Genomic DNA, 274,563 nt, shown 5'->3' on the forward strand with positions numbered 1-274,563 from the left:
AGTGTTTTGATTTGTTTTGTTTTATCTGTTTGATAAGTTATACAAAAAAATCTGATGATCATGTCAGAAATTTAGAGCTGTGCTGTGTCCTTTGCACGTTATCTCAAGCAGTGTAATTTGCCTTTCTGGTTCTCATTTTTGACTACAGAATAATTAGTGTGTATGTTGTAATGACTGGAAGAGTGGAAGGGTTTGAGCTGCTTAGTATAAAAAAAAAGAAAAAAAGTTGGGCAGGACTGACACTACTCAGTCCACAAAATGGTGTTGTCAGCCCACAAGGGGATTTAAGAGCCGAGTGTATTTAGATAAACACTTATTTTTGTGCACTTGAAGAATCTTTAAAGTGATAACACGAAGGACTGTGCATGTATGGCAGAAATGTGTTGCATATGTGTTTAATTTTTTTTACCCTGGCATACACTTAACTTATTTTTGGAAAAAAACATATACAGTAGATGGGCACACTAGGAGTAATTGATCTCTCATACAAATCCTAAACCAAAATTCCAACAAAACAGTCCCTATAATCAAGTGGGCAGCTCGCAAGAGAGTGGAAGCAAACTCTGTACTAAGAAAAGGACAAAAAGCACCTTGAAGTGCAGTAAGGCTATTTATTCAAGGGCTAAAGGATTAAAAACACTCACAAATGTAATAAGTAAGAAAGCTCATCTCAGATCTCAGATCAAAAGACTACTAAGGGGAAGGAAACATCCATCGCCTGTCTGGATCAACATGTGAAGTCTGTGCTGCTGAGTTAGATCACTCCTGTGCTTCCAGATCCACAGAGGAATGTCACACATTGGGGGGGGTGGGGTGGTAACGCGTTTCAGGGCATGTGCTCCTTTGTCAAGCCAGTGCCAGACCAGGAAGCAAGTCATAATTTTATAGTGGAGATGCTAGACAACATTTGTGAATGATTCTTTTGGTCCTTGAATAAAAAGCCTTAGAGCTGATTCACACATGTGTGGTGCAGATTGAAGCTCAGGTTTCACAGATAATTGATACAGTAGTTGTTCAGGGGTTCATGTCAGATTTACATCAGGTTCAGGACAAGATTAGGTCTGGATTTTATCAGGTTCACACATATGCAGTTTAGAAACAGTCAATAGCCTGTAATCGGCACCTGAACCTGAAGGCAATGCTCAGAAATCAGACAGGACTCTTTTTCAAACCACACTGAATCCATACCACCAGTGCACCAGACATATGTGAACAGGCACCATAGGAAGCAATGTTATTTCACAAATTATTCAGATTGGATGCGGTTCAAACCTCATCCAATCCACATATACTGTATGTGCATTTACTGCACTTAGAGGCACTTTCTGTCTTTTCTATAAAGTAAAAAGGGGAAGGAAGCCCTAAAAAAAGAAGGTAACTGTCGTGATCCAAGTAGTTTGACAAAGTAACAAATATTATTGCAGACCCATGAAAAAAATCAACAAAATGAAAAAGACTTTTCAGTACAAAAATATGTACCTCCACCCATCACCAGCAAACATTTGACAACGTTGTCAATGAAAACCAAAGAGTCCGGACTAAAAGTGACTTAAGAGCGATGTCTCAGCTATGTCATGTTTTATATCATGAAACTCTTCTCAAAAACTGAGCATAAAAAGATTAAACAATGTATCAACTTGAAAGGAGGAAACTGATAGGACCTAATGCTGAGGATAACAGCTCCTTTGCAACACTTGTGGCAGTGCGGTACCCTGCCAGGATCTGAATGAGGATTATAACGCAGGATTCTCATCCAGGCAGGTTGAGGGACTCCATAAAGTTTGCCTAATGCAGAGGAAACTGGCTTTTCAGTTTCCTAATTTTTTTTTTAAATTTCCAATCCTGGGTCCATGTTTGCAGAAATCCCACAACACTAATTGTACAGGTGTGCACAGGGCTTTAAGTAATAACCTGACTAGGGTTCTGGGCTCCACCCTGGCAGACAGGAGGTTATTGCCCAGGAGTCAGGAGAGCTCCACGGAAGAGGAGGAGGAGGAGGAGAGGGAGAGGGAGAGGGAGAGGGAACCAGAGCCAGAGCTTGAGCAGCAAGGGGCTGCTAGCTGTGTGCCTGAAAGAGCTGGAGGATTGTATGTATAAGCCAGGAGGCCAGGGGTGGACTGGCCATTTGGGTACTCAGGCACTGCCCAAGGGCCCGGGGTCAGTAGGGGGCCCCATGAGATGCCCCTGGTACCTTTCATAGGCTTTTTTGGGTGTGGTTTGAGTGTGGACAAGGATACAGGGGCCCCATGATCCCCTATTGCCAGGGGGCCCCATGAGTTGTCAGTCCACCCCTGCAGGAGGCTAAAAGTCTGTGTTTAGAAGAGTGAAATGCTGAACACCCCTGTGAGGGAAAGATATTGTGTTGGATTTATGGAACTTTCTTTTAAATAAAATTGGGTAAAAAATGCCCTTAAAAAGAAGAAAGTGAGTGGCGGTATACTTGAAAGCTCTACCCTTGATGCTAGTTCTCACACACTGTATAAACCTATCTCACATAAATGCAAAACAGCTGATATAATCAATCCTGTAGCACTTATTTTCAAAGAGAAACATAGAGGTTTCGCCTCTGGCTTCAGGGCAAAAGGGATATTTTCCCTGAAGCTATCCACACGTCATGGTGACTTTGACAAAGTTCTTCTCCAACATGAAAAACGATGGATATATAGGTTGTAACTATATTCCCTCCGCCGCACACTCGTGTGCTGACACCCTGATTCTTAAAGGGCTAAACCATGAACTGAATTTTGGGGTATTTCTTGAACAGTAAGATTACGATATCTTTAATTATGGTTTGGTTCTCACTGGTATTCCTTGGTCTCTATGGCTACTGAAGATCTTGGGATGGCTGGTCTATTTTTCCACGTCTGTACCTTAGCCTTTATTATTATTTTCTAGATTTCATCACTAATTGTATATTTGAATATTTGGAACAGCATGCATTATCTTGTTATTATGTTTATCTAACATTGCTGACTGAAGCAGGTAATTGTTGCCACCTACTGCCTGAAAGGATGTGTATAATTAGCAACGTCTATAAATTAAAGCCAGGTTGGTGCCCAGTACTGGTCTTGAGCTCTGAGGAAGGGGGTCCAGCCCCCAAAACGCGTCAGTTTATCCGTATCATTAGACACAGTTGCATTGTGACTGTCTTTGTGGATCACCCATACTGCCTATAATCACGTTGGTTTGTGAGTATACATTCTTTTTTATTCAATAAATTACGTGGTATACCACGGTAATGCACGGTGAGAGTGCGCCCTTGTTTGTTTTCATTTACCAGTGGTCAGATTTCCCGATCTCAGAAGGGCAGCACCTCTTCGATTGGCATTTTGGCAATTCCTTGGTTTGCATGAAGATTGGAGCGCTGGTTTTGTTTGTCTAACTCCTTGAGGAAGCCTGTGTCTAAACAAGCGCACAAACCGCATTGACAGTAGCTTCCATAATCATGGGGTCCTTGGTACTGTGACTTGATGTCTGGCAAGTACTGTCATGAATGGCGGTGAAGCAGAGCTTAGTACTGAAAAGCCCCTTCTGTGCATGTGCGGCCCTCACACTGCAATGGAGGAAGCAATGTGAGCCAGGGAAGGAGAGCAGTGCTCTGTTTGGGCACAGTAAGATGCTGTATCCACCTGGCGGTATCCGAACCCAGGGTCACAGAGGCTATCTGCGCGTTGGAGACACAGACCCTGTAATGCCAGAAGGCTACATCTGACAGGTGACAAGTACTGTTTAAACCAGTGTTTCTCAACCTTTTTACCTTGGAGGACCCCTTGGCAAAAAGTTTGAGATCGCGGGGAACCCCAGAAAAAAAAATTCAGATCTACAGCTCATGGAACATTGGGTCCGATCAGTGAGCTCTAGATATAGGAACAATTAACAAACAAATGTAGAGCAGTGCAGGGAAACTGTTGTAACATTCCTTTTCTTGATCCCCACTAGCCCTCATTTCATCCATCCCAGGTGATAATACATTTAACAGCCTGAGACAGAAGAGGAGGACCTGTGGGGAACACTGCAGTAAATAACAGTATGCTTTCCTGCACAGCTCTGCAAATCCATAACACATGGTTTCTCACATGGGGTTCCACCGCAGATCAATATTGTGGCGGATGTATATCCACCCAATGTTGTTTTTAATACGCACTGACAGTGTGCATTAATACCTGATGCCTCCTCTGTAGTTGTGGTTCCTGTGAACTCAGAGGGTGGCATTGAGTGGAGTGCAGAGAGTGGGAACACATGGCTTGATCAGGAGGAGACATCTTGTGTATGGCAGCAGTGAATGCAGACTCTGGAGGGAGGAAGCAGAGAGAGGGAGCACATGGAATAAAGTAGCAGGAGGTGACATCCAGTGTATGGCAGTGCTGAATGAAGACTGCAGGGGCACATAGCTGGATTAGACCCTGTGTTCACACTTGTGCAGTGCGGCATATTGCATGTGATTTGCACAGGAACCGCCCCGCATTCCTGTGCAAATCACATGCGAATTCTGTGCGGTGTGATTTGAGCTTCTTCTTCTTCCTCCTTCATATTCTTCCTCCTTCTTCTTCTTCCTCCCTCCTCCTCTTCTTCCTCCTCCTCCTTCTTCCTCCTCCTCCTCCTTCTTCTTCTTCTTCTTTTTTCTACTTCTTCCTTCTTCTTAAAATCGGCCGCAAATTTTCCAACATGACTGATAAAAAAAATGTGCAAAAACCCCGAAAAACGGCCGACCAATTAACCCACTAACGGTGCGAAAATCGGCTGATTTTCGACCCGTCTGTGGCCGGCATAAGTCTTCTACATCTGGGACCAAATTGTTGAGACTGTGATACCTCCAAATTATCAGCAGGACTGTCTTTACCTCATATTGGATTTAAGGGCCCTCTTATGCATGTGCTCTTTATCATAAAACCTATTTACTGCGTTGCATATGGGCGAAGCGAAATTGCCATAATATACAGTGGATATGAAAAGTCTATACAACCCTGTTAAAATGTCAGATTTCTGTAATGTAAAAAACGAGACAAAGAAAAATTATTTCAGAATTTTTCCCACCTTTAATGTGACCTATAAACTGTACAACTCAATTGAACAACAAACTGAAATCTTTTAGGTGGAGGGAAGTAAAAATAAAAAACTAAAATAATATGGTTGCATAAGTGTGCACACTCTTAAACTAATACTTTGTTGAAGCACCTTTTGATTTGATTCCAGCATTTAGTCTTTTTGCGTATGAGTCTATCAGCATGGCACATCTTGCTGAAAGATGAAGTTCCTCGTCATGTTCATCTTTCTAACAGAAGCCTGAAGGTTTTGTGCCAATATTGATACAGTTGCAAGAAAAAGTATGTGAACCCCTTGGGATTACGTGGAGTTTTGCATGAATTGGGCATAAAATGTGCTCTGAACGTAATCTAAGTCACAACAATAGAAGAACACAGTCTGCTGAACATAATACTACACAAACATTAGATCTGCTATGGTTTAATTGCACATAACATGTAAACATTCACAGTGCAGGGAGGAAAAAGTATGTGAACCTTTGGACTTAATAACTGGTTGACCCTCCTTTGGCAGCAATAACCTCAACCAAACTTTTCCTGTAGTTGCAGATCAGACCTGCACAACGATCTGGAGTAATTTTGGACCATTCCTCTTCACAAAACTGTTTCAGTGTAGCAATATTCTTGGGATGTCTAGTGTGAATCGCTGTCTTAAGGTCATGCCACAGCATTTCAATCGGGTTGAGGTCAGGACTCTGACTGGGCCACTCCAGAAGGCATATTCTGTGCTGTTGCAGCCATTGTTTTGTTGAATTACTTGTATGCTTTGGGTCATTGTCCTGTTGCATCACCCATCCTCTGCAGAGCTTCAGTTGGTGGACAGATGGTCATAGGTTTTCCTGCAAAATGTCTTGATAAACTCTGGAATTCATTTTCCCATCAATGACAACAATCCGTCCAGGCCCTGAGGCAGCAAAGCAGCCCCAAACCATGATGCTCCCTCCGCCATGTTTTACAGTGGGGATGAGGTTTTGATGTTGGTGTGCTGTGCCTTTTTTTCTCCACACATAGTGTGTTCTTCCCAAACAACTCAATCTTGGTTTCATCTGTCCACAGTATATTTTGCCAGTAGTGCTGTGGAACATCCAGGTGCTCTTTTGCAAACTTCAAACGTGCTGCAATATTCTTTTTGGACAGCAATGGCTTCCTCCGTGGTGTCCTTCCATGTACTCCATTCTTGTTTAATGTTTTCATTCTTGTAGATGTGTCAACAAAAATGTTAGCATGTGCCAGAGATTTCTGTAGGTCTTTAGTTGACACTCTGGGATTCTTCTTTACCTCATGCAGCATTCTGCGCTGTGCTCTTGCAGTCATTTTTACAGGACAACCACACCTAGGGAGAGTAGCAACAGTGCTAAACTTTCTCCATTTGTAGACAGTCTGTCTTACCGTGGACACATGAACATCAAGGCTTTTGGAGATACTTTTGTAACCATTTCCAGCTTCATGCAAGTCAACAATTCTTGATCGTAGGTCTTCTGAGAGCTCTTTTCTGCGAGGCATGGTTCACATCAGACAGTGCTTCTTGAAACCAGTAAACCCAAAACAGGTGTGTGTTTTTCAAGGGCAGGACAGCTGTCAGCAACACATCCAATATCATCACACTGATTGGAGTCAAGGTTGGCTCACTCCTGGCTCCAATTAGCTTTGGGAGAAGTCACTAAGCTAGGGCCTCACATACTTTTTCCTCCCTGCACTGTGAATGTTTACATGTTATGTGCAGTTAAACCATGGCAACATCTAATGTTTGTGTAGCATTATGTTCAGCAGACTGTGTTCTTCTATTGTTGTGACTTAGATGATGTTTAGAGCACATTTTATGCCCAATTCATGCAAAACTCCACGTAATCCCAAGGGGTTCACATACTTTTTCTTGCAACTGTAGGTATTTGGAAATGCTCATAGTTCCTTCTACCTTGACTAAGGCCCCAGCTCCAGCTGAAGAAAAACAGCCCCAAAACATGATGCTGCCACCACCATGCTTCACTGTGGGTATGGTGTTCTTTTGGTGATGTGCAGTGTTGTTTTTGCACCAAACATATCTTTTTGGAATTATGGGCAAAAAGTTCAACATTGGTTTCATCCAGGGGCAGACTGACAACTCATGGGACCCCTGTGTCCTTGCCCAAACTAAAAAAACCTATGAAAAAGGTACCAGGGGCATCTCATGGGGCCCCTTACTGACCCCGGGCCCTCGGGCAGTGCCCGAGTTTCCAAATGGTCAATCCGCCCCGGTTTCATCAGACCATAACACATTTTCCCACATGCTTTTGGGAGACTTCAGATGTGTTTTTGGTAAATTTGGCAGGGCTTGGATGTTTTTCTTTGTAAGAAAAGGCTTCTGTCTTGCCACTCTACCCCACAGCCCAGACATATGAAGAATACGGGAGATTGTTGTCACATGTACCACACAGCCAGTACTTTCCAGATATTCCTGCAGCTCTTTTAATGTTGCTGTAGGCCTCTTGGCAGCCTCCCAGACCAGTTTTCTTCTTGTCTTTTCATCAGTTTTGGAGGGATGTCCAGTTCTTGATAATGTCACTATTGCGCCATATTTTCTCCACTGGATGATGACTGTCTTCACTGTGTTCCATTGTATATCTAATGCCTTGAAAATTCTTTTGTTCCCATTTCCTGAATGATACCTTTTAACAAAGAGATCCCTCTGATGCTTTGGAAGCTCTCTGTGGACCATGGCTTTTGCTGTAGGATGCAACTAAGAAAATGTCAGGAAAGACCTACTAGAACAGCTGACCTTTATTTTGGGGTTAATCAGAGGCACTTTAAATGATGGCAAGTGTGTACTGACTCCTATTTAACATGATTTTGAATGTGACTGCTTTATTCTGAACAAAGCTACATCCCCAGTTATAAGAGGGTGTGCACACTTATGCAACCACATTATATTCGTTTTTTATGCTTACTCCCCCCCCCCCCCTAAAAGATTTCTGTTTGTTTTTAAATTGTGTTGTACAGTTTATCACATTAAAGGTAGAAAAAGTTCTAAAATGATTTATCTTTGTCTCACTTTTTTACATCACAGAAACCTGACATTTTAACAGGGATGTGTAGACTTTTTATATCCTACAGCAATCATGTTGATGGGGGGCACAGTCTCTGATGGGGGTGCTGCTTATGATGGAGTGCGGCTTTGAATGAGTGCAGAGCAGTTAAACACAGCACTTTAATTATGCCTTCTCTACTTTCACAGGTAACTGCATTTATCTGCTACCTCCACTCTTAACCAGACAAACGCATTGACTCCTGCTGTTCTTCTTTGGGTAACTGCATTTATCTGCTACCTCCACTCTTAACCAGACAAACGCATTGACTCCTGCTGTTCTTCTTTGGGTAACTGCATTTATCTGCTACCTCCACTCTTAACCAGACAAACGCATTGACTCCTGCTGTTCTTCTTTGGGTAACTGCATTTATCTGCTACCTCCACTCTTAACCAGACAAACGCATTGACTCCTGCTGTTCTTCTTTGGGTAACTGCATTTATCTGCTACCTCCACTCTTAACCAGACAAACGCATTGACTCCTGCTGTTCTTCTTTGGGTAACTGCATTTATCTGCTACCTCCACTCTTAACCAGACAAACGCATTGACTCCTGCTGTTCTTCTTTGGGTAACTGCATTTATCTGCTACCTCCACTCTTAACCAGACAAACGCATTGACTCCTGCTGTTCTTCTTTGGGTAACTGCATTTATCTGCTACCTCCACTCTTAACCAGACAAACGCATTGACTCCTGTTAAATTCTCACCAAATGTTGTAATTATATCTGTGTATCTGTTGACTTGTCCTCACCTCTAGGCGCACTCAGGTTTACGACTGTAGCCTGGTTCCTAAGAATCATCCCCCCCTATTCATGTGAGCCTTATCAGCTTCTAATTGGGGCGGAGTTGAATGCTCATTTGAGCATCTCCCTATAAATTTAGTTCAGCTCATGGGGGAGATCTCTGATGGGGGGCACAGTCTCTGATGGGGGTGCTGCTTATGATGGAGTGCGGCTTTGAATGAGTGCAGAGCAGTTAAACACAGCAGTTGAACTAAAGCAGGAGAACGTAAGCAGCAGGAAGACACAACAACAGCAAGAAACTCTACTGCATGCTGGACAGACTGCAAGGAAACACCCTGGGAAACATCTCTTACACACCTGAGTCCCACTCCGTGTACCTTTATATAATACACCCCTCTTCTGCTCTTCATATTACTATCCTCTGTTCACAAATCTCATTTCTTTACCCCTCTGCTCCACCCCAAAACTTGTACATCTCCCCCTCATTGCTATCATCTCCCTACTATTGCTTTCATCACCTCCCCAAAATGCCTCTTCCACTCCTCCTTCTCATTTTCCTCTCCTCTGTTCCCAAAATCCATTCACTATATCCCTCTGCTCCTCCCAAACATTTGTATATTGTGCCCTCACTGCTTCCCTCACCCATTTATGGCACCCACCACCTCCTCCTATTACTCCACTCTCCCACTGACCCCAACACCTCCACTAGTAGTTTCTCACGCTCCTGCACATCCCGCTCCCATGCCACCTTTCTCACCCTTCTCCTCCTCATAACCGCGGGGGACATCTCCCCGAATCCTGGCCCTCCACCACCTCCCTCACCCGCACAAAACCCTCCCACCTCCACGTCCTGCCACAACCCCCGCAACTTAGTATCTATCCCCCTGCTCCCTAAAATCTCCCCCCCGTTTTCATGTGCACTCCTGAACGCCCGATCGGTGTGCAACAAGCTTACCGCCATCCACGACCTCTTTGTTTCCCGCTCCCTCAACCTCCTGGCGATTACGGAAACCTGGATCCAGCCCACTGACTCTACCTCCCCTGCTGCACTCTCCTACGGCGGTCTCACCTGGACCCACTCACCCAGGCCCAACGGTCGTAAAGGTGGTGGGGTTGGCCTGCTCCTATCACCGCTGAGCACCTTCCGAGTCCTCCCAAACCCCCCCTCCCTATCCTTCTCCTCCTTCGAGGCCCACTGCGTCCGACTATTCTCCCCAACCCCCCTGAAGATTGCTGTGATATACCGGCCTCCTGGATCCATAACCCGCTTCCTGGAAGACTTCTCCTCCTGGCTACCCTTCTTCCTCTCCTCTGAGCTACCCACTATCATCCTTGGGGATTTCAACATCCCTGTCAACCTCGACAACCCGGACACAGCCCGTCTCCTCCACTTAACCTCCTCCTTTGCACTTGCACAGTGCATACAATCCACCACCCACTCCGACGGTAATATCCTTGATCTTGTCTTCTCCAACCGCTGCGCTCCCCACAACCTCACTAACACCCCCTTCCCTCTCTCTGACCACAACCTGATCACCTTCTCTATCTCCTCATCCTCCAACGCCTACCCCTCCAAATGTCACACTACTACCAGCCGTAACCTCCGCAACCTTAACCCTGCCTCCCTCCACTCCGCAGTTGATCAACTCCATGACAGCATCCTCCCCCTGTCCTGCCCCGACTTGGCTATGACCGCCTACAACAATGCGCTGTCAACAGCCCTTGACTCACTAGCGCCTTTAACCACACGCAACATCAGACCCCGACCGCTCCAGCCCTGGCAGACTGATCACACCAAAACCCTCAAACGACACAGTCGTGCCCTGGAGCGACTATGGCGCAAAACCAAATCCCAACAAGCCTTCACCCGATACAAATCTGCCTTCCACACCTACACCTCCTTCCTCCATACTGCCAAACAAGCCTACTTCCTGACCCTCATCAAGGCCCTCTCCTCCAATCCTCGCCGACTCTTCTCCACCTTCAACTCTCTACTCTCGCCACCCCCACCTCCACCCAGCACCTCACTCACTGCCCTTGAGATTGCCAATCACTTCAAAAACAAGATTGACACAATTCGCAGGGACATTGCCGCAACTCACACGCCTTCTCAACCCGTCCCCTCTCACACAGCTACCCCCTCATCCCCCCTCCCCCTCGACATAACCCACAGGGACTTCGTCGCTGCTCAAACTCCCTCCAACCCCCTTCCCCCTCACTCAGCTACCCCCTCTACACCCCTCTCCCACGGCCCCACCACTGCTCTGACCTCCTCTCCCACCCCACCCTACATTCCTCATACTGAAGCTCCCCCAACACTCCGCACCTTTGACCTTACTACCATCGAAGAAGTCTCCAAGATCCTCTCTGATGCCCGCCTCACCACCTGCCCCCTTGACCCTATCCCCACACAACTCCTACAACCTCCCTCCCCCTCCATCCTACGCTCCCTCACCCACATCTTCAATCTCTCCCTCTCCTCCGGCACTTTCCCTTCCCCTCTGAAACATGCACACATCACCCCCATACTTAAAAAGCCCTCCCTGGACCCCAATGACCCGAACAACCTCAGACCCATCTCCCTGCTCCCATTTACATCTAAACTCCTCGAGCGCCTAGTCTACACCCGCCTATGCTCTCACCTCAACGACAACAACCTCCTCGATCCCCTACAGTCCGGCTTCCGTCCCCTACACTCCACCGAAACTGCCTTACTCAAACTCTCCAACGACCTGCTAACCGCCAAAGCTAATGGCCACTATTCAGTGCTCCTACTCCTTGACCTCTCTGCGGCCTTTGACACAGTCGACCACCCCCTCCTCCTCAAAAAACTACACTCCCTCGGCCTCAGAGATTCTGCTCTCTCCTGGCTCTCATCCTACCTGTCACAACGCTCTTTCAGCGTTACCTATAATGCCACCACCTCCCTCTCACTCCCCCTCTCTGTTGGGGTCCCCCAAGGCTCTGTCCTCGGGCCCCTTCTCTTCTCCATCTACACCTCCTCCCTTGGCCAACTCATACACTCTCACGGCTTCAACTACCACCTCTATGCCGACGACACACAAATCTATCTCTCAACCCCCCACCTCACCCCCTCGGTCTCCGCCCGAATCACACACCTGTTGAGCGACATATCAGACTGGATGTCGCTCCACTTCCTTAAACTGAACCTCTCCAAAACCGAGTTTCTTGTCTTCCCTCCAGCCCGGACACCACCCCCCATTGACTTCTCCATCATGTCCAACAACGCCACCATCAAACCCGCCCCGCAGGCCAGAGTACTTGGTGTCATTTTGGACTCCAACCTATCCTTCCAGCCCCAAGTCCACTCTTTAACAAACTCATGCAGACTCCACCTCCGCAACATCGCCAAAATCCGCACGTTCCTAACTCCAGAAACCACTAAACAGCTCATCCACTCCCTCATCATATCGCGACTCGACTACTGCAACTCCCTCCTCACTGGCCTGCCTCGCCGCTGGCTATCCCCGCTTCAGTCCATCCTGAATACGGCTGCCAGACTCATTCACCTTTCCAACCGCTCCGTTTCCGCCACCCCCCTCTGCCAATCCCTCCACTGGCTTCCGATTGCGCAACGGATCAAATTCAAAATCCTAACGCTGACGTACAAAGCTGTCCACCATACTGCCCCGAACTACATCACTGACCTAATATCCAAGTACCGCCCAGCACGCACACTCCGCTCCTCACAAGACCTCCTTCTCTCTAGTTCCCTGGTCTCCTCCTCCCATGCCCGCCTCCAGGACTTCTCCAGGGTGTCACCCATCCTCTGGAACTCCCTGCCCCAACCCATCAGATTATCACCTACTCTCCTCTCCTTTAGGCGCACCCTGAAAACCCATCTCTTCAGGGAAGCCTACCCCGCCCCCTGCTAACTTGCCGACCTCCTCCACTCTTCCTACCACTCCATCCCCCACAGCTATCTCCTCCTGTGCCACCATCCCCTCCCTCCTAGATTGTAAGCTCGAAAGAGCAGGGCCCTCGATCCCCTCATGTTTTGCATTGTATTGGTATTGTTCTGTCACATGTTCTGTCCCCCTTTGTAATGTACAGCGCTGAGCGAACTATTGGCGCTTTATAAATACTGAATAATAATAATAATAATAATATCCCCTGAATGTGTTGGGTTGATACTTCCATCAGCAATAGCTGTGAGTCAAATGCTTCTATCCAGCCTTTCATTCTGCTCTGGACATTCTCAGGTTTTCCCTTTGCTTCACTATTACTTTTTAAATACATTATATCAGCTGTTTTGCATTTAGGTGAGATAGGTTTATACAGTGTTGCAAAGGAGTTGTTATCCTCAGCATTAGGTCCTATCAATTTCCTCCTTTCAAGTTGATACATTGTTTAATCTTTTTATGCTCAGTTTTTGAGCAGAGGTTCATGATATAAGACAAGACATACACTGAGGGTCACACGTCTCTCTTAAATCACCTTCAGTCTGGGCTCATTGGTTTTCATTGACAACGTTGTCAGACGTTTAATGGTGATGGGTGGAGGTGAATATTTTTGCACTGAAAAATCTTTTTTATTTTGTTGATTTTTTTCATGGTTCTGCATTAAAATGTGTTATTTAGTCAAACTACTTGGATCACGACAGTTACCTTCTTTTTTTAGGGCTTCCTTCTCCTTTTTGCTTTATAGTTATACTGTATTTTGGTACTGTGACCCACACCTTATTTTGGTGTAGTAGTGGACTTTAACTTTGTTCCCTGTTAATTTTTGGGGGGTTTTCTGGGTTTCCTGCATTACCCTAAGAATATTTTATTGATATGCTTTCTGTCTTTTCTCCTCTTAACTCATTTTTGCCTTTCTCCCTGTCCAAATGGTCTCACACACCTTCAGTTATATTTAGGCTCTGATGTGGCCATCCATACACTGAAATCAGCACACTTCAAATCCAATATTTCTTAATTCTGTTTATAGTGTGTTTATTACTGTTAACATAGTGAAAGAATGTTTTTCCAGTAATTTTTTGAAGGTTCAACATGGTTAGATCAACATCTTCTATATTTCTTACCGTTTATTGTTTTAGCAATTTTGAGCAGCTCCTCTACAAATCTGCTGTAGATTTTTCCACTGAAATTAATAAAGTTTGTGATATGCGAGCATCAAGGACTGTGTACGAGAGTTAGAGCATTTTATGAGCTGCTCTGAGGCACTGGGCAATGAAGATCATCAGGGGGTGCATTTTAGGTTTATATGATCAATTGCAAAAACACAAGATAATGAGTTAAAGTTCATTTGTCTTGTGAGTTGCACAATTCTACGTTCATGAAAGTTTGGCAACAATCTTTTTGGTAATAAAGAAAAGCAAATTTTGTTATGGCATTCTATCACAAGGCTCTCCATTGTTATGATATTGCATTAAAATGTGCTGCATTCAAACAAAACCAAATACCTTCCATATTGTGTAATACTGATCATTTTGTTTCTGGTTATGCTATTGATGTTATCCAAGCAAACTCGCAGTATGCATTTTTTTTAGCAAAATCCCCATGCAAATATAAAAAATACTTTAGCTTTGAGTCTTTAAAGCAGTATTAAACCCAAAATTTTAAATATTGCAGTTTTCCAATCCTTAAATGAGGTGGCTGCATTTTCTTTCTTTCTTCTATTTTCAGGCGATTCAGCCACTGAGAGCCTGAGCCAGCCGCTCCAGCCCCCTCCACAGCCCAAAACTCCAGAGAGCCTTGGGGGGGGGGGGGGGGGGCAGAGCAGAGAGCTGGAGACTGACAGTCACCAGCTCTCTGCTATGTGAAGGCTGAGAACTGTCTTTGATCACTCATTTCTCAGTCTTAAAAGCAACGGGGAACAGATGGGGCATCAGATTGATGCTGCATCCATCTACATGAGTATGATTTTTAAAAAAAAACATGCTTCTCTGTTAATGCTGAAAAGCTTGACCCTCCTAAATGTATGTGAAATGCATGCCTATAGGCACGATTTTTAAGCACCTTTTCTCTTGGCAGGAGAAAAAGCATTCAGTGGAACTAAGCAAGAGCTCAGTGTGTATAAGCCCTAATTGTATAAGAATATACAAAAAAGGTGCAGCGCTAGAGCACAAATAAATGAACATATATATACATGTATAAAATCATGCAAAAGATGTAAAGTGATGCTGTGCACTCATATATATACCACTATACAGTGGCTAATATAACGTGAGGAAAAACTGCTGTGTCCACAGATAAGTCCAACGTGAAGATGTGAGCAAGATCTCAATCGATCTATAGACTTCCAAACGACATAGACTGTGCACACGGTGAAACAGTGAGGATACAGTTTACGCACTCACCAGATGCGCAACCTTTATGCGCCTTTATATATTATAGAGACTTCCAATATGTCATCAGAGGTCTGGTCAGATCTGGTCAGATCCCCTTCGTTATCCCATACTCTGCATACAGCCTTGTACAGAACAGTTTCATATTTCTTTTGGAATGGCAAACAAGAAGCCTGTCACACTGGGAAGAGCCGGACTCCAGCGAGAGGCCACCAGCGAGACGCAAAGCAGGGTCTCCTCCTCTCCTCACAACACCAAGGCCGACAGGTAAATTGTTGATGTGTTGATGTAAATTGGTTCTATTGAAGAAGTGATTAATGTGATATCATTATATTCTTGTCCCTTCTCACCCTTCACATCCCCCCACCAGATTCCTTCGACTTTGTCACGGCTCCGGGAATGACCAGAGGTGTGTGGACCGACACAGGGAAACACAGACTTCAGGTATAGCGTGTAAACAAGATAATTTATTAAGGACAACACAAACATAAATGCAGTGCAACAAACCAAACCCAAAACTAGCACAAATACATACAACAAGGTGAAACAAACCCAAACCTAAACTGATATATATGTATATATATATATGGAGCACAACGTAGTCAGGCGGGCCGGGTCGGTAGCTAACAGGCAAACAGGGTACCAGGAGCGAGCGGAAGAGTGGTCAGGAATAGCCGAGGTCAGGACAGGTGGAGTTCATTCAGAGTCAGGTTCAGAGTCAGGATCAAAGCAGGATCAGGCAGGAAGCAGACAGGATGCAGGTACAGGGGCTCATAGGAAACATACACCAAGGCACTGACTGCAGGTCTGGCCATTCCTTAAATACACCTTCTGCAATCAGCCTCAGGTGATGGCCTGACTGCAGGAGTGAGATTCTGGCTGCTGAGAGCACCCGCTGGCCAGCCTTGGTACTGCAGCCCACAAGGCAGGTGAGTCCCACCACCATTGGCGAGTCCATTCCTGACAGACTTACTTTTTTTATTAGTTCACGCCTAGGGAGAGTAGCAACAGTGCTATACTTTTTCTTGCAACTGTATGCCCACCACTTTCAGACTTTTCTCACATATCAGCTTCTTTCTCTCACTGTTTGTTTTGGCTATGGGAAAGGAAGTGAAAGGAAAGCTCGCAAAAGTGACACAGATGGCAAAAAAAAATGTTCAGGAGTTATATCACTCCCTTTCTCTATTAAAAATCATAACAGTTTTACCTTTAGTTCTACTGCATTATTATTATTTTACAGGATTACTGAGCAACAGTTTGCTGCACTTTTACAATCTGGAGGGAGACAGTACAATTACAATACAATAAATACATGAGGTTTAAGAGAGCCCTGCTCACAAGAGCTTACAATCTAATAGGGTGGGGCAAGTGGTACAAAAGGCAATAAATTTGGAGGATGAGCTCACGGAAGAGTTAAACGTCTAGTTGTTATTTGGAGGTGTAATAGACTTCCCTGAAGAGATGAGTTTTCAGGGATTGCCTAAAGGCAGCCAGAGTAGAAGATAGCTGGACAGATTGAGGTAGAGAGTTCCAGGGATGGGAGAAGCTCTGAATAAGTCCCGTAAACTAGCATGGGAAAAGCAGACAAGAGAGCTTGAGAGCAGGAGGTCTTGGGAGGAGCGGAGAGGAAGTTTTTTGGTGATATTTTGAGACAAGATTGGTGATGTAGCTCAGGGCAGAGTTGTGAATGGCTTTGTATATTGTTGTTAGCATTTTGAATTTAATTCGCTGGGCAATCAAAAGCCAGTGGAGGTATTGGCAGAGAGGGGTGGCAAACACTGAGTAGTTGGTGAATGTGTATGAATTATTTTTGGAGAATAAGGATATTGTATAATGGAACTTTAAAGTAGAAGTTTAGGCATTATAACTGCTGCCTTTTAAATGCCCCCACCGCCCCCCTTCACACTGCATACAATGAAGCACCATTCACAAAGTAGATACCGTTTTTTGCTTAATTTTTTATGCGGCCAAGTGACCACAAAAACCTGGCACCTCTGTGTAATGTGTGGCTAGTGGGAAGATACTGTTTTCCCCTCCAACAACACCTTTTTTTTTCTTTTTTAAGTCCGCAAACGTGCAACTATAAACGTAAAAACCCGTAAGTGTTCACAAAAAATGTGCAAGTGCAATACACCACACGAAAAAGTGCACTTAGGGGTGTGCTGTGTCCTACCCCTAAAGGGGCTTGGACCGCTTACCCTGATCCCTCGGGGCACGAAGCTCCTGACGGGGACAAGGTTCCCAATTGGTCCTCCTGGCCAAAAGGCCTGGTGGACCACCGTTCCTTGTGTCCAGCCGAAGCCAGACACACAGTACTTGGTCAGGGGGCTCTCCCGAAGAAAAGCCCCCTAGGGATCAGGGGAGGAAGGAACCAAAAGGCCACACATCCTCCCCCTAGACTTCAGGGTAGGCCCGAGGACCCACACCCTCCATCCGTGAAAACACACGCATAAGCAACAGAAAAAGTGACAAACGTGGGAGGTGAAATAAATTAAATAAATAGAAAATAAAAAAAGTGGTACCGTGCCAAATTGTGCACAGACCAGGCCCTGAGGCCCATAGCAAAAATTGCCCTGGTCCTAGCCAAAAGGCCTGGTCCTTAGGGCGCTGTGCAAAAAGAATGTAAAAACAGTGACCATGTGCCATGTTCACACAGTGGGGTCCCACACCCAGGTGTTACTAGTGGCACCCCTGAGAGCGTCTACTCAGGGGGCACCGAGTTTGCCTCCTCAGCCTTTGGCCAGACCAAGGTAGATCCATCCAAATCAGGAGGTACTGGGTCTTTCCAGTGTTCCCGTAGGAATTACTCCCAAGGCCCCAGAACGAATCATGGCGCTCCCTGGTTTCTGTCCCTCTGGTACTAGCCTTCCGGACCCCCATCATACCAGTGAGGGTACTATACAACAGCCATCCCCGCAAAGCTAGAATGGCCGGGAGCACCCCCACTGGACACTGATAAGAACAGATACTACACTTGATCTTAGCCAAAAGGCCCCTCCAACAACACCTACCGGAGTTAAAGTAGATGGTAATGACACTGCTGTATTGGAATTCTGCCATGTCGTCAGCCCTGCTTTGGGCACGTCACAGGTATTCTTTATTGAGACATCAGCAGTTTATTAAACATTCCTAATGACATTGGTGATAACAACAATTGGAGAAAGTGGATCTCCCTAGCAGGGACACAGACACAGGTACAAACTTGACCATGGTTCTAATCACTCTAAATCTAAATTAAAAATACAAAAAAGCTTTGCCTTTGGTTATACCTTAAAGCTGAACTGCAGGTATAGATTTTGCATAGTTACTAGGGATGCACAGATACTTTTTTTTTGTACTTGCCAATACAAATTACCGATATCTCCCAGCGACTGTTTTGTTTACACTTCTGCTGTCAGCAGGGGAACCCCATTGACAGCCAAATGGATGATCAGTTGTTGAGGACACGGTGACCTCACTGCTTAACCACTTCGGCTCTCACACCTGTTCACCCCTTTTGGACCAGAATAATTTTACATTTCTGCTTTGTACCTGTTTTTTCAGCAGTAACTTTGTCATTACTTAAGATAACAGTGTAATGCATGTATTTTTTTTTTTTAAGGCTTTCTTTTCGTGAATATTGTCTTGCAAGAATATTTTTTTCACAACTGTTAGACAATTAAGGTGTCCTTTTATCATGCAGTGGTAAATGACCGCTGCTCAGTTCTCTGGCATTCTCAGAGGAGACAGTTCTCCTCTGAATGTCTTTTTTATGAAGCAGTGTAGATCACTTCTAATGAGGAGAGAAGCAATCTACAAATGCTTTGAATGCTAGAAAACGGCTGCTGTTACTGTAATCTCGCGAGATTACAATAAGAGATCAGTCAAACACAGTTTACTAAGCAGCAGTAATTTAGCGCTGCTTCCTTTGTGGTTCCCCCGATTCTCCACCTCTGGACTGAAGAATCTGAAGGGAGAACACGGATCGCCAGTGAAAGACTGACATTACTCCTTCATACATTGGCCATCTGTGTGCTGAGATGATCAGCGGAGAACATGTTCTCCGCTGATCATCTCTGTTTCCTAAACCACTAATGATCTGAGAACTGCAAAGATTCTCAGGACCACCGCTGATCTCAGTTTCATAAAAGGACACCTAAATGTAACAAAACTAAAAAAAAAAAAACCTCTTAAAAAAACTGCACATAAAAAGTGTGCACTTTAATCTGTAATCGCTTCTGTTTAAAATGCCACTAAAATTATGATTCTGGTACAAAGCATTGAAAAGTTATTTACAAATAAAATACATTTTTTTCAATTTTGCACTTTTTTCAATGTGAAACATGTAAATATATGTTAAAAGTGTAAACATATTAATTAACAAAATTTAGAAATGAATTATTAATAGTTTATAAAATAAAAATGAACAAAAAATTCAGCATGAAAATAATAATTAAATGGAAAAGAAGAATAAGGTGTTAGAGTTGAGTAGCGTAAATTAAGGGTTATTAAGGGGTTAAACAGAGAAACATTTAATTAAAAAAACAAAACAGTTTTTTACTTGACAGGTTGCTTTTAACTGACTTCATCTGCACATCTAAGTTCATCCATTTGAAGTGTAGAAGAATTAACAGAAAGATACAAAATTAAACAATGTTGAGCAATGTTGTTGATAAATATTGTCAGGCTACTTTTTTTTTTTTTGACAGCTAAGACTTGTTTACATTTCAACTGTCAGCAGGGGAACTCTGCTGACAGCTGAAGGAGTCATTGGTTGTTAAGGACATTGTGCCCCATGTCTTACCAACCAGTAATTGGCCTTTTTTTTGTTTTTTTGCCAGCTCTTTTCCGCTGACAGTTGACATTTCCGCTGACAGTTGAAAGACCCCGAGTCTGAAAGTTTCGGGTTCAGGTGTCGGAGCATTTGCACGAGTACCGATACTCGTACAAATGCTTAGTACTGGCTCTGATACCAATACCAGTATTGGTGCAACCCTAATAGTTACCATTGGTTCAGCTCAGATGAAAGGACGAATGCATGTGTCATACCTGTGAGACTGATGTGGAAGCAGAGAATCACTGTAGTCATCCCCACTACTACAGTGATCGCCATTGTCTTCTGGGTCCTGTGCTGAGTAACCACAGTGGTTTGCTTGCTGCGCATGGTTGTCATTTACATTTTTCTCAATAACTGCAAAGGACTCCCTGATTGGAGCTCCCTGATTTCAAGGCGATCCTTGAAAATGAATTTATATAGGGAAGTCTACCCATCCTACACCTAAGAACTGTACTTGAGTCACCTCCATGAGATCATCCCCTGCAGCTATTACCTTTTGTACCACCACCCCCTCCCTTTAGATTGCAAGCTCCACGAGCAAGGCCCTCCTATTCCTTCTATATTTTACTGTATTGTAATTGTACTGGCCCCCTTTATATTGTAAAGCGCTGCATAAACTGTTGGAGAAATAAAAATATGGTATAATAATAATCGGATGAGGTGGAGATCATGACATCACCAACCACCTATCCACTTTGCCCAATCAGAGAACCCTGGCATTCATTGGCTGTCCTGTTCAATGTCCCGCGAATAAGAGTGTGCTGCCTTCTGCAGTTCCTGGGAAAATCTCACCCTAAAATGTAGCGGTAACTAATAAGACGTTTCAGAGGAGGCACCTCCCACCCTCCTTCTCATCCACTGCCAACTGGTCATGGAGGGAGGTGGAGGGAAGAGCAGAATAAGCAGAGGATAGATTGAGAGCTCCTTTGTCCCAGTCCCGCTGGGTTGTAGCCAGGGGCGGACTGACCACTGGGGAACTCGGGCAGTGCCCGAGGGCCCGGGGTCAGTAGCTGGCCCCATGAGATGTCCCTGGTACCTTTCATAGGCTTTTTTGGGTGTAGTTTGAGTGTTGGCTAGGACACCGGGGCCCCATGAACCCTTATTGCCTGGGGAACCCATGAGTTGTTAGTCCGCCCCTGGTTGTAGCACCGACACAGACAGGAGGCACTCTTTCTTGCGTCCTATGGTATCAGTTTACACCAAGGCGCTGCAAGAAAAGTACGACAGTTTACGTTTATGCCAAGACATGCTGCTCAGAGGCAAATGAAATGTCATTTTATGACATTTCAATAAAGCTACAATAAGAAAAACCAAGACTGTGTAAAAATGCCACACTTGGAATTCTTTAAAAAAAAATGTCCTCAACCTAATGAGACCTTTTTAAATTGAAAATAAAATATGGTATACTGTGCACATTTCATACATTGCGTAACACATGTGAGCGCCAGGTCACAGCCTCCCGCACACATGATATTATATAACTGTTACACTTCCGGGAACTAGCAAACACGCTTTTCATCACCATAGCAACAGACGCGTTAGGGTCTGCCCTCACTAAAGAACCGCCTCGTGATATCACTACCGCCCAAAGTTCACCACTTCCGCCTGGGTTACCTCACTTCCGCCAGGTTTTGTAGCAGCCTAGTGCCGGTGTGGTTCTGCAGGCGGCGTGGTCGGAGGGCCACTGCTAGTTGTACTCCGGATGTAAACGTGCTCCTTCACTCCCGAACACTTCCATAAGCCAGCGGGCCCTTGGAGACAGACAGCACCATGTTCAAAAAGTGAGTGAATGACAGATGACACATGTGAGCGGATTCCCATCAGAGGCAAACTATAGGACTGACAGGCAGCTGTCACTGGGAGATAAAGGCTGATGGCTGTGCTGATGCTCGCTGGGCTCATTCATTCCAAGCTGGTCATCGTGTTTATTAGCCATTTCCCCATAGATAGTATCAGACATGCTGAGCAATGTGCCAACTCCTCAGCACATTCTGAATGCTGCTTGTGGGGGCGGGGGCAGAGCAGACAGCGGTGACTGCCAGTCCCTGCAATCTGCTGAAAGCAGCAGGGAGAGCTGAGTGATCAGCAGCGTCTGATCGCTCAGTTTTATTCCTTAAAGCCAGTGGGAGACAGATGCAGCATCGAGTCATTGCTGCATCCAGCTAGATAAGTATGATTAAAAAAAATACACAATCCCATACTTTTCTTTTAACCCTTGCATTGTGCTTGCAGTCTGGCTTTTCTGTGTACTGCTGTTACAGGGAAGCCGCAACAGTTCTAACAATAAAAAAAAAAATTGAAGGTTCGATTGGGCTTTCATTTTTTGTAGCCTTTTATAATCCCCTGGACAGCAGAGCTCAGCCTGGATGTTCAGTTGTCTCTTGTGCTGCTATTACAGGAGAGATGAACCTATCGGTTTGCTGCTTCTCCTTCCAATGTCCAGTCCAATCCTTGGGTGGTACAAGACCTGTTGGTGTCCTTTCACTGCAGCTTAGGAAAATGAGGCCTTCCATCCTGCAGACAGGGCTTTGTTGTGTGGCAGAGCTGTGCAGAGCTAGGGTCACACTCCTGCAATCCAGTACAATTATGCAGTGCTGTCCTGAAGTGGTTTGCACATTCTATAGGGCCAAAATATTGCTCTGTTGAGTTGCATTGATGTGACCATTGAAAAAAAAAATGTGATTTCCCTTCTCATGTGATTCTGTGCATCTGAAATTGCTCTAGTGTGAACAGAGCCTTAACCTCAGAACTGAAGAGTCAGAAATAATCTGTTAAGCTGTTTGCTTAGCTGAATATCTTTTTTTGTCACTTCAGTTGGGCTTTAAAGTAAAGCCTGTTAAACGGTGCAACACAATCTACATCCGGACCTGTCTTTAGCTTGGGTAGAGAACACAGCTGGGAAAAGTTCACCATCTAGCCATGTGACCGACTAGTGTCTTGTGACAAAATAGTGGTCACCAGAACAGAAAATAAAGGGAAATCACTCCAATGTGGACACAGAAAGCAATAAAAAGCAGATAAATGCTTTAACCCTTACTGCTTTGAAAGCTAAATGAAGGATTTGAGCTCAGTTCCACTGTAGATATATTTTTTATTCTGTTACAATGTGGAAATAATTATGTGATCCCCTGAAGATTTTGTAAATTTGCCAAAACACAAAGATAATTATAATTTTTATTATAGGTGTATTTTAAAGTGTTACTAAACCCACAACAGTAAAATCAGTCTGTATATGCAGTAAGGTGTTAATCCTCTGCATTGTGTAAAACAAAAAAATGCTGTTTTATCCTGACTTCTCCGATCCTCCCCTACTTCCTGTGTCCCCCCTCTTATCTCCTGACATATCATGTGGAGTCACTTTGCACGTGCTCAGTTTGGTGTGTATTGCTAGAGAGTATAAATAATATCTTTTCAATGCTCCCTCTATCACACCCCCAACAGTTGCCCTCATAAATAGTGCAAAAACATATATCAACAAATGTCCACATATGAGTCCATGTATAGTGCTTTTTCAAATGTTGAGGACTAATCCACTTTGCTGCTCTTCAATCCAAGACACCCAAATCAGGATACCTCAAAAAAAATATAAACTAAATATAGTGCATTATCGTTTCAACAGAAAAGAACACTCGTGAGACTAAAAGAGATTCCTCCTACACTCCCACCCGTGACAAGTCAACACTCCAAAAAAATGTGATTCAGTGCAACACTCCACAACCAGTGTCACCATCCAAATGTAATGAAAACCATTACCCTCTCATGGATGATGAGGACTACTAGTGATCACATGCATCAAAAATGAGTAGTGCCATCACTCTTGTGGTATAAATACCATTACCCTCTTCAAATGCAGACCAAGCAAAAACTCCTTCAAGGCAATCCAAAATATCCTCCTCTCCGGAAGCTTCCTGCTGCTTCCAATCCACCTTCCCCGTTCCTCAAAGGGGCAGATAATATAAGACTCAGTGGAGTATATAAAAAGGAATTCATAAATTTATTCACAGCTTACATAGAAAACGCCAACGTCCATCCTCTCCCACAGTCCATATAGCTGAACTCCAGTATCCAAGATGGCCGTGCCGCTCCTTCCGGTTTGAAGTTCTAGTGTAACGTCCTTAAGTCCCTTAAGGACGTAAGGACGTTACACTAGAACTTCAAACCGGAAGGAGCGGCACGGCCATCTTGGATACTGGAGTTCAGCTATATGGACTGTGGGAGAGGATGGACGTTGGCGTTTTCTATGTAAGCTGTGAATAAATTTATGAATTCTTTTTTATATACTCCACTGAGTCTTATATTATCTGCCTCTTTGAGGAACGGGGAAGGTGGATTGGAAGCAGCAGGAAGCTTCCGGAGAGGGGGATATTTTGGATTGCCTTGAAGAAGTTTTTGCTTGGTCTGCATTTGAAGAGGGTAATGGTATTTATACCACAAGAGTGATGGCACTACTCATTTTTGATGCATGTGATCACTAGTAGTCCTCATCATCCATGAGAGGGTAATGGTTTTCATTACATTTGGATGGTGACACTGGTTGTGGAGTGTTGCACTGAATCACATTTTTTTGGAGTGTTGACTTGTCACGGGTGGGAGTGTAGGAGGAATCTCTTTTAGTCTCACGAGTGTTCTTTTCTGTTGAAACGATAATGCACTATATTTAGTTTATATTTTTTTTGAGGTATCCTGATTTGGGTGTCTTGGATTGAAGAGCAGCAAAGTGGATTAGTCCTCAACGTTTGAAAAAGCACTATACATGGACTCATATGTGGACATTTGTTGATATATGTTTTTGCACTATTTATGAGGGCAACTGTTGGGGGTGTGATAGAGGGAGCATTGAAAAGATATTATTTATATTTTATTTACACTTTCGAGGGTGAGAGTGATACTTTTCGTAGGGATATATAGAGTTTATATTATATCTGTATTGCTGGAGAGGTTTCTTTTTATTTCTTGGAAGAGTGCATGTGGTCAGCACAGGACCAATCAGCACTGTCCAGACAAACATCAAACCTGTCATCATCAGCAAGGCCAAAGAGCTGGCAAAGGACATTAGGGAGAAGACTGATGACCTGCGCAAGGCTGGAATGGGCTACAAGACCATCAGCAAGAAGCTTGGTGAGAAGGAGACAACTGTTGGAGTGAGTATTCGCAAATGAAAAAAATACAAAATAATCATAAATTGCTCTTGGTCTGGAGCTGCATGCAAGATTTCGCCTCATTTCCGGGTAAGGATGATCATGAGAAAAGTGAGGGATCAGCCCAGAGGTACATGGGAGGAGCTTGTGAATGATCGCAAGGCAGTTGGGACCATAGTCTCCAAACAAACCTTTGTAACACAATATGCTGCCATGGATTGAAATCCTGCAGCGCCTGCAAGGTCCCCCTCCTCAAGAAGGCACATGTACAAGCCTGGCTGAAGTTTGCCAATTAACATCTAAATGATTCAGAGAAGGATTGGGAGAAAGTGCTGTGGTCAGATGAGACCAAAATTTAGCTCATTGGCATTAACTTGACTTGCAGTGTTTGGAGGAAGAAAAATGCTGACTGTGATCCTAAGAACACCATTTTACAGTCAAGCACGGAGGTGGACACATTATGCTTTGGGGCTGTTTCTCTGCTCAAGATACAGGTTGACTTTGCCACATTGAGTGGTCAATGCATGGGGCCAGTTATTGTAAAGTCTTGGATGGAGAACCTTCTTCCCTCAGCCAGAACACTGAAGTTTACATAGCTACATAGTCTTTCTAATAAAAGACAGAAGTCCACCCAGTTCAACAAAAAATAAAAAATTGGCCATGGATGGGTCTTTCAGCATGACAATGACCCAAAACATACTTCCAAGGCAACAAAGGAGTGTCTCAAGAAGAAGCACATTAAGGTCATGGAGTGTCTTAGCCAGTCTCCAGACCTTAATCCTATAGAAAATGTATGGAGGGAACTGAAATTTCAAGTTGCCAAGCAACAGCCAAGAAACCTTAAGGATTTAGAGAAGGTCTGTAAAGAAGAGTGGACCAAAATCCCTCCTAAGACTTGTGCAAACCTGATACCCAACTACGAGAAACATCTTACGTCTGTGTTTGACAACAAGGGTTTCTTCACCAAAGTACTAAGTCATGTTTTGCTTGGGGATCAAATACTTATTTTACTCACTGAACTGCAACTCAATTTATAACATTTGCATTGTGTGTTTTTTCGGTTGATATTCTGTCTCTATCATTTAAAATACACCTATGATAAAAAATTATAGACCTTTCATTTCTTTGTAAGTGGGCAAATCTTCAGGGGATCAAATTAATTATTTTCCCCACTTTACCTTTATAAATTTAAAACTGTATTACACTAGATCAGTGTGTTTGCTTCTTGGCTGTGTCATGCAACAGCCAAGATACCTTAAGGATTTAGAGAAGATCGGTATAGAAGAGTGGACCAAAATTCATCCTGAGATGTGTGCAAACCTTGTAACCAACTACAAGAAACATTTTACCTCTGTGCTTGCCAACAAGGGTTTCTCCACCAAGTACTAAGTCATGTTTTGCTTGGGGATCAAATACTTATTTTACTCACTGAACTGCAACTCAATTTGTAACATTTTTATCATGTGTTTTTTTCTGGATTTTTAGTTGATATTCTGTCTCTATCATTTAAAATACACCTATGATAAAATTATAGACCCTTCATTTCTTTGTAAGTGGGCAAACATACAAAATCTGCATCGGATCAAATAATAATTTTCCCTGCTGTATATATTGATATATTTCAAAGCCTCTTCAGGAAAAAATGCTGTCTTATGTCAATGTCATTCATTTTTTTTCAATATGCTTTCAGATTTGATGAAAAAGAAAATGTATCCAACTGCATTCAGTTAAAAACCTCAGTAATAAAAGGCATTAAAAACCAGCTGAATGAACAGTTCCCTGGGATAGACCAATGGCTCAACCAGATTATGCCAAAAAAGGACCCTGTGAAAATAGTGCGATGGTAAGTGGACTTTGCTCTAAAATATCATTTCTTTGATTTCAGTAATCTGCATCTCAGGTAGGCTTGCCTCCAGGTAGGCATTTCAGAAATATCAAGGTGAGGACAAATTGAAAAAGCTCTGTTTTAACCTGAGGGCCATCAGCGCCATAAATATGAAAAAATAAATAGAATTAATTAGCCAAGTGGCCATGGGTTATTGTTAGCTAATCATGTGTTGTATGCAAATGTAAAATAAACATTCACTTCACTAATCTGTTTTATGCGTTCTGTATAAACAATTTTTGTTCTCCTATTTGGAAAGGTAGCATTGTGATCTTGTGGTAAATGTATTATACAGTGACAATGAAGGTTGTCTTAGCTCAGCAATGGGCAAAGTACGGCCCGCGGGCCGTATACGGCCTGGCGGACCTCTTAATCCGGCCCGCGGAGCGTGGCAAACATCGGCTGTCAGAATGTGTGTAGGCGGGGCAGCGTGAGGAACGTGAGGGGAGCTAGGCTCCTCACAGTCCGCCCTGAAGACCGGAATGGCGCGGGAACACGGCGAGAGGAACGCGTGGAGCAAAGGTAAGTGAATTGACACAGGGGGGACTTGGCTTACTACTTGGGGGGGAATAGTACTGTGGGGGATGAAATACTATATGGGGAATGAATTACTATATGGGGGATGAATTACTATGCTTACTATGGGGGAATATTACTATACTTACTATGGATGACACATACACATCATTCATCTACTCTTGGTCCGGCCCACGGGTCCAATATATGAACCCATTGCGGCCCTCAAGTCAAAAAGTTTGCCCACCCCTGTCTTAGCTTATCTCTAGACTTTTGAAATTTTGAAGTTTAAGGTTGATGTTTTTATATAGACCTCCTGCAAACACCTGTGCTAACACAGTCCTCGCTTGCGCATGCGCTTAAAGGATAAGTTCACCTTTTAGTAAAAAATAATAAATGCACATTTTTTTGCAGGTAAAGAAATGCGCATTTATTATTTTTTGTCTGCAGGAGCCTCTAAAGCATTGCACCAGTGATCAGCAGATCGCTGGTGCCTGTAGGTCTGCTGCAGATCTGTCCATATACCTGCTTGCTTGTATGGGATGTACTGACAGAATGAATGAACTACCACGGTGACAGCTGCTAAGGCTGTCGGGACTTGTAGTCTCTCATTCAGAGAGGACTGTTAAAAAAAAAAAAAAAAAAAGTCAACTTTTTAAAAATAAAAATTGACAGCTAGTGAGATCTGTCAAAGCGGGGGCCGGTCTGATTGCAACATGTTAAACCCTGAATATGGGTGTAACAGGTTACGAAAGGTGAACTTATTCTTTAAGTACACTTGTGTGAAGGAGGCAAAATTATCTTGTCTCATTTCTCCACCTTGTTAATGACAGATTCGCTAAATAACCACTTAACTTTTCCTATTAAGTTGCTTCTTTACTGGCTGTTGTTCACTTGCATCATTCTGCAGCATTTTATTTTAGTCCAGCAAGCGACTGACTTTTTTGTTTCCCCCACTGCTATGTTACCAATGGCTGTAAGTTGGATAGCTAGTTCGGCTTCACACTTTTGAAGAAAAGGGGGATAAACTCAAAGTCTGGTGAGGAATAGGTGGCTGAGAGTACTTGGTGGGTAGGTCCCCCAGCATGGCATAAAGACTCAAATGTTGTCACAGCAATCCCTTTCTGTTGGATTAAGTCAATACTACAGGAGTGGGTATGCTGTCTTTAACTAAGAAGTCTATGATGTGAGATTTTTGCACGTAGAAAAAGTCTATGAAAATTGAGTATACCAATATTTGCTCAGGGTTGCCTATTACCGGGATAAGCAGTGAAGGAGAAAGTAATATGTTGGAAGTTTGAAAGCTTTCCCAGCCACTAAGATTGTGCTGCTCAAAGTAGGCTGATCTCTAAACTGAGAATGTAGAGGAGTTGAAAGCCATGGTAGTGCAATAGAATTCTGTTACCCTGACTTGGTTTGGGCAAAGTAATTCTTTGATAATGATCATACTGCCCTGTATACTATGTTTCAGGCCCTACCGATTCGGATTCTGTCTTCCTTTTTGCTTTGCGTAGCAGGGATTAAAAATTCTCAGCATACAGATTTGCTGGGTTGACAGGTTATATTCGCCCTGAGGTAGCAGATATGGCCAGGCACCCAAAGGAAAGGAAACTGAGGTCGGAGAAGATTAATGGTAGCCTAGGGGACTAATATATTGAGAACAGGTGATTTGGATAAGTTAATTTTAAAATTTCAAAGGGATCCATAATCGTTCAATGCCTGCAGGATATTTGGGAGCTTGGGGAGAGGATTACAGATCAAGTCCTCTGCAAAAGCAGAAACATTGTGGGTTCTCGGTGGTTTAGTGTATCCCACGGTATTGGGGTTGCAGCATAGTGTACAGAAGAGGAGTTCCAGGGTCAAAATTAAGATAATGTGTGAGAGGGGGCAACCCTGTCTGGTCCTGTTTGCATTGGGAAAGTAATCTAACTCTTACAGCCGCCAATGGGGCCGAGTAAAGTGAAGAAATCCAGTTTATCATATTTGCCCCGAGCCCAATGTGGAGTGTGGCCTGCATGAACTTTCAACCAACCCTGTGCCCAACCGCCTTCTCTGCATTTGAAAGCACTGGAAGTCCTGGCAATATGGGTAAGGTTAAAGACCCCCTAATAATGTGTTGAAGTTCTTGGGGCACAAAGCCAGCCTGATCCATATAGATGAGTTTTTGTAAGTGCCGTAACAACCAATTTGTTAATATTTTGGAAAATTTCAGATCTAAATTCAGCAAAGCAATGGGCCTGTAGCTTCCAAACTGAAAAGGATTATTGTCCTCTTAAGGGATCAAGGATATGTAGGCCATAAGGGAGTTAGTAGGCATGGTCCCATATAAAAGAATATTAAAAGCCAATGCGAAATATGGAAATCATCAGTCGGAGGTTTTTTTTTGTTTTTTTTTTTTCTAATAAGAACGCCTAAACCCATTTGGCCACGGGCCTTTCTCGGTTTGGTTTGTGCAACACCAAATTCTTCAGTAATTGGGGGTGCCAACTCAACTCTGACTCCGGTTGGATGGGCAAACAAAGTGATCAGATCAAAAAATCCTTGTTATAAACACACATTAAAGTGCATGAACATTCCAAGCTCATGACCAAAACTAATGCGCACATCAGTTTTCAACCTGTGTCTAAGGCTAGCTGCATTGTCAGTCAGGGCGTGCCCCCTTTCTTTCTGCTGTCTAACCATGCAGCTAGCAAGGGGATGAGTTACAAATGCGTTTGGTTAATGGCACTGGTCTCCAGTGCTTGTACAAGACATGTGCTGTCATTTGGAATGTAAGGGGAATGGGGTGTATCAGATGGCTTGCCCCCGGTCACAATAATCCAGCTTCCTCTTCATCAAATTCCCATGGTAAAACCTCCGGTTGACTCACGGAGGCTAAGCTGGATCAGCCATCTAGCAACTGCAAGGATGCAGGTAGCTGAGTCACACAACATCATTTTTTTTCCCTGTGCATCCTGACCCTGTGCATCCTACCAGGGGTCAACAATAGCAACGTCCTCAAATTGGACTTCTGGCAAGGGAGGAGCTGACAGGCAGAAATTGGAGACTTGAAGAGTTTTCTTCACAATCTTTTAGTGTTTTCCTAAGGAGGCAAAAAAGGTATTTATACGTAAATATATGGACTTGTACTTAAACTTTTAATACTCATGAGAGCTTTTCTTTAAGAGTGCTCTCAACCACCAAGTTCGAACTAATCACTATATTAAAAAAACCCTGTCCAAAAGCCCTTATTAGCTGCAGCTGTTGTCACATGATGCTTTGGCAACTGTTTGCTATCTGGATGGTCCTTTTTCCGGTGTCCATGTCAGTGCCTGCCTGGCATGGACACTTCATATTGGATGGCTTGCAGAAGTGACTGCTCAGGAAGACGGCAGATGTCAGCGAGGGGATTGGTTATCAGAGTGGGGGGCGGTGCATCACAGTGTTGGAGGAGTGGTTCCCTCCAGTCGTGGCAGTGTGGGGCATGGATGGAGGACTTTATCTGACTTCACAAGGTAAGGGGGAAATAAAAGCCTAAAAGGATAGCCTAGATGTGGAGGTGGATCAGAGAGTACTGCCAAAAACAAGTCCAGTAATGATGCTTTAAATTTGATAAAAGCAAGTTATTTCTGTTGTAATGAATGTGTGAATCCTAATAGTCTGTGTTCCTAATAGTGCTGTTATTTTTACACTATTTACCCCTATATGTGATCATAGTTATTTTAAAGTGGTTGTAAACCTTTACACATACCCAGTGACTGGGCCTCAAGTTGTACAAAGAGATTAAACACATCTTCCTACATAAGTTGTACCTGTCTATCTGCAGTATTTTTCTTCTCTACATCTGTTCAAAGTGCTAAATTTATAAAGCTTGTCTGGGAGTTCAGAAAATAGGAGGTGGGGAGCTGAAATTACACTCTGCACAGCTCAGTGAGGAGAGTTCTGAGAGTTGATTGAAGGGGAGAGACACCCCTCCACACAGGTCACAGGAACAGATCTGAGTCTCACTCTTCTGGAGGACCCTCTCTTGACACCATTTTCTCTTGGTGTCAGGAGAGCTTGTTAGAAGTGATTTTATGCTGATAGCAAAGGAATAAAACAACTGACAGAAATGATACTTGGTTCTCTTAATTGAGACAAGTACACACTATAGAGGAATGTGATTATTTCGTCATGTCTGAGGTTTACAACCATGTTAAAGCCTTTTCTCATCAGCAGATTTAGAGAAAATTAGTGTTTCTGACAAAAGTGTTTTGATAACAAAATCCACTGATAATTAATTTTCTTTTAGAATGCACAGATTTATAGTTGTGGTACTTCATCCTTTTGACCTAGTATGGTTTATGTCTCAACAGCCATGAACATATTGAAATTTTAACTGTAAATGGAGAGTTATTGTTCTTTAGACAGCGAGAGGGTCCTTTCTATCCAACACTGAGGCTGCTTCACAAATGTAAGTTCACAACATGTGCTAGTAACATAACATGTGTTAGTTAAACTGTACATATCTTTGCAACTATTTAGTGTATCCAGGTGAATTGATTTTTTTCCAAGGCAAATTTGGCCTTTATATGAAGGTAAATGGCAATGGATATCTCCTGATTGTTTTGTCAGTTATGAAAGGAAAACTGATGCAAAATAGTAAACCTATTTTTTAAATGTAACTGTATATTTCTTTCCATTTCCATAACCCACCACCAAGGAACACCCCATAGTAAATTGACAAACACAGCAATACGACATACAGTGAAGGAATTAAGTATTTGATCCCCTGCTGATTTTGAATGTTTGCCCACTCACAAAGAAATGATCAGTCTAAAAATCAAATGGTAGGTGTATTGTAAAACTGAGAGACAGAATAGCAACCAAAAATTCAAAAGAAATGCATGTCTAACAAATAATGCACTGATTTGCATGTTCATGAGGGAAATAAGTATTTGATCCCCTATCATTCAGCAATATTTCTGGCTACCAGGTGTCTTTCATAGAGTTAACTGTGAGATTAGAAGCAGTCTCTTAAAGGGAGTGCTGCTAATCTCATTGTGTTACCTGTATAAAAGACACCTGTCCACAGAAGCAATCAAACAATCAGATTCCAAACTCTCCACCATGGCAAAGACCAAAGAGCTGTCCAAGGTTGTCAGGGACAAGATTGTAGACCTACTCAAGGCTGGACTGGGCTACCAAGCTATTGCAGTTTACCAAGTTTACCTATTACCAAGTTAAGCAGTTTGGTGAGAAGGTGACAACAGTTGGTGCAATCATTCGCAAATGGAAGAAACACAAAACAACTGTCAGTCTCCCTAGGTCTGGTGCACCATGCAAGATCTTACCTTGTGGAGTGTTAATGATCATGAGAACAGTGAGGAATCATCCCAGAACTACACGTGAGGATCTTGTACAGTCAGGTCCATAAATATTGGGACATCGACACAATTCTAACATTTTTGGCTCTATACACCACCACAATGGATTTGAAATGAAACGAACAAGATGTGCTTTAACTGCAGACTGTCAGCTTTAATTTGAGGGTATTTGCATCCAAATCAGGTGAACGGTGTAGGAATTACAACAGTTTGCATATGTGCCTCCCACTTGTTAAGGGACCAAAAGTAATGGGACAATTGGCTTCTCAGCTGTACCATGGCCAGGTGTGTGTTATTCCCTCATTATCCCAATTACAATGAGCAGATAAAAGGTCCAGAGTTCATTTCAAGTGTGCTATTTGCATTTGGAATCTGTTGCTGTCAACTCTCAAGATGAGATCCAAAGAGCTGTCACTATCAGTGAAGCAAGCCATCATTAGGCTGAAAAAACAAAAAAAACCATCAGAGAGATAGCAAAAACATTAGGAGTGGCCATAACAACTGTTTGGAACATTCTTAAAAAGAAGGAACGCACCGGTGAGCTCAGCAACACCAAAAGACCCGGAAGACCACGGACAACAACTGTGGTGGATGACCGAAGAATTCTTTCCCTGGTGAAGAAAACACCCTTCACAACAGTTGGCCAGATCAAGAACACTCTCCAAGAGGTAGGTGTATGTGTGTCAAAGTCAACAATCAAGAGAAGACTTCACCAGAGTGAATACAGAGGGTTCCCCACAAGATGTAAACCATTGGTGAGCCTCAAAAACAGGAAGGCCAGATTAGAGTTTGCCAAACGACATCTAAAAAAGCCTTCACAGTTCTGGAACAACATCCTATGGACAGATGAGACCAAGATCAACTTGTACCAGAGTGATGGGAAGAGAAGAGTATGGAGAAGGAAAGAAACTGCTCATGATCCTAAGCATACCACATCATCAGTGAAGCATGATGGTGGTAGTGTCATGGCGTGGGCTTGTATGGCTGCCAATGGAACTGGTTCTCTTGTATTTATTGAGGATGTGACTGCTGACAAAAGCAGCAGGATGAAATTCTGAAGTGTTTCGGGCAATATTATCTGCTCATATTCAGCCAAATGCTTCAGAACTCATTGGACGCCGCTTCACAGTGCAGATGGACAGTGACCATAAGCATACTGCAAAAGCAACCAAAAGAAGGGAATGTTATGCAATGGCCAAGGCAATCACCTGACCTGAATCCAATTGAGCATGCATTTCACTTGCTGAAGACAAAACTAAAGGGAAAATGCCCCAAGAACAAGCAGGAACTGGAGACAGTTGCAGTAGAGGCCTGGCAGAGCATCACCAGGGATGAAACCCAGAGTCTGGTGATGTCTATGCGTTCCAGACTTCAGGCTGTAATTGACTGCAAAGGATTTGCAACCAAGTATTAAAAAGTGAAAGTTTTGCTTATGATTATTATTCTGTCCCATTACTTTTGGTCCCTTAACAAGTGGGAGGCACATATGCAAACTGTTGTAATTCCTACACCGTTCACCTGATTTGGATGTAAATACCCTCAAATTAAAGCTGACAGTCTTCAGTTAAAGCACATCTTGTTAGTTTCATTTCAAATCCATTGTGGTGGTGTATAGAGCCAAAAATGTTAGATTTGTGTCGATGTCCCAATATTTATGGACCTGACTGTACATGATCTCCAGGCAGCTGGGACCACAGTCACCAAGAAAACAATTGGTAACACACTAGGACAACAAGGATTGAAATCCTGCAATTCCCGCAAGGTCCCTTTGCTCAAGAATTCACGTATCCAGGCCCGTCTGAAGTTTGCCACTGAACATCCGAATAATGCAGAGGAGGGCTGGTTGAAAGTGTTGTAGTCAGATGAGACCAAAATCTAGCTTTTTGGCATCAACTCAACTCGCTGTGTTTGGAGGAGGAGGAATGCTGCCTATGACCCCAAGAACACCATCCCAACTGTCAAACATGGTGGTGGAAACATTCTGCTTTGGGGGTGTTTTTCTGCTAAGGGGACAGGACAACGGCACTGCATCAAAGGGACGATGGACAGGGCAATGTACCGTCAAATCTTGGGTGAGAACCTTCTTCCCTCAGCCAGGGTATTGAAAATGGGTCGTGGATGGGTGTTCTAGCATGACAATGACCCAAAACACACGGCCAAGGCAACAAAGGCGTGGCTCAGGAAGAAGCACATTAAGGTCCTGGAGTGTCCTAGCCAGTCTCCAGACCTTAATCCGATTGAAAATCCGCGGAGGGAGCTGAAAGTTTAGGTGTCAAACGTCAGCCACCAAACTATAATGACTTGGAGAGGATCTGCCAAGAGGAGTGGGCCAAAATCCCTCCTGAGACGTGTGCAAATCTGGTGGCCAACTACAGGAAAAGTCTGACCTCTGTGATTGCCAACAAGGGATTTGCCACCAGTAATAAGTCATGTTTTGTAAAGGGGATCAAATACTTATTTCCCTCATGAACATGCAAATCAGTGCATAATTTGTTAGACATGCATTTCTTTTGAATTTTTTGTTATTCTGTCTGCTAGAATACACCTACCATTCGAGTTTTAAACTGATCATTTCTTTGTGAGTGGGCAAACATTCAAAATCAGCAGGGGATCAAATACTTATTTCCTTCACTGTATGTGTATATTATTTGTTTTTGCCCATAGTAGGGCTCAGAAAAAATAGTGCACATTTTTTCCTTTTTAATCCTACCTAAAACACAGACACGAACGATAAATACGTTTTTTTTTTTTTTTGGTTTGTGTGTGTGTTCTTTTAATCCTGTCTAAAACTCCCTGACACTGGCCTAGATTGAACACTGATCTTGCAATTTTATTCTTATTTTATTTTTTACACAGATCACAAAACAAAACGTGGCACGGGAAAGGTGTTCCATTTTTCCTGCACCATGTTCAAAACATACTTTCTTTGCAGTCTTCTTTGAGTGCTAAGATATTGTTAATGGCACACCAAATGCAGATCGTAAGAGTACAGAGGCAGGCTGTACAGTCACTGATCACTGTGATTGATAGTCAGTCCTCCCAACTCCAGATCATTATTAAGAGACCTGGAGCTGTCTGCACAGCTTGGTTTCTGTGCCTTGTGCATGCTATACAGTGAGATCCAACATAAACACAGCACATATGTGGCCTCATGGAAGAAGGCCCATTTCAGTGAGGCCTTATATGTGTTTACTCTTGTAAGCAAGGGTTAATACTATTGGTTGTAGCCTCTCATGTTACTCATTCAGTTAACATAATAAACTAAAAGTTCCTACTAGATATATTATTGTGACGTAAATGTACTGTATGTAATCCCTACCAATGAGCTCCTCTTATTTGCTCCTTTTTGGTCTGATAAATAAACTGTTAGAAGCATTGTTATATTTTTGTAAATAAATTACCTGTTGATCCTGCCAGAACTCTAGACAGCTAATACCGTTAACTTTCCATGCTTTTTCTGCGTTTGCTAATGGTTATCAGCGGTAAAAAAAAAAAAAAAAAAAAATCTAATGCAGACACCACATCAAAGAATGGGTAAGCTGCAATATATTGCATATTTGTTTTTCATTTAAATCCAGAAAGAATAAGTTCACCTTTTAACATGTTATCAAACTGCACCTGCCTGTGCCCACCCAGTCCCCTGCTGGGACAGTGGGCAGAGGAGCATTTCTCTGCATGCGCTGTCAGAATTTAAAGACTGCTTCCTTTACAGAGTTATATGAATGACTAGAATATAACTACCATCTGTCATTGTGGCAAACTGCTTGTAGTTTTCAGGGAACTGCGATGGCGCCGGATGAGTGCTGTCTTAGTTCATTATTCTTCCTGCTCTCCAGTAACTGTCTACTTGTACGGGAGGTATGGGAGCACAGCTATACTAAGATTCAGCAGGAGCCTGGCATTGCACCCGCAGTCTGCTGATCTTAGCTGCAATGCTCCGCTAGGTCCAGAAAAAAAAAAAATAATAAATGCAAATTTTTTTTATTTACAAAAATATATTAATTTTATTTTTAAAGGCAAACTTGACCTTTAAGACTTCTTCTAAGTTTCCCAAAATAGCTGGTGTCCATATTTGCATACCAAACACACCACACACCTGAATTTGTAGCAAAAACATTTTTTTGTTGTTTTTTTTTTTTTGGTTTTTTTTTTTTTAATTTTAGTATTTTTTTGCTTTTATATAGCAAAAAAAAAATAATAGAAAACCAGGTGGTGATTAAATACCACCCTAAGAAGCTAAGCTCTAAAATAAAATAAAATATAAATATAAAATTGACTTGGGTAGTGTTGCATAACCAAATAATTTTTAGTCAAACTAATCATAGTACTGAAAGTCCTGGACAGGAAGTGGGTTTAACATCTTGTCAAAGAAATTGCATAGAGTCAGCCAGAATAAGGGCTTACACATAGCATGGATGAAAAACCATTTTCCTTAAATCTGGTGACATCTTGTTAATATGTAGCCCCCCCAGAACATTAGGTAAAATAATATTTATTTGCATAGTAAAGTACACATGGTAATATATTGGTTCTTCTTTGAAAAATGTTTGCTAGAACCTACACTACACCACAGGAACCATCATTGACGTTCCTAACAATGGAGTGTTGGCTGGTTAGTGAGCATCTTTAAATGGTAGATTTAGGGGTTTATTTGCAGCTCTGCACAGAAACTAATCCACTTCCAGGTTTTATTGTCAAAGCATAATTGAACAAGCTGAAGTTAGATGCCGATTGGCTACCATGCACAGCTGCACCAGATTGAGTGCACCCCTTTTAGTAAATATACCCCAATGTATATAGAATTGGAGAGCTGCTTGCAGCGTATGTTGTTGATACATATGGTTGGTTATTTAGTTCTATGATCGGACATTGCATATAAAATTCTGTTTTCTCTTTTAGATCCTTTTATTCTTCCACATCAACAAGTTGATAAAGGAGCTATAAAGTTTGTTCTAAGTGGTGCAAATATCATGTGCCCGGGTTTAACATCCCCTGGAGCGAAGCTTTACCCAGCAGCATCTGACACAGTGGTTGTATCCTTTCCGTTTAACAAAGCAATAGAGACTTGACAGATAAGTGGTATATAGTATGAAACCTTTTTTGTCTAAATAGAATAGACTCTGTATTCAGGGGTTTGCTTAAAATGAATATCAATTTTTTTTTATGCTTCATGTTCAGAACTAAATGGTACTGTAAACATTTTAGCTTTTTCAAATGGATTATTAATTTTTACTTATTCAGCCAATAGGAGCTTCAGGTTCCTTTTTTACGCATTTTCAGGCTATGTTTGGCTGTTCTGCTGGAAAAGGAGTCTGATAGCAGAGACACCATGTGGAGTCTTTCAGAGAGAAGGTAAACATATTCAGCTTTGTTCTCCTTAGAAACCCCATCATGCTCTGTAAATCCTGTGTCATGGTTTTATGCTGTATTTAATCTTTTTATTGTTAAAGCAAAGATTTTGTATACAAACTTGTTTTGTTGAGAGTTCCCTTTGCTTGTTGTTCTGAACAGAAAACTATATGGGGTTTATTTATATCACAAGGTTTATGTAGGAGATGAGCCTTATCTTTTTCTTTTGAGGTACCAACAAGTGTTGGACTATTTTGCTTGCCGAAGACTAGCTGTTTTTTCTGTTTCCCTGATTTTTGGAGAAAAAAAAAAAGACTCTCTTTGTTTTTACCAATGTGCTTGGCTTATGGTCTTTGGCTTCTCAAGGTGTGTATATTAAAAAAAAAAAAAAAAAAAAAAAAAATATATATATATATATATATATATATATATATATAGTTGCAAGAAAAAGTATGTGAACCCCTTGGGATTACGTGGAGTTTTGCATGAATTGGGCATAAAATGTGCTCTGAACGCCATCTAAGTCACAACAATAGAAGAACACAGTCTGCTGAACATAATACTACACAAACATTAGATGTTGCCATGGTTTAATTGCACATAACATGTAAACATTCATAGTGCAGGGAGGAAAAAGTATGTGAGGCCCTAGCTTAATGACTTCTCCCAGAGTTAATTGTAGCCAGGACTGAGCCAACCTTGACTCCAATCAGTGTGATGATATTGGATGTGTTGCTGACAGCTGTCCTGCCCTTAAAAAACACACACCTGTTTTGGGTTTACTGGTTTCAAGAAGCACTGTCTGATGTGAACCATGCCTCGCAGAAAAGAGCTCTCAGAAGACCTACGATCAAGAATTGTTGACTTGCATGAAGCTGGAAAGGGTTACAAAAGTATCCCCAAAAGCCTTGATGTTCATGTGTCCATGGTAAGACAGACTGTCTACAAATGGGGAGGGGGGGATTGAGGATATTGTTAGTCTTTAATGGCCAAACAGCCCCCTGGGGTTGCCACCCTGCGCAGATGACACAAGATGCCTCAATGGATGCTCCCAGTCAACAATGTTCTAATAAACCATGGCCCAATCCTACACCCCCAAGTACCAATGCATGATTGGTATTCTAGCAATTTGATTCTTTATCTTTAGTGATCATAGGGCTACTGTTGGCAAGGACATTATTGTTAAGAACATGTTGCTAGTAGCTGTTTGTACACATTAAGAGTTGCAGTGGAAGGCATGATTTAGCTATCATGGAATCCTACTGTACAATTTTCCTGAACTCAGTAGTTTTTAAAGTAGGTGTTCAGGGTCTGATTAAAATTCACCCCGTTACAGGGCTTAGGAATTGGTGATCCCTTCCCTATTTTCAAAACTATCCAAGAATAGAGAATAACTTCTCCATTCTCACATTTATATGTAGATTACTACATCCAAAGGGAAAAATTGATTGGCCTTTTTGGTAATATTTTGCAGGACCCACATTAGTTGCTAGGGTATCTAAGAACACTGTAGACAGGTGGATCAGATTCAACTTTTCAGTCCATACGCTGCTACATAGTTTGAAAAGTAGAACCTCCCAGTGGATTTAGAGGTAATTTCACAGGTCTTTGGCTTCAGTATGGACAGAGAAATTGGGTTTTGCTGTAACTGCTAGTAAGCTGACACCTGGTCCAGTTTTCATACAGTAGTGTGACACATTTCAATTGCCCTACTCACCTGTCAGGACCAAACCTTGTGGAATAGGTCCTGCAAGCATTAGCTCCCACCCTATTAGGTTATTTTTTCCTTTTATTCTCATGTGCTGTCCTGGAAGATAATTGGGGGACAACAGAGTTCGTTACTTGGTAACTCAATTTTCAGGAATCTTCCAGGACAGCAGGGATTCACACATTCTCTGTTGTATTGAGTTATGATGTTTTAATTAGTTGCCTTAGGTTTTTGCTTAATATTGAGACTAGGTGACCCTTTTTTCTGATTGTGATGGTTGTGTTACCTGTATTCATGTGCTGTCCTGGATGATTCATTTAAATAAAATTACCAGGTATGCTGATCTAGTGTACCAAACTGGAATGCTTTAAAGAATTTTATAAAGCATTTTTAAATGCTAGACCTAATCACATTCTACATTTTGTCCTTGACATTTGCAACCAGGCAATAATGGCAGAGGGAAAGCAACATGCTCTTTGTGTTGGCGTCATGAAGATGTCTGCAGATGATATGTAAGTGTTAACAATTTTTTCCTGTAAAATTTTGGGAATTTACCAGTCTAAGCAAAGATCTGACGTATATACATTGGCTGGATGAACTGCTGCTCACTGATCCCACAATGTACATTCCTATGACTATAGGCCTCGGAATTTGGTCACTTCAAGTCAAGTTAAGGGCCCCGTTTACACTTGCTGTGGGGGGAGCTGTAAAAACACGTGTTTTTACCACTCCTCCATAAACTGCAAAGCTGGGGGAATAATACCTCCTGTTGCGTTTGGCAGGTACTACTACTAAAGATGGTATATCTTCTATTTGGGACATTTTGTTCCCCACATTTTGGGGACATTTTTTAACTGACTGGTGTAATGTGGGGGTGGAAAGTGCAGCAAAGCTCTCTTATGGGGAAATGGATAGCAATAGGGCTCCCTTCACACCATAACACAGTGTTAGGCAATCCTCTCCTATTATGTTTATTAAGATGCTGCCTCATTTTTGAACACTCGAAAAAATAGGTCCCACATTTTTTTTTTCCAGAGTAGTCCATATGCTTAGAGCTCAAGCATCTGCGCTTTGCAGTTGTTGCATAACACAGGTGCATTGCTGTGCATTGGGGTGCAGTTACCTTTTAAATGGCAATGTGTTAGGTTGCAGTTAAGTTTGAATGGCAGTGGACCGTAAAGCACATTTTGCTGAGCATCACAGTGATACATGTTATAATGTTCATTTTTGGTGTGATAGAACCCTACAAGCTTAAGAGGTTGTAATTTTTTTTTCCATTTAACGAAAACAAAAAACAGTTTTCTTTAATATCTTTCTTTTGCATATTCTTGTTCAATATCGGTTCTTGAATACATCTATCTTTAAGTATTTTGCAAATATGGGTGTCGTTTTCTGTTTTGAATGTATTTACATACTATTCCTTACATATATGCGTGTTTCCACTATAGTAAGCATCCTTCTGTACTGTAATACAAAAGAAAGTTAAACCTGTTTATTCTTTTACAGTGAAAAGGTCAATAAAGGCATTGGCATTGAAAATATTCACTATTTAAATGATGGATTGTGGCACATGAAGACTTACAAATGAAGCACTGGATCCTATGTGACGGCACTTGGAGTTAATGTGGACTTGAACGTAACCTGTTGTTGATGTGGCTGAATGTGATTTTTGCTTTCTGGTATGCTTAATAAAGCAAATGTGGCACACATTTTCTTTTTTCTTGTATTTACACGATTAGGAAAAATGTTAAAATAAATACAAACATAACCAATGGAAAAATAGAGTTGTAGGAATTCATAAAGGGTATTGTAGAGACCCGGTGGAATTCCATTGGGCCATAGAACCTAAAGTGTGAATGCTTGCATCCAATTCATGTATCTGTCACCGACAAGTACATGAATCTGTCCATGTGTGCCCAGATGTTAGAGTGCCCACCCTGGACACTCCTCCCTCAGTGCCCTCATTGAGTCCATCACACTGACCAGGATGGCAGGAGACCTTTGTACTAGGGCGGGGCAGAGCCAGATGGGCAACTGAGAGCTTAGTTCCCCCATCTAATCTGCTCTGCTTTTGATTGACAGGGCATGGTAGAGGCAAGTGGATAACCACTTTCAGTCCAGTTGAGTCTTTTGAATCCTCTCACTGCTGTGCGCTGTCATTCAGAAGTAAGGAGACCTGATGGGGAACTAGTCTCTCAGGTCCCCATTAAGCTCTGACCACCCAGTAACAAGTCATTTCTCAAATACAGGCTTTGACATATTTGGCTAATGACATCACCTATATTCCTGGAACCTTTGTTTACCATTCGGCTAAATGGGGCTCTTGATACAGTTCTCTGCGGAAAGCTCTAATTACTGGTGTACCTCAGTATGCCAGCTCAGAGCTGATCTTTTTTACTACCAGTTTCCTAATTTGAAAACTGGTGTTAATTCTTAGGGCCAGTTCACACTGGGAATCGCACAGGAACACACTGGGCAATTCACATGCAGTTCTGTGCAGTGAATGGACTGAAATTGCACCACATTAAAGAGTGCATGCACTACTTTTGGAAACACACTGCAACCAGATCAGATGGCACTTTTGTACCATGCAGTCTGGTATGAGCAAACGCTGTGTTTCTAACCTGCATTTGAGGTGTCATTAACTTATCACTGACACCCTCTGCTGATCGTAACTGCACTGCATTTTGAATGTAGTGCGGAAAGCGTGCATGGAACGCGTTCTAATGTGAACGAGCCTTTTAAGAATTTGTCACTGCCATAACAGATTTTCAAAGTGGCGGGCGGTAGTAAGAACTGCCTGAATTTGTTGCACATGTTGGTAATGTTGCTAACGCTGGCAAAAATACTTGCCTGAATTTAGGTGCATTATATTATGAATTACAAGTGTTATATAAGAAAGGGCCAATGCGTTATGAAGAGTATTTTTCTTTCATAGATTAAAAAAAAGTACAGAACTAAACAAGGAGCATATCCTGTGATGACGTGTACATGTGTTAAAGAGTATGTAAACACAACATTTCATATTCCTGATATTATTATTATACAGTATTTATAAAGCACCAACAGTTCACTCAGTGCTGTACATTACAAAGGGGGACAGAACATGCGACAGTACAGTAACAATACAATGCGATACACGAGGGGTTCGAGGGCCCTGCTCTTTTGAGCTTACAATCTAGGAGCTGTGCCTGCTGTACCACGTTCTTGTATAAAAAAAGTCTTCCTTTGTGTGCTAGGAGCTCAGCTTGCTCTCCTCCAATGATCAGACTTCTGCTCACACCCCCTCCCCCCTTCCCTGCACAGCCATGCATTGGGAAGTTTATTGTGCTGCTATTTCTCCTCCCCCACCTCTTTGTACTCAGCTGCATAAAGGCTTGGATGTTATGTGATTACAATAAATTGGGGCAAAAAAGGTATTTTATATATCTAACACACCTGTTTTGCCTTTCATCTCTATTTTAAATTGAATGGATTGTTTTACAAGATGAGTTTATATATACTTTACTCTCCTCCAGCCTGCATTTGGCTATACTTTTTAATAGAGTTCAAGATGATATACAGAGGATGTACTGTACAAGCACATGTTTAAAGTGTTACTAAACCCACAACAGTAAAATCAGTTTGTATATGCAGCAAAGCATGCTTGTTATACTCCCTGATTAACCTAAGAGGTTAATCCTCTGCACTGTGTAAAAAGGCCGTTTGATCCTGTCTTCTGTAACCCTCGCCTTCCAATAGTCCTCAATCCATCTGCCTATGGTACAGAGCCCTAGGATGAACTCTGCACATGCTCTGTTTGGTGTGTATTGCTAGAAAGTATTTTTGTTTTGGGTGGGGAAGGTGCAAGTGATCAGCACATGGCCAATCAGCTCTGTCCTGACACAGGAACAGGGGTCATACAGCCTCATAGGACAGTCAGAGGAGAATAAAAACTCATCTTACAAGCTTTATCCAGTGCTCAGCCAGACATTGATAGAAGTCAGAAGACTGCTATACATTGCTGATGAGAAAAGGTATCTAGCAGTTTATATGTACTAAAATATGAAGGAGCATTCAAGTCAAGCTGGGACATTTCATTTTACAGGTATAAAAAGGGATGCTAGCATGGTGGTACTACAGACAATTGTAAGTGACAAGTGTGTCCTATTACTGATAGGCAATGCACATGTTGTGGGTCAGGCCAGAGACCATTGAGATGACAGACAACAGTGTTAGTGTGTGCATTGAACAGCGTGTGGCGATGAGATGCTCAGCTTCAGTAAGACATTTGAGTGGTGTAAACGTCTCAAAGATGTCCATCCGTCATTGATGATTCCAGCAGTGGTGGTTTCCAGCCCACTGCAGACATTCCTGTGAACATTAGTGCGTCAAACACCTTATCCTGGATTATCAACGCATAAGTTGACATGACAAATCTTTCTGTGGGAACGGTGAACACAATGGTGAAGAAGGCTGTCTTAGGATGGTTCAGTCATACTCACAAATCTTTCTATGCTGACACTTTCCAGCCATTAGTGAAATGCTGGGGTAAGTGTATAAATGTAACAGGAGTATGTTGAAAATAAATGCAGGTTCCACTCCTTGACATTTGTTCATTTATTATATAAACTCAGAAGTCCCGGCTTGACTTTAACGGCCATCGTAATAGAATTTTCGTGTACTGTGGGAGACCAGATATAGCGAATGCAGTGTCTTGCGTTTAGTAACACTTTAGGTCTACATTGTATGCAGTGTGTTTTTGGTCTGTATTTCACCTCCTACAGTAACACCACTATCTTGGCATGGAAGACTGCCATACAAAGCAGGCAGCTGCTGCCCGAATGCGCCATGTTGCACTTGGACAATTGTGTCCACCTGCTTCCCAAATGTGAGGAGTGAACTGAGTTTTATGAGATTTAGTTTACACTTCTTAACCCTTCATGATGGACAGTAAAACACATCTTAACATGTGAAACCTGTTTTGCAACTTTGGCATGTGTTAGTAAAACTTTACATATTGTTGCAACTACTTAGTGTATCCAGGGGAATTATATCTTGTTTGTTTTACAACAAATTGAGCCTTAATTTGATGGTAACTGATATTTACTGATTATTTTTTTTTTTTAAATCAAAGGACAACTTGCGCAAAGTAGTAGAACAAAAATTATTTTAAATGTAACTATATTTCTTTTTTTATGCATTCTTTATGGGTTTTTGTCATTACAGAACAAATGGTACAACCCATTACAGAATAGCTTAGGCCCTAGACATGTGCAGAATGAGAAAATATTGTTTTGATTTGTTATTTAAATAATTGTGTTTAGTTAACTGCTTCCCTGCTGCTCTATAGCAGTATATACTGCTACAAGGTGGCAGGGGTGTGCAAAATCACATATATATGTGATTTTGCATTTCCGAGGAGGGGGCGCATGCGCCCTACCTATGCCCCTGTTCACGGCCACGGCTATCGATTACAGAGGATCTCTAACGGGAAGAAGGGCTGCTTTGTTTACCAACAGTTCTCCTCCCTGTCGGCTTGGGCATACTACTCTGGATTTGATTCTATTCGAATTCAATTTAAATTGAATGAGCTGAAGCTAGAAGCTGATTGGCTACCATGCGCAGTTTCCCCAGATTTTGAGTGCACCAGTTTTAGTAAATCTGACTCTATGAAACTGGATGAAGGTAGGCTTGAACTCCAAGTATTCAGTTAAGGGGCATTAGAGTCCAGGGGTCCTTACATGAAAAAGGTGATGTTTTACATCCAACACAATAATTGTATTGTTGTACCTGTGTGGTCTCATAACTGACTTGTGTTGGCAATGAAGAGTATCATTCAATAGCTAATTATGAGAGCCCCGCATAGAGGGGGGGAGGGGCCTTAGTTGACGTCTGAAAGTTGACAGGTAGCCAGTTGTTCGTTAGAGAAGGGTCAACAATAGATAAAGGTAGGGATGAAGAGGGTAGCATGGAATGTAGTAACAGAAGGAGAGAGAGGACTCTTTAGCAGCTGTAGTATTCTGATAAAAGTACCAAATAGCCATCATTTTCAGGTGTTGTTTATACTGCTTTTTTTTAACAATGAGAAAGAGATCCACTGTGAAAGATCACAGGGGTGGGCTGTACAGTTACTACAACGATCATGTGATTGAGATCTGGTCCTCCCAAACCCCAATCTCTAGTATGAGTTCTGGAGCTGTCAGTGATTGCTTGGTCACTGTGCTGGGAGACTGCTGTGCAGTGCGCTCCCAGCACAAACACAGGTATGCACATACGCAGTCCCATAGAAGACTACCCATTTCAGTCAGGCTGTAGGCTTGTCATAAAGGAGATAAACAAGGCGGCTGCTGCAGGGTGCTTGTCAGGAGTCAGAATTGCCTACCAACTACCCTTCACTAACAGCAGTGTGAAAATAATAAAAATTATATATTTTAGGAATAAACGCAATGCTATGATATAGAAAGTTATGAAAGGCAGATTCTGTATGCAGTTGTCATGGTAACTACAATGGGTAAAAACCAAACCTCCCTCTTGTATTGTTATAATTACAGGTTACTCCCAATCACATTAAACAATATATCCATACTTGGTACTTTAGATTTGCATACTGTATTATCAGGCCTGTGAAACTAGTTCTATCTGAATTGGTAAATGTCACTCTGCCCATTCAGGTTAAAGTGATACCGTCTGTACATGCTCATCCATACCTCAGACAAGTTTACTTACTCAACCACACTCACCGCCACTATATATTGCTAGAGCCCTCATCAACAGAGTAGGGTATGGGGGGGACAAATGACCTTGGCTATGTGACAGTGTTCAGACCTGAGCAGCATATATTTTTTTTAATCCTCTTTTAATAAGCTTTTATTATAGATTTTAAAGGATACAACTTTATGCAAGTACTGTTTATAAATAAAATTGGTGTATTAATGACACATAATAATAGCAATATTCATTAAGTAGAAAAGGAGTTAAATAAAGCAGAGCAATAAGTACACCAAACTACAAGTTAATAGTGTATTAACAATTTAGCAATGTATGAAAAAACATGAAAGTCTAAAGAGGGGAAGAAGGGAAAATGACATTGGGGACACTCCAGACTGAATCACAGGGTCTCAATACCTATAGCAGCCCATTACTGGCTGAAGGTATAGAAGGGTGGGCATATTGGATACACAGAGTCCATATTTTTCAAAATTTCTCGTGCATGTCTAGGGGAATACTGGATAGCTTTTCAGAAGTAAAAAAGAAATCTAAGTGGCGATGGACTTCTGTAAAGGGTACAAGCTTATGTTTCCAAGCTTTTGCTATAATTTGTCATGCCGCCAGTAATACATACAGTTGTGTTCAAAAGTCCTGCCCCGACTTGGCTTTGACCGCCTACAACAATGCGCTCTCAACAGCCCTTGACTCACTAGCGCCTTTAACCACACACAACATCAGACCCCGACCGCTCCAGCCCTGGCAGACTGATCACACTAAAACCCTCAAACGACAAAGTCGTGCCCTGGAGCGACTATGGCGCAAAACCAAATCCCAACAAGCCTTCACCCACTACAAATCTGCCTTCCGCACCTACACCTCCTCCCTCCATGCTGCCAAACAGGCCTACTTCTTGACCCTCATCAAGGCCCTCTCCTCCAATCCTCGCCGACTCTTCTCTGCCTTCAACTCTCTACTCTCTCCACCCCCACCTCCACCCAGCACCTCACTCACTGCCCTTGAGATTGCCAATCACTTCAAAAACAAGATTGACACAATTCGCAAGGACATTGCCGCAACTCACACACCCTCTCAACCCGTCCCCTCTCACACAGCTACCCCCTTATCCCCCCTCCCCCTCGACATAACCCGCAGGGACTTCGTCGCTGCTCAAACTCTCTCCAACCCCCTTCACCCTCACTCAGCTACCCCCTCATCACCCCTCTCCCACGGCCCCACCACTGCTCTGACCTCCTCTTCCACCCCACCCTACATTTACTCATACTGAAGCTCCCCCCACACTCCGCACCTTTGACCTTACTACCATCGAGGAAGTCTCCAAGATCCTCTCTGATGTCCGCCTCACCACCTGCCCCCTCGACCCTATCCCCTCACAACTCCTACGACCTTCCTCCTCCTCCATCCTACGCTCCCTCACCCACATCTTCAATCTCTCCCTCTCCTCAGGCACTTTCCCCTCCCCTCTGAAACATGCACACATCACTTAAAAAGCCCTCCCTGGACCCCAATGACCCGAACAACCTCAGACCCATCTCCCTGCTCCCATTTACATCTAAACTCCTCGAGCGCCTAGTCTACACCCGCCTATGCTCTCACCTCAACGACAACAACCTCCTCGATCCCCTACAGTCCGGCTTCCATCCCCTACACTCCACCGAAACTGCCTTACTCAAACTCTCCAATGACCTGCTAACAGCCAAAGCTAATGGCCACTATTCAGTGCTCCTACTCCTTGACCTCTCTGCGGCCTTCGACACAGTCGACCACCCCCTCCTCCTCAAAAAACTACACTCCCTCGGCCTCAGAGATTCTGCTCTCTACTGGCTCTCATCCTACCTGTCACAACGCTCCTTCAGCATTACCTATAATGCTACCACCTCCCCCTCACTCCCCCTCTCTGTTGGGGTCCCTCAAGGCTCTGTCCTTGGGCCCCTTCTCTTCTCCATCTATACCTCCTCCCTTGGCCAACTCATACACTCTCACGGCTTCAACTACCACCTCTATGCCGACGACACACAAATCCATCTCTCAACCCCCCACCTCACCCCCTTGGTCTCAGCCCGAATCACACACCTACTGAGCAATATATCAGACTGGATGTCACTCCACTTCCTTAAATTGAACCTCTCCAAAACCGAGTTTCTTGTCTTCCCCCCAGCCCGGACACCACCCCCCATTGACTTCTCCGTCACATCCAACAACGCTACCATCAAACCCGCCCTGCAGGCTAGAGTACTGGGTGTCATTCTGGACTCCAACCTATCCTTCCAGCCCCAAGTCCAATCTTTAACAAACTTGTGCAGACTCCACCTCCGCAACATCGCCAAAATCCGCACGTTCCTAACCCCAGAAACCACTAAACAGCTCATCCACTCTCTCATCATATCACGACTCGACTACTGCAACTCCCTCCTCACTGGCCTGCCTCGCCGCTGGCTATCCCCGCTTCAGTTGAATACGGCTGCCAGACTCATTCACTTTTCCAACCGCTCTGTCTCCGCCACCCCCCTCTGCCAATCCCTCCACTGGCTTCCGATTGCGCAACGGATCAAATTCAAAATCCTAACGCTGACGTACAAAGCTGTCCACCATACTGCCCCGAACTACATCACTGACCTAATATCCAAGTACCGCCCAGCACGCACACTCCGCTCCTCACAAGACCTCCTTCTCTCTAGTTCCCTGGTCTCCTCCTCCCATGCCCGCCTCCAGGACTTCTCCAGGGTGTCACCCATCCTCTGGAACTCCCTGCCCCAACCCATCAGATTATCACCTACTCTCCTCTCCTTTAGGCGCACCCTGAAAACCCATCTCTTCAGGGAAGCCTACCCCACCCCCTGCTAACTTGCCGACCTCCTCCACTCCTCCTACCACTCCATCCCCCACAGCTATCTCCTCCTGTGCCACCACCCCCTCCCTCCTAGATTGTAAGCTCGAAAGAGCAGGGCCCTCGAACCCCTCGTGTATCACATTGTATTGGTATTGTTCTGTCACATGTTCTGTCCCCTTTGTAATGTACAGCGCTGAGCGAACTATTGGCACTTTATAAATACTGTATAATAATAATAATAATAATAATAATTATAGCAGTGTGTTGAAAAAAGTGAATAAAGCTCAAAATCCTTCTAATAGCTGTTATTTCCATACACGCAAATGCATTGGGAACACTACACATTCTATTCCAAATCAAAACATGAAGAAAAATATATCAAATTTGCGTTGTTCCTCTAAAAAAATTGAAGAAAAGTGAATATTGGACTGTTCAGAAAAAAAAATAGCAGTGTTTGTATTCTTCTTTACAAACTCAAACATTCACTATATAAACTGATGTTTGAAGATTTTGCTTTCCTTTGAATCAATTAATATTTAGTTGTATAACCATTGTTTCTGAGAACTGCTGTACATCTGTATTGCATGGAGTCAACCAACTTCTGGCACCTGTGAACAGGTATTCCAGCCCAGGATGATTGGACTTCTCTATTTCTTGGTTTTGCCTCAGAAACTGCATTTTTGATGTCACCCCACAAGTTTTCTATTGGATTAAGATCCGGGGATTGGGCTGGCCACTCCATAATGTCAATCTTGTTGGTCTGGAACCAAGATGTTGCACGTTTACTGGTGTGTTTGGGGTCGTTGTCTTGTTGGAACACCCATTTCAAGGGCATTTCCTCTTCAGCATAACGCATTCATGACCTTTTCAAGTATTCTGATGTATTCAAACTGATCCATGATCCCTGGTATGCGATAAATAGGCCCAACACCGTAGTATGAGAAACATCCCCATATCATGATACTTGCGCAACCATGCTTCACTGTCTTCACAGTGTACTGTGGCTTGAATTCAGTGTTTGGGGGTCGTCTGACAAACTGTCTCCGGCCACTAGACCCAAAAAGAACAATCTTACTTTCATCAGTCCACAAAATGTTGCGCCATTTCTCTTTAGGCCAGTCAATGTGCTCTTTGGCAAATTGTCACCTCTTCAGCACGTCTTTTTTTCAACAGTGGGACTTTGCGGGGGCTTCTTGCAGATAGCTTGGCTTCACATAGGCGTCTTCTAATTGTAACAGTACTCACAGGTAACTTTAGACCTTCTTTGATCTTCCTGGAGCTGATTGTTGGCTGAGTCCTTGCCATTTTGGCTATTCTTCTATCCATTTGAATGGTAGTTGTTCGCTTTCTTCCACGTCTTTCAGGTTTTGTTTGCCATTTTAAAGCATTTGTGATCATTTTAGCTGAGCAGCCTATCATTTTCTGCATTTCTTTATGTTTTCCCCTCTCCAATCAACTTTTTAATCAAGGTACGCTGTTCTTCTGAACAATGTCTGGAACTACCCATTTTCCTCAGAGAAATGCACTGTAAATGCATGTACAACATTTTCTGCCTTCCTTCTTTAAATAAGGGCAATAATTGCCACCTGTTTTTCAAAGAATGAATGACCTCACTAATAAAACTCCACACTGCTATTATTTTGAACATGCCCCTTTCAATTAGTGATTCAATTACACAGAATCAGCAGCATGCATGTCATGACTGTTGGGTCTGTTGGATTTCTATTACTCTACTACACCTGCTAGAAAATTATTTGCCATGTAGAAATATAATTTCTACCAAAAACAGTGATTGATCAGGTTAGTGATGTCTGACTGCTGTTTGAACACAACTGTATGTTGCCAATTTAAATTGAGACATTGTGAGGCCCTAGGGTTTCAGAAGTAACAAGACATACTCCGGATCTCTTGGAAAGTAAGAAGTTAGCAATGGTTGTAAGAGTTTAAGGACTATTGTTTAAAACCTAGAGAGCATATGGCATGTCCACCACATCTGGATTAGTTTTCCTGGAACAGAACAACCACGGAAACGGATACTGGGAGAGGATGGGTAGAAGTTTTCCAAGCAAAATGGGATCATGTACCACCTTGAGCCAGTTTTAAAGGCTGATTCCATTGTGAGCAGGATGAAGTAGGAAGCCATTGTGGACCAGACTTGCAACCAATCTTCCTTGTCTTTGGTGGTTTTGAGGTCCTAGAAATACTGGAAGTCTGGGGGAAAGAAGTGTACGGTGGCAAATGTGCTCGAACAACAATAATTGAGTCATCAAATTTTTATTAATAAGCACTCTATTTAGCCAAGTTGGAAAGGTGAGTATATCTGCTGTTAATTCCGCTTAAAGAATTTTTGGGGGTTTTACAATACATCAGTTAAAACCTTACAGATGTAATAAGTAGTCTGTGGTCACAAGAAAAAAATGCTAAATGCAGTCGCTTAGTGAGAGGTTTGGACAACAGTTCTACATTTGCAAAAACACATAGAGCTGTGAGTGCTCACAGTAGAACCAACTTTAAAAAGGGGGAGAAGGGGATGAGCAATGAAGAGCAGGGCTAGGTAGCTATGGAAGGATCAGTTAGAGGAGCGCCATCCTTGCTGACGATAAGAAAAAGGGGTAGAACACAGATATGTGAGAGAAGAGAGGAAATAAAACAGGGACGGTCAGAGGGAATTTTTTCCCTTGGAGGGTGGGGGTAGGGTGAGATATGCCACCTACAAAGTCTTTACCTACTTCTGAGAACATAAAATGAATCCAATAAAACCAGATATTCCTATAAAGTTCCTGTTTTTTCTGGGATGAGAGGACTAGATCTTCCATACTCTTAACATCCTCTACCTTGAGTAGTCATAGTGAGACTTAAGGAGGAATAAGGGTCCTTCCATTTTAAAGGGATTCAGGATTTAACTGAATTCAAAAGATGATTCTTTTGATGCTATAGGTGCTGCAATCAGAGTTCTGACCCAGAATAAACGACACCAGAATCCTTGCTGTGTATCTGAGAGCCCTATAAGGTGAAACCATAACTGGAGTGTCCATGTATGCTGTGATCTTGGAGCTGTTTCTGATGGGTATGTGAGCAGAGTGTGACCTTTGTGTGAGCAGTATCATCCCATGTGTCCACATTGAGCTTGATGACCCCGCAGCCCTAGACCAGACCTAGATGACCCCATAAAGGATACATCTTTTTTGCACATTTACTATGCGCTTTTGGTAAGTGCAGTTTTACTGGTTCTTGTCACTTGAAGTTACCAACACGGAGCACAGATCACCTCAATATATGGACCTACGTTACAGTTGTTGAATGAACTATCCACATCTGTCACTCAACTTTATGCTATTGTCATATTGAAGCGTCATCATAAGACGTAACTTTCACATCACCGTATATGCGCCTCAGCAGCGCTTACTTTGTATCTATATTTATATTTATTGTGTACTAGTATATGTTACTATTCAGCGCTGCATATTTATCACTATAGATCTAGTTATCCACCAAGCAGATAAGGAGGGTTCTGTGGTTATTTTAAATTCTGATGACTATGAGCAGGAAGCACAGTTAGGGGTCCCATGTACTTGCCATTTGTCAGCTTCTGACCCCACTGTGGTAGTTAAACAAAATTGAAACACAGTGGATATCGGTAAGGAAATGGGGGTACTTAACTGCAGAACAGTTGAATATCTTATCGTAGAGAATCCCATCATACCCATTTTCCATCATCTTCCTGATGTCCACAAGTCAAAGTCCCAGTCAAAGGACATCCTATTGTGGTGGGTATAGAATCACTGTTGGGAGGCTAAGTGAATGGGTTGACAAATATAGCTTAAATTCTTTATTGTACTTGAACCAGAATAACAAACTTAGAATTTACTTCATCATCATATATGTATTAATTATATTTGGACAGTCCTGATAGGACATGGTGGTACTGATAGGGTACTGGTAAAATTGAGACCAAAACCGATAGGAAAGATTATGCTAGAAACTCTCTATTGTTAGCTTCTAGATGTCACCCATTACATACGGTTAGAACTAATGGGCGAGTTTGCCAGGGACAGAAGAAACTCCTCCACAAAGGGTGATTTGTTCAGGAGTGTGACGTGGTTTCACTTTGTTGTAAGTTTGATTGAATTAGTAAAAACCATAATCTGAATTTTAGATACCAGTCTCAGTATGGTTAATTTTGTAACAACCTTTTCAGCAGAATACCATTGTATAATTAATTCTTTATGCTGATAAAGATCTCCACATAGTTCTTAAAGATGAGTGTCATTTTTCCAGTAGGCGAGCTCAGACAGTAGGGAGCATGTTGCCTCCCAGTCTATATAGTTCAGGGGGTGTTTTTAGGTCTAATGCATGGCTCTCTACAAAAGGATCCTACTGTTATTTGAAATTTTATTGTAGGAATCACAAGAAGTGTACTAAAGTTGTATCATTTACTACTGCCGAGAATTACCCAATAAAAGAGTATGTCAGTTGTCACTCCAAGTCTGTCGTTTATGTGATAAAGGGAAGTGCCTGTAAAGTTCAATTTGTGGGATGCACCATATGCCCCCTTAGGGTTAGAATATTTGAACACTTCAATGATACATATATTCTAAATACCAAAAATATATCTAACATTTCAGAGAAGTACCCAATGGAAACCTAGATCAATTTTCTTTCTTTGAAGCAGAACAAATAAAAAAAAACACTCAGAGGGAGAGACACACACCGAATTCTATTACTATGGGAAGTGTGGTGGATCTACACATTGAATACAAGGGCACCATTTGGTCTGAATAATTTTTGAAGTAAATTATAAAATTATGTGGATTGATTATATACTTATGTTTTATGTGTATATTTATTTGTCTTTAATGTTTGGCCAAGATGTAATTCTGTTACTTTTACGTGATGTAATTTATTAAATGGTTTTTAATGGGACTAGTTTTACCTCTGCAATTAAAAATAAAGCAAGTGTAGGAGAACATATAAATTGTCATTTTTCATTTTGCTATCATGCTATGAGGAAGACTGTTGTAGCCAAAATGCATTAGCAGCTTACACAGTGTCTTTAGAAATGTAGCCAATATTTGCATCGGAGAGTATACCGAGTGGCCAACTTTTTCTTATCATAGATGAATTGCATTAGGAATGAAACATCACAGTCAGAGCATCGGTCTTCAGCTAGTAAATCCTGAATGGAGCAGTTGAGCTAGGGTATGGTCATTTCATTTGTTACATATCCCAGGGTACCTTGGTGCCTGTCAGCAGTGATTCCTGTACTGACTGCCCCCTGAAACACCTGCTTTAACGTACCATTCTAATTCAGAAGAAAGGTGCTGCAAAATCTGTAACACAGTAGTGCCTACTCACGGAACATAAGGAATACATCTCACATAATTCAAGGAAGAAAATATGTGGGGAGCTTTACAAACTAAGTTTACAAACTTTAAGACCATTCAGATTATTAGGAGTAGGCTAGAAATAATTGAAGGTCAAAGCGGAATTGTTTATAATAATTTTACATTTTGACCATAGATATGCTTTAACTTCACTCTAACCCACACTGCTGCATACCTGAGAACCATATTAAAATTATCAGTATATAAGCTAGAGACAACCAGGAAACAAGTAAGCAATAATGCAAGTAAAACGGCTTTTACAAAAGGATCCCTACGCAAAAAACAAGCATGTAACCCTTGCAGATGGTGGGGGCCTGCAAGGGTGTTAATCTTGTAGGAAAAGTTTTAATTCACCTCTGACTGTCCTATGAGGCTGCATGACACCTGACCCTCTGTCTGGACAGTGCTGATCACATGCATTCTCCCCCCTCCCCAAAAAAAAAAAAAACCTCTCTAACAATACACACCAAACAGGGCATGTGTAGAATTGCCACTGCTGCTCTGTAGTATGGCATATTGATTGGGGACATCAGAAGAAAAGGAGAATCAGAGAAGACAGCATCAGACAGCCTTTTTACACAATATGGAGGATTAACCCCTTAAATTCGACAGTGAATATAACAAGCATGCTTTACTGCATATACAGACTGATTTTACTGTTGTGGGTTTAGTAACACTTTAAGGTAAAAAAAAAAAATCTTCTGCCTTTAGAACCACTTTGACTTTAAAATGTATGTACAGTAAACCATAGCAATACACTTTTCTTATTTCCTACCCTTTGTTCTGTTAAATATAACAGCAAAAGTGTTTTGTTTTATCTGTTCGGTAAGTTATACAAAAAATTCTGATGATCATGTCAGAAATTTAGAGCTGTGCTGTGTCCTTTGCACGTTATCTCAAGGAGTGTAATTTGCCTTTCTGGTTCTCATCTTGGACTACAGAATAATTAGTGTGTATGTTGTAATGACTGGAAGAGTTTGAGCTGCTTAGTAGAAAAAAAAAAAAAAGTTGGGCAGGGCTGACACTACTCAGTCCACAAAATTGCGTTGTCAGCCCACAAGGGGATTTAGTAACACGAACATAAAAGGTACCTTCTATTGCCTCTCAGCCTCCTCCAAATTGCTTTCTTAATGCTGTAATCTGACTTCCTATTTGAGGGTGGCCATGTTTGTTCTCCATAGCCCCACTATACTGTATGTATAAACATAGCAACCCTCTCTTGCTCACTCCCAAGATAGACTATGGAATACAGGATTTGTAATGTGCATCAAGCAGTGCTTATGACCGCAAGCAAGATGTACTGCGCGTTCCAAAACGAAAGCAAGGGGGAAAAAAGAGAGGTTTGGTAGCTCATGGAACACATTACAAAGAGGCAAAAAAACCCACAAATTTCATCCAATTTTAGATTAATGGGCCATTAAAACGTAGATTAGTAAGGGGTTTTTTTTGGATATGATTTTGCATCACTTTACCCACAGTAAATGATGTAACTGATAAACTCAAATAAGAAGCTCTTGTAGGGAAAAAAGCCACACACATTTGTTAATATAAAATAGTCTTTATTGAAGTACATTTCAAATTTTCCAGATCATATAAAATTACAAATATTTTTTACAAGAAAAGCTGTTAAATTTTCACACACCAAATGAAAAAATATAGCAAAAATATATGTACCCCAGAGAACCCCAAATTTTTAATTTATTAGAGACCTAACATATTACAGAACTTTGTATGCAGATCACTGTCTTTAGAAGTCATTTGAAGCTTAGAAATAAATTACAAGAGTTCTTGTGTATAGTTACAAAATTAGTTGTCAAGTCATGATCATATTCCAGTTTACAGGAAGGGAATAAGCAAACTCTATATGAGATACATTTAAATGGAGTGTTCTGAAGCAAAAAAGTGTTACAGGCTTTAAAAAGTATCAAAGTGTCAAAAGGCAAAATTGTATTTAGGTTCAGTCTATTTATCTCTAAATTCAAGCCATTTCCTTAACATCCATATCAGAAAATCTGAACAATAGAAAAGACATTAGCAAACACCGTACAGCAGGCACAACAACATGACTGCTCATATTATCCACAGAGCCTCCCCTGGCACAATGTGATGTGAAAGCCCTGCTGAAAAACCTATGCAGATACGGACTTTATGAATATCAGTAGCTGCATAAGGAACCAGCAGTGCACTGGTGAGCTGAGTGGGGCTCTGAAGGTAGGAGTAGTCAGCTTATGGTGCTCGCTGTACAGACTGTGCCACTTTGCCTACTTTCTTGTTTTTGTCTTGTCCATTGAGGGACACAATAAGTTTTTCACCTTCATGACATCCAAAAGCAGTCCCACTGAGGGGTGGGCAATACAGCAATCAAAAGCTAACAAGCCCAAGAAAAAACAAAAAATGGGGACTATCTGCTCTCAAAAAGTTAGCTCAAGGATATTAAACCCTCAAGTTTTCCCTATTTTTGTTCCCGAGTAATAATTAAGCATAAAGGGTCTAACCTTTTTGTCCATCTTCGCTTCTATATGTTGTTTTTCTTGGTCTATTTTCTCCCATTTCCTGGTGTCTTTCTTGATGGGTGCCCCCTTTGCAGCACCAATCTCATGGGGGCACCCATGCGTGTGCTCTCGCATCAGTGGAACTACATCCCTGCGGAGGCACGCTGGCTGTGCCCGCACACACAGGGACCCTGGCCATGGGGGACGTTGCAGCTCTGCCTCCCACGTCCTTTGATTGACATGGAAAACTGGAGCTCTGAACTCCAGTCCTACCTCCTGAGAGGCGGGAATGGGTGCGCCTGTGGGAGGAGCTGCTTTTGAGAACTCAGCTCATCCTCGAGCACACTGCTGACAGTGAGGCGATGCACTTGCGCAACAGCACTAGGCCTTTTGGGACAAGTAGTCCCAAAAGCTCTACGAGGGAGATGCTGGGAGTGCGCTCTGTGAAGCGGAAGTTGCTGTGTGACAAAACAAGCAGGACAGACGATTGGTCAGTAAATGACTTAGATAAACATTGTTTTTTGCAAAATGACAGAAGGATTTAGGCTTTATGCGCAGCATGGAAGTATAATATCAGGGAAAAAAAGGAGAGCCTTTAGAACCACTTTAAGTCCAAAGACAGCATCAGATTAGCTTGCAACATCCACGTGGTAGAACTTACAGAACATATGAACAGAAAACCAGCCGATGGCCTTGAAAATACAGGAAACAATTGCCTAATGCTGAAAAACCCAAAAGAGATCTAGAGTGCACATTCACAGAAAAGGGTTCAACCCGCTGAATCACCTAGAGGTGGTGTAATGAGAAGTCGGCGTACCCCTATGGGGGACCATCTGGGATTACAAAAAGGGAATCAGTCTTTCTGAAAGAAGCAATGGCTGAGAGACTCCCACAGCCCTAACCACACCTAGAAAGACAATGGAGGGAAATTTCCTTTTGCTGAATTGGAGCCAAACAGTCGGAAGAACAATGTCCTAGTTGGAGGCTAAAAACAAGTCTGCAAGGACAGAAACCTACAAAAAAAAATCTAGGGTAACAGCAAGACTTGCATGAAGTAAGCATCCTATGATCAATCATAGACCTTGTGGGAAGTAGCAGTCTTAACTTTTAGCATTATAGGAATAAAAGACTCAAAAGATACCCTTGTCTCTCAAAACATGGGCTTGAACAGTCATGTAGTTAAGGTCAGTGACTTAAGCAGGATGGCAAACTGGGCCTTCAGAGAGAAGGATCCTAGCAATCTAGCAAAACCCTTTTTTCCCCATATAGTATCAAGGAAGCATAAACATGATACTACTCCTGTTTTGCAAACATCTATGCAGTGCAGTGGATGGCATCAGTGCTCAGATCCAAACTGTTTTCTTCTGTGGCAGAAACCAGCATAAAAAGGGGCAATTTTTAAAAGGTGCCCAGCAAGCTATGTAGTTGTGGAAGCTCCCGATGTTGGACCAAAGTGATCCAGGGCACGCACTGAGACCATGACAGGAGCTCTGGACTTGGAAAGTGCTGTGCAGTTAATTTTTTTTTTTACCAGTCTGGAAAGTTCCCTACATGGAACTACCAGGATATCCCTGCAACATCCTGTCCAGTAGGGTATGGACGCAGCACTCTAAAGGCCAGGCTAAGGACAACCTCGGTAGATAGCTGCAATGTAAGTGACAAGCTTTAGCAGCAATGTAAAGAGGAGTCTTGGTTGAGGAAGAAATATTATGAAAATTGAGAAAAAAAAGTGGCACCAAAAATAGGTTAGTCTCCGATACAACAGAGCTGAGAAGTAGGTGTCCATCCATCTAGTACACTAGCAAAAAACTGAGGCATATTGGTAATCCTGGGCTAGCCTATAGTTTTTCTTTGCTAGTGTCCATTTGTCCTGTAGGCAACAGTAGAAGCAAAAGTGAAAGGTTTGCTGTGTCCCTCAAGGGAGAAGAAAGACATTTCTATTACTCACAGTCAAGTTCTCTTGTCAAGTATGCAATGTATCACTTGATAACCATATTCAAAATGCCTTGTCTTAATAACTATGGTCTCAGATGACAGCCATCTGATAAAACTAGTCACAAGTAATAAGTATTTCTGCAAGGTGGTAACAGATAGAGCATTTCAAGAGTGAACTGTAGTCCTCATGCACACTGGACATTATTACAGCTGCTGTTTTTGGCTTTTGACGTTTTTTTCTACAGCCAAGAAACCCCCCAGCATGTTATCCTATGTGTCCATGCACACATATTCTGCAATCAGCATTTTTTGGCTGGAAAAAACCATCAGAACTAGTGGGTTTCTACAGCAGTTTTTTAGCTTTAAAAATGCTCTAAAACTGAAAAACACGGTAAGTCGCGGCAAACTCGCGTTTTTTGAGCAAATAAAAATTTTTGTGGTAAGAAAACACTAAAAACCACAAATGCAAAAAAAGGCGGCTAAACGCTAATGCAAAAATGCTAAAAAACCTCCCGTTTTTTACAGAGCTAACGATAGCAGCGTTATTAAAACGCCCAGTGTGCATGGAGCCTTAAATGTGCACAAGAATAATATGGAGCTGTATGCCAAACCTCTGAGGTCTGGAGCACTCCTGGCTGCCTACTGAGTAACAGAGGTTTCAGTGACAGCCACGGTCTAGTCTAGGGGCCGAATCGATCAGCTCCTGGGCTTCTGTTCCTGCTACAAAGAACTCCAGAGAAGCAGTGGCATCAGGCAATGTAAACAATATATGAACAATGCTTCGGCACTCGGTTTACATTAAAATGTGATATGAAGTCACGGCACTTTCTGTAAGAATCAGCTCTGTTCAATCTCTCCCTGCAGCAGTAGATCATTGCTATTCGTGATCTATAGCTTGCGGACTACAGACAACAGTCGATCACGTTTAGGAAAGGATCTTTTGCTGCAGTGCTGAAAAATGTAACAAAAAAAAAAAAAGAAGGATATGAATACCTTTAACAAATTAATAAAAGAAAACCCTGTCCCCATTTATCTTAAGGTAACAACGAATGTGCTAGATGTTCTAGGTGGCGTTTGTGTTTACTGCATAAGCAAGCACAACGTTATTCAGTTTAAAAGAATTTTACAGTACCTTAACACATTAAAAAAATCAGACACAACTTATTGTAATGCAGAACAACGCAAATGCACAGCATACCCACTACTGTAACAGTGACTTGGGATGTCATTCACAACAAAGAGCACCTTGGCGCGTGCACAGCGGTGCACCGTTTACCACGCGTTGCAGTAATAACATATGGTAAGGTGCTCTTTACTGCACATAGAAACACCACAAACTTATGATAAGAAAACTTTAGTGCCACCCTCTGGATATGTCATTTTAAAACAACTATAGCAGGTATACCGGCTAAGATGTTAATTATGTTGTTTTTGGGAGAGATCTGCTTTAACTATTCTAACGTATCAACAAGGAACCAATGAAGTAAAAACAGACTTTCCAGACTGTATAATTAGAAAAAAAAAATTTTCTTTGAACAAGGTATTCCTTATTTTATAATTTACTTCAAACTTTACTAGAAAATATAATGTAGAGATGTTTGGTAGTGGTTTTAATATGATAGTTTTCAGTGGTTATTGGTTGACATTACTAAAGTGCCTTTTACGAAAATTCTGTCACTATCCCAAATATTAGCTTTAAAGTGGGTTCTTTACTTTGTGTATGAACACAATGCCAGGTAATACCTTTGTACCCAAAACATACAGATACTTTAACCACTTGCCCTCCTGAGGATTTACCCCCCTTCCTGACAAGGCCATTTCTTGCGAAATGGCGCTGCGTTATTTTAACTGACAATTGCGCAGTCATGCAATGCTGTACCCAAATGAAATTTATGTAGTTTTTTTCCCACAAATTGAGCTCTCTCTTGGTGGTATTTGATCACCTCTGTGTTTATTTTTTGCACTATAAACCAAAAAATGACTGTCAAATTTGAAAAAAACACAAACAATATTTTTGACTTTTTGCTATAAAATATATCCCCAAATTTTTCTTTAAAATCTAATTTCTTCATCAATTTAGGCCAAAATGTATTCTGCTACATGTCTTGGCTAAAAAAAAATAAAAACAAAATCCCAATATGTGTAAATCAATTGGTTTATGTGAAAGTTATAGCGTCTACAAATGGCAGTATATATACTGGAATTTTTATTATACTAGTAATGGCGGCGATCAGCGACTTATAGCTGGACTGTGGGGAGCATTCTGACACTGGGGGGAACTGACAGTGACACTAATAAAAAGCAGACACTATACTACTGACACTGGGCAGGAAAGGGTTAACATCTGGGGTGATCAAAGGGTTAACTGTATGCTGTGCGTGTTTTACTGTGTGCTTTACTAGGGAGACATGCTGCTTTGTATCTCTACTGTACAGAAATAGAAAACAGCAAGTCTATGCTGACAGAAGAGAGACCTGTGTTGTTTACACACAGGTCTCTCCCCTGTCAGCTTCCCCTGATGCTTACTGAGTGCCGGCCGGGACCTGGTGATTGACATCTCTGCCGCCAATAGCGGCGCAGGTAGGGCGGGGTGTGCCCCCTACCTGGAAATGCAATTTACATATATATACACGTGTTTTTCCACAGCCCTGTAGCAGTACTTCCACTATAGGGCGGAGGGCAAGTGGTTAATAAATAACTGTAAGGCCTCATGCACACAGGATATTTTGCTAATTTCTTCTGGCAATAGCGGTTTGGCAGAAAAACCGCCTGAAGCCTGTAAATGCGTGTAACGTGTGGTGCTCCACTCACTTGGCCATTAATTTGATTGGCCACAAAATCATTTATTCTGACCACTGAAAAGAATTAATGCTTAAAATATTAAAAGGCAGCCGAGCTGCTGCTGTGTGTGTCCATTCACACGCGGGGCTCTCTCCTCATTGGTTCCCTAGCTGTGATTGACAGTAACTGTGAGTTTTTCTTTTTTTTTTGTGCATGGACACATAGGCTAACATGTAAGAGTGTTTAGGCAGAAAAAAAATAAAATATTGGTAGTTGCCCCTAACAGCCATGTTAAAATTGTCTGTTGTGCATGAGGCCTCACGCTGACTGCAGTGACAATTGTGGGATTCAATTTACAAGTTAAAAATAGCAGGCACTCTAGAAATGTAACACAACTATCAGAAAGTAAGTGGTTTTATACATATTCATGATCTATACTGGCCAGAGGGTATGTACCCATTACAAAAAACTAAAACAAAAACAAAGACTGAGAAAAAGCCCTGCTTAAGTACTGCAAAGTCCCATCCACAACTCTGCCTGCCAGAAAAGCCTATTCTGTGCTTCATTCAGATGCTGCTTTTATTTTGTTACTAATGGCTTGACTTTCCCATCTGCCACTGGAACTATGTTCTGCTTACTCACTGTACCTCTTTCCAGTGAAAGTGCCTTCCCTGCCAATAATTGTGCTCTTTTTAAAGGGACAGCGAGTTAGGGCAGGAGATGACATTTTGTCTCCAAGGTCAAGTCATTAATGACAAAATAAATCAGGGTTAAAGTGCACAGAAGATTTTATTCTGATTAAAAAAGGTTTTTTTGGGGTTTTTTTTTTTTTTTTTTTTTTTTAGCAGGCACCTTCTTAGCAAGGATGTTTACGAATATAAAATGCTAACAGTTTCACTTTACGTTATATTCCAATGATATACGCTGGTTTAAAAGGGAACACTCATGTTATGTGCATCAGTTATTTAGGAAATCATTGCTGAAAGGAGATTTCTACCGTAAAAGGAAATTTTCTTTTTTTTTTTGTTTTAATCAGAAACACCAAAACATCTGGTAGGGGGCCCTAAAGCAGGGTCTACTTTTTATTTTACAAAAGATGAAACAACCCCCACCAGGCCTGCAGTTACAGTTGAATGTGTTCTGTTCTGAGACAACTGTATCAACAGTTTGTTTGTCCAACAATAAGGAACAATAGGCACTAATAATTTGTTCAGTGCTGAATGCAACTCAGACATTACAGTTTTCTTCAGGGCTGAACCAGGTATTAATAACATCTAACATCAGAGGATAATCATTTTCTCTCTTGAGGAAGCATTCAAGCACTGTTGACATGAGTGCGTAAACCTGCCATACATGGATTGAGATTCAATTCATGTATAGATGGGCTGATTGTACCCAAGTCAATCCATTGATTGACTTGGATACAAAACAGCCTGTCTGATTTTTTAAAAATTTGATTACTGCTGGTGGTTATAGAAGCTAGTAGTAATAATTGTGTTCTGCCAGCCAGGAAGGCTGCCTGCCAGTAGAACACATTAGTGCTGCAGGAGACATTCCCCCATCAAAATAGTGTTGATCGGGGAATGAACAATTGTCTTTCTCTCCACCCATAGTGGAAGAAAAGAAAATCAAGTCATCTATAGGCTGCCTAAGCCCTGGGTACAAAAAATGGTGTAAGCACAGGCTATAAACATAAAAGGTCAGTCAAACATGCTGGGTTTTTCAATATGCATGCCTGCTTGGATTGCCTGGTTATATATGTTTATGGCTATGAAGAAGGCAAAGCAGTTTATCCCAAGCTCCAAAACAGCAACAATCAGATGAAATCCAACCCAGCCAGTTGCTATTCCCCTTCCCTAAGGGGTTGGGAGGCTTGGGATGTCTGCTGGTGCCTACTGCATCTTTGCCCAATCCAGGCAACATAAGTCAAAGCAAGTCATGATCATCTCAGGTTAATGAGTACCATAACGCGTTGTGAAGAACATGAGTAGAAGTGTAAATCCCCAGGCACACAGGGTGTTAGTCCAGCTCTCACCTTTCCTCCTGGCAGCAGCGTTTTGACAGAAAAAATGCATCATCTGTGTAATTGCGCCTGGAGGCATTTAGCCATGTCAAGCTCTTGGATGTTAATTTAATTTGTCAGAATAATTATTTATTTTGGCCACTGAAATGAACTAACGCTCAAGCGCTTGATGCGCCTAATGTTAACGTGCTTTCAGATGCATTTCCACATGTCAAGCGTTTTTTCTGCCAAAACATGCTGGCAGTGGAGTTTTTTTCTACCTATAAGTGCCTATGTGTACATGGACACCAGGGCATTTAGAGGCATGAAAAAAAAACAAAAAACAAACAAACAAAAAAAAAAAAAAACGGTCACCCCTAAAAGCATGGTTTGTAACGCTCAACATTTAGCACTGCTAAATGAATGCAGACGTGGAGTCACCAAAAACTTTACAAGGAATGTGATAACTTCACACAGAGGTAGCCATGACAAGAGGGTATAAACTAATATGATGAGCCATAAAAGTTTGGTCTTGCTATATAGCAGCATCCAAGTACAACTGTTTCTAAAGCCTATTGTTTGTTAAGAAGGTTTTAGTTCAACTGATGAAGTATCCTGCTATTAACGTTGACCGTTATGTTCCACTTATAGAAACAAGTTTGTTTTTTAAATGGGTTTTGGCACACTGGTACATTTTTTTTTCTTTCAAAACACTTGGATGCTTCCTAGGCTGTAATAAGAAAGATGCCCAATGTATATTCTAAGTTACATGCTGTCCATCCAGTTTAACATGTATGTGAGGTAATGGAGTCTGAGGTTGGTGATAAAAAAAAAAAAAAAAGGAAGTGCTAATAAATGCACTTTGGAAAAGAGCTCAATCGGCTTAATGCATTAAAGCTGAAGGAAAGGAAAACTAGTTATGATGCCCATTTTATCTCAACATTAGTTTCCAATATTTTGAAATAGAAGATGGACTATCCACAACAGCCCATCAGTGTCTACAGATAGTTGTGTATTTATTTGAAGCTACGAAATAAAACCCAATATTTGTTCAGTTGCAATGGCCAATACTTCCACCTTCCCTTTGCCTCTATAAATCAGCCTGTGTGTTGTTTGAGAAGAGCATTTAGTGAACCTATTCATCACATAGGTGACATATTCTATCTTTCAAATCATTTACACTCTCCCATAGGGAGTATGCCAGTAGAATTGTACAAACTTACCGCTGAAATGGAAAAGATCAACCCAGCTTTTAAAGATTTAGAAAAATAGATTTTGAGTGCAAAAGTCATTACTGTGTAAAATCCATTGCAGTTTTTGTTAGAAGACAAATATGCAGTCCTGATATGGTTGCAAGAAAAAAAAAATCCATAACTCCTACACTGTACACAAAACAAAATAGTAAATTACACATATACAAAGATCAAGCTGTTTTTTTCGTCCATTTAATTCCTTTACCTGTCCCATGTTGCTAGATGTTGATATTTTAGAAATTCAACTGTTTTCTTGGTGTCAACAGTGTAACATTTAATGATAAAGACTGGTCTGGTCAATCATTATCGGAATTTGGTGGTGGTAAAAATACCAATGCATCATTAAAGCTGTGTCCGTATGCTCTTAATCTGTAAACACCATACATCATGACTTGCATGTTGTTAGGAGATAGTCCACTGAAGGTGATTGCCATGTCTGAACAGCAACCCTCAACCACCTTTTGTGGGTCATTTGCCATTGCCTCTTTAATTAGGGTACCCACTGATTTTGTGTTGAAGACATTTTTACCTTCAGAATCTTCGGCATTTTCTGCGAGCACACCCTTGTGCTTGAGGCACATTGCTAACTGCTTGTCTTCGGAGACCTTCCATATGATGCTGCCTGTTTCTGGACACTTGTCTGGCTTATTCATCAAGTCCACAAAACGATTTACACACTCAAGGCTGAGTACTATGCCACCTGCAATATTCACGTAATCCAAATCTCCATCTTTCACAGTGTGACCAATATAGAATGGCTCTGATGGGTCTTTCTTCAGAAGAAAGTATTTCAGGTTTTCAATAATGGCAAAGGTGGACGGCTGACTGATGAAAAACCAGTTGTACTTGTCTTTGTGGTTTTTGTATGCCATTTGGATAGCTTTTCTCATCATAACCCACATGTCGTTACTGTCAAGAACAATGGAGTCAAACACCTTCATGTGCTCAGAGCTGTAGAAGTCAGCCTTGTCACAGTGCTTACTCCAGGTGGTTCTCGCAGCTGCCCAGAGGCTCAAGTCTTTTGGTCTGACAAGGATAATACAGTACACTTGGATGCTTTCGCTAAGTTCCATCTTCTCTGTCCCCATCAGTTTGAGAACCTCCTCTTTATTAGGGGCATGAATGTGATGGTGTTCATGAGAGGTAGTGGGCTCGTGGCTCAATTTAATGTGTCCTAGAAGAGTAATCACTATGCAGAATGCAACTCCTATCAGCATTCCCCGCATAAACGAACCGCCTTCTGAAATCATCTTCCTACAAAAAGAAAAAAAAAACTCATTATAAACAAACTGGCAAGGAGGATAAGACAACGTGTTAAAATTGTTTGAAAGGAAATTGCCGATAGTACCATTTCTTTCATTTTCAATTATGTACTAGAGAGCAAAAGTTCAAAAGAAACATTTCCTTTGAGAAATATGGGGACAGTTATTTGTTACCTTCTCAACCACCTGACCTCTGGAAGGTTCTACCCCTCTCATGACCAGGGAATTTTTTTTCTATTCAGCAATGTGCTACTTTACTGGCAATTACTTGGTCATGCAACACTGTACCCAAATAAAATATACAGAATTTTTTTCACACAAAATAGAGCTTTCTTTTGGTGGTATTTGATCACCACTGGGTTCTTACTATAAAAATGAAAAAGAAAAAAAAATGTTGAAAAGAAACAATATTTTTCACTTTCTGTTCTAAACATACCCAATAATAAAAAAAAAACAATTCTCCATAAATTTAGGCCAAAATTTATTCTGCTACATGTCTTTGTAAAAAAAACAAAAAACAAATTCCATTAAGTGTATATTCACTGGTTTGTGCGAAAGTTATAGTGCCTATAAACTATGGTAAATATACTGGAATTTACAGAGCTATAAACACTATACTTGTAACAGAGGTGATGAGTGACATAGTGTAACTGTGCGGGCGATCTGGCGCTTACAAACACTGACTGGGAGGGACACTTACTGACTTACACTAATACATTGATTAGGTATAACACTGTACTAATGACACTGGCTGGGAAGGGGTTAACATCAAGAGGCAATAAAGAGGTTAACTGTGTGCCTAACAAGTGAAATGTGTTTGTAATGTGTTTTGCTTTTACTTACAGATCTAGATGTGTTTTTCTCCCTGCTTTACAGGGAAAAGAAACAGCCAGATTACTGTTCTGTGTACCAAGTTCTGTGTGTTTGTAAATTGGACACAGCCGATCAGCAAGTTTCAGCAAAGATCATTGGCTAAAGCCTGCTGGCAAACTCAGGTCAGCAGGGGGCGCATGTATGTGTGGCCCAAACCCAGAAGAAAGGCAGCAGTGTACTGGTACATTGCCAAGCCTGCACCTGCCACCAGCTCGCAGTCAATGTAATGTGAGTGAGTGACAAGTGGTTAAAGTGCTAAAATACTAATGGCCTGGAATAAGTATGCAGATCTTAGATTTTAAAAGTCCTTATGTGCATACTAGTTCTGGGCTAGTGACTAAAATGATTGGCAGCCACCCAAGTAGCATTTGTAGAATGCGGAGTCAGCAATGGCAGCCTCCATATTTCTCAGAAACAAGATTGCCATTACACATTTTAATCAGATTTGTTACCATGGGAAACAAATACTCCTCTTCCCAACCCCCTTACGGTTCATAGCAATCAAAAAACTGAACTAGAATATGATGCATCTACTGAAAGGAACAGGATTACACCAAAACAGAATTAGGATAGGCTGCACTTTACAGACTTTAACCACTTCAATACCGGGCACCTTTACCCTCTTCCTGCCCAGGCCATTTTTCAGGTTTCAGCGCTCTCACACTTTGAATGACAATTGCGCGGTCATACAACATTGTACCCAAACTAAAATTTTATCATTTTCTTCACACAACTAGAGCTTTCTTTTAATGGTATTTAATCACCACTGGTGTTTTTATTTTTTGCTAAATTAACAAAAAAAGACTGAAAATTTTGAAAAAATAAAACACGTTTTTCTTTGTTTCTGTTATAAAAGTTTGCAAATAAATAATTGTTCTTCATAAATTTAGGCCGAGATGTATTCTGCTACATGTCTCTGGTGAAAATAACCCAAATTAGGATGTATTATTTAGTTTGTAGGAAAGTTATAGAGTTCACAAACTATGGGATATATCTGAATATTGATCAATCCTGAAGTACTGACAGCCACTCTAATTTCTTGAAGTCCAAGAATATCAGAACAGTACAGATATCCTCCAAATGACCCCTTTTTGCAGAGTAGACAGTCCGACGTACTTCATAAGAGGCATGGCGAGTTTTCTGAAGTTTTATTTTTTTGTCATAATTTTTCGGAAAATGAAAAAATTAAAAAAATTATTTTCACAATTTTTTTTTTTTTACATATTGTCACCAGTGCAGTACAGCATCATCATATAACTGGCATGGCGGTGATCAGGGACACTGACTGGTGACAGTATGAAAAAAAAACGTTTTTAAACTTTTTTTAAAGATTTTTTTTTCATATTTCACTATGACCAAAGTAGTACAATGTTACCATAGTAACATTGTACTACTTTGGGGAAGTGATCAGTATTTTTCTTTTTCTTCTTTTTTTTTTTTTACACAATTTGCTTATAGCAAAGAATTACTTTGCTATAAGCAAGCATTTACCTTATGACATCCATTCATCCAGGGTTTTTTTTTTTTTGTTTGTGCTTAGCTGTGATTTGGCCACGGCTAATCACATGACACAGCTGGGCTGTGATTGGCCCAGCATGTGCATGTGATCGCTGTGACCAGTCACAGCTACACACACTAGTATACAATGGATGGCATGAATGAAGCCATCCATTGTAACTGTCATGTGACCTGCTGTGATTGGTCACAGCAGGTCACATGGTATGAGCAACGGGGCCGGTACTCAGATCTGTCATCGGCCATGTCCATGGTACACGGCCGGTGACAGATTGTGCCGCTGCGTGGCTCTGCAGGTGCGCAAACTGCACATGCCCAAAAGGACGCCATATGGCGTCCACCCAGAAAGGTGAGTGTTTTTGCTGGCTGCCATTCGGCCATAGGTGGGAGGAGGTTAAACTTTGTTTACTTGCTAGGCTACATAAAGAACTTCATAAATTAAGGCTCCATACACATTAGCGTTTTTGTAAAAGCTCAAAAAACACTAGAAGAAAACCCTGGATGAAAAACGCTGATAATAGCGTTTTGTGCTGACTTGTAGTAGCATTTAGGAGCGTTAGCTTTTTTTTAACCGTTTTTTTAGTACCCGGAAAAAAAAAAACATTTGAGAAAAGCTGTTAGGAGCATTTTAGTAGTGTTTAGGAGCGTTCAGAGTTTTTTTCTGCCGGAAACATGCTCCCAAAAATTCTTCAAAAGATGTTTTCTGCTCCTAAACACTGTAGCCTGAAAAACGTTTCTAGCATAGTGTACATGGATACGTAGGATAACACTGTTAGCTTCCAGGGGCAAAAAAAAAATGCTAATAGCAGCTTCTAGGAGCTTACAAAAACGCTAGTGTGCATACAGCCTAAAGGTTTTCAGGTCAGCTAGGTCAAAAAATATGAATATTTTTCTGCCACAGAAAACAAGCTTTTATACACCCTAGTGAAGCAGACAGCTTTTTATTGTTGGATTATTATAGCAAGTTATTTGTAGCCCTCGGAACACAGGTCAAATATCAAACATAAACCTGTATAGACTCTGAACAGAAGGTCATATTGGAAAATGTGCAGGTGGACTTGTTTAGTGCTTTTGTGTATTAAACATCTGACACCACTACTGTGACAACAAGACTGGAAAGTACAACTCCAGCCAATAATATAGAAGTTGAGGACACAGTAAAACATAATTCATTTTCCATCAGAAGTGGAACAATTCTCTATGAAAACATGTCCTCATTAGGAATGGTTACTGAAAGAGAAACTCCAAGGGGAACGTTTTAAGATTTTAAAGTGGTTGTAAACCCTTACCTATACCCAATTAAGTGGTTGGCTTTAGGTGATACACAGAGGTGACACAAATTCTCCTACATAGTTGTTTATCTGCAGCCATTTGTCCAGTATATCCTTGTAAAGCTCAGAAATTAAAGCGGAAATTGACCCCAAAGGGAAAGTTCTGTTTGTTTGCATTGTCCACTTCCACATTTGGCACTGTTTGGGGGGAGAGGATACCTGATTATAACAAGTACCCACTTCCAATCAGATTGCCGCTTTATAAAGCTTGTCTGAATGGTCAGAAAACAGGGGGCGGAGAGCTGATGGGAAGGAAGGGACACAACCCCCTTCAAACAGCACACAGGAACAGAGCTGAGGCTATCAATCACAGTCTTTGTGATGGAGATCCCTCCCTGTCCTTTTTTTTTGCTTGGCATCTGAAAAACCTGTCTATACAAATAGAAGAGGAATGAGACAGCAGACAGAAATGATACTTAGTGATCTGGATTTGGACAAGTACACACTATAGATGGATATATTTTGTTCAGATTTTATGTCTGAGGTTACAACCACTTTAAGCCCTGGTTCACACTAATGAAGTGCGGAATTTGCAGCGTTTTCTGTGTGAATTCTGCAAGGCATCAGAATCGCACCCCGTTCATGTGAACAGATGCGGGTGAGTATGTTAAGTTAACAACACCCCGAAAGCGGTCCACAAAAAGTGGTGTGATGTGCAGAATCAGATCGCATAGGTGTGAATACCCATGCGATCCAATTCTAGTGCGGACCCAAAAAAGGGTCCCACATACAAAATGTATGGCTCCAATTGCACCGCACACAAATCGCATGCGATTTGCACAGGAATGCAGTGCGGCTCCTGTGTGAATCACATATGCGATATACCGCACTGCATATATGTGAACCCAGGCTAAGGGGTAAAATCTTGCTGTAATATTTTGTATTGCAGCCTCTATTCCTGTTTGAAAGATTTTCTCACCTTCTCTCCCAAGGACAGTGGTCAACAGGACGGCTGCATTCATACCTGAGGACAGCGATTTTCAGGAGTTTTTATATGAGCATTTCTGCAAGTGTATATGGGCATTTTTAGAAGAGTATTACATGTGTTTTACATGTGTATTCAAGCTTGGGCTTTTTGTTTCAGCCAATGGAAATCACTAGGGGGAGGATATAAGTTAATATACAATGGATATAAAAAGTCTACACACCTCTGTTAAAATGTCAGGCTTTTGTGATATAAAAGAATGAGACAAAGATAAATCATTTCAGAACTTTTTCCACCTCTAATGTGACCTATAAACTGTACAACTTAATTGAAAAACCAATTGAAATCTTTCAGGGGGGAAGTAAACATAAAAAACTAAAATAATGCGGTTGCATAAGTGTGCACACCCTCTTATAACTAAGGATGTAGCTGTGTTCAGAATTAAGCAATCACATTCAAAATCACGTTAAATAGGAGTCAGTACACACCTGCCATCATTTAAAGTGGCTCTGATCAACCCCAAATAAAGGTCAGCTGTTCTAGTAGGTCTTTCCTGACATTTTCTTAGTTACATCCTACAGCAAAAGCCATGGTGCGCAGAGAGCTTCCAAAGCATCAGAGGGATCTCATTGTTAAAAGGTATCAGTCAGGAGAAGGGTACAAAAGAATTTCCAATGCATTAGATATACCATGGAACACAGTGAAGACAGTCATCATCCAGTGCAGAAAATATGGCTCAACAGTGACATTACCAAGAACTGTACGTCCCTCCAAAATTGATGAAAAGACGAAAAGAAAACTGGTCTGGGAGGCTGCCAAGAGGTCTACAGCAACATTAAAGGAGCTGCAGGAATATCTGGCAAGTACTGGCTGTGTGGTACATGTGACAACATCTCCCGTATTCTTCATATGTCTGGGCTGTGGGGTAGAGTTGCAAGACAGAAGTCTTTTCTTACGAAGAAAAACATTAGTCTGGATAAATTTTGCAAAAACACATCTGAAGTCTCCCAAAAGCATGTGGGAAAATGTGTTATGGTCTGATGAAACCAAGATTGAACTTTTTGGCCATAATTCCAAAAGATATGTTTGGTGCAAAAACAACACTGCACATCACCAAAAGAACACCATACCCACAGTGAAGCATGGTGGTGGCAGCATCAAACTTTGGGGCTGTTTTTCTTCAGCTGGAATTGGGGCCTTAGTAAACATAGAGGGAATTAGGAACAGTTCCAAATACCAGTCAGTATTGGCACAAAAGCTTCAGGCTTCTGCTAGAAAGCTGAACATGAAGATCGATCTCATCTTTCAGCATGCCAACGAGTGTTTTTGCAAGGAAGAGTTGGCAAATATTGCCAAGTCAAGATGTGTCATGCTGATAGACACATACCCAAAAAGACTGAGTGCTGGAATAAAATCAAAAGGTGCTTCAAAAAAGTACAGGTTTAACCTCCCTGGCGGTCTAACTAATCAATATTTTTAAATCTCAAAGAAATACATTGTTTTGCATGGAAATTTATATTGTTTTATATTGTAGGCCTGTAATTCTTAGGAATAACTCACTTAAATCTGTCCGAACAAGAGTCTAGTAAACATACCAGGCTTAATAAAGTTTGAAACATGAAATCATAAAATTATAATATAATAAATAATTACAAAATAATAATACAATAATAATAAATTTAATTCAATAATGTAATCAAACCAAAAACACTGAAATTTGAAATAGAGCACCAAGTTCGCACATCACTGAGGAAAGTCGCAGAATCATTTTCAGTGTCTGATGACGAATTTCCCCACGAATCATTATCACTCAATTCTGCAAGTGGTTCTGATTTACTATCGCTGTTCTCTAGCTGGTCTAAAACCACTTTTGACCGAAAGGGAGACTTTTTGGTTGCCATGGACATTTTCAAGTTTCCAGGCAGAAAGAACGGAAAAAAGTGAAGCAGAGTACTGGACAAAGCACTAGGGATGACATTTAGGTGAAATGGATTGATACAGTAATGTAATCCTAACAGATTACAATGTATTGTGTGTATGTCATATTTTTACTTTTCTGAATCTCCCGCCGGTTTTGTCACCCTGTGTATCAACAATCGCAGGGAAGGGAACCCGGAAGACGGATGTTGGTATGGGCCAGAGGACACAGTGGGAGGACATCGGGGGATCGCAGGACAGACATTAAAGTGTAATCCTGAGCATGGCTCGGAGTTACCGCTTTTGGTACTGCAAATTAACCACGAACCACACTCAGGATTACCGCTAGGAAAGTTAAAGGTGTGCACACTTATGCAACCATATTATTTTAGTTTTTATTTTTACTTCCCTCCACCTAAAAGATTTCAGTTTGTTGTTCAACTGAGTTGTACAGTTTATAGGTTACATTAAAGGTGGAAAAAGTTCTGAAATGATTTATCTTTGTCTCATTTTTTTTACATCACAGAAACCTGACATTTTAACAGGGGTGTGTAGACTTTTTATATCCACTGTAGGCTAAAAAGAAATTCAAGAGTTTTCAGGCATTCCCATTGAAGTCTATGGGGCCCAAAATGCTCAATTCTGCCTGAAAGTGATATTATATGTTCTTTGTATTTTATCAGCTCTCAGTGTTACTAGACCCGTGTTTGAGAACGGATTGATTGTCACTGTGTTTGGTCTGTATTGTCACTTTAAATAAAGAATAAAAAAATAAATAAATGTTGAACTACTTTTGAATGACATTACATCAAGCTGTCGAATGTACTGAGACTTTCTGTACAAATATTCACTTGAAAATCTACTAGTGTATAGCCAGCTTTACCGTCCAGATCAACAGATGAAAATAAAGTAAAAAAAAAAAAAAGCCTAAAAGATGAAAACTAATGTCATGGCCACATTAAGAAATGGTAAGCTGCAATATAATAAACCTTTGTCATTGGGTTTAATACCACTTTAAAAGCATGAGCTATATTATGACAAGGCATTTTAAATTCTTCCAATAAGGGAAATATTTTCTTAAAGTATTAAAGTCAATGTATTTTTTAAATAAACTAACATGTTGTTATGCTCACCTGCTCTATGCAGTGGTTTTGCACAGAGCAGCACTGATCCTCCTCCTCTTGGGTCCCCTGCTGGCGATCTAGGCTCCTCTTTTTCTTCCTGTGTCCCCTTAGCAAGCCATTTGTTATGGGGGCACACGTTACATGCATTGCCATCCACTTTGAATTTCAACCCAAAGCACTAAGGCAATGTTACTGTGTGCTGCAATGCAGCAGGTTTTGTGTTACAAATTCTGTGACACGTCTAATTTTCATCATGTCTTATTTGTTTTCAATGGGCTGCATTAACTAAATATACATTACAATACAAAATCCTTTAAAAACGTCTAGTTTTCTCCACTGTGAGTGGTAAACAGACATTTTCCATTCACACTGGTATGTTAAACGTCTTAACCTCTTGCCAAGCGTGTAATGCATATATGTGGCTGCGAGAAAAGTAGGCTTTAACACTCAGCCGCCATACGTGTCCAAGGCAACATGAGGTTGTATGCTGACAACGCGGTCAAAAAGTGCTCCCAGCAACCAAGCTGTTGCTGACAATTAGTCACAGCTTCTGTTCAGGAGTCAGTAGGATCATTTCAGCACTGTGACAGCCAATCACAGCATGATATCCACGTCACATCAAACAGTTAAAACAATAAGCATTTTTCCTCTTTTTTAATGGTAAATGCAGCTGGGAGAGAGGATTTCTTGTGCAACCTGCCAGATATCCCTCTGGGGACTAAGCAGGACTAGAACATCATTTTCCCAAGCTACTGCAGTTTGAGCAATGTACTGTTAATCTACAGGAATGTGGGCAAAGCTAGGCTTGGCTCTAAACAGATATGGCTATCAGTGTGTCAGGGCTGGGCTCCTGCTACTTAAGGAGCAGCTCTTTTCTTTCAGTGCTCAGAAGCTGCTCAGCTGTCAGTTAATTACCAGCCACTCATTGTCTCCACAGTGACTATTTTAGCAGCTTAGCTCGTTTCCTCCTTGCCCTTGCGTGGTCTATGATTTTGTGTGTTCCTGTGTACAACTCGGTCTGACTTCTCTTCCGGTTCCTGTTCCTGATTTTTGGCTCCTGACTACGCTGACTTCTGGTTTCCTGACTTTGGCTAGTCTGAATACATATCTGGCATCCAAACCCTGGCTTCTGTTTTGACTACATTCCTGATCAATGTTATATCTGATATTTCATTAAGGTGGGATTTTAACTGCGCTGTCTCTGCCTGGTTTATGGTTCCTGACACAATTTTGCCAAAATCCAAAGTGTTATAGAAGCAGCAAGGGTGACATCGCTGCAGTGAATTCACTGCATAAAAAAAGTAGTGCCTATCCAATGATTCTACTGGCAGGATCAACAGGTGTTTACAAATATCTACATATTTGTAGCGAGAAAAAAACTCTAGTCCCTGCATGCGAAGATGGCTCTATAAAATGCTTCAAGATAAAGAAGTTAACCGGAAAAAGGAAACCTGGAGCAATGATCATGACACCAACTTAAAGAGGAACATAAGCAAGGAATAAAAAGATAAAGAAGTACTTAAATATCACCTAATGGAATGTGCTCCCACACCACCACCTTCAGAAGGTGCATGCACTAAAAAGAGATGGATCTCAGACAATAAAGGTCAAACAGTGTAGGTTAACATCCATAAAATGGTCTTCATATTGGACACGCATACAGACAGATAAGTTCCAATTAACTGACTGTACATTTTTTTCTCTAGTGCAGCACATAACACATGGCAATGGAGTGCAATGTGCTGCACTAACAACTTATGGGGTTGATTTACTAAAACCAGAGAATGCAAAATCTGGTGCACCTGTGCATGGTAGCCAATCAGCTTCTAACCTCAGCTTGCTCAATTAAAGCAGAACTTTGACTATTTTTAATCCTTGTGCTGCTTCCTGGTTTCTTGCTTAGGAAAATTATGTCATACATCCCAGGAGTCTTCAGGAGGTATTTTCTCAACTAAGCACACCCGCCTGAGCTAAGGGCAGATGGATTCCAGGCAGTAAATTCTACATGAATCATCTGCCCTTGTTAAAGATTGCTGCAGCCAGAAATGCTAGAGGGTGTTTTTCAAAGTGATTTATCAGCAAGATAAAGCATGGAGACATGGATGGATGGGGGAGTTTGCTTTGAATGTTAAAAAATAAATTAAATAGCATTTTTAGTTTGTGCTGCTCAGATGTAGTGTAGTTACACTTTAAAGGATAAGTTCACCTTTTATAACATGTTACACCCTGAATATGGGTGTAACATGTTACAATCTGGCTGGCCCCTGCACCCCCCTCCCCCAATGCCAACTGTGACAGCTAGTGTGGGATCTTTTCCTTCACTAGCTGTCACAATTTAGAAAAAAAAAAAAAAACGTGTCTGTGTGGTCCTCCGCCCGGCCATGTCATTCATTCACAATATTCTGTGAATGAGAAAACTACAAGTCCGGGCAGCCTTTGCGGCTGTCAGCTTGTAGTTTTCAATGAACTACCACGGTGCTCCACAGCACCCTGTTAGTTCATTGAGCCTTCCTGTCAATAGTGTCATCTTGCTCGTACGGGATGTACAAACAAGCAGATATACTGACAGGTTAGAGGGACACCTGCATGGCACTAACGATCTGCTGATCGCCGGTGCAATACTTTACAGGCTCCACAAACAAAAAATTACAAATGCATATTTTTTTACCTGCAAAAAATGTGCATTTTGTATTTTTTTGTTAAAAGGTGAACTAATCCTTAAGGCTGGATGCACACTTGAGTGACTTGTAGCTTGAAGCTTGAAAAACGCTCAAATCAATTGTTCTCTATGATGCCTTTTCGTGCGATCAGGTGTGAACAGGCACAATTGAGAACAATTGATTTTTTAAGTTTGAGCGTTTTTGGAGCTTCAAACTAAAAATCGCTCAATTGTGAATCCAGCCTTAAGCTTTGATAAAAAAGAAAAAAAAAAAGCCTGAAAGCGGATTGGTATCTATGGAGATTTTGCACTCTCCAGTTTTATTCAAACAACCGCCATGTCTTATACTGGGCTGTGTACTGGGGTGCCATAGAATATCACTGACAATGAAAAACTCAGTGCACATTACTAGAACACACGTATGTAAAGATGAATTATGGTCTGGAACAAAAACAAATACCCTTGCAGTGAGCCCATTATCTGCATGGGCTTTGCACATCCTTTTTATGTATGTTTCCTCCTGCACTCCAAATTGGCTTCTGCCTAAACAGGCCCATGTATATATGTGAGATAAGGACCTTTAATTGTAAGCTCCTTGAGGACAGGCACTGATGTGAATGTACAATATGTAAAGTACTGTGTCAGAGCTATAGAACTACCTGTAATTAAAAAATAAAAAGAACCCCTTCCTGGCAGCCTGTTAACTAGGTCATAACACCAGAAGCGAGATGGACTTCTTGATCAAGTGATCACTGCGAATAGCAGTACAGTGCAGAAAAATATTCCCAATGCCCATCTGGTAAAGGGCTGCTTTGCTGACCACTGGTTGGGGACCGGAAAACAGCCCGGATTAGAAATTAAATAAAATGTGCAGTGCTAAAAACAATGTATCATAGTCCACATACAATATCAGCTAAAACGGTATACAACCATATGTGACAATCTGTGCATGTATAGGTGAGATAGCAGCAAAAACTTCAGTGTTGGTGCTCCAGAATAGTGGGGTAAGAATACGCACTCACCAGATGCGTAATGTAAATACGCATTAAATCAATCAGTGGAGGTCCCCTTTAGAGATCGGGTATGCGCCAGGTCAAGGATAATCCTCCCTTCGGATGATGGTGGTGCCTCAGAAGTTCCCAAGTGGTAAAGGATCCAATCAGCCAGAGGTCCCCTTTAAGCGAAGGGTGGGTGTAGAAGCCTGTGAGATAGGAACTCCCTCCTCTTGATACTGTGGTGGATCAGGTGGGCTCTATAAATTAATTGCTCCACATGGGGAGACATAAAACATGCCCATAGTGTAGTAGGTAATGTATAAAGGGTTTATTAAATTCCAGGATTTGCAAATAAAACACAAGTTCAAAGAACATTAAAATGGACTGACCGTCCATAAGTAAGATGTAACACGTGGCTTCGGCGGCGCGACGTCATGGCGTATTGGCTCCTCCTTACGCATTTCGTGCTCACGGCTGATTGGATCCTTTACCACCTGGGAACTTCTGAGGCACCACCATCATCCGGAGGGAGGATTATCCTTGACCTGGCGCATACCCGATCTCTAAAGGGGACCTCCACTGATTTATTTAATGCATATTTACATTACGCATCTGGTGAGTGCGTATTCTTATCCCACTATTCTAGAGCACCAACACTGACGTTTTTGCTGTTATCTCACCTATACATGCACAGATGGTCACATATGGACGTATACCGTTTTAGCTGATATTGTATGTGGACTGTGATATATTGTTTTTAGCTCTGCACGTTTTATTTGTATTGCTACTGAGGTTTTTTATTGGTTACCTTTAGTGCTACAGCTGCTACCCAGAGAGCGCTCACTTTTCTCTCCTCTTATTACCGGATTAGAATTTAAGTTACCAGCACACCAAAGATCTCCAAAATAACATCCAAATGGTTGATTATAATGATCACATCACAGGACAGAGTAGCAATGTTTCTGAGACACGTTCCTCAGGCGTGTGTGGCTCAGAAACGTCACACCTTTATGCTGTGATCAGTTAATAAACTATTTGCATGTTATTTTGGAGATCTTGTTGTGCTGGTGACATACCTTCTAATCTTCCTGTCACTGTGGTCACATGATCAGGGACCAGTCCTGCCAGCTCCTGATCACAGAGACAGCTCAGTCCCAGCATAGGAACCTCGGGGAATTAAGCAGCACCCTAATGGCCCCAGAATGTATGTGTCAGCAAGAGGTAAAAATCTGTGTGTTGCCCCAGAGAGCAAAGTTGAATAAAATCGTCCGGGAATGGATGGGGATAAAGTTCGTGTACAGCACTAGGGGGTGAGCAGACTTGTAAAGTATTACCGGGGGGGGGGTAATGGAGGGCAACTGATCAGGACCCAGCCCCTATGATCCCACATCTCAGGAAGACAAAGGGGGTAGGGGGGTCCTGATCTGCAGAATTGACAATACCTCCTTCAGCATGGAATGTTCTCCCACCCATGACTAGGGAACTACGAGCCACACTGGCCGCTGATGAGCCTAGTGGTAATGACCTGATAGCCATAGACTGTGGGCAGAAGAGCAGACACGACCAAGATCGGCCAGCGATCACAGCACAGAAGAAGACATGTACTCTCTGTGTCAGTGACGTACACGGTGCTATGTAAACACTGATGAAGAGCAACTGCTCATGGAACACACAGCAAAAGACATGTCATCCCCTCCAACTCACCCGCCTATCCCCTCACCGCCGAGCCCAGCACTGTCTCCAGCTCACCCACAACGTCTGCCGGATCTATTACTTCCGCCTTCATGCACTGATGACATGTCATCACGTGTACAGTCCTGACGTGTCACTGTGCGGGCGCGGCGGCCATGTTGGTTCCTGGCAAGATGCTTCTGAGTCTCCAATGCTGCAGATGTCAATAATTACCTTTGCTGTGTCAACACTGACATAACAATTATTTGATTGTAAAGGAGGAGGCAGTTGTTTGACTATTACGTTTACTTTCTTGTGCTTACGAACATACACTGTAACTCTTTAGGATCTAATTTTTTTCTGTTCCTATTTGACTTCCAGAAAGTTTTTTTTCCCTTTCATGACCATGGCATTTTCTTTCTATTCAGCAATATACTACTTTGACTTGCAATTGCTCAGTAATGCAACACTGCGCTCAAATTGATATTGCTCTTTTCATACAAATCTTTCTTTGGGTAGTCTTTGATCACCACTAAGTTTTTTTATTATATATACAAAAAAGACCAAACAATTTTGGGAAAAAAAAACTTTCTGTTATAAAATATATTCAATAAAGTAATATTTCTTAATAAATTTAGGCCAAAATGTATTTTGCTACATGTCTTTGGTGAAAAAATTCCCAATAAGTGTCTATAAATTGGTTTGTGTGAAAGTTCTAGCGTCTGCAAACTATGGGATATATACTGGAGTTTATGCAGCTTTTACTTTCAAACAGCCTATCACATTTCTTGAGGTGCTAAAATGCCAAGGCACAAATGACTCCTTTTTTGAAAGCAAGCACTCCAAGGTATTTGCTGGGAGGCATGTTGAGCCCATGGAAGATTTGGGCTTTGGGCCACAGGGTCTTCAGGATACAAAAGGGCTGACAACGCTACCTGAAATTTTGGGAAGGATCCAGTTCCTCCAGCACCTTTATAAATAACAAACACACTGTATAGAGCCAGTTGACATAGAGAGACACTTTTTTATACCAGTGTTTGGCTCTGCAGCAGGCTAAATCATTTGATCGTCGAAGTCTACACCTCCCATATTTAAAATGGAAGATGAATGAATTCATCATGTTTGTCCTTTCATTTTACTTTGAATAGTTCTTTATTTTGCAACAGGCTTTCTCCCCTTGTCTATGTAGGGTGTTATGGAACTCTTGGGGGAAGCCCCTGTGATTAGGTTGCATTATGCCACAGTAGCCAATTTCTTTAATGAACAAATTTCTAAAAAGTGACATGTTTAAATAAAAGTTGTCCACTTACAAATGGTACCCCATATAGAACAGGGGTGGCAATAAGTCCCACACTACCACTGCTCCCATGCAGTCTGCGCATCCGGGGGGTCCACTTGCCTGTGTGTTACCTCAAACTCTAAAGCTGTATGTATAGCATTTGGCCCTCTCACAGAGCTTATACATTTTGACCCCATATCTGGCATGCTTACTAGGGAGATGTTACTTTATTGAAAGCCTGCTAGTAAAATGTACAAGGGACTCATCTATGCAGATGTTTTGTTGTGGTGTATACACAACTGCTAATTTCTGGGAATTTATGAGGGGTCGAGTTTTGTGGACTTAATCAAATTTTTCTTATGATTAGTTATCTGCACAGCTTATAATTTTGTACCATAGCACTGGAAGAAATGTCAAAGACAACGATTTAATAAGGACATGTTTGTAGCAGAAACAATTGAGTACTGTCCGTGATACTTTTTTTATTTGCACTAACAAACAATTTTAAGGACAAGCTTTCGGGGAGTGTCCCCTTCTTCAGGTCAAAGCAGTACTGATCACAAAGGGTTAGAAGAGATGTTTTTTAGTTGGAAGAAAAAAAAAAAGGAGAACAGAGATAAGATAAGACACAGCAAAAACAAAGTCTGGGGAGAGGGGAGACAACACTCACAGAGGCAGTGATGCTTGAGGTGATAGTCATAAAACTGTTGGATAATGAGTGAGGAATCCCATGTCCAAATACAGGCCGTTATCTCTTGTGTCAAAGAGAATTATCATTCTTAGTTCAAAAGTTTTTATTTCCTGAATGGATTTGAAATTTCCTTTAAGAACTAAAATATTGAGGTCTCCCATAATGTGGTCTGGTTGTGCGAAATGGTGTCCCACAGGTGTGCAAAAGTCATCTTCTTTATGTTCCTTGATGGTATGTCTGTGCGTATTCATCCTTGTTTGCAACTTCTGTCCTGTTTCGCCAACATAAGATCTTTTGCTGCATTTTCTGCACTGGATAAGGTACACAACATTACTAGTAGTGCAGCTGTATGATCTGGAGAAATTGAAGATCCCTTTTGAGTGTCTGACACTTTTTGATGGATTGATTTGGTTGCACAGTTTGCGGCGTATTTTATTTCAGGGTTTGCTTCCATTATTTGTGACCTCATAATCAGAAGGAAGTTTCCTACTGATTACTTTATTTCTGAGGTTGGGGGGTTGTCTGAAAGCCAGTATTGGGGGTTGCTGGAATATTTCTTTCAGAGTTCCATCCTCTGTTATGATGGGTTGTAAATCTTTGATTATTTTTCTTATTCCTTCTAGTGCTGGGTTGTATGTGGTTACTAGAGGTACACGGTTGTTTGTTTTTTTCTCCTTGTACTGAAGTAGATTTTCTCTTTGGGTTCTCAAGGCTGTGTTTATGCTGTTGTTGATAGTTTTGTCCTTGTAACCTTTCTTATGGAAGGAGTCTGCTAGTGTCCCGAGATGTTTATCTCTGTCTCTTGGGTCAGAACATATTCGGTGGTATCTAATAGCCTGACTGTGTATGATGGCACGTTTCGTGTGTTGGGGGTGGAAGCTAGAACTGTGGAGGGTAGTTGCATCTGTCAGTGGGTTTCCTGTATATTGAGGTGTGAAGCGTATCATCCCTGATGTATACTGTGGTGTCTAGGAAGTTGACGTGGGTGTTTGAGTATTCCATTTTTAGTTTGATTGATGGATGAAAAGTGTTGATCAATGTTGATTATGCACAGTTGTAAAGCTGGACTGTTATTTATTTATGTACACATTTTTGCAATTGGTAGTGGAGCGCAACACTATTTCTTATTTCTATTGATTAAAATCTTACTTTTCAAAAGGGGTGTATTATTTCATGCTGATCATTGTAATTACTGGCCCCTTTCCCCTTCTCCATTCTGAAATGATCCCTCTGTGTGTCTGCAGCAGCTGGTTGGAAGGAAAGAAGGAAAAGCTAGCTGCGCTGTAGGGAAAAAGGGGCACACAGGGGGCTCAGGCAGCAGGGGGAAGGGGATCATGGACAGCGGGTGATTGGTGCAGCATGGGGAAGGGGAATTACTGGAACTAATACCATCATAGGAGAACCTTATATGTTGCTTCTAAGAATATTTTGCCATAGCAGAGCAGTCTTTACTCCATTCCTCAGGGTCAACAGAAGTTTTCAGATTTCGATCCCAGTGGGATATACAAGAGGCATGTGAGGGAGTGCTGACAGCATTCAAAGAGGAATAGTTTACTGAAATAATGCCTGGTGAGTCAGGAGAGAGTAGACAGATGTGCTCAAAAGCCATTCTTTGGAAAGGGTGGAGGTGTATCATAGAGAGGTCACCCAATGGCAGAGCTGAAAGTATTGAAAGTATTCAGAAGAGGACACTTCCTGGGTCTCCTGGATAAAGAGCCAAGAAGGAGACAGAGCAAGATGAAAGAAAATGGTAGGCCTGCATAAATCCACATGAAGATCAGAAAGAAAATGCTCCTGGCTCTTCAAGGCCTGGTGGAAATAATAGGGTATTCAGAAGTGGAAGGAGAGGAAGCCACAATAATGCCGAAATTAGGGTTGGTGCACAGTTGGAGAGTTCTAGTAGTACCTAATGCAGAATATCAGTGGTGGCATGAAGCATGGTGAGCTGCAAAATTTGCGCTGCCATATTTTATTTTGCCACGTTTGAGACTCTAAGTCCTCCCTGTAGTCTATGTGTAAAGAGGGTGTACTGTAGAGCAATATTCTAAGGCGCTTAGACTTCATGTACACTGGCAGCAGAAAACCGCTAACCGTGGCAAAAGCATGTGTAAACGTGGTACTGCGTTTAGCTGCATGTATCGCTTGGCTGTTTATTCATTTAATTGGCCAGAATATTTGCCATTGAAACAAATAAATAATAATAACGTGGTTAGCGCTTAGGTGCCTTAACACGCGTTTTTGTCACATTTAGTGTTTTTTGGCCAAAATGTTCCTCTCCTGAATGTGATTCTTCTGCATTCAGCAGAGGGACGTTTAACTGCCCCTAAACTCTGCTGCTGTTAAACTCTGATAAAAGCCTATGTGTGCATAGACACATAGACTTTTACTAAGCTGAGTTCAGGGGCTTTGGCAAAAAAATGCCAAAAGAATCTGAAGTCACGTTTAGGAGTAGTAGTGTGCATGAGGCCTTATAAACCCAGATGAAGGAGAGAATTCTATTCTGTAGTAGGCATAAATAAAATGTAGGTACTCGAACTGGCAGGGTCAGGAAATAATAGAGAATTTTCAGCAATATCTGACCAATCCACGACAAGGTGGGGAACTGCCATGACTGCATGAGAAAAGTTGTGGTATGCAGTAGCAGATAATAAATGGCCACAAAGAGAGTAGTGTATGTAGGGGTCAGTTTGACACCCAGATAGTGTAAAGGGCAGACAGTCTGTCAGAATGGGAAACATTACTGAAGGTGAGATACTACTGGCAAGGGCAAGGAGACATTTAGAGCAGTCATTTTATGAGGTTTGACTCTGAAGCCTGAGATTTTAGAAAAGTGTGTGAGAATGTGGTGTAAATTGGGCACAGTGGTCCGAGGATTAGTTAAAGTCAAAAGTGCATCATCCATGAACAGGTTAACTTTATAATGCATACCTGCATACTGAATTCTAGAAATACTGGGGTTGTCTCTAAGCGCTTTGGCTAAAGGCTCCAGTGCCAATACAAATAGAATTGGGGATGGATGACATTTTTGCCTGGTGCCTTGGAAGATAGGAAAGGGGGCAGAGAGGTGCCTGGAGTATTTCGTGATGACAAGTGGGAAGAGGGGGCAAGGGAGAAGGGAGGGGGCGAGGGAAAAAAAAGTAGAGGGGAGAGAATGGGGAAGCCTTAACTGTGAGCTAGTAGATAGAGATATTATAAAACAAAACAGGCAGAATAACAAGCCACTCGGGTTGGTAAATCTAGGCCTAGGTGATCACAGGGAAACATGAACCAGCACATAAAATAGTTAAAACATAAACAATAAGTCCATGTATGCAAGATTAAGTAGAATGGAGAAAGGCAGTACCGTAGAAAATCGTGGCTCAGTGGAATAGGGCTATGACTAGGAACAAACACTCCAGGCCTGCAAATCACCGACAAGGTTAACAGAATGAAATGCACTCATGGAAGTCCAAAGGGCTGAGACACAGAAGTTGGCTGACAGGATTTGGGTTGGCCGACGGGACTTGGCTAGGTGGATCTTCTGGGGAGCTTACCGTGTGGCTGCGTCCCTTTTCTATGAAGGTGAGCTTGAAGGGGAAGCTCTATTTGTACTTGATTTGATGGTTCAGAAGGACAGAAGTGAAGGGCTTCATCTGCCTGCCAGCAGCCCTTAGCCCCTCCACAGCCTTGCACTCCAGGGAGTGCTGGAGGGGCAGAGCAGAGACCCAGTGACTGTCAGTCACCACTGTCTTCTCAGAGCAGAGGGAAGAACTTAGTGATCAGTGGTGTTTGATCGCTCAATTTTTTTTTGTCAAAAGCCATACTTCTGTTTTAACCTAGTGTGTCAGTGGGGCAGAGGTTGTTCTCAGAGTTGAAGCAGAAGGACAAAGAACCCAATCTATCCAATGGATACTGCAGGGGTAGCAGCACACCTGTGCTTATTTATTGTAATTATAAATACTTGTTTTGCATTTCAGCATTATTACTTGTGTGATGTAATTGCTGTTTGAACAAATACCCCCATGAGAGGCAGTAGTAAAAAAAATATGTGGAACTTTAATTTATGCTGTTCTTTTCCTTCTGCTCATTTTATGGTTTCTCCATAGTGTAACTAACTGTGAAATATGTAGACCCTGTCGGGATGTACTAAACTGCATATTGAGATGATGGGATGATTGGATTATTGGCTACAACGCTCAACACTGCCATTAGGTGTCAGTATATTTTTACACACATACAGTTGCAAGAAAAAGTATGTGAACCCCTTGGGATTAGGTGGAGTTTTGCATGAATTGGGCATAAAATGTGCTCTGAACGTCATCTAAGTCACAACAATAGAAGAACACGGTCTGCTGAACATAATACTACACAAACATTAGATGTTGCCATGGTTTCATTGCACATAACATGTAAACATTCACAGTGCAGGGAGGAAAAAGTATGTGAGGCCCTAGCTTAATGACTTCTCCCAGAGCTAATTGGAGCCAGGAGTGAGCCAACCTTGACTCCAATCAGTGTGATGATATTGGATGTGTTGTTGACAGCTGTCCTGCCCTTAAAAAACACACACCTGTTTTGGGTTTACTGGTTTCAAGAAGCACTGTCTGATGTGAACCATGCCTCGCAGAAAAGAGCTCTCAGAAGACCTACGATCAAGAATTGTTGACTTGCATGAAGCTGGAAAGGGTTACAAAAGTATCTCCAAAAGCCTTGATGTTCATGTGTCCACGGTAAGACAGACTGTCTACAAATGGAGGAAGTTTAGCACTGTTGCTACTCTCCCTAGGCGTGGTCGTCCTGTAAAAATGACTGCAAGAGCACAGCGCAGAATGCTGCATGAGGTAAAGAAGAATCCCAGAGTGTCAGCTAAAGACCTACAGAAATCTCTGGCACATGCTAACATTTTTGTTGACACATCTACAATAAGGAAAACATTAAACAAGAATGGAGTACATGGGAGGACACCACGGAGGAAGCCATTGCTGTCCAAAAAGAAGATTGCAGCACGTTTGAAGTTTGCAAAAGAGCACCTGGATGTTCAACAGCACTACTGGCAAAATATACTGTGGACAGATGAAACCAAGATTGAGTTGTTTGGGAAGAACACACAACGCTATGTGTGGAGAAAAAAAGGCACAGCACACCAACATCAAAACCTCATCCCCACTGTGAAACATGGCGGAGGGAGCATCATGGTTTGGGGCTGCTTTGCTGCCTCAGGGCCTGGACGGATTGTTGTCATTGATGGGAAAATGAATTCCAGAGTTTATCAAGACATTTTGCAGGAAAACGTATGACCATCTGTCCGCCAACTGAAGCGCCGCAGAGGATGGGTGATGCAACAGGACAATGACCCAAAGCATACAAGTAATTCAACAAAACAATGGCTGCAACAGCACAGAATACGCCTTCTGGAGTGGACCAGTCAGAGTCCTGACCTCAACCCGATTGAAATGCTGTGGCATGACCTTAAGAGAGCGATTCACACCAGACATCCCAAGAGTATTGCTACACTGAAACAGTTTTGTGAAGAGGAGTGGTCCAAAATGACTCCAGATCGTTGTGCAGGTCTGATCTGCAACTACAGGAAATGTTTGGTTGAGGTTATTGCTGCCAAAGGAGGGTCAACCAGTTATTAAGTCCAAAGGTTCACATACTTTTTCCTCCCTGCACTGTGAATGTTTACATGTTATGTGCAATGAAACCATGGCAACATCTAATGTTTGTGTAGTATTATGTTCAGCAGACTGTGTTCTTCTATTGTTGTGACTTGGATGACGTTCAGAGCACATTTTATGCCCAATTCATGCAAAACTCCACGTAATCCCAAGGGGTTCACATACTTTTTCTTGCAACTGTATATGGTAATGAGTTTGTTGTTACTCAAAATATGTTCTTATTTTCTGCAGTGCTTGATACTATGTTGCAAGTAGTAGTGGCTAATGTTTAACTCTTCACTAACCGGTATATATGCAGCTGTAAAATGGCATCATGGTAAATTATACAGAAATAATGGAAACATTGCCAAATATATTAATAGGAATAGATTTACTGATTTTATACAGTACATGTATGTGTAAATCACTACATTTTGAACTGTTTTATTAGGAACCTGGACAATGATGTTTAAAAAATGAAGATGACAAAAAATGAAGATTAAAAATGACAAACACCAAGGAAACAATTAATGCATTTCTGATAACAATGTGGATAATATTGATCTGCATGGGGATTATGGCTGGAATATAATGGTTACACATCCCATACAAATAAATTTTCACTTTTTTAGATAAAAATATGGGTAAAATTACTTTTATATATGGGGATTATGGGGGGAATATCATGATAACTCTTAACCTATTTCGGATAAGCAAATGCATATAAATATTTTTCTACATGGGGGTTATGGGTGCATTTTTGTGGATATAAATACCAAGGATCATATTTGATCTATTTTTGAAAAGATTATGGGTATAGTTATTTTTCTACATGGGGATTATGGGTGGATGATTGTAGATACACATGCCAAGGAATATATTAGACCTGTTCTCCTAAGAATATGGGTATAGTTATTTTTCTACATGGAGATTATGGGTGAAATATCATGGTTAAACATGCCAAGGAACACATTTGACCCCTTTCTGATAAGAAAATGAGAATAGCTATTTTTCTACATTGGGATTATGGGTAGAATATTGGTTTTTAACATGCCTAGGAACACATATGAATAGTTATTTTTCTACATGAGGATTATAGGTATAATATTGTGGATACACATGGCAAGAACTGCATTGAACCTATTTATGAAAAGATTATGGGCATAATTATTTTCTACATGGGATTTTCCTAAGAATATGGGTATAGCCATTTTTCTATATGGGGATTATGGGTGGAATATCATGGTTAAACATGCCTAGGAACACATTGACCAGTTTCTGATAAGAATATGAGAATAGCTATTTTTTTACATGGGGATTATGGATGGATTATTGTGAATACAAAGCCGAGGACCATATTTGATCTATTTCTGAAATAGTTATAGGTATAGTTATTTTTCTACATGGATAATATGGGTGGAATATCATGGTTAAACATGTTTAGGAACACATTTGACTTTTTTTTTTTTATGAATGTATATATTTCTATATGGGGATTATGGGTAGAATATTGTTTTTTTAACATGTTTAGGAGCATATTTGACCCCTTTCTGATACAAATATGAGCGTAGTTATTTTTCTATATGGGGATTACGGGTGGATGATTGCAGATGCACATGCCAAGGACCATATTTAATATGTTTCTCCTAAGAATATGTGTATAGTTATTTTTCTGTATGGGGATTAGGGGTGGAATAACATGGTTAAATATGCCTAGGAACACATTTGACCCCTTTCTGATAAGAATATGAGAATAATTATTTTTCTACATTGGGATTATGGGTGGAATATTGTTTTTAAACATGCCTAGGAACACATTTGACCCCTTTCTGATAAAAAAATGTGAGAATAGTTATTTTTCTGCATGGGGATTATGGGTGTATTATTGTGGATAAACATGGCAAGAACCATATTTGACCTATTTCTGAAAAGATTACAGGGATAATTATTTTTTCTACATAGGGATTATGGCTGGAATATCATGGTTAAAAATGCCTAGGAATACATATGACTTGTTTCTGATAAGAATATGAGAATAGTTATTTTTTTTCTAAATGGGGATCATGGGTGGAATATTGTTTTTTAAGATGCCTAGGAACACATTTGACCCCTTTTTGATAAGAATATGAGAAAAGTTATTTATCTACTGTATATGAGTATTATGGGTGTGTTATTGTGGATACACATGGCAAGAACAGTATTTGACCTATTTCTGAAAAGATCATGGGCATAATTATTTTTCTACATGGGGATTATGGGTGGAATATCATGGTTAAACTTGCCTGGGAACACATTTGACCCTTTTCTGATAAGAATATGAGAATAGTTATTTTTCTACATGGGGATTATGGGTGTATTATAGTGAATACACATGCCAAGGACCATTTTTGACCTATTTCTGAAATTATTATGGATATATTTTTTTTCTACATGGGGATTATGAGTAGATTATTGTGGATACATTTGACAAGGACCATAGTTGACCTAATTCTAAAATGATTATGGGTTTAGTTATATTTATACATGGAGATTATGGGTGGAATATCATGGCTAAACATGCCTAGGAACATATTTGACTTGTTTCTGATAAGAATATGAGAAAAAGTATTTTTCTATATGAGCATAATGGGCAGACGATTGTGCATGCACATGTCAAGGAATATATTTGACCTTTTTCTAATAAGAATATGAGAACTGATTTTTTTCTGCAGTGGGATTATGGGTGGAATCTTGTGGATACACATGCCAAGGACCATATTTGACCTATTTCTGAAATGATTATGGGTATTGTTATTTCTATGCATGGGGATTATGGATGGAATATAATGGTTAAACATGCCCAGGAACACATTTGACTTTTTTCTAATAAGAATATGAGATTAGCTATTTTTCTACATGGAGATTATGGGTGGATTATTGTGGATACACATGCCAAGGACAAGATTTGACTAATTTCTGATAACAATATGTGTATAGTTATTTTTTTCCATGCGGATTATGGGTGGAATATCATGGTTAAACATGCTTAGGAACACATTTGACCCCCTTCTGATAAGAATATGAGTATAGCTATTTTTCTACATGGGGATTATGGGTGGAATGTCATGGTTATACATACCTAGTAACACATTTGACCTCTTTGTGATAAAAATATCAGAATAGTTATTTTTCTACATGGAGATTATGGGTGGATGATTGTGGATACACATGCCAGGGACCATATTTGACCAATTTTCCATAAGAACAAAATTGAGAACAAAATTTGTGGAAAATGTGAGTAGAATCTCAAAGTCCATCTCCAGAGATTTTAATGATCCTGTGTCCTCTGTGCACAACATTGTCAAGAAGTTTATAGCCCATAGCATTGTAACTAATCTCCCTGGAAATGGATGGAGGAGAGAAATTGATCAAATATTGAAGACTGAACAAAGGATTGTTTGAATGGTGGCAAAAGAACCTCAATCAACTTCCAGACAAATTCAAGCTGAGGGTACAACTGTGTTAGCTCATACTATACGTCGCCATCTGAATGAAAAGGGACACTATGGTAGGAGATCCAGGAGGACCCCACTGCTGTCACAGAAACCTAAAAAAGACAGATTGGAGTTTGCCAAAACTTACCTGAGGAAGCCAAAGCTCTTCTGGGAGAATGTGCTGTGGACAGACAAAATAAAATTACAGCTTTTTGGTAAAGCCCATCATTCTACTCTTTTCAGAAAAGGCAATGAGGCCTTTAAAGAAAAGAGTACAGTCCCTACAGTCACACATGGTGGGGGTTACTGATGTTTTGGGGTGCTTAGCTGCTTCAGGCACTGGATGTCTTGACTGTGCATGGCATTATGAAATCTGAAGACTACCAAAGAATTCTGGGGTGCAATGTAGAGCCCAGTGCCAGAAAGTTGGGTCTCCATCAGAGGTCATAGGTCTCACTGCAGGACAATGACCCAAAGCACATGTCCAAAAGCACCCAGAAATGGGTTCAAACAAAGCACTGGAGAATAAAGAACTGGCCAACAATGAGTTTAGATCTCAATCCCATAGAGCACCTGTGGAGAGATCTCAAAACAGCAGTTGAGAAAAGGAACCCTTCCAAACTGAGAGACCTGGAGTAGTTGGTGAAAGAAGAGGGGTCCAAAATTCCAGTGGAGAGGTGTAAGCAACTCAGTGATGGTTACAGGATGCAATTGAGTTCAGTTATTTTCCCCAAGGGGTGTGCAAATATTAATTTGAGGGTGCCAATAATTTTGCCCAATCCGTTTATGGAGTTTTGCGTGGAATGTGTTGATTTGGCTTTTTGTTTCTCCAATTTTTTGTGTCATACCAATACAAACAAAAGAAATAAACATGAAAATGCCAAAACATTTTTCATTGCTAGAAATGTCTGGGCGAAGTGGTGCATTATCTGACGAAATGCAAGGGTGCCAATATTTTTTCCAAGACTGTATATAACTTGGGTTGTGTAATCATGATAATCTACTCATAATCCCCACATAAAAAAAATTCTATTCCACTTTTAAGTGTTTCCTGAAAAAAACTTTTTTCAGAGAAGCCTATTCTTCGTCCACCTAAAAACTGACATTTATTTTATGCATCAGCTTATCCCCCCAATTATTACTTTTTGTATCACCTGTCTGTCCCTTTTAGATTGTAAACTCTAACGAGCAGGGCCCTCTGATTCCTCCTGTATTGAATTGTATTTATAATTGTACTGTCTGCCCTTATGTTGTAAAATACTATGCAAACTGTTGGTGCAATATAAAACCTGTATAATAATGTTCTTATCAGAAATATGTCAACTATAATACTTGGCCTATTTATGCACAATAACGTCCCCATAATCCACATGTAAAAAAATAACTATACCCATAATCCTTTCAGAAATAGGTCAGATATGGTCTGTGGCATGTGTATTCACAAAAATCCACCCATAATCCCCATGTAGAAATATAACTATTTTCATATTTGTTTCAGAAACAGGGCAACTACGGTTCTTACAATGTGTATACACAATAATACACACATACTTCCCATGTAGAAAAATAACTATTCTCACATTTTTATCAGAAATGGGTCAAATGTGTTCCTAGGCATGTTTAACCATGATATTCCACCCATACTCTCCATGTAGACAAATAATTATGCTCATAATCCTTTCAGAAATAGGTCAAATATGCTTCTTGCCATGTGTGTCCACAATAATACACCAATAATATCCATATAGAAAAATAACTGTACCCATATTCTTAGGAGAAACATGTCAAATATGGTCCTTGGCATGTTTATCTGCAATCATCCACCCATAATCCCCATGTAGAAAAATAACTATTCTCATATTTTTATAAGAAAGAGGTCAAATGTGTTCCAAGGCATGTTATAAAACAATATTCCGTCTATAATCCCCATGTAGAAAAATAGCTATTCTCACATTCTTATCAGAAACAAATCGCATGTGTTCCTAAGCATGTTAGACCATGATATTCCACCCACAATCTCCATGTAAAATAATAACTATACTCATAATCATTTTAGAAATAGGTCAAATATGGTCTTTGGCATGTGTATCCACAATAATATACCCATAATACCCATGTAGAAAAATAACTATTCTTATATTTGCATCACAAAGGGGTCAAATGTGTTCCTAGGCATGTTAAAAAACAATATTCCACCCATAATCCCTATATAGAAAAATAGCTATTCTCATATTCTTATCAGAAAGGGGTCAAATGTGTTCCTAGGCATGTTTATCCATGATATTCCACCCACAATCCCCATGTAGAAAAATAATTATGCCCTAATCTTTTCAGAAATAGGTCAAATATGGTTCTTGCCATGTGTATCCACAATAATACACCCATAATGCCCATGTAGGAAAATAACTATTCTCATATTTTTTATCACAAAGGGGTCAAATGTGTTCCTATGCATGTTAAAAAAAACAATATTCCACCCATAATCCCCATGTAGAAAAATAGCTATTCTCACATTCTTATCAGAAACAAATCGCATGTGTTCTTAAGCATTTTTGACCATGATATTCCACCCACAATCTCTTTGTAAAAAAATAACTATACTCCTAATCAATTTAGAAATAGGTCAAATATGGTCTTTGACATGTGTATCCACAATAATATACCCATAATCCCCTTGTAGAACAATAACTATTCTCATATTTGTATCACAAAGGAGTCAAATGTGTTCCTAGGCATTTTAAAAAACAATATTCCACCCATAATCCCCATTTAAAAAAATAGATATTCTCATATTCTTATCAGAAACAAGTGATATGTATTCCTAGGCAAGTTTAAACATAATATTCCACCCATAATCCCCATGTAGAAAAATAATTATGCCCATAATCTTTTCAGAAATATGTCAAATATGGTTCTTGCCATGTGTATCCACAACAATACACCCATAATCCCCATGTAGAAAAATAACTATTCTCACATTTGTATCAGAAAGAGGTCAATTGTGTTCCTAGGCATGTTAGAAAACAATATTCCACCCATAATCCCTATTTAGAAAAATAGCTATTCTCATATTCTTATCAGAAAAGGGTCAAATGTGATCCTAGGCATATTTAACCATTATATTTCACCCATAATCCTCATATAGAAAAATAACTATACCCATAATTTTAGGAGAAACAAGTCAAATATAGTCCTTGGCATGTGTATCTGCAATCATTCACCCATAATCCCCATGTAGAAAAATAACTATTCTCATATCATTATCAGAAACAGGTCAAATGTAATTTTAGGCATGTTTAAACATTGTATTCCACCTATAATCCCCATGTAGAAAAATAACTATTCTCATATTTTATCAGAAAGGGGTCAAATGTGTTCCTAGGCATGATAAAAAAACAATATTCTCCCCATAATCCCCATGTAGAAAAATAACTATTCTCATATTCTTAACAGTAAGGGGTCAAATGTGTTCCTAGGCATGTTTAACCCCTTCACGCCTAAGGGTAAAAAAAATCTAAATGTCTAAGCACAATTCTGCAATGTTGACATGTGTTAGTAAAACCGTACATATCATCACAACTACTTTGTATATCCAGGTGGATTATACCTTGATTTTTTTCAGGAGAAATTGGGATTTCATTTGGTGGTAAATGGTAATGCATAGCTCCTGATTTTTTGTTATTATCAAAGGAAAACTGGCCCAAAATAGTAAACAAATCATTTTTTTTATTTAGCTCTGTGTTTCTTGTTACTACCATAACCTACCACCAAAGCACAACCCAAAATAAATTCTCCAGCTCTTGATGATCGCAACGATACCATATATGTGTATGTTATTTGTTGTTTGTACCCGTAGTGCAGCCCAGAAACAATAGTGAGCATTTTGTTGTTGTCTTTTTTTTTTTTTTTACCTACAACACACTGACAGTGACATTGATATTGACACTGACACCAAATTTTTTTTAAATCCTGACCTTTGACCTTGACCTTTGATCCTGACCTTGACCCAAACACTAACCCTGGCACTGAACTAGATCAAACCTTGATCTAGGTAATTTTCTTTATTTTTTCTTTTATTCTTTAATATTTATTTATCTTTTTTTTTAAAACATTTTTTTTTCTCTCTATGCCAGGAGTTAGAGAGATACAATGTATCTCTCTTCTCCATTTATAGAGAGAGAAAAAAAGCAAGGGGGCCGGGCTGTACAGTGACTGATCACTGTGATAGCCAATCAGAGGCTATCACAACGATCATGTGACCAGGAATCGGGAGTCCCAGGTCCCGATCGTTAGAATGGGACCTGGGGCTCTCAGTGACACCGTGGTCTTTGTGCTGGGAGTGCACTGAGCGGCACGCTCCCAGCACAAAGACAAGTACGCAAATATGTGGCCCCACGGAAAAAAGGCCAGTTCCGTGAGGCCGCATATTTGTGTGACGTCAGCATCAAGGGGTTAAGCATGATATTCCATCCATAATCCCCATATAGAAAAATATCTATACCCATATTCTTAGGAGAAACAGGTCAAAATGATCCTTGGCATATGTATCTGCAATCATCAACCCATAATCCCCATGTAGAAAAAGAACTATTCTCATATTTTTAATAGGAAGGGGTCAAATGTGTTCCTAGGCATATTAAAAAAACAACATTGCACCCATAATCCCCGTGAATAAAAATAGCTATTCTCATATTCTTATCAGAAAGGGGTCAAATGTGTTCCTAGTCATATTTAAGCATGATATTCCAGCCATAATCCCCATGTACAAAAATAATTATGCCCATAATCTTTTCAGAAATGGGTGAATTATAGTTCTTGCCATGTGTATCCACAATAATACATCCATAATCCCCATATAGAAAAATAACTATTCTCATATTTTTATCACAAAGGTGTCAAATGTGTTCCTTGGCATGTTAATAAAAACAATATTCCACCAATAATCCCCATGTAGAAAAATAACTATTCTCATATTTTTATCACAAAGGGGTCAAATGTGTTCCTAGGCATGTTAATAAAAACAATATTCCACCAATAATCCCCATGTAGAAAAATAACTATTCTCGTATTTCTTTTTATCACAAAGGGATTAAATGTGTTCCTTGGCATGTTAATTAAAACAATATTCCACCCATAATCCCCATGTAAAAAAATGCTATTCTCATATTCTTATCAGAAAAAAGTGAAATGTGTTCCTAGACATGTTTAACCATGATATACCCATAATTCCCATATAGAAAAATAACTATACCTTTAATTATTTCAGAAATAGGTCAAATATGATCCTTGGCATGTGTATTCACAATAATCCATCCATAACACCCATGCAGAAAAATAATTATATGCATTTTCCTAACCAAAATAGGTTAAGAGTTACCGTGATATTCCCCCCATAATCCCCATATATAAAAGTAATTTTACCCACATTTTTTTCTAAAAAGTTGAAATTTAATTTGTATGGGATGTGTAACCATTATATTTCAGCCATAATCCCCATGCAGATCAATAGTATCCGCATTGTTATCACAAATGCATACATTTTTTCCTTGGTGTTTGTAGTTTTTAATTTTAATTTTTTAAAACATCATTGTCCAGGTTCCTAATAAAACAGTTCTAAATGTAGAGCTTTACACATACATGTACTGTATGAAATCAGTAAATCTATTCCTATTAATATATTGGGTAATGTTTCCATCATACCTGTATAATTTACTATGATGCCATTTTACAGCTGCATAGGTAAGTGAAGAGTTAAACATTAGCCACTACTACTTGCAACATAGTATCAAGCACTGCAGAAAAGAAAAACAGACTAACAACAAAATCATGACCATATCCAGTATGTGTGTACAAATATACTGACACCTAATGGCAGTGTTAAGCATTGCAGCCAATCATCCCATCATCCCTATACGCAGTTTAGTACATCCCGACTGGGTCTAATTAAACAGAGAACTAATAATGAAACCTATTTTGTGAGGTGGGAAATACGAACATCTACTAACACAGACTGTAATGATACAACACACTCTCACTTATGTGGGCCATGCTGGGTGATATATGTGAGCACAAGTCAATTCATGAACTGTGATCAATAGAAAGTTAACCAGCAAGACACGACAAGGAATGAGTCCTAACTTCCTAGGAACCAAACCTCAGGCAGTTTGTACCCGGGCGGCACTGTTCAGTGTCACACCACGCTGAAGCAAAGGAGCTCGCTGATTGGCGGGATAGGTTTGCCTGTGTAGCCGCTTGGAGATGGCGGGGAAGCGGCAAGTAGTAGCATGGATCAGCAAGGCGGAATGGGAGCAGGTCTTGGAGTATCTGTACAGCCGGGACAGCAAGCTTCAGCGGGATGCGCTACACCAGCTATCTGCCTGGAAAAGCAGGTCGGGGCTCTGTTCTGTGTAGGAAGGGGAGCGTCTGTTCTGTGTAAAGAAGAGGGTTTTGGGGGGTAGAGAAGGAAGAAGCCTCCCCTCTGTTATGGGGGAGGGGTACACTTTGCTCTGTCTGAAGAGGGGGAGTTTCCTGCTATGTACGGAAGTGGGGTAGCTTCTGTTCTGTGTAAAAAAAAAAAAAAAAAAAAAAGTGATAGGAAGGGAACCTCTGTTCTGTTTAATGAAGTAGGAGTTTAAAAGAGGGGGATTGGGGGGAGTAGCGTATGTTTAGCATTAGGAAGGCTGGGATTGGAATTGGGGGGTAGCATATGTTTAGCATTAGGTAGGCTGGGGTTGGGAGGAGTAGTGTGTGTTCTGTATAAGCAAGGATGGGGAGGGGGTTAGTATCTGTGTAAGTAGAGGGTGGCCTCTGTTCTAGGTAAGGAGGAGGGGGGAAGGGTGGCCTCTGTTCTAGGTAAGGAAGGGGGTGTTTCTGTTCTGTGTAAGGTGGGGGTTGAGTAAGAAGGAAGCCTCTGTTCTGTACTCTTGTTCTTCTTCCTTCCATTCTACATTCCCCTTCTCTACTCTTACCTGTCTAACTTTCTTGCTTTTTCACTCCGTGTGTGCTTTTTTCCCCTCAAAGATTGTTGTCTTTGATTGTTGTCTTCTAGGGTCTGCTTTTTAAACTTTGTGTTGCATGAATGTCAGAAATGTGTTTTCTCATTAAGGTACAGTATTTCAGAAAATTCTACCACATTTTGGCCTCTAGATTGAGCTGATGATACAGGAGTTAAAGAATATGTAAACCCAACAGTTCACATTCCTGATATGTGCCTTCTGTACCATGTACTTGTATGAAGAAGTATTGTATTGCTTCCTTTGTGTGAAATCCCTGGTGTTCTTATTAAAAACTGACCATACTAGGTTTGAAAGCACAGCATGGTCAGTTTTCTGTCTGTGCTGGGAAACTATTGTAATGATCAGTTTTATATTGGCCACTCCTCACCCTTTGCACAGCCGTTCACTGGGAAGAGCAGTATACAGCTGAAAACAGAAGGTAAGAGATCACTTATAACAATGGGGAAAAAAAGGTAAAATGCTGCTGACGTGACATTTTTACCACATGTCGGTAACAACCCTTGCAATCCATACATACAAAGAAACCAAAACAAATAAGTACAGAAATAAGTTATGTGTAATAAAATGGAATGCATGAAGAAAGGGAGGTGCAAAAAGCCATAGAAAGCTAAGACACCAGCTGAAATCTTAATAGTCATTAGAAAGCAATCCTGCCCTTTGTCAGTGCAAATTAATATCAGCTGGTCCAGTATCAACTGATGGCCTATAAAAAGGTGTCTCATTACCCAGGTGTCACACAAGAAACATCTCATGGTGGGTAAAAGCAAAGAGCTCTCTCACTACCTTTGCAACCTTATTGTTGCATTACATACTGATAGCATTGGTTACAGAAGAATCTCTAAACTTCTGAATGTTCCAGTGAGCACTGTTGGGGCCATAATCTGGAAGTGGAAAGAACATCATTTCACCATAAACCAGCCACAATCAGGTGCTCCTCACAAGATTTCTGACAGAGGAGTGAAAGGAATTATCAAAAGAGTTGTCAAAGGATCACTTGTGGAGAGCTTCAGAAATACTTGGAATTAGGAGGTACAATTGTTTCAAAGAAAACAATAAGTAATGCACTCAACTGCCATGGCCTGTATGCGCACTCACCATGCAGGACTCCATTGCTGAAAAAAAAGCATATTGATGCTCTTTTAAAATTTGCTGCTCAACATTTAGAGAAGCCTGTGAAATACTGGGAGAATATAGTCTGGTTAGATGAAACCAAAACGGAACAGTTTGGATGTTATATTACACACCATGTTGGAGGTCAAATGGCACTGTACATCACCCCAAAAACACCATACCAACAGTGAAGTTTGGCTGTGGGAACATCATGGTGTGGGGCTGTTTTTCAGCATACATTACTGGCAAACTTCATATCATTGAAGAAAGAATGAATGGACAAATGTACCAAGACATTCTTGATAAAAATCTGCTGTCACCTAGCAGGATGATGAAGATGAAACGAGGGTGGACATTTCAGCAAGATAATGATCCCAAACACAAAGCCAAGGAAACTCGCAATTCGTTTTCAAGAAAATGAAAATAAAGCTGCTAGAATGGCCCAGCCAATCATCTGACTTGCATCCAATATAAAATGTATGGTAACAACTAAAGATCAGATTTCATAGAGGCCAACGAAACCTTCAGCCCGGGTTCACTATGATGTGGTGCGGAATTTGCCCCGGTTTCTGTGCAGATTCTGCACCGCATCGTAATTGCACCCCATTCATGCGAACTGCTGCGGCTGTGTATTTTAAGTTAACACCCCAAAATCCATTTGCAAAACGGGGTGTGTTGTGCAGACTCTGATTGCATGGGTGTGAACACCCATGTGATCCGATTCTGGAGCGGACAAAATAAGGGTCCTGCACTTTTTTGGTGCTGATGTGTTTCAATTTGAGCCATACAAAATTTATGGCTCAAATTGCACCACACAGAAATCGCATGTGATTTGCACAGGAATGCGATGCCGTTCCTGTGCAAATTACATGCAATGTGCCGCACCGCATCAGTGTCAACCCGGACTCAAGATTTGTGTAGAAGAATGGGCCAAAATCACACTTGAGCAATGCATTTGACTAGTTTCTCCATACAGGAGGCATGTTGAAGCTGTCCTTGCCAACAAAGGATTTTGTATGAAATATTAAATTTCAGTTAGCATTTTATTACACATCACTCAATTTCTGAACTTATTTGTTTTGGTTTCTTAGTATGTATGGATTGCATGGGTGTTTACGACATGTGGTGTGTGTGTGTGTGTGTGTATATATATATATATATATATCACACACTATATTGCCAAAAGTATTGGGACACCTGCCTTTGCACATGAACTTTAATGGCATCCCAGCTTTAGTCTGTAGGGTTCAATATTGAGTTGGCCCACCCTTTGCAGCTATCACAGCTTCAACTCTTCTGGGAAGGCTGTCCACAAGGTTTAGGAGTGTGTCTATGGGAATGTTTGACCATTCTTCCAGAAGCGCATTTGTAAGGTCAGGCACTGATGTCAGACAAGAAGGCCTGGCTCACAGTCTCCACTCTAATTCATCCCAAAGGTGTTCTATTGGGCTGAGGTCAGGACTCTGTGTGGGCCAGTCAAGTTCCTCTACCACAGACTCACTCATCCATGTCATTATGGACCTTGCTTTGTGCACTGGTGTGCAGTCATGTTGGAACAGGAAGAGGCCATCCCCAAACTGTTCCCACAGAGTTGGGAGCATGAAACTGTCCAAAATGTCTTGGTATGACTTAAGATTTCCCTTCACTGCAACTGAGGGGCAAAGCCCAGGTGCAGAAATACAACTCCACACCATAACCTCCCTCACCGCCAAACTTGGCACAATGCAGTTAGGAAAGCACTGTTCTGGCTACTGCCAAACCAGACATGTTCATCGGATTTCCAGACCGAGAAGCGTGATTTTTTTTTTGCTCCAGAGAACGTCTCCACTGCTCTAGAGTCCAGTGGCGGCGTGCTCGACCATGGAAAGCCATTCCATGAAGCTCTTTATGCACTGTTGTGCTAATTTTAAGGCCTGGTTTGTAATTTTTGAAAATGAATGTGTTTATATCAAAAGGTAATAGAACACTCTATAGACCATTGTTCAGCTTGCTATAGCTGGTAGTCAGGGTGGTGTACTACTGTAGCCCTAACACCTTTCTTAGGGTCATCACACTGCTCCTCTGAAAACAGTACACAGAGTGAGCATTGTCATCCTTGGACAGGAAGTGTGTTACTGGCATGATTCAGGTGAAAATACAGGGAAGGGAGGTAGGGGAGACAATAAAATGAATGCATCTACCACATCTTAGAGCTGGTAAACTGCAATATACCAGGTTGATGATTTTCAGAGCTGCGGCGATATGGGAGGTTGTTGCATATATTAAACTGAAATTTTGCAATACAATGTCATTAACAAACACAAAATAAATTGTGCTACATAAAAAGACCAATGACCGCTGCACTCACTATATATCATAACACCTAATAAAAACAAATTGTATTGTGCTGCCCTTTCATAAATTACATAAATCATAAGTTGCATATATCCTAAATCATACCTGTGCATAATAAAAAAATACCACAAATAACAATATAACATGAAATTCATAAAGTGCAAAAAATAAAAAGTCCCATTTGATTAAGTCCAACCAAACAAATCTAAATGAGTAAAGTGCTATACCAGAAAGTCCAAAAAAGATCAAGGAAATTATTTTATGCACTTTATGAATTTTAATTTTATGGTATCTTTTATTATACACAGGTATGAATTTTTTATGATATCGCACAACACAATTTGTTTGATTAGGTTGTTGCAATTTCTGATGCCTGGCTCGGGTAGCAACTTAGGGACCACTGCTGGAGTTGCTGGTTTCAAAGCTGGATTTCTGTGTGCACTATTAAGTAAACTTCAAATAAAATAGGCACACATTTTTTAATGCACTCAGAAAACAACTAAAGTGAACCCAATATGCTGCCTTTGATGTGGACAGAGGCTTACTTTAAGCCTCCTTTAGCCTGACAGTGGTAGCATAGAGCAAGGCTACAGAAAAAGGGAATATGCCAAACCTTGATTACTGTGCAGATCTGGGAAGTTTGTTTGCATAAATGTACATGAATCTTAAAGCTTTCATGAACCATAAATCTATGCTTTATCTGTATTTGACATAGAATGCATGTGTGTACCTTGATGTGCTGATGTAATGTTCCTTGTGAAGTGCTATAGATTTTTTTTTTCTTCTCATTTATAGATATGGAAACAGTATACCACTTGCTGTGGAATGCACAGCTGACCTCGTTCGCTGCAAGATTCTCGATGTGAGCGGAGGGATGGGGGAACAAGAACTTGCCTCACTTTATGGTTTGGCACTTGTCAGGTTGGTATATAATTAGCAATGTTTTAGTCTATATATTCATACTTTGTATTATTAGGAGTAAAGCTGAACTTCAGCCTTTCTTTCTTGCACAGATGTACTGACTCCTGTGCTTAGCTTAATGTAATTTTGCTGTACATTGTAAGCTTTTTACAATGTGTATTAGAAGCTGCAGCAAGTCTGAACCTTTCTCATTTCCTGAGAGGAGGACAACCATCATCATCTAGACCTTTCTTTGTTGGCCTGATTGTCCCTGCTCGTCATTCATTGGATGTTATTTCTTTCTTTCAATCATGGAGGCACAGTGGGACATCTGGGTGTTGCCTAAAGCGTTCTTCATGCTAATACTGATTGCCAAGGGACACCTGTACATCAAAGTGTTTTTGATATTTGCACAACTCCAGCCCACTACTTGCATCAGGAAGAGAAGTACTGATGCAGGGTGCTGTGATGCTTCAGGAAGCTGTATGCAGCACTCTGCTGGCCCTTCCCTTCAGACGTGGTCTGCCTGCATTGCATAGAGGGGCGCATAGACCAAATGATGTTACTGTGTCTAAAATAACGTATGTTATGATAATGAACATACTCCTCATGTAACACTGCCTGGAGCCTCATAAAACAAATTGTCCATCTGTGACATTCTCAGTCTTTTTATTTTTTTAAAGGGGTATAAACCCAAAAGCAAACATTTATTCTATTGCAGCTTTCCAATTTGTAGATGTAATGGCTGCGTTAATCTTTTTAGGCATTCTTTCCTTTATTTTCATTTGTTGATCCAGCCAGTAAGTCTGTTTTTCAACAGAACAAGCTCTACTGCAGATGTAACAGTTAGTATTGTGACAACCCATTTACCACTGACACGAGTACTTACAATGTTCAGCTTTTATTTATTCATGTGCAACCTTTTATCTCAAAAGAAAAAAAAAAAGGTTTGTGTAACTGCAGCGTGAGCACATGATCGCAATGCTAGCAAAAGCTGTTGTGAATCATTCTGATTCATAACAGCTTTGCTTCTGTTCCTGGAGAGCTGTGATTGGCTCACAGGTCTCACATGGTACATGGGCCAATCACAGCACCCTGTACCTTGTGACCAGCTGGAGCCAATCACTGTGTATAGTTACGTAGTCTGGATGAAAAAAGACAAAAGTCCATCCAGTTCAACCATAGAAAAAAAAAGTTCTAATCCTATACCCACAGTTGATCCAGAGGAAGGCAAAAAAACAGCAAAGCATGATCCAATTTGCTACTGCTGGGAAAATAAATTCCTTCCTGATCCTGAGAGGCAATCGGATATTCCCTGTATCAACTTTACTTTATAAATGTTAGTATAAAGTTATATTCTGTGTATCTAAGAAACAATCCAGGCCTTTTTTTGAAGCAATCCACTGAGCTGGCCAGAACCAACTCTTGAGGGAGTCAATTCCACATTTTCACAGCTCTCACTGTGAAAAAACCTTTCCGTGTTTGGAGATTAAATTTCTTTTCCTCCAGATGTAAAGAGTGCCCCCTTGTCCTCTGTGATGACCTCAAGGTGAATAGCTCTACACCGAGTTCACTATATGAACCACTGATGTATTTATACATGTTGATCATATCCCTCCTTAATCTCCTCTTCTCAAGAGAAATTCAGTTCCTCTAATCATTCCTCATAGCTGATCTCCTCCATGCCTCGTATCAGTTTAGTTGCCCTTCTCTGTATTTTCTCCATTTCCCCAATGTTCTTTTTGTGAATTGGTGCCCAAAACTGAACTGCATATTCCAGATGAGGTCTTACTAATGATTTGTACAGGGGTAATATGATCTCTTTCTCTCTCGTCTATACCTCTTTTAATACACGAGAGGACTTTGCTCGCTTTAGAAACCGCAGCTTGGCATTGCATGCCATTATTAAGCTTGTGATCTACCAGAACTCCCTGATCCTTCTCCACCATTGATTCCCCCAGTTGTGCTCCCCCTAGTACGTATGATGCATGCATATTCTTAGCCCCCAAGTGCGGAACCTTACATTTATCAACATTAAACCTCATTTGCCTCATAGTTGCCCAATTAAACAGTGCATTGAGGTCGGCTTGAAAGTTGAAGACATCCTGTAAGGACATTATTCCACTGCACAGCTTGGTGCCATCTGTATATTGTGAACTGTCATGAACTTAACCCATTCATGACAGTTCAAAGCAAGCTTTGCATTGCAGAGCAATAATCTTTATTGCCCCTGCAATGCAAAGTGTTTAAAAACTATGGTAACATTGTACTACTCTGATGAAAACATTTAAAAAAAAAAAAATTTAAATTGTTTTTTTCTGAAAATGTTTTAACTACTTTCCAACTGCCCAACCGCAATATGCGGGCAAGCAACGTTTCTGGGCAAAGCGACGTGCCCTTACGTCGCTTTCTATCTCTGGGTATCTGTTCCCCCCCACCCCCCGCTGCCCCCTTTTTTGCTGGTCTAGGGAAAGAAGACTCACCACACTGACTAAAAGCACTACATTTTACACATGTTAGATTAGCACATTTAACCCTTTGACCGTTCCTAATAACCCTTTGATCACTCTTGTCACCCAGCCAGTACCATTAGTGCAGTGTCAGTATATAGAATTTTTCACTGATCACTGTATTACTGCCACTAGTGACTTCAGACAGTGTCAGGGTCTGTAAGAGTCTCTCCTGGCTAGTGTCATCTAGTGTTAGATTGCCTGCACACTATCGCACTTTCGCTTTAGGTCGCGGATCACCACCATTCCTAGTATAGTGTTTGTACAGATCAATATATTGATCATGAACAGAACTGTACTAGTGTCTCCTTAGTACAGTGTCCCCAAAAACCGAAGTGTTAGCAGGATCAGCCGCGTTTGCTGCCAGCACTAGCATTTGGCCCCTCTGCTGTTTTTCATGGAAGATTTGTATTGATTGTGGGCCAAAGCAATTTATACACACAGCAATACATGGTCGCCCATCCAAATTCATCTCTTGCCAGACAATTCACCGTTTCTGAATTTAAAATGTTTTTTTTGGGCCTAACCCTGAACATGTGCATTACAAAAATGCATTGTGGTCATATTAGTCCACAGACCTAATTCATCATATGCCCATGTTCTGTGCTGTTACATATATGCCCAACATGGACCAGCAACATACTGGTACATCACTGGATTTTGAGTGGCTTTACCAGAATGATGCCTGCAGCTACAGGCATCATCCTGGTATTTTTTTTCAGCTGGTGGTCGGCTTTCATGTAAAAGCAATCCTAGCGGCTAATTAGACACTGGATTGCTTTTACCACCCCCCCCATGCTGCTTTCCTCTGCTTTCTTGGACTCGGGATGGGAAGCCAAGAATGCAGCCGGCAGTACCGCTTGCTGACCATAGAGCTGATCAGAGACTGGAACGGCTCCAACCATCTCTATGGTCTAAGAAACCAGAAGCTACAAGCACTTCATAATTTTGGTTTCACCGGATATAAACCACGTCATCTTAAAATTGGGAAAGCATCTGATCACATCGATCTCGGTGTGATAAGATGTTTTAAGGGCAGAGGAGAGATCTAGAGTAATAGACTCTAGAATTCTCAGAAAAGAGTACCTGTCACTGCCTATTGCTATCACAGGGTATATTTACATTCCCTGTAATAACAGTAAAAGTGATATAAAAAATGCAAGCATCAGTCCAGTGTCTGTATGTGAACAGATTTCCCCAGTCATCTTCCAGGACAGCTACTCGAGATAGGCTCCTCCTATCTAAAACAGGAAACACATGATCTACTTAAGTTTTAAAAAGAACCCCACTGCCATGAGATCTCAGTTTAATGTGTTTCCTCAGGATGGACAGGACACATTTTTTATTTTATCATTCATTAAGGCTTTTATGCTAGGGAGCAAGGGCCATTCATTTGCAGTTACCCAGGAACATGCACAGTGTGCTGAGGGGAAATTCTGGCAAGCGAGCCTTTGGATTCAGGGGACCCCTTCCCCTCTTTGTTTATTGTGTGTTAGTGCACATACCTCATGGAGAAGGCGAGGTGCTGGCCCGATCGGTAATGGAGTCAGGGGGCTCCCTCCTCAACCTCATATTGTCCCAGTGGATGGCGGTTCGGAGTGCGGCCTGGGCGGGTTGTGGCTCTTACTGTAAGTTGTAGCTGCTCTTCTGCAGCAGCCCCTCTCTTTGAAGCTCTGTAGGTGGGGGAGAAAGGATTTGGGGGTGGAAGGAGGGCTCTGTACTAGAAGTGGAAGGTTGTAAACTGACCTGTGAGACGTGCTTTCCTGAGCCCTGCACTGTGTACATATCTCAGTCATGAACTCTGTATGCATTCTGCTCCTAGACCCTGCACTCTATACACAGTGTGCTCCTGAGCTGTGCACTCTGTATGCAGTGCACTTCCTGAACCCTTCACTCTGTAAGGAGTGCACTTCTGAACTCTGCCCTGTGCAGTATGCACTACTGTTATTTAACAATGCTCCATTAGGACCCTACCACTGTTAGGCATTGGTGTGGTGAGGGCATGGTTCAGTTCCTGCACCTACTCTCTGAGGGAATAAAAGCCTTGTCGGGCTGTCCCATCCTATTGGGACTCATCAACCAGCCAGTGCTTCCACTGGCTGATCATAGAGGTGGACACCACTGCACACCCGTGTACTCAGGCAGGTTGCAGACATCTGGCAAAACCCGGACACAGGATTGAAAGTTTGATACAGAATCCATAGAGTCTAAAACACCGCTTTTTCTGCTCAGAAACAGCAATCTGGAGCTTCGCATTAACCTTTACATGTAAATCCTGTATCATATTTTCCTATGTTATCACAGTGACAGGGCCTTCCTCTGTGTGGTCAAACAATTCAGATGAGAGCACATCTTGATTTGTTTTCAATATATAAGAAGAAAAATCACACAAGTGCGTAGATTTTAAATAAGAGAATTTTTTTTCTTATTTTTGTGGACATTTGTTAGTTATTTTGGACTTTTTACTTTTCACCATTGGTTTTTCTGTGTTATTGTGTATCACTAGCGCTGTACCCTTGCTTAAAATATTTAACACTGGAACACATATATATGAGAGTGTGTATGGGTGCTGGCAGCTGTTTATTAGTGCATCATAGCAGCTCTGACATATACTAAAAATAAAATCTCAAAATTGTACACCTTAAAGGGCTTAGCACCTCATGCACTGATATGTGCTTACTTTGTCATGTTGGTAGGAGTTTCCTGGGAATTCAGACATTAAGCCTCCTGTTGCCCAGCTTTGAAAGGCCACCATCTGATCTTCGGTTTGTACCTTTTTTTTTTTTTTTTTTTTTTTTTTTTTTTTTTTTTCCCCCTGAGCTCTACCAGGTGAACATCCAATCTTTTCTGCTGCAAGGGTATTGCAGCAGTTCTCTGAGCTGAGTTTGTTTACCCTTGCCTTTATTGGGCCTATTGGCACAGTTCTGTTTGAGTGTTTGTTGACCAACCTTCTTATCTATTGCTTGGGAACATCTTCAGGTTTATGAATATCAAGCCTGTGTCATGTACTGTACAATTAAGATAAAAGGCATTTTGACTTCGAATGTAGGCCATCCTCACCACTTTTCCTGTGTTATTCCTCGTTGCTTGCTGCAAAACTGAGGACTTAAACATTGGGGTAGGGCTGTAGGGGGTTTGTCCCAAGGGTGTTTCCTCAAAGTCAGCTTTGCCAGTGCCCAGTCACTTGAAGGTAGCAGCCTATAATCCAGGGCAGTAGGAATCAAGCAGATGTTGAAAAGGTGAGGGTGGGCCGCCTGGAGGATGAATGCGCTGCCAAACTCTAGATCCTCTATGTTGCGAGATGGGGAGGTGAGTGAACGTGTGTTTTTAGAGTCCCACCTCAATAAAGGAATCGCTAGTGGGAAGGTCCCACGACAGATTCAAGGGAAAATCTTAGGCCCAAGGGTTTGGGGTAGGGGGGAGATGGGGGGTGGGGGGAGTTTTGAGAAGAGGGGGTGGGCAGGGGGATGTTTTATTTGAAGGGAGAACATAAGTATTATCCAGTGTGGTACTATGCTGACTCACCAGTTAAAGGGGCCAAAGGAGTATCAATTGGGTTCTTGAAAAATGTTAATTCTTCCCTGGAAAGTAGACCCAGAGGGTGGGTTTCTGTTTCTTTGGGGAAAGTTACAAGGATTGGAATATACATTAGCTAATATATATTGGCCGAACAAAAACCCAGTGATATTTTTAGAGGGGGTGTTAAGGAAACTCTCTGAATTTAAAAAGGGAAGTCTGATCGTGGCTAGAGATTTTAATCTGTATTCAGACCCTCAGTTGGATGTGTTATGTACACAGAGAGAAGGGAGTAGGAAGTTGAAATTATTGAAGAGATTATTATATAAATATCAACTTGCTGGTACATGGACAGTGAAACATCCAAGAGAAATTGATTATACCTTCTCTCATGTGCATGGTTCGTATTCCAGACTGGATTATATAATGATAGAACATAGACAGTTGGAGTCATTGGTTAGTTCCAACATAGAGGTTATGTCCATTTCTGATCATGCTCCCATCACGATGAGATTACGAGCAGGAGGAGGCCAAGATCAAATAACTTTATGGAGACTAAATGAAATGCTCATACAGGATCCCGAAGTAGAGAAAAGGTTAAGGTGAGAAACTGAACAATTTTTTTAGCTCAATGAGACTAGTGAGGTCTCGGAGGCCACAGTCAGGGAGACTTATATTAGAGGATAACTGATTTCGGTAGGAACAGAAAAAAAAATAAAAAACAAGGAAAAAATAAAGATGGTGATGGAAGAGCTTTATAAGTTGGAACAGCTAAATAAAAAAAAAAGAGAGAAACGAGAGGAACAGATGTATATCTGTATATCAGGAGATAATACTTAAAAGAGATGAGTTAAAAGATCTTATGGAACAAGAGTCAAGGAGGATATTTAATAGGGTCTCAAAGGAAAGCTACCAGTGGGGGAATAGACCTGGAAAATACTGAATGAGAAGGTTAAAGAGCAAGAAATCCAAAAGAGAAGAAACGACAACAAAAAAAAAAAAACTTAAACAATGGTGTGGAAAACTGTTAAGTAAGAAACACTAAACTTTTTTTATTTTTTGTTATTCTAAAATTATACTTCAAACTTTTTTCAACATGGGGGGTGTGGCTCGATGTAGGATGGAGAAGACTCTTTGAGCGAGAGCTCCCAACATCCTGTCAATTCATCCTGCACCTCACCGTTTGGCCTTACCTTGCCTATGCGTACCTATTACCAGCGCTGGGAGCACGACGGTGTCTCTGGGCATTCCATCCGAGGGGACATCAGCTGCTCCCATGCTGCACAAATAGCCTCCGGCAACCCCAGCCACAGGAGTGGACTCTATCTTGGCCAGAAGACTCCATGCGCTGCTGGCTAAGCTCCGTATGGCGGAGGGCTTGGATCTCCCTGCTCCTACCAAGGAATCTCCTTCGACGGGAGACACAGCAGTTATTCTTTAAGCGATCGAGCAAAGTAAGTCTTCATTGCTTTCTCACATAGATCGCCTAACAAAGGAATGTAATTTTATCAGGGCAGATCTCGATAAAATACGGGGCCATCTGATAGAAACTGAATCCTGCATTTCCTCGGCTAAGGATGTCACTGCCACTCACAGCAGCAACTAGCCAGCCAAGAGCACACTATCAAGACCCTAATGGGAAAAGTCAGACGAAGCAGAAAACTGCCTCAGCCGGAATAATGTTGGGGTACCTGAGGGAGCTGAAGACCACCCAGCAGAATTTGCGGAAGGTTTTTTTCAAAACTGTCCCGAACTGGCAGTTGGTCCCCCCTGACCTATGTGGTTGAAAGGGTCCATGATGTCTCCACGTGTCTGTGACCTCCTGAAGCCCCTCCGCGCCCCTTCCTATTGAGGTTTCTCAACTGTCAGGATCGAGGCCACATACTAAGCGAAGCCAGGAAGCTGCCTACCTTTTGTGCACGAGAATACGACAGTACACTTTTTTCCCCTGACCTCTCTGTTGAACTCCAGCGCAGATAGAAAATGTTCCAATATGTTTGTAGATGGCTCCAGGAAAAGATGCCCTACAGTATGCTGTTCCCTAGCCGAATACGGGTCACCCATGATGTTACGGTGAAATTTTTTTGATTCCTCGGAGGAGGCCGAGGCTTGGACCTCCACATTGTGGTAAGAAGCCCTTTCAAACTTGGCTGCTGCATGTACTTTTCAGACATGTGCACCTATTAGTATCCTTAACCACCTCTAACACTACTAACCATGCTGCAGTACCCTGACCCTTCTACATTCTCTTCTGCAATCTACAGACTTTGGTCATGTGGGAGTACAGAAACTGCATTGCCTGGCTTTGGGCCTGCATTATAATCCTGGGGCTGCGGTTCTTGTTGCCCACAGTGATCCTGGAAATAGGTCACTCTATTCGTGCACATGGATTTACCCTCCGTTTTTCACCTTCTATGTGATCCTTTCTTAGGGAGCTGGACACCGGTGGGCCTTCTACTCTTCAGAATTTGGGCCCCCCAGAGTCTGTCTTCAACACAAGGAAATTAAAGATTTTTACCTCTGCATATCTGTTTTCTTTTTTTTTTGTCAGGTTGACAATTGTTTTTGAAGGACTCTTGTTTTTCTCGTTGTAACAATGAGACTAACCTGCTTGTGTTCATTAAGTGGTTTGGTAGGGAGTTTTTTGCTTGCTTCTCATTTAATTTTTTTTTGGCTTAGGCTCTGGGTTTGGATTCACTATCTGGTCATGGTATTACAGTGTACAACTTTGCTTTTACTACTGTGTCTGTTAAGGAACTGTATTATGTGGTGTGGTTGGCCCCCTCCCCATCCTCGAATCCTCCCAGTTCATTGCCAATGGTGTCATCATGGAATTAAAACTGATATCATGGAATGTTCGGGGCCCACAAACCCCATATACCCTTCCTTCAAGAAACCCACTTGGTGGGTAGTAAAATTATATCCCTCCGAAGATATTGAGTGAGATAATTTTTCCATGCCACATATTCCATTTATGCCAGAGGGGTGTCTTTTCTCCAAATCATTACAGTGTAAGGTAGAGCATGTCCATTACAGATCCTAAAGGTCAATATATTATTTTGCTTCTAAAACTACAGGCCCAACTTGTTAACATATATGTACCCCCCCCACACTATATTATATACGGTTATTGACAAACTTGCACCATTTTCCTTGCTCAGGGTGGTCCTAGCTGGAGACTTTAATGACACCTCTAACACTGCTAGAATGCCTGACCTGGATCTTTTACATTGGGCTTCTACTCTAAGCCTTACTGAAATTTGGAGATGGAAACATCCACAGTACAGGCACTTCTCACACCTCTCCGCTGGCTCCAGGATAGACCTTGCATTTTGCATATCTGCTACTTAATCCATCGTCTCCGCAGCATCCTATTTGCCAGCAGGAATTTTGGATCATTCTCTGCTAGAGGTTGTCCTGCAGTTTGGGAGGGGAGGGGGTGACAGTTTAGGGCTGCTGGAGGTTTGCAACCCTGTGGCTTAAAGACAAGGTGGAGGAGGCTATGCAGGGGAAAGTTGGTCAATAATGGCAATTCAATGAAGGCACAGCCCCTCCTCTGGTATCATGGTATGCATTTAAAGCTGCAATCCGTGGGGACTACATCTTGGCTATAGAAGCAACCAGGTTGGAGTACGCCTCTGAATGGAGATGCCTAGAGTCTCCGGCTACTGACGCTGAGGTGACTTCCACGTGATCCCTCACCGGAGACGTACTCTTCCCTTTGAACTGGCAAGATCTTCTCTTTACACTTTAATAATGTGACCACTGTAGAAACTAAACTATTGCAGGCCAGATTGTTTGTTTGAGTCGGGAGACAAAATTGGGAAACTTCTGGTCAATTTGATAGCTGAACCCAAGATCATTCACACGGCAAGGGGAGATGTTTCTAAAGAGCCCTCGGTAATTTGGGGCATATTAATCCCCTCCCAGCACAGCTTTGGGACCCAGGTTGCAGGGACTGTCACTACCTAAGCTGGCAGCAGCCGAAGTGGCTCTCTTACACGCGGCAGTCACGCTGGAGGAGGTGGAGATAGCTATATACTTGTTACATCCAAACAAAACTCCCAGACTGGATGGCCTTCCTGAAGATTGGTATGAGACGTCTGCCCCAGACCTGGTCCCACGTCTCCCAACAGTTTTATGCTGTTTGTTTAGATGAGGGCAGCTTACCTGATTCCATGTCACAGGCTCACATTGTTTTGATCCCCAAACCCAGGAAAGATGTCTCACAATGCTGGTCATATAGGCCCCATATCACTTCAAAATTATGATTTAAAGTTACTCATGAAACTCCTTGCTAACAGGTTGTTGATAAACATTGACCAAACTGGCTTTATGCCAGGCAGGTCAACAGATGTCAATCTTCGTCGGGTCTTTACTCATCTACAGATTCCCTCTGAAGAGCAGGGTGTGAAGGTGCTGGTGGCACTAGACCTGGAAAAGGCATTCGATACTGTAGCCTGGCCATATATAGAAGTGGTTTTGGAGGAATTTGGATTTGGCCCCACTTTTTGCAAATGGATATCAGTATATCAACAACCAGTAGCTCAAATTTAAGCTTTGTGGAGCCCTGTCCCCTCCATTTCCAATGGCAAGGGGAACCTGACAGCGTTGTCTTTTCTCTCCAGCCCTGTTCTCCCTTATGGTAGAGACCATAGCATCGGTCATCCTTTCAGCTGGTACTGTTAGGGGGATTAGGGTGGGATCCACTGAGGGGAAATTGGCTCTTGAGCCCTCCCTCTGGGCAGCATTGAATCTCCTCTCCCAGTACGCTGCAATGACAGGGTTAAAAATAAATTGTGATAAATCCCTCATTATGCCAGTGGATAGGGAAGCTGCACAAATGGCGGATTTGTCGCTACCCTTACGGTGGACAAACTAAATTAAGTACCTTGGGGTCATTGTTTGACCAAAAATCGAAGACTTTTGCACACTTAATATCTCCCCTCTCGTATAGTTTGTTTTAAACCAAATTAAAAGGCATGGAATCGACTACCCCTATCTTTAATTGGCAGAATTAACTTAATAAAAATTAAGTTACTTCCCCCTCTGTTATGATTTGCGCCACTCTTCAGTATGGATCCCAAAGGTGGCCTTTAAAATTTTTCACTCCCGAATTACAAGTTTTTTTATGGGGCTCTCGTACTCCTCGGTTTTGGTTGTTGTCGTTGCATAGGCAGTGGACCCAAGGCAGCCTGGCCTGCCCTGACTTTTTCTCATATTTCCTTGCAGAATTATCACATGCCAATAATTGGCTCATCTCCGATACTAACTCCGCGGTGGTTCTTGAGGCAGCCTGCTTAGGCTCACAGTCTTACTATTTATATGAAAACTGTGATATGATTTTGAGCCCGGGACACGTACGCCATTATGGATGAATCCTACACTTCCTAAATTCTTCTCTGTTCTGGACCCCTCCATCTGGGCGGCCAAGGGGATCAAATATTTGACCCAGATCTGCGAGAGTGGCATACTATGCAAATTTGATAATCTTAAAAATAGATTTGCACTGCCCAATACCCTTTTCCATTTTCTCCAGCTCCATCATGCCTATGCTGCCCAATTTGGAACCATGGCTGTAACCTTTCCTCATTTTGACATGGAATCTCTTCTCAGGGATGTCTCCCTGGTTAAACCCTTATCGAACATCTACAAGGCCCTCCAACCTACGGACCTTAGTCCTTTTGGGTGGAGGAGCTGCCAGAGCTGGACGATAAGGATTGGGAGGAAGTTTAGGAGTATCCCTTCACTCAGTTGGTCTCTTGGATTGACTGAACCAATTTAAAATCCTTCCAAAGTTCCATTATATCCCTCATAAACTCCATAAAATCTATCCAGAGTGTCCGCCCACTTGCTTGTGCTGCGATGCAGGCTCCGCTGGATACTTGCATATGATATGGACATGTCCCCGTTTACAGACATTTTGGTCAGGACTCCTTCAGTTTATTACACTATCTCTATACCTCAATGGGCAGACATCTGTATATTGTCACTGGTCAACGCCTTGGCCCCTACAAGGGCGGTTCATACATAGCTGGGGTTACTCCTGTTTTATGCAAAGAAATTAATTGTACTGAAATGGAGAGCTTCAACTACCCCTACCATAAACTATTTGAAGGTACTTGTCAACTCGGTTATTCCTCTCTATAAAGAAACATGTGAATAGTGGTGTATACATGAATTCAACAAGGTATGGGATATATGGCTGGAATCCAAGGCTACCACTATGAGCCAAGGCGATGCATCTGATAGTTCACCCTAACTGATCCGATGACCGCTTTTGTCCTGGATATTGGACATGCCTGCCCTATGTAATCTAATCTAGGCTATTTCTGTGTTCTGGAATTGTTACAATGGTTATCGGGAATGGTGGGGGGAAAACCGACTATTCCACGATCATTTATCTTTTAGCATGCCAAACAGAACTCTAATGCAGAGTGTCTCTAGTTATCTTTTGGATGCAGTAAGCACGAGATTAAAGCTGTGGCCATGTTTACTTTGGTTGGTTTGTAATTGTGTCTTATTTTGTCTTGTAACTACTGAGCCCGGAATGCCCTAAAAGGCTCTATTTTGTACTTTTTTCTACAATTAAAATTCATTTAACAGAATTGAAAAAACAAACAAAAACTTTTTTCAACACTTCTAACATACATGGGGAGGATGCTTGATATGTTTTTGTGTTTATCTATTCTTACTAATATTGCAAATGTGTTTTTATTATTTTTTATTGCTGCCTATGCCAACTGCACTCCCATTTCTTGTGAGAGAAGAAAAAAAACTTGGTTTGAGTTGTGCTTTAGTCCTTGTGCACACTGGACATTTTTACAGCTACTGTTTTTGGCTTTTGACGTTTTTTTTTACAGCCAGTAAACAGCCCAGCATGTTATCCTATGTGTCCATGCACACATAGACTGCAATCATCGTTTTTGGCTGGGAAAAACCCCCAGAATTAGTGGGTTTCTAGAGTAGTTGTTTTAGCTGTAAAAACGCTCTAATGCTGAAAAACATGGTAAACCGCGGCAAACCAGCATTTTTGGACTTTTTTTGACTAAGAACATTTTTTTTGTTTTTTGGTCACAAAAAACCTCTTAAAAAAATGCAAACGTAGCAATACGCCGCTAAAGACGAATACACAACCGCTGAAAAACTCTACTTTACACTGCTACCATTACCAGCGTTATTAAAACGCCCAGTGTGCATGGAGCCTTAAGTGAAAAAGCCATTTTAAATACTTTTTTCAAGGAAAATAAATATTTGTTCATGTTGTACAATTGTGATTTGCATTTGTTCTTCTGTTTTACAGGTTTGTAAATATTATCACAGAAAATAAACAGAAGACAATAATTATTCCTTTACGACGTTTAGCTAATGAGGTGAGGTTATTCCTAAATTCCATAATAAAATTCTGATCATGTTTGTAAAATATTCTATCTATAGAAAGTGTGAAGGTTTGTGTAGAGGTCAAAAATGTGTTCCATTATGAATCACATGATGCATTTTTCAGTAGTAATATACTTTGTTTCACAAATGAACACCTTTGGGGTGTCATTATCTGTTAATGGCAGTGCTCATTTTTTGCGTCTTCTGTGAACACTAAGATGTGAATACAGCCTAAATGAATACTCTAGTTAAAGGTGTTTGTACACTTTCAAATGTTTGTTTAACAAGGTATTAGTGCAGTTATATTACCTGTTTTTGTTCTACCTTTTTTATGATGTGCTTATATCTCTTGGCTGCAGTTTGAAGTGTCATGGCTGATTGATGCCCCTATGTCCGTGGTTTGCTACAGCTCACCTGTCTGTGTTTACCAAAGGATAAGAAACCATTTGTTCTGGGTCACATAGCATCAGTGCATGCCCTGCCATTTCCTCTGCGTCGCATCATAAATGTGGGAGTGCTAATGTGATGAAATAGTGATCTCTCTGCTAGTTGCTCTGCTTGTGTCAGATCTAATGACTAGCTTTCTCCGGAAAAGAACTAGATTTAGAGACCCAGGGTTTGTGGGATATGTAGCTTTTTTAACAGGGAATGTTTGTTTTTAAACTACAGAGGTCATGCAAAAGCCTTCTGTTCTACATGGCATGCCTTATTTTTTAACACAAACCGAAACTTTTAACTTCACAATGTGAAGAATTACTCTACTGTAGACTCTACGTACAGGCTACCAAATGACACATTGAAACTACATGATCAATGCACATCTTAAGCAAAAGAAAAACACACGGTGCAGTTTGAAAGGTTTATAATGCTTTTAGATGAGACCCGTATTTGGAGAAATATGCGGCTGTCATTGCTTACTTCCTTCTGAACATAGTAGTGTTCCAGCTGTCTCTGGCATCTACACTATATTGCCAAAAGTATTGGGATGCTTACCTTTACACGTACATGAACTTTAATGGCATCCCAGTCTTAGTTCGTGGCGTTCAATATTGAGTTGGCCCACCCTTTGCAGCTATAACAGCTTCAACTCTTTTGGCAAGGTTGTCAACAAGATTTAGGAGTGTGTCTATGGGATTGTTTCATCATTCTTCCAGAAGCGTATTTGTGACGTCAGGTACTGATGTCGGACGAGAAGACCTGGCTCACAGTCTCCCCTCTAATGATTCCCAAAGGTATTCTGTAGGCTGAGGTCAGGATTCTGTGCAGGCCAGTCAAGATTTTTCACCCCAAACTCGCTCATCCATGTCTTTATGGACCTTGTTTTGTGCACTGGTGCACGCTGACAGCTTGTGAGCAGAGCCGGTAATCGGCATTCCTCAGAGGGGACATGTACACTGATCGTCAAGGCACTGATGATCAGTGTGCCCTGATGATCTGTATAGCCCCAGCAGTGCCACCTGTCAATGTCCATCAATGCCAGGTATCAGTGCTCATCAATGCCACCTGCCAGTGCCTACCAGTGCACATCAATGCCACATATCAGTGCGCATGTGAGCTGCCTTTCAGTGCCAACTATCATTGCGCATCATATATGAGTGCTGCCTTTCAGTGCCCATCAGTGATGCCTGTCAGTCCCATCAGTGCCCATCACTGCAGCCTATCAGTGCTCATCGCTGCAGCAGCTTTAGCGCACATCAGTAAAGGAGAAAAAATCGCTTATTTACAAAATTTTATAACAAAAACTAAAACTTTTTTTTTTTTTTTCCCAAAATTTTCAGTTTTTGGTTTGTTTAGCAAAAAATAAACCCAGAGGTGATTTAAATACCACCAAAAGAAAGCTCTGTCTCCAAAAAAAATTATAAAAATTTCATATGGGTATAGTGTTGCATGACTGTGCAATTGTCATTCAAAGTGTGAGAGCACTGAAAGCTGAAAATTGGCCTGGGCAGGAAGGGGGTATCAGTTCCCTGTAGGCAAGTGGTTAATGTGTCCATTGAAAGGGTAAGATCATGTGGAAAAATTCCCCAGGTTTTCGCTCAATTCGGTATCTGAGTAGAATCCTTCAATATTGTCATGCAATAAGGCCAGAATTAGACTTTGATACGCCAGACATTTTTGCCAGGCATCCTTAAATACTGGAACCTTGTCCACTGGGCACATAAGGGTTTTAATGAGATAAAACTGCTAAATCCACCAAAGACATAGTTCACTGCATAGTGAACTCACATTTCTTGAGTATTGCTGAGTGAACCCATTTTTGGTGGAAAGAACAGCTTACAGAGTGAGCTTAGTCCGATTTACCAAACATGCTTTAACTGGGAATACTGTGGCATGCACCATGATCCCAATTCTGTAACCTTTTAAGTAAATGATTCGGGAAGCAGAAAGTCAGCAAGTCCAGACTACTTCCATGAGAACTCCAACCCTAGAGTTTTTCAGGAGTTTATTTTTCTGAAGAGGATACATCTGCCTTCTTCTCTACCAGAATATCCTCCCTTTTTTTTTTTTTTTTCGCCTCATCCGTCCTTCTCTGGTTCCTTCTCTGTAATAAGGAGAGGGGTTGTAGGGGAGAAGGGGAAACTTTCTGTTTGTGACCAAGGTGGTCCAAGTCAACAAGTATTTCAGGAAGCTGCTGCTGATACTCAGAAGTGGCAAATTAGATTTCCTCCCTTGTCACAGGTAACTGGAGGAAAAAAAGACACCTTGTAGGTAGTTTGATACCAAATTGGGTACAGGAAGTCCTATCTGTAGCAAACTAGCTCATCAGAGTTGGACGCAGAGTTCCCCCTTTTTCTTTTCTTTGTATTGGAAGTATTCCTCTCATTCCCTACCCCCTCCCTTCCTGAGAGGCAAACGTTATCTCCTGACAGATGGTGTGGGTCAACCAGGTTAAGACATCTTGAGTCCAGGTGCCAGGCAGTCTGCTGAAGTGTAACCTTCGTCACTCAAAACTGTGTAGGCCCACACATCATAAAACTGACCAGCAATTAATTGAACATTCCTCAGGTCAAATGTATGTTTCATATCATAGAGTATGAAGCTGTTAGTTTTAACTCAGAGTCCCACTGACTCCTCCCAAAACAGAGTAGTCAGAGCAAGCCCCCCCTTTCAGAGGGATTTTGAAAAAAAGGACAGGCTGGCAAGCCTGTTAGAGCTTAACACACATCTCCTGAGTGTAACATCATAACAGAGGAGATCAAAGACCCATCCTGCTCTGCACTTGGATCTGCTTACAAACCAATGCATATTGACAAGTAACTTAACTCTTAATATATAGTTACATTTTCTTTGTAAATATTTTATTGCACCTGTTTGACTCTTTTAGTAATAAATCTTTCTTTCTGAAAGTGTTAAACTGTTTCTAAGCGCTTACAATTCATGAATTCCTGCCTTTGAAGAGACGCTACTGTGTTTAATCCTCTGCCCAATCGTCCTGCGGTGACCGTATTGGATAGGCGACTTTTCAGTCATTATAGTGTATATTTGATAATGGGAGTTTCCCAGTCTCCGACAAAAGTGGTGGTGGCAGTAGAGGGTTAGTTGCGTAATTAACCCGACCCAGTAACAAGCGCATTCAGGCTGCAGGCACTGATTGTGGCCCATTAGCTGGACAATCGCGGTGCAGGGTGCAGCTGGGTGTGGCCTTGTTACGCGCGTCACACCGCGGTTTTAGATCGGCCGGTCCTTTTGTCACGAGTTTGGTGAGAAGGTCTGGGGTCTGACGCCGCGGGCGGGACGTATTACTGTTAGTTGCGGTTGTGCGATTGTCGCATGTTGGTGGCGGCAACCGTGTGATCCGTGACACTATCCACCATGGAAACAAACTGACCACCAGAGGATGCATTGCATGGAAGTCTGTGTCCATGATCTTTCCTACTTGTGAAAGGCATTGGGGTCCCTCACCCCAATACCCCTCCTCTGAACTGGTAGAGAGATAATTTATGTAAAAACAGAGGTTGCACACATTTGCAAATATATTTGGAAGACCCCTTGCCTCGCCAAGGCTTCTCTGTAAAGTGTAGTCCTATCTCTTTATATTTCAGAGTCTCCAAGTTGCAACATATATAGCAGTGGATAAATTAAGGGCAGGCATGCCTGAAGGGAGCCCATTCCTCCTCAAAGGTGCAGGGACAGCCCAGCACGACCACAATGGCAGTTAAAGGCTTCCAATGTGCCTGCATGCCAAATCAGTTTTTTTGCAGGCTAGCTGGGAAATCTTTTGTGTTAGTACTGTGCAATGCCCCTCCATGTGCACCTTACTTCAAAAGCTAGTTATAAATTGGGGTGGTTGCCATATTTAACCACATCAACCACTTTGATGGATACGACACTGGACTTTTGGTGGTTATTCCAGGGTGATGGCTACAGCTACCATTTTTGAGAGCCGTCAATTGGCTCTCTTGTAATAGCAATTGGCTAACTAGCTGCTCGATCACTAGTACAAGCATTGGGAGGGGACTTATCCCCCTGCTGCCTTCCACCGGGAGACCCGAGTGACCGGCTGGCGCATCCACCGGACAGCTGAACAGAACTGGATTTGGCTTTGAATGGCTCTCCGCTGTGGTAACCCAGAAGCAATGACCTGTCATTACCTCCAATTTTACCTGGATGTCAACAGTTCAAATTCTTCTGAGTTTTTAAAAAAATGGCAAACACTGATCTTGGTGCTTTGAATGCTTTTAAGTGCAGAGGAGGGATTTATTGACCCCAGATGCCTTCATAAAGAGTACCTGTCACATGCCTATTGCTGTCAGAAGGATGTTTACATTCTTTGTGATGGCAATGAAAGTGATTTAAAAAAAGAAATGACAGCAACAGTGTAAAAATTTAAAAATGCCCTTGTCCCCATGCCTGCATGCAAAGGTGAACATATGCGTTGGTCCCACACAAGGGCAAACCACGATCATCCCACACATGTGAGGTATCGCTGCGAGCGTCAGGTCATGGGCAGTATTTCTAGCACTAGACCTACTCTGTAGATCTAAAGTGGTAACCTGTAAAGGTTTTTAAAGCATCGCCTATGGATAGTAAAATTGTACGTCGTTTGTCGCCGTTGCACTGGCATGTGCAATTTTAAAGCAAAATGTCTATCTTTTTACTTGGCATAACAACATCCTTTTATATTTCACTAAAAAATTTTGTTGTATATTGTTGTTTTTTTCCCCTACCGTCTTTCAGGCCAGCACTCTGAGAGACCTCGGCTCCTCCCCATCTGAGGAAACACCTCCACCTACAATAAAAAAGCTCCACTCCCCTCTGACCTCAGTTCAGGTGTTTCCTCCGGTGGGGAGACACGAGGAGGCGCAGGAGGACGATAGGGGAGCCGAGGGCCGGATAGCCGGCTGTGAGGCCCGACGCAGCCGGGAGTGAAGGCCGGAGTGTCCGGCTGCATATCCTCCCAGGGCAGGCTGCCAGCAGTGAGAGTGCATCCCGGGGGACGGGACAGGGCACTTACCTGCTCTTCGCCCCCCGACCCCCTCCGGCGAGGGGGGGTGTCGGGGTGGCCGTGGTGAGGTCTGGGGAGGATCGGGGGGAGTTCCGCTCCTTCCCATGCTGGCGGTCTGAGGGCTTTGCCGGGCCGGACGTCGGGAGACGGCGGTTTCCGGCGGAAGGGGCGGGGCTTCGCCCAGGGCCGCGACTTCCGCTTCCGGTCGCGGCCTTCACACCACGGCGGCGCGAAATTCGAATATGGCGGTGCGGTGCACAGCGGTCTGGGGGACAGACCTGCACCAGGCGACCACCCTCCGGTACGGGATGTCGGAGGCACCGGGACCAGGAGATGCCAGCACCAGCCAGTCACAGGTAAGGTGCCTCAGTGGAGGCCTCCCCTACCTGTGGGCCCCTAGCAGAAGGTAGGGCAAGGGGTCTGCGGTTTTTCAGGCCCTTGCTGCTCTGCTGGGAAGCAGGGGGGGGGGGGGTGTTTAGTGTCGGACTGATTGGGCTTCCCTCCTCCCCCCTTTTCTTTTGTGTCTTGCAGGGCAAGGCCCGAGCTAAACTTAGGCACCAGGAGCCCAAGCGGAGATGCCCTTCCTGTAAGGAAGTTTTAAAAGAATCTTGGCGAAAGGTTCTTTGTGGCCCATGTATACAGGGGTTGGTGAGGGAGGAGAAGCCGGAACAGGGGGACCTAGCTAGGTCAGTGAAGGAGTTGGCTACCACCTTCGACTCCTTCAAGTCCCTCATGGAGAGGTTTGCCCTCCCATTACCTACACTTCCCCCCCCCCCAGGTGGCTTCGGTGAGTCGTCGGGAACCCCTTATGACTGGGGAGGAACCAGTGGGGGACTCCCAGTCTGAGGAGGAATCAGCGGGTGAGGGTCCCTCGGAGGAAGGGAGGGGCCCCTCCCGGTATAAGTTGACCCTAGAGGAGGTTGATGAGCTCCTGGGGGCTATATACGAAACCCTGGACATTGAGGAGGTTAAGGCCTTATCTCTCCACGACCAAATGTATCAGGGATTGGAGGAGCACCAGCACAGAATGTTTCCTGTGCATGACATTTTGGTAGACACGATTAAGAAGGAGTGGCAAGACCCGGAAAGGAAACCGTTCTTCTCAAAAGCATTGAGGAGGAGGTTTCCGTTTTCGGAAGACCCGGAGGCGGTCTGGAACAAGAGCCCCAGGCTAGACGCGGCCTTTTCCCAAACGACCAGGAGAACTGACCTAGCGTTTGAGGACATGGGGGTCTTACCGGACTTATTGGACAGAAGGGCAGAGTCTCTCCTTAGGAAGGCCTGGGACTCGACCCTGTACAACCTGAAACCGGCCATGGCTACGACAGTGGTAGCCAGGAACTTAGAGTATTGGCTTACGCAATTACAGGCCCATATTGTGGCAGACTCTCCCAAGGAAAAAATCTTGGCCTCTTTTGAGACCCTTTTGCAAGGAGTGGGGTATATTGCGGATGCTTCCGCAGAGTCGGTGAGATTGGGGGCCAGGTCTGCTGCCCTGACCAATTCAGCCAGAAGGGCGCTGTGGCTAAAGACATGGCAGGGGGACATCACTTCAAAAGTTAGGTTATGCGGCATCCCCCTCACAGGAGACTGTCTGTTCGGCCCGGGGTCAGTGCGTTACCGGAGGTTCCGCATGGATTCCATTTTTACAATCAGGTCCCTAATCCCACCAGGTGCATTCATGGCATCCATAGACTTGAAGGACGCCTACCTACACGTGCCCGTGGCGGAAGCCTCTCAGAGGTTCCTCAGGTTGGCAGTGGGGGGGGAGGAAGGAATTCGACACTGGCAGTTCAGGGCTCTTCCATTCGGCCTTTCCTCCTCGCCAAGAGTATTCACCAAGGTTCTGTCGGAGGCACTGATTTCTATCCGCTTGAGGGGGATTTCAGTGGTGGCCTATCTGGACGATTTGCTGCTCTTCGCAGATTCAGAGGCTCACTTACGGCAAGACCTGGTTATAGTGAGGAACCATCTGGAAAGCTTGGGGTGGATTTTGAATCTGGAGAAGTCCTGCCTGGTGCCTTCTCAGAAGGTGATTTACTTGGGCTACACTCTAGACTCGGTAGACCAAAAGACCAGCCTGACTTTGGAAAAAGTCACCAAGTTGGAGGCCGGAGTCAGATTACTGCAGGGGAGCAGGTCGATGTCCATAAGACAGGCCATGTCGGTACTTGGATTGCTGACAGCGTCCATTCCGGCGGTTCAGTGGGCAGGTCTGCATATGCGTCCCCTCCAGTTGTGGATCCTGAGGGTTTGGGACAGGAAGTGTCACTCCCTAGAACGCAGGGTCTTGGTGCCCCCCAGTGTGAAAAGGTCTCTATGGTGGTGGAGGAGATCGTCCAGCATAACTCAGGGGCTGTTGTGGTGCTTTCCGATTTCCGCGGAGGTCACTACGGATGCCAGCGCCAGGGGCTGGGGAGCCCACCTGGGAAATTTGGTGACTCAGGGGGAATGGTCCTTAGGGCAGAAGGACAAATCCTCGAATTGGAAGGAATTGAGGGCAGTGTGGGAGGCTCTGCACTCCTTCCAGGCGGGGGTCACGGGCCAGCACGTGCGTGTCCTGACGGACAATGCCACGGCAGTGGCTTATATTAACAGGCAGGGAGGGACGCGGAGCAAGGCCCTCGGGGCCTTAGCGGCGACACTGTTGTCCTGGGCAGAGCTGAATTTGGCGTCCCTGTCTGCGATACACTTAAAGGGGGAGCTGAACCAGAAGGCAGACTTCCTGAGCAGGACTCGGCTCAGGGAGTCGGAATGGGCCTTGAACCCCGATGTCTTTCAGGAGATTGTGCGAAGGTGGGGATCCCCGGATGTGGACCTTTTTTGCCTCCGGAAGGAACAACAAGGTCCCAAATTTCTTCTCTCTATCCCGCTGGGACGGGTCCAGAGCGGTGGACGCATTAGGTCAGAGGTGGGACTACCGGCTTTGTTATGCCTTTCCCCCGGTTCCTTTGCTCCCCCTGGTCCTGAGGAAATTCAGGACAGAGGGGACCTCGTTAATCCTGATAGCTCCCTTCTGGCCGCGGCGGGCGTGGTTTGCGACCCTGAAGAGTTTGGCCTCTCGTCCACCCTGGGAGCTGCCACCAAGAGTGGATTTGTTGACACAGGGGCCGGTTCTTTGCCCCAGCGTAGGAAGATTGCGGTTAACGGCCTGGTTTCTGAGCAGCAGCTCCTCTTAGAGAAGGGGTTCTCGCCTAGGGTGGTGGCGACATTACTGGCCAGTAGGAAGGAGGAGACCCAGGCCATTTATGGTAGGGTCTGGGGTTGCTTTACAGCCTGGTGTGACCGGACAGCTGTGGCAACCCATAGTTTGGTTTCTGTGTTGGAATTCCTGCAGGCGGGAGCGGACAAGGGATTGTCTGTCAGCACGCTCAAGGGCCAGGTCTCGGCCCTCAGTGTGTTCTTGGAGACGCCCCTGGCCAGGGAGGCGTTGGTGAGTAGGTTTTTCAAAGCTCTGGTGAGGCAGAGGCCTCCGAGGTCCAGACCATTTCCGGTGTGGGATTTGGCCAAGGTGCTCGGGGGGATGACTAGGGCTCCGTTCGAGCCCTTGGAGTCCTGTCTGATAGGTGAGCTCACCATTAAGACGGCTTTTCTGGTGGCGATTACCACGGCGAGGAGGGTGTGTGAGATGGAGGCCCTCTCGATCAGAACACCCTATCTCCGTATTTTTTCAGACAGGATCGTTTTCAGACCAGACCCGTCCTTCATTCCGAAGGTAGCTCGGAGTTTCCAGAGGGAACAGGACATTGTCCTTCCCTCATTTTTTCCTGACCCGGTGGGGGTAGATCAGGAGAGGTATCATTGTTTAGATGTCAGAAGGTGCGTTCTCCAGTATCTAGAGAAATCTAGGGAGTTCAGAAGCACCGAATCCCTTTTTGTTTTTTTTAAGGGGGCTAGAAGAGGCAAGAAGGCGTCTAGAAGGACGCTGGCCAGCTGGCTGCGGCTGGCGATTACAGGAGCATATCAGGCAGAAGGCCTGGAGGTCCCGGAGGGTATCAAGGCACATTCCACCCGAGCTGTGGCGGCTACCCAGGCAGAGTTAGCAGGGGTTTCCCCAGGGCAGATTTGCAGAGCGGCAACATGGTCCAGCTATGACACATTTGCCAAGCATTACAGACTGGACCTGGTCTCGGTGCAGGAGCAGGACTTTGGTCGTAAGGTCTTACAAGCAGTTAGCCCGCCCGAAGGGTGAGTACTCGCTTATCCTCTCAGAGTGCTGGCCTGAAAGACGGTAGGGGAAAAACCAAGTTACACTTACGGTAACGTCTTTTCCAGGAGTCTTTCAGGCCAGCACCGGTTTCCCACCCGCTGTTGATATTGGTTATGTGAAGATGGCTTATTATGATTATGTTGTCTCGCATTGTGTCTCCCCAGATGACCGGAGGATGCTTGGAGAACTGAGGTCAGAGGGGAGTGGAGCTTTTTTATTGTAGGTGGAGGTGTTTCCTCAGATGGGGAGGAGCCGAGGTCTCTCAGAGTGCTGGCCTGAAAGACTCCTGGAAAAGACGTTACCGTAAGTGTAACTTGGTTTTTTTTTTTTGTTTTTTTTTCATTAAAATTCAAGTGTAATTTTTTTTCACAAAATTGTGAATTGTTTGAAAAACTGCCGCACAAATACCCTGTGACATAAAAAAAATTGCAAAACCCACCAATGTATTCTCTGCTTTAAAAACCATATATACTTTTTGTGGGTTCTAAGACCTTTTTTAGAACAAAATACTGATTGTAATTTGGGAACTAAAAGTGCCAGAAATGATTTGGTCTTCAAGTTTTTAACCGCTAGCCTACAGGGCACTTATACCCCCTTCCTGCCCAGGCCAATTTCCAGCTTTCAGCGCTGTGACACTTTGAATAAAAATTGCGCGGTCATACAACATTGTACCCATATGAAATTTTTATCATTTTTTTTTGTGACAGAGCTTTCTTTTGGTGGTATTTAATCACCTCTGGGTTTTTTATTTTTTCTTAAACTGAAAACCACTGAAAACAAAACGTTTTTGTTATAAAATTTTGTAAATAAGTGATTTTTCTCCTTCACTGATATGCGCTAATGAGGCTGCAGTGGTGGGCACTGATAGGTGGCACTGATGAGGAGGCACTGGTAGGTGGCACTGATGGGCATTGACAGGCATCACTGATGGGCACTGAAAGGCAGCACTGATATATGGCACTGATAGGCGGCACTGGCAGTACTGATATGTGGCACTGATTGGCATTGATAGGTGGCACTGATGAGTGACACTGAAAGGCAGCTCAGATGGGCACTGATATGTGGCATTGATGTGCACTGGTAGGCACTGATATGTGGCACTGGCACGAGGCACTGATGGACACTGATAGGTGGCACTGCTGGGGCTACACTGATCATCAGTGCCCTGATGATCATTGTTCATGTCCCTCCACGGAAAGCCGATCACTGGCTCTCCTCTTGAGTTGTCAGCATGATAGGTCGAGAGGAGAGAAATGCCGATAACCGGCATTTCCCTGTTTACATGTGATCAGCTGTAATTGGACACATCTGATCACATGACCGAGTCGACATCTTCGGCTCTTTCCGTGATCGGTGATCCGCTTTGTCCAAGGGACACAGCGCACTGCCGATCGCCATGCATGCGCGGTGAGAATGGGAGGACGTCATATGACGTCTTCCCAGAACGAGAGAACCACCTTGCGCCCGTCATTGCACTATATGGCGGATGGGAGGTGGTTAAAGAGAGATTGATTTGCTGATGGGTATATAGGAACCCTCACTTTAAAGGAATTTTTCACAACTGCCTAAAACTTTTATACAGTGATTATATACACTTATATATTGAGAATGCTTAGATCTTATTTGAAGTGGTTATTTATGAATAGGAAATGTTGGCTTATAGTTGAGCTTTCTATGCTGTGTATCACCTGACAATGTATTTGTTTTTCAGCTGAATATTCCTGAGTGGGTGGTAAACCTTCGGCACAGTGCCACTCATGGAAAGATGCCCAAATTGAGCATGTGTCGGAAAGGTGAGCATTGTCTTTGTTTAGGCTGTTGGTTTATTTTGGGCAGCCATGGTAACGTTTGTTCTTTAAAGCCTCATGGACACCGACTAAAATGTTCTGGCAGAAAAAATCCAGCCTATTTGGAACAAATTCATATGCCCATGTGCATTAGGTTTAGTAATGCTCTGTTTAACTTCCTAGGCATGGATGGAACTATGTAAATATTCTGCTTTTGTAGACAGAGATGCAAGGGTCTTCTAGCTGTGTTAACTCTGCATTGCCACACTTAATGATTCTATCGAAATATATTGTCCTTCGCACTGGTTCCCTGTACTTGTGGTATAGTTAAATGATAGCATTAGTTCTTTGGAACAGACCATCTATAATCCCTGTTTGTGTAAGGTATAGTTTGTGTTAAACACGTGTGAGCTTGAAACCAAAAGATCAAAAATGAAAAGTTGTGCTTACAAGATATCTTTCACTATTCTCTGTTTACATAGCACCCAGAACTGCTATACACACTTTTCATACTATATTCACGTGGATTTAAATTGGATTAATTGAATAAATTCCATTTCATGTTCTTTGTTTTTATTGGGTCATTGCTTCTCTTCTAAAACTTTCATGGCATAGCAGATGAGACCATTATAGGGATCCTGGTCATAATTTACAAATGTGTTGCTGTATAGGATGAAAAGTGTTTTGTGATGGAGGCTTTTGTTTTCTAACAGTTCTGTCTTTTGAGACCATATTGGAGACAAACATAATGAAATAACCAACCATTACATCAAATTTGCTCAGTAAAAGCAGTATTTTTTATTATTTATGGTGGAAATATTTTATATATTGTCCACTTTTTGTTTCACTAAATGCATGTCCTATTTCGATTCAGGCTGGGACTTTGTTATGGAATGGCTAAGGCGTGAATATTGGTCTCGCCAGTTGGGTAACTCTTCAAACTCTCAGTGGGTATCGGAAGATGAGGATTCAGAAGACATGGAGGATGTGCTTCCGCCGCCTTCAATAAAAGAACAAAAAGAAACCATTACTGGTTAGTAAGTTCCTGGGGACTAGTGTACTGCTCATATTTGTGTTTTCTTTTGTTTTCCATCTGCAAAAGGAAGGGCAAAAGTTTCAAAAGCTAGTTGTCTGGTAAACATAGATCTTTTAGATCTAGTCTACTAAATTACTGTCAGAAATGGACTGGCCAGCAATAGTGGGACTCACCTGCCTTATGAGCTGCAGTACCAGGGCTGGCCAGCGGGTGCTCCCAGCAATCAGAGACTCAACCTTGCAGCCAGTCAAACACCTGGAACTAATTATACTGGTGTATTTAAGGGACATTCAGACCTGCAGACTCTGCCTTGGTGTTGTGTTTTTCCTGGGCCCTGTATCTTGTTCCTGCATCCTGCTCCTGTTCCTGTCTTGTTGCTGACCCGGCTTGATTCTGACCTCTGCTGACTTCTCCTGTTCTGATCCCTGGCTTGTGATCCCGACCATTCTCTGCCTGACCCCCTGTACCTACCTGCCTGTTAGTTGCTGTACCCTGCTTGTGACCTGACTATTCTCCGCTTGCTCCCCCTGTACCTACCTGCCCGATTGATATTGACCCGGCCTGCCTGACGACGCTTGCACTGTATGTACTGTTATCTGTGGGTGGTTGGTTTGGTTTGTTTGCACTGTGTTATGTTTTAGTATTGCACTGCGTTTATGTTTGTATTGTTAGTGTTAATAAATTGTTTATAACTTATCTGAAGTCTGCGTTTCCCTGTGTCAGTCACACACCTCTGGTCATACCCGGGAGCCCTGACAATTACCTTGTGTAAGGTCAATGAGTGGTTCTTCCACCTGTCAATATCCTCTCTTATATCAAATGGTGGGGAATGGAACATTATGATTGTGCACTATGACTAAAAACGTCAGGTGCTGTGTTTTTGCTTTTTGTCTCTTAGGTTACTTTGCAGTAAAACAAGCAAGCAGAAACTTCTGTAGTATGTTAATGTATTTTTACCAGACAAGAATGCTGTACATACAAACTACTTAAAATTGTATGAAAACAATATACGACATAGAGTATTACAAATATGCATTAAAAAACACCCATACACAGGTTATTTATCCTTCCTAGCAAATGAGCATTGACAATGGTCAGTATGCTAAAGGGACACATTAAAATGTTACTTAGCTTGAGTTATAGTTTGTGATTTTGTGTTATCCTCAGGTGAAGTCTCTTCGCCATTTTTACTTTTTGACCTTATGGAGTCCCCTTCCTCCTTTTGGACTTCCAGACGTTATGGAGCCTTCCTTCTTACCAGGACCACTTCTATACTCCTTAAAGCAGAGCTCCACCCAAAAGGGGATGTTCCGCTTTAAGGCCTCCTCCCCAGCTCCTGTTTGTGAAGTGGAGCTTTTGGGAAGGAGAGGGTGGTTTCCCGATTTTTGACAGGTACCTGCTCCCACTTCCATTCCGCCCACCTGTGTGATCAGAAGTTCTCTTTCCCCATCCTCCAGCAGTCTTCTGGGTTACGTGACCGGTTTCAGAAGACTGCCTCTCGTGTATGCGCAGTGAGCACCCAGCTGTGAAGCCACAAACTGTCACAGCCAGGTGCCCATAGTAAAGATGCTGGGGGGAGAGAGCGACACAGGGTGCAAACGGCTGGGCCAAGCACAGTGCTAGAATGCAGGACAGGTGAGTGGCTGTTTATTAAAAGTCAGCTACAACAATTTAATTCTTATATAGGCGACTGGAGCTCTGCTTTAAGTCTGTTCTTCTGCATATCATTGTGTTCTCATCTCTCCTCCCCCCCTTCCATTTTTTTTCCAATATCCCTTCCGATTTAGCTTGCCTTCATGACCCACTTAGGTAGGTTAATTAGTATTTAAATAGAGGAAGCCCAGCTTCTGAATTCAGGATGGTAGCTAAAATGTATTATTCCACATAATTTTGCTATACAAAAATCACTAAAATAGCTATGGCAGCACAGTTGCCCTGTGTTTAGTCTTACAGATGCAACATTGAATATTTCTAGTGGTATTCACTTTGACTGGTTGAGATATACAGCAGCATATTAGCAAAAATTAGCCAAAATTCAGCTGTGTATCACAAGGCTTTGTGTTGTACACATATATATCCTGCATGTACAATGATAGCAGTAAGAAAAAAAATTAGCCAAGTATATAGCTAGATATGCATGATCATGATCATTGGATGCGTGAGAACTGCAAAAAAATGCAATTTGAAAAAAGAAATGAGTATGTCCATTTGTAGAGTGCAGGAAGGAGTTCCCATGGAATTATACAGTGTTGAAAGATTCATACTGTCCCATGTTCCTTCATAGCTTGAAAAACTGTGTGGTTTAAGCCTCCATATATCGTGAAAATATGTAGATATCTTTGTCCTTTCTGGATAAACATCATGGCAAATGTATTATGAAGTACCGTAATACTGGCTAATGACCTAGCCGTTTCCCAGGAAATAGATTCTCAGGCCGTTGAAACTTGATTGTCATGTTGTAGATGTAGAGTGGATTATTCACACAGTTCTCATTGGGGTAATGATCAGACCTCATATCAAGAGTATTCCTTGTGCAGAGTTCCCACCGGATCATAAAGCATATCGCATGGCGCAATAACATGGCCGCTCTCACCAGTCCATGGTGTTATCCACGTGGGATGTTGCTTCCGGGTGTGATGATGTCCGTACATTACACTGACGCGTTTCGTCCGCTAATCAGTGCAGACTTCTTCATAATAGGGAGGAGACAGTGAAGACTGCTTAAATACCCTGTATCTTAATTGGGAATAATGTACAGCTCCCCCTAGTGATCAAAAGTCGTCATGACTCATTCAAAAATTAAAAGTGTCAGTATATCAGAGTAAATAATCCACCCTAATGGAAAAAATATTTTAACATGGCAAATATTCAGAATTACTCAATTGCAATCCAAGAATACCTTGAAATTAAGTTCAATATTTAAACCTTTTGGAACCAAAGTTTCAAGAGTGTATATCCAGAATTGTTCTTTCTGTAATAATGTCAAAATCACCTCGTCTTGGGGAGATGTTAAGGGAAAAGATACCTTTTTTACCTTTTAAAGCCATCAATTTGTCCATTATGGACTTCTTTAAAATGTTGAGCTAATGGATGTTCTATTCCATTTTCTTTAGGTTTATGTTTAGATTTATTATCTCTAAGATGTTCACCTATGCAAATTCTTAATTGACGGTTTGTTTTCCCTATATAGTTTTTTACATGGACATTCAATCATATATATGACCTTGGAACTAGAGCAGATAATGAAATTACGGATATTGTAAGATTTAGTTCTCCCAGAGTTTAGAAAGTTCTTTGTTTTGTCTACATGGGGGCAAATTTATCAATGTCCACATGGAAACATACCAGATAGTGTAGGTTGTTCAGTTAGCCAGTTACTTGATATTGGTTTTCTATAATCTGATCTTACTAGTAGGTCATTTAAATTGGCTGCCCTACGTGCCACCATTGAAGATTTTTCTCCCACCATATTAGCTATAATGTAATTAGCTGTCAGTACATGCCAGTGCTTTAGCATTGTATTTTTTACATCTTGCCATTGTTGTCCAAATTTAGTAATGAACTGAATAGGTCCTTTTGAATTTTGAAGTTTGATCTTGTATCCTTGTGTCAAGTAGTGTTTCTCTATGGGCTTGTATTGCTCTCCCTTTTGCTTTTCTAAGTGTTCTATGGGGATATCCTCTATCTCTAAAATGTTTATACATAGATGTAGCTTCATTTTGAAATTGTGTTATATTTGAGCAGTTTCTCCTAATTCGGAGGAATTGTCCAATTTCCTTGTTTTAAAGTTATTGGATGATGACTTGTAGCATGTAGCAAAGTGTTTGCTGCTGTTTCTTTTCTAAAAGTTTGGGTAACTAAATGATCATATTCGTTAGTTATAAGGTCAAGAAAGGGAATTTCAATTTTACTGTAATTACATGTCAGGTAAATATTCCTGTTGTTCAAATTTAGGTCCTTAATAAATTCAATAAGTTGGTCCTCTGATCCTTTCCATAATGTTAATACATCATCAATAAATCTGGTTGCTAACACGATCCACGGCCGAGGCCTCAGGCACCCCGACCTCCAAGATGGCGCCGACACCTCTCTTCTCCTCATCCCCCCTGAGCACGGAGCTTCCAGAAGGTGGGCAGGTAAGCCCTCGGGGCTCTTTCTCCTCCTGGGGATCCTGGTATGAGACCACAGGGGTCCCGCAGCCCTTCTCCAGCATCTATGTTCTGAGGATGGCTGGGATCTGCAGTCCTACGTACGATCCCTGCACACTTACATTAAATCTCTTCCTACCAAGGCTGATTTTGAACAGTGTGTGAAACGTGTTGAAACTACGTACAAACAAGAAATTTCTGCTCTTAAACGAGATATTTGTATGCGTATGAAAGAGATGGAGAAAACCGCTGACGGTCTAAATAACGCCTTACAATCCCACGAATACAACAGCTCCTGTACCAACAAGATGACATTGAGAATAGAAACCGCCGTAACAATATCTGGATTTAGGGGCATACCAGAATCCATTGAATTTAAAGATTTAGCCGCGGCGGTTACCGCTATCTTCAAACAACTACTACAATAACCTAAATACACCTATATTGAGTTAGACCGTGTACATCGCACATTGGTCCCCAGAAATCCTGATCCATCTTTCGTCCATGACACTTTGCGCAGAGTTCACTACTTCAAGGTCAAGGACTCCGTTGTGTGCAGCTAGCTTGCAGGACACCATCCTATTCAACGAAGAGCCGGTGATGCTCCTCTCCGACCTTTCCCGCCAGACCCTGGCCATGCATAGGGCTCTGCGCTCTCTCACTCAGATGTTGTAGGAAAGGCATATTCGCTACCAATGGCGGTTCCCGTTTCAACTTCGCGCTTCACAGAATGGTAAATCTTCCCAATGCCACACTCTCGGAGACTTGCCCACATTCCCCGGTGTGTTCGAGTTACCTCAGGTGTCCCTACCGAACTGGCCCTTCCAGCTCCTGACCCCAGGCCTTCCATTTCCCTTTTCCTGGCAGCGGTCCAATCGAAGGAAGAAGAAGCGTTCCAGGTCCTCCTCCTTGAGGATCCCGGAAGGATGATCCTCTGTCCGCGTAATTTGGGAAGTTTTCCCCTTTCTTACAGGTTTTATGCCCTCTGTTGGTTAGACCTGTGAATTATGTATTTGTGCCTGTTGCCTTTTGGGCCCTCGGGCTATGGCTCGGGACGGGCTCCTAGGTGCCGTCGCCTGTGGTGGCGGGCTGGGGTGCCTCGGGCCATGGCCTCGGGGGCCCTGGGCCCTCCCACCACTTACCTCATTTACACCATGTTAGTGTCGGTTTATGCTTATGTTTATGTCTCTTTGCAGGAGGGGGATGTTTTTTTTTTTTTTTTTTTTTTCCCCCCCCCCCCCCCCCCCAATACCTGTTTGAGGGGCCAGATGCTCTATCATTTCCATAGGCATGGATCACAGATCTTGCTCCTTCAGGAGACTCCTTTTCGCTCCGATGGTATCCCAGTCCTCCGCAATCAGTGGTATCATAGCACTAATCCGCAGGCCAGGTCTAGGGGGGTGTCCGTGGCTTTTCATCATACCTTTTGACCTGGAGGTCTTGGACTCACTAATAGATCCAGCTAGGCGCTACCTCTTTCTCAAATTAAATTTCCAAGATTTTGTTTTTACGGTGGCAAACATTTACGCTTTCAATCAAGATCAGCCACAGTTCTTGCAACGGTCCTTTCTAAGCTGTCTGATTTTGGGGGCCCCTGTCTCATTGTTGGAAGGGACTTTAACATAGCTCTATCTCCAGACTTAGACACTTCTACAGGTAGATCTTCTCTCCCTTCATCGGTCTTATCCCATATTAAGTCACGCTTGCATGAGTTACACTTAGTGGACGTTTGGCGTATCCAACACCCCTCGGAGTGAGACTATAGTTATTCTGCAGCTCACGCGTCATACAGTCGTATTGACTATTTCTTTGTGTCAGTCTTTTTTTAGATTGTCCGACTTTGTCCTCTCTCGATCATTTCTTATGGTCTGACTATGCCCCAATCCACCTTAGGATTCAGGACTGACCATCTTTGCGTCACTTTTCTTGGAGCTTGAACGATACTCTGCTCAAAGATACTTTGTGGGTCGCAGAGGTCAAGCAGACTATTCAACACTTTGTTCTTGATCACTCCTTGGACACAACTGGCCCTCTCCATCAATGGGAGACCCTCAAATGTGTTCTTAGAGGGGTTCTTATTAAACATGGCTCTAGTTTAAAAAAGGCTTGAACAAAGGAGATGCGCCGTTTATTTTCCCTCATTGCACGACTGGAATCTTCTCACAAAAGCACGTTGGACCGGAGACTTGCTGTGGACTTAGCTAATGCTCGCAGAGATTTACTCTAACTTTTAGATTGTTCCTCTCTTGTTGCACGAGACAAAGCCCGCAACACTCACTACTCCTTAGCGAATAAATGTGGCCAACATCTGGTGCGTGTACTCCACCCCCGCCCATCCCGTTGTCCGATCCAGCACATCAAGGCGCCTGACAATACTAAAATCTACCACAATAGGGGAATTTCATCCGCGTTTGAGCGTTACTATTCTCACCTTTTATAATCTACCTTTGGTCCATCCTGATGCTCCTATCGCTTCCTCTCTTCAGGCTATGTCCCAATACATTTCAGAGACTGCATTGCCTGTTCTAGATGCCCGGGATGCATTAGACCTAGAGGAGCCCTTTTTCGACTATGGAAGTTCTCGGGACCATCAAGGCCCTGCAAACTGGTAAGTGCCCGGGTCTGGATGGGTTTACTCCGGTTTTACAAAACCTTTGCTGTCCCACTAGCTCCACTTCTGGCCCTGCTTTTGGCCCAGGCTGTTAATATCATCGATGATCTGAACATGCCTTCATCAGCCTTTTTGTCCACCAACATTTCGCTTATCCCTAAGCTGGGTAAAGACCCTTCTCTTTGCGAAAGCTATAGCCCAATCTCTCTACTTTAATTTAGACGTTAAGCTTTTCGCTAAGCTTCTGGCGTTCCCTCTCTCCCCTTTTCTACCAACTCTGATTCACCGTGACCAGGTCGGCTTTGTCTCAGGTCGCGAAGCTAGGGTTAATACTTCTTCACTCTTTCCCATTTCAAATGGGACTAGACACGGCTGTCCCCTTTCGCCTCTTCTTTTTGTTTTAGTAATGGAACCTCTCGCGAGAGCCATACGAGTGAATTACTCAATTTTAGGCATCCACACTACCTCTGCATATCACAAACTGTCTCTATATGCAGATGATCTTTTAGTTTACGTCCAACAACCACTTATTTCACTCCCCAGTCTTTTTCATGAATTCCACAGATTTGGTCTCTTCAGTAACTTCAAACATAATATCTCTAAATTGGAGGCCTCGAATATATCTTTGCCTGCCCATGTGTTGGCGAACTTACGCTCCAATTTCTCTTTTCAATGGCGACCAAAGGCTATTACATATTTGGGGATTATGATTCCTGCCAACCTTTCTGCTCTGTATTCCCTTAATTACTTACCCTTGCTTTCTCGTATCCGAAAAGATCTGGCTTCATGGGGCGCTTCGACTCTACCCTGGTTTGGCCATATCAACACCCTCAAAATGGATATCTTACCTAATTTACTATATGTTTTCCAGACTGTGCCAATCGTTGTCCCTAAGAGTTTCTTCCTTTCCCTACGTTCTCTTTCTTTTAGATTTATTTGGCACCAAGGGTTCTCAAGGCTAAAATACAGGGTACTTACCTGAAATCTGGAGACTGAGTGGGTTTACCAGACTTTGAGCTACATTAAAGAGCTACATTGCTAGCCCAGATGCTTGAATGGTTTCCCAGACCCTTCCGTAAAGCCTCTTGTATAATTGAACAAGATTTGTCTCCGGTTGACCTGAAGGCTTTGCTATGGGGTTATAGCCGGTACCACCGGTGTTTTCCCGGCCTGTCCCCATTGACTATGGCTGTACTACGATTGTAGTATCAACGGGGCATTGTTGCTCTCTCATCTTCTGATCCTTCTCCCTTATCACCCCTATTTGATAACCCTGCTCTTCCTCAAAGGTTGGGCTCTACTACCTTATGTCCCTTTTACGCGTGCCTTATGGCCCACGGCTCGAGACTTTATTTGCCCTCAATCGGGTCTTCCGCTCCTTCAGGGTGGGCCTAGGGATTGGTTGACCACTTTACATCTATCCTCCATTTTGCAGACACCTATACGCTTCCTCCTACATGCATCATCCACTCACTGAGTTTGAGCGACTGTGCTCCCTCCCTGAATTGCCAAGACATGTCCTAACCTCCCTATATAAAGATTTACACAATGCTCTTCATTCTGAACTCCCTCCCTACACCAAGGCGTGGGCTCGAGACCTAGGTAGGGAAATATCGGCGGAAGACTGGTCCGCGTCATTCCACTTCACTCATAAATCGTCTGTTTATTGTTATTCACAAGAAAGAACTTTAAGCGCCTTTCTCGATGGTACAGGGACCCCCTCACCTTACACAAAATATTTCCTTCCACAACTAATCTCTGCTGGCTCTGTACTAAAGTTGTTGGTACACAGCTCCATATTTGGTGAAATTGTGACCTAATAAAAGCTTTCTGGCGACATGTTTTTGCTGTATAAGATCTTTAGTGAATCCTTGGCCCCTTCGCCGGAAATTGCCCTCCTTTCTATATTACCGGGTTCGCTGGCTGCGCAGGGGAAAAATTTGCTGCACTTCTTTCTATCTCTGGCCCGCCAATTTATACCTCTTTTGAAAAACTGCCACTCCTCCTCCGATTCCTCTGTGGGTCTCTGTGCTTAATGATACCATGCGTATTGAGGAAATGCTGCCATTCGCCAATGATACCTATGACAAACATAAGCTGTTGTGGTCTGTCTGGCTCCATTTCTCCTCCTCCTCGTTTCTCCGAGATTTGTGTTCCCCTGTCGTGCCTTAATGGAGTTGAGCCCCTTCCCCCCCGATTTCTTTTCCATTCTAGTATGTTCACTGGTGTGGCCCTGAGTACCGTATTGAGGTTCGGTCGGTGGGGTCCACCTTGTCTTTGCTGTGTACGTCTCCCGACCCGCTTTCTTCTTTTTCCTTCACTAGCTTTACTACTGATGTCCCCCCCCCCCCCCCCCTCTACTTCTTCTTCTTCTCCTTCTCCCTGCTCCCTCCTCCCTGCTCCCTCCTCCTCCCCCTTCTCCCCCTCCCCCTTTCTTCTTCCTTCTTCTTCCTTCTTCCTTCCTTTTCTTTTCTTCTCCTTCCTTTTCTTTTCTTCTCCTTCCTTTTCTTTTCTTCTCCTTCCTTTTCTTTTCTTCTTCTTCCTTTTCTTTTCTTCTTTGTTTGTGTATATATTCTTGGTTATACAGCGTTCTCCTTTTGCTGCAAACATCTTATCTGGGGATGCCTCTCCCGTATCTATGTTTTTGCCTATCTCCGTGATTTATTTATGTTATTGATCCCCATATCCTGATGTTATGTGGACTCATTTTTCTTCATCCTCATGGATCATAGACATATTTGTATTGGTTTTTTCTTTTTTTTTGTATGCCCATTTCCTTGGCTCTGTTCTCATTATTTACTTGCTATATACTGTTTATTTTGATACAAAATTTAATAAAGACAAATTAGCCTTTAAATATGTTGAAAGTTAAAAATTTCCATGGGGTGCTCCTGCTTTTGCACTTGATTGTACACTTTTGACTAATTGTATGGATATATAAGGAATTCATTATCCAGTTTGCAATCTTTTTAAAGGACCACTGAATTTTTTGAGGGATTTATATGAATATTTTGTTGCAAAAAAAGTGTGGGTTTTTTTTACATTTGTGGTCATCACACTTTGCTCCTTGAGAAGACACAAACTAGGCAATGTAGATGTCTGCAGTAAGCTGATTTGGTATGAGTATAAAAAGCAAGCAGAGTTTTATTCTTGTAGCATCTCATTTTTTTTTTGGGGGGGGGGGGGTAAAGAACAGTGTAGTTTGTGCTGATTAGTTATTCTTTTATAAAATTGCTATTGCTTTTTCTAAATACTAGAGGCATGTGTATTCTTACTAGAACCTTGGTGTGCTGTATATTTTTCCAGATTGCGTAGTAATCCTGTGTAAAACTTTTAAAGATAAATTATGTGCAGCAAAGTGATGATACCACTGCTACCTTTATATAATATCTAGGTTTGCAAAGGTGTTTCTTGTAGCTTTTGAGGGTCATATTTCAGTGAATTGTTTTGTGCCTGCACGCAAGTTCAGCTTTAAGGCTAGGTTCACACTGTTGTTGGTTTGGGACTGTGTGTAAATTGCACACATTCTCACATCCACCGGCCTTTTGCAGAAATACGGAGATGCCATTCTTAACATCTTCCTCACTCATCAGAAAATGCAGCATGCACTTCGGGTGGGTGACCCTGGTTCCAAAGCATCATGCAGTTCCATTCAGTCGTGTTTAAAAAAAAAATAAATAAATAAAAAAAAGGTCAGGGACTTTTTTTTTCCCTGTGGGAAATGCAGGTACAGCAGCCCAGTCACATGACCACCTTCAACAGTGTGAACCTAGACTTGCTTAGGAGGCTACTTTTTATTAAAAGCAGATACATCTCTTGGAAAAATTTAATTTCAAACCCAAAACCCTTTGAAAGAAGCTTAACCTACCTTAAGTGTGCGTGTTTTCTAAGTTTCAGTGATTGTATGAAGTACCACCGTAGAGTAATAGTGAAAGGGGCCCTCTCTTCTCATACAGGTGAGGTCCCAGGAAGTGCACAGCAGCTACTAAAGATGCAGCAAAGAGTGAAAATGATGTATTGTGATAAAAGGATTGGTGCATGGTACTTGAGGGTTACAATTTTAAGAGAATGTTTTCTAAAGGATGTTTTAAATCTTAGGTCAAAATGTAGTCTCCTATTTTCATTTCCACATTGTGTTTTGTTATTTCTATCCTACTTCTGTTCTGAATAATCTTGAAGTTTGCAGACAACAAGGTACCATGGAATATATAGTCCTTAGAAATTGACAGTAAAGAGCAGGGGGGAAGCTGCAAAGCATGCAGGGAATCCTGGAAGTTGTGGACATAGATGGCCAGCAGACAGGCAGCACTCAAAAAATGAAAGGAGATTTTTCACGTAAGCTTATATTGTAAAAAATTATCGATTTGTTAGTTTTGCTATTACAATGATGATCTTATAAAAAAGTGCATGCATTGACTATGGAACTCATTTAACTTTATAATGCCATAAATGCATTTTCAATTAAGACCTATCATAATGATGTTGAATTGAAGAGGGTTAGTGGAAACGTTGAGACCAGAAGGCATCCTCTTTGGCTACTGCTCTTGAGGCCCGTTCACAATTCATGCATCTGGAATCACTCCAGATCACCCTAAAATCGTGGCACAAGATTTTAGGTGCCATTAAAAATGATGTGGTTTTTTATGTTGAAAAATAGCACAACACTCCACTCCGGAAAAGGTAGACCATTCAAGTGAATGAAGTCAAAAACAATTTGTCCATGGGACTTTTTTGGAGGCCATAAAACACCAAAATATAAAATATAAAGAACATCAACTTTACTAAAGCACATACAAATAAAATAGATTAAAAACAAAGAAAATGCATCATTGACAATTTTTTTTTTTTTTTTTTTTTTAATTTTTCACACATCACTACATAGTTGGAGAAATTCTTCGTAAAGAAATCCATCAATAATTGTAGCAGTCGTGGAAGAAAAATGGAATACATCATAAATCTTGACGCGTTTCGTGAATCATGGTTCACGTCATCAGGAGTTTGATGTTATTGACATGGTGTAATGCAGCATGGTAAACAGTGTCGAGAAAAAAAAAAGTGTTCTCAACACCAGACTATAACCACAACTGGGAAGTTTGTCCTGGGGGTTGTGATGACTGGGAAGAAAGCCCAATGCTACCCCAGGAGGTGGAGGCAAATGGGCATGTATGACTGTAGCACAGAAAAGGTGAACTTGCCAATTCTTAATTCATGGAATACACCAGCAGAACAAGTGCACTCAGTAGAAAGACCTGGTAGCAAATGAGCCTCCTGGGGTGGTACCGTTGGGCTTTCACCCCCCTGTCCTCACAACCCCCAGGACAGACTTCCCAGTTGTGGTTATCCTCTGCTTCTGAGAACACTCAGTCAGAACAGTCCTGATGAATTTTGGTGTTTTCTGACCTCGAAAATAATCCCATGGGCAATTTCTTTTTGACTTCTTTGTCAGTATTTGGACTGGAGAAATGTATGCCTGTGTACTAGACCTAACGACTTTCTATATTTATTCAAGTGAATGGGCTACCCTATGCACAAAACTCAGGGGGGGAAAAAAAGGGTGCTGGAATGAGTGTTCCTGCTATGTAAAGTGTGAATGGGGCCTTGGAGACAAATATACACTTGTGTTTTTGTTTTTTTATCCCTGAGTATGGGTTTTGGATGAACTCTAGCAATTGACCGCTAGGTGGCAGGATGTAACCATTGAAATGAAACATACAGGGGTGGAGAAAACCAGCATCAGATGAAAATAGGATTTACCATATATTTGATTTCCATTATAAATAATTCTGCAGTGGTGTTTGGATGCCAGTGAGAAGTGTATATCAGCACTTTTATATGTGGACTTTAAAAAAAGCGTGTGGCCCCTATGCGTTCCCATTATGCTAGATGGTTTTAGATTAGCAGGTACAGGAAACGTCAGAATTATTTTTCTTTCTCAATTGAGGGACACAGGAATTCAGATATGGCCAGATGATAGTGCCACCTACAGGAAGTGTGGACACTAAAAAATTGAAGGTCAGTCTAAGAATTAACCCATTACTTGACATGCTTAAGTGTATTGCTGATGTCCTACCTAGGAGATCTAAGATATACCAATCACTCTGCACCTATCATTTGTCACCATGTTACTAAACTGCTGTGTTATATTACGAATTATATTATTGATAGAAACTTCTTAAGACATAGCACTACTCCTAATAAATATATTCAATTAAAATTCCTGTTTTGGAAATCCTACAAAAAATAAAAATTACCCAGCAATAAAAACTGAATTCATAAAATTAATGATAAAATCAAAGTTTTAAAATGTGATCTGTAATAACCTTTAAAGTGTTACTAAACCCACAACAGTAAAATCAGTCTGTATATGCAGTAAAGCATGCTTTTTATACTCACTGTGGAACCTAAGGGGTTAATCCTCTGCATTGTGTAAAAGACTGATGCTGTCTTCTCTGATCCTCCCCTTTGTCTGCTGTCCCCAATCCATCTGTTGATAGAACAGAGCCTTGAGGGCAAGCTGCACGTGTTCACTTTGGTGTGTATTGCTAGAGCGTTTTTTTTCTTTTCTTGGGAGGGTGCATGTGATCAGCACAGGGCCAATCGGTTCTGTCCACAGAGGGTCAGGGGCCCTGCAGCCTCATGGACAATTGGGGGAGAATGAAAACCACTCCTACAAGCTTTAACCACTTCTCTGCTGGACACTGATAGAAGTCACAAGACTGCTATATACTGCCGATGAGAAAATGTATTTAGCAGTTTATATTTACTTAAATAGTTGCATTTCTATGTACTGTGGGAGACCAGATATAGTAAGTGAAGTAAAACCAAAGTATCTAAAGTCAGCGCTCCCTACTAGTGTAAAAATAAGCAGCTTGCAAATACAGGTTAATATACACCTCTCTTCACGTGCACTCTAAATAAAATTGCAGAGCTATAAGGTCACATAAATAGTCCAAAAATGACAGTCCCATCAACTTGACAAATCAATAATTTGTGTGTATTCCCTTTGTGCAATATTTGTGTTTGTTTGGTGTGCTCTGTTTCCTCCAATAAAAATCAGACTATCCACCACTGGATGTCAGAAGAATTGCCAACTCACCACAAATATATACTGGCCTGATATAAAGTGCATCAGCCTTAATTTTGCCGATTAAGGTTTTTTCCCAGTAAGTCTTGCCTAGGAAACTTTTTTCTTTTCATCCCTTTGATGAGAGCATCAAGGGTGCTGCTTTGGGTCTTTCCATGTTCATTATATTGGCTGGTCTTTCCCACCTATTTTATCCTAGGTTTTTTATTGTGACCTGTTCTTTCTAGGGGTTGTCAAAATTTCTTCCTCGCCACATCAGGTTGTGTGTCTTCTCTTCACAGCAATTGGTTATGATTTAATCTGTGCTGAGGTTTTTGGTTGATAGCCTTCTCACTAGTTCAGCTTCAGTGGACTTTTCTTTTGGGTCTTGAGCATCAGGTTGATTCTCTGTGTCTTCCCTCTGGTCATCTTGGCAGATTCCCCTTTCTGGTAGAGGGCTTGTTCTCATCTGATTTTATATTTAGTTTTTGGTCTTTCAGGCAGCTCATGAGCTAGATGCAGGCTCCAGTTCTATCACTAGGCCTGTTAACCAAGACAGTATTTCAAAGTGTGTTCCTCAATGGAATTCAAGAAAATGACTGAGTGCAATTAGAATCTTTTCTGTGCTTATTTTCTAAAGTGAAAAGCGTCTATTGCTTTAGTAAGTCAACTCTGGGATTGAACTGCACTGTGCAGGAGGGCTTATTCTCAAGATCTGGTATCCTTAGGGCTTATGCACACTTCACTTCTTCCCAAACGCCCCTATAGTATTAGACAGGTGTTTTAATGAGCTTTGTATGGGCATTTTACAAGCGTTAAAAACACTCCCCAAATGCTCTATGCTAGGTTTTGAAGCTTTTTATAGGCGTTTTACAAGTTTTAAAACTGCAGCACAAACGCCTCTAATGAACTTAATGGTATTAACACCTCGCAGACACCTAGGTGTTTGAGGAGTGTCACCATAGACTTAAATAGGAGGCGTTGAAGGGCTTCAACTCCTTCTGACATGAGGCGTCAATTTTATCGCAACACTAATGCTTCAATGTGAACAGCACTGTGTGCTGCCATGTGTCTAATTTTCATAGGCGTTTGAGGAGCATTAAAAACGCCCCTCAAGCGCCTGCTAGGCTAGTGTGTACTGAGCCTTAGCCTTCTTAAGATCATGCAAAAAGGTAAAGTGATGTCAGGGTTACTAGGTGTATGTTTATATTAAATCATGAAACGTTTGATAAAAGAAAAATTAAGAAAACCAGACTGTACAAAATGCATTCAAAACAATCATGGTGTTCCATCACATTCAAACATTTCAAGTGCCTTAATCCAAGAAAGCATTACATTAGTGTAGAGCAGTTTAGAGCAATACACTAACAGGACCAGCTATATTTTTAACGTGCTAAGGCAGCAAGAGCAGAAATGACCTCAGCAGCACCTCCTAAAAGCTTTGAACCGGAGTTGACCTAGTGAGACTGCTAATACAAATCCTAATCCAAAATTTTATCTAGGACAAGGTCTACTGGTGATAGGCCAGGGACCGCCAGCCAGTCTACTCATTGCCTCTCAAATGTTCTTGGGCAACCTCATTGGTAAAATACATTTTTCTTCTAGTCTTAGGGTGTGTGTATATGTGTGTTTATTTTATGTTTACTTTATATTTTCTTATTTTTTAAATGTTATATTCCTAAGATCCTGCAGTTCTGTCAGTTTTCTTCTGGGTCTGGTAACTGCCATTGAGTAGCCACTAATTATGTAATTTAGGATTTGCATTGTCCCTGTCAGCAGGCTGCATTTTTGACATCTGTAAGGTGACTGTGGGTGTACACTATCCTATGCATGGGTCACAGGCAGTGTGCACTGAATGCAAAAAGGAATCCGGTTTTAAGGCAGAGACTTTGCTGGTCTTTTCCACAAAAAGCTTTACCTTTTAGTAAACTTTTTCCTATGCACTTTAGTTTGGCTTTAAAAAGTAATCTTATAACAACATATTATTTATTATTATTATAAAGTATTTACATATAGCGCCAACAGTTTGCTCAGCGCTGTACATTATAATGGGAGACAGTACATGAGACAGTACAGTAACAATACAATACATGAGGGGTTCGAGGGCCCTGCTCCTTGGAGCTTACAATCTAGGAGGGATATGAAATCAATCAGTGAGCCATCATTAAAAAAACAAATGGAACACAATCTGAGTCCACTTAGTTTATCGTAATCTGTGTTCTTTATCTAGTGCAGCCAGATTCCAGAGAGCGGTTTACATATGGTATGGGTGTGGCTACTTCCTTTTATCTGCAAGTGAGAATCAAACTTTCAAGGCCATTTTGAATTTGATCTATTATCACTTTGAAACTTCTAGGCTGGCTTCATACCCTTGTGGGTTTTTTTCTGATGCATTTTCCATTTAAATAAATGGAGACTTATCTACACACGTTATAACTTACAGTAAAAGCGTGTTATGATGCACATCAGCACACATTAGTACAACGTGGTACATGTTAAAATACGTATTAATGTGTTTCTATTGATTTTGGTTGAAAATGCAACAGGCAAAAAACACAGATACAAAAGTGTAAGTCCAGCGTAGCAATAGTGTAAAGTGGGTAGATAAATTCCTCCATTTTAGAGAATTAGAGCTGGTTGCAGTTTTAAAACTGGCAAATTTCAATAATCAAAGCTGAACTTCGGGTTCTGCAGATATTGTGTAAATATATTCATCATGTGTATTCTTAAATCTTGGTGTGCTTTGTGTATTTCTTCCAGATCTGTGCAGTATTCCAGTGTAAAATTGTTCCTCTGCTCATAAAGGCCTGTCACTGCTGCTCTCTCGATGTTAGAGGGTGACTGGTCCTTTATACCCCCCCTGTAGTTTTCTTTAGTCAGTCTGTAGTGGGTGGAGCCAGCTGGGCCCCCTTTTAGTCCTCATGCACACTGGACTTTTTTTTACAGCTGCTGTTTTTGGCTTTTGGAGTGGGGTTTTTTTTTTTCTTTTCCCTACAGCCCGTTAACTCCCCAGCATGTTATCCTATATGTCCATGCTCACACAGGCTTTAATCAGCGTTTCTTGACTGGAAAAAACCCCCAGAACTCGTTTCTAGAGGAGTTTTTATATCTGTAAAATGCGGCAAACTGCCTTTTTGGGGCGTTCTTTTGAGAAAAATTTTTTTTCTTGTGTAAAAAAAACGCAAATGTGGAAAAGCGTGGCTAATCTCTAATGAAAAAAACGCTAAACTGCAGAAAAACGTACGTTTTTAATGTGACTTTATACAGCTACCAGCTGTTTTAAAACACTCAGTGTGCATGAGGACTTAGAACTCTGCACAGGCTGTGTACAGCAAAGTGATGATGATGAAGATTACTTTTAAACATAAATGGACTGTGTAGCAATTTTTTTTTCCATAAAAGTTATGTTTTGCAAGCATGCATTTATACATTATTATTATAATACAGTATTTCCCACAAGCCAAAGTCCTAGGTGTCACTCTAGACTCAAACCTGTCCTTCCAACCCCATGTCCAATCGTTGGCAAACTCATGCAGGCTCCACCTACGCAACATCTCCAAAATACGTACATTCCTAACCCCAGACACTACTAAACAACTCATTCACTCCCTCATTATCTCACGTCTGGACTACTGCAACTCCATTCTCACCGGCCTACTTCATCACAGACTATCCCTGCTTCAGTCTATCCTGAACTCAGCGGCCAGACTCATCCACCTTACCAACCGCTCCGCTTCTGCCATCCCCCTCTGTCATTCCCTCCACCGATTGCCCAACGCATTAAATTCAAACTACTAACACAGACATACAAAGCCATTCATAACGCTGCCCCAAACTACCTCACCGACCTGATACCCAAATACCACCCTACCCGTAATCTTCGCTCTTCACAAGACCACCTACTTTCTAGCTCCCTGGTCTCCACCTCCCACACCCGTCTGCAGGATTTCTCCAGGACTTCCCCGTCCTCTGGAACTCACTACCCCAATCCACCAGACTGTCACCTACCCTCCTCACCTTTAGGCGCACCCTGAAAACCCTTCTCTTCAGGGAAGCCTACCCTGCCCTCACCTAATCGCTGATCTCCTACCACTCCATCCCCCACAGCCACTTCCTCCTGTACCACTATCCCCTCCCTCCTAGATTGTAAGCTCGAAAGAGCAGGGCCCTTGACCCCCTTGTGTTTTGTTTTGTTACTGTATTGTCTCATGTTCTGTCCCCCACTATAATGTACAGCGCTGAGCAAACCTTTTAGCGCTATATAAATACTGATACATGATTAAAAACGGAATATAGATTTGGGTTCACTTGGAAAATCTGGGTTTTCTGTCTGATTTTTGAATAGTTTCCATAATGAATCCCCGGCAGTACATTCAAAACCTTTTTGCAAACTCAATTACATAGCAGTGTAAAATATCGTATTGTTTAAATATGTTGGTGTAGAGTAATCTTCACACATGGATTTTACCTGTTGAGACTAGCCCTCAGTGGCCACTTTTTTCGGTATGTATTGTATCGTGTTGAATATTGATTTTCTGGGGGAATTTCCTTGCTCACTACTTCTGCTCTTAATTCTGTGCTGTGTTTACTCTGTATTGGTCTGGATTGCATTATCAGGAAGCTGCTGTTGTAAGAAAATCTATTTTGCGCATTCTCTTCTAGATAACGTGTGATATTTTATTTTCCCACAGGGAAACTCAGAGAGGCTTTTCGCTCCTATACAAGTGAACAGTTCAAGGTACTGACACAAATTTTCTTCTCTAAGCACCAGCTAATGTTTAATAGGTATTGAGCAACTAGTAGTCCTAAGTTGTGACTGCTTTTTATACAACCATGGATAAATTTGATGGTACCCTTCACCTCATTAAAATAATGCTTCTTTTTTTCTGAAAAGTGAAAAAATGAAACGTAATTGTCTCATGCATACTTACATGCCTTGGGTGTGTTGTACGAAAAAGTAAAGTGTGAAACAAAATAGATATATTATTGCTTATTCTACAAAGATATTCCAGAATTGTCTTGATAGTTTTGTTTTTACCCCTAAAATATGAAAAATAATAGTGATATTTCTAACCATGTCCTGTAATTAGTATCACACGTTTTCAGTTTTGTTTTATGCTAAGCAGTCTATTTAATTTGAATATATTGTATTTTTTGACCTGTATTTTTATCAATGAATACAAGCTTTCACTGATTTGCTTGAGGAGGAAATTGTGATGTCATCAGCCCACCTTGGCCGATCAGAGGAAATATTAATTGATGATAAAAATACATGCTTCTCCTGATTGGCTCTGAAGCACACAACATGGCTTTTAATTCTGGCAGTAGATGGGAAAATCACTTGTACTGCTGACGGAAGACTGCACTACTTAGTGTATGCTAATACTACAGCAGTATGTTACAGTGCGCATACAGTGGACACATTATTATGTAATAGAAATAGTTTGTTTGGATCAGCTCAGCCAAAACAAACTACCGTATTTTTTGCTCCATAAGACGCACTCTTTTCCCCCCAAAAAAGGGGGGAAAATGTCAGTGCTTCATATGGAGCGGCTGGTCCGGTATTTCTGCCGCCGTCACCGTATCAGAATACCGGGCCGGCTGCTCAGCTCTTCTCTGCGGTAGGACCTTACCTGTTCCTCGGTCCAGTGCTGTGCAGTCTTCCCGCGCCGGCAACTTTAGTGTGCGCGCGAAGCGCTGTGCTTTGTGAATGGTCCGGCGTCTTCTGGGACACATGACAGTTCCCAGAAGACGCCGGGCCATTCACAAAGCGCAACGCTTCTCGCACACCATCAGTGGGCTCCCGGCACAGGCGGGTGCCCGCACTAAAGAGAGGACAACTCCGCGGAAGTGGGAGCGGGTACCTGTCAAATTCAGGTACCCACTCCCCCTCCCTCCCCAAAAGTCCGAAGTCTCTTGGTCATGCCCTGTACTGTCTGCAGTCTCTGGTCATCCCCTGTACTGTCTGCAGTCTCTGGTCATCCCCTGTACTGTCTGCAGTCTCTGGTCATCCCCTGTACTGTCTGCAGTCTCTGGTCATCCCCTGTACTGTCTGCAGTCTCTGGTCATCCCCTGTACTGTCTGCAGTCTCTGGTCATCCCCTGTACTGTCTGCAGTCTCTGGTCATCCCCTGTACTGTCTGCAGTCTCTGGTCATCCCCTGTACTGTCTGCAGTCTCTGGTCATCCCCTGTACTGTCTGCAGTCTCTGGTCATCCCCTGTACTGTCTGCAGTCTCTGGTCATCCCCTGTACTGTCTGCAGTCTCTGGTCATCTCCTGTAGTGTGCTCGCTGTCTCTGGTCATCTCCTGTAGTGTGCTCGCTGTCTCTGGTCATCTCCTGTAGTGTGCTCGCTGTCTCTGGTCATCTTCTGTAGTGTGCTCGCTGTCTCTGGTCATCTCCTGTAGTGTGCTCGCAGTCTCTGGTCATCTCCTGTAGTGTGCTCGCAGTCTCTGGTCATCTCCTGTAGTGTGCTCGCAGTCTCTGGTCATCTCCTGTAGTGTGTCCGCAGTCTCTGGTCATCTCCTGTAGTGTGTCCGCAGTCTCTGGTCATCTCCTGTAGTGTGTCCGCAGTCTCTGGTCATCTCCTGTAGTGTGTCCGCAGTCTCTGGTCATCTCCTGTAGTGTGTCCGCAGTCTCTGGTCATCTCCTGTAGTGTGTCCGCAGTCTCTGGTCATCTCCTGTAGTGTGTCCGCAGTCTCTGGTCATCTCCTGTAGTGTGTCCGCAGTCTCTGGTCATCTCCTGTAGTGTGTCCGCAGTCTCTGGTCATCTCCTGTAGTGTGTCCGCAGTCTCTGGTCATCTCCTGTAGTGTGTCCGCAGTCTCTGGTCATCTCCTGTAGTGTGTCCGCAGTCTCTGGTCATCTCCTGTAGTGTGTCCGCAGTCTCTGGTCATCTCCTGTAGTGTGTCCGCAGTCTCTGGTCATCTCCTGTAGTGTGTCCGCAGTCTCTGGTCATCTCCTGTAGTGTGTCCGCAGTCTCTGGTCATCTCCTGTAGTGTCTCCGCAGTCTCTGGTCATCTCCTGTAGTGTCTCCGCAGTCTCTGGTCATCTCCTGTAGTGTGTCCGCAGTCTCTGGTCATCTCCTGTAGTGTGTCCGCAGTCTCTGGTCATCTCCTGTAGTGTGTCCGCAGTCTCTGGTCATCTCCTGTAGTGTGTCCGCAGTCTCTGGTCATCTCCTGTAGTGTGTCCGCAGTCTCTGGTCATCTCCTGTAGTGTGTCCGCAGTCTCTGGTCATCTCCTGTAGTGTGTCCGCAGTCTCTGGTCATCTCCTGTAGTGTGCACGCAGTCTCTGGTCATCTCCTGTAGTGTGTCCGCAGTCTCTGGTCATCTCCTGTAGTGTGTCCGCAGTCTCTGGTCATCTCCTGTAGTGTGTCCGCAGTCTCTGGTCATCTCCTGTAGTGTGTCCGCAGTCTCTGGTCATCTCCTGTAGTGTGTCCGCAGTCTCTGGTCATCTCCTGTAGTGTGTCCGCAGTCTCTGGTCATCTCCTGTAGTGTGTCCGCAGTCTCTGGTCATCTCCTGTAGTGTGTCCGCAGTCTCTGGTCATCTCCTGTAGTGTGTCCGCAGTCTCTGGTCATCTCCTGTAGTGTGTCCGCAGTCTCTGGTCATCTCCTGTAGTGTGTCCGCAGTCTCTGGTCATCTCCTGTAGTGTGTCCGCAGTCTCTGGTCATCTCCTGTAGTGTGTCTGCAGTCCATTGGTTCAGAATATTTTTTTCTTGTTTTTCTCCTCTAAAACCTAGGCGCGTCTCATGGAGCGAAAAATACTGTGTTTTTTTTAAATGGTAGTAATTCCAGAATTAACACATTCATGATGGAGTGTAAAACAAATCTTAATGCCTGAACACAGTTTTGCAACTTTGATGTGTTTGTAAAACTGTACATTTCCCAAAGTGTCTTCCAGGACAGCTACATGAGAGATACTGGCTCTGCCCTCTACAGGATACACAATAATGAGAAGTTAAAAACCCCTCCTTCTCCCTCTTCCTCAGTAAATTTTGTGTTTCCAACCCTCCAAGTGAACACATCGCTAGTCCTTTTTTTTTATTTTTCTATCCTATGCGGGTAATTGTTATCTGTCAAGTTCATTTTTCCTGACTAGCCTGCTTGTGGGTATGGCCTTGGGAAGTGTGTTTAGGCACGCAGATGGATTTAATCTCTTTACCTGTATCTTGCGCCCCTGATCTGTGGATCGACTCCAGAAGCTCCTCATGGTCCCAGACAGTGGTCTTCCCAGGCAGACCGGATGGCTGTCAGCGGAGGCTGGAATAGTGTGAGCATTTGCAGGTCCCCATTGCCGTTGTTTTCCCTCCTGGCAGTCCTCGTAGTTCATCTCCCAGGTTCCTCCAAGATGGCGGCAGTGCGTCATTTTTGGTTGTACCAAGATGGCAGTGCAGGTACTTCCGGCGTCACGATGACGCAATTCTAGTCTATGGAGACGCCGCGGCACCATTTTTAAACAGAGGAGGTGTTGGTAGTACATTGGAAGAGGCTGATTTTGCTTGGGGAAAAGAACACTGGTGCCAGACAGTTCTGGATAACATCGCAATGGCCTCCAACATTCAGCATACACGAAGGTGATGCTGTGGAGCCAAAAGCGGACCCCCCCTAAGGCTAAGCTGGCTGGCCAGCCAGGCACCTCCATTGAAGGGTCCAAGCCCCCGGCTACTGAGGAAGCTCATAGATCCAGGAAGAGATGTGGTAGCTGGGGCTCCAAGCTCTCAGATTCATACACTAAAATGATTTGCGAGAAATGTATTTTATCTGTTGCTGGTTCTGATTCTGTCTCCTTCATTAAGAACCTTATGCTTTCTGTGCGGGAAGAAATCTTTTCCTCTTTGCGCTCTGTAAGGTCTGTGGTTTCTGAAGAACCTTCTACGTACCAGGCTGCTACCCTTCCTAGTGAACACACTCCCATTGTTTTCCTGTCCTTAGATATGCATATTTCTCTTGCAGTGTCCGATTCAGAAAGAGGATGGGTCTCCCTGGTCTTCTGGGGAAGTGAGTTTAGAGGAGGGGTACGGAGATGCACAAGAGGGTTACAACAGGAGATTTTGCGGTGGAAGAGACAGATCAGTTGCCGAAGGCAATTTATACATCTCAGCAGATCTTGGAAGATTTGCCTCCTCAGTCTGTTCAAGATGTAATGTATAGAGGTTTACAGGAGAGTGGGTAGCACATTTTCTGTACACAAGTCTTAGGAACATGATCCTTAAAGAATGGAAAGATTCGGAAAGAAAGCAGTTTCTCTCCAGGGGCCATAAATGAAGATTTCTGTTTTGGTCCAGGGGAGGAGATATTCTTTAAATGTCCCAAGTTAGATGACCCCTTTCACATCTCTCCAAGAATGCTGACTTGTCTTTTGAAAATGCAGGGGTTATTCAAGACCAGATGGATAGGAAGGCAGAATCATTGGTACGGAAAGCCTAGATCTCTGAAAACCTATCTATTCAGGGAAGCCTATCCTGCCCTCAGCTAAGGAATCTTCTACTCCAGCAGTTCATCCTGTACAGTTACTACCTTTTGTACCACTAGCCCCTCCTTCTTAGATTGTAAGCTCCAAGGAGCAGGGCCCTCTTAACCCTCTTGTATTGATCTGTATTGTTGCTGTATTGTCTCCTGTTATATTGTAAAGTGCTGAGCAAACTGTTGGCGCTATATAAATCCTGTATAATAATATTCAGCCTTTACACTTGGTCCAGCCCTGGCTTCTACATGTTTGGCCAGGAACTTGGATGTTTGGGTGGATAAGCTGGATGAACTTCTCTCCTCAGACACCCCTATTGTTTAGGTCCAAAAAGCCTTGCCACTCAGTTCCAAATCAGTCTCCTTCCTTGTGGATGCTGCCGCGGAGTCTGTTAGGGCTATGGCCAGAACTGCGGCACTTTTGAACTCTGCTCGCAGAGCCATTTGGCTCAAAGCTTGGGAGGGCGATTTATTTTCTAAAACCAAACTTTGTGGTTTACCTAGTGAAGGCAATCTATTATTTGGCTCTGGTCTGGAGACTTTTCTTTCTCGTTCCCCCAGAAAAGGGCAGTAAATTTCCAATAAAGAGTTAGAATTTTCGAGTTAAGGGGTCCTTTCGGAGCAAGCAGGAGAAACGTCGATTTGACCCCAAGAAACCTCAGCCTGGTTGAAAGCGCTGGTCTTTTGATCAGACCAAGGGAAAAGGGGGAGCCTTGTTCACCTCTAGGGACCCCACACCCAAAGCTGATAAGTGACACCAGGCCTGGGGGTAGGGGGAAGGTTGTCCTGCTTTTTCAATATTTGGGAATGAAAGGGAGTATTACCTTTCATTCTGCAGATTGTGAAAGAGGGGTACAGACTAGAATTTTTTTTCTCTCTCCAACCCCCCCCCCCCCCCAAGAATTTTTTTGCAACAAAGTTGCTAAGGTACAAGGTGAGTGCTCAGGCTTTTCTGGAGGGTGTGGGCCATCTGGCCTCTCAGGAAGCGATTATTCCAGTGCCAGTGAAGCATCATTTTCAAGGATTCTATTCTCATGTGTTTCTGGTAAAAAAAAGAATTTGGGCTGTTTCAGGATGATCATCAGTCTGAAAAGATTGAATCGTCATCTTGTGTACAAATGTTTTTGAACTGAGTATCTACACTATCAGGAATCGGCTATACCAAGGGTTGTTAATGGCCTTCTTAGATCTGCAAGATGCCTATCTCCATGTACCCATTTATCCAAGTTACCAGAAATATTTGAGATTTGCAGTCCATTCAGGAGAGAAACTGCAGCATTGGCAATTCCAGGCACTTCCTTTTTCCTTTTGGTCTGGCGGCAGTTCCAAGCTTATTCACAAAAGTATTAACAGAGGTTATGGCTATCTTGTAAATGCACAGTATTGCAGTGGTCCCCTAGTTAGATGACCTTTTGATTTTTGATCACATGAGAGAAAAAAATTAAGTCAGACTTGGATCTAGTTCTTTCGGAACTAGATTCTCTAGGTTGGTTAGTAAATCTAAGGAAGTCTAGTCTGGAGCTGTCCCAGACTGTGGAGCTCTTGAGTTACCTAGTAAATTCAGTTGCTCAGAAGAATTTTTTTGACAGAACCAAAGGTTCAGAGGTTAATAAAATGTCCAGACACAGCAGCAGGTGTCTTTCTTGGCCTAAAGACAGCGGCCATTCCAGGGGTTACCTGGGGCCAACTGCACTCGAGAAAGCGGCAAACATTTTTGCTAGCTTCATGGGATTGCTGTCACACTTCCCTGGACAAAGTGGTGAGTCTTCCACAGAACAATGCTCTGGATCTAGATTGGTGGTACAATCATTCAAATTTGTTAGGGGTTTGGCCCTGGTCTCAAAACAACCCTATAAATATTACCACAGATGCAAGTTCCTGGGGATGGGGGGTGCACTCAGGTCAGTCCCACGCTCAGGGGATTTAGAGTCTAAACCTTGTGGGGGCTTCCTCCAATTTCAGGGAATTTGATGACAGTGGGACGTGCCCTAAAATCCTTTTCAGACTCCATTCGCAACCAGGATGTGTTGATTTTTTTTTCATACAATGCCATGGCCGTGGCTTACTTGAGCAGACGGGGGGGAACAAGTTTGTAGACCCCATTGTCCCTGGCTCAGGAGATTTTGTGTTTTCTTGTCTGAATTCTCTGACAGCTGTCCATCTCAGGGCTTCAGACGATGTGCTAGCCAAGTATCTCGTTAGAATCCCATCCGGCAGGGAGAGTGAAAGTTGAATCCAGAAAGTTTTGCTCAGATTTCGGATTTGTGGGGCCTTCCAGAGGTGGACTTGTTCACCTTCGGCAGGAACAGCAAAGTTCAGAAATTTTGCCCTGGAGAGGGAGTCTCAAGCTCTGGGGGCAGATGCTTTGACTCAGGTTTGGGACTTCAGTCTAACTTCTGCATTTCCTCTCTTAGCAATTCTTCTGCAAGTATTAGAGAAATGCCAAGTCATCCTCATAGCTCTGTATTGGGTGAAAAGGAGTTTGTTCTCAGTTCTAATATCCCTGTCAGTTTCCCCTCCTTGGCTACTTCCAGATCGCCCGGACCTACTTCTTCAGCGGCCGGTTCTCCACCCAGATCTTCGTCTCTTCCATCTGACATCTTGGAGGCTGAAAGAAGGATTCTCAAATCCAAAGGTTGTTCAGAAAAAGTGATCGAGACACTCCTAGGCTGTAGAAAGCTCTGCACTAGAAAAATTTACATCAAAGTTTGGAGGATCCTTCTCGCCTGGAAGGTTAGGAAATTCCATCCCAGTAATATTGGGTTTTTTACAGGCAGGGGTGGATATGGGATTGGCAGTCCATACCTTGAAGGTACAGGTATCAGCCTTGTCCATATTCCTGGACCACAGATTAAGGGAGGATCCTCTTGTAAGGAGGTTCCTGGTAATATTATTATTATACAGGATTTATATAGCGCCGACAGTTTGCTCAGCGCTTTACATTATGGTGGGAGACAGTACACGAGACAATACAGTAACAATACAAATTCAATATAAGAGGGATTTGTGGCCCTGCTCCTTGGAGCTTACAATCTAGGAGGGAGGGGATAGAGGTACAAGAGGTAGTAACTGTGGGGGATGGAGTGGTTGGAAGAGTAGAGGATTCCAGTATTAGCTGAGGGCAGGGTAGGCTTCCTTGAATTGAGAGATTTTCAGAGTGCGCTCAAAAGTGAGCAGAGTAGGCGATAGTCTGATGGATTGGGGTAGGGAGTTTCAGAGGATGGGGGAAACTCTGGAGAAGTCCTGGAGATGAGCATGGGAGGAGGAGACAAGGGAGCTAGAGAGTAGGAGGTCTTGTGAGGAACGGAGAGTACTGTTTGGGTGATATTTGGAGACACTACTGGATGTAGTTTGGGGCAGTGTTATGAACGGCTTTATACGTCAGTGTTAGCGGTTTGAATTTTATCCGTTGGACAGTTGGAAGCCAGGGGAGGGATTGGCAGAGAGGGGTGGCAGATATAGAACGGTTAGTAAGGTGGATGAGTCTGGCAGCAGCATTCATGATAGACTGAAGAGGGGATAGCCTGTGATGAGGTAGGCCAGTGAGGAGGAAGTTACAGTAGTCAAGGCGTGATATGATAAGGGAGTGAATGAGTTGCTTAGTGGTTTCCGAGGTTAGGAACGGTCATATTTTGGAGATGTTGCGGAGGTGAAGTCTGCATGAGTTTGTCAGCGATTGGGGCTGGAAGGACAGATTGGAGTCTAGGATGACACCTAGTACCCTGGCTTGAGGGGTGGGACTGATGATAGTGTTGATGGTCTTGATGGAGAAGTCGTGGGGGGGGGGGGCGCGGGCTGAGGGGAATACTAGGAGCTCAGTTTTGGGAAGATTGAGTTTGAGGAAGTGGAGTGACATCCAGTCCGATATGTCACTTAGTAGGCTTGTGATACGTGCGGAGACTGAAGGGGTGAGGTAGGGGGTAGAGAGACAGATTTGTGTGTCGTCAGCGTAGAGATGCTAATTGAAGCCGTGGGACTTTTTCAATTGGCCAAGGGAGGAGGTGTAGATGGAGAAGAAAAGGGGTCCGAGGACAGAACCTTGAGGGACCCCAACAGAGAGGGAGTGAAGAGGAGGTGGCAGCATTATAGGTAACACTGAAGGAGCCATGTGATATGTAGGAGGAGAGCCAGGAGAGAGCGGAGTCTCTGAGGCCAAGAGAGTGTAGTTTTTTTGAGGAGGAAGGGGTGGTCAACCGTGTCAAAAGCTGCAGAGAGGTCAAGGAGTAGGAGTACTGTGTAGTGGCCATTGGTTTTGGCGGTTAGTAGGTCATTGGTGAGTTTGAGTAGGGCAGTTTTGGTGGAGTGTAGGGGCGGAAGCCAGACTGTAGAGGATCGAGGAGGTTGTTGTCGGCGAGGTGGTAGCTCAGGCGATTATAGACTAAGCGCTCTAGGAGTTTAGAGGTAAATGGCAGCAGGGAGATGGGTCTTAAGTTGTTCAAGTCGGTGGGGTCCACGGAGGGTTTTTTAATTATGGGTGCGCGTGCTTTAGAGGGGAGGGGAAGGTGCCAGTGGAGAGGGAAAAATTGAAGATGTGAGTGAGGGAGCGTAGGATGGAAGAAGAGGGTGACCGTAGGAGTTGTGAGGGGACAGGGTCCAGGGGGCAGGTGGTGAGGCGGGCTTCAGAGAAGACCTTGGCGACCTCTTCCGTAGTAGCGAGGTTGAAGGAACGAAGTGTTGAGGGGGTTTTGGTGTGAGGGATGCTAGGTGGAGAGGAAGTCTGAGCAGTGGCGATGTCCCTACGAATTGCGTCAATTTTGTTTTTAAGTGGTTAGCAATCTCGTGGGCGGTGAGTGAGGTGCTAGGTGGAGGGGGGGGGGCCGAGAAAGTAGAGAAGAGCCGACGAGGACTGGAGGAGAAGGTATTCCTGAAGGTAACAAAGTAGGCTTGTTTGGCAGCAGGAAGGGGGGGGGGGGCACACCATCTGGCAGCACAGGAGAGGCGATGGGCTCATTCTTATCCAAGACCAGAAACTTGGATGAGTATCGTAACATAGACCACGTGGTCCAGGTGTAGCAGTGAAGTTTTTTTTTTTTGTGGGATATCTAGAACATCATCCTTTTTTTCTTTTTTTTTTTTTGTCTAGTTAATTTAAAAATAGAAATTTGTTTTATGAAATCTTCATTCAGCCTTGTGTACTTCTTCTCATGTGTCAGGAGATTATTTCTTTGTTTTTCAACCTGCTCAAAACATGCCCAAGATTTGGAAGGTACTTTTTTTTTTTTTTTTTTTTTTTTTAAGTAAATCCCATACTCTGTCAGCTGATGTAAGGTGTAGTTTGATGATGCAGTTACCACTTCCCCAATCTACATCGGGGAAACAAAACTACAGCAAAATTCCCAGGAAACCAACTAATCCCATATCACATCTGCTTTTCAGAGCTGGGGATTTTTTGTTCTCACTGAATTTAGTCCCTTGCAAACCTAAACTGTAACCTGGCAACTTGATGATTGTGTTTTTCCATAAAGGATCAGTGCTGGGGTTATAGTTCAGATTGCAGTGTAAGTGAGATCAGCAGTAAGCTGGCATTTACGCCTATCGGGAAAATGTGTTTTAAATTGCTGTGTATTTGTAATGTGCTCCAGTGCTGTGTGAGTCAGTCTGGGGGAGTATTTATCTGTCTTTGCTTTGTAATTGTTCTTGTTGCAGTCTTCCAGTAAGGTGGGGGTTGGGAGATACAAATCAGTTTTGCAATAGTCAACTCATTTTGTAGCCTCTGTTTCAACAGCATGCCGTAATATAAAAATTAAGAAGAAAACATTCAAAGAAAAGTCAGTCATAGGCTATATTTAAGATTTGTCTGTTTAAATTTCAGTGCAAGGACAAGGATTCTTATGTTGGAAGCATTTGGAATTCTCAGTAACAGTTGGGGAGCTTTGTTTGGTTAGCTACTGCAGGGAGTGTCAAACAAGAGTATTAAGTTGGATAGCTTGTTTTGGTAATCATATACACATTTCTAAAAGTTTGGGGAACTTTTTTTTTTTTTTAATGAAAGGTTCTTTTTATAGCTGATACAGAAAATAAATATTTTGGGAACTAAAGTTCACACATAATCTCTGAGGAATAAACCGCAAGGAATAAGCTACAGGCAAACACATACAGTACACCATAGCACATATAGAAAATCTGGTCAAACTCCATGCACTATAAAATACAGCAAAAAAAACAGTACTGTAAGAGTTATCAGAGGCGGTAAAAGCGGAATTGATCCACCTACCCCAAATCTTACCATAAACATAAGGGGTACTGCTGTGTTTGCATATGTTGCTTTGTAGAAGGGAAGAGCTTAAGTCACCAATTTATTTCAGGCTGCTAAAGTGGGTATCAAAACCTTTTTTTCAAGATAGGATAATAAGTTTCCTATCATAGTAGAACAGCAGCATGAGCTAGGAGTGGATGGTACAAGTACAGTGCCTTGAAAGTATTCATACCCCTTGAAATTTTCCACATTGTCATGTTACAACCAAAAATGTAAATCTATTTTATTGGGATGTGAAGTGGAAGGAAAATGATAAATGGTTTAATAATTTTTTACAAATATGTGAAAAGTGTGGCGTGCCTTTGCATTCAGACCACTTTATTTTGATTCCCCTAACTAAAATCTAGTGGAACCAATTGCCTTCAGAAGTCACCTAATTAGTAAATAGAGTCCACCTTTGTGTAATTTAATCTCAGTATAAATACAGCTGTCCTGTGAAGCCCTCGGAGGTTTGTTAGAGAACATTCGTGAACAAGCAGCATCATGAAGACCAAGTAACACACCAGACAGGTCAGGGATAAAGTTGAAAAGTTAAAGCATGGTTAGGTCATTAAAAAAAAAAAAATATCACAAGCCTTTAACATCTCGTGAACCACTGTTCAATCCATCATTTGAAAATGGAAAGAGTATGGCACAGTTGCAAGCCTACCAAGATTTGGCTTTCTGTGACAGTTGTGGCGTCAGACCCCAGCCCTTCTCACCAAACTCATGACCGAAAGACTAGCTGATCTAAAACCGCGATGTCACGTGAGTAACAATGCCACGCCCAGCTGCACCCTGCACAATGATTTTCCAGCTAATGGACCACAATCTGTTTACCTGCAGCCTGGGAGCGATTGTTACTGGGTCAGGTTAATTACGCAATTAACCCTTCACACTGCCACCACCTCCTTTTTGTACAGAGAAAGAGGAAACTGCAATATCAGCAATAACACTATGATGTTTTTATAATCATTTGCATACACAATGTCACTGTAGACAGATGTATGCAGACGTTTTAAAACACACAGTAGCGCTCTTCAGAGACAGGAATTCTTAATTTGCATTAAAGAGCTTTAGAAACAGTTCAACACTTGCAGAAAGTAACATTTATTACGAAAATGTCAAATACACACACACACACACACACACACACACACACACACCAATAAACAGAAGTTTAGAGAGATAAAGTACTTGCCAAAAGGTTAAGCAAATCAAGTTTCCCGAGCAAAAGGGCCTCATCTCCCAAAGTTAGTTCCGATGTTTAAAGGGAGCTACTTCAACTCAGCTTAGCTTTCTGCTCCAAGCATAACAGCTTTTATAGGAACTCACCAGGGTTTCTCCTTGAATCAGAGAACCAATCACCTCACTTGGGGAGGGTGTTGGAGGCGGAGACCCCAGCTAGAACCAAAATCCCTCTCAGCTTATATCATGACCCATAACTTACCTTTCGTGCATGTAGCAGCCTAGCCACTAGTAGATTAATATTCAGAAGCATCTGCTGAACGTCTAGATATTAAATATGACATACCTGCTTGAGGCGGTTAAGGAGATATAATTTTTTGCTTGTGACGATCGCAGCGTCAGACCCCAGCCCTTCTCACCAAACTCGTGACCGAATGACTAGCCAATCTAAAACCACGCTGTAAGGTGCGTAACAATGTCACGCCCAGCTGCACCCTGCACACAGATTTTCCAGATAATGGACCACAGTCTGTGTACCGGCAGCCAGGAAGCGATTGTTACTGGGTCAGGTTAATTATGCAATTAACCCTTCACACTGCCACCACCTCCTTTTTGTACAGAGAAGGAGGAAACTTGGCAATATTAGCAATAACACTATGATGTTTGAATAATCGTTTGTATACACAATGCACCACAGACAGATGTATGCAGACGTTTAAAACACACAGTAGCGTTCTTCAGAGGCAGGGATTTGTAGTTTGCATTAAAGAGCGTTAGAAACAGTTCAACGCTTCAGAAAGTAAGATTTATTACTAAAAAGGTCAAAAGGGTGCAATAAAAATATTTACAAAAAAAAAAATAGAGAGAGAGAACCATAGCACAGCAACGAGATAACAGAGAAGTTAGAGGGTTAAAGTTCTTGCCACATGTCCTGGGTTAAGCAGATCAGGTTTCAGAGCAAAGGATTTATCTCCCACTGTCAGTTTCGATGTTAAAACGGGAGATTATTCAACTCTTCACACACTGCTCAACTCAGCCTAGCTTAGCTTTTCTAGTAACTCCACAGGGTTTCTCCCTGGAGCAGTAAACCAATCGCCTCATTTGGGAAGGGAGGTGTAGGTGGAGATCTAAGTTATGACCAAAAACTCTCATAGCTTCTATTAAGATTCATAACTTATTCTCAGGGCATTTAGCAGCCGTGCCGCTAGTAGATTAATATGCAGACACATATGCAGAACGGTTAGATATGAAATATGAAATATTTGCGTGAATGGTTCAGGAGATATAATTTTCTGCTCTCCGGTATGTGTCAGATACGGGGTGTAATGTATCAGGAAACTTGTTGACGTAAGCCATCCGACTATGTGCTCCATGTTTATGTAAGTCTTTCATAATCCAAGATATGTAATCATAGGGGAAAATTAATGTTGAATGTGGGGTCTGGTTTATGACTTATCTGGAATGTCTTTGAACTCAGTGAAGGACTCGGTTTACACTTTTATGATCCCTTTCCAAGCAAGAGTTTCTTAGACGGAGGCACCTAGCTAGTAAGGTTTTATAGCCAGGATGCCCTCCCACTGAGTTTGTTGCCTGTGATCTCTGCAAACACACACCGACCACATGTCACTCAACAGAGAGGGAGGGGGATGAGGAAAGAGGGGGAGAAAGATAATTATACCAGATGGATTCTTTGCCAAAATGGAGGTTCGCATCCATCTGTGTGCATGATTGCTACACTGCTCTCCTGTAGATGTCAGCTAGGGGGTGTAATATATCAGGTGACGTGTATTAAAGTGACCCATCTGAATATATTCCTGGTCTCCTTGTAAGTCTTCCATATTCCAAGATATGAAATCATAGGGGAAAGTGGATTTTGAATGTGATGTCTGTTTTACGGCTTATCTGGAATGTCTTTAAAGCCCAGCGAAAGACTGGTTTATGGTTTTATGATTCTTTTCCAAGCAAGAGTCTCGCAGACATACGGGGGCCAGGCTAATTGGGGTTTATAACCATGAAGTTCTCCAAATGTGTTTGCTGCCTGTGATCTCTGCATCATACAGACCCCATGTCACTCAGCAGAGAGGGAGCGGGGATTTGGAGGAGAGCGATACAAGATGGAGGACTGCATCCATCTTTGTATGCACAATTGCTACACCGTCCACCTAAACTGACAGGCTGGGCAAGGAGAGCATTAATCAGAGAAGCAGCCAAGAGGCCCATGGTAACTCTGGAGGAGCTGCAGAGAGCCACAGCTCAGGTGGGAGAATCTGTCCACAGGACAACTATTAGTCGAGCACTCCAGAAATCTGGTCTTTATGGAAGAGTGGCAAGAAGAAAGCCATTGTTGAAAGAAAGCCATAAGAAGTCCCATTTGCAGTTTGGTTTGTGAGGAGCCATGTGGGGGATACAGCAAACATGTGGAAGAAGGTGCTCTGGTCAAATAAGATCAACATTTAACATTTTGGCTTAAAAGCAAAATGCTTTGTGTGCCGGAAAACTAACACTGCACATAACCCTGAACACACCATCCCCACTGTGAAACATGGTTATAACAGCGTCATGTGGGGATGCTTTTCTTAAGCAGGGGCAGGGAAGCTGGTCAGAGTTGATGGGAAGATGGATGGTATCAAATATTAATATTGTTATACATTTATATAGCGCCAACAGTTTGCTCAGCGCTTTACAATATAACGGGAGACAATACAGTTCAATACAAGTGGGTTAGGAGGGCCCAGCTCCTTGTAGCTTACAATCTAAGAGGGAGGGGCTAGTGGTGCAGAAGGTAATAACTATAGGGTATAGACTGGCAGGAGGAATAGAAGATTCCATTATTAGCTGAGGGTAGAGAGGTTTTCAGAGATTGCCTAAAAGTGAGCAGAGTAGGCGATAGTCTGATAGATTGGGGTAGAGAGTTCCAGAGGATGGGGGAAGCTCTGAAGAAGTCCTGGAGAAGAGCGCGTTAGGAGGAGACAAGGGATCTAGAAAGCAGGAGGTCGTGCGAGGAGCAGAGAGTAGGGTTGGGTGATATTTGGAGACCAGATTGGTGATGTAATTTGGGGCTTAAAGCTAAAATTGCTGTTATTTTTAATGTTTTGAATTTTATCCATTGGGCAATGGGAAGCCAGTGGAGGGATTGGCAGAGAGGGGTGGCAGATATGGAACAGTTAGTAAGGTGGATGAGTCTGGCAGCAGCATTCATGAGATATTAAAGAGGGGATAGCCTGCGATGAGGTAGTCCAATGAGGAGGAAGTTACAATAGTCAAGGCAAGAGATACCAGGGACTGAATAAGTTGCTTAGTAGTTTCAGAGGTTAAGAACGGGCATATCTTGGAGATGTTGCAGAGGTGAAGTCTGCAAGATTTGGACAGCGATTGGATTTGTGGCTGAAAGGACAGATGGGAGTCTAGGATTACACCTAGCACCCTGGCATGACGGGAGGAACTGATGGTTGAATTTTGATGATTGAATGGTTGTGTTATTGATCTTGATGGAGAAGTCAGGGGAGGGGGCACGGGCTGGAGGGAATAGTAAGAGCTCAGTTTTTGAAAGATTGAGTTTGAGGAAGTGGGGTGACATCCATGCCGATATGTCAGTAGGTTAGTAATGCGAGAGGAGACTGAAGGAGTGAGGTGAGGAGTATTAAGATAGATTTGTGTGTCATCAGCCTAGAGATGGTACTTAAAGCCATGGGAGTTTATCAAGTGACCAAGGGAGAAGGTGTAGATGGAGAAGAGAAGGGGTCCAAGGACATAACCTAGAGGGACCCCTACAGAAAGAGGGAGTGGAGAGCGAAAGCCAGATTTTAAAGGGTCAAGAAGGTTGTTGTCAGTGAGGTAGGAGCTCAGGTGATTGTAGACTACGTGTTCTAAGAGTTTCGTGGTAAACGGGAGCAAGGAGATGGGTCTTAAGTTGTTCAGGTTGATAGGGTCCAGGGAGGGCTTTTTAAGTATGGGAGTGATGTGTGTATGCTTTAGATGGGTGGGGAAGGCACTATTAGAGAGGCAGAGATTGAAGATGTGAGTGAGGGAGCATAGGATAGAAGAAGAGGGTGACCGTAGTAGTTGTGAGGGGACAGGATCCAGGGGGCAGGTAGTGAGACGGGCTTCTGAGATAAACTTAGTGACCTCTTTGGTGGTAGCAAGTTCAAAAGAGGAAAGTGTTGAGGGAGGTTTAGTATAAGGTATGCTTAGTGGGATGGGTGTCTGTGCAGTGGAAATGCCCCTACGAATTGCATCAATCTTGTTTTTGAAATGTTTGCAATCTCGTAAGCAGTGAGTGAGGTACTGGGTGAAGGTGAACAAAGAGAGTGTTAAAAGTAGAGAAGAGACAATGAGGACTGAATGACAAACTATTGATGAGAGTGACAAAGTAGGCTTGTTTGGCAGCATGGAGGGAGGAATTGTATGTTGAGAAAGCAGATTTATATTGGATGGAAGCTTGCTGAGATTCGGTTTTACGCCACACTCGCTCCAGCGCACGACTATGTTGCTTAAGATTTCTGGTGTCGTCAGTCTGCCAAGGTTGTAATGGTCGTAGCCTGATACTTTGTGTAGGAGCAAGTGAGCCTAATGTGGATGAAAGTGAACGGTTGTAGACAGCAGTGGCCAGGTCAGGGCGAGACAGGGGAGAGATTGTCAGAGGCTGTCAGTTGCAGAGTGGAAAAGAGAAGGGTTTAAGTTGTGAAGGTTTCTGCGGGTAATTGTTTGCTGCTTGGAGGGATAAGGGTTTGAAGATGAGGACACTGTAAAGGTGATGAGATTGTGATCAGAGAGAGGAAAGGGGGTGTTTGTGAGATTGTAGGGAGTGCAACGATGGCAGAAAACAAGGTCTAAAGCATTCCCATCAGAGTGAGTAGAGGACTGTGTACATTGAGTTAAGGCAAAAGATGAGGTTAGGTTGAAGAATTGGGCTGTAGCCGGGTTGTTCACATTAATGGGGGATGTTAAAATCTCCAAGAATGATAGTGGGTATTTCAGAGGAGAGAAATTAGGGTAGCCAGGCGGAGAAATCATCAAGAAAGTGGGACACCGGTCCAGGAGGCCGATGGATCACTGCAATCCTCAGAGAAATTGGAGAAAACAGCCGAATGCAGTGAGTCTCGAAAGAAAAGTATAGAGAGGGAGCGTTAAGGAGGACTTGAAAGGTGCTCAGTGGTGATAGAAGCAAACCAACTCCACCTCTTTTCCGACAACTGGGTCCAGGTGAGTGGGTACAGAGAAGGCCTCCATAGGAAAGTGCTGCAGGAGAAGAAGAATCTGCTGCTTCAAGACAGGTTTCTGTAAATGGTAGTAGGTTAAGGGAGCGGGAGACAAAAAGGTCATGGACAAAGGTGAGCTTATTACAGACAGAGCGGGCATTCCAGAGTGCACATGAAAAAGGGAGGGTGGTTTTTAGGAGTACAGGGATTGATATTAAATTGAGCGGATTGTGGCTATTTTCAGAGGTAAGAGGGTACCTGGTGTAAGGGTGAGATAGTGGAGGTGAGGAGAAGGAGGGTGAGGAAAGTAAGATGGGAGCAGGATCTATATGAGTGCACATGCCTTCCTGTCCTGGTGTTTGGGTCAGCAGGTGAGTAAAGTATCAGCAGGAGGTGATGAGAGCAGTAGTATGGAGATGGTAGAAGTGAGGGTGAGATATATAAGCTTTGGGGTGGAGCAGAGGGGTAAAGAAAGGAGATTTTGGGAACACAGGATCGTAATATGAAAGGGAAGAGTAGAGCTGGCATATTATAAAGGTAGATGCAGTGGGAATCTGACTTGTAGGAGATGTTTCCCAGGATCTTTGCTTGCAGTCCATCCAGCGTGCAGTAGAGTTCTTGTTGTAAATACGGGGCAATCTTAGAAGAAAATCTGTTCGAGTCTGCAAAAGACGGGGTGGAGATTCACCTTCCAGCAGGACAATGACCCTAAACATACAGCCAGAGCTACAATGGAGGGCTTTAGGTCAAAGCATATTCATGTGTTAGAATGGCCCAGTCAAAGTCAAGACCTAAATCCAACTGAGAATCTGGCAAGACTTGACAATTGCTGTTTACAGACGCTCTCCATCCAATCTGACTGAGCTTGAGCTATTTCGCAAAGAAGAATGGGCAAACATTTAATTCTCTATACATGCAAAGCTGGTATAGACATACCCCAAAAGACTTGCAGCTGTAATTGCAGCAAAAGTTGGTTCTACAAAGTATTGACTCAGTGGGCTGAATATAAATGCATGCCACACTTTTCGGATATTTATTTGTAAAAACATTTTGAAAACCATTCATCATTATCCTTCCACTTCTCAATTATGTGTCACTTTGTGTTGGTCTATCACAAAAAAACCCAATAAAATAAATTTACGTTTTTGGTTCTAACATGACAAAATGTGGGAAATTTCAAGGGGTATAAATACTTTCTCAAGACACTGTAGGTGCTATAGCATTAACAAGGCTTAAAAGACATAATCTAATGGAGGGGGTCAGAGGAATAGTAGTTAACTAAATACATGCCAAGATGTCTACCCAGTATCTTTTGGATTGCTGGGCAGTCCCAGAAAGCGTGCATGAAATTTGTGCCATGCGAGCAATGCCAACAGGAGGAGGGTTGATCCCTATAGATTTTGGCCAGTTTAGCAGGGGCAGATAGATCATATGCAAAAAATGTATAGTAGACTATTTGATCTTCAGCCGATAACAATCTCATAAAGGGTGCTTCTCATACTTAATCTCAATTGTCATTTTGTAAGTCATAGACATCAATCACCCACATCTTTAGACATACGCGTAGTAATCTACCCATTTTCAGGAATAGGTATTTATAAACAGTGGACAACGGCTTAGTAAGGTTATAAACCCGCAGCATTATCTCAAGGTTGGTTGGAAGGTTCTTGTCAAAATGCAAATCGTGCCTTAAAAGTATGCCTAATTGTAGTTTTAACAAAAGAAGCGAGAGTTTGGGTGCTGATACAAAGATCTCAACTCAAGGACATCAAGGGCCCATTATTAACAACATCCTGAAGTTTCCAAATACCAAATCTGGACCATAAGATTGCATCTAGAGAATTGTAGAAATTTGGAAAATTGGTGGTAGAATCATTGATTTGTTCCAATTAACACGCAAACCTGAGAATAAGGAAAAGTTATCTAGGATAGATAAGGCAGCAGATGGGGAAGACTCAGAATCATCAAGAAACAACATACAGGGGGCGTTTTTTTTTTTTTAAAGACTGCCCACCCAGATGTCCCGACCCAACAAGGATACACTCAATGCCAAGGCAATGGGTTACATCATAAGGGCAAATTACCCTGGAGATGAAGCAGCCCTGTCTGGTACCTTTGTAAACCTAAAAATACATGGCGAGCATCCCACCTGTTCTGATAGCTGCCATTGTGGGGTAATTTAGCAGATTAATCTGTTGTAGGAACTCTGAACAAAACCACATTTGCCACATGACCATCCACATAAATAAGGACCAGGACTCCCTTGTTGGTCCCAGTAGTTCCTTTTGGGGCATAAACCTGTTTGATTGGAGGACACTAACAATTGGAGAACAGTGGCGAGTCTGGTAGCCAACTTTTTTTGTAAGGATCTTAACATTCATGTTAAGGAGAGCAATAGGCCTATAAGAGACACAGTACAAGGGGTCCTTATCAGCTTTGTCTAGCAATACTACATGGGCCTCATGCAAAATATGTGAGCAATTTCCAGTGTTACAAACACTCAGAACAGAGATGCAGCAAAGGGGGAATAATTATTTAGCATAATGCTTATGCCACTTGGCAGACAGCCCATCAGGACCAGGTAATTTACAATTTGGAACCTATTGCAACTGAACTCACCTGCTCATCCAAAAGACTCCTAGCGCCATCAGGCAGGGTGAATATAGGACGGCTGTGTAAAAGGGTATGAAGATGGCTTTCAGCAAATTGGGGTATAGTAGAATATAATTTAACCCGTCTGGAGAATTTCCTCTGCAGAGGTTAAGAATGTACCATTGGGAGTAAATGTAGGAGGATGACCGTGTGAGTTATGTTAACAGAACCAACAGCTTGTCAGTCTTATCACCTTTTTTTATCAGAATTAAATTTGAGTTGAATGTATCCTAAAGAAGAAATATTGAATTTTTGTATTCACGTCCTGTGAAAAAGCTGTCATTTGAGACAACTAGGCAAACTTAAAGGAGAACTAGGCCCAAAGCTATTTTGGCCCTACTTTTCCTATGGATAACAGGAGTGCACTTCATTTTGCACTCCTATAACCTATTTTCAGCCAACAGTAGGCTAAAGTCACTCAGCTGGTCCAATCTCTGAAAAGATCCCTACTTTAAAGTTGGGATCCACCAAGATCCCTGACTGGCAGCTGGCTAAGCATCTCAGCATGCCACTGAGAGCCTTAGCCAGCCGCTCTTGCCCTCTCAACAGCCTGACGCTCTATTGAGCACTGAAGGGGCAGAGCAGAGAGCTGGTGACTGACAGTCATCAGCTCTCTGCACACTGAAGACTGAGAACAGAGCAATCAGTGGTCTTTGATCGCTCAGTTCCTGGTCTTAGAGGCAGCGGGGGACAGATGCAGCATCGGACCAATGCTGCATCTATCCAGGTGAGTATAATGCTGACCAATGCTGCATCTATCCAGGTGAGTATAAATGTGTTTTTGTTTTTTTCCTGCAAAGTTCTGTTTTAACCACTTGCCCGCCTGAGGATTTATCCCTCCTTCCTAACCAGGCCATTTTTTGTGTTACGGCGCTGTTACTTTAACTGACAATTGCGCAGTCATGCAACTCTGCACCCAAATTAAATTTATGCCCCTTTTTTTTCACACAAATAGAGCTCTCTTTCAGTGTTCTTTGATCGCCTGTGCTTTTTTTTTTTCTTTAAAAACCCGACAATTTTGAGAACTCTTTTTATTTTACTTTTTGCTATTAAACATGTCCAGTAAAAAAAAATCTAATTTCATCATAAATTTAGGCCAAAATGTATTCTGCTACATGTCTGCTAAAAAAAAATCCCAATACATGAAAATTAATTGATTTACATGAAAGTTTTTTTAGCGTTTACAAATGGCGGTATAGATGCTGGATTTTTAAAAAATTTTTTATTTTTCCTAGTAATGGCGGTGATCAGCGACCTATAGTGGGACTGCTGCAGACACTGGGGGGAACTGACTAGGTGTCACTGATATCCCCAGTGACCCCACTACAGTGATCAGTGCTAAACACTGACACTGTGCTAATGGCACTAGGCAGGAAAGGGTTAACATGAGGGGCGATCAAAGGGTTAGCTGTGCTGGGAGTGTGTTACATAGGGGGCCATGTCAGTGTGCTGCAGTGTGCCCGAGCTGACGGGGAGAACTGTTAGTAAACAAAACAGTTCTCCCCCCTGTCGGCGGTCGTAGGAAATCACTGGCCGGGACCCCATGATTAACAGCCACGGACGCTAAATGCAAAAAAAATTATTTTTTAAAAAATTGAAGGGGGTGTATATATATGTGTGTGTATATGTATGTGTGTGTGTATGTATGTATGTGTATATGTGTGTGTGTGTGTGTGTATATATATATATATATATATATATATATATATATATATACATATACATATACACACACACACATGCTTTGGGGGTGCTTTTCTGCGAAGGGGACAGGACGACTGCACTGTATTAAGGAGAGGATGAATGGGGCCATTTATTGTGAGATTTTGAGCAACAACCTCCTTCCCTCAGTCAGAGCATTGAAGATGGGTCATGGCTGGGTCTTCCAACATGACAACGACCCGAAGCACACAGCCAGGTTAACCAAGGAGTGGCTCCGTAAGAAGCATATGAAGGTTCTGGAGTGGCCTAGCCAGTCTCCAGACCTAAATCCAATAGAACATCTTTGGAGGGAGCTGAAACTCCGTGTTGCTCAGCGACAGCCCAGAAACCTGACAGACCTAGAGGAGATCTGTGTGGAGAAGTGGGCCAAAATCCCTGTTGCAGTGTGTGCAAACCTGGTCAAGAACTACAGGAAACGTTTGACCTCTGTAATTGCAAACAAAGGCTTTTGTACCAAATATTAACACTGAATTTTCTCAGGTGTTCAAATACTTATGTTCAGCAGTGCAAGACAAATAAATTCTTTAAAAATCATACAATGTGATTTCCTGAATTTTTTTTTTAATTCTGTCTGAGTGGGAATGCACCTACAATGTGAATTTCAGACCCCTCCATGATTTCTAAGTGGGAGAACTTGCAAAATCGCAGGGTGTTCAAATACTTCTGTTCCTCACTGTATATATATATATGTGATATTGCGCACCCGTGCCGCCCTGTAGCAGTATTTCTGCTATAGGGTGGGCTGAAAGCTGTTAAAAGGTTAGTTCATGTTTATCAAAATATTGCCTTTGAAGGTAAGGGACATCTGCAGATAAAAGCAAACTGTGCTGCTTTGACCAAATAATGCCCTTGCTAATAGGTTTGATGGCAGTGTCAGGAATGGACTCAGCACTGGTGGTGGGACTCGCCTGCCGTGTGGGCTGCAGTACCAGGGCTGACCAGCGGGTGCTCTCAGCAGCCAGAAGCTCACTTCTGCAATCAGCCAAACCTGGGGCTGATTGCAGAAGGTGTATTTAAGGGATGGCCAGACCTGCAGTCCCACCACCAGTGCTGAGTCCATTCCTGACAGGCAGAGATACACAGCTTGTTTTTATCTACAGGTGCCCTTTACGTGCATTGTTGAACTAACCCATTAAACTAACCTGCCAATATAACTGTTTCCAAGTTGTGCCTTAAATGATGACCGTTTGAGTACATGTGTGCTTATGTCAGCTCTCAACCAAACTGACAAGTCATCAAATGACTGGTGTCATAGCTGATTATGTGCAGCACCATGACAACTGTGAATCAAAGGGTAAGATGAAATTCATAAACGATGTCTGTCACTCTTTAGAATTTTGGCATTCTTCTGCTCAACAAATGTCTGTGCAGGCAGCAGATTTTAGGGACTGCCTGAAAGAAGTAAAGCAGACTGGGTAATATGTCCGTTTTGTATGCAGCTCGACCAAACCAAGAATGACACAATTTTGCCCGGGCCTGATGAGGCAGTCTTGTAGAAGAGAGAAAACGTTCAGGCTATAAAGGTCTTATAGAAGAAATCTGTACTCCTAAGTATTATTTATTTCTCTTGCGTTCATTGACGTACACAGCTTCTCTTCATCCTTGATTATAGGGTTTATAGTGCAACCTACAGGAGTAGGACCTTAGAACACAGCACTACCTATGGGCAGTCCTAGCTGATATAAACTCCCTCTCTGCTATAGGCAAGCTTAGTGTCTGCCTAGTGTTTCAGGAGTGAGGACCTAGTACAGATGCCAGCTTGTCCTGTTGGGAAGTAGTTCTAGGGCCAAGGTAGACATGATGTCGTTGGATGCTGGAGGAGGTCTACCAATATATGTCCTGGAGCTTCACACGGTTAGACGATCTCTGGAGCATTGGACTAAGATTCTTTGTGGGTTCCTAATGAGATTTTGATTGGACAATACCACATCAGTGGCCTATGTCAACTATCAGAGTGACAAAAGGACTGCGGCAGCAGTGCTGGTGGCTTCCAGAATCTTTTCGTGGGCAGGTTACCTGAGTTGTCAGGAGCACAGTCTCCACATCCTGAAGTGTTTCAACAGCTCTGTCTACAGAGGGGCATGCTGGACATGGATCTCCTTTAGTCTTGTTTTCAGTGGAAAGAGCCACGGTTTTTGGCAAGATCATGGGGTTGTCTGGCAGATACTATGGAGCATTTATCGTCTCATTTTTACATCTCCCCCTTTGAACTTCTCTCTCATTTGCTGCGCAGGATAGAAGGGATTTCGGTCCTTCTGGTGGTCCTCATCTGGCTTTGTCAACCCTGGTACGCCGACTTGGTGCGGCTGTTAGTGGATGCTTCTCATTGGTTGCTAAGGGAAGATCTTTTGTCTCAAGGCCCAATCTTCCACCCTTCTTTACAGTTGCTGGCTTTGGTTGTTTGGCTATTGAAAACCAGGTTCTACCTCCCAGAAGAATTTTCATCAAACTTGGCAGGCTTCTGTATTTGCTTGGCCTTCTCCAGTGCGGCGTTAAGTATAAGTTTGCCTTTGGTACCATTAGGGGTAACATCTGCCTTTGCGGTCCTGTTTCAACATCCCGTGGCCATGCACTCCTTGATTTATACTTTTCTCTGAGGAGTTTGTTTTTTCAGTTGCCACCGTGAGACGAGAAAATGTTTGTTTTTTGTTTTTTTTGCTATTCATCGTAATCCCTTTCTATGAGTTAATTGACGGACATAGCACCCACCCCTCCTTTTGGTCTTTTTTTTTTTTCTTGTACGGTTTTGTGACTAACTAGCTTCCCTTTAGCAGAGAGAGGAGTTATACCAGCTAGGACTGCCCATAAGTGGGTCTGTGCCCTTTTCCTGCTTAGTGTCCTTCTCCTGTAGGTGACGATATAAACCCTTTGGTCAACAATGAAGAGAAACTGTGAGCAAAGAGGGGGAGGAGCCTGAGCATGGCGGTGAGGGAGAGTGCGATGTGAGCACTCTCCGACAGCCACCCTTCCTACCTTCCCTGGTGCCCACGTGAGCTGCAGAGGATGTCGGTTTACTCACAGGAAGAGCTACCCATGAGAGGGGTGGTCCCGGAGGAGGAACAGAGGCCCGGTCGGGTGAAGAGGTGGCAAGGCAAGGACATTAGAAATGAGGACAGAACAAAAAAAGCTGCTTTATAAGATGGAGGATCAAGAAAACAGGGATAGGAGATGTAATCTAAGGATAAGAGGAGTACCGGAGATTTCACAAGGAGAAGTTCTAAGGGAAACAATATGTAAAATGTTAAACACTGTAATGGACAGACCTGTTTCAGAGACTCTTAATTTGGATGGTGTTTATAGAATAGGAAAGTTTCAACAAGAAAGGGGAAAAGAAAAGTTGAGAGATATAATTGTACAATTCTATAATTATGGGAACAAAGATGAGATATGGAAAAAGATCAAAGGAAGAACAAGTATTAAGTATGGAGAAAAAAAATCCAGTTTTTTGCAGATTTAGCAGTGGGAACACTGTTGAGAAGGAGATCTTTGAAACCATTATTAGATCAGATGAAAAAACATAATGTGCAATATAGATGTGGCTTCCCGGCGTGTTTAATCAGATGAAAAAATGGAATTACAGCAATATTGAAATTCCCTGAAGATATGAGAGTTTTTTTGTGAAAAACTTGAACTGCAGAGAATGGAGATACCTGGATGGGAAGAAAAAGAGGGAGAGACATGGGCTATGGAAAAAGAAGACTGGCAGCTAATCAGAAGGAAAAATAGAGAGTGGTGAAGTGTGTGGGGAGAGGGAGAAGGGTATAGAGGGGGGAGTTTTTTTTTTTTTTTTTTTCCCCTCCATCTTTCTAGCTCCCCACTACAAGAGTATGTGGATATTATTGAAGTAGATAACACTGGGTCACTGGGGGGGGTGAGCCGTATATCGGTGGAGCTTCACCTCATGGCTTGAATCAAAGGTAGGAGTAGGCCTACAAATGATTCATAGGAAAATTATAAGCCTAATGGGGGGGTGGGGGGGGTGGATTGGGGCGAAGAGGGTGGGGGGGAGGGGTATAGGGAAAAGGTAGTTAGGTTTTCACTCTGCGATAGGATGGGAGACACACTAGTAAAGAGAGAAGGGGAGAAGAAGAGTAGAGGAGACAAAAGAAGAATGGAAGAGATAGTTTGTAACTTATAATGTAAATGGGTAAATTGCCCTGAAAGAGATTCAGGCTATTTAAAGAGTTACAGCACAGATTATCCTCAGTGGTTTTCCTACAGGAGACACATCTGGAGATAGAGACAAAAGTAAAATTAAATTCTAGATCTTCTCCAGTGTGGTACTATGCAGATTCCCCAGTTAGAAGAGCAAAGGGGGTGGCAATAGGGTTCGCAAAGAATATAAGGTTTGAGTTGGAGGATAGAGTGACGGATCCTGAAGGGAGATTCCAGTTGTTTTGAAAGGGTAAATTACAAGAAATAGAATGTACAGTAGCAAACATTTATTGCCCAAATAAGAAACCGGAAGTAGTTTTGAAAAATGTCCTTAAGAAATTGATGGATTTCAAAAAAGGTGGTATGATTGTAGCAGGAGATTTTAATTTTTGTATGGATTTGCAGATGGATGCAACTTCTCCTGTGCAGAGGGAGGAGAGTAGGTCTCTGAGAGCATTGAAGAGGATGATATATGAATGTCAATTGGTGGGCATATGGAGAATTAAGCATATGAAGGACAGAGACTATACTTTTTTTTCACATGCACACGAGAGGTATTCGAGACTGGATTGAATATTGCTGGAACATTGACTTGGAGTCCTTGGTCAAAGTAAAAATTGAAGTAATGTCAATATCAGATCATGCTCCGGTTACAATGAAACTGATATGGGGAAAGGAGTTGAAAGGAGGAATAGCATGGAGGTTGAATGAGACACTCCTCTTGGATCAGGAGACCGATCAGAAAATAAAGGATGAAATAGAGCGATTTTTTTTTTTTTTTTTTTTTTTTTTTTTTTTTTTTTTGAGGAAAACGATACAGGAGATGTGTCAATGGCAACTGTATGGGAGGCTCACAAGGCTTATATCAGAGGAATCCTTATTGCAATAGGGGCAAAAAAGAGAAAGGAGAGAAAAAAAATCAATGGGCTTCTCAAGGAACTCTCTGAGCTTGAACAAATGCATAAGAGTAGAATAACAAAAGATTTAAGGCAGAGGGTAACAAATAAGAAAGAAGAACTAAATAATTTGATGGAGGAAGAAAAGAGGAGAGTCTTTAATAAAGTGATAAGTGAGAGGTATAGATGAGGATATAGGCCTGGAAAGTACTGTAATGAGGGCTCAGGAAAAAAAAGGTTAGGAGAGACAATAAGAGATCCCAAGGGAGAATTGGTACATTCAACTAAAGATATTGCTAGGGTGTTTAAACAATATTACGGTAAGCTATATAATATTAATCCCCAGAATTCTCTAAATAACTATGGAATAGGGAAAATCGAAACAGACGGACATATTTAAAAACTGCAGGATTAACGAACTTAAGTGAAGGGCAAAGTAATTCCCTAGAATCAGAAATAACCCAGGAAGAAATACATGTAGCATTAAAAAGTACCATGGTTGGGAAAAGTCCAGGGCCAGATGGATACACTATAAGGTATTATAAAAAATATAAAGAACTATTAGTACCGAAATTGAAGGTATATATGAATGTACTTGGGGGAGAGATGGAAATGAAGTGAGAATCCCTACAGGCACATGTGGTTCTTATTCATAAAGAAGGAAAGGATGTCACTCAATGCTCAAGCTATAGACTGATTTCTTTACTGAACACAGACACTAAATTGTATGCAAAGGTACTAGCAAATAGGTTGAAAGATTCAATTCCTGAATGGATACATATGATCAGGTGGGATTTGTTCCATGGAGAGAGGGTAGACACAGTGGGTTGAGATCATTGCTCCTTATACAGAAAAGTAGGAAAGAGAAAACCCCAGTGGTGGTGCTTTCGATCGATGCCGAGAAGGCATTTGATAGAGTAGATTGGGGATATATGATGGACACTTTGGAAGTACTGGGGTTGGGAGTGAGAATGAGAGAGTGGATAAGGAAGTTGAATAGTGTGCCCTCCGCAGCAATCATGGTTAACGCAGATTTATCAGAGTATTTTGGGATGTTAAATGGAACAAGACAGGGATGCCCTCTGTCTCCATTATTGTACGTTTTGTCACTGGAGTCTTTGCTGTCTACAATAAGGAATAACATAGACATAAGGGGAATATGGATAGGGGACACAGAGCATAAGGTGGCAGCTTATGTGGATGATCTGCTGTTTTATGTGGGGAACCCCAGGATAACAATGCCAAATTTAATGAGGACACTGAAAGAATATGGGGAGTTGTCAAATCTAAAAATTAACCCAACAAAAACTGAGGTTTTAAATATAAATATCCCAAATAGAGAGAAAATTAAGATACAAGAGGAATTTCCCTTCGTTTGGAGAGAAAAAGAATTAAAATCTTTGGGAATAAAATTAGCTGCCTCTAATAGAAACTTATATAAGTTAAGTTATATTCCATTGTTAAATGAGATTAAGGAGGAACTAAGGAAATTAGAAGGAGGAAACCCATCATGGATGGGTTGTTTAAACCTGATAAAAATGGTAATTGTCCCTAAAATCTTATATAAATTTAAAATGATACCAATTAAGCTCCCAGAAATCTATTTTAAAACAGTCAAAAAAATAACATATATATGGAGGAATAAAAAACCTAGAATAGGGTATGAAATACTATGTAGAAACAAAGAGAAGGGTGGGCTGGAAGTCCCAGATATTAAGAGATATTATAATTCAGTAATAATGGCCAGAATTTTTGATTGGACGCATAATCCAAAAGGCAAAAGTTGGGTTGAAATTGAAAATGTACTTAGTAAAGTTAATTTAAGTAGGATCATATGGGTGCCCACACAATATCGAGGATTAGAAGATAGCACAAGTTTATATACTTTAAATGTTTTAAGAGTTTGGGATGTGTTGCACAGAAAGAAGGGATGGGAATTTAATTCACTGTTAATGCCACTAGGGGATAGTGAGTTTTTCCCGCCGGGTAAAAAGGGTATCACAGGAATGTGGATTAAGAAGGAGGATGCACAGTTAAGAGATGTAATGGTGGGTGAGGAAATGGGTTCTTTTAAGGAGTTGGAAAAGAAAAAGGGAGAAGTTTTCACAAGAATGGATGAGTGGCGGTACAATCAATTAAAAACGCTTTGTAGGGAAGCTCCCAAAACCCTTGAGAATGAGAAAGGATTGGAACCCTTTTGAACGATTATTGGAAAAACGGGGAGATGGGAAACACGGAATTGCTAAAATATATAGGATTCTCACTGAAATAGACACGGATGTTAGGCCACCTTATATAGGAAAATGGGAAAGGGACATGGGTGTAATAGATGAGGAAAAACAGAAGAAAATGTATAGATTGATTCATGAAAATATAAATATGCGGGGAAGTAGAAATGAACTATAAATGTTTGGGAAGATGGTATATTACACCAAGTGTGGCACATAGGTTAAATGAAGAGAATCCACCAATGTGTTGGCGGGGATGTGGAGTTAGAGGCACTATGTATCATATATGGTGGGAGTGTTCAAAAATATAGGAATTTTGGGAGAAAATAGTGAACCTGATCTGGAAAATTACTGAAGTTGACATTATATTAGATCCAGAGACTTGCCTATTTCATGGTACAGAGATGTCAGTTAACAAATATATAGAATCTGGTATATAGTATTATCTGAATGCAGCAAAGGGTTTGATACCCAAGTTTTGGAGGAGAAGTGAGGTGCCGGAGGTAGAGGATTGGGTCGACCGAGTGAATCAGATATGAAAGATGGAAAAACTATGTCATATGTATGAAGATAGGATGGAGAGATATTATAGGAGATAGAATAGATGGGAAGAATTTAAAAACCTTAAAAATCTAAATTAAACGTGGAATGTATGGGGGCATAACGTTAAATGTAGAACAATACCGATCTCTTTATTTTAGAGAAAGTGGGGTCCCAGGAAGATAAACCGCTGAGTGGAATGGGGGGGGGGAATGTGTGGAGGGGGGGGATAGGGGGAATGGGGAGGGGAGAGTTTAGGGAGGGCAGGAAATATAAGTATAATTTAAAGCAAAGTGATAATGGTACTAGAAGTGTGTCAATGTCATTTTCTTTTTAAAGTATGAGAAATGTATAATTTATTCGATGGAAAATTATTAAATAATAAAGAAAAAAAAAAAACAATGAAGAGAAACTGTGTCAGTCAGTGAACTCCGAGAAAGGGATTTTATGGTAACAAAAAAAAAAAAAATCTTGTCTTTTTTAAGATAGTCAAATGGTGGAATGTTTTTTCGGCATCAATGGATAGTAAACACAAGGGGTGATTCCACTTTGACACATAATGTATCAATGTTGGCATTTTGATGGTGTTGTCTCAGGCTTCTCTGTGGAGCACAAAGCTTACCTGTGATTGATGTATTTACGAGGTGATATACAGTCAGGTCCAAAAATATTGGGACATTGACACAATTCTAATATTTTGGCTCTGTACACCACCACAATGGATTTGAAATGAAATGAACAAGATGTGCTTTAACTGCAGATTGTCAGCTTTAATTTGAGGGTATTTACATCCAAATCAGGTGAACGGTGTAGGAATTACAACAGTTTGCATATGTGCCTCCCACTTGTTAAGGGACCAAAAGTAATGGGACAGAATAATCATAAATCAAACTTTCACTTTTTAATACTTGGTTGCAAATCCTTTGCAGTCAATTACAGCCTGAAGTCTGGAATGCATAGACATCACCAGACGCTGGGTTTCATCCCTGGTGATGCTCTGCCAGGCCTCTACTGCAACTGTCTTCAGTTCCTGATTGTTCTTGGGGCATTTTCCCTTCAGTTTTGTCTTCAGCAAGTGAAATGCATGCTCAATCGGATTCAGGTCAGGTGATTGACTTGGCCATTGCATAACATTCCACTTTTTTTTCCCTTAAACTCTTTGGTTGCCTTTGTAGTATGCTTTGGGTCATTGTCCATCTGCACTGTGAAGCGGCGTCCAATGAGTTCTGAAGCATTTGGCTGAATATGAGCAGATAATTTTGCCCGAAACACTTCAGAATTCATCCTGCTGCTTTTGTGAGCAGTCACATCATCAAATACAATAGAACCAGTTCCATTGGCAGCCATACATGCCCACGCCATGATACCACCACCACCACCACCACCATGCTTCACTGATGAGGTGGTATGCTTAGGATCATGAGCAGTTCCTTTCCTTCTCCATACTCTTCTCTTCCCATCACTCTGGTACAATTTGATCTTGGTCTCATCTGTCCATAGGATGTTGTTCCAGAACTGTGAAGGCTTTTTTAGATGTCGTTTGGCAAACTCTAATCTGGCCTTCCTGTTTTTGAGGCTCACCAATGGTTTACATCTTGTGGTGAACACTCTGTATTAACTCTGGTGAAGTCTTTTCTTGATTGTTGACTTTGACACACATACACCTACCTTCTGGAGAGTGTTCTTGATCTGGCCAACTGTTGTGAAGGGTGTTTTCTTCACCAGGGAAAGAATTCTTCGGTCATCCACCACAGTTGTTTTCCGTGGTCTTCCGGGTCTTTTGGTGTTGCTGAGCTCACCGGTGCATTCCTTCTTTTTAAGAATGTTCCAAACAGTTGTTTTTTGCCACGCCTAAGGTTTTTGCCATCTCTCTGATGGGTTTGTTTTGTTTTTTCAGCCTAATGATGGCTTGCTTCACTGATAGTGACAGCTCTTTGGATCTCATCTTGAGAGTTGACAGCAACAGGTTCCAAATGCAAATGGTACACTTGAAATGAACTCTGGACCTTTTATCTGCTCATTGTAATTGGGATAATGAGGGAATAGCACACCTGGCCATGGAACAGCTGTGAAGCCAATTGTCCCATTACTTTTGGTCCCTTAACAAGTGGGAGGCACATATGCAAACTGTTGTAATTCCTACACCGTTCACCTGATTTGGATGTAAATACCCTCAAATTAAAACTGACAGTCTGCAGTTAAAGCACACCTTGTTTGTTTTATTTCAAATCCATTGTGGTGGTGTATAGAGCCAAAAATGTTAGAATTGTGTCGATGTCCCAATATTTATGGACCTGACTGTATGTCTATAGTCTATTAAAGATCCATCTGGAAATATTTTCACTTCTACCTTAAAAGGTATAAGGCGTTAATTTGCACACTGAGTTGGGTCCTTACCAATTTTGGGAATCAGTATGTGGGCTTCTCGTGATTTGTCTTGGAAACATTTTTTTGTGTGGATACTGCCTTAAACACAGGTTCTAGGATAGGACAAAAGAGAAAGTAAGGGGTATGATACAAGAAGTGCCGTCATCCCTAAAAGACACAGTGGAAATGTCCTTTTTTGAAGGGATTTTAAAAGCACAAATTTATCAAATAGTAGGCTAACAATTCAACAATATAAATAAAAGATGAGTGGATGGTAATGGAGAGCAAAAGGCTATGTATGGCTACTAAGGGGTCTCAAACTTCTGACCAAGAAGTGATCCTGCACTGTTGGCCTAGTTAAATAACATCAGTATTTGATTAGCAGAACAGATTTTGACTGTGTCCACAAAGAAAGTAGTAAGGGCCAGTGGACAAAAAAGGAGAGGAAGAGAGCGGTACAAGTCGTGAACAAAGGTAGAGGTAGAACCCACACAAAAAAAGACAACAAATATTGGGTAGAACTTATATTCTCTCCCAACCTGGGGAGGAGGGCCTTGGCTGTGGAATTTTAGAAGCAGGATAGGCAGGACCTAATGGGCATTGAGAGAGACTATTTTCCCACTAGGTCTTCTTCCCCTGAGTTAGACAGGCAGGCAGTGGGCAGTTCATAGCCAACTTGTATGCTACAGAATCCACCCACTGCCTGCTGTCTATAGCAAGGAGTGGGCAGACTTACCCATCGGGCTCCACCCACTGTCAGCGTCACTGGATGCTACGAGCTTGCATCCTTAAAGGATTAGTTCACTTTTTGTAACATGTTACATTCAGGGTGTAACATGTTATGATTGGACTGGTCCCCGCACCCCCCCAATCCCTGTTGTGATCCAGTGGGGGATCTTTTCCTACCCGTTAGCTGTCATAATTAAAAAAAAAAAACAACTCATTCACAGTATTCTGTGAATGGGAAAACTACAAGTTTCGACAGCCTTTGCGGTGTCAGCTTGTAATTTTCATTGACCAATAGGTATAATAGTTGGAAGGGATAGGCCAGCTCTTAACACTAAGATTTGCCAAAAATTTATTTCCTCTCCCCAATACATTAAGTTTTGTTTTTAAATGTAATATTTTCTTACTAGTAAGTTTTGGATATTGATATCACTTTAAGAGTAAAACAAAAACTGAGCAAGAACTTTTTTTATGAATGTTTTCAACAGTTATTTCATGAAAAAATTAATTTGATTAGGTTTAGTGATTTAGTTTGAGCACCAGGTTTTACAGTTCAGCTATGTGTGTATTTAGAAATTAGACAAGGCTATCCACAATATCGCCACCAGCTATATCACCAACCTCATCTGCAGATATCGCCCAAACCATCCTCCTGCTCTCCAGTTCCCTTCTTACCTCCTCCCACGCTTTCCTCCAGGACTTCTCCAGAGCCTCTCCAATCTTCTGGAACTCCCTATCCCAGTATGTCCGGTTACCTCCTACCCTGTCTGACATTAGACGATCCTTGAAAACTCATTTATTCAGGGAAGCCTACCCTGTCTCCACCTAAGAACTGTACTTGAGTCACCTCTGTGAGATCATCCCCTGCAGCTATTACCACCTCCCCCTCCCTTCAGATTGTAAGCTTCATGAGCAGGGCCCTCCAATTCCTTCTGTATCGAACTGTATTGTAATTTTACTGTACAATATGAAATAATATTGTAAGCGCTGTGTAAACTGTTGACGCTATATAAATCCTGTATAATAATGACATTTATATTATGACAGATCTCGTATTCAGAGTTGCCTCTCCTAATACATGTCTGAGGCTCTGGGCGTGTAGTTGCTTATCTGTAGTGTTTAGATTTGACATATTTCAATGTGAGTGAGTAGCCATGTTTACATGAAATAATTTTGTTTTTGATCAGTAATTTTAAATCTTTTTCTTCATTAGATTTTTCAAGAACTCCAGAGTGATCATAAATCAAAGAAGTCTTGGCACGCCACTTCTAACTTGGAATGGATCATAGCACAAGTCAAAGAGTTGGTTCAACAAAGCAGGTACATTCATTAGGTTTTGTCTTCTTATGTTGTGATTGCAGAAATCATTTAGTTAATTGTTTTTATACCCAAATTACATTGCAAAGAAATAATATTGCTCTTTTTTTATGATTGATGAAGGAGAATTTCAGCTTCTACCATGTGGAAATACAATAGTATTTTTATTTATATACTATTAAATTAGTGAAGCTGTAAGGCTTTGTAGCATGAAATGGCTACACTAGAAAACACCTTTGTTAAAACCCAAGAGCAAAAATGTAATATATTGCAGTTTACCAGCCCTTAGTTATGGCCACTGCATTGGTTTTCTTTTCAGGCCAGTTATATTTTCTTCAAGTACAGAAAAAAAGGCTGTTAATTGTGGTAGAAATCCAGTATTCTTGCAGCTTCCTGTGTGCACAGTTGAAATGTTATCAGATTTCTCAGCTATCCTCTGAAGTACCCAACCCCAACTGTTTGTTAAACTAGGCCAGTTTCTCTTAAAGTTCCCTACACTTCTAAACCAATATATAACGAATCTAATCAAAATGCAAGTTTTACAAAATGTTGTATACCCTTTTGAAAGCCAGGGGAATACAGCATTTTGCAGACCTTGCCTATTGATTGGGAAACTGCCCTCCAGTGAAGATTTTTTTCTTTCTTTTTAAAGTGTTGCTAAACCCAGGACCCTGCATTCACTATATCTGGTAGTACACAGAACATGGAAGTACAATTATTTTAGTAAATATAACCTGCTAAATACCTTTTCTAATCAGCAGTTAGAGTAGTCTTGTGGCTTCTATCTGTGTCCATCCCCCCACTAGCTAAAGCCTGTAGGAGGAGTTTTGCACTAGGAGGATGGAAATCCCCTGACCTCTGTCTGGACAGTGCTGATTGGTCCTGTGCTGATCACATGCTTTCTCCCAAGAAAAAAAAAAAAACCTCTCTAGCAAAATACACCAAACTGAGCATGCGCATGCCTACAGTTCAGTCTGGAGATAAGTGGTGGTCGCTTGAAAAAGGGGAGGAACAGAGAAGAAAGGATCAAACAGCCTTTTTACACAATGCAGAGGATTAACCCCTTAGGTTTCACAGTGAACAAGCATGCTTTACTGCATATACAGACTGATTTTACTGTTGTGGGTTTAGCACCACTTTAAGCAAAAGCTATTATGTTAATTATACAGTACAGGACTTGTAGTCATAGACCATAGATTGGAAGTGGTTACCTTCAGTTAACTAGACACCAGCAAAAGCTTTGATGGGAACTCCTCTCAGTGCACCCCACCCATTCTGTGACACTCCAGTGTTTTTGCTAGTGTCATAGAAACCTCTGGAGAAGTTTCTACACCAATCCTTATTTTTCTTTACTACTTTTTTTTAACATGGCAGGTCCAGGAATGATGCGGATGTAGCAGAGGATCCTGCAGAGGATATTTCAACTCATGCATGTTTTGAGACACAAGCTAAAGTTTCACACCACATACGGTCTGTGAACTCACTTGAGCACAAAACAGCTGAATCTAGAAAGACAATTCATTTGTACACTGATGTTAATCTGCTTTACATGGGGTTTGGCCAAATCCTGAGAGATTATTTCTTCCTCCAAAATTCTCTCTCAAGAAAAGGAATTTATGAAAAATGGTCTTTCCTGGTAGTGGATCCTGCCATTTCTGTTCTCAGCAAACATCCTACTGTTCCTGTTGAAGATGGCTTCTCTTTTAAGGATTCTGCTGATAGATGCGTAGAAACCCTTTTTAAGGCAAACTTGCCTCTCCCTGTTCCTGCCTTACAACCGGCCATTGCAGCTATGTCAAACAGCCATTAACTGGACCGTGACAACTGATTAGAAATCACAAATCCAATCTTTTGAGGGTTCTTTTCCACTGGAACAATTACAGCTTATGTCCTCAGTACTGCTGTTTCATGTTGAAACCCTAGAGAATATACTTTGTCAACTATCTAAGATGACACTACTCTCAGAACATATGCACAGAAATTTGTGGTTAAAGGCATGGTCAATATACAGAAAATAGTGCAGCGCTGTAATATTAATGTGTGAAAGATGATGAGTCAAACAATATAATATAAGTACAAGGTGAAGTGCAAACAATGGTATGTTACCACAGGTAAGTGGTTAAAGGATAAGTCAATAAGAGTAAATTCAAAATTTAGACTAGTAAATCCTATCGGATCTTAATTCGAGGAGTACAGTTTTTTATAATCGGTGGTATGATGAAAAGATAAGAGATAAGTGAATTGCGCACTCACCAGAAGTGCGCTATTAAAACGCATTTGAGATCATAATCGTCTCATCAGGTCAGCCAGGACAATCACTTCCAGGTATGGTCAGGTTCCCGCGCCTGTACCTTTAAGGACCCCTCCAATGGTATCTTGGTCTCAGGACACTTCTAAACTGGCTTCAGTGAATGGTGAGACTCGCAGAAAGCCCAAGAATAATGCCACATAGCGTGATACTGCATTCAATAGGGTAATTTATTTCAACAAAGGTGCAAAACATACAAGGAAAGAATAAACCAAAAACTGACCATGTGTGTAAAGATGGCCGCCAGCGGCGGCAGGACGTCAGGATGCTGTAGCCTCTAACCCAGTGGTTCTCAACCTTCCTAATGCCGCGACCCTTTAATACAGTTCCTCATGTTGTGGTGACCCCCAACCATAAAATTATTTTCGTTGCTAACTGTAATTTTGCTATTATGAATCGTAATGTAAATATCTGATATGCAGGATGTATTTTCATTGTTACAAATTGAACATAATTAAAGCATAGTGATTAATCAGAAAAACAATATGTAATTATATATTGGGAAATATTTTTATCACCCCCATAAAAATACATCTGCCCCCAATAATGATGATTACCCCACCCCCCTCTATAATGACCTATCACCCCCATAAAAATACATCTGCCCCCAATAATGATTACCCCACCCCCTCTATAATGACCTATCACCCCCATAAAAATGCATCTGCCCCCAATGATGATGATTACCCACTCCCCTCTATAATGACCTATCATCCCCATAAAAATAAATCTGTCCCCCAATAAGGATTACTCCACTCCCCTCTATAATGACCTAACACCTCAATAAAAATAAATCTGCCCCCAATAATGATGATTACCCCCCCAAATATTCTGCCCCTCATCCCTATAAAAATGCCCCCCCAAATCATAGTTTGTCTGCCCTTCTCCCCTCTATAATAATTTATCACCCCCATAAATTACATACAGTCAGGTCCGTAAATATTGGGACATCGACACAATTCTAACATTTGTGGCTCTATACACCACCACAATAGATTTGAAAGGAAACGAACAAGATGTGCTTTAACTGCAGACTGTCAGCTTTAATTTGAGGGTATTTACATCCAAATCAGGTGAACGGTGTAGTAATTACAACAGTTTGCATATGTGCCTCCCACTTGTTAAGGGACCAAAAGTAATGGGACAATTGGCTTCTCAGCTGTTCCATGGCCAGGTGTGTGTTATTCCTTTATTATCCCAATTACAATGAACAGATAAAAGGTCCAGAGTTCATTTCAAGTGTGCTATTTGCATTTGGAATCTGTTGCTGTCAACTCTCAAGATGAGATCCAAAGAGCTGTCACTATCAGTGAAGCAAGCCATCATTAGGCTGAAAAAACAAAACAAACCCATCAGAGGGATAGCAAAAACATTAGGCGTGGCCAAAACAACTGTTTGGAACATTCTTAAAAAGAAGGAACGCACCGGTGAGCTCAGCAACACCGAAAGACCCGGAAGACCACGGAAAACAACTGTGGTGGATGACCAAAGAATTCTTTCCCTAGTGAAGAAAACACCCTTCACAACAGTTGGCCAGATCAAGAACACTCTAGAGGAGGTAGGTGTATGTGTGTCAAAGTCAACAAGCAAGAGAAGACTTCACCAGAGTGAATACAGAGGGTTCACCACAAGATGTAAACCATTGGTGAGCCTCAAAAACAGGAAGGCCAGATTAGAGTTTGCCAAACGACATCTAAAAAAGCCTTCACAGTTCTGGAACAACATCCTATGGACAGATGAGACCAAGATCAACTTGTACCAGAGTGATGGGAAGAGAAGAGTATGGAGAAGGAAAGGAACTGCTCATGATCCTAAGCATACTACCTCATCAGTGAAGCATGGTGGTGGTAGTGTCATGGCGTGGGCATGTATGGCTGCCAATGGAACTGGTTCTCTTGTACTTCACTGCAGACAAAAGCAGCAGGATGAATTCTGAAGTGTTTCGGGCAATATTATCCGCTCATATTCAGCCAAATGCTTCAGAACTCATTGGACGCCGCTTCACAGTGCAGATGGACAATGACCCAAAGCATACTGCAAAAGCAACCAAAGAGTTTTTTAAGGGAAAGAAGTGGAATGTTGTGCATTGGCCAAGTCAATCACCTGACCTGAATCCGATTGACATGCATTTCACTTGCTGAAGACAAAACTGAAGGGAAAATGCCCCAAGAACAATCAGGAACTGAAGACAGTTGCAGTAGAGGCCTGGCAGAGCATCACCAGGGATGAAACCCAGCGTCTGGTGTTGTCTATGCGTTCCAGACTTCAGGCTGTAATTGACTGCAAAGGATTTGCAACCAAGTATTAAAAAGTGAAAGTTTGATTTATGATTATTCTGTCCCATTACTTTTGGTCCCTTAACAAGTGGGAGGCACATATGCAAACTGTTGTAATTCTTACACCGTTCACCTGACTTGGATGTAAATACACTCAAATTAAAGCTGACAGTCTACAGTTAGAGCACATCTTGTTCGTTTCATTTCAAATCCATTGTGGTGGTGTATAGAGCCAAAAATGTTAGAATTGTGTCGATGTCCCAATATTTATGGACCTGACTGTATCTGCCCCCCATAATAATTTATCTGGGGCGGGGCACAATGAGAGCCGCTCCCACTGTACGATGGGGTAGGCACTAACCTGGATCTGCCCCGACCTTGTTGGGTGATCCGGGCATGACATCTGCCACGTTCAGGCAGTTCATGGGGACGGTTAGTCGGGTCATTCAGGGCGGGAAACTTCAGAATGCTCGGAGCGGCGGGAGATCTCCGCACAAATCCTCCGCTTCAAACAGTTGCGCGCGTTCCGGCACAAAACCCGACCAATCAGGGATGGCCGGTCTACCAATCAGCGAAGGCAGAGGGAGTTAAATCCCCCTATCCATGAAAGTGAGCAAAGTAGGGTCTCTGTTATGACAAGTCCTGTAGTGTAAGGACAGGGAATGTTCTTTGAACCCTTTTTTGATGTTGTTAACATGCTCCCTTAATCTGTCTCTAAGTCTTCTCGTAGTGCGACGAATGTATAGCAACTCACAGGGTCATTGCAATAAGTAGACTACGTGTTTGCTATTACACGTAATAAAGTCATCAATCTTATATGTGTTTCCTTTTGTAGTGGAATTGAAACAGTCTACTCTTTTGGTATATTTACTACATCTGCAGATAACGCACTTACGACAAGGGAAAAAACCTTTCATTTCTAAAAAGAATGTGGTGTTTGTAGGGGGATTAATTATATTTGGGGCTATTCGGTTTTTTAAGGGCATGGCTTTTCTAAAACTAGTCTCTGGTTTTTCAGGTAAAATGCAGTTTTAAAATAGGGTCTGATTTTAAAATTTTCCAATTAGTGTTGATGATCTTGGTGATGGCTCTATATTGAATGGAAAAATTGTTGACGAACTGGCAACACACTGTTTTTGTTTCACAGTATCATTAACAATCTCTTCCCTGTTGGTGTTACCAATTTCATCCAGTGTTTGATTTGAAAAAAAGGAAGATTTGAAAAAGACAGGGATTTTTAATTTGAGTAATGTAGAGTTTACACAAGAGTTAGACTTGTTAAATAAAGGACTTAACTTTGCCCCTAGGATGGCTTTTAATAAATTCCAGACCTACATAGATGTTAGAAAATTTATTAGACGACAATCACTTAAGAAATATTTTTTTAGCAATCCCATTGTACGTAATGCAGAAGAAAACGGAAATATTAATTCGAACCTCCGTAACGCTTCTCTATTTAATCCACCTTCACAGTCAAATGCTTACATCAATGCCTTTAGAGATATGGTTTTTAAAGATCTCGAGGTGATAAAAATGAAATCTGTTAAACACCATGATCCATCCCAAAAGGCTATTGATTCCCTAGCAGAGAGGAAGGATCTTGTTGTCTGTTCAGCGGATAAGGGGGGAGGGGTAGTAGTCCTGAGAAAAACGGACTATATGAAAGAGGTTTATAACATCCTGAATGATGAAAACACATACCTTCCTTTACAAAGAAAACCTATGGGCCAATTCAAGAAACAACTGAAAGTAATCATCCAAAAGGCCTATGATGATAAAATTATCACCAAAAAAGAGAAACTCTTTCTTTGCCCTACAGCCCCAAAACTTCCGATAATGTATATATTACCTAAAATACATAAAGATCCCTTAAACTCTCCCGGGAGACCTATTATAAGCGGCATTGGATCGCTCTGCTCAAGAGCGGGTGAATACATTGATCACTTTTTACAACCGCTAGTAACTAGAATTCCCGCTTACTTGAGAGATACAAAACAAGTGCTCCAAGAAATTAAACAAGTGACCTTGAATCCAGATACATTTTTAGTTACAGCGGATGTAACCTCATTGTATACCAACATTAACCACTCTGACAGTATGGAGGCTGTGAAGTTTTATTTAGATGATTTTAATGGGATGCCCAGTTTACAAAGATTTTATACTAATTTTATTGGATTTCACAATGACTAAGAACTATTTCTGGTTTGACCAGAAGTTTTATTTGCAGACAAATGGCGTTGCCATGGGGGCCAAATTTGCCCCCAGCCTGGCCAATCTTTTTATGGCCAGGTGGGAGGAGGACATCATCTATGCGAGAGAGTGGCCTGAACTCTTTCTATAAAAGATACATAGATGATGTCCTCCTAATATGGAATGGTGACTAACAAACTCTATTAAATTTTTTAAGCACTTTGAACAATAACTCTTAATGGCCCTATCTTTTAACCATTTCAATACCATGCAATTTTACCCCCTTCCTGCCCAGGCCATTTTTCACGTTTCAGCGCTCTCACACTTTGAATGACAATTGCGCGGTCATACAACATTGTACCCAAACTAAAATTTTATCATTTTCTTCACACAACTAGAGCTTTCTTTTGGTGGTATTTAATCACCGCTTGGGTTTTTATTTTTTGCTAAATTAACAAAAAAAAGACCAAAAATTTTGAAAAAAAAACACGTTTTTCTTTGTTTCTGTTATAAAAGTTTACAAATAAATAATTGTTCTTCATAAATTTAGGCCGAGATGTATTCTGCTACATGTCTTTGGTGAAAATAACCCAAATTTGGATGTATTATTTAGTTTGTAGGAAAGTTCTAGAGTTCACAAACTATGGTATATATCTGAATATTGATCAGTCCTGAAGTACTGACAGCCAATCTAATTTCTTGAGGTCCAAGAATGTCAGAATGGTACAGATATCCCCCAAATGACCCCTTTTTGCACAGTAGACAGTCCGACGTACTTCATAAGAGGCATGGCGAGTTTTTTGAAGTTGTATTTTTTTGTCATAATTTTTCGGAAAATTAAAAAATTAAAAAAAAATTATTTTTTTTTACATACTGTCACCAGTGCAGTACAGCGTCCTCATATAACTGGCATGGCAGTGAACAGGGACACTGACTGGTGACTGGTGACAGTATGAAAAAAAATAAATATATTTTTTTATTTTTTTTTATTTTTTATTACATTTTTTTTATTTTTCTTTAAGATTTTTTTTTCATATTTTACTATGACCAAAGTAGTACAATGTTACCATAGTAACATTGTACTACTTTGGGGAAGTGATCAGTATTTTTTTTTTTTTTACACAATTTGCTTATAGCAAAGAATTACTTTGCTATAAGCAAGCATTTACCTGAATGAAATCGATTCATTCAGGTTTTTGTTTTTTTTTTTGTTGTTTTTTTTGTGCTTAGCTGTGATTTGGTCACAGCTAATAAAATGACATGTGCATGTGATTACCTGTGACCATTCACAGCTAGGCACTAGTATACAATGGATGGCATGAATGAAGCCATCCATTGTATACAACTGTCATGTGACCTGCTGTGATTGGTCACAGCAGGTCACATGGTACCAGCAACGGGGGCCGGTACTCAGATCTGTCATCGACCGTGTCCGAGGTGCATTAGCGCAAACTGCCGAAGCACTTTTGAAGCCGCCAAACGGCCATTGGCTGGGCGGCTAATGGTTAACAATAATAAACTTACCTACAACTACAATAATCACAGTATTAATTTCCTGGATCTAACTTTACTTAATCATGACGGTAGAAAAGTGACTATCTTTTTTTTAAACAAACTGATCGTAACAGTTACATACTGCTGGATATTTGCCATCACCCAGTCTCGTTACAAAATATTCCCAAAGGACAATTTACACAAATTAGGAGAAATTGTACCAATATTGATACTTACTATGCCCAAGCTTCCATTTTATAAGGGATAAGTTCATTGAAAAAGGATATAATGAACTGATGTTAAATCAAATACTGGATGAAATTGGTAACACCAACAGGGAAGAGATTGTTAATGATACTGTGAAACAAAAACGACAAAAAAGTTGCCAGTTCGTCACCAATTTTTCCATTCAATATAGAGCCATCACCAAGATCATCAACGCTAATTGGAAAATTTTAAAATCAGACCCTATTTTAAAACTGCATTTTACCTGAAAAACCAGAGATTAGTTTTAGAAAAGCCATGCCCTTAAGAAACCGAATAGCCCCGAATATAATTAATCCCCCTACAAACACCACATTCTTTTCAGAAATGAAAGTTTTTTTCCCTTGTCGTAAGTGCGTTATCTGCAGATGTAGTAAATATACCGAAAGAGTAGACTGTTTCAATTCCACTACAAAAGGAAACACATATAAGATTGATGACTTTATTACGTGTAATAGCAAACACGTAGTCTACTTATTGCAATGACCCTGTAAGTTTCTATATGTTGGTTGCACTACGAGAAGACTTAGAGACAGATTAAGGGAGCATGTTAACAACATCAAAAAAGGGTTCAAAGAACATTCCCTGTTCTTACACTACAGGACTTGTCATAACAGAGACCCTACTTTGCTCACTTTCATTGGCATTGGGATTCTAAAAAACATATTGGAGGGGAATAAATAAACGTGCTGTTTCGCAACTTGAATCCAAATGGATTTTTGAACTTGACTCTTTACATCCTAAGGGGCTGAATGTGGATTATGATATAGGGTTAGAGGCTACAGCATCCTGCCGTCGTTGGTGGCCATCTTTACACACATGGTCAGTTTTTGGTTTATTCTTTCCTTGTATGTTGTGCACCTTTGTTGAAATAAATTACCCTATTGAATGCAGTATCACGCTATGTGGCATTATTCTTGGGCTTTCTGCGAGTCTCACCATTCGCAGAAGCCAGTTTAGAAGTGTCCTGAGACCAAGATACCATTGGAGGGGTCCTTAAAGGCACAGGCGCGGGAACCTGACCATACCTGGAAGTGATTGTCCTGGCTGACCTGATGAGATGATTATGATCTCAAATGCATTTTTAATTGCGCATTTCTGGTGAGTGCGCAATTCACTTATCTATTATCTTTTCATCATACCACCGATTATAAAGAACTGTTCTCCTCGAATTAAGATCCGATAGGACTTACTAGTCTACATTTTGAATTTACTCTTATTGACTTATCCTTTAACCACTTACCTGTGGTAACATACCATTGTTTGCACCTCACCTTGTACTTATATTATAATATTGTTTGACTCATCATCTTTCACACATTCATATTAAAGTGCTAAACTATTTTCTGTATATTATCCAATTTTTAAGGGTTTTTATAGTACCTTTAGGTCTCCTAGCTGCTGTCATTCTACAATAGCGCTCACATACTCCTATTTTAAAGGCATGGTCAGCTGCACATGCTTGCAAAACGGCATCTTTTATGCATGCCTTTTGATGGTGAATTATCTTTGGAGAATCCCTTGATAAAGTTTTCTTTGTAATCAAGGAAGTTAAGTCAAGTGTGTCCACCCTTTCATCGCCTTGGACCCCACAACACCTACCCAGAAGTCCTCTTCACAATAATGGGAAACTGTAGCCAGGTACAGGGATACCCTGGCACTTGTGGTGGATACTCTGGTTGTTTTTTGGTTCCACATTCAGATGGTGATGCATTCCTTCCAGTGAAGATTCATTTTGACTACTCCGAAATGTAGTGGAAGAACAGGTCAAGTGGTCCTCATCCCCCAGATTGGCCCAGGAGAACTTGATACACAGATTTACACACAGACTCCTGTTGGATGAGCATTGGCCTCTTCCAAACAGACCACACCTCCAGTCCAAATGTCATCTGTTCCATCCTGCTTCCCAGCTACTTGCTTTAATAGCAAGGCTGTTGAAACCCAGGTCCTAAAAGATAGGGGCATTTCTGACTGTCATTTCCACCTTTCTCAAGACCAGAAAAACACAAGGCTTTTTTATGCCGGATGTGAAACCAGCCATCTCAAGCCATGGGAATATTCTATCCCTCGCATCCCTAGCCTTCCTCCATTGTGGCCTGGGACCAGCATGTGGCTCTTAATACTCTAAAGGGCCTGATTTATGCCTTTATCCATTCTATTCTGGAAACCTTTTGGCATAAAGTTCTCTTGTCAAGACCTTCGTGCACGGAGTTTCTCATGGTAATCCCCCATTTTGCCCTCCTGTGTCTCCCTGGTTCTGAGTCTAGTACTTTTGGTTCTTCAAAGACCTCCTGTTGAACCAATTTGGGATGTCTCATTGGGGTATCTCACCAGTAAGTTTGTCTTTTTGGTGGCCATTGTCTGAATTGATGACTATTTCTTGTAAAGGACTTTTTCTTCTCGGTTATATAGAGGTAGTTCTGAGACCCAGAATCCTCCTTTCTTCCCAGAGAGTTCTTTTCCTTTCAGCTCAATATTATACTCCCTTCCCTATATCTTGCAGCAAAGCCCCCAAAGAGATTTCACTCCACAGCTTGGATGTGGTCAAAGTAGTTTGGATCCATCTGGCTGCAACATCATCATTCAGAAAAGCAGAGTTCCTCTTTTTTCCTCCCTGAAGAGGCCTCATCAACCACAGCTTGGAGGCTCAAGTAGCCCATTTCCAGGACTTATGCTTTGAAGCAAATGGTTCCTCCCTTCACTATCATAACCTATTCCACCAGATGTGTTTGTTTCCTGGGTTTTTCAGCATCAAACATCTGTTTTTGCAAAGCGATCACCTGGTCCTCTGTTCATACCTTCTCAAAGTTTTACTGGATGGATATTCAGTTCTCTGCTTATGCGAGCTTTGGCCACATGGTGCATTATGCTGTCATATGAATGTTCCCAGTCTATTGTGTCTTGTTTTCTATGGGCCTGTTTGTGCTGTTTTGCTGTGTTGTTGCCTACCCCTCAGTTTTTTGCTTTTTAACTTCCCATGCTCTGGCTACAAGTCCTGTACTGTACAATTAAAATAATGGGAATTTTGACATGTAAAATCTTGTAATACAGTACAGGGCATTTTAACCTCTGTCTCTCCTTATTGCTTGGTACAAAACTGGAGTCTGTCAGAGTGGGTAGGATTTTATGAGGGTGCAATGGGGGTTTTCTCAGAAAAGCTTTTGTCTATGTCCAGTCATCTAAAGGCAGGGGCATATAATCTATGGTCTAGGACAGGGGTCTCCAAACTGCGACCCACTGGTCAGATGTGGCCCATTGCTTGCCTTTATCTGGCCTTTCAGAGGCTATTCCTTCCACTGACACCATTGATGGGACACTATTCCTTCCACTGACACCAGAGACTGGCACTATTCCTCCCACTGACACACCAATGATGATGGGTTTTTTTTTTCCCCTCTAACTGACCACTGAGCCTATGGCATTTTTTACTCCCACCAACCAGGGCATTTTCTAATCCCACTGACCACAGTCTGGCCCCCCTAAAGTTTGTAGGGCGGTAAACTGGCCCTTTGTTTCAAAAGTTTGGCAACCCCTGGTCCAGTACTACATGTCCTATATTGTACTCCCGAGATATGGAATTTACAGGTAAGTTGTACCAATTTGTTATTTGTACAGCTGAAAAAAAAATTAACTATGAAATTATCTAATCACAATTTATTCAACCATGTAAGATTAGACTTGTCTTTCCAGTTCAAATTTTGTGTGTGTTTAGATGTGTGTATAAATGTGTACTGAGCTTTCTGTACAGAAAATCTATTTTGTCATGTATTAAATGAACATTTGTTAAACAATGGTTGCGTTTATCTAATATGAGCCCAAACCATTGTTGTCTCTCTTTTAAAGCAGTAGTAAACACTGCTCGAACACTTGCAGCTGGTAATGTCACCGACACATGCGCTCTGAAGGGACAGCATACTCCTACTCATGCCGTCACTTCACGGCTCTGTGCCCCGGCTGTGACTCCTGTGCAGTAGTGACGTCATTGCGACTCGGCCATTCGAATGGCCAGAGCTTGCGAACCAAGAAGGAACACTGGGTGAAGATGGAAGGCCTATCAGCGGTGAGATACCATTAAACACATGTTGCTTGTTATGGGTATCTTTTTCCTTCCATATTTAACATCCTCTTACGCATGCTTGTTATACTGATAATAAACATGGTCTTACTCGTTACTGACAAAGCAGTTGTACTGAAACTTTGTTTATAGTGAACTGGCTTTTTCTAGAGCAACTTTTTCTAAAGCTGTTTAAAAATAAGACTACGCTACGTAATAGTTGATTTGGACAACAGGCAATGTTTTTTTCTTTTCTCCTGTTTTCTTCAACAGGTGTATATACATGTGTATGTAGATGGCATGTTTCTAGTGTCAGCAACTGACTTCTATCAGATCCATTGGCTTTAAGGATGTGTAAAGATTTGTAAGCGGCTGATAGGTCATGAGTTTTTGTTTTTTTTTCTTTCCAAATATTAGGGTAAGGCACTTTTCACATGTGGTGAACTTAAGATCAGGGGATCTGTGTGCTGATTATAACAGAGCACGCATGTACTTGATCGGATCCTTCATGTGAAAAAGGGGCTGAACTCTGAAGCAATGCAGTTTGCCTTAAGTCTTCTGAAAAGGCACTGGGATTTATTTCTGCTCAAACGTGTTTTGTTCTTATCTTTCTTAGCTGTCATACAGCAGTTGATATTCTTGTGGATGATGGCTTCATGATACCTACTGCGAAGCAGCTGATAACACTGAAGATCGAACAAGAAGGTAGTATGAATTTAAGTGGGACTTAATGTAGTATGACTTTAAGTGTTTTTTGGTCTGGCAGTGGTTTCCTGCCTCAAAAATTTGCAGATTCTTGTTACAGAAATCATAGGTGGTTCGTGACAGTTGTGGCCTCTTTTCCTGTACCAAGCAATGGCAGAGTTGCAGGGGCTGCAGCTGTCTGCTGATCTTCACATGTATCGCACATTTAGCAGTTACCTGCAGCTAATGCCCTGGATGCAGACAGATTGGCCCTGATTCACTATTGGGCGTGGGCGCATATTTATGGGCTTAAGCCCAATTTTCATGGGCGTCCGTCCATTTTTGACCCTGCAACCTAATTCACTATTGAGCAGAGCCCATAAGCAGACGCCCAATCTAATTCACAAAAAGACACACGCCCGGAATCAGACTCACAAAAGCAGACTTGCTAAGAAGCACGTCTAACACCATGAAAAATCACTGTAGAGACATGTTCACTTAGAAATTTGCTTTGCCAAATATCAGGACTTCACTTTAAACAATATCTGCTATTTCGAAAAAAATTAAGAATGTGTTAAAAATCGTTTTTCTCAAGGAAATCGACACAGTAAAAATCTAGATGCCCGTGCAGTGTCTTTGGCAGATAGAACTGAGCATGTGCAGAACACCTTTTAGTCCTCTGCCATGGGCGTTTGCTTTTTAGCCACTGACTAATAGTGAATCTGATTGTGGATTCCTCTGACAGCCGGCACTCGGTCGCGACTACTGTGTTTAATAAACAGCATTAAGCATATCTTCATGTAATCTAATTAGATTTCCTTCGTTTTAGTGATTATATTTTTGTTTCTTATCCTTTATAATTATTTCTGTTATGATTTTACTTATTTTGAAGGTCTAGATAAAATTTATTTTGAAAGCTGAATGTAAAAATAAAGGTCCGCAATAAAAAAAAAAAAAAAAAAACAGCGTGGGTCCCCCCTCTCATCCATACCAAGCCCTTCAGGTCTGGTATGGATATTAAGGGGGAACTCCATGTTGAAATTAAAAAAAAAAACAGCGTGGGTCCCCCTCAATATCCATACCAGACCTTTATCCGAGCATGCAGCCCGGCAGGTCAGGAAAGGGGGGGGGGACGAGCGAGCGCCCCCCCCCCCTCCTGAACCATACCAGGCCGCATGCCCTCAACATGGGGGGGGTGCTTTGGGGCAGGGGGGCTCCCCCCCCCCAAAGCACCTTGTCCCCATGTTGATGAGGACAAGGGCCTCTTCCCCACAACCCTGGCCGGTGGTTGTGGGGGTCTGCGGGCGGGGGGCTTATCAGAATCTGGAAGCCCCCTTTAACAAGGGGGCCCCCAGATCCCGGTCCCCCCCCCTACGTGAATGATTCTGCGGTACACGGTCCACAGACTCATTCACAAAAAAACTAAGTGTGGTGTAAAAAAAACACAGTACAGGGTCTTTGACAAGTCCTTTATTAAAACAATGTCCCCCGAAGTAGATCCAACGTCAATCGCGGCGGCGGCGACCCGAAAAAAGGGAAAAAAAAAAAGGTTCCGCTCCCGTCCGAGGCTTCCAGCCTAGTGAAGAAAAGCCTAGCTGACAGTTCTTATATAGGTATGGGGCGGGGCCAGTCGGGAACAGCAAGCATGTGACATGGGGCGGGTCACTGGGATGATGTCCCCGGCTGGCCCCGCCCATACCTATATAAGAACTGTCAGCTAGGCTTTTCTTCACTAGGCTGGAAGCCTCGGACGGGAGCGGAACCTTTTTTTTTTTTCCTTTTTTCGGGTCGCCGCCGCCACGATTGACGTTGGATCTACTTCGGGGGACATTGTTTTAATAAAGGACTTGTCAAAGACCCTGTACTGTGTTTTTTTTACACCACACTTAGTTTTTTTGTGAATGAGTCTGCGGACCGTGTACCGCAGAATCATTCACGTAGGGGGGGGGGACCGGGATCTGGGGGCCCCCTTGTTAAAGGGGGCTTCCAGATTCTGATAAGCCCCCCGCCCGCAGACCCCCACAACCACCGGCCAGGGTTGTGGGGAAGAGGCCCTTGTCCTCATCAACATGGGGACAAGGTGCTTTGGCGGGGGAGCCCCCCCTGCCCCAAAGCACCCCCCCCCATGTTGAGGGCATGTGGCCTGGTATGGTTCAGGAGGGGGGGGGGCGCTCGCTCGTCCCCCCCCTTTCCTGACCTGCCGGGCTGCATGCTCGGATAAGGGTCTGGTATGGATATTGAGGGGGACCCACGCTGGTTTTTTTTTTTTAATTCCAGCGTGGAGTTCCCCCTTAATATTCATACCAGATCCGAAGGGCTTGGTACAGATGGGAGGGGGGACCCCACGCTTTTTTTTTATTATTTATGCAATAAAGGGAATTATTTTACATTCAGCTGTCAGTGGGGAACCCCGCTGACAGATGAAACATTAACTCATGGCTGTCGCTCCTACAATCCCGCATGAGTTATGTTATCAACTCATGCAGCATTTTAGTAATGAAAACCAATGCAGCGCTCATGTTTCAGCTGTCGGCGGATTTCCCCACTGACAGTTGAATGTCAAAGTATTGCAGTGATTTATAAACAGTTCTTTAAATAACTGGCGTGGGGTCCCCCCTCCCATCCATACTAAGCCCTTCGGGTCTCGTATGGATGTTAAGGGGTAACTCCATGCTGAAATTAAATAAAAAACAGCATGGGGTACCCCCCTAAATCCATAACACATACTTATCCGAGCATGCAGCCCGGCAGGTCAGGAAAGGGGGGGACGACGACGAGCGAGTGCCTCCCCCCCCTCCTGAACCATACCAGGCCACATGCCCATACCAAATTATTCAAACATTTGTAAACAGACCAATTAACTGAAATGGTTTGACATTTGTACCCCAAATATGACGTTCCCTGAGGCGTTGGTAAACCGAGGTACGCCTGTATTAGTATTGCAATCCTTTGTATTGGGATACATAGAACCAACATACATCTGAATTGGCAACATAGCACAACATTTGTGTCACATTGGAGATATCTGGCTAGTTAAACTGACCATGCCCAGGGACCTAGGATTGATTCACAGCACAGAAATACAGGCTGGGTTAGCAATGTAGCTCCGTGGGTTAGTGGTTAGCACTGCTGCCTCACAACTCTAGGGTTGTCGGTTCGAATCCCAACCCCGGCGAGGTAGTAGCATGATCTCCGTGTGTGGCTGTCTTCACATACATGTTCTGGCAACATCTTTGCATTCTGTCTAAATGATCCCTAAAATGTGAATTAGAATGAGGCCTTGTCTGTTGAAACACCTTCAAAGCTGCACCTTATGTGAATGTCATACAATGGGATAAGATAAGGGCCTGAATTATTTGATAATGATGGTTTACACTCCACCCACTTTTGTGAAGGATTTGGCAAGCAAAGAGCTGACAGAGAGAGAGAAGAGTGAGACGAAGAAGAGTGAGCGAGAGATACATATGAAGAGTGATAAAGAGAGACATTCAGAAGAGTGAGCGAGAGAGAAGAGCGAGCCAGTGAGACAAAGAAGAGTGAGCAAGAGATACATACTGAAGAGTGATAAAGAGAGACATTCAGAAGAGTGAACGAGAGAGAAAAGACTTGGTTGGTGAATCCACACATCAAACTTGTCACAAATCCTGGCGTGCATTTTTCCCCCAAATGCATAGCAGACCCTTATCCCAGCAGGCAGGTACCGCACGCCTTCAAAGATTTATTTCCTTTGTTGATTTTCCTGCTTCGCTCACACTATATGCAATTGAAAATTACTCTTTAAGTTGCCAATTTTACTGTGTTTTCTAGAGAATTACTAACTAGTTGTGTTTTCAATTGTGTGTAGCATTGCGATTTCTATTTGAGTCTAGATGTTAAATTGCTAATAAATGGCCACAATTCTCAAATACCTTTGAACTCTCGCTGCAACAAATGGTGTATGTTAATACACTCACATTCATTATATCCAATATCAGGTACGATGTCAATGCACAAATCACACCTGAAATTGCACACCCTGGATGTGACTTGTCATGTGATTGGCATGGCCAGCAGCTTGCTCTTTGCATGGCAAATTGCACCCAATGTTACTGGGGGCCAACACCACTGTCACATCTAATCCGATGCGGCAATTGTCCAACTTACAGTGAAGTTGCACGAGTTCACAATCCAATTGGATGTGAACAGAGCCTACAGTGGCCAATAGGGTGCGACTTGGTCTACGATTTGCAAGTCGCCTGTCATGCCAATTGCATGGCAATCGCAAACAATGTTACTGGGGGCTACCCGGTCACATTAAAGCAGATTTCTAAGTGGTGTTATTGACACCACAGTCACATCATGTGACTTGCATAGAAGCTGCATGATTTCAAAGTCGGGGTACATGGTGATTTCAAGTGCAATTTGCAAGACATTCGACATCGATCTCTCAGCAAATTGCATGAAAAGTAGTGTATTCATTACTCTATTATTACTTGCGGCTCCTACCAAGTTTGAACCACAACAATATGAACGCTCCAATAGCGTGCTCATTGAGTGGGACTTGGCATGTGATTTGCACAACATGCAAGCTGTAAATAGTCTGCAAAGTCACACCCTATTGTCTGCTATTAGAGTGACCACATGGGTGCATTTCAAACACTGATTTCTATAGTAGTACATGTACTACTTTAGTGGCAATTTGCATAGAGATCTGTGTCAGATGTCTTGAAAATTGCATTGAAATGGTCAACTTTACTGTAAGTTGCATGATTTGTAAATCAGCTTTGCCCAGAGTGTAATGTTTGGTGATGTTTGATTTCTGGAGTGTTTTACCAATTGATGGGAAATTCACCATACTAGTCAAATCGATTTGTCATTTTCAGTATTGCATACAAGATGTGGTCATGTGACTGTCTTAACTCATGCGAGAATCTGGAGGGAATTGTGACCATAGTAGCAATAAAGGTTCCAATTGGGGTTCCCTTTCACATCCCTGCTCAATGTTCTGTTGTATGCTGCACACGTACATTTCACTGTATATATCTTTCTGATTTGTGGGGCCTGTATACCAAGGGTTAATGCAGGTAGGAAGCGGATTCATCAGGTGAAAACACTTTCACTGACCAAACTAAGGTCAGTGGTGGGTGTGGCTTCATTGGGTGTGGGGCCTTGTTTGGCACGCTCCAAATACAACCTAGCTTATATAAAGACGTGCAGTAGGGAGTGATTTGGCCTGTTACTAGGCCGGGTGGTTTGTGACTAAGTCCTTGCTTGTAGTGGTTTGGGGGAGGAAGAGATTTTGTGCTGAATTGCCCCAGACACCACTCAGGCTGTGTTTGGAAGTGGGCTGGAAATGTTTGCATATTTTTGGCCTTGTAAAGTGTGTTTGTGTGTTATTGCACAATGATTGTGTTTTTTCTTTTTGCATTGAAAGCCTCACACATGTCAATCGTTTTGTTTAAAATCTGCTCTTGTTTTAATTTTGCTTGCTTATTTAGACTCAAATGCATTTTTCTTACAAACCTGCTGACAAATGTATGTGTAGGGGGTTTGTAGAGGTGGGAGGGGATTTGTAGAGGTGGGAGGGGTTTTTCACATATGTCTTGTTTTCTTTATATTTTGATGTGTAGACTTTTTTGTGAATGGATCTTTATACTAAATGATTGTGTAAGTAAACCTTATGTGCACGAAAATGTTACTTGATTCATCTTCCCCTTTGTTTCCTGCTATAACCTGTGCACACACAGTTCACTAGAAGTATCTTTAGATTGTAAGCTCTTATGAGCAGGAGTGTTTTCTTTTTGCCACATCAATCCTATTTTTGTGACTCACCAAGATATTGACTGTACCTACTTGTTCCTGCTGACCAAATAAATGAAGATATATTTGATCAATAAATGTTTCACCGATGTTTTTGTGTTTATTTTATGTTCAATATATGAACAACCTTAATAGTTACTTTGTATACTTATATAATCTGCTCAAATGTAGCTTGTAAGAGCGTGAATATGCAAGTGGGTGCAAACTGGCTTTTTCAAAACCAAACAAAAAAATAAAAAACCTGCTTGCACCACAATATTATGTACTAATGAATATGTCACATTCACTGTGCAGCCAGCTACAGATTTTCTACAATTTGATTTACAGTAATAAAATAGTCCCCACTGTATGTTGATTTTTGGCCTTTGGCAACAAAGATATATTAGCCAAGGTTTAAAAAGAAAAAAAATCACTAAAACACACATTCGCGAAAGCTATCATAGCCGTGCATAGAAATGAGTGATCGTGCATAGATATGCGCGATCGTGCACAAATAAACGCCAAACAGGTGTCCCCCATGGCGCACGAGCAGCTATCCTCCTGGAAGTCCATCATCTGGTGCGCACGCACCCGGAAGTGGTTGTGGGGAGTGTAAGTGGATGAGAAGTGGTTGGAGGTTTTGTGTTGGTTGAAAATTTTGATAACTTTATTGGCATTTGGACATGGCGAGAGCACAGTTCTCAACTGAGGAGATGATCCTTATATGTAAAGTAACTGTGGCCATTGCAAATATGTTTATAACATGTGAGGGACAAGTAATTGTAATTTTGTGGGTGGGGCCTAGCAGAATCTCACTTGGTGCACATGCTACTTATCTGTACATTAGCTCCTGGGTATTGATGGGTCAATTATATTAACCACTTGCCTACTGGGTACTCCTACCCCCTTCCTGTCCTGGCCAATTTTCATCTTTCTGCACTGTTACCCTTTGAATGACAATTGTGCGGTCATGCCACATTGTACCCATCTTAAATTTGTATCAGTTTTTTCAGACAAATAGAGCTTTCTTTGGGTGGTATTGACTTGCTGCTGTGAGTTTTACTTTTTGCTCGATAAACCACAAAATAGCTCATAATGAATAAAAGGCTGTTTATATTATAACATTTGGTAAACTGGTAATTTAGCAACACTGATGTGCGTTGATGAGGCAGCACTGCTGGCCACAGGTGGGCGGAACTGTTGGGTGGCACTGGTGGGCACTGATCATCGGGGCCGACCCCTGCTTTGATAACTGCTGGTTCTCGGCAGTACTTTCCACACATTCTGACAGCGTGATGAAAGTGCAGCCAAGACCCGGCAAATGCATTTCCTGGTGATCAGCGTGTCATTGGACATGGCTGATCACATGGTAAAAAGCCGCTGTGATTGGTCTTTACCACATCACGTGATCAGCTGTGTCCTTAGGACACAGCAATCACGGAGAGCGCGTTCTGCCAGGATGTCATATGACACCCTCCCAGAGCTGCCTGGATGCAGTGTAGCGTTATTCGGCTATCTGCGGTCGCCAAATAGGTAACCAGCTAGGCCTTCATGGCTAATCTTTGAATATCTGGACATGTATACTGCGTATAATGCATTACATTCTACAATGTGTTGGTGTACACGGTATCACAGTGTGCAATGTGTTGCTGGATTCTGCATGACAGTGGACAGCGTATCACAGTGTGCAATGCGTAGCTCCAGCCTGCATGACAGTGTACAGTGCATTACAGTCTACAATGTGTGGGTGTACACGGTATCACAGTGTGCAATGCGTTGCTCCATCCTGCATGACAGAGTACAGTGCATTACAGTCTACAATGTGTGGGTGTACACGGTATCGCAGTGTGCAATGCGTAGCTCCAGCCTGCATGACAGAGTACAGTGCATTACAGTCTACAATGTGTGGGTGTACACGGTATCACAGTGTGCAATGCGTTGCTCCATCCTGCATGACAGTGTACAGTGCATTACAGTCTACAATGTGTGGGTGTACACGGTATTACTTTGTACAGAGTATTACAGTGTGCAATGCGTTGTACACTGCAGTGTGCACTAAAGCATTTTACACTCATGCACTGTACGCACTAACACCTTTGACATTTCTAGTGTGCAATGTGTTAGTGTGCAATGCCTTGGACAGTACAATGCATTTGCAGTATTGGTGTATGTTTATTAAGCACAGATAATTCATCTGATTTTAGTTATCAAGGAGAAGTCTTCTCTGTCCCCCTGTTTATGAGGTGGAGGACAATTGTTTTCCGAAGAGGAGAGGAGACATTTTTTCAAGGAGATCTGTATAGATTTCCAGAGATATGTGTAGATGGTTGAGGGGCTGCATGTGATCTCCGGAGATAATTGGGATTAATGATCACCTGAGTTAAACCAGTGAATGAAAAGTGTCAAAAAACATGGATTGAAAATAATCTGCAGTGACCACTGTGCTTTGTCAGCCACATATTGGCACATTCTGGTGTCACACAGATGCGATGTGAAATTTGCAGTGTTTTCTGTGCAAGCGCTGCACCGCATCACAACCGCAACCCCTTCATGCCACCTGCTGCGGCTTTCTAGGTGAAGTTACCAACACACCAATATTGGTACACAAAGCGTATTGCGATTTGCCTAATTGGATGGCATGCCTATTCACACCCATGTGCATACCCTGAAAAAGGGTCCTGCACATTTTTGGCCCGGATGCGGTGCAATTTGAGGTGTGCAAAATGTTTGTCTCTAATTGCAACGCACACAAATTGCATGTGATTTGCCCAGGAGTGCGGTGTTAGACCACAATGCATGTATGTGAAGCCAGAATAAAAGGATGTGGATTTTGTCTATTTTTACTTGCGCATGTTAACATTATGTAAGTGCATTTTTCTTCTGTTTAACATGCTATAGAAATGCAACATGCATTTGGATGGAGTGTTTTTGTATGTGCATTTTGGAAGTATTCTAAACACACATTGACCCTAGGGCCACACCATATCTTATGCAGGCCATAGATGGGTCGAAAATCGGCCGATTTTTCGGCCGAAAATAAAATCGGCCGATTTTCGGATCGTTGGTGGGCTATTTGTTCGGCCGTTTTTCGGTATTTTGGCAGATTTTTTTTTTCGGTAAAGTTGGAAAAAAACGGCCGAATTTGCCGATCGGCCGATTTTCGCGGCAATGATGGGCAAATCGGCCGATTTTTTTACTGATAAAAAATCTGCACATGAGCAGTGACCTGCAAGAGGAAGACAAAAAGAAGAAAAAGAAGAAGAGGATGATGAAGATGATGAAGAAGAGGATGATGATGAAGAAGAAGAAGAAGATGATGAAGAGGAAGAAGAGGATGATGATGAAGAAGAAGAGGAAGAAGAGGAGGAAGAAGAAGGATGAAAAATGAGAGGAATTCCAGTATGGCAAAAAGTGTCCCTGCAGAGAGCTCCGCTATTTCTTTGACAGTTCCTTGACATTTACAGCGGTTGCAACATTGTATCTATTTGTTTCCGAATAAAAACATCTGTATCCGAAATGGATACAAATACATTGTTGCAACCGCTATAAATGTCAAAGAACTGTCAAAGAAATAGCGGAGCTCTCTGCAGGGACACTTTTTGCCGGCTGTAGACGGGATGAAAATCGGCCGATTTTTTTTTTTTACCATTGCTGGTAACGTCGGCCGCTTGAACAACCGATTTTTCATTTTTTAAAAGAAAAATCGGCTGTTTTTCTCCCAGTCTATGGCCTGCATAAGCATTAGTGTGCCTGGGGGAGGGGGGGACCTTTGGCCTTTCCAAACACAGTAGATGCTCCAAGAATGTTTCCTTAAACTCTTGAAATGGTTAAAAAGGAAAGACCCTCTAGATAGCCTGCACTGAGAATTGACTGTCATGATGACGTGTCGATGATTATTTGCTCTCATTTTTCAGGAGTGGTACTGCTTGCGGTTGAAGCTGGTAGAAATCCACCTTCACGTCCTCCACTCACCTTCACTTGTGGCCAGTGGATATTTTGTGGCCCCAGGCAAGAACTGGCATCGAGGACCTGCATAATGACCCTGGCATGCCAGAGGTGGTTTGGAAGCAGCACAGCAATTTGACCATCCCTTTCCTCTATGTTGGTTTTAGGGGTGCAGAATTGCTTCTCGTTCGTGAACGGACTGTCGCCGGATATCAGAGTCCCCATATTTTCAAGATATGTTTTAGCCATGTTGGCTTATTTTTATGTTATTTTCCAAGTGTGTCGCACCTAACCGCACAGTAGTGTGGTGCCATGCGTATTTGTGGCTGTGAATGGGGCTGTTTTTAATAGATGTGTGTAGGTGCAACAACGTTTTCATCATGGTACCTGCGCACATCTACACAGGGCATTGCATTTCTTTGCTGTGCTGGAAAATGTGTGTTCTTGCATGCGTTTCTGCACCACCAATGGTGTGAACAAGTCCTAAGGGCTGGTTCACACTATAGAAACAGTCTAGATGTGTTCCTGATGGGTTTTTTTCATGCCCTTTTGGCATGCATGTTTAGTGTGTTCCAGTACATTTTGGATGCGTTTTGGACATGTTTACATTGCATTTTTGTATCCCTTCCACTTATTTTTTTCTATTTTCTTTGTATTCAATGTAGTTAGGGACATGTGCGTTTTAGTACATTCAAGGACGTTTCAATGTGTTCCAGTACAGTTCTGTGCAGAAACAATGCAGCGTGGTCAACTTTGTTTACAGCACCTGCAATGCATTGAAAATGCAAGCGCTGATGTGAACTATGACATTGACAACCATATAACCTTCTTTCTGTGCGTTTGTGATGCTGAAAAAGCAACTGAAACACATGTAGTGTGAACTGGCCCTAAAGGTTATTAGAGGTCAGGGAACAGGACTGACCAGGAATTGTGAATTCAATCAGACTAGTGGTGAGATACAATCAGCAATTGTATAATAATGTGAGATCTGAGCTGTAGCTGATAGAAAATGAGACACATTCACTTGATCAGTAAATAGTTAAAGAGTGGGGCGGTGATCCATAGATTTGCATATGGGACAGGTGATGATGGGGTGGGGGAGGGGGTCAAGTTGTATAAGGAGACAGATTTAAAAGAGAAAAAAGTTACAATGAAATATACACGGCATGAAACTTGCACATGACCTAATTGGCAGAAGAACAGTACGCAAGTAACATTCATCCACTTTCTAGTCATTAGGCAAAATCATAATTGATTGATCAATATTCCTGCCACAACCCAGAAAATTGATCTCCATTTTTTTGGGATGTTGCCAAGACTGGGATTAGAACCCATGACCCAAGTGCTGTAAGTTCTGAGCTCTAACCACTAAACCACTGTGGGAAACACAGTTTGAGTTATAATGTAGAATAGTTACATTGTTTAAAAATGATAAAGCGAGCGCTGGTCAAATGATATAGACTAGTAAAATGGTCTTACACAAGATAAATATAACCACGAACAGTAGTGCATGAACTCGTGAAAGGTCATCCACCCCTGTGACAGTGTACTACACTATTGAGCACCTTTCTGGCTCCTGTGGCTGAGCTAATTCTTCCCCAGGACCATTTGGGCACCCACCCTGATGGATGGATGGATGGAGCTGGATGACTAACCCATAGCTGCCAGCATACCGCTGCACCCCCAGATGTGCGATGTGTATAACCCATGCACATTAATACTTTTGTTCTGGTGAGTGTAGACCAGTCCCAAGGGTGGTTTACCTTTCACGAGTTCATGCACTACTGTCCGTCATGGAGAGAACACATGTGCCATTCATAGGCACTCTCTGAGTTGGTACTCTCACACCAAGGACATTCCATTATTCAGGAATGATTCTATGAACTTATTTTAGCACGATTTACCAGTTTACATCATTATTGCAATTCTTTACACTTTTTGGTTTTTACATGCGTTCATTATTGATCACATGCATTTATAGCGCTGCACTTGTCTTTAACATAGAATAGTTATGTGATTAAAGAGAATGAAGATATATAACTATATTGGGAAATTAGAAGTATATAAATTATTTGAGATATAAGTGTGAAAATGTTTAACATTTGAAAATAGAATGTATGACATTCATTAGTAAATGCAATACTTTCCTGATCATTTTGGAGAAACAGCAAAAAAAAAAAAATAGCAAAAGAGAATTTTCAGAATGTAATAGTACAGCTGTATTAGAATTTTCTATCAGAAAAACGCCAATGTTAATAAAGCCCGCGCTTGTGCGCCATCTAGCGAATATATCCGGTATTGCACCTAAAAATGTGCCAGACAGGATACCTCATTCACTAATGGCAAAGTAGTCAGTAGACGCTCGTTAATGAGCTTGCTAGACGCTGGTCAGACGACTGATTGATTGACCGGAGTCTGCCTGAATGGTCAGTCTCTGCTATTACACTCACATCTTAGTGAATCAGGGCCATTGTGTCCAGGACAGATGGATCTGTAGGTGCATGCAGAGATTGGCAGACTGCTGCGGCTCCTGTCAGCCTGTCATTGCTTTGTGCAGATCAGATGGCCGCAGCTCTCAGATACCACCTGTGATTCCAGCTGCTGCCTTAACTAATTTCACCAGTATGAAGTAAGCTAAAACCAGGGCTATCTGGAGCTGTTCGATTTTACAGCTTCCGTTCCTCTCCCATTGGGCTAGAAAACTACGGAGATGGTCACATGAGGGCTTGAAAGATTGGTTGAGAGCTGACACAAGCACACTGGCAACTGTGACAATGACACCAGAAGCATGCCTTTTAAAGCCTCTCTCCAAGATATTTTGACAACACAAAAACTCACTCCTTTATGTCCCCTGATTCTAACTGTGTTCTCTTTGTATTCATAAAACCTCCAAAGCCTGAGAAAATCCAGACACACAGGTATCTGTGATATCTTGAAAATCTCCTGTGATTTTTTTTTTTTTCCTCCCTGTTGTAAGTGGGCAGGCAGATATTAGTGCTGCATATCATTTCCTATTCTCTCTCCTTGTTGCTAAGAAACTACACATCCCAGCATGCATTGGGATGTTAGTTTCATGGTTGGGTGGGTTTGTGTGTCAGTTGAGTAATTACATCAATTCACTGATGCCCTATTAATCCCTGACCCCTCCTCCACTGTTGTATGTCCAGGTGCTGCATGTTTTCCAACAGTTGGGACACTGACGGTTTAGTTAGGGTATCGCTCTTCTATTTGCTGTCCACAACTGCCTGACTCAAACCTTGTGTTTCATCCCCCTATTCTTTTGTCCACTGGGCAGGAAACAGCAGCTGCAGGATGCCATTCAGCATTTTTTTTACATGTTATGTAATGTTATGAAAGGACCAGTCCTCGCTCCTCCTGGCTCCCCTGCCTTGACAGTCAGCTGGGGATCTTCTCCTCCCTCAAGCTGTAAAAAAAAAAAAAAAAGTCTGTGCTGGACTCCGCCCACCCAGCTGCGTCACTCATTCACAGTATTCTGTGAATAAGAAAGTATTCTTCCTGTTATGGTGTATCGGCTTGCTCATACGGAATGTACAGGCAGCAGATATACTGTCAGGTCTGCAGGCATCCTGCATGGAACCAGCAATGTGCTGATCGCTGGTGCAATGCTTTCCAGACTGTTGCAAAAAAAATAAGTGCACATTGCTTTACCTGCGAAAAAAATGCATTTAATATTTTTTGTTGAAAGCTTATCCTTTAAACTATTGTGCAACATATACATACAGTGCCTTGAAAAAGTATTCACACCCTTTGGAATTTCCCACATTTTGTCATGTTACGACAAAATATGTAAATTAATGTTATTATGATTTTATGTGACAGACAAATACAAAGTGGCACATAATTTTGAAGTGGAAGGAAAATAAATGGTTTTAAAAATTTTTTTACAAATGAATATCTGAAAAGTGTGGAATACATTTGTATTCAGCCCCCATGATTCAATACTTTTGAGGATATCTCTACTAGCTTTCCACATCTAGAGGGTGAAATATTTGCCCATTCTTCTTTGCAAAATAGCTCAAGCTCTGTCAGATTGGATGAAGAGTGTCTGTGAACAGCAATTTTCAAGTTTTGCCACAGATTCTCAACTGGGCTTTGACTTTGCCATTCTAACACGGCAATATACTTTGATCTAATCCAAGGGTCTCCAAACTATAGCCCTCGAGGTGTTGAGGAACTGCAAGTCCCATGAGGCCTTGCAAGACTCTGACAGCCACAGGCAAAACTCCCAGAGGCAAAGGCAATTTGGGACTTGTAGTACTTCAACAGCTGGAGGGCCATAGTTTGGAAACCCCCGATCTTTAGATGGTTTACCTGTCCATTGTAGCTCTGGCTGAAAGTTTAGGGTCGTTGTCCTGCTGCAAGGTGAACCTCTGCCCCAGTCTCAAGTCTTTTGCAGACTCTTCTAAGATTGCTCTGTATTTGGCTCCGCCCATCTTCTCTGACCAGCTTCCCTGTCCCTGCTGAAGAAAAGCATCCCCGCAACATGATGCTGTCACCACGTTTCAGTGGGGATGGTGTGTTCAGGTTGATGTGTAGTTAGGTTTCTACCACACATAGCTTTTTGCTTTTAGTCCAAAAAGTTAAATGTTGGCCTTATCTGACCAGAGCATCTTCTTACACGTTTGCTGTGTCCCCCACATGGCTTCTTGCAAACAGAACTTCATATGGCTTTCTTCCACAATGGCTTTCTTCCTGCCACTTTTTCATAAAGGCCAGATTTGTGGAGTGTATTACTAATAATTGCCCTGTGGACAGATTCTCCCACCTGAGCTGTGGATTTCTGCAGCTCCTTCAGAGTTACCGTGGGCCTCTGGACTGCTTCTCTGATTAATGCTCTCCTTGCCCAGTCTGTCAGTTTAGGTGGACGACCATATCTTGGTAGGTTTGCAGTTGTGCCATACTTTCTATTTCTGGATAATGGACCGAACAGTGCTCCGTGAGATGTTCAAAGCTTGGGATATTTTTCTATAACCTAACCCTGCTTTAAACTTAACTTTATCCCTGACCTGTCTGGTGTGTTCCTTGGCCTTCATGATGTGGTCTGTTCACTAATGTTCTCTAACACACCTCTGAGGGCTTTTCAAAACAGCTGTATTTATACCGAGTTTAAATTTGCACACAGGTGGACTCTATTTACTAATTATATGACTTCTGAAGGCAATTGATTCCAGTAGATTTTAGTATCAGAGTAAAGGCTTCTTTGCACTGTGCTCTTCAGCATGCACTGAGCCGTTCTGTCATTTTACATGGCTGAGTTGCTGTTGTTCCCAGTTTTCTCCACTTTGTTATAATACCACTAACTGTTGACTATGGAATATTTAGTAGCAATGAAATGTCACGGATGGACTTATTGTACCGGCGGCAACCTATCACGGTACCATGCTTTAATTCACTGAGCTCCTGAGAGTGACCCATTCTTTCACAAATGTTTTTAGAAGCAGTCTGCATGTCTAGGTGCTTGATTTTTTTTTTTTTTTTAAACACTTGGCCATGGAGGTGATTGGAACACCTGAATCCATTGATGTGGAGGGGTGCCACAATACTTTTGACAATATAGTGTGTGTGTGTGTGTGTGTGTGTGTGTGTGTGTGTGTGTACACTTATATGTACAGTGCTTTGAAAATTAATACTTTCAGTAAAAGTTATTTTACGTTACTGGATATATATAAAATGTTTTAAAAAAAACTGTCCATTTTGGTTTATGGCCAAGTGTATCCTGATTTTTCAGTCCAGAATTTTCATTACATTACATCACTAATTTTCTCTTCCTTTCATTCCAATGATAAGGAGACACAGTAGAAATAGACAGAATGCGGAAGATTTACTAAAATGACTGCATAAGCTGGTGCAGCTCTGCATAGAACCAATCTGCTTTCAGATTTTTTAATTGAACAAGCTGAAGTAAGGAGCTGTTTGGCTACCATGCACAGCTGCACCAGATTCTGAGTGCTCCAGTTTTACCAGATCTTCCCCAGTGAAGTCTATCTAATGGGCACAGACAGCAATGAAATCTGACAAGTGTTCTAATCCCTCTCCGCTTTGTCAATCCCACTGGATGTCTCATATCTTCATGCAATAAAATTCCACTTGGTTTCATGGTAAATACTGCTAACTTTGATGGAACAATGCGTGCCTTATTTAATTTTTTTTTTTTTTTTTTGAATGACAAAGTTTTTGAAAATGCTATGAGCTATTTTACTGCTGATCTTAAAGCGGTAGATACAGTTTCTTGAGTCGAAACCATTATTTTTAGTTCTTTGATTGCTTGACATATGGCAAAACATAGATTTATCCTGAAGTGTGGCTTTAATTTTCAATATACTGTACATGCACTAGTAGGCAGAATGTAAATGAAAACACTGCAGAAAACATCGGTTTTACTGATTTGACGATTTAATAACATGTTTTGGGTTTCTCTATCCAAAAATGTAGCTATACATGCACTTTTAAGGTGGGTTACATTTTCTTGGTGAATTGAATAGTACCCTGCATAAATGTATGTATTGTGTTTTTATGTGAATTGTGCAAGCACATGTGAACAAGCTGAGAGTTGTTTTGCCGAGAATGACAGGATACTGACATAAAGTCAGATTTAGTAGTTCCTTTTTTTTTTTTTACACTTTTTAAAAAAATGTTCTATCTGTAGTTCAACTACATGTTTTAGACTTCTCCTTTTTAACATATTGTCACTTTATTATATATTGCTACTTTCAGACCAAGATGAAAACCTATACCTGCCTCGCACACTGCTTCGTTTCTGGCAGCCGCTGCTGAAGGTCTTGCACTGCCATTATTTTACTCAGGCGATGTTAGAGAAAATGTTTTCCGAGTTAAGTAGGTGCAAGGAGAACAATGCACAAGCCAAAGTCCACTATCTAAGCTGCTGGATCTCTGAAATTCTGACTGCCAATCACAGAGCAGGGGGAGGTAAGCAAACAGTGTTTCTGATTTTTTTTTTTTTTTCTTTTTAATTCTTTTCTATACACTAGCAGATTTTTATTGCAGCACATGCCTTATAACAAATATAAACACCGTAAAAGAGGACATTCAGATTTCCTTTACATTGACGAATATAGCAACTTCCTCTTTAACATTAATGAAGCAGGGTTTTGTAGCCCCACCAACAGAAGTATGATTTTCTGCTCAAATGAAAAAAAATTAAAAAACAAATGGTAATATATGATTAAATGTAAAATAAATACACATATAAATAAAAAATGATAAATTAATAACCCATAACATTTAAAAATATGAAATACATTTTTAATAAACACCTGAACAAGAAATACATTACTAATAATGATATAATAATGATAATAATAATACATTTTATTTTTTTAGGTTTTAGGGAGTTAAAGTTATGAGTTTATTAATTTATTACAAGTATTCATGATTTTTATTTGTGTATTTTACCTTTTATTCTGTTGTATTTTTTTGTCCAGGTTTAGGTGTTTTTTATTTTATTATTAATAATAGTTAGATTTAAGGGTTAGGGGGTTAAGGTTAGGGGTTAATTATTTATTATTACATAGTATTTATGATTATTTTTATTTACTTGTGTATTTTACATTTATTTATTAATATTCTCACCCTAACAAAAATAAATAATAAAATACTAACCCAAACCCTAATCCTAACCTTAACTCTAACCGCTTACCCAAACAAAATAATAAATAATAAAAAAGAAATAAAAGCTGAAGCAGAAAAACTTAGCAAGAAATTATGCAGCAGATTCTATTTTTCTGTTTGCTAACAAAGAAAAACTGCCAAAGCTCAAAAACGGCAAAAAACGCTGTATCAAAACACGCAAACATCATGGTAAAATATGCACGGAAACAGCTGAAAAATAATATGCTCAGATGTGAATGCAGCCTCAAAGCGTAGAGCTTTTTGTGTTTCCACTCAGGTTGCATCATGTAAATCTAGATTTGTGTGTAAGAGGAGGGCTGAACCTAAAAGTCTAATACTTAAGTCTTTGGAATGCCCTTTCATCCTGACACAAGTGTCCTACACCTGGAATTCCAGCAAGGGCACAAAGAATCGTGATGTAGTTTACAACTCTTATTTCTAATTTTTTTTTTCACCTCCACCTTATCTGCCAGGACAATCAGAATCGCACAACGCCATACTTTTATTCTAGGTATCAGTTTCTGTTCCTAATGGACCAGTTACAACCATTCTTTTATATAATCTCAGGATACCTAACACTTTTGGGTTTGTGGATCTTATGACCACTAAAAACATTCCTACACAATTTGTTGGGCAAATATTTCAAGTCCCTATGCCTAGGGTAGTTCTGCAGTCTTCTGCACCCTCTAGAAATCCAGACATGTTTCACATCCAGTCCTAGATTGGGTGTAAGGTTAGTGGGAGTTAACTCCCTTTTTTGATTTGTACCTACAGATAAGCCTGTAATAGGATTTACCTGTATGTACCATATTAATCTCCTCAGTGTGCATCGTTTAGGAGATATTTCCCTGTGTAGCCGCTGCTGATGTCACCAGTGCATGTACTCTGAAGGAACAGCATACCCATGCCATTCCTTCAGAGCCCTGTGCCATAAACAATTACTCCCGTGTGCATGCGTGGGAGTGACATCATCGCGGCTCAGCCATTCAAGCAGCCGCAGCCAGTGAACCCCAAAGGAAGACTGGGTGAACATAGATTCCCTGTCAGCGGTGACAGGGAGTGGCTGGAGGGATTCGTCTCACAGGTAAGTTTGTCATAATGTGCTACTATGCAATGCATACGAGTACATTATGACTTTACCCTTTGGGGGGGGGGACCAGTTTTTTTGTTTTTTTTTCTTTTTTACTTCTGCTTTGAATTTTTTAACACCTCTAATAAGTGTTTTCAAGGTAGTTACACCTTTCCTTGCCATTAGGCCTTTCAGCAGTAAGTAATCCCCTCCTTTCTCCTGGTGGCTACCTGGAGTCGGGCAGTCTTACTTGCTTGATTTTGTAGTTCTTGTTCTGATAAGTAGTCCAACAATCCCTTGATCTCTGGCACAATTTGCTGAATGACTTAGACAACATTATCCTTCATTGCTGAAGGTAGAGGATATGCACCTCTTATCCTTACACAGTTCATTCTATGTCAAATTAAGGTAAACAAAAATGGACAATGGACCTATTTTCACTTAAACATATGGATTCATAAGTATTGATGTTGAAGACCGGAAATCGGTTTCTGGCCTCAACCCAGGTTTGTTCTTGATCATTAGCTGAGGTTAAAGATCTACAATAGATTGTGGAAGATTCTTCCTTCCCCACTCAAGTTGTCAACCTATCACATTATGCTTTTCAGTCTTATTAGAGGGACTCCTTCAAAAAGATGTATTTCTCTTTTCACAAGGCCATCTGCCCTTTACACCTTTGGACTAAAGAAGTTTATGTTCACTTGATTTCCCCTACAATGGGTGTTTTAACAAGGTACTTAAATTTTTTTTTTTTTTCTTCGCCTTATACAAGTTTTAAACTATTTTCAGGCATACCCTCAATATACAGTACCTGTCGGCTTTCTGCTTCCACAAGCAGAACCTCCTATCCTCACAATGCATTCTGTAACACCGTTTTCTTCTGGCAGCACTGCTAACTGCTTTGCCCCAGATCTGTTCTTTACACCTTTGTTTAGGACTTGGTTTGCCCTTGTCCTTTTTTTCTCTGTGTGTACACTTCTAATCTGGCTCACTGGCTTTATTTCTAAGCCAATCTACTTTTACCATCTTGTGCTTACCTGAACCCTCACTCTAAGAGTCTCTGCACCAACAGAGCACAACCACAGAACTTATCAATTAATACCTGAGGTGGATATTTCCTTTAACCTGCCTTCCAGGCAGTACTCAAGCCTCAGGCATTCCTGATGTCTCTGGCACCCACATAAAGGGAACTCCTCCCATTCCCCTTGCAGAGTGTGTAGCACTATAAAAATATATCCTTCTTACAAAGAGGTTACATCCTTTCTGTCATTTAGGCAAAAGCTTTTTTGTCAGGGGTATTTATCAAAAATGATGTCCAAAAAGACTGCCTGCAGGGATTCTGTCTTTCAGGTTCTTCCTAGTGACATTCTGTATTCCTCCCATAAGCACCAGTTGAACAGGTTATCTCGGAGGCCTACTCTTCTTTCAATCTAGTAAAACCTCTTTTACGAAGGACCTCATTCTACAGCCTTGTGATTAGTTCTGGGGCGGTCCGTCGTTATGTTCATATGGCCCACCATACATATATATTATATTGCCATATATATTGTAAATAGAAGTTTAGGCGGGTGGACAGCACCAGCAGGTAAAAACGTATCTATGTACACAACCAGGTGTGTCCCCAAAGAAACCACTGAAATATTTAAAGTATAATACAAGGGGTTTACAGGAAAGTGAGAATAACATATTTCTCCATTAAAAAAATAATACAGCAGCTTCAAGCCTTTCTGCCATTTTAAATTACTGACCTTCTTTATGCAGTGGAAATGGAGATATGGGTGCTCAGGTCCTAAACGGCTTCCATATATATAGAAAACATGAGATACCAAACAGTTATAACTATTTATTATTCCTTATATACTTATAGCAACTTTTGCTTATACAAAGTGGGATTCTTAGTTTTCATATATTGTAATACATCTTATTTATGTTGTAAAGCGCTGTGTAAACTGTTGGCGCCATATAAATCCTGTATTATAATAATAATAAAAATTTAGGACCTGAACACCCATATCTCTATTTTCACTGCATAGTTCAGGTCAATAATCAGGATAGAGTAGGAACTGGCTAGAGAGGCATCACTTTGACAGCTTGAACATGCATTATATGCAAACTAAAGATCTTCTTTTTTTTTTTTTTTTTTTTTTTTTTTTTTAAGCAAGAGCTTGCTATGATTATGTAAGGGTTAGTAGATGGTTACACCTCTTTTTAGTATCCTTTGTGTTGTATATATGGAAAGTTTCTTGAACCTAATCGCCAATATCTATCTCCATTTTCACTGGTCCGTAATTTAAAAAGGGCAGGGATGCCTGAAGTTGCTGTATTTTTTTGATGGTGCAATAGGTTATGCTCACTGTGCTGTAACCCCCTTGTAAGATACCTTTTTTATATACACATGTTTATTTCCACCTAACGACCTGCTTATCTTTTCATATCTGCCAGGATATGCCTGTTCCTGTACAATGGTGATTTCAGTTATGCTGCTTACAAATGCCTTCTGAGGGTGTTAGTCAACCCTTATACAATGCCTTGAAAAAGTATTCATACCCCTTGAAAGTTTCCACGTTTTGTCATGTTACAACCAAAAATGTAAATTTATTTTATTGGGATTTTATGTGCTAGACCAAAACAAAGTGGCACATAATTGTGAAGTGGAAAGAAAATTATAAATGGCTTTCAAAATATTTTACAAATAAATATGTGAAAAGTGTGGCGTGCATTTTGTATTCAACCCCCTTTACTCTCATACCCCTAACTAAAATCTAGTGGAACCAATTGCTTTCAGAACACACCTAATTAGTAACCTGTTCCTGTGTTTTACTCACCCCTCTAACTCTTTGCTTGGGGATGTCCCAGGGTCTATGGACCTGTACTGTACGATTAAGATATGTATTGTACGCCAAGATATGGCATTTGCATAAAAGTTAGAATTTCTCTTTTCCTAACTTTATATATGATTTAAAATGTTTAGCTGCACGTTTCAAAAAGTATATCTTGACACGTCTCCTTCCATGTAATGTGTGGACATAAGCATTTTGTTTTTCCTTTTGGGAAGCCTTTGTGAACATGGGATTCCTACTAATGACAACTTTTTATCTTTTATTTAGATGGAAAAACCACAGTCCCTTCCCGCACCCAGGCAACTGTGAAAAGCAAATGGAAGCTGTTTAATCATAGAGTGTATTTACAGTGGAAACATCTGATGCAGAAGTGCCTGGAGTATCCGTGCCAGACAACCCCACAGCTGCTAAGGCTGTAAGTGAGCTGGTTATGTACAGTGGTAGTGAATGTGAGTTTAGTGAAATGTCAACTAGTACAGTCTATTGCTTTATATCAGTGGTCTCCAAACTCCCAGGGGCCGAATGTGGCCCTTTGCTTGCCTTTATCTGGCCCTTGGGGCACTATTTCTTCCACTGATACAAGACACTATTCTGTCAACTGACACCAACAATTGGGCACCATTTCTCCAGTTGACATTACCTATGGGGCACCATTTCTCCAAATGATACAAACAATGATGCACTGTTCCTCCATCTAATAACAAATGTGATGATTACTCCCACTGGCCACAGTCCAGCCCCTCTAAAGTCTGAAGGACAAAAACCTGGCCCTTTTTTAGAAAGTTTGGAGACCCCTGCTGTATATTATTCTACTTCTGGTTTTCATATAAAATCCACAATGTAACTAAATGTAGTTGGATTGCTTGTTGTGAGGAAAAAAAACTATTGTATAGCATCCTCCCTAAACCAGAATCTGCCTGTTGAACCAGCTCTGGAGAATACAGTAGTGGTGCCATTTTTTATTAAAAGGTAGTTTTGTTTACCAGCCTGATTGCTGTGCAGGTGTAACTGGTTTCTATGATGCAGGTGATGACAAAGGCCCTGTTTCTTTGGCTGCATTAAAGAGATGAGAAGGGGTGCTTCAGAAAATGAGAGTTGGGTAAAAGGTCTTGCATTGGAGACACATGAGAAACATGTTTGGAATTTACGCACTTTGCTTTGTATCCCCCTCTACCAGAATCTTTATGTATATGAAGCCTCGCTTGCCTTCAACCACCCAAGAGAAGCTTCTATGCCTCTGTTCCATATACACCCAGAATGAAGACACAGATGTTTCTGTAGACTACAGCAGCCAGCCTATATACACTGTAGAAAGCCTGCAGTGGAAAATAAAGCAGGAGTCAAAGATCAAAGTTTCCAATCATTGGGACAGATCTTCACCTGAGGATGAAGACGAAGATATGAGTGAGCACATGGAAGATGAGGATATGATCACAGACACATACGAGGAAGAATATATAGAGATGATCAATATGAAAACTGCATCTGAGAGAAGAGCTGCATTGGAGGGCTCTGCATGGAGTGTAAGCTCAGGTATTCAATCATTAGTCCCTTCACTAAAACCAAAATGGAACACATGTCCTTGTGGATAAAGTTTCTTCCCACTAACCTATACTGTATGTCTTTTTGCTTCTAGCAACCAATCAGTGTCTTGCTTATATGTACAAGGCACATGCTACAGGAAAGGAGAGGCTAACTGGTTGCTGGGAGAGAAACTGTTCCACAGTCATACACTTATTTGAGGCTTGTACAGTATGACATTTCCGAACATTGGCCCAACCAGCTAACAAAGGCCCAATTAAAATCTATTGCTTGCATTTTAATGAAAACTAAGGTCTGCACACTTAAATACTTGGTAATTGTACTCTGTATTGTGTTTGTAAGGCGTTGTTCTATGGGAATAGCAACCTAAGGACATACTCCTATACAACACTTAAATTGGGGAGCATAATTGCGTGGAGGTGCTCCCATTCCCTTAGGGCTTGTTCACACCACTGTGCAGAGACATCAGTTTTTCTGTAAGTTCACAACAAAATTAATTGTTCTCTATGTGCCCTGTTCACACCACAACACTAGTATCGTGCAGATTTTTTCTGCACCGGAATCTGCAATGTGTATAAAACTCATTGAAGCGTGCATGAAAACTGATGTAAACTGATGTCTCTGCAGGTTAAACCTGCACGTCAGTTTCCATCAGTTTTCATGCACCTTTGGTGTGAACGAGCCCTTAAAGTGATCAATAACCTTTACATAAGCCCACATAAGCTGTACTTGTTTATCTGTAGCTATCTTTCCCCTACAGCCTCCAAAGTAAACAGATTAGATAGTATCGCATTACAATCAACTTTGTGCAATGTGTGACCTCAGATCCCTGCTCGCCTTTTGAAAACTGAGAAATACTGAGTGGGGGGAATGGACCCACACACCTTTGCACCATCTCATTGGGAAACATGAACATCTGAGACAGTCACCTGCTGTGTGTGTGTGTGTGTGTGTGTGTGTGGGGGGGGGGGGGGGTGCATCGCGGTGTGGGTGAAGGGGGGGGGAGGGGCGCGGTCATCACTATGGGTTTTCTGGTGTGAGGAAAACTCCAAGAAGTGACAGGTGCAGATAGCCGTGGAAAGGGAGAGCAGCCAGGATCCACATTTCATTTTTAATTTCAAAGGTTAACAACCACTTTAACCTTTTCATTACCAGTGTTATTTGAGTTTTTTGCACGAATGTATAAATAATTTTAGGCCTGAACATTGCTTAAAACCCAGGGGTGGACTGACCATTGCGGCATTCGGGCACTGCCCGAGGGCCCGGAGTCAGTGGGGGGCTCCATGAGATGCCCATGATATCTCTCATAGGCTGTTTTGGGTGTGGTTTGAGTGTGGGCAAAGACACAGAGGCCCCATGATCCCCTATTGCCTGGGGGCCCCATGAGTTGCCAGTCCGCCCCTGTTAAAACCCTAAACATTATCGGGGGAATCCAAGAAAGGTCGTACGCCACTTTTCCAGCATTAATAGCCATTGTTAATGCATTGCAACAAAGTTTAACCATTTGTGCCACTTTTCTTCCTGTCTGTGAGTCTCGCGCCAAATTCAGCTAGTTCTTATTTGAGACACTATCATTTTGGTGCATTGGTTTGCGACAAATTCAAAATGAAATAACCGTTTGTCTCTTGGACAACTGGAGCTGATTAAGGCCAACTCTCTTCCCACAGTGTCTGCAAGGACAGCTTACATGAGAGATACTGGCTCCACCCTCTATGGGAGGTTGGAGCCCTCATACAGAAGCAGTTTAAAAAGCCCCCCCTTCCCCCCATCCTCAGTTGTTGTTGTATTTCTGACCTTCCAGGTGAACACACCACTATGTTTGTTGTTTTTTACTCATTGTGGTTACCTGCTATTGCTTTCTCTGTTCTTCTGGCTTACATTTGGGTACAGCCTTGAGACTTTGCTGTAACCTGAAAGAGACTTCCCTTTTGATATATTTTTTCCTGGCCCTCGCTCTCCAGGTGGTGGTGGATCGATTCCAGAAGCTCCTACTGCCCCAATGGTTGTGTTCCTGGAGTATCGCGCCCGCTCTGTGGAGTGGCTCACTAATAAATGGCTGGGCCTGGGTTCAGAGCAGATGTCTCCCACCGCTCCATTTAGCGGATACTTCTCGCCCAGGTAGTTTGCGGTCTTCCTGGGAGATGGCAGTTCACTTGGTTTCTTGGACTCCTCCAAAATGGTGTTGGTGTCGCTTCTGATGCTTATTGAAGCAGCCGGAAGGTTATTCTAAGATGCTGCCACTTCTGGCGCCTCAAGATGACACACTTCTGGCGGTCATGGGGACACACCAGGGCACCATCTTTAAAATGAGGAGGCACTGTGGTAGAAAGAGGAAGGACCAAAGAATCGGTCCAAAGGCCTGAATACTGTTACTGCAGCTAGCACAAGGCTCTGTGCATCCCATTATGGAGGAGGGAGACACAGAGACAAAAATCAAACACCCCCAAGCCCAACCAAGGCACTTCCTCTGATGGTTCCAAGCCTCCTGCAGCTGAGGTATTTGGGGGGGGGGGAGGGCCTAAATCTGTCATTTGTTTGATGCTCATGCTTTTCCTCTGATTTTCTCCTCTTTTTGCTACGCATTTGCAGAGCAGTTTTGCAAGCCTAGGAGGGAATGTGGAAGCTGTGGCTCCAAACTCTCAAATTCATACACTAAAAATATCTGTGAGAAGTGTATCTTGTCTGTTGCAGGCCCTGATTCAGTCGCCTTTTATTAAGAATTTTATTCGCTCTATGCAGAAATTATTTCTACATTATGCTCAGTTAGATCTATGCTGTTGGATGGGCCTTCCATTTCAGTCTGTTCCTCTTTCTAGTGACTACACTCCTGTAAATTTTCTGTCTTTACATGCTCAGGACGCTCAGGTGGATTCTGAATCCGATGAAGGGGAAGGTCTTCCTCGAGCCGGTATCTCTCATGTAAGCTGTCCTGGAAGACTCCTGGAAAGACCGTTGCCTGTAAATGTAATCATGTTTTTGATGCACAGAGAGATTAAGGTCAGAATAGACCCACAAAGATGTGTACACATGTAAAGGTCTGTTGAAAAAAGTAGATTCATTGGATTAGGACTTGGTCTAGTCTACTGAGTGTCAGTTAGTGACTGTGTCATTTAGTGTCATTCAATTATTTAATTAGTCATGTAATTAGTGTCATTTAAGCACCTCAATACTGGACACCCTGCCCAGGCCAATTTGGAGCTTTCAGCGCTACCACACTTCGAATGACAATTACTTTAGTCATGCTACACTGTACCCAAATTAAACTCTAATAATTATTTTTTTTTGCTACAGATAGAGCTTTCTTTTGATGGCATTTAATCACCACTGGTATTTTTATTTTTTGCCAAATAAAAAAAGACAGAATATTTTGGAGAAAGAAAAAAAACGCGTGTTTCTGTTATAAGATTTTGCAAATAATACATCATAAATTTAGGGCAAAATGTATTCTGCTTCATTTGTTTGGTGAAAATAACCCAAATCCGTTTATATTATTTAGGGCCGTTTCATACCAGATGGAATCCTGTGCATTTTTTTTTCTGCATCAAAGATGCATGCACAGTAGGTTATATGGAGTACAATGGCATAGTTCACGCCAGTGCAGTTTGTTCCAGTGCAGAAATGAAAATTTCTGCAATTTTTTTGCATTGAACTGTACTGGAACACAGCAACACGCATCAAGAACACACCTGAACGCACATGTCACTAGCCCCCATGACACTAGTGAGACTTCTGATAGGCACAGAATTGCATGACAAGGGAAATCACATTGTTTTCAATGGTGCCCTGCTACCAGCATCATAGACTTCTATGTTAAACACTCACAGAAGTTGCATCACCATTAGATAATAAGTATTCCTATGCGAATTTGATAAGCTCATTTTTATTGATTTGTTTATTTAACTCTAACATTTGCTCCCAAGTCATCCTTGCTGCCTAAATACTCTCCTCCCAAGCACATGGCATTCACACCTGAGCATAGCAGAAACATGCATTACCACGCGTGTTTTTCTTGCACGCAAACATGCATAGCATAGGCTGCCCTATGCATGACAAATGCCCCAAAGTAGCTTAATCCCCTCATGCCTAAGGGTAAAACAAATCTTAATGCCTAAGCACAATTTTGCAACTTTGACGTGTTAGTAAAATCGTACATATCACAACTACTTTGTACATCCAAGTGGATTATACCTTTTGGAGTAAGTCTACCCTCCTACTACTAGACCTTCTTCGGGATCCCTTGCCACCGGATGCCTCCCCAATAAAGATGGTTGAATCATTTATATATTTAGGGAATACTATTCATAGAGATATCTCTCAATATGTTAACTCAAATCAAAACCCCCTGCTGGCTAAATTTATACAGAAAATTACAAGCTGGTGCAAATGATCCCTTTCAGTAGTGGGGAGAGTCAACCTTATAAAGATGATATGGGTGCTGCAATTGCTATATGTTTTACATAATGCACCAGTGTGGCTTCCTAGATCTATTTTTAAATGGTTGGAGATTGTGTATCGTATATTAATATGGAAAAAGCGTATCCCAAGGATTGAATTTGAAACACTGCAGGAGGCCAAGGAAAGGGGGGGTGCTTGGGGTCTCTAAACCTTTTCCTATATTACTTGAAAGGGTGGGAAAAAACTGGATAATAAAAGTGTGGCAGCTGTTGGGGTTCAGTTTCCCTGCTATCATGGGTTTGCAGCAAATCCTGCATGTCTAAGGTTTGAAGAACCAGCAAAATAATTCAGGAGTTTTCTATGGCAACCATAAGCCTTTGAATGTAGGTCAGCTGGCTTAAAATGGGCAATAAGGGAGCATTTGGAAAGCCATCCCTTTGACTATAAAAGGATGAGGTGACAGCAGCCATATCTCCTTGATTGGTTGTGATAGGAATAGTGTAGGGAGTGCTACTGGGAAAATACATAAGGAGAAATGATTGTAGGGCTTGTAGACACCAGGAGGTGCGTTTAAGGAAATGCAAAGCTTTACTGAATGTCATGTAGATAGCAAAATGCTCTGTTTCTTAACAATCGAGGATTGAGAAGGGTTTTATTTCCTTTTTCATCCTTTGATAATGCTGCTGATGTCCTAAAGTCTCTTTACAGCATGTCCATCTGTACATCCACTACGGTGATAACAAGTTGCATGTTTTTTACAGGGCATATTTCCTAATTGTTCCTGAATGTAATGTTTTTTTTCCACCAGCCTTTTTTTTAAAATGGTGACAACAGTAGAATATGCCTAGGAAAAGTGCTTGAACATAATTTTGTTTCCTTGGGGAATGCATGTGATCGGGGGATTTAGAGGCAGGAGATTGTGGGAGACAGTGACTGAGAGCTGACACATCAAAAACACAAACTGCCCAAAAAAGGGCTTTTACAATATCTCACAGAAGTGAGTGCACCCCTCCCATTTTTTGTAAATATTTTATTATATCTTTTCATGTGACAACACTGAAGAAATGACACTTTGCTACAATGTAAAGTAGTGAGTGTACAGCTTGTATAACAGTGTAAATTTGCTGTCCCCTCAAAATAACTCAACACACAGCCATTAATGTCTAAACCGCATTACTAATGATTTGTACAGGGGTAATATGATATCTCTCTCTGGAGTCTATACCTCTTTTAATACAAGAGAGAATTTTGCACGCTTTAGAAACCGCAGCTTGGCATTGCATGCCATTAATCAGCTTGTGATCTACCAGATCCTTCCCCACCATTGATTCCCCCAGTTGTACCCCCTTAGTATGTAGGATGCATGCATATTCTTAAGCCCCAAGTGCATAACCTTACATTTATCAACATTAACCACTAGCCTACAGGGCACTTATACCCCCTTCCTGCCCAGGCCAATTTCCAGTTTTCAGAGCTGTCACACTTTGAATGACAATTGCGCGGTCATGCAACACTGTACCCGTATGAAATTTTTAGCAATTTTTTGAGACAGAGCTTTATTTTGGTAGTATTTAATCACCTCCTGGGTTTTTTATTTTTTTTAAACCAAAAACCACTGAAAATGTTGAAAACAAAAACCTGTTTCTTCTTTGTTTTTGTTATAAAATTTTGTAAATAAGTGATTTTTCTCCTTCACTGATGTGCGCTAATGAGGCTGCAGTGATGGGCACTGATAGGCTGCACTGATGTACACTGATAGGTGGCACTGATGGGGAGGCACTGGTAGGTGGCACTGATGGGCATTGACAGGCATCACTGACTTGCACTGTTAGGTGGCACTTACCTGCACTGTTAGGTGGCACTTACCTGCACTGTTAGGTGGCACTGACTTGCACTGACTGGTGGCACTGACTGGTGGCACTGACTGGTGGCACTGATTGGTGGCACTGGGTGACACTGAAAGGCAGCTCAGATGGGCACTGATATGTGGCATTGATGTGCACTGCAAGGCACTGAAATGTGGCACTGATGGGCACTGGCAGGTGGCATGGATGAGCACTGAGAGCTGACACTGATGGACACTCACAGGTGTCACTGCTGGGGCTGCACTGATCATTAGAGCACCCTGATTATCAGTGCACTTGTCCCCTCCGAGGAATGCCAATTACCAGCTCTCCTCTCGCGCTGTCAGCGTGACAGCTCGTGAGGAGAGAAATGCCGATAACCAGCTTTTCCCTGTTTACATGCGATCAGCTGTGATTGGACACAGCTGATCACATGACCAAGCCGACATCTTTGGCTCTTTCCGTGGATTGGTGATCCGCTGTGTCCGAGGGACACAGCACACCGCCGATCGCCGCTCTGCGCGCTCCCGGAGCCGCCCATGCGTGGTGAGAATGGGAGGACGTCATATGATGTCCTCCCAGAACGAGAGAGGCGCCTTGCGCCCGTCAGTGGACTATATGGCGGGTGGGGGGCGGTTAAACCTCATTTGCCACATAGTCTTCCTCAATTAAACAATACATTGAGGTCGGCTTGTAAGTTGGAGACATCCTGTAAGGACATTATTCCACTGCACAGCTTGGTGTCATCTGCAAAGTCTGAAATGGGATTTCTAATCTCAGACCATATATCGTTTATAAATATATTAAAAAGTAGGGTCCCAACACTGAACCCTGGGGTACACCACTGATGACCCCAGACCATTCAGAGTATGAATCATTAACCACTACTCTTTGAATACGATCTTTTAGCCAGTTTTCTGTCCATTTACATACGGATTTTTCCAAGCCCGTAGACTTTACCTTACACATTAGCCGTGTGTGGGGAACTGTGTCAAACACTTTTGCAAAATCCAAGTATACCACGTCCACAGCCACTCCTCTGTCCAATGTTTTGCTCACCTCCTCATAAAAAGAAATCCGATTTCTTTGACAACTTCTGTCTTTCATGAATCCATGCTGTCTGTTGCTTAAAATATTTTTTTCCAGCAAGAACTCATCCATGTGGTCTTTTATTAAACTCTCCAGTATCTTCCCAACTATAGAATTTAAACGAACTGGTCTATAATTACTTGGTAAAGATTTTCACCCCTTTTTAAATATTGGCACCACGTTGGCCTTATACCAATCCAGTGGTACTATGCCAGTCATTAAAGAGTCCCTAAAAATGAGAAACAATGGCTTTGAAATTACAGAGCTCAATTCTTTAAGGACCCGTGGGTGTATGCCATCCAGTCCAGGTGCTTTATTCACCTTTATTCTGTCTAAATATTTTTGGATCATTTCATTTGTGAGCCAATGTGAATCATCTGTAGCTGTGTCAATACCATGCCCATTATGTACAAGAGCTCCCCCATGCTCCTTTGTATATACAGAGCTGAGGAAGATATTAAATACATTTTGCCTTCTCTTTGTCCCCAGTCACCCACTCTAGATTATTTTGTAAAGGGCCTAGATGCTCAGACCAAACCTTTTTACTATTAATATATTTGAAGAATTTTTTGGGGTTGGTCCTGTTATCTTTTTCAATCTGTTGTTCGTTTTAAATTTTTGTGGCCTTTATTTCCTTTTTGCATATTCTGTTATATTCTTTGTAATGTTTAAACGATGATAGCAGTTTTTCATTTTTAGATTTAATAAATGCTCTTTTCTTATTATCTATAGCCTTTTTAACTTTGGCTGTAAGCCAGATAGGTTTGATTTTTAGCCTTTTAAACTTGTTGCCCATGGAAATATATTTTTCAGTATGTTCACACTATGGTACAGTCTTTTTGAAGAACTTCCATTTTTGTTTTGTGTTCATCTATGCCAATATTCCCTCCCAGTCTAAGTCTTGGAGAGAAGCTCTCAGCCTTGGAAAATTAGCTCTCTTGAAATTGAGCGTTTTTATTTTTCCCGTATGTGCTTGCTGTTTATAGCGAACAATAAATTAAATCATGTTATGGTCACTTCTACCCAGATGTTCTTTTATATGGACATTCGTAAAAAGCTCTGCATGGTTTGAGATTACCAGGTCCAGCAGAGCATCATTCCTAGTAGGGGCCTCTATGAACTGTACCATAAAATTGTCCTGTAGTAGGTTTAAAAATGTATGCCCTTTAACTGTTCCTGCAGTATCATTACTCCAGTCAATTTCCGGGTAGTTAAAATCCCCCATTATTATCACTGTCCCAGCGCTTGCAGCCCTTTTGATCTGTGCAAGGAGCTGAGTTTCCTCCTCCTCATTAACACTGGGAGACTTATAACTATCTCCAACGATTACCTTTGTAGTATGCACCCTCATGTGCAGTTCCACCCATAATACTTCAGCTTCATCATACTCTCCATCAACTAGGTCCTCTTTCACCCTCGCTCTGAGATCACTTCTCACATAGAGACAGCACCACCACCTTTCCTATTTACTCTGTCTCTCCAAAAGAGAACATAGCCAGGAATATTAATGGCCCAGTCATGTGAAGATTGATTTAATTGGTATTCCTGAATCTTGGCTTCATAGTTCTCTTCATGCACCAAAGCTTCCAACTCACCTATTTTGCTTGGCAGACTTCTGGCATTGGTGAGCAAACACTTTAATTAATTGACACCTTGTTCACATGTATTTTGCATATTTTTTATTTTCTGTTTCAATATTTTTTTTATTAAGAAAGTTTTGTTTTATGAACACAACAAGCTCAATATACGCCCACGCAGGGGCCGAGCATAACAGTAACTCAGGAACAGGTACATCCTCCTGACTTGTATTAGCCAAATAATAAAATGTCCAATAACCGCAAGGAAGGACGGTAAACAGCTGAACCAAATATTATTGGCAGTAGTCCAACATAATACCGTAAAGAGAAGAGGAAAAAAAAAAGGTTAGAAGAAAAGAAAAAAAAAAAAAAAAGTAATCCGAAAGAAAACAGAGGAAAGGGAGACTAGAAAAGTCACGGATCCAGGGCTAGCACAGGCAGTAATTATAAGGGGTCATAACTAGTAAGGGAGCAGGGATGGCAAGGAATATCGTATCCAAGGTTCCCAAACCTTAACAAATCTCGGATGAGAATCATGAAGAACGCTAGACATCTGTTCATTGATCAGCATATCATTCATCCGGGTCTTCACCCCTTGGAAGACAACCGAAGGGGTTCTCCAAGCTTGAGCTATGGCATGTTTGGCCAAAATAAATAGGTAGGATGCCAGTTTCTGCTGAGATCTAGACAGACCCAGAATTGGGCAATGTAGAAGGGCCAACCTTGCATCCCTATTTTTTATTTTCATACAAATGGTACCAATTCCACTGGTTGTTTGTAAAATGGGAACCTTTTTATCTTCCATAGCCTCCCTCCATCTTTCCCCATTCCACCCACCAATAAGTACTGACCCCTGTCTGATCTGCTACCACATTATAATCTAATTCTCCCTCCCCCCTCGATCCTAGTTTAAATACTCCTCCAGCCTTCCCATAAACTTCTCCCCCAGCACACCTTCCATTTAGGTGCAGACCATCTCTAGCCTATAGAATGGACCCCAATGAAAAGTCAGCCCAGTGCTCTAGAAACCCAAATCCTTCCCTCTCACATCAGGTCTTCAGCCATGCATTGAGTTCTCTAATCTCCCCCTGTCTCTCCTGAGTTGCGCAGGTAATATTTCAGAGAATATCACCTTGGAGGTCCTTCCCTTCAACTTGCAGCCTAGTTCTGTAAATTGATTCTTAAGGAGCCTCCACCTTCCATGTATTCTGTCATTGGTTCCAACATGAATCAAGACAGCTGGGTCATGCCCAGCCCCTCCCAGAAATTTATCAACCCGGTCCACCACATGCCGAACCCTGGCACCAGGGAGACAGCAAACCATTCAGTTGCGGCGATCCTGGTGACAAATTATTCTCTCAGTCCTTCTGATTATAGAATCCCCTACTAACACCAGCTGTCTAGGCCTTTCTGCACTACCCTCACCACCCCTCCCAGATGGTCTGCCCTCCCAGCTGTTAGAGATAGCAGTGACATCCAGGGCTGCCACCCCTGAGCTTGCTGCACCCACATCTTCACCCAACTTGATAAATCTGTTTGGGTGCACAAACCCAGGGCCAGCCGTCCTTTTCTGTGAGCCCCTACCACTCCTTCTCATTACAGTAACCCATCTTCCTACCTGATAATCCTGATTTAGCCCCTTCGTCCTCTACATCAATCCCATTAGCTACCTGCTCAGAGAGCAGAAGACCCCTTTTTAAGGTTGTCAGTTCTACCCAGTGTTGCAACTTGCTCCTCCAGATCTCTAATGAGAGTTTCCAGAAGGGCAACATCTGTCGCAGTGGTATCCATCCTGGAGCTGTTGCTCCATTACTGCATAAATGCTGCACACTGTGCACTTCACAAAACCTTCAACCCTGCTAGCACTCATATCCCACTTACAAAATTAATAGAAAATATCAGTTGTCGCAGGTTAGTAGACTCCTGTTATAATCTCCTGTTTTCTCTTCCGGTTTTTAACTCCACTTATCAAATGTCCACTTGGTCAAAGGTCCGGCAAGCAAAATACAGGCAAGCTCAAAATGAGCAAGCTCCGAGCTCTACAGCAAGTTATATAGGACCTGTATCACCTGTGACCAATTAACCCCTCCCCTTAATTAGCAGACTGACGGAAGACAAGGAAAGGAAGAAAAAAAATGCAATTTAAAAAGTGACAGAAAAAGGGATTTAAAAAAGTAAAAGCTTTTAGCAAGACCCAAAGAAGAAAATAAAACAACTACAAGCACCAGCAATCACCAGCAGTCAAAAGTAAAACTTTTTCAAATTTCCCACTTTTTTTCGTGATCAGTCAGCAAAAAATGGCAATGCTGTTCCTGGTGTCCAGTCACCTGAAGGTAGCGGCATGTAATCCATGGTCCTTGACTCCGTGTTTTGTGTTCTGCAAAGTATTCCAAAGTACAAAATTCTCCTTTTTTTTTAAATTTATTTATTTATTTTTTTCCTCCTTTCTGGCTTTTATTGCTTGGCTGCTGTAGATCGGATATGCACAATTCCAAATAAATACACCTTCACAATGACTAATGTGTAGAGTCTATTCAATTGAATATAATATTTCCAGTGTGACAGCCATTAACCTGAAGAGGCCTCTGGCACTTCAGCTAAAATACAAATTTTTCATGAAGCCTTGATGAATGGGGTTCTTTAGAATTTCAAAAATGCTTTTGACTGATTCAATAATTCTATTAGGGCTTTCAACAAGTAGTCAGACTTCCCTTTTTCATACAGCCTTGGCTTTTGTTGCTGTCCATGGTACTGCTAGAGGCTCTAAAGGAAGTTACAGAAAATCCTTCTTTTGACTGTTGTCACCAGTATAAGTGTTTCTATTGGGAGTCCCCCTCTTTTCCTGCTGCCAACTGTAACATATTGATACCTTCATTTCTGTCCCACTGACAATGGTAAAAAGTAGGATTGAGTTGCTTTCTGTGACCCTGCTTTTGAGATTCATTTTGAAAGAGGTACTAACCTTCCCTACTTAAAAAAGAAAAAACACGAAACCGAAAGTAGGAGTGTCACACAGGGACAGAAAAAATAAGGTTTCAGGAGGTGCTTTCTACCAGTATATATATATATATGTGTGTGTGTGTGTGTGTGTGTGTGTGTGTGTGTATATATTTACTTATTTTTTAATAGAGTATTGTGTTCTGATTGTACTCTTGTTAGTCCGCGTTAACATTGGATAGGAAACAAATATGACTGAGTGCATTTTGGTTAAGGATCTATTTATTTTTGCAGAATTTGTTAAGTGGAGTGAGTACCCACTAGGACTGGTGCCAGGCCAGACGCAGGACCCCAACTGCCTTCTGATTGATAGCTATTCTATGATGTCTGTCCTGGAACAACAGGAGTCTGAGGCCAGGAAGAATGGACAGAGTATTGTGATGTGGTAAGTAGCAATCAATGCAGTCTTGACATTTTTTTGTCCTCTGTACATCCCTGGTCCATCATTGTGTATTTTTGTGGATTGTGCTGTTCCTCCTTTTTTTCACTACTCCCAAATCAACTACCAGTATTTACTATTGTACAGGATTTATATAGCGCCAACAGTTTGCGCAGCACTTTACAAAATGAAGGTAGACATTACAGTTACAATATAAATAAAGAAAATTGATGTGTAAAATAAATCTGTATTATGTATCTTTACTGAGGCTGATAGCAATACCCTGTGCTGCATGTAGTACGTTATTATCTCCTAAAGTGCTTTGTAAGTGAGTTTATAAATATGGATAAGATTCTGTTTTCCACTGTGGGGAATCAGGTCAACAAGTGCACAGAATAAGGGTAGCTAAAATACTTAGCCCATCACTAGTATATACTGTAGATGTTTTTCTTGTTGTCAACAGCAAACAATCTTAACCACTTGCTGTCTGTGTAACGTATATATGCAGCAGTAGGGTAGGTGGACTTTAATGCCCAGCTGCCCCACATATGCGACCACAGCTGAGGTTGTGTAATTGTGTGCTCTCAGCTCATCATATGTTCCTATCAGAAACCAGTGGGGTATCGGGGTCACATGATAGAGAAGCTGCTCTCCCTCCTATGCATTAATGGACAATGCCAGAAGATTGTGTAAAGGGTTTAACCATGTCAAATTTTATCAAGGTTGATTTTATTTTTTTTTACCAAGTTAATGAAAAATGTAAATTATATTGTTTGTTTACAGCTCCCAAAATATGCCATCATCTGAAAATCTGTTCTGGAGTCAGAGTGAATTGAATCATATCAAAGCTGGACTTCGACTCTTTTGAAGGTTTTTATTCAGACCTGCTGCCTCAAACCTTTTTATAGCCGGACACTCCAGTGCAGATGAACCTGGGCATTGGCTGATAGATGAGCAGCATGAACTACTTTCCTGAACTATGTTCAAAGCTGTTTTTTGTTTTTTTTTGTTTTTTTATATATGGCAGTTTAGTTGTATTTGTTTCTTAATAATTCTCATTTCCAAAATGTCTATGAAACCTTGTTTTTTTTGTGCTCTAAAGCCTTGTGAAATACATATGGTGTATAAATAGTGTTTGTGTTTTTACTTATAGACAAACCTTTTGTTTGGCAAGTTGTGACTGCAGAGTGTAGCACTACAGTATTTGACTTTTTATTTGAAATTGGGGGAGGGATCTGAAGTTTTCTATGTTTTACGGATAAGAATAAGGACTGTAAGTTACAGCAGTGTTTAAAAAAACCTGTAACAAGCATAAGAACAAATGTATTTGTTATTTTTCTTAATTGTAGCTGAAAAGAATACATTTAGAAAGTGTGAAAATGAAATATTGCAGCACTTTGACAATTTCTTATATAAAAAATATGAGCCCAGGCAGAACACAGGTCAGTCTCTACAGAATGCACACATATTATGCTATTTATCAGAGATTATGACTTTGATATTTTATATCTTGTGGGGGTTTTTTTTTTTTTAAAGGAAAAACATATAATCTGAATGTTTTGTTTATTAAAAGTAGAAGGAAAAGCATCACAATTCACCAGTTTACTAATGCTACCCCTTGGCCTGATCTAACTTGTCTACATTTTGTAATAAATTTGCTCTTGAATGCTGGTTTTTGGAGTGGTCGTGTGACAGTAAAACTCTAGCTCACTCTCCTCCCCTCTTTCGCTGGTGGGAACTCTTCTCCTGACCGATAACTCTTGGCAATCCTGGGAGCTATGGACTCTGGTTAGATGACGTAAGAGCTCTCCGAAATTCTTCACAGCTGTACAGAGAATTGCTGGAGCTCAATACACATACTCACCTACATTACATCGTACCATCCTTTCCTTGTACACTGTAAAACCACATTTACTGTTACGCCCTAAAATATAGATGTAACATAAAACATGGACATCAAGACAGTAAAAATTTTTGTAGTACATTCCCTACATAAACCTAGTCTGTACAGTGACTGGACTACTACTGATATTTTTTTCCCCACTTTCCAGGACAATGTCTGTTAAAGGAGAGAGAAAAAATGGGCTGTTCCCATTGTGGATACAGCAATTTCTTGTCTTAAAACACTAACTGTTCCTGTTGCGTGTTTAAGTATCAAGTTGACATTCTATTATTGATCACTTTAAGATTATACTGACTGCATTGACCTGCTGTGTTGAACGATTTGTGGATAAATTTAAGGCTAAGCCCACTTTTTGCTTTAAAAATAAATATATAAAATTATACATAATAAATGCACATATACATTTATAGAAAAACCAACTGGTGGGAAAAGCTTTTCTTTTTCTTTTCTTTAAATCCACAAAAGAAATTAAAGTGTCACACAAGCAAAACTTGTTGCTGCTGACGCCAAGAATTGCTTTTGTTTCTCCCAGACCTCCCAATCTAGAACCTTCTTCCAACGCTGAGCCTGGATATTTAATCTTCCAAGCCAAAAAATCAAGTCTTCTTCACAAAGTGGAGGGCCTGTTTGCCTTTGTGGACACGTGGACTGAGCATCATGGATGCATGTGGTAAAACAAGTGGGAGCTACAAATTTTTTATCTCTGCCTACACCCTGCTTTTTGTCCTCCAGATCTCCACGCCACCCTGACAGACCTCAATCAAGGAGTTATTGCTATCATTGCAAAAGAAAAGGTTTCAGGATTTCTACTCCAACCTGTTTTTTGTTCAAGAAGAGAGATTTTCCCCCTTTCCTGGATCTGAAGGCATGCAAGATTTGCATGGGTCCAATGATTTCACATAACACCTCCAAATCTGGTTATTGCCTCCCTTAATCAGGGAGACATTTTATCCTCTGAACATTGAGGATGCCTGCTAGCTACTTCTGTTTTGTTGAGGGGACATAACTCTACCAGTTTGTAACCCTTCCATTTTTTTTTCTGCATTCTGTTCACCAGATACTACTAGCTTACCTGGACCCTTAGGGCATTCCTATACTGTGACACCTACACTGCCTCCTCTTGGGATAACAGTTGGCACAGCCTCTATCTTTGTCCAATGGAGTGTTTGGACTTTACAATGGTTTGGTTGAATCCTAAGGCTTCAGAACTCAGTGCGAGAAACAACTCCATTGCTTTGAGGATCTGGGTCTCCCACTGGATACTGCTTAGTCCAGGGTTTTCCTTCTTTAAGGGCCATCTCCAGATTCTTTACTGTCAGATTGGACCCCAATTCAGGAGCCATCCAACTCTTTCTTCATGAGATCCTGGGCCTGATGGCCTTATTCTAGTCTGTCCTGCTTTCTCTGCAAGACATGTCTCTAAACTTGCTAACTTGCCTTTAAGAGCTTTTTCTCATTTTACACAAAGATGTTTTCTTCCTTTTAACCTTAACGAGGACATTATTCTTCCTTCCCTTTGTCCAATCCTGATACATCCAAAGGAAATATCTCTTCGGTGTCTAGATGTAGTTAGAGTACTTTTTCTAAAGGAGGCGATAGCTGTAAGATAAACACAAATTAATTTTATTTTTCTCACCCCTGAAGGTCCCCCATAAGGGACAACCAACTTCGCATTCGACCATTTCCCAGTGATTTTAACAAAACATCATACAAGCCTATAGGCTTAAGAATTAGGTTCCACCCTATCCTATGAAGGCATATGCTACTAGATCAGTAAATGTTTCTTGGGCCTTTTGTTATCAGGCATCTGCATGTTTTTTTTTTTTTTGTTTTTTTTTTAGCTTTGCCAAGCCACCACCTGGTCTTCTGTGCATACATTCTCAAAATGTTATCAGGTGGATGTTCTGTACATAACTGATGCCAGCTTTCCGTGTAAGGTCCTCCAAGCAGCTAAAAGAGCAGCAGGTTGACCCTACTTGTTTCACTGTTACGGAGGCTGTTAGCTGCTGTATTGCCCACCCCTCGATTTGACATCCTAATTGTTTGACTTGCTTATGTGTCCCTTAAAGGAGAAGTGTAGCCATAGGTTTTTTGGCTGCTGTTCTCTTATGGATCACAGGAGTGCAGTTCTACACTCCTGTGACACGCTTCAGCTGAGAGCAGGCTAAAGCCCACTATCGGCTGACATAACATAGCTTGTTAAGGCACCAAAAAAAAACAGGCCATATAGCCAAGATCCACCCAGATGCCTCGATTGGCAGCTGGCTCAGCCTCTTAGTGAGCCTGAGCCAGCTGCTCTGCTCTCTCCACAACCCAGCACTTCAGAGAGCCAGTGACTTGCAGTCAGCCTGAAAACAAAGAGCTGAGTGATCAGCGTTGTTCGCCTGCTCAAAGACTACGAACTGAGCATTCAAAGACTGATGCAGCATCCATCTAGATTAGTCTAAATTTTTTTTCTTTTCATTTCTTTTTTTTTTTCTTTTACTGAAACCCATACTTCTCATTCAATAAATAAAAAATAAAACCAGATTTTTATACATAACTTAAAATCTCATCCTTTCTCCCCACTCCCCCAGTGAAAAAAAGGAATTTGGACCATGACAATATGTGGGCTACCTTTAGGTAATTGGACAATGGCAAAAAGCTTGCTAGAGCTGCCCTGTAAAGGAATTTACAGATAGGTCAAAATTCCCATTATCTTAATTGTACAGGACTTGTATTCATAGACCTTGGGACATCCCCAAGAAATAACATAGAAAAACAGTACTGCCATAAGGCCCACTGAAAAAAGAAAATTAAGGACCTAAAAACCACTCAGATGACAGCTTGAAGCCAAAGCTTGCATCAACAAAGGTACACCTCGGGAAAGAGTGATGAGGACCAGGTGCTGGGCTTGCAAATATGGGATACAGATCCTTAATGATGAAAAGCTCAAGAGACACCAATGGCTCTGGTGTAGTGAGCTCTGATGGTGAAGGGAGAAGCCCTTTCATTAAAGGCATAAGCCATGGAAATAAGTTGTCTTATCCACTCAAGATCACCTTGTCCTTGAAACCAGAAAGAGCTGCCAGCTCGGAAACATGCCTTACAGATGTATTGGCAACCAGGAAGGCAACTTTACATGTAAAGTCTTCTAATGTCTCTAGTTATCTAGTCAAAAATGGGTTTCTGAAGGAAAGAGGGCACACAGCTGAGATCACAAGATGACACAGGAGGTCAAATTGGATGATTCATATACACATACATAACTCCCTAAAGACAAGTCTTGATACATGAATGCGAGGGAAGAAGCTTCTGGAAGAGAATGGACAAGGCAGAACTTGACCCAGGGACAGACACTATTGAAAACCAGATTGAAGAAAGACTAAATTACAGATGATAGATAATTCCCTAGTGTTTAGCAATCTGTCTTTGTACCAGGCAAAATTTCATCTGCGTTGGTGAATCTTATTAACATTGGATACTCTTTCTCTGCATAAGGTGGCAATAACAATAAAAATACCTCTAGCCTTTGGGACTTGGGTGTCAGCAGCCATGCCGTTAAAGTCAGTGACTGAGAAGCAGGATGGTGTAAGGGGCCTTGGGGCAGTAAATCTGGTCTGTTTCAAAGAGGCCAAGGCTTGTCCCCCCCACAGCCTGAGTAAGTATGTGTACCATATTCTTCAGGGCCATTCTGGTGATATGAAAATCACCTGGACCCTTTCCTTCTCTATCCTGTTCAGCAATCGAGGAAGACTATTAATGGGAAAGCATAAATCAGTCCAAGGAATCACCAGATCATCTGATGTGAAGGCTAGAGGATCCCTGGTCTTGTCTACAAAAATGTTCTGCTTGTTGAACCTGACGACTAAAATGCCACATCTGATTTTTCCCACCTTTAACAGAGGTTTTGAAAGATCTTAAGGTACAGACACCTCCCCTGTTCTAGAAATTGGCAGTTTAGAAAGTCCACCTGCCAAATGCTCCACACCAGGGAGTTAAATTTCTGCTCAAGGTTATCAGAATTGCTTCTCTAAGGACAGCTTGACTTCTGGTGCGCCCCTGGTTTAGGTGGCCACAACTGTGGCATAGTCTGACTACACCCTGACTGGAAAATGTTGGTTTTGTTTAGTTTCAGGTGCATTGGTTAGGTAGAAATTTTGTTCATTTTCGTTGTATTGGTCGGTTTCCTTTTCGGAGTTCGTATCTTTTAAGATTTGTTTTGTACAGTGGGTATAGAAAAGAATCATCTCTCTTTAAAATAATCACATTTTGTTGCTTTTCAGCCTGAAATTAAGACAGCCACAGTTTTTGTGTTATCCAGCTGTATTTATTAAATGCAACTTATAGCATCTAAGTGAAAGATATAATACCAACATGTCAGAAAAAAAATTTAAAATATACAGCAGAATTACTGAGCTGAAAAAAGGATCACCCTTGTGTCAATATTTTGTTTTGCTTTAATTACAGCTTTTAGTCGGGATATGTCTCTACTAACATTGCACATCTAGACTTCGCAATATTTGTCCACTCTTTTTTGCAGAGCTGCTCAAGTTCAGTTAAATTTGATGGTGACCATTTGTGGACTGCAGTCTTCGTCATTCCACAGATTTTCAATGAGGTGTAAGTCTGGGCTCTGCTTAGGCCATGCAAGGACATTCACCTTTTTATCCTTTAACCACTGTGTGGTCATTTTTGCTGCGTGCTTTGGGTCATTATGTTGGAAGGTAAATATTCCCATTGACAACTTTCTGGCAGGGGGCAGCAGATTTTCCTCAAGCATTTAACGGTATTTTGCCCCCATCCATTTTTCCTTCTGTCCTGCTCCAGTTCTTGCTGCAGAGAAACACCCTCATAACAGGATATTACCACGTCCATGCTTTACTGTAGGAATGGCGTTATTTGGATAGTGAACTGTATTGCATTTCCACCAGACATATAGTTAAGTGTTGAGGCCAAATAATTCCATTTAAGTCTCATCTGATCAGAGCACCTTTTTCCATGTGGCCTCAGAATCTTCAAGGTGCATTTTGGCAAAGCTCAGCCATGACTGCATGTGGCCCTTCTTGAAGAGCGGCTTTTTTCTGTATACACCCCACCTGTACAAGTCACATTTGTGGAGAATTTGTGATATTGTCACATGCACACAATGACCATTCTGTCAAATTCCTGCAACTGCTTCAGAGTTGCTGTAGGCCTCCTGGTAGCCTCTCTGACCAGTTTCCTCCTGGCTCTTTCATCCTGATTCACGGAAGGTCTGTGTTATACCAAATATCTTCCACTTCTTAACATTATACTTCACTGTGCTTCTAGGCATTGATAACGCCTTTGATTTTTTTTTTTTTTGCATATATCTCCTGATTTGTGCCTGTCTACAACTTTATCCCAGAGATCTTCTGACAGTACCTTGCCACCCATAGTTGATTGTTTGCTTCAGTTGCTCTATCAGGGACTGAAAAGCTCCAGGAAAGCTCTTTTTATGCTGAGCCAATCAAAATTACCACAGCTGATCAGTCAAAAGTCAAATGGCTTTGTGTGCCATTGAGATGGCGACTAGCTACATCTGATTGAGTTTACAAGTCATTGTTAGCACGGGGGTGATCCTTTTTCCATCTCAATGATTGTTGTTTTTTCTTTCTTTCTTTTTTTTTTCTTTTCTGACATGTTGATGTTCTATCTTTCACTTTGATGTTATAAGTTGCACTGAATAAATGCTGGATAAAACTAAAACTGTGTTGCTTTGCAGCCTGAAATGAAGACAGACACAATGTGATTATTTTAAAGGGGGGGGGGGGGTTATTCTTTTCTATACTGGTGGATCTTAAATACATTTTTTGATGATATTCTAATTTATTATTTCAGTAATGCAATTCAAAAGTGAAACTAATATATAGATGAATTACACACACAGAGTGATATTTCAAGCATTTCTTTATTTTAATTTCGATGATTATGGCTTACAGCTAGTGAAAACCCAAAATTCAGTATCTCGGAAAATTAGAATATTACATAAGACCAATAAAAAAAAGGATTTTTGAATACAGAAATGTTGTCTTACTGAAAAATGTCCATTTACAGTATAGTATGCACTCAGTACTTTGTTTGGGGCTCCTTTTTAATGAATTACTGCATTAGTGTGGTGTGGCATGGAGGTAATCAGCCTGTGGCACTAGTGAGGGGTTATGGAAGCCCAGGTTACTTTAAAATTGGCCTTCAGCTTGCCTGTATTGTTGGGTCTGGTATTTCTCATCTTCGTCTTGACCATACCCCACAGATTCTCTATCAAGTTTGCTGGCCAATCAAGCACAGCGATACCATGATCACCAAACCAGGTATTGGCAGTGTGGGCAGGTGCCAAGTCCTGCTGGAAAAACAAAAATCAGTATCTCCATAAAGTTGCTTAGCAGAGAGAAGCATGAAGTGCTCTAGAATTTCATGATAGAGGGCTATGCTGACTTTGGACTTGATAACAGACAGTGGACCAACACCAGCAGATGACATGGCTTTCCAAATCATCACTGACTGGAAACTTCACACTGGACCTCATGCAACTTGGATTTTGTGGCTCTCCAATCTTCCTCCAGATTCTAAAACCTTGATTTCCACATGAAATGCAAAATCTACTTTGGGCCACTGAACAAATGTCAGTCTTTTTTCTCCTTAGCCCAGGTAAGACGCTTCTGATGTTGTCTCTGGTTTGGAAGTGGCTTGACACAAGGAATGCGACAGTTGTAGCCCATGCCCTGGATACGTCTGTGTCTGGTGGCTCTTGAAGCACTGACAACAGCTGTAGTCCAATCCTTGTGAATAGACTATCCCCTAAATTCTTGAATGGCCTTTGCTTCACAATCCTTTCAAAACCGTGGTTATCCCTGTTGCTTGTGCATCTTTTTCTACTACACGTTTTCCTTCTATTCAACCTTCCATTAATATGCTTGGATACAGCCAGCTTCTTTAGCAATCTTTTGTGACTTACCTTCCTTGTGGAGGGTGTCAATGACTGTCTTCTGGACAACTGTCAAGTCAGCAGTCTTCTCCATGATTGTGTAACCTACTGAACCAGACTGAGACCATTTAAAGGCTCAGGATTCTCGGATTCTCTGGCCAGGCCCCGGTGATAAACATCTGTAGCTGCCTAGGGTAGCGCATGTGCTCCTTACCCGGAAATGCAAAATCATGTGTAAATATGCATGATTTTACGCAGCCCTGCCACCCTGTAGGTGTAGTTCTGCTATAGGGGGGTTGGGAAGCAGTTAATGCTGGCTCATTTTGCTGTCAGCAGCAGGGATGACTCAAAATGTATCATCTGGTCTGCATTTCCTAGGTGTCAACCGGCCCTTACAGTGGATCTACTTCTTGAGATTCATTCATTTTAGGACTTTTATTATGGACTTGTTTCACAGTTGAGTTTGTTGCAGTCTTAATTGGGTATCTACAGGTGAAATTCTAAAGATTAGAATATCGTGCAAAAGTTAATTTATTTCAGTAATGCAACTTAAAAGGTGAAACTAATAATATGAGATAGACTCATTACATGCAAAGCAAGATAGTTCAAGCCGTGATTTGTCATAATTGTGATTATGGCTTACAGCTCATGAAAACCCCAAATCCACAATCTCAGAAAATTAGAATATTACATGCAATCAATAAAACAAGGATTGTACATAGAACAATATCGCACCTCTGAAAAGTATAAGCATGCATACAGTCAGGTCCATAAATATTGGGACATCGACACAATTCTAACATTTTTGGCTCTATACACCACCACAATGGATTTGAAATGAAACAAACAAGATGTGCTCTAACTGTAGCTTTAATTTGAGGGTATTTGCATCCAAATCAGGTGAACGGTGTAAGAATTACAACAGTTTGCATATGTGCCTCCCACTTATTAAGGGACCAAAAGTAATGGGACAATTGGCTTCTCAGCCGTTCCATGGCCTGGTGTGTGTTATTCCCTCATTATCCCAATTACAATGAGCAGATAAAAGGTCCAGAGTTCATTTCAAGTGTGCTATTTGCATTTGGAATCTGTTGCTGTCAACTCTCAAGATGAGATCCAAAGACCTGTCACTATCAGTGAAGCAAGCCATCATTAGGCTGAAAAACAAAACAAACCCATCAGAGAGATAGCAAAAACATTAGGCGTGGCCAAAACAACTGTTTGGAACATTCTTAAAAAGAAGGAACGCACCGGTGAGCTCAGCAACACCAAAAGACCCGGAAGACCACGGAAAACAACTGTGGTGGATGACCGAAGAATTCTTTCCCTGGTGAAGAAAACACCCTTCACAACAGTTGGCCAGATCAAGAACACTCTCCAGGAGGTAGGTGTATGTGTGTCAAAGTCAACAATCAAGAGAAGACTTCACCAGAGTGAATACAGAAGGTTCACCACAAGATGTAAACCATTGGTGAGCCTCAAAAACAGGAAGGCCAGATTAGAGTTTGCCAAACGACATCTAAAAAAGCCTTCACAGTTCTGGAACAACATCCTATGGACAGATGAGACCAAGATCAACTTGTACCAGAGTGATGGGAAGAGAAGAGTATGGAGAAGGAAAGGAACTGCTCATGATCCTAAGCATACCACCTCATCAGTGAAGCATGGTGGTTGTAGTGTCATGGCGTGGGCATGTATGGCTGCCAATGGAACTGGTTCTCTTGTATTTATTGATGATGTGACTGCTGACAAAAGCAGTAGGATGAATTCTGAAGTGTTTCAGGAATATTATCTGCTCATATTCAGCCAAATGCTTCAGAACTCATTGGACGCCGCTTCACAGTGCAGATGGACAATGACCCAAAGCATACTGCAAAAGCAACCAAAGAGTTTTTTAAGGGAAAGAAGTGGAATGTTATGCAATGGCCAAATCAATCACCTGACCTGAATCCGATTGAGCATGCATTTCACTTGCTGAAGACAAAACTGAAGGGAAAATGCCCCAAGAACAAGCAGGAACTGAAGACAGTTGCAGTAGAGGCCTGGCAGAGCATCACCAGGGATGAAACCCAGCGTCTGGTGATGTCTATGCGTTCCAGACTTCAGGCTGTAATTGACTGCAAAGGATTTGCAACCAAGTATTAAAAAGTGAAAGTTTGATTTAGGATTATTATTTACTTTTGGTTCCTTAATAAGTGAGAGGCACATATGCAAACTGTTGTAATTCCTACACCGTTCACCTGATTTGGATGCAAATACCCTCAAATTAAAGCTGAAAGTCTGCAGTTAAAGCACATCTTGTTCGTTTCATTTCAAATCCATTGTGTTGGTGTATAGAGCCAAAAATGTTAGAATTGTGTCGATGTCCCAATATTTATGGACCTGACTGTATGTACTCAGTACTTGGTTTGGGCCCCTTTTGCAGCAATTACTGCCTCAATGCGCAGTGGCATGAAAGCTATCAGCCTGTGGCACTGCTGAGGTGTTATGGAAGACCAGGATGCTTCAATAGCGGCCTTCAGCTCTTCTACATTGTTCACTCTTATGTCTCTTATCTTTCTCTTGGCAATGCCCCATAGATTCTCTATGGGGTTCAGGTCAGGCAAGTTTGCTGGCCAATCAAGCACAGTAATCCCACGGTCATTGAACCAGGTTTTGGTGCTTTTGGCAGTGTAGGCAGGTGCCAAGTCCTGCTGGAAAAAGAACTCCGCATCCCCATAAAGCTCATCTGCGGAAGGAAGCATGAAGTGCTCCAAAATCTCCTGGTAGACAACTCAGTTGACCCTGGACTTAATGAAGCACAGTGGACCAACACCAGCAGATGACATGGCTCCCCAAGTCAACACAGACTGTGGAAATTTCACACTGGACTTCAAGCATCTTGCAGTGTGTGCCTCTCCATTCTTCCTCCATACTCTGGGTCCTTGGTTTCCAAATGAGATGCAAAAGTTGCTCTCATCAGAAAAGAGGACTTTGGACCACTGAGCAACAGACTAGGTCTGTTTTTCTTTAGCCCAGGTAAGACGCTTCTGACGTTGTTTGTTGTTCAGGAGTGGCTTGACGAGGAATACGACATTTGAAGCCCATGTCCAGGATCCGTCTGTGTGTGGTGGCTCTTGATGCACTGACTCCAGCCTCAGTCAACTCCTTGTGAAAGTCTCCAACACTTTTGAATGGCCTTTTCCTGACAATCCTCTCCAGGCTGTGGTCATCCCTGCTGCTTGTGCACCTTTTTCTTCCACACTTTTCCCTTCCACATAAAATTCTATTAATGTGCTTTGATACAGCACTTTGGGAACATCCAACCTCTTTTGCAATTACCTTTTGAGGCTTTCCCTCCCTATGGAGGGTGTCATTGATGGTTTTCTGTACAACTGTCAGGTCAACAGTCTTTCCCATGATTGTGATTCCTATTGAACCAGACTGAGAGACCATTTAAAGGCTCAGGAACCCTTTGCAGGTGTTATGGCTTAATTGGCTGTTTAGAGTGGGACACTTTGAGCCTAGAATATTGCACCTTTTCACAATATTCTAATTTTCTGAGATTGTGGATTTGGGGTTTTCATGAGCTGTAAGCCATTATCATCACAATTATGACAAATCACGGCTTGAACTATCTTGCTTTGCATGTAATGAGTCTATCTCGTATATAATAGTTTCACCTTTTAAGTTGCATTACTGAAATAAATAAACTTTTGCACGATATTCAAATTTTTTGAGTTTCTCCTGTATATTTAACATTGCTACATATTGTATGTAGTATCCTTGATAGCAGCACTAACATATATGAATATTGCACTGTTTCCACTGAGTTTTATATTGATTTTATTTATCTCCAAGTGCAGTTTGCTTTTCTATTTTTGTTTTCTAGGTGGATTCAAAGCTGGGAGGTCATAGGTAAGCCAGGGTTTCCATATTTTTAGAAATTTAGTTTGTGAATCTTTCAGGATACTAGTTAATTTCTCATTAACCGGCATCATGGCCATTTTCTCTTGGTGAAAGGAAAGGCCTGGGACTGTACAATGGAGAAGGGCCATCTTTGCAGCCTTTGGGACAACTGTATGGGAAAAAGATTTGGAGGAAGCCAAATATCTTAGAACAGAAAGCGGACAGGACCACCAGACATGTAGTACCTCTTCCTGAAGCATCTGTCACTGTATTTTGGGATGGTGCCCAGTAGCACAAAAAAGGACTTTATATCCCATTTCCAAAATAGAGGTATTAAAAGGAACATTTTGCTCTTTTAGACCAGCTTTTGAAACATAGAAAAATGAGGGCAGAAAAAAGACTGAGTGGTCCATCAAGTGTCTGTTTTGTTTTTTTCATTTATTTGATACATGCTTTTGTTTTTTGTTTTTTTTTGGGGGGGAGTTAGGTTTTTTTTTCTACTCATCTCATTAACTTTTTTGTCTGAATATAGATTTATGATTGATCCAAGCATGTGTGAAGCCTTTTACTACTGACTGGCTCACTACGTCTACTAGGAGTTTGTTCCATGCATCAACTACTATTTCAGTAGAATAATACTTGATGTATTTAAAGGTTTCAGTCATGTCTCCCCTTTCTCTTATTTCCTCCAGACTGAACTCTCTCCTGGTGTGTTTTATCCCCCCAGCCTTTCACTGTTTTTGTTATGTCTTTGGACTCATTCTAACTTATTACAGTGGGGATCGAAAATTTGGGCACCCCAGCTAAAAATTTGTATTAATGTGCATAAAGAAGCCAAGGAAAGATGGAAAAATCTCCAAAAGGCATCAAATTACAGATTAGACATTCTTATAATATGTCAACAAAAGTTAGATTTTATTTCCATCATTTACACTTTCAAAATAACAGAAAACAAAAAAATGGCGTCTGCAAAAGTTTGGGCACCCTGAAGAGTTAATATCTTGTACTGCTCCCTTGGGCAAGTATCACAGCTTGTAAACGCTTTTTGTAGTCAGCCAAGAGTCTTTCAATTCCTATTTGAGGTATCTTTGCCCATTCTTCCTTACAAAAGTCTTCCAGTTCTTTGAGATTTCTGGGCTGTCTGTCACGCACTGCTCTTTCTATCCATAGATTTTCAATTATGAATCAAAGGAAAAAGTGAGCGCTTTGGGTGGACAAGCAGCTGAAACACATAGGACAACCAAAAAAATTCCTCACATGAATATAAATATAAAGTGCAGCGCTATAATAGTGACAAACATGGAATGAATAAAAAAATAATAAATAAAATTTATAAGTACATCAAAAAAAGGGGAAAAAAACCCCAAGCCAAAAAAAAAGTCCCAGTAAAGATGACTTCAGGTGCCCATACACACTGACCAGAGGTGCATGCACTGTGGCAGAGATGGAGTTCAGGATGTAGTCAGGGAACAGAGGTAGATGCAATCCCCGGATCAGTGAAGATCCCCAGACCAAAGTAGCACACGTTCCACTAGACAGCAAGGAAGCAATCACAGCTCCACCGGAGAAAACCACCACTCCTCCACTTCACATCAGCGATATCTAGGAGGAGATACTCCCCACAGAGGAATCAAAAGAAATGCCCATGGTAAGGTACAAAATAATACGTTTATTAATGTAAAACAGGATGCATCCAGAAGTGATAAAATAAGCACACGGCTAGCAGACCATGAAAGCTAGCAGTGAACCGAACAAGACTAACCGTCCTGTCAGATGTAGTGGCCGCCGGAGCTCCCCAATGCTCCGACGGCGTGGCGTCAAGGCGTGCGCAGGTTCCTCCTTACGCGTTACGTGCCAAGCACATCCTCAGAGAAAAGAACCGGTTCTTTTCTCTGAGGATGTGCTTGGCACGTAACGCGTAAGGAGGAACCTGCGCACGCCTTGACGCCACGCCGTCGGAGCATTGGGGAGCTCCGGCGGCCACTACATCTGACAGGACGGTTAGTCTTGTTCGGTTCACTGCTAGCTTTCATGGTCTGCTAGCCGTGTGCTTATTTTATCACTTCTGGATGCATCCTGTTTTACATTAATAAACGTATTATTTTGTACCTTACCATGGGCATTTCTTTTGATTCCTCTGTGGGGAGTATCTCCTCCTAGATATCGCTGATGTGAAGTGGAGGAGTGGTGGTTTTCTCCGGTGGAGCTGTGATTGCTTCCTTGCTGTCTAGTGGAACGTGTGCTACTTTGGTCTGGGGATCTTCACTGATCCGGGGATTGCATCTACCTCTGTTCCCTGACTACATCCTGAACTCCATATCTGCCACAGTGCATGCACCTCTGGTCAGTGTGTATGGGCACCTGAAGTCATCTTTACTGGGACTTTTTTTTGGCTTGGGGTTTTTTTCCCCTTTTTTTGATGTACTTATAAATTTTATTTATTATTTTTTTATTCATTCCATGTTTGTCACTATTATAGCGCTGCACTTTATATTTAGATTTTCAATTATGTTGAGGTCAGGAGATTGTGAAGGTCATGGCAAAACCTTCAGTTTACACCTCTTGATGTAATCCCCCGTGGATTTCGAGGTGTGTTTAGGATCATTATCCATTTGTAGAAGCCATCCTCTCTTTAACTTCAGCTTTTTCACAAATGGCATCAAGTTACCATCCAAAATTTGCTGAAATTTTATTGAATCCATTTTTCCTTCTACTCGGGAGATGTTCCCTGTGCCACTGGCTACAACACAACCCCAAATCATGATTGATCCAACCCCATGCTTAACAGTTGGACAGAGGTTCTTTTCATTAAATTCTGTGCCCCTTCTTCTCCAAACGTACCTTTGCTCATTCCGGCCAAAAAGTTCAATTTTAACCTCATCGGTCCACAGAACTTGTTTCCAAAATGCATCAGACTTGTCTAAATGTTCATTTGTAAAGTTCAAACGATGATTTTTGTGGTGAGGACGTAGAAGAGGTTTTCTTCTGATGACTCTTCCATGAAGACCATATTTTTACAAGTATATCTTTATAGTGGAATAGTGTACCACAACTCCAGTGTCTGCCAGATCTTTCTGAAAGGATCGTGCAGTCAAACGTGGGTTTTGAATTGTTTTTCTCACAATCCTGCGAGCTGTTCTATCTGATATTTTTCTTGGTCTTCCAGATCTTGCTTTAACTTCCACTGTTCCTGATGACTGCCATTTCTTAATTACATTCCGAACAGAGGATATTGACATCTGAAAACGCTTTGCTATCTTCTTATAGCCTTCTCCAGCTTTGTGAGCGTCAACTATTTTCAGTTTTCTAGACAACTGCTTAGAAGAACCCATGGTGCTGATTGTTGGGGCAAGGTCAGATGAGTCTGGGCATTTAAAACCTTTGAGATTGACATCACCTGGTCTTCCCAGACGATGATTGAGAACAATCCATGACACTGGCAGGTCTCAGCTTGGCAAAGGGGGCAGTGCATGCTATAAATTCTGCAGGGTGCCCAAACTTTTGCAGACACCATTTTTTTGTTTTCTGTTATTTTGAAAGTGTAAATGATGGAAATAAAATCTAACTTTTGTTGATATATTATAAGAATGTCTAATCTATAATTTGATGCCTTTTGGAGATTTTTCCATCTCTCCTTGGCTTCTTTATGCACATTAATACAAATTTTTAGCTGGGGTGCTCAAACTTTTGATTGCCACTGTAAATGTTTTTTGTAATACAAGAGATATTGATCCATTGGTTGGCAAGAACTCCCAGTTCTGAGTATATAAGAAATAGAATGGGTCATCTGTGGTTCAAAGTAGAGTATAGCAGAGAAATTAGCCTGTCAGACCCCAGGGAGTGCAGGCATATGTATTCACAAACTTATTTTGTATATGGGAAATCAGGGAGGGAGGGTGAGTTTGTGGTAACTCCAACTGTAGAACTCAGAATTGGATTGGTTTCTATGCAAAGTTGCACCAGACTTTGCACCATGCAGGTTTAGTAATTAATCCCCAATGTTTTCAATGAAATCCAGTGGCAGATGTGGAGATAATGATAATCTTCTGTTTTAAGTGATTGGTTATGTTCTTGTAGATCTGACCATAATGGCAAGGTTAGGAAATGATATATGTGAGTGAAGCCTTGAGCAGTCCACAAAACAAAGGCTCTTGGTCCATACCCAGTGAGAACTGTAGGTTATTAAGAATCGATAGTAAGGGGTAGAAGGTGGACATTAATTTGCCTAGATAGTCAAAGAAATTCAAGATTTTTTTAAAGGATAAGTTCACCTTTTTTAGGATGGAACATGTTCCCACTCCTGCAACCACTGCCCAGTCTGCTGCTCTAGTGACCGCAAGCAGAGAATCTTCTCCCTTCACTAGCTGTCAAAATAAAAAAAACATGTCTGGGTGGGACTCCGCACTCCAGCAGCATCATTCATTCACAAGCTCTGTGAATGGGAAACTACAAGTATTGACAGCCTTTGCAGCTGTTGGCTTGTATTCCTCCAATGAACTACCATGGTGCTGTTGAGCGCTCTGGTAGTTCGTTGTCTCTACCGGTCAGTGTATATCTGCCTGCCCATATGAGGTGTGAGCAGATTGATACACTGACAAGTCTGCAGGAGTCCTGCATGGCATCCGTGATCTGCTGATGAAATGCTTTCCAGGTTCCATTATTTTTTTTTTACCTGCATTTATGTTTTTATTTATTTTTAAGGTGAACTTATTCTTTAAGCTATGTAACATTAGATGGCTTGGGAGGATGGACAAGTTTATTGTTGGAGCCAGAGTAAGACAGAGATGGGAATGATAGTGCAGTTACAGTCAGGTCCATAAATATTGGGACATCGACACAGTTCTAACATTTTTGGCTCTATACACCACCACAATGGATTTGAAATGAAACAAACAAGATGTGCTTTAACTGCAGACTGTCAGCTTTAATTTGAGGGTATATACATCCAAATCAGGTGAACGGTGTAGGAATTACAACAGTTTGCATATGTGCCTCCCACTTCTTAAGGGGCCAAAAGTAATGGGACCAGTTGGCCAGATCATTGTGGTGGTGTATAGAGACAAAAATGTCAGAATTGTGTCGATGTCCCAATATTTATGGCCCTGACTGTATGTATCTCAAAAAAACCCCCAGAGAGGTACATCTGAGGTGGCATGCAGTAAAGAGTTAAAATACGGGATTCTTTGTAGTATTTTTCTGAGGACTCCCATGTTATCCTGTAATCCATCTATGAAAAGAATGGAACATGGGACTGTGCTGATGTGGCTTATTCTAGATGGTGATGGGAATTGACATGACTAAAAAAGTGACAGCATTGAAGAGAGAGAGTCAGGTGTGGGGACAGCAGTAAGAAATATTTCTTGTAATAGAAGCCTGAAAAACCATTGAGTTTGGAGGTTTTCAACTGCACTACTCAAAAGAAAAAAAAATTAAAGTAACGCTTTTTCATTAGAGTATAGCATCAAGTCAGTTAAACTCCTGGTATATTAATCTGGTCCATTACGTAGCAGAGGGAGTTGTTAATCAGTTTCAGCTGCTTTGGTGTTAATGAAATTAACAGGTGCACTAGATAGGCAACAATGAGATGATCCCCAAAACAGGAATGGTTTTACAAGTGGAGGCCACTGATGTTTTTTCCCTACTCCATCTTTTCTGACTTTTTTTTCACTAGTTTTGCATTTGGCTAGGGTCAATGTCACTACTGGTAGCAGGAAGCAATGTCTGGACCCTACAGAGGTTGCACAGGCAGTCCAACTCCTCCAGGATGGAAAATCAATACGTACCATTGCCAGGTTTGCTGTGTCTCCTAACACAGTCTCAAGAGCATAGAGGAGATTCCAGGAGACAGGCAGTTACTCTAGGAGAGCTGGACAGGGCCATAGAATTCTTAACCCGTCAACTGGACCAGGATCTGCACAAAGGAGAAACAGGATGAGCACTGCCAGAGCCCTACAAAATTACCTCCAGCAGGTCACTGAGGTGAATGTCTCTGACCAATCAGAAACAGATTTCATGAGGGTAGCCCGAGGGCCCGCTTTGTGTCCCCTGAAGCTCTCCTGGGACACTAAGGAAGTTCTCTGGCCTGTCCTGATGCTTGATCATGTGACATCTAGGAAGCTTTGAATCCCACCATGCACTGCATTAGTGCATCCCTGAAAAGGACATGATAGGGGAGAGGTATCCTGCGACAGAGGAATCATATGCATGGAGGATCCGGTTTTGTGATCCCAAAAGTGTTTTGACCCCTGCGGGTCGAAGCAAGGAGGTGAGCGGCTTATTCAGCTACTTACGGATACCCTTCTGTGGTTACCCACATTCACCATCCACGGACACAAGTGGTTTTTCCTTTTCTGGATTGCATGGTGTTATCAGCACCACGTTTTGGACTTTTTACACATATATCTGTTGCTTTGGGCCATGCGGTTTTTCCTTGTTCATTGTCAGATATCACACGGATATTTTCGCTATTGCATATATTTTTTCGATCATTTGATATATACCTGATGTATATATCTGTTTATGGAAACACTATGTAGTGTTTGGGTTTTATTAACTTTGTTTATGCACTTTTGACATATATTTGCATGTTTATGTATTTTCTTTGATTTGAGTCCTAATCATTGGATATATCACTTATTAGTCCCAATTTGGACTAGTTTATTTTATTTATTTTTTTCATTTTATATCCACCATCCCTTCAGATCCCACTCAGGATCTATTCACATTTGTACCATACTTTTTAGTATTGCTTCACATATCTCTGCTATCACCATCATTGTGGTGGTTTAGGATCCACTTTGTTCACTTCTGGATCCGTTGAGGATCAGGTCACGGTTAGATATGTGAAGATCCCGGGAGAATCTGGTCACATTTATGTTCTTTGCACATTGTGTCACTTAGTATAAATAAATGAGAAAACAATATACAATGTATATAAATAGGTTATAATGTGTTTTATAGCTTTTGGAGTAGCGCTGCATCATTTCCTTCTTATCTGAGGGCCCGCAGTCCTCTAGTGGGCCCTGTGCTCACTGCCCGGGACCATAGAGCTTGATTGGCATTTGCCATTGAACACCAGAATTGGCAGGTCTACCACTGGCGCCGTGCTTTTCACAGATGAGAGCAGGTTCACATTGAGCACGTGACAGACGTGAAAGGGTCTGGAGAAGCCGTGGAGAACGTTATACTGCTTGTAACGTTCGGCATGACCGGTTTGGTGATGGGTCAGTGATGGTCTGGGGAGGCATATCCATGGAGGGAAGCACAGACCTCTACAGGCTAGAAAATGGCACCCTGACTGCCATTAGGTATTGGGATGAAATCCTTGGACCCATTGTCAGACCCTATGCTGGTGCAGTGGGACCTGGGTTCCTGCTGGCCTCATGTAGAGAGAGTATGCAAGCAGTTCCTGGAGGATGAAGGCATTTGTACCATTGAATGGCTCCTACGCTCGCCTAACCTAAATCCAATAGGAGACCTCTGGAATATCATGTTTTGGTTCATCCGACGCCACCAGGTTGCACCTCAGACTGTCCAGGAGCTCACTGATGCCCTGGTCCAGATCTGGGAGGAAATACCCCAGGACACCATCCGACATCTCATTTGTAGCATGCCCCGACATTGTCAGGCATGCATACAAGCACGTGGGGGCCATACAAACGACTGAGTACCATTTTGAGTTGCTGCAATGAAATTTCAGCAAAATAGACTAGCCTGCTGCATCATATTTTCACTTTGATTTTCAGGATGTCTTTGAATTCAGTCCTCTGATGGAAATGAAAATTATCAACCTACAAACAATGGGGCATCCTTACGTTCCTAACACATTACCCAGCCCATATCCGTATACTGTAGATATCCAGCATGACATTTTTCCCCATTGAGATCTGATGCGTTTTCAAAGTGCTCCTTTAAGTTTTTTGAGCAGTGTATTTTAATCTTTTGAAAGCTGAGAGGACTTCAACTTATGAGATTTCCTTGAAGGTTCCATGGGCAATGTCACAGAGAGTAAGAAGGCATGGATGCTGGAAATATTGCTCAGTTTTGTCATGTGCAAAAGAGTCATTTTTTTATTTTTTATTTTTTGTGAAGGGCAGAAAGTCTGTAAATAAGTGAAGATCTTATAAGGGTCCGAGGTAAGGTCACCTGATCGGTTTATAAAGCATTAAAGAGTGTCTACTGAATCTTTGGGCTGACCTAGGGACTGGATTGTTAGAACAGAAGTAGAATGTGTTTGGACCAGCAAACAGCTTTCTCTGCTCTGCAAAAAGTCCAACGATGTGGCATATGTATGTTCTCGGTCAGTGGAGTGAGTTGGGTTTTCCAAGCTTCTTCAGCTTGTGCTAGTAGGAGAATGAGTCATTACTTTTCTGCACTCTTACCATATTAACAGTTAGGCTGGCTGTATTGATTTCTGAGAGTACTTGTTGAAAGGGGGTGCCTTTATTGTCTCTTTATTGAATTTTTCACCTTCATCGCTCAGTTTCCTTTGCTTTTTTTTTTCTTTGGTGCAAACAGAAAGTGGCGCAGCCATGTGCAAAGCAGCAAACAGTAATAAGCTTTTTTAGATAGATTTCAACTCGTATACCCCCAGAGGCTTTAATCACAATAGGAGAGCAGTGTTTCACTATTGGAAGTGTATATGGTGCCTTGAAAAAGTATTCATACCCTGAAATTTTCCACATTTTGTTATGTTACAACCAAAAACATAAATTTATTTTACTGGGATTTTATGTGATAGACCAACACAAAATAGCACATCATTGTGAAGTGGAAGGGAAATGATTTTAAAATTTTTTTACAAATATCTGCAAAGTGTGTTGTGCATTTGTATTCAGCCCCCTAACTAAAATCTAGTGGAGCCAATTGCCTTCAGACATCAGAAGTGAGAAGCGCTGCACTTTGTGAATGGCCCTGTAGTCTTATGGGACCTGTCACATGTGGGGGGACAACTTCTGCTTCCGATCGCCTAGGCGATCACAGTGAGAGCGGGTACCTGTCAAATTTTGATACCCGCTTCCCAAAGGTGCCAATCCTTAATGAGGAGTGGAGGGCAAAGCATTCAAGCGGAACTTCCTCCATTTGGGTGGAGCTGTGCTTTAAGCTCAGTATAAATACAACTGTTCTGTGAAGCCCTCAGAAGTTTGTTAGAGAACATTTGTGAACAAACCATATCATGAAGGCCAAGCAACACACCAGGCAGGTTAGGGATAAATTTGTGGATAAGTTTAAAGCAGGATTAGGTTTTTTAAAAACAATATCCCAAGCTTTGAACATCTCACGGAGCACTGATTAATCCAGCATCCAAAAATGGGAAGAGTATAGCACAACTGCAAACCTACCAAGGCATGGCTGTCCACCTAAACTGACAGGCCGGCAAGGAGAGCTTTAATCAGAGAAGCAGCCCAGAGGCCCATGGTAACTGGAGGAGCAGCAGAGATCCACAGCTCAGGTGGGAGAATCTGTCCACAGGACAACTATTAGTTGTGCACTCCACAACTCTGGCTTTTATGGAAGAGTGGCAAGAAGATAGCCATTGTTAAAAGAAAGCCATAAGAAGTCTCGTCTGAGAAGCTATGTGGGGGACACAGCAAACATGTGGAGGAAGGTGCTCTTGTCAGATGAGACAAAAATTTAACTTTGGCCTAAAAGCAAAACTCTGTGTCACGGAAAACTAAACACTGTACATCCCCCCCACTTTGAACCGTGGTGGCAGCATCATGTTGTCAGGATGCTTTTCTTCAGCAGGGACAGGGAAGCTGGTCAGAGTGGATGGGGAAGATGGATGGAGCCAAATACAGGGCAATCTTAGAAGAAAACCTGTTCGAGTCTGCAAAAGACTTGAGACTGGGGCAAAGGTTCACCTTCCAGCAGGACAACAACCCTAAACCGACTGCCAGAGCTACAATGGAATGGTTTAGATCAAAGCATAAGCAAAGCCTCACAGGGACGCATATGACCTGGCGCTTTTAGTCTGTATCACAGTGTAGTCCTGGCCAACAGCCCCCCACTTTAATGGAGTAGGGGCTCTATCATGGAAGCTTCACCCGTATGCTCTGCAGGATTGGTAAGTAGTACCCACCTCATGTCTAGGACGTGGTGCAGGTGCTCCCTGGGGTGGTCGGTTCTGCGGGGTCCCCCCTTCATGCACCAGCACCCTGGAAAAGGCGTGTGCTTACCTTATTCCTGACTGGACCCTGGTAGTGTGGGCTTCCTCTCCTTCCCTTTTTGGTCTGGGACTCACCTGGGCCTTAAGGGGGCCTTTTCCTGCTGTGGAGGAGGGTGTCCATTTTGGTTTGCAGGTCTGCCTGGATCGGGGGGACGCAAGGTGTGCTGCATGTGCCTGGCGGCCATGGTATTGTAGCCGCCGCATCAATTTTCTTAGAGGTTTTTGGCCTGCTGCCTCTAGTGCCAGACATGGTGGCCATTTTTCTGCAGATTTTCGGCCAGTGGCCAATTTCTTGGGGGGGCTGAGTTGCTATCAAGCGATTGAGGTCAGCTGGTCAAGGTCCTTGGTGGCCATTTTCCCATAGCCCGCAGAAGGGATTCCCTTGAGCCCTGCCTCCACAAGCCTGAGGTGCCTAACACGCTGCGTGGGACGGACAGTAGAACACATGGGCGCCGTCACAGCTCCTGTGGCAATGGTGGTCAGTCCTCCCTGGTGATCTCTCAGTCTCTCCTTCCTCCCTACTGGGGTGGTCTTCTGTACTGGGAGCATCCAGGGTCCCCTTCTTGCTGCATTGTCTAGCTGGTTGGACTGGTCCCATGAAAGCTCAGGAGCATACTGCACTTCTAGGACCAACTGTGGAGGTCCCAGGTCCATCTAGATGCATGGTCGGCCATCTTGCAGACATTTGTGTCCCATTGGGAGGCGGCAGTTGCCCGCAAGGTGAGCATGAAGGGCCCCCTGCCATTGCCCTTGGACAATTCTGAGACCAAATCAGATTCTAGCGCCGTGGGTTCCGTATTTACTGCGGATCCTGAGGACGCATCCCCTGTTTCCTCGGATGAGGACAATGGGTCCTCAGCCTCTATTGCCGCACAGGAGAAGGTATTTGTAGCGGCACTTATTGATTTGGAGCGTTAAACGCTAAAGAATGACGACCCTGCAGGGTCAGCTGATGTAGTACATGAACCTTTTGGTACACACAAGCCGGTTTGGGCTGCTAAGGTTTTTTCCTTACCCCAAATATTTTGACAGATTTGTTTATAAGGATTGGAGTAGGCCAAAGCGTCCGTTTGTGCTTCCCAAATGCTTTGCAGTTCATTCTCTTTGAGGAGGCCTTGCTGAAGAAGTGGACATCTCTGCTGGTGGTTGATTCTCCCATCTCCAGCCTTAACAAGACCACATTGATTCCTGTGGAGGAATCCTCTTCATTTAAGGACCCTGCAGCCCACAGGGCAGAGGTGATGGCCTGTTCGATGTTCACGGTTGGCAGATCGGCACTTAGGTTGGTGTTGGCTACGGCCTTAGTCTCCCACAGACTGACAGAATGGGCCAAGCCTCTACAACAAGGCTTGACTTCTAGTCAGTTGCTCCTAGTGTATGTGTTGCTGGCAGACCAGTTGGTTCAGGGCTTAAAGTACATTTGTGATGCTGCCCTTGATACAGCTCCTCTTCTTTCCAAACGGTGCGTCTCGGCCATTGTGCTTTGGCAAGTCCTTTGGCTCAAGTATTGGTCGGCGGATCAGACCTCCAAAAAGACTCTGGCAGACCTACCCTTTCTGGGCGACCAACTTTTTGGTGCTACCCTGGATGACATCATCAAGGACCTTACTGGGGGGGCAAGAGTACCTTCCTCACTTTGGTCCCAACTTCCGCCGAGATTCTTTCCACTCCTTGGCCTATGTTTATGGCACAAACTCATTTTTCACCCCTCCGGCTCTGCAGCCAAGGGCTCCAGGCCCTTTAAGGCCCCCACAGGTGGCACCAAGTGTCCCTGGCGCTAGAAGTCCTCCAAGCCCGCGGATAAGTCTCCCGCAGCATGAAGGTTTTCCCCCACCCGCTTCCTGGGGGGTGTCTTCGCAGGTTTCTGGGTCCATGGACCTCCCTCATTCTCGACAAGTGTGTTCACGAGATCATTCTATCAGGATACAAGATCCCTTCCACCGGACAGATTTTTTTTTTTCCCTCCAATCTGCGGCTTTCACCAGGTCGCCTGCAAGGCCTGTACGGGGCTGTGCAGGAACTGTTGCTCCGTGGAGTGGTCATCACAGTACGCAATTCGGAGCGTGTTTTGCGGTCTCTACCCCAACCAGTTCATTGTTATCAAGGCAAATAGGGTTTGCCCATTCCTGGACCTCAAAGCCCTGGCTGTCTTCATAAAAGTTCAAGATGGAATCTATTCACTCAGTGGTGCGCTCCTTCATCAAGCGTGCTTAACTGCACATTACCATTTCCAAGGGCCATCAGCACTTCCTTCGTTTTGCTATTGAGGATGTGCACTATTAATTTGTGGCGTTCTTTTGGTCTGGCCTCCACACCTCAGGTGTTTACCAAGGTCCTAGCCCCAGTCCTGGCCTTATTGAGACAATGGGGGATCGCAGTGATCAGCTACCCGGACAATTTGCTCCTGCGTGCAAAGACTCGCTAATCACTATTAGACAGGGTGGAGATCACCATGCATTCTCTTTTGGGTTGATCCTGAACCTCAGGAAATTAGTTTTGACTCCGCCCAGGCGCTTGGAGTATCTGGGACTGGTTCTCAGTTTGGAGTAGGCCAAGGTGTTCCTTCCATTGGAGAATTGTGGAAGCTCTGAACGGCAGTTTGGCAACTCCTGGCTTGCAGGGGGCCCGCTCTGTGTCTTTGCATGTGGGTGTTCGCTTTGAAGGTAGCCACCTGTTTTTGTATGCCCAGTTTCATACAAGAACACTACAGAGGGAAATGCTATTGAAATGGAACAAGGCTTCCGCCTTCTTGGATCTTCGAAAGCACCTGGAACAGTCGACTAGGGCCTCCCTTCTTTGGAGGAGGAGGGCCCCTGGCTCTATAGAATGGAAAAAGTCTATCCTCCCTGTTTGCTGGACTGTGGTCACGACAGATGCTAGCCTGTCGGGCTGGGGAGGAGTCCTGGGAGCAGACTCTGCGCAGGGCCAATGGACTCCTGGGGAAAGCTTGCTTACCCACCAATATCCTGGAGCTTCGGGCAATTAGGGTGCTACTGATTCATTGAACGGACTGTCTGTCAGATCTGCCGATTAGGATTCAGTTGGACTACACCACTGCGGTGGTGTATGTCAATCGTGGGGGGGGACCAGAAGTGCAGCACGGCGGTGGAGATATCTCACATTCTGCAGTAGGCGGAGAGGTTAATTTCGGCTCTGTCTGCCCTACACATTCCAGGTGTTGAAAACTGGTAAGAGGATTATCTCAGCCATCAGATGCTGGATCAGGGCGAGTGGTCCCTACAACTAGAAGTGTTAAATTAGCTCTGCATTCATTGGGGGACTCTGGATGTAGATCTTCTGGCTTCCCAGCTCAATCGTATGGTTCCACGGTTTGTGAAATGATAATTGGATCCCCTGGCAGACGCAGTGGATGTGTTTTATGGCACCGTAGGATCAGTACACTCATTTACACCTTCCTACCCCTTTGACTGATTTGTCTACTATGCAGGATAGAGGCCGAAAGAGATCCCAGTCATCTTCATTGCTCCGGACTGACCTTGTTGTCTGTGGTATGCTGATGTCGTGGTGGACGCTCCCTAGGTGGCTGCCTTTTCGGAAAGACCTTCGGTCTCAAGGGCTGGTCTTCCACCCTGCTTTTCTATCAATGGCTTTGACAGCGTGGCTATTGATAGCCAGGTTCTGGAGGACAGAGTGTTGTCTGGCTTGGTGATTCCAACTATGTTGAAGGCCCATAAGTCTACCTCCCAGAAGATTTATCATCGCACCTGGAGAGCCTATATTGGTTGGTCTGAAGCCTTGGGGTTCCATTTGTGTTCCTTCGTTGTGGCTTGGGTGTTGGCCTTCCTCCAACGGGGTGTGGATCAAAGGCTTGCGTTGAGTACGATCAAGGGTCAAGCCTCTGCACTGGCTGTTTTCTTTCAGCAGCCCTTAGCTACGCATTCTTTGGTCCATACTTTCAATCAGGGGGTTTGTCACGAATTTGATGCGGTCAGTTCTTCAAAGGTCTCCATTTGAGGCTATTCGGGAAATCCCCATTGCTTATGCTTTTGCAAAAGGCTGGCTTCCTTGTCACTATCACTTCGGCTCGGAGGGTGTCGGGATTGGCAGCTTTGTCCTGTAAGCAAGCTTATATGGTTTTGCACAAGGACAAAGTGGAGCTTTGGCCTTCCCCTCCCTTTCTCCCAAAGGTGGTGTCAGATTTTCATTTGAGGATAGTGTTGTTCCCTCACTGTGTCCTCGACTGACACACCATAAAGAGGTAGCTCTGCATTCCTTAAATGTGGTCAGCGCAATTCACGTGTACTTGTCCTCTGCCTTTCGGAGGTCAGACTCTCACTTTGTCCTCACGGATGGTCTGAAGAAGGGCCTGGCTGCATCTTCTGCCACTATTTCTCGTTAGATTCGGCAGACGATTGTTCAGGTGTATGCTGTTAAGGGGCAGAAGCCTCCCTTCCCGGTTATGGCGCACTCCACTAGGGCGGTTAATGCCTCCTGGGCGTTCTGACATCAGGTGTCTGTTTCTCAGGTTTGCAAGGCGGCAACTTGGTTGTCTGTGCACATGTTTTATGAAGTTCCATAAAGTTGATGAGTTAGCATCCTCTGATGCTAGTTTTGGATGCAAAGTGTTGCAGGCAGCTTTTTAGGGCTCCTGGGCCTACCCTTTTGGGGTTGTTTAGGTTCGCAGTGTTTGGCATGTTGCCCTGGGCTTTTTCTCTTTTTACATTGTATAGTTGCCCTCCCCTTATTCTGGCACTGCTTGGGGAGATCCATACTTCCTTAAGATTAAAGAAGCCGCTGTGTCCCTCAAGGAACTTAAGAGAAAATGGGATTTTTTTTGTACTCACTATAAAATCCCTTTCTCTGAGTTCATTGACAGACACAGCACCCACCCCTCTAAGGAAATCCTCTCTTTTGACACTGCTTGTGATGGATTGGAGACCTATAGCAGACAGGGGGTTTTATACCCAGAGAGGACTGCCCATAGGAGGTGCCATTTTTTTTTGCCTAGTTTCTTATGTCTCCTGTAGGTGGGGCTATAAAAACCCTGCTTTGTTACGGTTAAAGAAGAAGCCGCTGTGTCTATCAATGACCTCAGAGAAAGGGATTTTACGGTGACTGCAAAAAAAATCCAGGTTTTTAAATAAGTTTGCCTTTGGTAAAATAATATTACACCCGTATTTATGGTGTATCATGCTACCCAATAGCCCCTGCTTGCTCCCCTCTGTTCCCCTGCCATGACAGCGGGCAGGGGCCATTCTCCCTGCACCTGCTGTCACAGCAGGGGATCGGAGGGGAGCAGGCACGTGCTGTTTGGTAGCATGATACACCCTAAATACAGGTGTAACATTTTGCCAAAGGTGAACCTGTCCTTTAAAAAGTGTTTTATTAAATGTCAAAAGAAATGTAGAAGCATCATTCACATAGTTGATCAATTGTATTTTTTTATTTATCCTCTGAACTGTTGGGAAACCAGAGCACTAACTATAGGGTAATGTATTTTCCCTGCCAGGTCTCTTTGGAGCCACCCTCCCAGGACTGTAGCAGCATGTGAAAACTGACAGACAGCCTCCTCTGTAATCTGCAGCACTGCTCTGCCCACCAGATTTCACCCTTACATGTGCACAGTGCTTTCTCCCTGACTAGGTGTTTTCGGAGCAGTCATTCAGCACATCCTCTTTTGATCAGGTTAAAACTGTTTGGAAGCAAAATAATTAAAAATAACTTTGAAAAAGCAGCTATTAAAAGTGATCTTGGGAGAGGGGAAAAATGTAAGAGGGTTTAAGGTTACTGTAAATTGACTATACAGTAAAATATATAAAAAATTATAGCTTTGTTCTTTACATTGTCTGTACGCAGTTGGCTCTAATATTACTGATGGCCTGTATGCTGATTATATGGTTTATAAATCACAGATACAAACACACACCACTAGAATGCCTTACAAACACTTGTTTACTTTTTATTAACATCCAGGTTTTTGTCATTGCGACTTACATTATATTTGGGTTCACAAAACCAAACCCAAAGAGGTTTTAGAAAATGTAACTTAGAATTAAGCAGTTAACATTTAATTCTGGATCACAAAGTTATGAAAATCATCTGCGTAGCTCAAAACAAGTACATCAATTATTGTAGACACGTTATACATGAGAAGATCACCGTTAGGCCATTGTATATAAAAGATACAGTGATTATATATAGTAAGAAGAGCAAAGCGTTTACAAGCGGTAAGAACACTTGTTATGTACACATTGGCTGGTGGAGGGTTTCTGAACCTATGTTCATAAAATGTCACCTGCTGATACTTTACTGAGGATCTAATAGCAACAATGTGGCAGGTTCTGCTTTATGAGGAATGAATGAAGTGCACTGTAAAATGAATTATACACAATGATTTCGATTACTTGGACACAAGTGCACCTTATGGGCCAAGTTATACAAGGGTTTTAAGGTCTTCTATTTATCAAATATCAATCAAGAAAATAATTGCTTTGTGGTGATTGTTGTACTACGTTGTGCTCAAGTCAGTGTGCAACCTGTAAGACATGCAGAATATTTAGTAGAGGATGCTAGTCAGACAGGATCAGCAGCATGAAAAAGATCTGCTGTAACCCTAGTCATTATAAACATAAGAAATTAGGGGGAAATCAGCCACATTTGTTGTGCATGTTTGGGCTGGGGTATGTACCTGTGAGGCCACTTGTAGCTTCTTGGCCACTTAGAAAAAAATATTATAGCCAGCTTAGTAAAAAAGGGATTACGATTGGTTACTGCATGTTGTACATTTGCACTACTTTTATTACATTATCCATTTATGCTGCCAAGGATTTACATTTTAGTATTCTTAGGCCCCCCATTCACACTGGCACTCTTGGATTTAACTTTCCTAAATGCGGGGGAAGTCATCTGAGAAGTATAAACGTTTGTGCCTCCTAGATTACTTTTTCTTGTGGTTAGATTCTCCTGCTATAGTACACGTCACTATTTCTGCATGCATTTAATGCAATTTTCCCTGTTTTTCTTCATCCCTGTCCAAGACATACATTCTGGTGAATTTCCTATGCATTTTGCCACGTGGATGCTGTGTCCTCCTATTATGTAGTTTTGGTAAATAGTACAATCAGAGCATAGTGTGTGGTCACCTTTATACACCTGAAATTAATTAGTTGTGATTTCAGTGTCATTAATTGTTAATGGACAAATGCAGCAAAATGCGCAATAAACAAATGTGCATGCATCACACTAAAATGTCCCATGAGCCTTTGCCACGTGTAGTGCAGTCCATTGAAAGCAATGGGCTGTCCTATTTGTGTCACTGGAAAAACGAGCCAAAAAACATGCACTCCCTCTACTCTAGGTGTGAACGGGGCCTGAACGTGAAATTGGGGTGTTTACACAGAACAATGAGGCTCCATTCACATCTGTGTTTCAGAAACACATGGCAATCTGCATGTGTTTCAGAAACATGCTGCAAATATGCATAGTGTTTGGGTTGTTATTACATGTTAAAAGGCACCCCAAGTGCGACAAACACCAAAAACTGCAGTAATGCACCAGAAAAAGTTCTGAGCGATTGTTGTGTGTATGACAGAAGTGAATGGACTGCCTTATGCGTGATGAGTGAAAATGCTCCAAACTGCCCAAAACAAACATGGGAATGGGAGTCTTCACTACATGGAGAAGTGAACAGGGCCTGACAACCAAATGTCTCGTTTCACTCCCTCCTATGTACTTGTATAAAGATTGGCATATACTATGCACTTTGAGTGTACAATCTCTATACAATTTTCTTTAGATGTACCAGAACTATGGAATAGGACGACACACCTGAACAATCCATTCAATTTGTATCAAATCAAACAGGCCTTTGTACTACATAACTGATGGGAGGAAGGTAGTATTGTAATGAGTGAGATGTGGTCCAGAGTGATGCAACAAGGAAGTGGCCTACAGGAAGTGAATGCTGAGATCATTGATAGAAAATAATGCAATCTAAAAAATCTGTTCAAAATCTCACAGAAACAAAAAAAAAATGTCCTGTGGATGAGGTGAGAGAAAAGCAAATTGGGATGGCTGGGTCAGAAATGGCATTGGAAAATGCTTCTATTCATTATGAAAGGGAAATTCTCCTTTAAAGCAAGTTCAGCAATGTTTACAGACAATTAGGCCACACTTAAACTCCAAAAACTTTCTGCATTAACCGATAGCTAACACAGTACAATACTTTACATAGTATTTTTAATGTGTTTTGTAAATATTCTGAATAACCTTCAAAATATGCCTGAAATGTATGTCACATGCACTTTAAAGAGGAATTAACCTTTTTTTTTTACCATAATGTGCTAGTATACACCACATATTCGCACATTATGGCAGACTTATCAGTTACAGTGAGGCCCTCCACTGCTACATTATGAACACTCCCACTGGTCACAGATGCTTCCATTTTCTCCCACCAGTCTTCCTTCTGGGTATGGTCTTTTCAACTGCTTGAATGGCCTGCTTGCAAAGATGTCACTCCCCTGCATGCGTGGCTTCGTGTACATTTCCACTGACAAGCAGGGAGAAGCACTTCTAAAAGAAGAGATCAATATAGTCTCTTTTGTCATAAAAACTACATGGCCTTTTTTTTGTTTAATTCCGCTTTAAAGAAGCAAGGCATTAGAGTTGGTGTGAAGGCTCATCCATTGTATTGACCTAATCCCTTGTTCAATGTCCAGCACTCTTTCCCTTCTTATACAGGCTACTTTGACACATTCTGACATGTGCTGGATGTAATTAGCTGACAGCCAGGATCCATGGTCATTACTAGAAACACAGGGCAAGATGTTATTGCAGGGTCAATAAAACACATATGTACCTAAAAAGTAAACAAAAATGGAAAGCAGAGCAGGTCTAGAAAAAAGGCTTTGCAAGCTCTGTATTTGCTGTTCAGGACTGTACAATTCCTTGGCACACCTTAAAGCTGCATCTATATTTCACCTCCAGTTTAATATGCAAAAACGAGGGATTTTTTTATACGCTATATGCTGAAGGCCAAATTGTTTTTTCAATGGCACTACAAAAATGCATACCGGTTCAAAACAAATGCCCTCAGGCCACAGCAACACATACAATAAAACATGCCTACATTGCCCTGACCTGTGCTGGAAACAAAAAAAATAGATCAGGTGTATTTATTGATTTATGGACCCATAGAAAACAAACATGCCTGTGCAATTCCATGAACATTTGCCCTGCTAAAAACATGCACAAATATGATTGAACCCTAAAGAAGAATTTCTGTCCCTCTCTGTTCTGTTGACACTAAAAGGAAGTTATGTTATATCTACTCAAAGGAAACACCATAATTAAAAACAGTTGTCTTTCTCTATTAAAAAGAAACACAAAAACAAAGCTTTTGGCTGGGATAGTTTCAACAGAGGTAAGATGCAATGCTATTGTCCAATTGTCACATGTCAGGTCAAGGCCTACCTGACTAAATATAGACTGAATGGACTGGAAACTGATAAAACTACAATGTAGTATGACAGCCTTGACTGCACAATTCATTCAATTTACTGATAAATGAGAACCAAATTGAAATTGTGTCCTGTATGAAATATAGCGGGCCTTTGGTTGCAGCTTTATATTTTGGGCCAAAAAACATTTGTTTAATTTTGGAGACAGCTCAGAAGACTAAGGCAAAGACCTGTGCACAAGCAGTGTGACAGAATAAAAGTGCAACAGCAAACTGTGCAAGCCATGGCAAAAAAATGGCTGTGCACCTTTGAATCTGCAAGTATATCTATGGGTTTGATGAGCGCAGCAAGCGTATGCACATGGAGGTGGCAGACTGGCATTTTTTTTTTTTAATTGCACATATCCTTTATGTCCATTCCTAAAAGAAGATTTAAGGCCTTGTTCACACTGTTGCACTACTTAACGCAAGGCATGTCAATGCACGTTAGTGTGATGTGGTGCCATTCATTCTAAATAGCACCCCAGCGTACCTTTCAGACAAATATTGGTTGTGTTGCACCACAACACAAAAAGCACTACTGTACATGGTTGTGCATTGTGTTATGAAAAAAGAACAAAAAAAAAAGCACAAAACCATTTTTGGGCGTTAGGTAGCCAATTCAATGGAATGGGCTGCCTTGACACAGGGCATTGCAACCTGTTCAAATAGGGACTAAAATACAAACTACCTTTTTACAAATGCTTTAATATTCAGCTTTTACACATTCTGCAAGGCCTATAGAACTATACTGTTTTACATTTTAAACTAGAGTAGTGATGGTCATAATTTGCAGACAGGAAATTAGCAGTGTGCAGAGAAATAGAGTCCCCTACACTATTATCTCAAATATATTTTGTTATAACTTGTAAAACGTTCTAATATTTATATAAACAAACATGCATTTTATATTTACTGTCTCTTTAGAGCTTCTCAGCTTATAGTTTTAAAGTTGTACTCCAAAGAAAAGAAATTCTCCCTTTTAGTGGGGCTTCCCCCAGACTGCATAGGTTAAATGTCTGTTCAGGACCTGGTCACACTTGCCTGAAGACTAAGGCCGACCAGTTTAGTGTACGACAGCTGTACATTTGGGGCTGCAGTGACATGCGTTTTACCGCATCACAGCATTCCCGCTATTTTGGGGGGCAACTTTATTGCACAATGTGACACTTCATTCATGTCACTGTACAAAGGGTTGATCTTCTGAAGTGGTGCTATCCAGTGAGGTGTGATAATATGCAGCATGTCTGCATTTTATTGCACCTCACTGCACTGCACCTTTATACTGTGTTGCAGTGAAAACGAGGCACATCGAAAACAATTATTTTCTATGTGCACTAGCGGTGACTGGCATTTTTGAGTGAGAAAAACCACCAGCCACTGGATTAGTGTAAATGAGCCCTAAGGGCACCCATAAAAATGGCTTTTCACTTGCCCCCATCCCTCACTCTCACAGGCTCCTTCCCCACTAGCACAACAGCAGCCTCATCTCTAAGGTGCATCGGCATTTGCAGGCACGCTGATGTCATCAAGTAAAACACTGAGCCAATAGAGGTGGACACACAGGGACCACCTTAAAGACAGAGTGAAGCGGAGACCGAGGAAGAAGGTATGTAAAAATATTTGCTATTAGTACCCTAGGTATAAGTAACATTTACCCCTTGGTAGTGTGGGGAGCCCCACTGCAAGTGAGGATTTTTATTTTTCTCCCCAGTGTTCAGCTTTAAACTATAGTATATGCAGGTTTTTCCTCATTTTCACCATTATATGAGATTAGGCTCCACAACTATTTACTATATAGAACTGAAGATCGAAATTTACCTGAAATTACCAGAAACTGCTAGCTATATGTAGGAGAAACAGACATACTGGCTCTCATGCACGGTTGTCAAATGTGTCTTAGGTATCCAATGTTTCAATAAGGAGAAAGGCACAGACACTAACAAACTGGTAATATACACATAAACAAGTTTAGGATAAATACTCTAACAAAACATACAATTAATACACAGTGCAAAAATATCTTCTAATAGAAAGTTAAAGGTTTATAGACATGCTACAAAAACAGCAAATACTTGCCAAAATTAAAAACAAACTAGGGTCCCACTTTATGCTCTCCTTACCCCCCCCCCCCCTCCTCTTCTGCGTTAGTCACTTTTTGGGGTTGTGGGAGGGGGTTACCTGGTTTTGACAGGTATTTGCTACCACTTCTGATCAGATCACTACATCAATCCGGAAAAGGACCCCCCCCCCCCCCAACCTCCTGGGACATGTCAGGTCCCAGAAGGCTGTGGGACCATTAACAAAGTGTAGGGCGGTTTGCGCATGTGAAACTTCAAGGATTCATAGCCGGGTGCCCACAATAAACATACAATGCCGGGGACCCAAAGGCCGGCAAAGAGGTGGTTCGGGTGAGCACGGAGCTGGATCCCTGGACAGGCGAGTATACTTTCAATAAAAGTGAGCAGCTACAATATTTGTAATAGATTTAAGTTTTTTTTTTTTTTTTTAAAAAGCTGAAGATCTGCTTAAGTAAACAAAATCTTCTATGCTTGTTTCCACATTTCTATTCATAAACTTCCAGCACCTTACCACAAAATATTACACAGATATGCAATATATCGTTCACAGTTATGCATAACACAAAAATATATATAATGCCTCTATATATATTATTGATCAAGGGAAAAATATCTCCAACAACTACCAAATGCGTGAAAGATCACACCCCCCAGTGATCACCTGCACCTTTCTTTGGACAAACTCATCCTCTTTGTTGGACATCATGTGCACTACAAGGTAAAAAGAGGAATATCCAAATCTTGGAGTACATTAAAAAACACAGGCTAATTATTAATAGACCCTGAATTATAGGCTCAAAAGGTGATTAGACACTGACAAAGGTTTTGAGGTCACATCCCTTGGACACCTCCCCTATACCCCCTACCCTACTCTGCATTTCTTGCTACAAGTCCGAGGACTCAAAGCAATCTAGAAATAGAAGGGAGGGTGGCCCAAGTTCTGTACTCTACTCCAAGATATGGAATTTACAGGCAAATCAAAATTCCTCCTTTCTTAAATCGTACAGAGCACAGGGGTATTCATAGATCATGTGATGTCTCCAAGCAATGAATGAGAAGTGTGAGCAACAACTAGGCAAACAGAATTGTACCAACAGGCCCAATAGGGGTCAAAAGATCCAACTTCAGAGTGCCCCTGCCAGAACCTTGCAGCTGAAAGCAGCATAAGCAAAATATTGTCTGTCCACCTGGTAAATCTTTTGAAAAGGTATGAACAGAGGACCAGGTACCAGCCTTACAAATCTGAGCTACAGAGGTCTAGTTATGGAACTCCCAGGAAACTCCCATCAACCTGATGGAGTTGGCATGTAAAAGCACAGGAGTCCTTCAGAGCGTAGGCTCTAGCTATTGTCTTACCATTGAGTGATGGTGGACTCGGAAGCAGGATGTCCCCTGTGTGGTCCTGAGGACAGGATACATTGAGAATCTGTCTTCCTGATCAATGCTATTTTTTTGAGGTAGATTCTTTTTGGCTTTGACCAGGTCCAGGCAATGAAGAACATGGGCATAAGGATGGCAGGACTATGTCTTCATTGAAGTGAAAGATTGAGAACACCTTAGAAATAAAGGTTGGTCTTCAGTGTAGGCTACCTTGTCATTGGAAGAATGAGAAAACTTAGACATGTCTGACAGACATGAAAGCAGCCAAAAAGGCCACACTGAAGGAGAGGTCATCTAAGGGGATATTCCTAAAGGTTTCAAAGGATGATTTCTACAAGACAGAAACAACAAAGTTAAGTACCCAAGAAAGTGCAGGGTGTAGCAAGGGGAGGCTGACATGAGCAACACCTTGAATATAGGTTTTTGACAAGGAAGAGCGAGGCCAGGGGTTTTTGAAAACGAATGGACAAGGCCAAGGCCTGGTCAAGACATGATTGTAGGAAGGCCAGAATGTAAAGCACAGAGTAATCTCTGGGACTAAGGTGCCTAGGTTTTTCTTGCTTTTAGAAAGGTAAAAATGACAGACTCAGAAGCCCCTCTGTCTCCTTGGTTTCAACAGCCATGCCTTTAAAGCTACAGGCGAAGAAGAAGAATGGAACAGAGGGCCCTGAGATAGCAGGTCTTGCCTGTTGGGAAGAGACTAGGTGTCATCTCCTAGAAGTCTGAGTATGTCCTTTGTAGCAGGTTGTTCTGGGCTACTCTGGTGCAATGAGAATTACTGTATCCTTTTCATGTTCTACCTTGTGGAGCAGACAAGCTAGAGTTTGCACTAGAGAAAAGGCATAGATTAGCCTGACCCGAGACCAGGGAATTATCAAGGTATTCAGTGCTAGAGGGTCCTTGGTTCTTGCCACGAACAAAGGTAGTTTGTTGTTGAAACTGGAAGCCATGCCATACACATCCAGGGTCGCCCATCAGGTTGAAGAAGTCTGTGTATAGGGCCCATTCTCCTTGATTCAGGCTGTGGTGGCTGAGTTAATCTGCTTTCAAGTTGTCTACTCCTATGACGTGGACTACACAGATTGCTGGGCAGTGAGTCCTCATCCATGAGATTATCTGGCTTGCTGCCTTCCAGACTGCATGACTCCTGGCACCTCTTTGGTGGTTGATTTAGGCCACAACTGTGGCATTGTCTAATTGTACCCTGGTTGGATGTCCTTGCAAAAGGGGGGGGGGGGGCGGTGTTGCAGAGCCATTATCTGTTGAGAGAAGTCCCAAAGGAAATTGGGCAAATTGTGCAGGAGGCTACCATGAGGCTTAGGCATCCTGCAATGAGATTCTCCATGTTAATGCTATCTGATCTCATTTCTTGAGACTGACCTCTGAGGGACAAAATTTTCTACTTTGGAAGGAAAACCTTTACTTAGGATGTGTCCACAACCAGACCTAAGCATTCTGGGTGAAAAAAAGACTGGAGAGATTTTGGGAAATTGATCAACCAAACGAAAAGCCTGGAGCATCTGAATTGTCCTGTGGATGCTTGCAGCTAGCTGGAAGGGAGAGGAGTCCTTCAGGAGAAGGTCATCCAGATAACCTGTGCCTGGGCCAATAGAGAGTGTGACAAACTGGAAATGTTTGTTTACTATTGCAAAGAGCAGAAAACCTTGATGAGGTAGATAAATGGTAATAGGCATCTTAGATGTCTGCTGATGCTAGGAATTCCCCTGGTCTTAAAGAGGCAATAACCAACCTTGTGAATTTCATGCAAAATTGTGAAGGTATTCATTGAGGGGTTTTAAGTCTAGAATAGGATGAATACCCCCATTGGTCTTTGGTACCATCAACAGGTTTGAATAGAAATCTTTGAACCTGTCTTGTGAATGCATTAGCATAACAATTTCCTGGGACAAGAGATGGTTCAGGGCTTTATGCAAGTCTGAGTGTCCTTGGGCAGTTTTTGGTTGATTTGAGAGGAGAGAGTGATGAGAGTGTAAGGTTTTAAACTATACTGTCTTTTTCAATTGGGGTGCCTTAGCAAAATGCCTAAAACTTGCCAAAGCCAGGGAGTGCACGAAGCCTGCCTAGTAGTTGAACAAAGCCACCAGTGACATCATCGGATAAGAAGGACGTTGGGCCGTCTACAGAGCATCCTTGTTTACCCCTCTCCATCAGCACTGGGGTCACATTAGCTGAGTACAGGAGAGAAACATTGGAATACTACTCAGTACCAGTGTGCAAAAGGTATTTGCTTTGGAAGAATAAATCACCTGTAATGTTGGGTGTTCTACTTGTGTATGCGTTTCTGCGTTATGTAAAACTATTAGTTAAGGTTATTTTACAATTTTGAATGGCGTGCCTAGAGATTTAGCATAATTTTAAAGGGCGCCTTGACTGAAAAAAGTTGAAAAACATTGCTGTACAGCACTGGGGAAGGGGGGGGGTGGCGATTAGTGATTTTTTTTTCCAAACTCTTATTGGTTATTACAGTGAAGATCAGTGTTATAAACAATAGTTTTAGGTGTAATGAATGGCTTTCCATTCGTAACGGCTCAGTTACTGTTGACACGCTGTGAATGGCTACAGCCAGTCACATGATGAAGGTAGCCAGGTAAACTGAATCACAACATTCAAGCCATAACAGTTTGCTTACATAAAGATTGTATGATCACTATGATTGGTCATAGCGATCACATAATACCCTGGGAGCTGATAGCAGCTGGGTACTTTATAAGCTGAAACTCAGCATTGTCGAGATTAACATCTCAAGCTATATCCATCATCCATCAGGACAAGATATACACTCATATGAATGCATTAAAACTGGTGCTAAAAAGCAGCAATGTTCAGTATATATATTTTTCTCTCTCTCTCCCCCTCCCCCAAAATGATTGGGACGTCTGCCTTTACATGCACATGAAATTTATTGACATTCCAGTCTTAGTGCATAGGGTTCAATATTGAGTTGGCCCACCTTTTGCAGCTATAACAGCTTCAACTCTACTGGGAAGGCTGTCCACAAGGTTTAGGAATGTGTCTATGGGAATGTTTGACCATTCTTCCAGAAGGGTATTTGTGAGGTCAGGTGCTGATGTTGGATGAGAAGGTCTGGCTCGCAGTCTCCACTCTAATTTATCCCAAAGATGTTCTATCAGGTTGAGGTCAGGGCTCTGTGCAGGCCAGTCAACTTCCTCCACCCCAAACTCACTCATCCATGTCTTTACGGACCTTGCTTTGTGCACTGGTCGCAGTCATGTTGGAACAGGAGGGCCATCCCCAAACTGTTCTCACAAAGTTGGGAGCATAAAAATGTCTTAGTATGCTGATGCCTTAAGAGTTCCCTTCACTGGAACTAAGGGGTCAAGCCGAACCCCTGAAAAACAACCCCACACCATAACCCCCCCCCCCCACCAAGCTTTACACTTGGCATAATGCAGTCAGCTAAGTACCATTCTCCTGGCAACCGCCAAACCCAGACACATCAATCGGTTTGCCAGACAGAAGCATGATTCGTCACTCCAGAGAACAAATCTCTGCTCCACCGAGTCCAGTGGCAGTGTGCTTTATACCACTGCATCTGACACTTTGAATTACACTTGGTGATGGTAAGGCTTGGATACAGCTGCTCGGTCATGGAAACCCATTCAATGAAGCACTCTACGCACGGTTGTTGTGCCAATCTGAAGGCCACATGAAGTTCTTTTTGTCATTTTATGTGGCCTACCACTTTGTGGCCGAGTTGCTGTTGTTCCCAGTTGCTTCCACTTTTTTAGAATACCACTAACAGTTGACTGTGGAATATTTAGTAGCAAGGGAATTTCACGGATGAACTTATTGCACAAGTGGCAACCTATCATGGTACCACGCTTGAATTCTTTCACAAATGTTTGTACAAGCAGTCTGCATGCCTAGGTGCTTGATTTTATATACCTGTGGTCATGGAGGTGATCATTTGGAGGGGTGTCCCAATACTTTTGGGATAGAGATTATATATATATTTTACACATACAAATCCTTTAGACCACCAACTTGTTTCTAGTGCAATGATGTCACTCCAATGTCACACATTATGTCGCTATGGCTTATTCAGGTGGTAATCTGGAAAATGCTAAGTTTTAAGATATGAAGACAAAACTAAAAAGCTCTATTTTGTACCTTGTAGTGCATTAGGTACAACAAAAAAGGTGAGTTTATGTCTATATAAGGGTGCGGATGGTCACTGGGGAATGTCATTTTTGGAGCACTTTAATATTTTAATGCATCTGGTTGTGGTTAGAGATTTTTTTAACTTTATCAGTGAATATTCAGATTGATCTCATGTGAAACCCTTTCATATTCTTATGGCACTAAGAAAAAGTTTATTTGTGCTGATTTAAAGTGGACCTCCAGCTCACACCTAACTAACCTTAAAGCATAAGTTCACCTTTGGGAACATGTTACATGTTCCACCCGATTTAGCGTGGCACATGTAACACGTTCCCAATCCTGCAGCAACCGCATGCTGCGTCCCCCCCTGTGAAAAAAGTACAGGGAGAAGTTCCCCGTACTAGCTGTCATTTTTCAAAAACAACACGACAGTGCGAAGCTCTGCTCACATGGCCGCATCATTCATTCACAGTCCTCTGTGAATGACTGCACTACAGGTCCTTACAGACTTAGCGGCTGTCAGCTTGTAATCCTCAATGAGCTATGGAGCGCAGTGGTAGTTAATTGATTCTTCCTGAAAAAAGTATTGGCTTGCTTGTACAGGATGTACGAGCAAGCAGATACATTGATGGTCTGCAGGAGACCTCCATGGCATCAGCAATCGTTTAAAAGGCTAAATATGTGTAAGCTGGAATACCACATCAAGGACATTTTTTATATTTTTTTTATACATATCTGCTTACCATATAATCCTGTGGGAATAGTATGGGGACACATTTTTAAAAAACAGTTTACTTGAGCAGACCAAGAGTGAAATACTTCAAAATGTAAGGCAAATCATTATATATTTATGTAAATTCCTACTAGAATGACAAGGGATGATTCAATTACAGAGTAGCTGTTCATAATGATGTACAACTTGGTCATCCTCTAAAGACATATTTTAGGAGAGTGAACGCAGATGCATGCAACCAAAACAAAGAATAAATATGCTAACAACACATTAACAATACTGTAAACATTCTCTTAGTTCAACAAAAACGTAATGGAAATCTGTGGTCACAGCGTACACTTTCATTTTAGAACATAAAAGAAAAAAAAGCCCACAATATCTAGTTTTAAACAATCTAATATAAGCTTACTTGAAAAATCTCCTTTCGTGTGGTGAGTTCTGCCTGCTTGCTTTTTCCACACCTTCCGGGATTCCCTATATGCTTTGCAGCTTCTCCTCTGCTGTTGAATTTCAATTTCTAAGGTACCTTGCTGCCTGCCAGCTGTGATTCCTGTACTGCCTCTGCCTCCTGAAACTCCTCCTCTCTGGACCTCTGTAGTATAGAAGGCAGGGTCTGTGAAATGTGTGAGAGAGCAGTGGCCATTTACAGGGCATAGTAACCGTGTCACAGAAATCAAAGAAGTAAACGTGTGGGGATCTTCTCAAATAGGTTTGCAAACTTCAGGATAGATTCAGATGAATATGAATTGGCTAGAAATAATTGAAATAATAGGTGGAAATATATAAATGTTGCACTTCAATATGCTTTAGTTTATGCGACACTGTATTTATAGTGGTTGTAAATACGCAAGGTTTTTTACCTTCATACATTCTATGCATGAAGGTAAAAAACCTTCTCTGCACAGCAGCCCCCCCCCCAATACTCACTTAAGTGCCCTATCGATCCAGAAATGTGCACTGTAGTCTTGGCAATCACAGGACTCCCTCTCCTCATTGGCTCCTGCTGCTGTCCATCACAGCCAGTGAGCCAATGAGAACTGAGAGGGGGCAGGGTCGAGCTGTGGCTCCATGTGTGAATGGACACATGGAGCAGCAGGTGCCCCCATAGCAAGCTGCTTACTGTGGGGGCACCCGACAGGAGGGCGGGGCCAGGAGAGCCTGCGGGGGACCCGAAAAGAGGAGGATCCAGGCTACTCTGTGCAAAACCACTGCACAAAGCAAGTATAGACATGTTTGTTATTTTTAGAAAAAAAAAATTAAGCCTTTAGTATCACTTTAAATCTGTTACTCAACTATCAAAGTGTCTATGTTTTCTAAACTTAAAAGTACACAACAGTGACCATTATTATATGTTTAGATAAACTACATAATGTGGTTTGCCAACCCACAAAAACACCAAGATAAATGGTTATCAATAGGGTTAGTGTATTGCTCTACATCTGCCTCACAAATGTTTTTATTCAGTAATCCACTGAAACTAAAAACAGAATAATCAAAGGAACCATATGACATTTATTCAGAGGCCAAACATTAGGCCCCAGCTCCATTGTGATTTAAGACTTAAAGCCAAAATAAAGTCTGTATATACTTACCGCCTCGCTGGGGTTGAGCTTTTCTCAGCTTCTGCAGTTTTGATTGGCCAGCAGGAAATGACGCAACTTCCACATGAGCACACGGGAGTTCACTCACTCCTGCTCCAAGTTGTGCAGAGAATGATCATGTGCTGCACAGCTCAGTGTTCATTCTAAAGGGAGTTGTGAACAGGCAGATAAGGCATGTCACTTCTGCAATAGTCTGCCTGCTCACAATTTTTCTTTCGTTAAGCCTTAAAGGAAATCTAAACCAAACAACAAATACATATTCTATTGCAGCCTACCAGTCCTTAGATGTGGTCCCTGCATTAGTTATACTTTTCAGGATTTTCTTTCCGTTTTTTTTTAACCTGGTAAACCTGTGAACAACATACTTTGTTTCTGAGTGGCTAAGCTCATTCACACCACTGTATCTATAAAGGGAGCCATGTTTTCACCCAGAGTGGACTACAAACATGACTACAAAACAAAGCAAACAAGCGAAGCCCACTAGTGTATTAATAATAATAATAATAATAATAATAATAATAAAAAACAATGAATAGCACTCACAAAAGTTATGTTGTGATCATTTTGTGCTTTGGAGCATGGTTACATCTGAGCTGTGAAAACTGTGAATTGTCAATCTGAGTGCAATGGTGATTGCATGCCTAGCAATGCATCACACTGCATGTAAAATGCTGCACGAATCTGTGAGCACTACATATCATAATGTAAAATAGATGTTCATATGTGGGTATCGTGTGGGGCACTACTGCATTGCACAATTTAGATGTAAACAAGTCCACACAAATTTAAAATAATGAAACATCATGACCTCACAGCAGGTATATGCTCAATTGGATTGCTTAACATAAAAGTATGTCTATGCATACATAAAAAAATAAATAAATAGAAAACAATTTTGTCCCAGTATTTTTCAATTTAATAGTCTCTCAATTTCCTGAATTGTATGGTTTCTCACATTGTCAAGACATATGTACACTACATCAACAGAGGGTGGTCATACAAAATTGACCCGATATGCCAACCTTAAATTAGGTGTATTTTATTTGCTACATGTAGCGTATATAACATTTTTTTCTGTTGAACACTTTATTCTGGCCTAAACCTTTTTATTATTTTTTTTTTTATTTTTTTTTTAAGGATACAAACAGCAATGTATGAAAGGCTATAACTGAAAACAGCTAGTCACCACCTTCTTCCTTTGCACTGACCTATGAAAAAGTTAAATCAGAATGGCACTTTGACCACCATGGTGGTCTTATTTAGGTAAATAGATTTAAAACAGGAAGAAAAAAAATGTAAAGTTCACACCAAAACCTTTAGGTAAACAACAGATGCAAGTCAAATATGTGCTTCCTAAAAAAATACTAGCTTCCCATTAAAATAAATCTATTTGTGTATCTCTGTAATCTGTAAATACAATGCTGCCTACAGACAAGAAACTCTTGACAACTGAGTACCTTAAAGTGTCTATTGGTAACCTAAAAAAGTGTGCAGACAGGCTCTATATTATAAATGAAACATAATTTTTGTCTGCAATAAATTAAACTTACCTGCCTGCGCTCAGTCTTCTTTAAAATGTACATTCAGTGTACATGGACAGCTCAGTTTACACTCCTGACAGTGCTCCTGTGCTGGGATGACTAAACTCTTACACATACACAGGAGTTAGGTCATTATGCACTGGCCAATCAAGGCATTAGACCACTGAAGCAAAGGGAAGTATTGTACACTTTAGTTCTGCTTTAAAGCTCAACTCCAGCCAATTAGCAAAATATACAGTTGAAAAACAAAAACATAATTTTTGTCTGCCAAAAGGGTTTGTAATTCTGAGAAGCTGGCATTGTGACCCAGGCACCCCTGCCAGAAAGACCAGGGAGAGTCTCAACAGCATTAGCACAGCTTAATTAAGAATACACCCCAGCTTGCTGGCTGGACATTAAACTGAAGCATGCTGATAAGGTCTTCAGTTGGTTTACACTCTACTCTACTTGTCAGCAAATGTGCATGCAGCAGAGCCTGACTGGCTCTAATTACTGCTGTACAGGGAACCACAAGAGGCGGATATCAAGAAATTCAGGCGCTTATCAAAAGTTCCATATAAAAATACATGTCATATTTTTATGAATATTTAGCTACAATCATTGGTGTTTTTACTTTTGTCTGGAGTTGAGCTTTAAGATTTCATAATTGTATGTTCCTAAAAGAGAACTTAGCGGTTCGCTGTGTACAGCCTGCTCCCTAGGCCTCTGTGTGTGTATAAGGACTGTATTGAGTTAACTGGTGCAGTTCCATTAATGATTCACTGCATTCTCTGACTTGGTCATTTCTCTTTACAGTCAGTGCTCAAGTCCTCAGATCAAAACAGTGCATTTACACTTTTGTGTTTTAGGGTGTTAAAAAAAAATAGCTTGCTGCATCTATAGCACAGTTTCAACACACTTCCATAGGGATACATGGTGAAGCGTGTAAAAGGCTAAACAGAGAACTGCAGCTAGAGCCTATATCTCCTTCAGAATTTGCCTATAGTTTTCTGGGGATAGAGAAAGGAGGTGAACAAAGTTGCAGTTCAAGTATATGTAAATCCAACAACTAGCTTTTTCCCTATTTCCTCCTTTGTTTCCTACAGCCAAATATACAATTTTATGGGTTTTTTTTGTCATATATTTTCACCAAGTGCATGAGGTGATTGTAGCCGTATTAGTGCACTTACGACAAACAATTGAGTACTATCCGTGATACTTTTTTTTATTTGTACTAACATACAATTTTGAGGACGAGCTTTCGGGGTATGTCCCCTTCTTCAAGGTCCAGGCAGTACTGATTGGACCTTGAAAGAGGGGACATACCCCGAAAGCTCGTCCTCAAAATTGTATGTTCGTGCAAATAAAAAAAAAGTATCACATATAGTACTCAATTGTTTCTGCACCAAGTGCATTATTATTATTATACAGGGCTTATACAGTGCTGACAGTTTGATCAGCGCTTTACATTATGGAGGGAGACAGTACAGTAACAATACAGTTCAATACAAGAGGGATTAGAGGGCCCTGCTCCTTGGAGCTTACAATCTAGGATGAAATACTTGTTGATTTTTCCAGAGAACTTGTAAGCTTGTAAAGTCCTGTGCTCTCTTGCCTCTGCACAAGGAGTTATTGGGATGAGGGGCGGTCTGTGTTCTATGTAATGCACCAGAAGATAAGTAAGCAGGCCTGACAACACATTCTGAGGAAGCCAAAAATACACTGTTGTCATTTTAAAGAGGATGGTTAGGAGCACATTTTATTTTTGGCACATCAACAGTTATTTTTATGTATTTGCAGCCTATATAAAGGGATAGAATATGGAGAATTGTGCATATATTCCAGACTTACAAAATGTGTTTGTTTTTTTGCCTTGAAATAAGTGTCTTGTTTTGTATTCAGGCCGTCTACAGTGCATATTTAAAGAATTAACAGTGGAAAGTACAAGTCTTCTATTTATTATATACCTGAATATTATCTTATAAT

At 41.9% G+C, this 274,563-nt stretch overlaps 3 protein-coding genes and 1 long non-coding RNA gene across 4 annotated transcripts; 2 read left to right on the plus strand and 2 right to left on the minus strand.

Moving 5' to 3' along the window:
* The first annotated feature begins 21,571 nt into the window (after positions 1-21,571).
* Positions 21,572-41,623, plus strand: LOC149456249 (malignant T-cell-amplified sequence 1-A). The gene is made up of 6 exons (XM_089685175.1): positions 21,572-21,754; positions 26,802-26,954; positions 31,847-31,944; positions 37,757-37,890; positions 40,359-40,426; positions 41,421-41,623. The coding sequence occupies exons 1-6, from the start codon at positions 21,744-21,746 to the stop codon at positions 41,500-41,502; spliced, it is 546 nt and encodes a 181-aa protein (XP_089541301.1). The 5' UTR covers positions 21,572-21,743; the 3' UTR covers positions 41,503-41,623.
* Positions 41,624-56,374: 14,751 nt separating this feature from the next.
* Positions 56,375-79,681, minus strand: C1GALT1C1 (C1GALT1 specific chaperone 1). The gene is made up of 2 exons (XM_089685176.1): positions 79,605-79,681; positions 56,375-66,553 (listed from the first exon to the last, which is right to left on the minus strand). Exon 2 carries the CDS (start codon positions 66,547-66,549, stop codon positions 65,596-65,598), a length of 954 nt encoding a protein of 317 aa, XP_089541302.1. The 5' UTR covers positions 66,550-66,553; positions 79,605-79,681; the 3' UTR covers positions 56,375-65,595.
* A 17,175-nt stretch (positions 79,682-96,856) lies between these two features.
* Positions 96,857-230,446, plus strand: LAS1L (LAS1 like ribosome biogenesis factor). The gene is made up of 13 exons (XM_089685177.1): positions 96,857-97,039; positions 101,906-102,031; positions 115,340-115,409; positions 126,784-126,865; positions 127,734-127,892; positions 146,409-146,455; positions 180,297-180,403; positions 193,603-193,691; positions 210,129-210,341; positions 215,220-215,367; positions 216,130-216,485; positions 228,631-228,781; positions 229,559-230,446. The coding sequence occupies exons 1-13, from the start codon at positions 96,909-96,911 to the stop codon at positions 229,641-229,643; spliced, it is 1,764 nt and encodes a 587-aa protein (XP_089541303.1). The 5' UTR covers positions 96,857-96,908; the 3' UTR covers positions 229,644-230,446.
* Positions 127,679-150,552, minus strand: LOC149456252 (uncharacterized). Its single transcript, XR_016313905.1, has 3 exons — positions 149,876-150,552; positions 141,048-141,138; positions 127,679-127,859 (listed from the first exon to the last, which is right to left on the minus strand). It is a non-coding gene; the product is annotated as an uncharacterized LOC149456252 (long non-coding RNA).
* Positions 230,447-274,563: the final 44,117 nt, after the last annotated feature.

The sequence above is a fragment of the Staurois parvus genome, unplaced genomic scaffold (assembly GCF_062004578.1).
Source record: "Staurois parvus isolate SC_StPar_1 unplaced genomic scaffold, SC_StPar_1.0 ptg000365l, whole genome shotgun sequence".
In the NCBI taxonomy this organism is placed as follows: Eukaryota; Metazoa; Chordata; class Amphibia; order Anura; family Ranidae; genus Staurois; species Staurois parvus.

What these genes read in the sequence shown, in the direction of transcription:
- C1GALT1C1 (XM_089685176.1), bottom strand. Translation starts at nt 66,549, where the DNA reads ATGATTTCAGAAGGCGGTTCGTTTATGCGGGGAATGCTGATAGGAGTT.
- LOC149456249 (XM_089685175.1), top strand. An exon ending in CCTGTGAAAATAGTGCGATG is followed by an intron (nt 26,955 to 31,846) that starts GTAAGTGGACTT and finishes ATGTCTCAACAG; the next exon opens with CCATGAACATATTGAAATTT. An exon ending in ACTGAGGCTGCTTCACAAAT is followed by an intron (nt 31,945 to 37,756) that starts GTAAGTTCACAA and finishes TTTCTCTTTTAG; the next exon opens with ATCCTTTTATTCTTCCACAT.
- LAS1L (XM_089685177.1), top strand. Translation starts at nt 96,909, where the DNA reads ATGGCGGGGAAGCGGCAAGTAGTAGCATGGATCAGCAAGGCGGAATGG. An exon ending in ACAAAAAGAAACCATTACTG is followed by an intron (nt 127,893 to 146,408) that starts GTTAGTAAGTTC and finishes ATTTTCCCACAG; the next exon opens with GGAAACTCAGAGAGGCTTTT. An exon ending in TGCATGGAGTGTAAGCTCAG is followed by an intron (nt 216,486 to 228,630) that starts GTATTCAATCAT and finishes TTATTTTTGCAG; the next exon opens with AATTTGTTAAGTGGAGTGAG.